Raw genomic sequence first — 288,358 nt, forward strand, 5'->3', positions numbered from 1 at the left:
TACTCAACTACTGCTTCCTTTTCACACCCTATACTAAGGAACAAGGAACCGCGTATGGTGGGCGGCAGTAAATGATGTCGCCAACAGAATTTCTCCGATATGAAAGACAGCTATATACGAGTCCCCCACCCCCCCTCCCTGCAGAATCACTGTAATAGTGAAAGAGAGAATGCGATACTGATATAGTGAAGGAACGTGTGTAATTAATGTTGTAGAGGATGAGTATAGGAAGAACGTGGACGTGAGTGCTGCGTGGGGGAATGTGCATATGCAACCAACATTGCATTGAGTCCCACTCCAGCTCAACAAACACACTAGCGGCACGTAGAACGAACTGCAATCGCATGAAAGCAGTATTGGGTCTCTCTGTGAGGTTAGATCCGCTAAGGCTAAAGCGTCGACCCCGGTACCAAATGAAGGACTGCAGAAGTGCTGTGGGAATATCGACCAGAAGGTCACTTACTGTCCAGCACTTATTGGCGCGTAACCACACACATGTAACGAGCGCAGTGTTTACGACATATTCAAGCGGTGTGACCATACATGTAGGAAGAGGCGGGGCGCCATAAAACCGTCTCGAATCCGCACCTTAACTGTTGACATGCGCTGTAAAAGTTGTGATGGAAAGAGTAGAGGTGCAATATGCTGTCAATACGTGCATTTTGCCCATTCTGCGCTCGACCGCCGAGCAGTGTGATGTTTGACGACAATTCAGTCACGTGGCATGTCGAAGTTTTCCATTCGCCGTGGCGATAGAAATTCTCTCTCCAGTATAGCAGTTCTCTCTAATACATTTGCTCACGAGTGTCTTCCTACCATAATGTCTTTGCGAATTACTGCTGGTACATCAAATATTTTTTCCTCTGAACGATGATGATGATGATATGTATGGTAATTGATGGAGAGCGTACTTTTTGGAAGAGCTGAAGGTCTAAAGCAGTTATAATGACAAATTTGAGAGTTTGTTAGCTGGAGGTGTGCGCAAGACTGCAATTCAGACTGTGGTACTATAGTGGACTTGTGCTCGTGGATCATAGCTTTTTCGTAACAGGTTACGCTGCCGTCAATCTATATTTGATCTTTTATTGTAGATATATTTTTAGACTTAAAAAATATAATTTTAGATAATTACGACACCCCAAAAGCAAGATGAGGCGCATAGCACAAATGTGTGTACTAAGAGCTGTCCTGTCAACATGGCGGTGTACAAGGCATACCGGAAGTAGTAGTAGTAGTAGTAGTAGTAGTAGTCGGGCTCCAGGTCTGCGGTTTAGAATGTCCCACGAAAGTTGAATCGGACCTATTTCGTGGAATGTAGATGTGGCTAAAGAAATTAATGATCGCAAGTCACAAGGTAGGGCAATTTCATTTTAATTTACAATCCGGTGCACTTACCACAATAATCAGGAACGTGAGGGAGGACATACACAGCTTTTGTTTGGCGACTATGGAAGCTTTCATTCTGCGTATATTGGCATTTTAATTATTGCCTTTCTGAAACGCAGATTCGAAACCAGCCCTATGTTCGTCTAGGATGTTGTGTTGTGTTAGTTTGAAGATTGTTTCATGCTGATCTCACTAGTCTGTTCTGTGCAAATCTCTTCTCTGCATCATTACTCCAACATACATGCTCTTGAACGTTTTCATTGTAGTCAAAACTTGGTCTACCTCTGTAATTTTTACCCCCATCCCCACCCCAAATTCCGTTCGTTACCAAACTGGCGATTCCTCGATGCTTCAGAATGCGTGCAGTCAACTGATCCCTTCTTTTAATAATGACGCACCATCGGTTTCTTTTCTCCCCGATTCCATTCATTGCCTCTTCATTATTCAATGTAACCTTCCTGTCATTACGATTTTTCTGTAACGCCAGGTTTCAATAGCTTTTATTGTGCCCTTGGTCACATTTCACTTCCTGTACCATTTCACACGCTGGCTGATCAGCGTGTCAAAACAACAATCATTAATCTTTGCAAACAAAGAAAACTCCAGCATTGGTCGTATAAATTTGAAACCGTTTTTTACTATTTCATATCGATTTCAATCACAGAGTGATCATCCTCTGTGCAAGACTTCAGTCCAATGTACAATCGTGCACAAAATATAGCTTCCAACAAAGGTGTTCATGCCAAATAGCAGGTAAGATTAAAACTCTAACCTGCTAGTCGGCATGTTCTTCGCTATGAACACCTATATCTGAAGCTATATTTTGTGCATGATTATATGAGTCTACTGGACTTAGTCTTGAACAGAAGATGATAGCTCTGTGATTGAAATTGAAATCCAATAGTAACAAAAAAAAATCAAATTTATACGACCAACGCTGGGGTTTTTCCTTGTTCGTAATGCTCGTTGTGTCGTCATGGTGCACAAATTTTAAATGGAATCCAAATTCAATCATTAATCCGGCAGCTAGTTCGAGCCGGTCGCGGGCCTTCTTCCCTACCTGGTTAGCTATCGCGCTGCTACGTTAAGTAATACACAATATATCCGGGAAGTGCGTCAGCGTCGGAAGTAAAGTAGTGGAAGAACGTACCTGCTTACACAGTAGTTTTTTCGTAGCTTTGCAGGAGCTCCGTATTTATACCTTCGAATAAAATTTCGCGGTTTTATTAGTGGCAAAATGTGAGTTTCGCCGTGTTCTCGAAACTGGCGGTGATAGCGGCGCCGTGTCCGGGCCAGATGGTGTCGTGGAGCAGATAAGGGCGACGTATGGCGTGTGGCAGGTGTTCTCTCACGCTGGCGGAGCACCTGTCCGGGCTTCGCTGCCCGGCTGCGGCCGCAGCGCCGCTGTTCTTGCGCCGCTCGCCGGTGCTGAAATATGTAGGCGGTGTCGCCGTTTAATTGTTTTCTGCGCCGTAGGTTCTTGTGCGACCAGGTGCGCTGTGGCTGGCTGCGCCCGCTGCTTACCAATGAGTCTTGACGGATGGGGTCAGGTTTGGCCCCAGCTGTAGCCATTTCTATAATAGGTCGGGCGGCGCGGCTCAGCGACTAATTTGGTGTTGTCGCGTTGCAGGAAGAGGCAATGTCACCGCGGTCGGACGGTGCCGGCCAGGACAGCGCAGACTCCAGCGGCAACGAGTCCCCCGGACACGACGATGCTGCGCGGGGTAAGTTCGACCCTCTGCCTTCTGCTAGCACGCTCCTTTCCACTAATTCCGTTCGTCCTCTCGCTTTCCCACTTCGTAGGCGCCTCCTCCAGGGAGTCGATAGTGTTAGCGCTGGTTTTCGATAAAATGCTTCTGGATGTATAGTACAGTCGTGGTGGTGGGTTCGTCTTCAGTTCGAAGAATTCTTTGACGCAGCTCTCTACGCTAATCTGTCCTGTGCAAATCTCGTCTTAACTACAGAAACTGATTTGAGTTTGACCGCGCTTATAGTGTTAGAGATTTGGTTTCTCTCTCTCGCGGCAAGAGTCCACTGCCGTGGATATCACTGTTTGGATGACACGGGTCGTTGTCGAACATCGTCCGGCTTCTTTCCGAGGTGTAGATTAACTTTTGCGCCGTGTCTTTTGCCATTAATAACTTCGTAATTACAAAGAAAGTATTACAGTCACCGTTTCCAAAAACTTTATTTAAATTTACAGATACTATAAATTTAGGTTTATATTTCTTCGAGGTTTCTTTTAAAATACGTCAGTATCGCCTCGCGTGTTCTAGATTTCTCCGGAACCCAAACTGACCTCCCAGGTCGGCTTTTGTCAACCGTGGCATTCTTCTGTAGATCGTAGTGTAGAATAATATCCCATGTTTCGATAGCTGTGATCGAAATGGTTCAATTAGTTTCGAATCGTATCGTGGTCAGATACTCAGTACTTCTGTAAAGTTACTACGGAAGTCGCACACTTCAAAGTAAAACAGCTTTGATAGTCCATAACTTCCTGGATCAGTAATAATGTTCACTCTCTGAAAAATGTCCGTATTTAGCCACAACCAGAAAACCCGCCACCACCCTCGCTAACATAAACCGACCGACTTGACGCAACGGCTAATAGTCTGGACCCGTGTTCGAGGTGAACGAAAATCGAATCATTGCCTGGCCATTCTGATTAATGATTTCCTTGCATTCCCTATGTCACTTGGTGACGAGTGGCAGTATAGTTCTTTAAACTCCACGACAGCCAGCTTAATTCCTTGTCTATGTCCATTCAGAGAATGTAGTCCTCTCTATGGCTCAGATTACACTGGAAAAGAACTTTGTCAAATACCTTCTACGAAAGACGTTTTATAAAATCTTTTAAAGGTGTGCTGCAGTACTTTTATTATATGTTATAAATGTTAAAGCATGGTCCCAGCTTTTATAAAAGATTTATCAAAGGTCTGTGCCAGTGCAGTACGAGCGTAACGAATTAGATCTCGACAGAAAATAACACACTAACTTTTCTCCCTTCTCCCTAAGTTAAAGCTTGATTTTACTGGAATGCTCTGTAAATTTTTTGTATGCTTGCTAAAGCTTAAATTTTATGATTAATTTTCAGAAGAAAGTATTGCTTTCAGGTAAGTAATTATTCCCAATGACACAGTTTTGTTTCAGTGGCGGTTTCCAGCAGATTTAGTTTTGGCGAATCTCGAATCTTTCAGGGTTAATTTGCCATCCAAAACTCGTGGAAATATGTCAAAATTTCGATATCACACCATCGCCGATTATTCTGGGGAATTTTAATTCAATGGTTTAATTTTATGTAGGTTTCATCAAACAGTTAGTAAAAAGTAAGTAGGAATTTGTAGATTTGTACAGGTGCTCGTACTACTTCTCTAACGGTACAGGTCTTTGGAAAGCGGCGTAAGGGAGCAAAATTAGTTGTAGTTACTGTCTCACTTCGGCTTTAGTTTACGGATTCAAAATGGAGTAATCGGAGAAGCTTCCGCAACACGAGGTCGGCGTGACTGCTAACCTGACTCTCAGTGCATTAGAACTGAGCGTTCTGTCGTCTTACGAATAGGAAATAGCGGCGATGTTTATGCGCGCAAATTGTGGGCGCGGAGCGCGGCCCACGTCGTAGGAAGGCAGCGTACTAGACAGAGAGATGAGTGGCCAGGCGCGCGCGTGGGCTCGGCGCTCCATGCTGCTTCCTGATTTGGCGTCGTACCGCTACCCAAATCGGGCCGCATGCAGGCGGGGGCGGTTCTAAACAAAGGTCACGGCCGGCCTCACCCTCTTCTACAGGCTGGCAGGTCCGCAGGTCTCCGTAGTCGTCAGAGTACACTGCATCAGGAAGGACAGCAAATAATCAAGTTTTAATGCGAATGCGTGTAGAGTCTTGTAGGAAGAATGGCTAGATGATTTGTGGGTACACGGGGCGCACAATGTACACAAAGTTGCCACCTATGGCGGCGACAGTGGCCCTCACCTACGTGGGGACAGAGTTCAGCTGAGTTTCGATGACACATACGGGTACATCATCCAGGCTGCTTCAGCACTGTGCCATGGTTCATCAGTCGTGATGGCTGGCGAGTGGTAGCGTGACACTCTTCTCTGTGCAACGCCCCCCTCTCTCTCTCTCTCTCTCTCTCTCTCTCTCTCTCTCTCTCTCTCTCTCTCTCTCTCTCTCGGGTGTCGCATTGGCCATTCGGGTACTTTATTTGTTTGTCTGCCCTCTCGGGCGCTAGTCGTGCGGGACCGAATCCTGCCGCTGTAAAATTCCAGCACGTTCCGGTATATTCTTCTCCTTCTTACACGGGGCATGTCGTCGTATTCTCACAAACAACCAATATGCAAGTGCGATTTTCTAATGAGTAACACGCTGCGTATTCTTTAGCTATATACAGAACATGGTGGTGTTGCGATTAAATGTTAATCATTTACATACCCAAGCATGTAGTACACTTCATGGCATTTTTACGTTTGTTGCGTGCTGCCTCGGTGGTGTTGCAGTCTTCGTGGTCAGTAGAGTGTTTCAAAAATACTAGCTGGAAAGGGCCTGTTGTTTCCCATTCATATTTTTGCAACTGTTCAAATACCAAGATGTACATCTGTAGCGTCTACACATTCTACGTCCGTACTATAAATAAACGTGCGTTACACATATTGTCACGTTCTGATTTGCAGACGGTCTTGTTTGAGGAACATTTTTTCATGTTGATACTAAATGTTTTTCCTCCACTGTGCAGTTAATCGTAAGTGCAAACCAAAACGGCGTGTTCCTTGATTTTAAATGATTTTAAAAAGAATAGTAGTTTCATTTATGATAGACATCCTACACACGGTTCAAAATTGTTCACATGGTAGAAGACTAAACTGCGTGATTTGAGAATAGGAACAAATAATCGGAAATGAATATTTAGTGTTTTATTGACACGAACGACTTCCGCTTACAGCGGAAAACTTTTGCTCGTAGCAACAGTACGTGTAGTTCAGCATAATCGTTCTTTTGTACGTTGTTGACGTCAGGGCTGTAATTGCTGGTCCACCAGTACTCTTCATTGTGTATTCTTCAAAGTGAGCATTTCATGGGCAACATGGCGGTGCTTATTCATGAATCTCCTACTACATGATCCAGTACATGGCTCCACAAATTTGAATGTGCACGAAGACAATATCCTTAGCCAACTGTATGGGACTTTAACTCCCCAAATTCTCAGTAGTTTCTGTACAGAACTATACATGTATTCGGCATAGAATGACGCCTGTTGATGTTGCAGAAGTTTTCTCTCTACATTCGTTCGTCTTCCTGGGCACTACATCCTCCTCCAGCATATATTAAATGCATGGATGTACGTTCCTTCGACAGCCAGACATGAAATGCGAGCACTAACAACTCCACCTGTCGCTTTGCCTCGTTAAAGCCGTCGTAAGAGGTTCGCTATTTCTCATCATTTGGCAACTTCATTTAATTTTTAACTTTTGTGCCGGATGACCGTGCGCTGTAAATATTGTCGCAGAAGAAGGTGGTGTAGTGGTTATGATACTAGACTGTTGCAAGGAGGGTCGTGAATTAAAACTCACCTTAACTGTAAAATTTTAATTTCTATATTCGTTTCGAGTACATTCTAGAAGTATCCACAAATGTCAAGAATCATTGTACTGGAATGTTCTGTAACTGTATACAGGGTGGTCCATTGATAGTGACGGGGCCAAATATCTCACGAAATAAGCATCAAACGAAAAAACTACAAAGAACGAAACTCGTCTAGCTTGAAGGGGGAAACCAGATGGCGCTATGGTTGACCCGCTAGATGGCGCTGCCATAGGTCAAACGGATATCAACTGCGTTTTTTTAATTAGGAACCCCCATTTTTTATTACATATTCGTGTAGTGCGTAAAGAAATATGAATGTTTTAGTTGGACCACTTTTTTCGCTTTGTGATAGATGGCGCTGTAATAGTCACAAACGTATAAGTACGTGGTATCACGTAACATTCCGCCAGTGCGGATGGTATTTGCTTCTTGATACATTACCCGTGTTAAAATGGACCGTTTACCAATGGCGGAAAAGGTCGATATCGTGTTGATGTGTGGTTATTTTGATCAAAATGCCCAACGAGCGTGTGCTATGTATAATGCTCGGTATCCTGGACCGTTCGCCGGATAGTTACGTTATTTGAGGAAACAGGAAGTGTTCAGACACATGTGGAACGTCAACCACGACCTGCAACAAATGATGATGCCCAAGTAGGTATTTTAGCTGCTGTCGCGGCTAATCCGCACATCAGTAGCAGACAAATTGTGCGAGAATCGGGAATCTCAAAAACGTCGGTGTTGAGAATTTTACATCAACATGGATTGCACCCTTATCATATTTCTATGCACCAGGAATTGCATGGCGACGACTTTGAACGTCGTGTACAGTTCTGCCACTGGGCACAAGAGAAATTACGGGACGATGACAGACTTTTTGCACGCGTTCTATTTAGTGACGAAGCGTCATTCACCAACAACGGTAACGTAAACAGGCATAATATGCACTATTGGGCAACGGAAAATCCGCGATGGCTGCGACAAGTGGAACATCAGCGATCTTGGCGGGTTAATGTATGGTGCGGCATTATGGGACGAAGGATAATTGGCCCCCATTTTATCGATGGCAATCTAAATGGTGCAATGTATGCTGATTTCCTACGTAATGTTCTACCGATGTTACCACAAAATGTTTCACTGCATGACAGAATGGCGATGTACTTCCAACATGATGGATGTCCGGCACATAGCTCGTGTGTAGTTAAGCGTTATTGAATAGCATATTTCATGACAGGTGAATTGATCGTCGAAGCACCATACCATGGCCCGCACGTTCACCGGATCTGACGTCCCCGGACTTATTTCTGTGGGGAAAGTTGAAGGATATTTGCAATCGTGATCCACCGACAACGCCTGACAACATGCGTCAGGGCATTGTCAATGCATTTGCGAACGTTATGGAAGGCGAACTACTCGCTGTTGAGAGGAATGTCGTTACACGTATTACCAAATGCATTGAGGTTGATGGACATCATTTTGAGCATTTATTGCATTAATGTGGTATTTACAGGTAATCACGCCGAAACAGCATGCGTTCTCAGAAATGATAAGTTCACAATGGTACATGTATCACATTGGAACAACCGAAATAAAATGTTCAAAAGTACCTACGTTCTGTATTTTAATTTAATGTTCGTCTAAAATTTTGAGCCATATGTTTGTGTCTTTTATAGCGTCATCTATCACAAAGCGAAAAAAGTGGTCCAACTAAAACATTAATATTTCTTTACGTACTACACGAATATGTAATAAAAATGGGGGCTTCTATTTAAAAGAACGTAGTTGATATCCGTTTGACCTATGGCAGCGCCATCTAGCGGGCCAACCATAGCACCACCTGGTTTCCCCCTTCTAGCTAGACAAGTTTCGTTCTTTCTAGTATTTTCGTTTGACGCTTATTTCGTGAGATATTTCGCCCGGTCACGATCAATGGACCACCCTGGATATACAGTATGTGTTCTGGTCGGAGGCAGTTCGCTCCGCACTCTTGTATGTGCAAGTGCTGAACGAACCTTCGTTAAGTGAAGTTAATGTTCGTCATTCAGCTAATTACACCGTCTTCTGCGTGATATTATTCTGATGGAGGCGCTGGGTATTGGAACTTGTGATAGCGCACATTATGGACGACACAGTGGCTCCCATTAGGCCACGACGGAGCCGCCGTTTACGTGGCGACATAGCCAAGTTCGAGCCATATTCAACAGATCACAATCTTTCGGAGACAGAAGAAGAAGAGCACGTTACGCTCACAGCAACTGCGTGCCATCACATGAGACATCTTTCCGGGTTCTCTGGTGACGATGGCCAAGACCCAAACAAGTGGCTGAAGGTATATGAGCGTATAGCCAAATTTAACAAATGGAATGACACCGTGTGCTTAGCTAATGTATTTTTCTACTTTGAGGGCACTGCCAAGCAATGGTATGAGAACAACGAGGAGAATTTCACAAGCTGGGGAGTATTCCAGGCGGAACTGCGTAAGTATTTCGGCGACACACAACGACAGAACTGCAAGGCTGAAGATAAAGTGCATGTCACAGCGTCCAGGAGAAACTACAACATCCTACTTCAAAACGTCTTGGAGCTGTGTAATATAGTGGATTCTAGAATGGAGTAGGAAGATACGGTTGCACATCTCATGAAGTGTGTTGCTGAGGACATCTATCAAGCCTGAAGGAGGTTTAGACAGCAGACGACTTCATACTATGGTGCCAGTATATCGAAACAATGCATCAAAAAATAATTACGCGCAAGAAGTTTGAACGGCTTCCAAACGTCGTATCGATGTCTGTGATGGAGGAAAGAACTGATTTCATAAGTGTTCGTCAGATAGTGAGAGAGGAAGTTCAGAAGGCACTCGGATTGCACGGCGAGCAAGAAACCGAGACGCTTCAAGAGGTCATATGGGAGGAAGAGGAACAGACATTGAACCCAATCTCTCGTCCTTCATTTCCCTTAAAAACGGTGAAAAATTCGAGACCCAGGCGAACTTATGTTCCTACAATGCCGCATGAGGAACCTGTTTGGGCACCAAGGAAGACTGAAGTCTGGAAGACCCAGGATGACCAACCAGTATGTTTCCACTGCGGACGACCGGGACATATGGTGTGCTAGTGTCGAGGAAGGCGGCGGATATTTGACGACGCCCGCGCCAGAAAACAGCACACCGATCTTAGCCGACGCCAACTCCGGGACGACGAAGATGAACAAGATGATGTGGGTGCAGAACGACGTACGTAACCATCACCACAAGCTAGCCGCTGGAGAGGACGCTCCCCGACACGCCGATCGAGGTCTCCATCACAGTTCAGAAGCTCCATCTGATCACCTAGCCGCCGCAACCTGGAAATCTAAAGGGTGCGACCTTCCTTGGAGGATTGCCGACCAGCCCAAGCTTTTGTGGACTCTGGAGCATCATATTCAATCATTTCGGAATACCGTCGCCAGTTGCAGAAAACCGTATTCGTCGACAGCAAAACATCTCTGCTGAAGATGGCTAATGGGAAATATGTAAAACCTACAGGAAGATTTACCATTCGTGTGGGTATAAGTGGCCATACACAGCCCTTAGAATGCATCGTCTTACAAGAGTGTAGTCATGACGTCATTCTAGGATGGGACTTTTTGAAAGCTTCTCAGGCAATTATAGATTGTGGTCGCTCGAAGATTGTCCAAGACGAGATGATATACTTAGGACAGGAAAATGCGCATCCGAGTGTGTGGAGACTGTGTGTGCTGGATGAAGTGATCATTCCTGCAGTCAGCACTAGAAAGGTAACTCACGTGTCATGCCATGCATCAACCCATGGATCTTGTAGTGGAATGTAATAGAACCATACCACTGAAGAATAACTGGGTCATCCCAGCCTCTGTCGTCTCGTTTAAGAACGGATTCGGTGAATTGTGGATAGTTAAGTGTCGCCGAAAACCGCAGATCCTTCCAAGACGCATGTTTGTAGCAAACTCTGAGCCATTAATTGCCGAACAGCTGAGCGTCATAGAAACCTCCCATGCCGAGTCTGTGGGCGAAATTGGCGCTACCGCTACGAGACAAGATCTTCTAGCTCGACTATCACCAGATCTCACTAAGGAACAACAGAATTAACTACTTGCCATTCTTCAAGAGTTCTCTGAGTGCTTCACTCCACAGGTGAAGAGCAAGTCAGACAAATCGATGGTGAAGCACCGGTTTAGTACTGCAGACCATCAATCAATAAGCCAGAGAGCATACCGTGTGTCAACAACGGAACGTCGAATAATTCGCGACGAGGTGGAGAAGATGATGAAGAACGACCTCATTCAGCCTTCGCAGAGCCCATGGTCGTCACCAGTAGTTCTCGTCGGGAAGAAGGATGGCAGTTGGCGCTTTTGTGTTGATTACAGGAAGCTTAAAATAGATAACTAAAAAAGACGAATTGACGATACACTAGATTGTCTGAAGGGGGCTAAGTTTTTCTCAACCCTGGACATGTACTCAGGATACTGGCAAATCGAAGTAGATGAGGCTGATCGTGAGAAAACTGCATTCATCTCCCCTGAGGGCCTGTATTAGTTTAAGGTAATGCCGTTCGTTTGTGTAATGCACCAGCAACTTCTGAACGGATGAAGGATAATCTTCTAAGTTAGCTGAAGTGGACGATGTGTATTTGTTATTTAGATGACATTATAGTGTTCTCAGAGACATTTGATGAACACGTAAAAACACTGAGGGCCATTGGTAAGTTCTCCAATAAGGCGGACTGCAACTTAATCCATGAAAGTGTCTCTTTGGAGCAAAAGAAATCAAAATACTTTGGACACCTTGTGTCAAACGAAGGTGTGCGGCCAGACCCAGAAAAGGTGAGATCTATAATGGAATTTTCTGTTCCTAAAAGTATTAGAGATATGAGAAGCTTCCTCGGATTATGTTCTTAATCCCGTCGTTTTATCAAAGACTTCTGTATCAAAGCCAGGCCACTCAAAGAGTTGTTAAAAGCTGACACTAAATTTATCTGGGGTGGTGCTCAACAAGATTCTTTCGATGTGCTGCGAAAAGCTCTGACGACTGACCCTATACGTGGTCTGTATGATGAGAGAGCACCTACAGAATTACACACAGATGCCAGTGGGCATGGGATCGGTGCTGTTCTGGCGCAAATTTCGGATGGAAAAGAGATTATAGCCCATGCTTCTAGGACACTTAGAAAAGCCGAGAGAAACTACTCAACTACAGAAAGAGAATGTCTTGCTGTGATCTGGGCCATGTGCAGATTTCGACAGTATCTCTATGGAAGGCCATTCATAGTTGTTACAGACCATCATTCACTTTGTTGGTTGACAGGTCTTAAGGACCCAACAGGACCAGTCACCAGGTGGGCGCTACGTCTTCAAGAGTATGACATGACCATAGTGTACAAAAGTGGAAGAAAACACCAAGATACCGACTGTCTCTCAAGAAACCCTGTGCAAGACTTTGATGAAGATAGTGACTGTGTCGCTGCACTCCAGGATCTCTATGCTGAGCAGGAGGAGGACGCCAAGATATCTCAAATTATGCTTGTCTTAAATCTGTCAGAGCATGTGAAAGGACAATTTAAGGTAGTTAATGGATTACTTTGTAAGAAAAACTTTGATCCGTTTGGTAAGCGGTGGCTACCAGTGTTTCCTAAACACATGCGCTTAGATGTTCTACATAAATTCCATGACATACCTGAGGCCGGACATTTAGGATTTATTAAGACATACGATAGGATCCGCAAGAGATTTTTCTGGCCAGGTTTATTTAGGAGTGTCCGTCTCTATGTGTCGCACTGTCGAGAGTGCCAGAGGAGAAAGGCAGTTCCTCAGAAACCACCTGGCCGACTCATACCAATTCCACCAGCCGAAACGCCTTTCCAGCGTGTTGGGATTGACCTCCTCGGACGATTTCCAACGTCTGCTAGTGGCAATAGATGGATTATTGTTTGCCTTGATTATCTGACACGCTGTGCCATTACAAAAGCTGTGAAAACAGCCGAAGCATTCGAGGTAGCCAAATTCATCGTGGAAGACATTGTATTAAAACACGGTGCCTCAAGGTCGTTAATTACGGTTCGAGGAAAAGTTTTTCAATCGAATCTTGTGACAGATAAACCATCGGTGCAACATTACTCGTCACATGATGACTGCCTACAATCCGCAAACTAACGGGCTTACTGAACGTCTTAATAAGTCCTTGGCCGACATGCTATCAGTGTTCGTCAGTGTTGAGCAGAGCAACTGGAATGAGGTGCTACGTTTCGTGACGTTTGCCTACAACATCGCCAAACAAGACACCACAGGATATACGCCGTTTTTCCTGGTGCGTCGGTGTGAGGCGGCTACGACGTTGGACACTGTCTGCATTACATCATGACGACGTGGACGACGACTACATCTGCCAGGTGTTAACCAGAGCCGAGGAAGCTCGGCAGTTAGCTCGACTCCGCATGCTCGAGAGAACGATCGCGAAGGTACGACGCGAGCCCAGCCTGGTGACCTCGTCTGGTTCTGCACTCCTGTTCGGAAGGTTGGTCTCTCTGAGAAGCTCCTCAGGCGCTACTTTGGACCTCATAAGGTTGTAAGACAGTTGTCTGATGTTACTTATGAAGTTGAAGATTTCGACCCCGGCACAAGACGACGAAAGATCAGAGATACGGTCCACGTCCTTCGAATGAAGCCCTATAACGATCCTGCAACCCAGGGTAAATTCGAAGCTCCAGCGACAGGCAGCAAGGGGAAAGGTGACGAAGAGCGTAGCGGCAAAAGAAGTTCTAAGAAGATCACCGCCAGGGCGAGCATCAGTCATCGGGAGTCGGAGTGTGCAGGACCGACGACTCGTTCCACGCTGTTCTCTTAAGGAGAGACCAATGTCGCAGAAAAAGCTGAGTAGCACTGTCGCCGTGGTGTAGCGGTTATGATACTAGACTGTTGCGTGGAGGGTCGTGAGTTCAGAACTCACCTTAACTGTAAAATTTTAATTTCTATATTAGGTTCGAGTACATTCTAGAAGTATCCACATTATTGTACTGGAATGTTCTGTGACTGTATATATACCGTATGTGTTGTGACCGGAGGCAGTTCGCTCCGCGCTCTTGTATGTGCAAGTGCTGAATAAACCTTCCTTAAGTGAAGTTAGTGTTCGTCATTCATCTAATTACACCTTCTTCTACGTGACAATATATTTAGTATATGTCGCTTTCAATAAAACTAGTGATTGTGTAACATCATGGACACATGTAAGTATAAACAGAGAAAAACCATAAATTCTTTCTTGTTCAAGCAACCACGTATCGAAATGCTGAACATTCTTGAAGAAAATCATCTCAAGATGTACATACTTCTCGGACACATCACAGACGGTTATCCGTTGTTTTTAAAGTTAGTGTCAAAACGATCGATGTTCCAGACACTCGTTTCTTATGAATCGTAAGCAGTTTATAAACCTCTCGTGCACATTGCTCAAGCAAGATCTCAAACCACTTAAAATATCCAATTCCCTATTATGGTTCCATATATATTTTCAGGATGTGTACAATTTTGGCACTAAAGATTTCAGACGCATTCCATTTGCAAAGGAAGCTACGACCACGAGATATGTTATTTCCTTTGTTGTTTATTAGCGTGCCTGTCATGACCGTGTAGATTCGAAAGTAGAATGGATTATGAAGCTGTAATGGGTTGTACAGTGCCAACCTTAGATATTATTATGTCATATTGTCAGTGTGTTTTTGAACCTCTACCAACTCCGTTGTCACAGTTTCCCAACAGAGCCCGTTTCTTCCCTCAATTTTTTCGTCATTAGTAACTGAATGAATAGCAGTAATTTTAGTGGATTGATGGGCTACAGAGCTGAATAGGTGACACGTTTCCGTATTCTGTAACATGCTTTGGTAGGACTTCCTTTTTTTCTGCTGAATATATCACATACAAACACAATTGTAAAATAATTGAAAAATATATTATTACAATTAAATGGTCTTATATTAAATGGTACTGCCATGTAATAATGTTGTTTTCGTAATTAGCTTCGCGTTTTGGAGCTTCATAAGAACTTGATGAGTCGAACGATACAGCCTTGTGAAAACAATATGGATCACATTTAGTGCCATGTAGCTATCGGATTGTGTTGTATGTCATTCTCAGAATATGGCGGACATCGATTCCTTAGAGCGCGTCGCATAAATGTTCTGTTGAATCAGAGCATTGTTGAAGATTGGGATGATTTTGCGGTAGCTAGCTTTTGGAAATTCCTTGTGCATTTTGATTGCTTGGAAGAAATTTAAATCTTTTACGCACCCGCATGTTGTGTTCAATTTAAACAAAAGTTTTATTTTCAAAGTTCAGAGATTTTTTCTTTCTAGTGTCAGCGATTTTTGACTGACTCCTGATTACTTGCGTTGTTAGCGTTATGTCGTTCCACTACGTTTGACAGTAAACTGCGAGTTTGCGTTCTCCATTTAATGGTCAATGCGCATAATTTTATTCTGATAGACGAAAACGTGGTCATCTCTTCTATCAAGAACGTCGTCATCCCCTCAAGAGTTGGCATCGCAGATACGCTTACTGGCATCTGTTCTTAATACCTCCAATAACTGTACAAACTGTTTCAGGAAACACCATCCTTCCACGTCCCTGCTACACCTATTACACGTTCTATACTGGCGCGCGATATTATCTAGTTTCCCAAGTGATCATTTTAGTACCAGAATTGTTTTACGAATTTTAATTTAGGCGAGACAGTATTTCTTCAGTACAGTATTTTCTTTTATTACTTACGAGGGCATTCAGCCACTAAGAAATGTGGATAAATGTCAGAACCATCAACTTCCCCTTCTGAAGTGTGACCTCCAGTGTATTATTCCAGTGCATTGAAAACATCGGTGTCATCGAAATTCCCAATGCCAAAGAGATGGAGTACACAAATTCCGGGGAGGGAGGGGATTGGGTAGTGTTAGGAAGGGCTGTCACCAGCACCGCAGGAAGACCCATAACAGTTCCAATTCTGTAGAGAAAAGGGACAAGGCAAGGAAGAAGTAGTTAGGATCTACATCAACAGCCATATTCCGCAAGCCACCTTCCGGTGCGTCGCGGGGAGGGTTCTCTGCACTGCTGCTGTCATTTCCTTTCCTGTTCCAGTCACAAATAGAGTGAGCGAGCGGAAAACGACTCTATGTGCCGCCGTATTGGGCCTAATTTCTCGTATCTTATTGTCGTGGCCCTTACGCGAAATTAATGTTGGTAGCAGTAGAATCGTTCTTCAGTCAGCTTCAAATGCCTCTTCTCTAAATTTTTCTATAGTGATCCACGAAGTGAACTTCGCATTCCCCTCAGGGAATTCAATTTTGTTCCCGAAGCAACACTTGTGTGGTGTTCAAACCTACCGATGACAATTCTAGCAGCCCGCCTCGGAATTGCCTACAGGTCTTCATTTAATCCGATCTGGTGCAGTTCCCAAACGCTAGAGCAGTACTCAAGAACAGGTCGAACTAACGTCATATATGCTACCTCCTTTACAGACGAATCACGTGTTCCCAAAATTCTCCCAGTAAACAGAAGTCCACCAGCGCCTTCCCTACCACAGTCCTCACACACTCGTGCCATTTCATATCGCTTTGCATCGTTACGCCCAGATATTTTTAACGACTTGACTCTGTCAAGCAGGACACTACTAATGCCGTATACGAACATTAGGGGTTTATTTTTCTTACTCATCAGCGTTAACATCCACTTTTCTTCATTTAGAGCAAGCTTCGAATAATGACACCTGCTAGAAATGTTGTAAAGTCACCTTATATCATCCTACAGTCTCTCACGTCGTCGTCTTCCCGCCCACCACAGCATCATCAGGGAGCAGCCGCAGATTGCTTGCCATGTTGTCGGCCAGCAGATTTATATATGTAGATAATGACAGCTGTCCAAAACACTTCCTTGGGGCTCTCCTGTCTGTACCCTTGTTTCTGATGTACACTCGCCGCCGAGGACAACGTACTGGGTTCTTCTATTTAAGAAGTCTTTGAGTCACTCGTCTACCTGAGAACTTATTCCGTATGTTAGTACCTTCGTTAAGTGTCTGCAATGGGGCACCGTGTCTAATGCTTTACAGAAATCTAGGTACATCGAATCCGCCTGTTGCCCTTCAACCGTAGTTCGCTCTGTATGATGCGAGAAAAGGACAAGCTGAGTTTCGCACGAATGAGGCTTTCTAAAATAGTGCTGATTCGTCGACAGAAGCTTTGTAATGTCTCAAGGAAATTTATTATATTTGAAATTGAGAGAATATGTTCAGGAATTCTGCAGCAAACCAATGTTATGGATATTGGCTTGCAATTTTGTGGGTACGTTCTTTTATCGTTCTTATGTACAGGATTCACCTGTGCTTGTTTCCAGTCCCTTGGCACTTTGTGCCCGCGATAAATGCAAGCTAAGTAATGGGCTGTTGTCGCAGAGTACTCATTGTAAAATCGAATTAGGATTCCATCGGACCTAGCGACTCTTTTGTTTTCAACACTTTCAGCTGTTTCTCTACCCCAGGGATGCTTATTACTATGTCGTTCATAAGGGACTCAGTGCGATGGTGATACGACGGTATGTTTGGACGTGTCTCCTGCGTGAACGATTTCTTAAATGCGAAATTTAAAATTTCGAGCAATAAGATTTCCTGACGATGCAGTTCTACAGAGAAGTATCAACGTTCGACGATCTTACGGAAATTGTGGAACACTTGGACAAAATTTCCACTTGGCGCAATGGGGTGTACGTAGATAAATTGAGATAATGCTTCTAACATCGAGAAACAGCTGCGTAGTATCTGATTACAAGATTACTGGTGAACATTTTGAGCACATCACACCGTGTAAGCATTACAGTAAGAGGCAGTATGAAATGGCACGTCCACACAAAATAGGTGTCGAGGAAGGCGACTAGAAGATTTAGATTTGTTGTAAATGTTGCTGTATAGCTGTATAGGCAGTCGCATACAACGCGATAGTGCGACCGATTCTGTAATATTGTTCAGGTGTTTGGAGTGGTTATCAAGGAGCCATGACAACAGACATGAAACTAATTCAGATACGCACTGCTATCATCTTAAGAGAGTAGAACAACCTGTACGATAATGTGATAGAAATTTTTCGAGGAATTTAAAAGGAAATATTGAGAAAAAAAGATGACGCAGTGCTCGAGATATCCTGGTGGATAAATTTAGAAAACCTGCGTTTGAAGAACACTGTACCACCGTTATGGTGCCATCATCGTATATCTCGAGTAAGGACCACGAGAGTTAGCGAGGAGAGGTTAGGGTGTGCACATATAGAGTTATTTGTCCCTCGCATAGTTCTCGAATGGAATAGGAGATAAAATCGAAAATATTGGTAAGATATATTCACCTCCATGCACCGTACAGTGTTCGGTGACGGCTAGAACATGGTAAGTGCCTTCACCCGATTTCCTAGGAACTTTGCTTAGTGGAAGAGGAGTCAAAACAAGTGAACGAATGTCTCGGCTTATTCATAGATACTCGACCGTTTCTGGGGAAAAAAGATGGTCAAAGTTTTAGTGTTTTTAGTTGCTTTACCGCGCGATATCCTCATCAGTCCAGTGGTTAGTGTTGCGGCTTCCGAAACACGATTGTTGTTTTTATTTATTTCGTTTTATTGTTTTCATTTATCTACCCATGTCCGTACAAGGTTACTAAACGAGTGTTTCTTATCAGATAAGGGGCGGTGTATTAATTGTAAAACAACCACTGGATTTCACAATAATTGTCACACACTTATTATATATGTGTTTGTGTATGGTATGTTGAGGTGCTACGATCCTTTTTCATTCGAATACTCTAATATTTCATTCTCATATCAGTTCTTAAATTCTTATATTTTATTCATGAATTATTCTTCAGGAAGATTTGGTGCTTTCTCTTGGATGGTGCCAACCGCAGAAACATTTGAAACACAGATATTCTGAACACCCCGAGCATCAAGGAAGGCAGGTTTGCCACGTTGAAATGTCTTCGTATAAACCACGCTTGGAAAGAAACGTCGTTAACATTGGTGAAGATTTCGCACGTTAGCAATAATTTCGCGGCAAAGCAAGCAGATCGGACCACTTTTCCAAAAACTGCCGCTTATGAATCAAGATACATTACAGAAACTTGTACGAAAACAGTTTCAATAATTTTCTTATTTCTTAGTTCATTCATCTGACATACAATTGCTAGACGAATAACAACAAAGTTATGTCAATATACACGGAAAACACACACACACGTGTTCGCTTATTTTGACGCCTCTTCCACTGACAAGGGGTCCGTACGAACTTCCCCTCGCCGATTTGATTCGTATCGACAGAATGTGCAGGGCACGACTGTGACTTCAACATATGTAAACCTGAAGACGCAGTTCTCCCGGGTTTCCGACAAAATCGAGTTTAAAAATTTTACACGTATTTGCATATTTTGTATGGCCGTTAGTACTGAAGTGGTCCGCAGCCGAGCTCGTTAAGCGGTTAGCATCAGGAGCAAGAGTTCTGTGGATCGAATACACCTCGCTACACTTTTTTTATATTCCCACGTAACTATGACTGTACAATTCTTCATTATTAAATGAGTCATTTCTTAAATTCATAATCTTTATCCTTAAAAAAGGAGAGAAAATTTTCCTAATGAGACAAAAAAATGGGTACACATGATCTTTCAATCAAATCAGTACAGTCATTTTGTTTCTTATTTTATCTACATGTATGGCAAGTATAACATGTAACCTATGAATCACTCTACGAATTAGAATGATACTGATCATGGTAACATGAAAAACAATAATCATTGCGACATATAGCACTTGCAAATGGTTTTATTCTCTCTCTCTCTCTCTCTCTCTCTCTCTCTCTCTCTCTCTCTCCAATGTGTGTATTCCAAAACAAACATGGATTGTATTCGTAAGCGGTGCTCGGTCATCACACAATTTCGTGGCGTGGCGTATATCTGTTCTTATAATTACGTAGAAACAAAGTATGGTTGCTAGTAAACAAGTGTTACAGGACTTTTGCTGTTCCTTATCTATACAAACGATTTGGGAGACAATCTGAGCAGCAGTCTTAGGTTGTTTGCAGATGACGCTGTCGTTTTTTGACCAATAAAGCCATCAGAAGATAAAAGCAAATTGCAAAACGATTTAGAAAAGATATCTGTATGGTGCGAAAATTAGCAATTGACCCCAAATAACGAAAAGTGAGGTCTTCCACGCGAGTGCGAAAAGGAATCCGTTAAATGTCGGTTACACGATAAATCAGTCAAATCTAAAGGACGTAAATTCAACTAAATACCTAGGAATTACAATTACGAAAAGTTACATTGGTGGAAGGAACACACAGAAAATGTTGTGGGGAAAGCTAACCAAAGACTGGGTTTCATTGGCAGGACACTTAGAAAATGTACCAGATCTACTAGGGAGACTGTGTACAGTGGTGTGGGATCCTTACCCGATAGGATTGACGGAGTGAATCGAAAAAGTTAAAAGAAGGGCAGCACGTTTTGTATTGTCGCGAAATAGGGGAGAGAGTGTCACTGAAATGATACAGGGTTTGGAGGTGGACATAATTAAAAAGAAGGCGTTTTTCGTTGCGGAGCAATCTTCTCACGACATTCCACTCACCAACTTTCTCCTCCGAATGCGAAAATATTTTGTTGACTCCCATCTATATAGGGCAAAACGACCACCACGATAAAATAAGGGAAGTCAAAGCTCGTACGGAAAGATCTAGGTGTTCGTTCTTTCCGCGCGCTATACGAGACTGGAATAATGAGAATTGTGAAGGGGGTTCGATAAACCCTCTGCCAGACACTTAAATGTGATTTGCAGGGTATCCATGTAGATGTAGATGTAGATACGTAAGCGCACGCAAAATGTACAAACTCGATTTTCTGGAAAACGGTCGAGAGTTGAATTTTGTTTTGTACATATATTGACGTCCTAGTCGTGCTCTACACAGCCTGTCAGTATGAATGGAATCGGTGAGGGAAATTCGTACGATCCCCTCGTGAGCGAAGTTTCTGGGAAATCGGGTTATGGCACTTGCGTGTTCTCCGCGTGACTATACATGTATGGTAGATGCGGAGGAATGTGTCGCGAGGGTGAAGAGCATATTGGCGCCTATGGCCAGTAGAGTACAAAGTCAGGGCGCCGCTGCTGCCCGATTGGCCTGTTCATCAGAGAACACGATTGCTGTAACAGACTTGCAGTAAGGCCGAGTTAATTCAGAATCTGTAGCAGGCTGTTAGTGCAGATGGTGTGCTTTCGCCATCATTTACATGCAAAGAGCGCGACGCGAGGTAGTTTATTTGGGTGCGAGGTAGACTCGCGGCCACGGAGGCGGGGCTTTGCGCAGGCTTTCACAACCGGCGCCGTCCTGCGCCATTTTCTCTCGCGCCCCCACCAGCCGCTTGTCCCACCCGCGGAACTTCATTCGTCTCCTCAGAAACTTACCGTAGACGTGTAGTGGGGCTAGGAGCAACTACGCCTCTGCCACATAATTGGCCGTTCTCACGTAGTAACGTAATCATCTTATTAAAGCTTTCATCCACAGCTGCATAAAGTTATTTGAAAGTTGTCATTTTCCCCTGTGAGGCTGTTTTTTTTTTTTTTTAATTCGAAATCAATACTTAATTTCCGATTAGCTAATTTGGCCCCCAGGCATTATCGTGTAAAATCACGCGCAGTTTGTGATTGGATTGAGGAATTTTTGGTAGGGAGGACGCAGCAAATTATCGCGGATGTAGTGTCTTCGACAGATGTAGAAGTAACTTTAGTTGTGGCCGTAGGAAATGTGTTGGGACCCTTGCTGTTCGTGTTGCATGTTAAAGACCTTACAGATAATATTAATAATAGCTGCAGACTTTTCCCAGAAGATAATTATCTACGGAGTGTAAACGGTAATTGTTGGCAATGTACGTACGTGGTGTAGAGAAAGTCGAGACGAATAGTTTGATGTAGGACACTTGTGGTCCATCAAGTCGGAAGACTACCGCAAACTGACCCTATAAAAACCACCTCACTTAAAGCGCACGCGCGTTGCGCCAAATTTTCAGTATTTTCTCACTATCTGCGCGGAGGCTCTCGGTCCTAGGGAAAAATGAGTAAGACCTTTCTTGTAACAAATGTAACGTAGTTTAATTTGGACTAGAATACGTCTTCGCTAGAAGCCGCAGTTTCAGAGTTCTTCGAGAAAAAACGTACGAAAGTGGCCTTCGAAGGAATTCCCACTCCCATACTCACGCTACACTGATGATCATTTCCTATATTCAACCATTTTTTGTCGTCGTTGACTATGCTATTACACCTCCGGCTCGGTTGGCTATATCGTTAACATTATTGATTTAAACTTTTGCGGGTTTTGAAGGAAATCGTCGTGCGTAAGCGTATGTTAACAATTTGGTATCAACGTAACATCTAGAAGCACAGTAGCTTCGCGTTAAGAAGACCAAACTAAAGGACTTAAATGTTAATTTTCTCGTGATAAAGTTCTCAGAATTTTGATGTAAAATCTGCACACACGTCAATTTTACAATTTGTTAGTGCACGACTAAGCCAGTGCCGTAATAATTGCCCAGTCAGTTGAGAGCAACAAAGGTCGAATATGGAAAATAATTCGTTAGTTGCAAATTTTAGTACAGTGGTAGGAGGATGCCACTGTCAGCATACTAAATGTCGTGATCGGTGGGGGACGAGTGTGGGAGTGGGGTGTGTTTGAAGCCCACCTTTATACGTTTTTCTGGAATAACTCGAAAACCGCGACGTCTAGCGAAAACTTACCCCAGTACAAAAAAACGCCTATTCATTTTTGCTCTAGTTTGCTTGCAGAGCGAAAATATCGCACACCGCGCATCCACTATTGCTTAGGTGGGTTTTGTAGGCCAATTTCTGGTCGTTTCCCGACTTGATGGACCATTAATGCGCTGTATGAAACTGTTCGTCTCGACGTCCTCTACACCACTGTGGTACGTTGTGAACAATTATCCTTTACAGCGTGCAGGGTACAGTTTGAAAGAAGCTGTGCACGTATTCAGCCGTATTTTGGTAAGATTTCAAAGCGGTGCAAATATTGGCAGTTTGCCTTAAATGTTTAGAAATGAAAAATTGTGCAATTCACCAAACCGAGATACGTGTATCCTATGACTGTAATATCAATCACTCACAGTCTGGATTGGTCAACTCATAAAAATACTTGGATGTAATAATTGGTAGTGATATAGTCTCAGTCGTAGGTAATGCAGGTCGCAGACTGGTTGATTAGTAGAATACTAGGTACACGTGCACTCCGTCTATAGGCCCAGGTAGTTCCGTCGGTATGGTGGGGTGTGAGGTCAGTAATCCGCTCTCCCGGCCGTTGTCTATTTTCGTGACCTGGAGCCGCTACTATTCGGTCAGTTGGTATCACGAAGCTGGGTGCGCACCATTACAGTCCTCCCACCGAGGAAAACTCCCTGGCAGTACCGGGAATCGAGCCCCCCAGTCAGCCACGTCGACCACTTAGCTACGGAAGCGGACATTCGTAGAATAGTGGGGAAATGCAATCAGACTACAAAGGAGACTTTACACAAAACACTCGCGCGACCCCTCGTAAAATAATGCTCAAGCGTATGGGACTCATACCAAATAGTACGGGAGATACTGTACGGATACAAAGGAGGACAGCTCGAATGGTCATAGGTTTGTCAGAGCCATGGGAAAGAGTCACCAAGATTCTGAGAGAACTGAATAGCCAGACGCTTGAAGATAAACACAAACTGTCCATCTTTAAGTGATGAATGTGGGAGCACACTACAACCCTCTAAAAATGGCTACTGCGCACCACGCACGTACACACACACACACACACACACACACACACACACACACACACACACCCCTCAGCAATAATTTTTCCCGCGCTCCATTTGTGAATGGAACGGGGGAAAAGTCCTAATAACTGGTACAGTGGGACACGTACCATCTGCCATGCACTTCACAATGGTTTGCAGAGTGTAGAAAGTTACTTCATATGTTTTCATTTGTTACTGTATCTTCATCCATCCGGCGGTATGAAACTGTTTGTATATTGTGGTGTGTCTTATTCCTGGCGGTTGGCGTAACCTCTTAGAAAAACGAGGTTCTACGTTAAATATAATGAAAAATAATGTAATCTAATATAATGAAAATCAAAATAATGAAATATAATGACAAAGTCGCAACCCAGTCGCTGTGCCATCACACACAACACAGTTAATGTGTTCAAGTTAAAGAACCCCACATCCGTGATCTTAAGACATTACACCATCCGTTAGGGATATGGTACACAAGTAAATTTTGATCCTTTCGTGCTGTTGTATGGATCAAGAAGTGTTGAAAAATGAAAGCATATAACGTAATTTTTGCGTGATTTTGGGTGGTAACCCCCAAGGGGATGCAAATCAAATAAAGTGCTTATTTCAAATAAAAATCACCTTCACGCAATGAAATGACTTTTCATAAGCAATAATATAAGTCAAGTGTAAGTTTGGTCTTCTGAATAGCTGTCTTCATAGTTTTTTGTAGTTATGTTGTATTTCGTTAACATAGTTTAACTAGAGTACTGCCTCCTATAAATTTCTTCCTCTGGAATGGTTTATCGCCAAAGGAAATGAAACAGAAGATGATGAAGGCTTATTAGTAATTATAAATGGTTAAGTGAATTCAAACGTGGCTGTTCTTCTGGTGATTGAAATCCGCAATCGGAATGTCCCAGAAATGTAAATACAGATACTACGCGGAGAAACTGCAGAACATGGTATCGGACGATTGGCGATTAAATGCGTGTAGAATAGCCGACGTCACATGCGTATTAGAAGAATGAGCACCGTTCACGAAGGTAACTGTGAGAAAGTTTGTGTAAACCGGGAGACGCGTATGTAGAATGCTGACAGAAAGCAACTGCGTAAATTAATTTGTCAGCAAAGTTTGCACCGTCTTAGCAATTATACATGTTAATTACAGCATCCATCTGACTTATATTTCCTGGTTTCATACTATGGGTGACACTTGGGTCGACCATTTCACGCCAGAAACGAAACATGACTCAATACAGTGGATGGAAATCGATGAATCTGCACCTGAAAAAAGACGAATTCAATTTAAACTATTTGGAATTTCGGCTAGTGGATCCTGCGATGCAGAAACGATTCTTCTTATTCATTTCTGTCTTTCTTACAGTAAGTGGTGAGTAAATGCGCAAGACTTCTGGACAAGCAAGCTGAAGTGTGTGAGAAGAGGCCTGCATTATAAAGTAGTTGTCTTTCGCAAGGAAATGTCACCTAGCCGTATAGGTATTTGGTCAGAGGAAAGCCGGCCGGTGTGGCCGAGCGGTTCTAGGCGCTTCAGTCTGGAACCGCGCGACCGCTACGGTCGCAGGTTCGAATCCTGCCTCGGGCATGGATGTGTGTGATGTCCTTAGGTTAGTTAGGTTTAAGTAGTTCTAAGTTCTAAGGGACTGATGACCTCAGAAGTAAAGTCCCATAGTGCTCAGAGCCAGCCAGCCTACCAGCCAGGTCAGAGGAAAACATGGATTTGAAGTACGAATTATGAACACATTCGTCCTGTTCATCGGTTTAGCACACTGACGTTCACCGAAAGACCTGCTTATAAAGAAATTTTTGCTAGATGATGATCTGGGTCTAATGAAGCTGTGCCACTCTCAGGTGAACATTTTATAAAAAAACACTTGGTGGCGGGAACGGGGGGGGGGGGGGGGGCGATATACTGTAACTGGTATACGTCGGAGACACTACGTCGGCCTCAAGGAAATACTCAACGGGTATACTTGAAGAGTGCATTTTTTACTAACAATTACTATCTTTCACGGACAGGCAGAGGAATTTTAACCTTGCCTGTGTGTGTTAACTACGCACACCGTAATGGTCACATCGGTGCTTATTGAAAAATCCCAGGGAATGTATTTTGGCGACGCTTGCTGGGAGTTACGCTGTCAGATTAGTTCAAAATACAGTAAGTCGAATTTCTACAAGTTTTCCATATCATGCAGAGAAGCTGTTGCATAGTGCTATGCAGTGGTACCGTAGTACATAATTTGGAGTGACATAGCCGTTGGGTGAAGTCTGTGATGTCGCACAGAGAATCGAATCTGAAGGAATCCAGGCATGCGCGAGTTACATATACGCGCTCCCGTATGCAACTTCTTAAGAGATTTTCGTAGTGTCCGTCATAAGTCGTTTTCCAAATAATAGTAAATTTTTTGTCAATTAATGAGTGCTTGTAACAGTGTGGCCCTAAGTGAAATAATGACCCCTGTGGCATGTACATTCTGAAGCAAGAAGCAGCATTAGGCATAAAGTGATAAAATACTTTGCAAATGGCATTTCTAGGTAAGGCATTATCCACGAACACCGGAAAGATAACGTAAATGGTACTTCGTCAACCGTTTCTTCGCTACCTCGTTATATGTGGTGTGTGAGTATCTGACTGAATGATCAATCAAAGAGAAATCCCTGATGACTTATAACGAGCACTGTTAGGACACATCATTAAATGCCGTGAATGGCTCCCGGATACCACGGTAACCTCGCCTGTGCACTGCATTTGCTAACACGTCGTAGTCAGCTTACACGAAAACATTATAACTTTGGCGACTGACTGGCCCAATAACGATAGATATCCGTAACCCAAATGTTAGTGACGTTTTCGTGGCTGTTTTACGTGGTTACTGTGCTGTCTGGGAATTAATACGAGGTGCATTCAAGTTCTAAGGCCTCCGATTTTTTTCTCCGGACTGGAAAGAGATAGAACCATGCGCATTGTTTTAAAATGACGCCGCGTTCATTGTCAATACGTCCCAGAGATGGCAGCACCGTACGGCAGATGGAATTTTACCGCCAGCGGCGAGAATGAGAACTGTTTTAAATACTTAAAATTGCGACGTTTTCCTTACTTGAACAGCGTGCAATCATTCGTTTTCTGAATTTGCATGGTGTGAAACAAATTGAAATTCATCGACAGTTGAAGGAGACATGTGGTGATGGAGTTATGGATGTGTCGAAAGTGCGTTCGTGGGTTTAATGAAGGCAGAACATCGTGTGACAACAAACCGAAACAACCTCGGGCTCGCACAAGCCGGTCTGACGACATGATCGAGAAAGTGGAGAGAATTGTTTTGGGGGATCGCCGAATGACTGTTGAACAGATCGCCTCCAGAGTTGGCATTTCTGTGAGTTCTGTGCACACAATCCTGCATGACGACCTGAAAATGCGAAAAGTGTCATCCAGGTGGGTGCCACGAATGCTGACGAACGACCACACGGCTGCCCGTGTGGCATATTGCCAAGCAATGTTGACGCGCAACGACAGCGCGAATGGGACTTTCTTTTCGTCGGTTGTGACAATTGATGAGACGTGGATGCCATTTTTCAATCCAGAAACAAAGCGCCAGTCAGCTCAATGGAAGCGCACAGATTCACCGCCACCAAAAAAATTTCGGGTAACCCCCAGTGCTGAAAAAATGATGGTGTCCATGTTCTGGGACAGCGAGGGCGTAATCCTTACCCATTGCGTTCGAAAGGGCACTACGGTAACAGGTGCATCCTACGAAAATGTTTTGAAGAACAAATTCCTTCCTGCACTGCAACAAAAACGTCTGGGAAGGGCTGCGCGTGTGCTGTTTCACCAAGACAACGCACCCGCACATCGAGCTAAAGTTATGCAACAGTTTCTTCGTGATAACAACTTTGAAGTGATTCCTCATGCTCCCTACTCACCTGACCTGGCTCCTAGTGACTTTTGGCTTTTTCCAACAATGAAAGACACTCTCCGTGACCGCACATTCACCAGCCGTGCTGCTATTGCCTCAGCGATTTTCCAGTGGTCAAAACAGACTCCTAAAGAAGCCTTCGCCGTTGCCATGGAATCATGGCGTCAGCATTGTAAAAAATGTGTACGTCTGCAGGGCGATTACGTCGAGAAGTAACGCCAGTTTCATCGATTTCGGGCGAGTAGTTAATTAGAAAAAAAATGGGAGGCCTTAGAACTTGAATGCACCTCGTAGTGTAGCTTAAACCGAATTAATCGTGTCAGCAATTGATAAGTTCATTTTTATACTTACTGCTAGCAAATATTTGAATGGGAAGGCGAAAGAATGGTGACTGGTATGACTAGTAATGAATATCAGTGCCCTCTGACTAAATATCTGGCCCACACGTAGACCATTGAGAAGTTATAACACGATACCACAAAAAACGTGTAACGGACTTCGCACAATAAAAAGAAACAGCCAAAACATTTCTGACATCTATTAAAACCTGACAGGGAGAGATATGTGCTATATAAAAATCCCTTCAAATCCACCTAGGCTCTCAACACTGTACACAGTTATATAAAATCACACTTTCAAGAGGAAACTACCCAAAGAATTAGAATTTGCGAAGCAGACGGGCAATAATTATGGATATAATACCCACAGAACGAACACAGCAGCTCAATAATAGGTCTACCAAATGACTACAGGAGAAAGGAAACAAGCAATACTCAACCTCAACATAGCCACACTAGACGACACTAGGTACAGCAAAAGCTCTGAAGACAACACTGAAACGCAAAGTAAATCGTACACAGTGCGACAAAAAATAACAGAATTGCACACGCGCACTCACAGAGAACAAGAAATAGCTTCCAGTTACAGATACATACAGTTAGCACCAACCAGAGGTTACACTAGCAGCAAGAACTGTGGGACAAATGGTTCAAATGGCTCTGAGCACTATGCGACTTAACTTCTGAGGTCATCAGTCGCCTAGAACTTAGAACTAATTAAACCTAACGAACCTAAGGACATCACACACATCCATGCCCGAGGCAGGATTCGAACCTGCGACCGTAGCGGTCACGCGCTTCCAGACTGAAGCGCCTTTAACCGCACGGCCACACCGGCCGGCAACTGTGGGACAGGCAGGCAATCTACGCAGGTTATTTCGTAGTAGACTGCCATCAGCTGATGAACGTTAACTGGGATATGAAGACGAAAGAAATGAATAATCATCGAAAGAAGCACTTGTGCTAAAAAAAGTGCAAATGTTTAAATGAACATAATTATTCATTGATAATTTTAACCGCGGAAACTACGTAAGCTGATCTATAGAGTAAGGTCATACCCAGCGCTTTCCTCTAACTTCGGCAACAATGGTCTACAAAATAGCAGAAAACGAGCGTTCGTGTACATCAGAAAGTAATGAAATGGGTACCCTATAAAAAAGTTGAAAATGTGTTCAATTTAGACACAAAGACAGGTCTTACATATAAGGAAATCATAGAAAGTAAAATTTTGAGCCGTGCGGAATTTAGAGGCTCGTAAAGTGGCTACGTGCACACGCATTTACATCAGCCGTTACTTACCACGACGCCATTAAAACGCACGTGTTACTTTCGAGACTACCCAAATGAAATGTACACGATGTCGTTTACCCTCACATACCTCCGCACTAACGCGCATCAAATTCCTGTTGCCAACTACACACTACAAGATGTGTGTCATATACTGAAATTAGCAATGTGTACGGGTTTAAATTAAAACGGTAAAGCCGACCTGTGCTCCATCGCATCTATAAGTCAAGATCGTGCCTGTTGATTTTGGTCGGTGTAAATTTATCACAATGTGTGGCATTACTGTAGACTTCGTAGTCAAAAATGAGCTACGTACATTGGTGCAGCTACATACTTCGGTGCACTTTACTGGTTTGTACAGCCAGGGCGTTGCCCATTCTTATTACGCGAATTTCTCAAAGTTATAAAACACAGAAATGTACCTACTCGTCCTTAGTTTTTGGAAGAGTGTGTAGAATTACTGAAAGCCCTGTGCACAAACTATCCTTGTCAGTAATGCTCGTCCTTATATCTTTTCATTCTTTCGCTCCCGTTTGATTTGCGCGTCACGTTCTCGTTGCTGTTGAACGTCAATGTTAAGTGTCGTGAAGAATACAGGTTGTAAGGGGCCATGTCGTGCACTTTCCTCTTCTGTGCTTAAGGGCATACCAAAACACTTAAAATTAATGCACTAAACTGCGAAATGTAGTCGCTGCTAGTTTTGTGTCGTCTGTTGCTGAAACAAATAACGATGAAACCACTAGGTCGTTTGATGGTGCGGAGAGCATATTCAGCGTGTCGGCTGGTCCAGTTACACAGCTGTGCCCTCAGTCCCTCCGCTGTGTTTTCATACTGTAAGTTCTTTCCTAACTCGCCAGTTACGGTAGCTGTGTACATGATTTTTCATCACGAGGCTGGACTAAGTTTTTAAAATAAAATAATTTTGTAGGTGTTCTCATAGTCTTCTACACTGTGCAAAAGAATTAAAGGGTCACTCTTCTGAAACCCGTCATTTTCTCTCACTGCCACGCAGAAGTATGAAATTTGGCTCAAAAATGCCTACAACTTTCCTGCGTAATGATGCAAAAGCGTGCGTGCACCCCTGCGACGTCCCCATCGGGCTCGACGACGCTTCAAAACGGCTAGATGTCGACATATGGGGAGAGAGAGAGAGAGAGAGAGAGAGAGAGAGAGAGAGAGAGAGAGAGAGAGAGAAAGGCAAGAGCTTAGATGTTCATGTGAAGTGTCGTGGATTAGTGAGCAAATTATACGACAGTTCTGTTCAACGCCACAGTGGACGTATCACACCGCGGAAAGATTGTCACCGTCACCCCCCCCTCCCCCTCCGCCGCCGTCCACCATAACATCCCACCCCCTTCTCGTGACAAATCTGCAGTGGTCAGAACCACAACGTACAGCGTTGAAAGCGCGCATTTTTCTTTTGGGTGACTGAGGAAAACATTTCTGGCGCACCGTCACTCAGAATCGACATGAAAATGCCTCTCGAAAGGGCGTCAGTGAAACCACCCCTTCCCTTGTTCACATACAAACATGTTGTGGTCGAAAACAGCAGTTTTCAGTGTGACGTGAGCAGAACGACGTTCTTGCCAACCTTTGACACTGCTGCCGTGGCCCCAGGCAATTCTCCCTTCTCTAAGAACATCGTGGCGTTTCAGCTCCCTTAAATGCGATCTGACCACAAATCCCCTGTTCCTAGTGGGTCCATCATGTATATCAGAGCAAAAAGTGCGGTCACACTACGCTCCAAAGGGGTCAGATAACGTTCTGTGGTGTTGCAACGCCACGATGTCCGTAGAGAAGGGGTGAATCGTCCGGACGGAGTGAGGGAGGAGGGGGGGGGAGGTGTCGGTAGTGTCAAACGTTGTCGAGAACGCGTCGTTCCGTTGTTCATCGCAGTGCACGCTGTTGTTTTGACCACGAAGTACCGTATATGTAAATGACCGCCCCAAGGGGAGTGGTTCCATTGACGCCCTTTATGCCACCTCCTCAGGCCTTCTCGTGTCGATTCTGAGCATAGGTGTGTCCGAAACGTTTTCCTCGGCCACCCATAAAAAAAACCACGTGATTTCAACGCTGGACATTCCGGTTTTAACCTCCATCGCAGAGGCGTCAAGAGAAAGAATGAGATGTAATCAAATGGGGGGGGGGGGAGGGGGGACAGGCTTCCCATCGTGTGTCACGTCGACGGTGGCGTTGGGCAGAGAATTGTGGTGAAATTTGCAGGCACCTTTGAGCCAAATCTCTCACTTCTGCGCCACAGTGGGGGAAAATGACGGAGTTTCAGAAACGGGACGCATTAATTCTTTGGCACAATGTACGTTGATCACCCAGAACATCATGACCACCTAACTAGCAGCCGGTATGTCCACCTTCGGTACAGATGACAGCGGCGACGCGTCGTGGCATGCACTGAGTCCTCGGTAGGTAGTTGGAGTTGGCACCACATCTGCACATACACACGCGTCACCCAATTTCCGTAAATTCCGGGGAGGGGGACAATGAGCGCTGACTCCACTCCTTGGCCGTCATGGTGCCTTGCACGAACTCCACTGGACCCATACGTGCCCACGTGTATGTTCCCCACAGCATAGTGGAGCCACCGCCAATTTGTCTCCGTCCCGCCGTACAGGTTTCAAGGAGCTCTTCCCCAGGAAAACGACGGATTCTCGTCCTCCCGTGGGTATGATGATGAAGTTACCGGGATTCATCAGACAATGCAACGCTCTGCCAAGGCGCCAACGTCCAATGCTTAAGGTCGCGTGCTCATTTCAGTCGCATTTACCGATGTCGTGGTGTTACCGTTGGCAGATGCATGGGTCGTCGGCTGCGGAGGCTCGCCGTTGGGAGTGTTTGGTCCACGGTGTTCAGACACACTTGTTCTCTGCTCACTATTAAAGTCTAATCTTAGTTCCGCCACAGGATCTCCGACATCCGTAATGAGGGGTGGCCGCCCAGCCCCACGACGTCTGGATGTGTTTCACCTCGGTTTCGCCACGCGCTGAAGACGCTCACCACAGCACCCCTCGAACACACGACACATTTTGCCCTCTCCCTGGTACTACATACACCGTGCGTGCGTCGACTAGCAGTCATTCCTCACCAGGTGACGCTGCTATCACCTGGACAGGTTTATATCGATAGTAAGTCGGTGGTCATACATAATGTTGGTTGATCAGTGTAGACACACTGTGATGTTTCCTTGGTGCTGCTATTTGTCTGTAAGACAATAATACAAGCATCTGAAATTAAGTTCCTGCGGTGAGTAAAACGCTGCACTAAGAAGTACTGGCTTTTTAAGAGGCAGAAGCCGTATGTAGAAGCACTAAATGATGATCGATGTGTGCATTTACAACAGTAGGCAGCCGTCTAATCCATGAAGTGAAGAAAAATACCTTTGTAGCTTTTCTATGTTTTGTAATTGTTAATGGTAGATTGAGAACTTTACAAGAAATAGATCTTATAATATTATCAGTAGGTAATCCCCTACAGCTTGTGCACACTTACGGAAAGTCGTATTGCCAACAGTTTAGATTTCCATCAATCATCCTCAGGCACAGGATGCTTTTCGGTCAAACTATTTGTGTGGGTATACACGTGAAATTCAACGCCGTTTCTAAGCAACACCAAAAATTCGAATTGAATATACGCAGGATCTAAACACTGTTGAGGTGTAGTTTCTTCAGTAGAACGAGAGGCTAGATGTGTTGTACTGTTGTGTTATTCACAAAATTAGATCGTCTGATTACGTATATATCATTTTCAGATAATCAGCTCCGTGTTTTGATGTGCCTGCGTATGGATGAACGTCATGTATGTACCCAAACAAATAATGTGATCTTAAAATTCCCTGTTCCTCATGATGATTTGTAACAATTGAAACTGATAGCAACAATGTTATTTCTCCGTGTAGCTGACACTGCCGAACGTGAAAGAGAAAGAGGTGCATTGAATTTTGATAGCACGTCATTCAGCTTTAATTTAATGTGTCACACAAATTTGGCATTGTTTCCTCTTAATCACGCATCCACCCTTCCGCACGTCGCATGTTATAAGGGAAAACCGCGTTGCTTATTCAAGTTATCCAGGACATGGTGGCGCCGCCCGGAGTGGCCGAGCGGTTCTAGGCGCTTCAGTCTGGAACCACGCGACCGCTACGGTCGCAGGTTCGAATCCTGCCTCGGGCATGGATGTGTGTGATGTCCTTAGGTTAGTTAGGGTTAGGTAGTTTTAAGGTATAGGGGACTGATGACCTCAGATGTTAAGTCCCATAGTGCTCAGAGCCATTTGAGCCAGGACATGGTGGCGATGGAACTCAAAATCAGAAAAATTTGTTTCTGCGTGTTGGTGTAATACTTTTTGGGGCTCCGCACCTCAGTCGGTAAAAACAGAACCTTTATAGGATCACTTTATTCGTCCGTCCGTCCGTCCGTCCGTCCGTCCGTCCGTCCTTTCTTTCTCCCGTCTGACTGTTAACCTCATCAGTCCCATGGTAAAAGTGATACAGTTTTTACCAACTTAAGACTGGTGGCACACGTTCGTGTAGGTTGCTTAGGTTCAGTTTCTTGCGCTAGATCACAGCACACGAGTTGGTAAAAATGGTTTATTGATTTTACGAAGTGGATCCTTGAAGTTCAAATGGCTGTACGCACTATGGGACTTACCATCTGAGCTCATCAGTCCCCAAGACTTAGAAGTACTTAAACCTAACTAACCTAAGGACATCACACACATCCATGCCCGAGGCAGGATTCGGACCTGCGACCGTAGCAGCAGCGGGGTTCCGGACTGAAGCGCCCAGAACCGCTCGGCCACAGCTACCGGCGTACCTCGAAGTCCACACATGTGTATCCACGGACTGAAGAGGGTTACAGAATCCTTTCACTCAGTTTGTCAAACCGAGCGATCTGCGGTTCCATGGCGGTGTAAAAAGAATGTTAGCTTCTAAGTCAATGTAGTTATAAGGTACGACCATTCGTCCATATTTTGATACTCGCAAACTCACTCATCAAAATGTATAGATGGACTATCTACATAAATAATATTGTATGAAATCCTCAGAGCGCGAGTCCTACTCGCATTTGTCCGGTTTTTATTTATTTATTTTATTTATTATAATTCTTTTGTTAACAGGCTACGGCTTTAACTCCCGCTCGCTAAAAGGTGTGCGCTGAAAGTGTAGACAAGAAATTAATCCCTACAAAGTGATGTGAAAAGGAGATGTTCAGATAGTTGCAGCGGTGGTCTACATTCAGCATTACTTGGCGATGTTAATGCTAGACGATTAACAGGTAAGCGTCCAGTAACGAATAGTCAGTTTGCATTGAAACAGGTATCAGCGTCGCTCTTTGAACATCCTTGGGGAATTCAAACTGTAACGCCAGCTGTGGCTCCACACTATTGATTATGCGCTTCTCCAAATTAGGTATTTAGTTCATGGGCTCAAATAACCATCTCTTCTAGATAGACGTGTAGACTCAGCGGTCAAAATCCGAGAAGTTGCTCTAACTTTGTATTTTCATTCGTTCCCCCAAATTATTCGTATGACTCAACAACAGAGGTCAGCAGTTTGTCTATCTAGGGTAACCTCTATGCTGTGGAACAATAAATGTGACAAAAAAATCCCATCTTGCTGAAAGCACTATCTGCACTTCTGTACTCCACTCATCATCTGATAAAGTTTTGTTGCTGTTACTATACAGGGTGTCCCAGCTATCTTGTCCACCCAAAATATCTCTGGAACAATAACAGCTATTGGAAAACGACTTTCACCGTTATCAATGTAGGGCTGGGGCCCATGAATGTACATATTTGGAAACATTCTAAAACGAAAGCATGTGTGTTTTTTTAACACACTTATGTTTTTCTTAAATGGACCTCCCATATTTTTTCTTCAGCAATCCATAGCATGACAAAGCACATACACAATGGCGTTGATTGCATCGCATTATTCCCATTACATCCCGAGATATTACGACGCGAAGTTGACGTTTGAAACACCCGACATGCGCTGCTAGCGCACGTCCTGAGGCTCAGGCGTGAACCCCATGCTGCCCGTAATCGCGATGTGATTGACATTCGTAATCACACTTCCATACTTATCAAGAGGTCCGAAACGAATAATACGGTCTGCTGCCATCCTGCATTAACGTCGTACATTCCAGCAGATATTTATCCCATAGGCTAAGGGTGATGCGGTTCTGTAACATATCTATGTACCGCAATGTTAGTCACAAAGTTAACTTCGCTTATCGTTAATCCGTTACTAAAAAGGTAATGCCGGTCAGCGTTAAAACTCTACTTTACTGTAGATCTAGCGCAAGTGACAGTTAATCATTCACTCGTAATAGTAAAATTCATGTTGATGGTTTTAGTGAAACGAGCAAGTGGACTAAAAGTGTTACCGTTGTTTAGGTAAAAATGTTTTGATTTGGGAAGTTCAGGTGGACATAGAAGATGCATGTAAACATGTTTAACCAATTAGTTTTATTATCACATAATTATCAATGTTATGTTTATCTAATGCGTTAAATGACAAATTGTTGCAAACAAATGTTTCTTAACATCACTGGGTAAAATGGCCCTTTGTAGAAACTTCCATTGTGATACCAGCACTACATACTAAACATAGCGTTCACATCTCATGCTCAAAGTTGGCTTGCATACATAGAGTCACTCTGCGGATGAAGGATACCCTACTTCGTGCTACTGTTTCCTCTTTGATGGCTGTACAAGCATCAATAATGCGTTGCTATATGTCCTCTGGTGTTGTTGGTTCATGTTGGTAAACAGCATCCTTCACTGCTCCCAAAAGAAAATAATCCAGTGGTGTAAGGTCCGGAGATCGGGCAGGCCACCTAACTGGACCACCTCGTCCAATCCACCTACCAGGGAACTTACGGTTCAGAAGTCGTCGTGCTCGTAAGGCGTTATGTGCAGGGCATCCGTCATGCTGATACCACATGACCATTCTCCGGTTCAGAGGTACGGTGTCCAAGAGAACAGGAAGATTGTGTCGTATAAATCTGGAGTATTGTCTGCCATTTTGGATGCCATTTATAAAGAAAGGTCCGATAATGGTATCTCCAATAATCCCACACCAAACATTAACTTTCCACGAACGTTGATGCTCTACCTGACGGAGCCATTTTGGATTGTCTGCGGACCAATAATGCATATTCCTCATATTGAAAATTCCTTTGTTGGAGAATGATGCCTCGTCGGTAAAGAGAACATCTGCAAAAAAATTTGGATTAGTCAGAAGTTTTTGCTGAGCCCACCGACAAAATGTTACCCTATTGCGGAAGTCATTTCCATGAAGATCCTGGTGTAAATGAACATGGTAAGGATGAAATTTATGACGTTTAAGAATACGCTGTGCACTTGATTTCGACACACCAACTTCACGTTCAATTTGACGTGTGCTCATTTGGGGATTCACAGCTATGGTAGCGAGCACAGCAACTTCAGCACGTTCATCTGTGCGTGTTCTAGGACGATGTCGAGGTCTTGGATTTAAGCTTCCCGTTTCACGTAGACGAGATGTGAGACGACCAAACATCCGGCGCGAAGGCGATGGCGTGTCAGGGAATCGTCTTCTGTACAGTCGTTCTGCCTGAACAGCATTTCGTCCACCTACAACAGGGTACAGTACAGGTATGTAGAGTAGGGTAGAAAACAGACATATTAACTTAATAATCATAATGTTCGCTAACAGTACTATCAACAAACAAGCAATCTCATAACGTATTTCCCGTCAACGTACATTCTCCATAGATCAGCAGCATTTCTACCATATCTTCATGTGTGTACATTATACTGTACAGTAAAAGTTCCACAACACAACGTTTATTCACAATGTGTACTACCTCCGTGCCGTCACTAGATTACTCTGATGCACGACTACACTGGCAAGCGGTGTACTGCACGCCAAAGCAACAACAAATGGGATGCTCGGAGGGTGGTGGAGTACAGGAGTTTCATGGGTCTCAAATCATAAACAAGGCGAAGTGGTAACTGTGGCAGTAGCGGGAACTACGTTGGACACTTGACTAGGTAGAGCCAGGCCCTGCGCGACAGGCACAATGGGTCATATAACGCATTAGATAAACCTTATTTTGGGTGTGCAGGATAAATAAGACAACCTGACGGGTGTTTGGTACTGCTTCATGTTGTGTACGTAGATACGTAAAACATGCAAGAGGGAAACCATTATGTGCTTATGAGAGTTGATGGCAGCAGACCGTATTATTCGTTTCAGACTTCTTGATAAGCATGGAGGTGTGATTACACATGTCAATCACATCGCGATTACGGGCAGCATGGGGTTCACGCCTGAGCCTCAGGACTTGCGCTAGCAGCGCATGTCGGGTGTTTCAAGCGTCAACTTCGCGTCTCAATATCTCGGGATGTAATGGGAATATTGCCATGCAATCAACGCCATTGTGTATGTGCTTTGTCATGCTATGGATTTCTGAAGAAAAAATGTAGGAGGTCCATTTAAAAAAACATAAGTTGTGTTAAAAAACATATGCTTTCATTTTAGAATGTTTCCAAATGTGTACATTCATGGACCGCAGCCCTACATTGATACCGGTGAAAGTCGTTTTCCAATGGCTGTTATTGTTCCAGAGATATTTTGGGTGGACAAGATAGCTGGGACACCCTGTATATTTCTGTCCGCCGCCGCTCGTGGTCTCGCGGTAGCGTTCTCGCTTCCCGAGCCCGGGGTCCCGGGTTCGATTCCCGGCGGGGTCAGGGATTTTCCCTGCCTCGAGATGACTGGGTGTTTGTGTTGTCCTCATCATTTCATCATCATCCAGGAAAGTGGCGAAATTGGGCTGAGTAAAGATTGGGTAATTGTACGGGCGCTGATAACCACGCAGTTGAGCGCCCCACAAACCAAACCAAACATCATCATCACCCTGTATATTTGTCTCGGGAAATGTAATCATATAATCAAATATAAAATTAAGAAATCGTAGGAGCAGATTAATTAAATAAAGTTCATAGTTAATGAAACCCTCCTCGTGAAATCTGGTTATATTACCGCGTAAATTGTAGCAAATCCCAACGTTAGTGTAAATCGGTCATGCTCGCCCAAGATGAGTTACCAGTTAACGTTGGGCTTCTGTTCATTTAATCGTTCTGTGTTTCAATTTACCTGTGTTTCCTTACAGCCCAACGTATCGCAACGCTTTTCGATGGCATAATGTATTGAAGTCTGCGTGTCATTGCTGACCGATTGTATAAAATATCCTCCCCCTCCCCTACCTCACCTGGTGCCATTCATACTTAAATTTCTGAACGTTTACTGATTGTGGAAGTCCTCTCAAATGCAGTTAGGAGAGTGCGTCTAGTAAACGCAAAAGCGGTGATGGCGTGGAAAAAAGCCTTAGATTAGAGAGGTGTGCTGTAGTAAAATGCAGTTGCAGCAGAAACTTATATGCGTCGATGAAAGATATATTCGTGGTCGAAAGTACGTTAGTCGACATATCACAAGAGTAGAGCGCGTTGAACAAGTCCTACGAAGAAATGCGGAAGAAAAATTTTCAGTAAAACACGATTGACGAGTATAATGGTATGTGCCGAGTGATCTTAAATTTATTGACAGCTGTATGACTAACGATAGTTACCTGATCTCTGAAATGTATAATTAGAAAAAAGTTGTTAAAAACAGGTTATTGGTTTACTTTAAAGTTCTATTAAGGTAACTACTCGAAATTTAAGAATGTGCATATTGCCACATAGCAACTTATAACTGCCATAAAGGTCTTGAAACACGCCCATAATCTTAGTCTCAGTTGTACTGAGAATTCGTTAAGGGAGAGCTGAAGACGGGGTTGAAGGAAGAGGAATCAGTAGTCGGTCCGAATAGAGCAGAAAAATTCCGAAAAACAAACGTTAAAAAGTAACGAAAATCAAAGGAAACTAAAGAAGTTATTAAGATGCATTTTTATGCTGTAAGTTGGTATTTTTATTCGTTCTTACCAAGGTTGCCATATACACACTGTGACAAAAGAAGTGAAATCTCTTCATTTTTTTCTGATGAAAGCTGGCCCTCAACAGTTCTGGATCTGGGACGGAGCTGACGTCCGAGCTGGGTACAGATCTGTAGATCTTGCTGACCACAGGAGGACCTTAACATCATACATATACTTGCCACGTGTGGACGAGCAAATGGCACCACGATACTGTCACATGAGAGATAACATATGAGGACGCACGATGTCCGTGACGTACCGATGTACCGTCAGACGCAGGCCGCAGTCAAACTCAACAAAGAATATCATCGACACCACTCCAAATGCAGCGGTTTGTGTTGGCATTTATGGTTTTCGACGATAAGACAGTAATTCCGTAGTCAGGATGCAGTTATAGTCTCCGACCAATGGTGCGGGATGACACAGAATGTTGGAAGAAGTCCATTACTTCTTCTCTGATGGCAGGCGCAGACGTAACAGGGTTCCGATGTGCTATGTGCACAGTACAGGATTCTCCCTTGTGATGGTCAGACTTTGTCGTCCGAAACCTTCACTACTAATATGTCTGCCCTCACGTTCGCATGCAGTCCAACATCGGTTCACTGTCACTTCTGAATGCTTCACTAATCTAGATATTGCATGATACGACCAGCTGTCCAAATGGAGTCCCACAGTGAGGCCACATTCAAACTGTGACAGGTGCTGATAACGTCTCTCAAGAGTACGCACCACCTCCGTGTCGTGCAGTGATCACTCAACATCCGACGCTGTCCTCGCCCTTATACACTGAAGTGTCATGTCACGGGATAGCGATGTCCACCTACACAGATAGCGGTAGTATTTCGTACACAAGGTACAAAAGGGCAGTGCATTGGTGGAGCTGTCATTTTACTCAGGTGATTCATGTGGAAAAGGTTTCCGACGTGATTATGGCCACCGATGGGAATTAATGAACTCTGAATGCGGAATGGTAGTTGGAGTTAAACGCATGGGAAATTCCATTTCGGAAAGCGTTAGGGAATTCAATATTCCGAAGTCCACAGTGTCAAGAGTGTGCCGAAAATACCGCATTTCAGGCATTACGTCAAACCCCGGAGAACGCAGTGACCGACTGCCTTCACGTAACGACCGAGAGCAGCGGCGTTTGCGTAGAGTTGTCAGTGGTAACAGAGAAGCAGCACTGTATGAAATAACCTCGTAACTCAATGTGGAACGTACTACGACAAACGTATCCATTTGGACAGTGTGGCGAAATGGGCGTTAATGGGCTATGGCAGCAGACATCATACGCGACTGCCTTTGCTAACAGCACGACGTCGCCTGTAACGCCTCTCCTGGACTCGTGACCATGTCGTTTCCACACTAGACGACTGGAAAACCGCTCGCATTCGGGAGGACGGCGGTTCAAGCCCGTCTCCAGCCATCCTGATTTCGGTTTTCCGTGATTTCCCTAAATCGTTTCAGGCAAATGCTGGGATGGTTCCTTTGAAAGGGCACGGCCGATTTCCTTCCCAATCCTTCCCTAACCAGAGCTTGCGCTCCGTCTCTAATGACCTCGTTGTCGACGGGACGTCAAACACTAACCACCACCACCACCACCTGGAAAACCGTGGTCTGATCAGATGAGTTCCTATTTCACTTGATAAGAGCTGCCCGCATCTCGTGGTCGTGCGCTAGCGTTATCACTTCCCACGCCCGGGTTCCCGGGTTCGATTCCCGGCGGGGTCAGGGATTTTCTCTGCCTCGTGATGGCTGGGTGTTGTGTGCTGTCCTTAGGTTAGATAGGTTTAAGTAGTTCTAAGTTCTAGGGGACTGATGACCATAGATGTTAAGTCCCATAGTGCTCAGAGCCATTTGAACCATTTGATAAGAGCTGATGGATTAGTCGAGTGTGACGCAGACCCTACGAAGCCACGGACCGTGGAACCGAGTTGTTAATAAGGCACTTTGGAAGCTGGTGGTGCACAAAACTCTGCAGCGCCAACGCACCCACAATTACTGGCGGTTGTAGATGCAGCATGGTTCAGTATTTCTGCAGGGGACTTCCAACGGCTTGTTGAGTCCATGCCGTGTAGAGTTGCTGCACTACTTCGGGCAAAAGGTGGTCCGAAACGATATTAGGCGGTATCCCATGACTTTTGTCACCTCAGGTTTGGTAACAGCACTAGTGCACTCTACTGGCCATTCTATCTGTTTCAGAGAATTGATACTACAGTTATTTACATACCTGGGAATGGTGTGTACGTTACAGCAACGTCTGACTATCCCTTCTGGGTGGTTAACTTGTTTTGTTTAGTAGTCAGTTGTTCCCTTTTCTACAGTGATGTTTTTCTGTATAATTATTAATGACATTCGTTGAAGAAATACGGAGTCATAAAACTACGTTGTTTCGTTCGCAAGTATGTGAGAAATATTTTAAAAGCATCTGTTGTATGGGGTCGGCCAACTATTTGAGATATTACATTACATACCGTAAATGTCTTGAGTTACGTTCAAACCATGTCTGCCCACTTTGTTGCATCGTTCCTGCATAATGTGTTAGACTGTCTGCCCACGCTTGAGTGGAGCAAGGTACTGTTTTGTTCCAGTTGTGTTGGAAATTTTCAGGGCTTGCTAACAGCCAAAACGAAGAGACTTCACATATTTCACAATGAGGTGGAGTGATCTGTGTGTGGTCTCCTTTTTTGTAGGAAAAAGCATATCCGTCCCGCGAATGCCGAATTAATGAAAACCTCGTTAGTAATCACGAAGATTCTTGCGGATACAGGTTTTTTGGCAGTCTCCGGTTTCAGAAACACTGTAAGAAAGTGTCCGTGTCGTCCTCATTTGTGGGCAGTGATAATGGTCAAATGAAATATGAACAGCTGTAATAAAAATGCAGTAGATGTTGTTGTTTTACGAGAAATACATGGGCAAAGTCTAGAAACAGTAAGAAGAATCCATGCAAGTTTGCCTTCGCTAAAGATGGAAATGTGAAAAAACTTCGAGAAAGGCAGAGTGATTCAAGACATCAATACTCACCGAAGTCAGTAAAGTGTAGTACTGGGGGGGGGGGGGGGGGCGGCTTCTGACATTTAATATGTGCTCTTTCATGCAACCACAGGAAGTATGGACACACACACACACACACACACACACACACACACACACACACACACACACAGAGAGAGAGAGAGAGAGAGAGAGAGAGAGAGAGAGAGAGAGAGAGAGAGCTGATTCTTCCATCGCTTTTTGGTAGAACAACTTCATAATTGTAAATGAAAATCACAGAATTGTAGATGTTCTACACTCCAACGTCCACAATCTTTTAGTTTACGCTTATAATTAAGGGAATAATAAAATTCCCACCCGGCCATAAATAGTTCCTTTAACAAGATAAATACTGACTTTTTCCACACCCTTGTCCATATTAGCTACTTTACACTCTGCAGTGATCTCGATGTCAGCGGTGCTTCGCATTTAACCTTCACCTATACTGGATACCAGAACCAGTAGCAGAGCAATTTGCAGTGTCTCAAAGCTCTGGTCCATTAGCCGTCAGAGATGCATCAGTTGCAAATCTCGAACGTACACTACAGTTAATCTTCCGTGTAATTCTCCGATCAACTGCTGTGACAAGTCTAGAAATCTCTTAATAAATTTACATAAACAGTTGTTTTTTCCCACATACTCGACACACTTGTGTGGTGCTTAATTTGTTGTTTCGTATGAACGAACTGGCCCTGTAGTGATCTTTCGAGTGTAATGGAAATCGCTCGTGAACGTCACGAGTTGAGGGTCTTAGGGAGTAGACTGTGCGCTCAACGGTTATCGAGGCCATTGGTACTGAATCTGAAGCATTAAAACTACCGTTGAGCTATCCGCGATCGCCAACTTTGTGTGAGAGCCTAATAAATTTGAAAATCTGTCGGCGACTAAGAGAATCTATTGGCGACGTACACTTCTACTTAAAATCATCAAATAACTCATTAAGGAGTTTTAAATGCCCTGTCGGAATCTTTGCAACATTGACTGTGACTCCATGAATAATTTGATTGGAAATTGGTGCTGAGTTAGTCGTTGGAATCAACACAAGACACAATTTCAGAATTGCCATATCTCATGGAACACTTACAGAGGCGGACAAAAGTATTCAGACACAGGTCATATGCGTATCTCACGGTCAATTGTGATTGATGCATACACGGAATGTGTGTATATGCCACAATGCAGGGAAGATTTCGAAAGACGTAGACTATGTCTATGTCACTGTACCCCCTACCTGGAACGATTAGGTCTGTGTTACCATCATAGGCGTGTGTTCCACGCGGGACAAAAGTAATCACACACCACCCCGCTTGACGAGGTAACCGCAGTCGGAAGCTACAACTCGGCGACAGCAAGGCAGCTGTCTCGTACTACAGGAAAGCACATGAACTCGTCAGAAAAGATCAGCTTAGCACCGTGCCTCGTAAAGGCAGGGAAACGACAGTGGAAGAGCGAAGGCTTATTGTGCGGCTGCACAGTGGGGAAAATCATATGCAGGGTCGTCAACCGAAGCCGAAAAACTATATTTAGTGACGTCCAGAAATGGAAAGAAGAAGAAGAAGAAGAAGAAGAAGAAGAAGAAACCTTCGTCAATCGTCCACGAGAGGTGCATCTCAGAAACTCACGAACAGCGACAAGAGGAAGATAGTTCGAATTTTGAAAGACCCGCGGACAACGGCCCCTGCTATAGCGGCAGAACTGGCAGAAGGCGTCGGTACCGAGGATAGTGTTAGAACAGTGCGCAGATGCCTTAACAGTGCTGGATACAATGCCAGTGTGTCAAGGCACAAACCTTCGTCAGTAACTGTAACGCAAAAAGGGAATGGTTTTTGCTGAAGAATTTGTAGGTAAGGATGTGACCTTTTGGGACGAGATTCTGTGGAGTGAAGAATGCAGATTTAGTTTGAGCCACGCGGGTGGCCGCAATTTAGTGTGACGTCAAGCAAACACAGAGTGGGAGCCCAAAAACATGAAAGCAACCATCAAACATGGAGGCGGCAGTGTAATGGTGTTGGGATGCATGTCTTTATTGAAGGCACTGTGGACAAATTTTCTGTTTCGATATACTCAAAATCTGACGAAAAGTGCTGCGAAGTTGGATCTTGGAGATAACTTTTTTTTTTCCAACAAGACAATGATCCTAAGCATACGGCGGAAATTGTCAAACTGTGGATTCTATACAATACGCCTCATCGCCTCCTTATTAGCCCACCGCAGTCTCCGGACCTCAGTCCCTTCGAAAATAACTGGAATGAACAGAAAACGGGACTACGCAAACGACATGGGAGCAGTTTGATACATTTGCTTGCATTGATAGAAGAAGAATGGGTGAATACCGGTTTACTTTACGCCACAAAGACTGAGGTCTGTTATACCTGTAAGGGACGCATTATCAGATATTGACTGCTGACTGTCTGAATTCTTTTGCCCATTGTATATTTCGATTTTCTTTCTTTTTTTTATAAAGCGTGTTTTGTTATTTGTTTTGCATATGTTCAGATTGACATATGTATTACACATTTGTAAAAAATAAAATATATGTTTTGAGCTAAAAATACATTTAAGGTGTACTTCTCTGAGTACTCCCAGTGTTCGAATACTTTTGTCAGCCACTGTACATTGTATAGTCGTGTTGAAGTACAGAATGTTGAATTCTATCAGTTTGCGGAAGCCTTCAGAGCAATGCCGTCTCTGTAGTCGCCAATAATTGTGTGGTGGTCGTCGGTTACTGATGACTGCCTAGGTCACCAAATCGTGTATTTAAAATATTCACAATAATCTTCAAGCCGATCTCAAAGGATCTTTGTGAATTGTTCCCCCGAAGACTCCATTATTTCTTGGATGCAGAACAGAATGATATCTTCTAATCAATTTATTCGTCTCAACTGAGTATCTCGATCGTGCCGTCAAAATACTCCCCGTTATCCTTTGTCAGTATCGCGCTGTACAATGTCTAGCTGACTACTGAACTGTGTGTAGACATACGCTAAGCGCCACACCCGAATCCTAGGATTCTAGGAAATCTTAATTGATTTTGAGCAATATGTTTCTGTTACGGCGTATGATAAAAAAAGGGATTTTCAAGGTCTACAAAGGCAGCGTAGGTTGTTTTTCTGTAATTTCTTTGCAAGAAGTAGCTTCAATGCTAGCATCGCTTCTCTTGTCTCTAATCCCCCCCTCAATCGAAACTGATCTTCACTTAGCGTATTAACGGAATATAATAATAATAATAATAATAATAATAATAATAGCTTTAAATTTTCCCTCCTCCGCCCTCTCTCTTGGATACATTTAAGTCACTTTTCACCTTTTGCTCGAGTATACACAGAAAAGGTGCCAAATGTTTGTTTTCATTGAGCGTTTAAAGAGAAGGGCCGATGATGTGTCGACCGCAGATGGCAGTGTGTTGACACAGAGCGGAAGGAACGGGCGAGGCGCGCGTGACCCGGCGACGTGTGCGCGCCGCTTCCTGTCCCGTGTTCCGCTAATTCCCAACCTGCACCAGCGCCCGCACTAGGAAATGACGTGCCGGGCCGTGGCTCAGCCGGAAGCGCGATCGCGCGCTGAAACCGGGCTGCGTCGTCCAGCCGCTTTATTACTAATTATATTCAATAAGCGGAGGAGGCGGCCGGCGCCGGAAGGAAGCGGCCGGGCGTGCCGCGCATGCGCCGCCAGCCGCCCCCGCCCCACCCGTGCAGCCGGCAGCGGCGCCACTGCCGGTCGCGAAACTGTCACAGCCGGCGTTTCTGTGGGAAAACAGCCCCTGTGCGTCGCACCTGAGTCATCCCGCGCAACTGGTTTCATCCGGATCGAGCTCCGTGTCGACACCGCTGCGCTGACACCGCGAACCCGAGTTTCCCAGCTGGTGCATCGTAATCGTGGCTAAAGAAATAAACCGGTGCCGACGGAATAAACACTTTGCCTTTGCAAGTGAAGCGATCGGAAACAAAAGCGGAACCGAGCCTCTACCGAGTTCGTGTCAGGTTTGGCAGTCACTACGCTGCAGAAAAGGCCCTCGTGTTCACTTATAATGATATACACACACCGAGGTGACAAAAGACGCGCGGTACTCCTAATATCGTGTGCGATCTCCTTTTACCCGGCGTAGTGCAGCAACTGGACGTGGCCCGGACTCGACAAGCCGTTTGAAGTCCCCTACAGAAATAGTGAGCCGTGCTGTCTCTATAGCCGTCCGTAATTACGAAAATGTTGCTGGTGCAGGATTTTGTGCACGAACAGACCTCTCAATTATGTCCTGTAAATGTTCGATGGGATTCGTATCGGGCGGTCTGGGTGGCCAGATCGTTCGCTCTAATTGTCCCGAATGTTCTTCAAACCGATCGCGAACAATTGTGGCCCGGTCACGTGGCGCATCGTCATCCATAAAAATTCCATCGTTGTTTGGGAACACGAAGTCCACGAATGGCTGCAAATGGTCTCCGAGCAGAAGAAATAATCGGTTCAGTTGGACCAGAGGATCCAGTCCATTCCACTCGAACACAGCCCATACCATTGTGGAGCAATCACCAGCTTGTACAGTTCCTTCTTGACAGCTCGGGTTCGTGTCTTCGTGAAATCTGCGCCACATTCGAGCCCTAACATCAGCTCTTACCAACTGGAATTGGAACTCGTGTGACCAGACCACGGTTTTCCAGTCGTTTAGGGTCCAACGGATATGGACACGAGCCCAGGAGAGGCGCTGCGGGCGATGCCATGCTGTTAGCAAAAGCTGATGTTTTAGTTATACGTTCACTTGAACATGTGGCTTTTAGTGCCACTAAACCGGTTGTTGTTGTTGTTGTTGTTGTTGTGGTCTTCAGTCCAGAGACTGGTTTGATGCAGCTCTCCATGCTACTGTATCCTGTGCAAGCTTCTTCATCTCCCTGTACCTACTGCAACCTACACCCTTCTGAATCTGCTTAGTGTATTCATCTCTTGGTCTCCCCCTACGATTTTTACTCTCCACGCTGCCCTCCAGTACTAAATTGGTGATCCCTCGATGTCTCATAACATGTCCTACCAACCGATCCTTTCTTCTAGTTAAGTTGTACCACAAACTCCTCTTCTCCCCAATTCTATTCAATACCTCCTCATTAGTTATGTGATCTACCCATCTAATCTTCAGCATTCTTCTGTAGCACCACATTTCGAAAGCTTCTATTCTCTCCTTGTCCAAAGTATTTATCGTCCATGTTTCACTTCCATACATGGCTACACTCCATACAGATACTTTCAGAAACGACTCCCTGACACTTAAATCTATACTAAATCGATAGTGATCTAAAAATAAAGTACTAAATACAGCTGAAGTAGTTTATTAATACCCAACATATTTTCTGAGTATTTTGGTGCATGTAATTACTATTTATTCGATTAGTTACCCCAATTAGTTTTGTTCCTGTGCAAATACCTTCTCAGTAGTGAGTAGCCAGTAATATACAATCACCAAAATGTGGAACACGAAACACAAGGCAACGCAACAATAGAATGCGGGAGTAATGTGATGTGGTTGCGCTCGTTGCCGGAACAGCTCGGCATAGCGTCGTTGTGCTGCTCTTCCACTGTATTTCGTAAACCCATTCTCTAGGCGCATGTCTGCTAACTATCAGTAAACTTGTACAAACTACGGTGTGTGGCTCTTACTGCACAGTTAGCACCGCTGGAAAAATACACCGGACGCGGAACCGAGTTGTCCTCAATCCAAGCTCGAGGGCAAAGAGCAAACGGTGTAACTGTTGTCAGCAAAAAGTGCTGTGAGTGGATGAAACAGTTTATCAAACAAGACACCATCGCAAACTGTCAACATTTACAGTGTTGTGCAGATATTCTCAGTGCCATACAGATACAAAAATGTTATTTATGGGTTCTTTCGTTACTTCTTTGTAGAAAAGATGGCCCAGAAAGGCGAAAACTTGTTTGAAATCAGTATTCTTGTTATTCAACTTTAGACAAAAATAAAAAATTAGGGGTAAGAAATCGAAGGAAACAAAATTAGTTTATAACGAGCCAGTGGAGAGTACGGGGCCTTTATACCAAAATATATAAACAAATCTATTAAAAACTTATAAATTCTTATCCGTAACATTTGGGTTCACACCATGCAACCAATAATCATTCGCGGATACAATGGCGAAACACGAACACCTGAGTGTGCCAGTGGAATCATTGGCGCCTTTAATGGCAAGTTAGTTCATTTCAGCGATACGAGAGGGACAGTACGTGTTCATATTTCTCTCCAGATTAATATACACCGAAAAGGTGTGCCTACGACAAGAAATTTGTTGTATTCTGTCTAATGTACGCAGTGGTAATGCACCTTAGTCCAATTCGGTCGTATTGTAAACGCAGCCCTTTGCGATGCTTCGTGAACGGCGTAGAGGCCTCTATCGTGAAGACACTCTCAAACCGTATTTGCGCATTACAGATGTTCTGGTGACAGGCGCAACATCTTCACGAAGTTGATACGGTGTCACGCGTCAGTGATTAACATTACAAGTTGCTGACCTCTACTATATACCTTCTATGCATTTTGCTTTTACTGTTTTTTTCTGCTGCCTGCAGAGTGATAAAATTGAGCACCTTCCGTAGCCCATCAGCTCCTGTAATTGTACGTCACCATCGATGAAATGTTGGCTGTAAACATTTCAGCTATTTTCACTTACCGGAGCACGATAAACTCGAATGTTGGAAAGACTCAATACTATAACTTACATTGGGTTGCTCCGTCATAATTATTCGGAATACATCCTAACTTGGCCACTTGTATACATCTTTCTTTTGCGAAGTTGAATCATAGAAACAAGCGAAGCTAGCGTCAGAAATGATCATTCGACTCCCACTAGTTCCAATATGCCAACAGCATATTACAATGTTTGATGTCACAAGAGTTGAGGGGTATAACGTATGATTTATGATTTTGATTGTTGGTTTAGTGACTGTTAGTTCCGTAGTTGACCCGTGTTTTTTTTTTTTAAGCTAGAGATTTATTATTCTCAATTTTGAATAGTATTTAAACTAGCGATTCTCCCCCTCACCCCAAGTACTGTGTCTTTGTTTCATTAAAGCTATAGAAGGAGGGGGTGCACAAACTGCAGTTAAAAACTCTCTTTCTTGTGGAAGAATGGCGGCATTCTTCAATATACAGGGTGTTACAAAAAGGTACGGCCAAACTTTCAGGAAACATTCAAATGGTTCAAATGGCTCTGAGCACTATGGGACTCAACTGCTGAGGTCATTAGTCCCCTAGAACTTAGAACTAGTTAAACCTAACTAACCTAAGGACATCACAAACATCCATGCCCGAGGCAGGATTCGAACCTGCGACCGTAGCGGTCTTGCGGTTCCAGACTGCAGCGCCTTTAACCGCACGGCCACTTCGGCCGGCAGGAAACATTCCTCACACACAAATAAAGAAAAGATGTTATGTGGACGTGTGTCCGAAAACGCTTAATTTCCATGTTAGAGCTCATTTTAGTTTCGTCAGTATGTACTGTACTTCCTCGATTCACCGCCAGTTGGCCCAATTGAAGGAAGGTAATGTTGACTTCGGTGCTTGTGTTGACATGCGACTCATTGCTCTACAGTACTAGCATCAAGCACATCAGTACGTAGCATCAACAGGTTAGTGTTCATCACGAACGTGGTTTTGCAGTCAGTGCAATGTTTACAAATGCGGAGTTGGCAGATGCCCATTTGATGTATGGATTAGCAATCCTCATTTCAGTGCAAATGTTCTCTTTACGGATGAGGCTTCATTCCAACGTGATCAAATTGTAAATTTTCACAATCAACATGTGTGGGCTGACGACAATCCGCACGCAGTTGTGCAATCACGTCATCAACACAGATTTTCTGTGAACCTTTGGGCAGGCATTGTTGGTGGTGTCTTGATTGGGCCCCATGTTCTTCCACCTACGCTCAATGGAGCACGTTATCATGATTTCATACGGGATGCTCTACCTGTGCTGCTAGAACATGTGCCATTACAAGTACGACACAACATGTGGTTCATGCACGATGGAGCTCCTGCACATTTCAGTCGAGCTGTTCGTACGCTTCTCAACATCAGATTTGGTGACCGATGGATTGGTAGAGGCGGACCAATTCCATGGCCTCCACGCTCTCCTGACCTCAATCCTCTTGACTTTCATTTATGGGGGCATTTGAAAGCTCTTGCCTACGCAACCCCGGTACCAAATGAAGAGACTCTTCGTGCTCGTATTGTGGACGGCTGTGATACAATACGCCATTCTCCAGGGCTGCATCAGCGCATCAGGGATTCCATGCGACGGAGGGTGGATGCATGTATCCTCGCTAACGGAGGACATTTTGAACATTTCATGTAACAAACTGTTTGAAGTCACGCTGGTATGTCCTGTTGCTGTGTGTTTCTATTCCATGATTAATGTGATTTGAAGAGAAGTAATAAAATGAGCTCTAATATGGAAAGTAAGCGTTTCCGGACACATGTCCACATAACATATTTTCTTTCTTTGTGTGTGAGGAATGTTTCCTGAAAGTTTGGCCGTACATTTTTGTAACACCCTGTATAAGGTTGTTTGAATCATGCAGTGCTCGACCGTAAAGTGAAAGGTACCAAAAGTTGTAGAATGTACGCTTCAAACCACAGAGACAATAAAACCAGCTTATCAAGATCAACTAGTTCATTCTTTCGTCACGACAATACAGCATTGCACAAACTGCTTAGCTGCATTAGGTTTCAGACTTCTTGAGTGTCCTCATATATATCTGATGTGGCTCGTGTGTCTTCGGCTTGGTTCCACAATTAAATGTACGACTGAAGGAACACTAATCTTCTGCTGACATGTAGCTCGTGATAAATATGCCACCAGAAGGGACACGAATTTGCTAAAAGACTTAGAACATTCAAAAACGTATTTATTTACGGAAAGTTAGTGAGTCCATATTACGTATCTTAATTAGTCCACGCGATATATGAGGTAAGCAGTCACGTTGGGTATTCACCTACCACCCCATCAAAATATTCGGTACTGTATTAACTCTTACAGTAAATCTGTGACATGCAGAGATCTTTCTGGTACGCAAGAGAGAAATTAACGGATCCTTTTGTGTCTCAGTTCAAGCACTTCTATGAAGCGTAACCAGAAAGTACACACATTTTCGTGGTTTCCATATGTACGAGAGAGAGAGAGACAGTTCACATGTTGATCATTGAATTATGCCAAGAGTATATCGGTTCTTGCCCGCATACGTGTCACACCCATGATAGTTCATTTTGCCGACAGTAAAAATGCTTTTCTCTCTTGAAACATGCGTCAGTTATGTACATACATTCATCGCAGCAGTGAAACTTGCCGCCTTCTAATAACTGTGTTCCTGACGATGAGGGCAGCACTGTGCCGTGTTGTACTTCGTGGGGAAGTAATAATACTCGGGGCAATTCAGAAATAGTCACGAAATGCACAACTATTCTCCAAAAAAAATGGTTCCATTGACTCTGAGCACTATGGGACTTAACGTCTGAGGTCATCAGTCCCCTAGAACTTAGAACTACTTAAACCTAACTAACCTAAGGACATCACACACATCCATGCCCGAGGCAGGATTCGAACCTGCGACCGTAGCGGTCGCGCGGTTCCAGACTGGAGCGCCTAGAACCGCTCGTCCACACCGGCCGGCTATTCTTCCAGATACAGTGGATCAACCAAAAGTGCCAAGTGGATGAGAGAACTTGTTTCACTAATTTTCCAACAGTTTTATAATCGACCAGAAAATGGAAGTGCTGTGCTAGAGAGATTGTTCTTTCTTGGTTGATGAAAATTCTATCTCTTGTTGAGAAGCTTTAATTTATTTTCATGCACGTCTGGTTAGTGGTGGTGACTGATTGGCTTCCGAAGAAAAAAAGAGGATTCAAACGTTTCATATCCCAAACATTAGGTGACAGTCCTGTTTGCTAATATTTTGGCCCTGAATTTTTCTTTTCTCGCTGGAGACCACGAATGCTTTCATCTCAGAACATGGAATCAAATCTGGTTACTATTCGAGGTGCAAAACCATTTTCATTGATCAGGCTAAGTTATGTACTTTAACTCAATACGTTGGGCCACTGTTGGCCGGGCATTGTCGTGCAGAGCACTACATGTCTCTTTGCAGTATGAATATTTGATTTTAGTTTCTCGTGCTCTCCTCGCAACGTATAGAAAAAATTATCAACTGACGCGATCGCAGTGTCACCAGTTTCAGAAACGTTGTGGTGGTGGTGGTGGTGGTGGTGGTGGTGGTGGTGGTGGTAGTAATGGTAATGCCCTTCCTTTATGCTATACTTTGTTAGCAAGGAACACATAGTTTGAAGTCAAAATCATATATTAGTCATTTTGGACTACTCTTTCGACCATTGGGAGTTGGAATGATTGGTTTATCCAAACAAGAATTGATCTAAGCTCATCTCATTCTACGAACCTGATACCCATTGACGCAGCAGCAGTGTAACGAAATGCGCATTCAGTACTGTACTGTTAGCATTAACTTCACCGTTAAGATTAGAATAGCTTATGCCTATTCTATACACCGTGTAGGGCTTGCGTGCAATTTACAGCAACCGTTCTGAACTTCATAACTCAGCCACATCTCTCATTGTCTCAGTTCTCTTGCCGTTCGCGAGAATCGAACAAGAACTGTTAACAATCATAATCATACAGTAAGGAGCCAGAAATCCCGCCAGAGAAATCGCCCGCGTTCAACGAACCGTCAGAAGCTCGAGAGATTCATCAAAGCTAGTTTTCTAACTCTTCCAGGTTGGCAACAGTGCTGGATCTTCAATTAGTCCGGTAATGGGTTTGGAATCTCGTTACAGCTGGTTTTTCATTGGTACAACAAATGGATGAGAGACCCTCACTGCAACGTCAGTACATCCATTGATGTTTTTAACCCACTATATCTAGTCTTCCGAAAAAAATTAAAGAAAAGGGAAGAGGGCGTCACAGGTCTGCATATGAAATCTGGAGCCTTTTGTTTAAATCTCGTCCAGAATCCAGCATTTCAATTACAAGAGAGACTCAGCGTTGCAAGAGAAGTGGATAAAGTTCGTCGAGGATGTTCAATAGCCCGCCAACTAAACTGAGGTGGACCATATTTGGGAAATCCCACTTATAACCAACTAGTTGCGAAGTTCACCACATTTTTTTGTAACCACGGAGTGATTATCCGCCTTTCGACGCTCTTGTAGCACTTTTTCCGAAAATAAAAGCCGCCCATTTGGTGGGTGTAGTGATGGCTTTGTCACCATCTGCTTCCTGCAAATACAACAGAAAAAAAGCTCAACGAAACTAAGTGCCGGCAGAATAAATTTTTAAAATACTTCGAGGATAAATTTCAGCAAACAACACTATGTTCGGGTTTAGACTGTATCTATGCTGATGATGGGAATGACTGGGATTTGTTATAAAGCAAATACTAAAGTTTCCTTACGGGTACACGACGACTGCAAAACAGTAAAGTGAAGTCTTAGACACCAGTTATTCGCCCCTTGAGCTCAAAGTTACAATGATTTAGTGGTTCATAAGCGCGGTGAAAGGGGAAGAAATATTTTTCATTTTATCCGGTGTGATTCTATACACTAAGTTATAGTTAGTTACATATGCAAGACACATTCGATACGATTCGTAATAATCCTCAGGTGGGCTTATTTCATTATAGCTACCGATCAGTATACGTCCGTAACAGTGGTCCTTCGATATAGCACGAAATGTAGGTTATAATAAATCTAGAAGAGAATTATCTTCTCTGCACACAGTTTCCTTGATAATTCATCGTACTTTGCCTTTTAGTACTTTCTGCCTTCGCGATGGCGCAAAGTATGGAAATTTAATTTCCTCCTTTGAGTCTTTGTATGTGAAAACCACGCGATGGGACGCATATAATTTTTATAAAATGCGTATCTACAGAACAAAACTCGGACGTTACTGGCTATTTAATTCAGTGTAAGAAATTTGTCGGCATTTCGTGGGAAGACAGGCGAGGCGACGTATGTTAACGCGGTGACTGTACTCCCATTCCGGAGAACCGCGGTTCAAACCACGGTCTAGCCGGTGTTACGGTTCCTTTGAAAAGGAAATAGATGATTTCTTTCCTCATCCCTCACCAATCAGTCAGTCTCTAATGGCCTCGTAGTCGACTGGACGTTCAACCCTGATCATTCTTCCGTCTTCCTGTGGCTACAGCTCCATATTGTTGGAAAATACTCCATATATTAACAGATTTCCTGACCATTATATTCTTGCTGAAATGTAGAGAAACCCACACGTTCGACCGGGTTAGTTTGCTTAACAAGCTGAATGTCATATCGGCAGTCGAAATTCATTTTTAAAGAAGAAATGAACTTCTAATTGACCTATTTTCGTAATAACATTGATTTTCACGTTGAATTGCATTGTGTGTAGTTAAACTAGGCACACGAGGTATAGATTTTCAAGGCACAAGTGACGTGTTATGACGTTTGGGCGATACTAGGCAAAGTCACTGAAGTGCCCTTACGCAACTATCAAGTAGCAAATGCCAAAAGGCTTCCGCGTAAATTCTCTCTCCCTCCCTCCCTCCCTCCCTCCCTCCCTCTCCCTCCCCCCCTTCTTCTCCCCCCCCCCCCCCTTCTCAAGCATGCTTGATTTGTAAAAGAGAGAGGTTCGGGTGTACTGTTTTTTGAGAGTTAAAGTCTTAAAACGTTACTTTAACGCTTTTCTTTCGTCAGAGGTACCGGTACGGAATACCGGCGCGTACCGTCACAAATCAAGGAGTGATCATATTCCGACACCCAACATTGTCGATCTCATGTTCCAAACGCAGATTTTCAGATTTTCACTGTAGAAATAACTACACCTTGAGCCAAGAACAGTGGACGTATTACATGAAAATTAGAGGCACTGAGAATCACTCATTTAGAAACATTTTTGAAAAATGTAATCGGGTTATTCGGGAAGACGACACGCCAGCTTGTCTCGACATTTCCAGAAGCGCCTTCTTTTTGCAGGATAATCAGCTGGTTTTTGTTACCCTGTGCTCTCCGCGTTCCGAGAGTTTGCCCCACTTTCTCGTATTGGTTGCGTGTACAGGTTCGTGTACGGCAAGTAGTCCCAGCCGACCAAGCAACCACCATACTTGGACGACACACATTGTGCTCTCTGTGTCGCTGCCAACGTCGGTTAAGCTTTCTACGGTTTCTGCAGCTACTGGTTAAGTTTATATCCTCTTGCCCGAAGAACTGGCAGGCGTAAGTGAATGCCGCAGCTGACCGTGGAGATTCGGCCTACGTTCGATTGGGGAGGCTTTTGGGTTAGGCTCTCTTCCCCGTTAGCCTCATAACTTCGTTGTGCAGATGCGAGATCTTTGCACATGATCTACCTCAGTGCCTCATAGCGTGTATAATTCTAAACAGACGGGATGCAGAGAGGGGGAGGAAGCGGAAGCAGGTGGAGACATGCCTAAAACACCTTAGGTTCCAACACCACTTCCGCTTCTCCGAAGTGGAAAGAGAATATCTATCGATTTCACACCGTTCCGTATCAAATTGGTAGGATGGAACGCTCAGTAAGTCGAGGGTGAAATGGTTGTTTCGACTTGAGACAGACATCATACAATTTGTGCTATTCAGGATTGCCCCGTTCTATTTCCCTCAGTAGATATTCATTGCGGGTATGTTTTGCTGGAATGCCCTCGTCACTTTTAGAAGCCGCGTAGTACATAATGAAACAGCTAACATTGTTAAATGACGATTTGTCGATAGCTGAAATGGTAAACAATTCATTTTTGCGTTGTGTCCACTCAGATTATATCAACATTTATCAAAGAAAAGCACGAGATCGTCATATTGCTGTCCGAATCTAATACTTTTCTTTAAGTGCTTGTATCAACCAAAACGGCCTTGCTGTGCTGGTACTGCTAACGGCTGAAAGCAAGGGGAAACTACAGCCGTAATTTTTCCCGAGGGCATGCAGCTTTACTGTATGATTAAATGATGATGGCGTCCTCTTGGGTAAAATATTCCGGAGGTAAAATAGTCCCCCATTCGGATCTCCGGGCGGGGACTACTCAAGAGGATGTCGTTATCAGGAGAAACAAAACTGGCGTTCTACGGATCGGAGCGTGGAATGTCAGATTACTTAATCGGGCAGGTAGGTTAGAAAATTTAAAAAGGGAAATGGATAGGTTAAAGTTATAGTGGGAATTAGTGAAGTTCGGTGGCAGGAGGAACAAGACTTCTGGTCAGGTGCCTACAGGGTTATAAGCACAAAATCAAATAGGGGTAATGCAGGAGTAGGTTTAATAATGAATAGGAAAATAGGAATGCGGGTAAGCTACTACAAACAGCATAGTGGACGCATTATTGTGGCTAAGATAGGTATGAAGCCCACACCTACTACAGTAGTACAAGTTTATATGCCAACTAGCTCCGCAGACGACGAAGAGATTGGTGAAATGTTTGATGAGATAAAAGAAATTATTCAGATAGTGAAGGGAGACGAAAATTTAATAATCATGGGTGACTGAAATTCGATAGTAGGAGAAGGAAGAGAAGGAAACGTAGTAGGTGAATATGGAATCGGGGTATGGAATGAAAGAGGAAGCCGCCTGGTAGAATTTTGCCCAGAGCACAACTTAATCATAGCTAACACTTGGTTTAAGAATCATGATAGAAGGTTGTATACATGGAAGAACCCTGGAGATACTAAAAGGTATCAGATAGATTAGATAAGACAGAGATTTAGGAACCAGGTTTTAAATTGTAAGACATTTCCAGGGGCAGATGTGGACTCTGACCACAATCTATTGGTTATGACCTGTAGATTAAAACTGAAGAAACTGCAAAAAGGTGGGAATTAAAGGAGATGGGACCTGGATAAACTGAAAGAACCAGAGGTTGTACAGAGTTTCAGGGAGAGCATAGGGGAACAATTGACAGGAATGGGGGAAAGAAATACAGTAGAAGAAGAATGGGTAGCTTTGAGGGATGAAGTAGCGAAGGCAGCAGAGGATCAAGTAGGTAGAAAGACGAGGGCTAGAAGAAATCCTTGGGTAACAGAAGAAATATTGAATTTAATTGATGAAAGGAGAAAATATAAAAATGCAGTAAATGAAGCAGGCAAAATGGAATACAAACGTCTCAAAAATGAGATCGACAGGAAGTGCAAAATGGCTAAGCAGGGATGGTTAGAGGACAAATGTAAGGATGTAGAGGCTTATCTCACTAGGGGTAAGATAGATACTGCCTACAGGAAAATTAAAGAGACCTTTGGAGAAAAGAGAACCACTTGCATGAATATCAAGAGCTCAGATTGTAACCCAGTTCTAAGCAACGAAGGGAAAGCAGAAAGGTGGAAGGAGTATATAGAGGGTCTATACAAAGGCGATGTACTTGAGGACAATATTATGGAAAGGGAAGAGGATGTAGATGAAGATGAAATGGGAGATATGATACTGCGTGAGGAGTTTGACAGGGCACTGAAAGACCTGAGTCGAAACTAGGCCCCGGGAGTAGACAACATTCCATTGGAACTACTGACGGCCTTGGGAGAGCCAGTCCTGAAAAAACTCTACCATCTGGTGAGCAAGATGTATGAAACAGGCGAAATACCCTCAAACCTCAAGAAGAATATAATAATTCCAATCCCAAAGAAACCAGGTGTTGACAGATGTGAAAATTACCGAACAATCAGTTTAATAAACCACAGCTGCAAAATACTAACACGAATTCTTTACAGACGAATGGAAAAACTAGTAGAAGCCGACCTCGGGGAAGATCAGTTTGGATTCCGTAGAATACTGGAACACGTGAGGCAATACTGACCTTACGACTTATCTTATAAGAAAGATTAAGGAAAGGCAAACCTACGTTTCTAGCATTTGTAGACTTAGAGAAAGCTTTTGACAATGTTGACTGGAATACTCTCTTTCAAATTCTAAAGTTGGCAGGGGTAAAATACAGGGAGCGAAAGGCTATTTATAATTTGTACAGAAACCAGATGGCATTTATAAGAGTCGAGGGACATGAAAGGGAAGCAGTTGTTCGGAAGGGAGTAAGACAGGGTTGTAGCCTCTCCCCGATGTTATTCAATCTGTATATTGAGCAAGCAGTAAAGGAAACAAAAGAAAAATTCGGAGTAGGTATTAAAATGCATGGAGAAGAAATAAAAACATTGAGTTTCGCCGATGACATTGTAATTCTGTCAGAGACAGCAAAGGACTTGGAAGAGCAGTTGAATGGAATGGATAGCGTCTTGAAAGGAGGATATAAGATGAACATCAACAAAAGCAAAACGAGGATAATGGAATGTAGTCGAATTAAGTCGGGTGATGCTGCGGGAATTAGATTAGGAAATGAGACACTTAAAGTACTAAAGGAGTTTTGCTATTTGGGGAGCAAACTAACTGATGATGGTCGAAGTAGAGAGGATATAAAATGTAGACTGGCAATGGCAAGGAAAGCGTTTCTGAAGAAGAGAAATTTGTTAACATCGAGTATAGATTTAAGTGTCAGGAAGTCATTTCTGAAAGTATTTGTATGGAGTGTAGCCATGTATGGAAGTGAAACATGGACGATAAATAGTTTGGACAAGAAGAGAATAGAAGCTTTCGAAATGTGGTGCTACAGAAGAATGCTGAAGATTAGATGGGTAGATCACATAACTAATGAGGAAGTATTGAATAGGATTGGGGAGAAGAGAAGTTTGTGGCACAACTTGACCAGAAGAAGGGATCGGTTGGTAGGACATGGTCTGAGGCATCAAGGGATCACCAATTTAGTATTGGAGGGCAGCGTGGAGGGTAAAAATCGTAGATAGACCAAGAGATGAATACACTAAGCAGATTCAGAAGGATGTAGGTTGCAGTAGGTACTGGGAGATGAAGCTTGCACAGGATAGAGTAGCATGGAGAGCTGCATCAAACCAGTCTCAGGACTGAAGACAACAACAACAACAACATCAACCTGTTAATTTTATTAAACATTGTCAAGCAAAACAACGAAGATGCACGGAAACTGAAACGTTTGTCTCAACAACAAAATGAAATATTGGAGTCAGCGCATGTGGTACGTTTGATTAGAAAAGAACTGGAAAATATTCACTGTAATCCTGAAACCAGCCGTAAAAGCAAATCCTTCGGGACGCTGAACGAATCAGCACTACTTTATCTAGTGCTTGGGGGAAAGTGTGTGTACCTTGTGCGTATTGCGTGTACTAGACATCGAAGTGATGCAGTTTGAGAAAGAGGACGGTGTGTGATGTCAGCACTTTGAAATTATGTACGTGTCATCCTTTATTCAGAACGTCGATTTTATTTTTAGTTTTAAACAAAACAGTTTTATCCTATTTGAGCCTTTTACTGAAAAATATAATGAACATTAGTACTGACGTAGAAAATTTTATTATAATTTTGACACGGTTATTTTGCAGTTCTTTGTGAAAAATAAACAGTTAACTATTCCTTAGATAGTTACTCGAAAAATGCATAAATATTTGAGATATTTATCCGTACTACAATTAGTTTCCCTTTGTATGGCATTTTAATGAAAAGTCTTTTACTGAAAAATTATTTTAATGTGTCACATAAAAACAGACACTTGAGATGTGTATATATGTAGGACCATAATCTGGTGACGGTACAATTAACAAGAAATTTTATATTACCTTTTGGTGTCGTGGGGAACAATTAACCACATTTATAAGTTTTGTAAAGGTAAACTTTTCCTGTTGTCTCATAATACATTTTTGTAGGTTGAATAACATCTCTCTGAAGCACAACAGGCCAATGGTGCATATTACATCGACGCAATTGCTCGTGGCCCCCAATAAAATCGAGTTTAGAACCTCCTACTCTGAATAATGGCGGACGCGTTTTTCGTACCTGGGATTTCTCAGAAGAATATTCCATAATATAGTGACGCATGCTGTACCCACTGAATCAGGTATTTCGACCAGGTACATCTGCACCTCGGAGATCGCGTCTAGATGATCTTTCAGTGGTCGAGATGCGGACGGTAGCCGTTCAGTTACAAGTGCATGTTGGAAGTGAACTCTTAAAATTCCAAGAGCGCAACGGTCTTATTATTCTTAAAGGCAGTCTTGACTTTTTCAATAAAAGCTGATTCACTAGAGATGAATGTGTCTACCATCTCGTTGACTTTTTGGTATTATTCGGCATAATACACTAAGGTGACAGAAGTCATGGGTACCTCCTAATATCGTGTCGGCTCTCCGTAATTGTTGTAATGCATTGCTTGACTTGTGTTGAAATATTTGATGGTCCATATCACCTATGTGACCTTTTGTTGCAGAGGGAACCTATTTAAGCCTCTGGGCCTCTTCAGATGTTGAGAGAGATTCGGGAAGGATGAAGCATTTTACACCCCTCATGCTGTGAAAAGTCTTCAAGCCATTGATCGTGGATGCAGTGAAATCGACATTGTCGAATGCATATGGACAGCATGTTGCACTTGGGGGCAGGCTCTTCGTTGAAGTAGACAGTTAAGAGCTTCAAATGGCTCTAAGCACCATGGGACTTAACATTTGAGGTCATCAGTCCCCTAGACTTAGAACTACTTAAACGTAACTAACCTAAGGACATCACACATATCTGTGCCTGAGGCAGGATTCGAACCTGCGACCGTAGCAGGACTGAAGCGCCTAGAACCGTTCGGCCACAGCGGGTGGATGAGAGCTCCATTTGTTGAGCCGTTTTACAACAACTCCCTTAACAACTGGATATGAGTAGTCACTCCATGAAGTAAAAATAATTCCTCTATATAAACACCAGCTCAGAAAGTTTTTTTGTATACTCACATGAGAGAACTGGACAGGAAATGCTGGAGAGGAGTAGGCTGTTTGTAAACTGAAAATGGAGGAGCGCTCGTGTTGGAGAAGTTTCCTTTCCTAGAGGAATGCTGCTGCCGCCGTACAGGATCACTGAGAATTTACCCTCTAGAAGCGTAAAACGGTTCGCAGAGGTTTACGTAGATTCTGACCATATTGTTTTCTTGCGTTTGTATTATAGGTAACTAATATATGTATTCCAGGTAGTGTTAACACACTTAGTGGAAAATAAACACACTGCTGGTGTGACTGCGCACTGCGTCCCCACTGATTCGTAAGGCGAGCAGAGGAGGAAGGCCAGCTATAACTTCGTGAAACACTGTAGTTGTTTCTTGTGACGTAGTGGGGAATCGCCTGCACGCCCATCAGTTTGCAGACCTATGAAGGAAACAACCTGACGATCACAATCTGGCGACGTACCTTTCCTAATGCTTCTATCTCCCATCCCCTCGCCATCCAGTTACACCCACAGAACACAGTTTATCCCTTAATACTGCTCTACTTCACTTAGATGTCGTACACACATTTAATGTTTGTTCTTAAACAACTTTATTTATCGATAGACATTACATTTACGTCATTAAGGCGCAGTTCTTAATACTGTGATATTTTCCATTCCCTGCAAGGCGGAAAGTGTTAGAAAAAATGAATAGGAATTTTTTATAGGAAATTTAATGTAGTTCAATTTTGTACTGGGAATCATTTTCGCTAGAAGTCACGGTTACGCTGTACTCAAGAAAAACAACGATAATTACTGCGTGGAATGAAAAAAAGATTCAAATTTAGTTTTGTGGCCACCTCCTCCCACTTCACCTGTGAGTGTATTTAAAGCACTGACACTGTTATCAAAGGAACTGCATCCTGATTTCACGTCCATAACTGTGGTATACATTCTGCATGCTTTCCACCAATTACCCATCGAATTCTCCCATCCTCCTGCCGAGTCATTTTCCTAGCTCCTTAAGAATTGACCTCTTCAAGAGGTGTTAACGCTTAATGAGCCTGTGTTACCACTCCACTTTGTGTGTGTGTGTGTGTGTGTGAGAGAGAGAGAGAGAGAGAGAGAGAGAGAGAGAGAGAGGGGGGGGGAGGGCGAGCGTGAGCGAGAGCGACCTACCTACGTTTTGGCTGTAACAATGACCTTTTGAGGGGAACATAATTCAAAATCCGCTTCGTCGTTCTACTTTTAAGTATTCCGCATTGTCACTGAATAAATAATACTGAAGTGGAAGACGTAATAATGACCGTGCTGAAATGAAGTGCAGGTGGGTGGGAAGTGAACCTCTACATCTATTTCTACGTAGATACTGCTCAACCCACCGTACGGTGCGTGGCGGAGGGTGCTCTGTACCATTACTAGTCGTTTCCTTTCCTGCTCCACTCGCAAATAGAGCGAGCGAGCGAAAAAAGACTATGTGCCTCCGTATGAGCCCTAATTTCTCATTCTCAAGAGTGTTTATCGAAAAGTACGTTGCTTTCCGTCCAGGGATTCCCATTTAAATTCCCGAAGCATCTCCGTGATACTTACGTGTTGTTCGAACCTACCGGTAACGAATCTAGCAGCCCGTCTCCGAATTGCTTCGATGTCCTCCGATCCGACCTGGTACGTATCCCAAACACTCGAGCAGTACTCAAGAATAGGTCGCACCAGCGTCCTGTGTGCAGTCCTTTCCTAAAATTCTCCCAATAAACCGAAGTCGACCATTCGCCTTCCCTACCACAGTTCACACATGCTCGTTCCATTTCATATCGCTCTGCAACGTTACGCCCAGATATTTGAACGACTTGAGTGTGTCAAGCAGGACACTAGTAATACTGTATCCGAACATTACAAGTTTGATGTCCGCCCCCCTGGTAGCAGCGCGACGGAATGTCATACCTAACGGCCCGGGTTCGATTCCCGGCTGGGTCGGAGATTTTCTCCGCTCAGGGACTGGGTGTTGTGTTGTCCTTATCGTCATCATTTCATCCCCATCGACACGCAAGTCGACGAAGTGGCGTCAACTCGAAAGAGTTGCACCAGGCGACCGATCTACCCGACGGGAGGCCCTAGCCACACGGCACTGACATTTCCATTTCTGTAGGTTGCCTTTGTCTACCAGTGCATGTCGTGTGGTACATACACACCCGCTCTCTGAGCACTATGCGACTTAACCTCCGAGGTCATCAGTCGCCTAGAACTTAGAACTAATTAAACCTAACTAACCTAAGGACATCACACACATCCATGCCCGAGGCAGGATTCGAACCTGCGACCGTAACGGTCACGCGGTTCCAGACTGAAGCGCCTTTAACCGCACGGCCACACAGGCCGGCTACACACCCGCTCTGAACATTCTGAGTTTGTGAACCAAGCTTAAGCGTGAAAACTGGCTTTGGCAGTGTCCTATTTATTTTCAGTCATTTATCAGCTCGATCTAACATTTTACATTGAAATTATAGCTCAGCTGAAGATATCAGCAACCACTGAGTGTTTCGTGTGCCTTTTTTCTATACCGAAAAAAGAGTTCATATGCCCAGGGTTACCACAACACCCAGTCTCAATCATATCGTTTATTTCCTCTGGGGTATCGAAAATCAGTGGTTTGAGACCTGAATGGTTAATCTAGTAGCCAGAATAATAGCCGTCTGCGGGAAGATTGATATACGTTAATGAAACTTGAAACCTCTGCTATAATGCTCATTTGCGGATGTTCCTCCATCAGGATTATTTGATAAAAATGAAAGTTTGCTACAAAATCTATTTGGCCAGTGGTCTCCGTTTACTGAAGCTGGTGGGCGATATTTCCAGTGGCTGTTGCAGGGGTGCAAATGGCACGTTGTTATATCAGGGTTGTACAAGATATTACACCAAAATGTCCCTGTAAATAAACGAGTGCTGTAATATAATTCTGCGTGCATAAATATGAATGACATGTTGTTGTTGTTATGGTCTTCAATCCTGAAACTGGTTTGTTGCAGCTCTCCAAGTTGTCTAACCTGTGCAAGCCTCTTCATCTCTGCAAAACTATCTCTGCAACATACATCCGTTTCAACCTGCTTGCCACACTGGCGGAGAAAAAAAATCGCACCCCCAAGAAAGAGTTGTGCGACATAAACGAAACTTGATAGGCGTGTTTCTACATCTGAAAGATGATGTCGATTCAGATTACAAACCAGTCACATACGAGTGGCGCTAGTAGCGACACTATGAGTATGCAAATCAGGTTTGCTTTAAATACACGCTGTAACGGTCGTGAGCGTTAGTTACCTTCGAGACTGGACGTGGTGAGCTGTTGTTGGCCAAGAATGCCTTCGAGGCATAAACACGCTATTGAGAACACCTCACTGAGTTCGAACGAGGTCGTGTAAGAAGCTGCATGTTTCTTCCGCGATACTGCAGACTGACTTGGCAGGAATGTAGACACTCTACACGATTACTGGTAGCGATAGTCTCGAGAATGTACGGGCGCAAGAAGGCCGGGCTCCGGACGGCCACGTGGCCCTACCGAGAGGGAAGACCATCGTGTTCGGCGTATGGCTCTGGCGCATCGTGTACTGCATCCACGCAGCTATACGAGCAGCAGTTGGCTGCACGTTAACAGGACGAACTGTTACAAATAGGTTATTTCAAGGACAATTCCGAGCCAGACGCTCTGTAGCATGCACCCCCCTGACCTGAAACCATTTGCGACTTCAGTGGCGTCAAGAGAGAACTGATTGGAGAGCAGGGTGGAGCTCTGTTGTGTTTACTGATAAAAGCTGGTTCTGCCTCGGTGCCAGTGATGGCCGTGTGTTGTTGAGGCCTGCAGTCAACCTATCTGCGTACTAAACACACCGGACCTACAGCTGGGGTTATGGTCTGCCAGCAGGAGCACTCTCGTGTTTAATACACGCATCCTGACTGCAAATTTGTGCGTCAGTATGGTGATTCGTCCTGTTGTGCAGCCATTCGTGAACAGCATTCCGCGCCGTTTTCCAATAGGGTAATGGTCGCCCACATACCGCTGTTGTAACTCGACACGTCTAAAGAATGTCGACGTGTTGCCTTGGCCTGCTCTATCACCAGATCTGTCTCCTGTCGAGCATATGGGGGACATTGTCGCACAACTCCAGAGTCATCCGCAAACTGCATTAACCTTCCTTGTATTGACCGACCAAGTGCAATAGGCGTGGAACTCTATACCACAAACTGACATCCGCCACTTCAACAACACAATGCATGCACGTTTGCATGTTTCATTCAACATTCTGGCGGTTACATGGGTTATCAATGTTTAAATGGTTCAAATGGCTCTGAGCACTATGGGACTTAACTTCTGAGGTCATCAGTCCCCTAGAACGTACAACTACTTAGACCTAACTAACCTAAGGACATCACACACATCCATGCCCGAGGCAGGATTCGTACCTGCGACCGTAGCGGTCGCGCGGTTCCAGACTGAGGCTATTAATGACCAGCATTTCACATTTGCAGTACCTTATGTCACGCATACATTACCTGTGACCTCGAAGTGCATACATTGCCTGTGACCATGAAATGTTAATCACTGAAATATGTCACCTAGACAGATGTATTCCCGAAGTTTCTTTACTCTATATTAATATTTTTGGTTTTGCGGTTTTTTCCGTCAGGGTATATATCAGGTAATTTTTAGTTGAACAGTTCGTCAACTAGTAAAGCAGTGATTAATGCAACGGCATTGTTTTTTGTTGACATGGTAATAATATGGTAATTTTTTCTTCAGTTAACTAAGACAGATCTACACTGAGGTGACAAACTTACGGTATAGCGATATGCACATGTACAGATGGTGGTAGTAATGCGTACACATGGAAGAAAAGGACAGTGCATTGGTGGAGCCGTCATTTGTACTCAGGTGATTTATGTAAAAAGGTTTCCGACGTGATTATGGCCGCACGACGGGAATTAACAGACTTTGACCACGGAATGGTTGTTAGAGCTAGGCGCATGGGACATTCCATTTGGAAGTCGTTAGGAAATTCAGTATTCCGAGATCCATAGTGTCAAGAGTGTGCTGACAGTACCAAATTTGAGGCATTAGCTCTCACCGAGGCCTCCACCTAACGACCGAGAGCAGTGGCGATTGCGTACATCTACATCGTACTCCGCAAGCCACCTAATGGTGTGGGGCGGAGGGGCCTCCAACTCTGTTCCATTCGCGAATACTGCGTGGGAAGAGCGAGTGTCGGTAAGCCTCTGTATTGGCTCTAATTTCTCGAATTTTCTCCTCGTGGTCAATACGCGAGATGGATGTGCGTGGAACTAATATGTTGTCCGACACGTCCTGAAAAGTACGTAGAGTTGTTCAGTGCTAACGGAAGAGCAACAGTGCGTGAAATAAGCTCAGAAATCAGTGTGGGATGTACGCCGAACGTTTCCGTTAGAACAGTGCGTCGAAATTTGACGTTAACGGGCTATATCAGCAAACGACTGACGCTAGTGTCTTTGCTAACAGCACATCACGACGTCACCTGCAGCGTATTTCCTGATCTAGTGACCATATGGGTTGGACCTTAGAGTGACTGGAAAAGCGTGGACTCACATTCGGGAGGACGACGGTTCAAACCTGCTTCCGGCCATCCTGATCTAGATGTTCCGCGGTTTCCCTAAATCGCTTCAGGCAAATGCTGGGATGGTCCCTTTCAAAAAGTGCACGGCTGAGTTCCTTCCCCATCCTTCCCAAATCCGAGCTTGTGCTCCGTCTCCAATGACCTCGTTGTTCACGGGACGTTAAATACTAATCTCCTCCGCCTGGAAAAACTGTCGTAGGCAGATGAGTCCAGATTTCAGTTAGTAAGAGCTAATGGCAGGTTTCGAGTTGTCAGAAGGCACTGCGCAAGCTGGTGCTGGCTCCATAATGGTGTGAGCTGTGTTTACGTGGAATGAACTGGGTGGTCCGGTGCTACTGAATCGATTACTGACTGGAAGTGGCTATGTTCGGCTGTTTGGAGACCATTTACAGCCTTGCACGGGCTTCATGGGCCCAAACAACAGTGTCATGTCACTGCACCACAGTCGTTCGAGACTGGTATGAAGAACATTCTAGACAAATCGAGCGAATTATTTGGCCACCCAGAACACCTGACACGAATCACATCGAACACTTCATGGGACATATTCGAGAGCTCAGTTCGTGCACAACATCGTGCACCGGCAACACTTTCGCAATTATATAGGGCCATAGAGGCAGGCATGGCTCAGTTTTTCTGCAGGGGACTTCCAACGAATTGTTTATTCTATGGCACGTCTAGTTGCTGCGGTACGCCATTCAAAAGGACACCCGATACGATATTAGGAGGCATCCCATGACTCTTATCACCTCAGTGTATATGCAAGAAGGACGCCGCATATGTTTAAGGCTGATGAAAAGGTCGCGGAAAAACAAATTTGTTCGCAGAGTTTGGACCATTCTTAAATGAACAGACTTTGTTTTGTGGGCCCGTGTCTTACTATGAATGAGACCTCGGTACACCACTTCACCCGAGAAACGAAACAGTAATCGATAAGATGAATTAGGTTTCGTCTTTCCGGGGTTATAGCAAGGTTTTTATGCGATACAAAGGATAATATTTTTATTGATTTCCCAGCGGAAGTCAAAACAATAACTGGGTCGTTCTACACAAGACTTTTGAATCAGGTTTGTGAAGAAAAACTTTAGAGGGTTGGATTGTTAACGACAAAAATCATCTTTCTCCAGGGCAAGGCACGTACGCGCAAGGGTATTTTGATAGTGGGTAAATTTAGGAATTAGAAGTGCAAGCTGTTGGAATATCCACCGTATTCGTCATACTTACCCACCGTATTCGTCATGTAAGATAGATATTTTGCAGACTTTCCAGAAGCACACTCTAGGCGTGGAATTACCTACTGTTGACCAAAAAAATAGTCTGTCTTAGCGTGTCCGAGAAATTTTCTTCTTGCCTGTGTACTATGTAATGAGTAATTGGAGCTGCACTTTATGCACGTTGCGGTTTTCTGCGTTACCAGAACGGAATGTCTCCGTGACATCCGCCGAGGATCCAAGTTTTGTATTAGCAGCATTCCGTATTCTTTTTTAAATTTTGGGACACGCATTTACAGCCTTGTTGCGCTTTGAATGGTGATAAGGAAAATGACGGGCACCGATCGGAACTACGGCAGTTTGGCTGGTGCGTTACTTGGACGATTGCAGGGGCTTCCGGTAGGGGAACTTGCGTGGTTGCTGGCTTCCTTGTGCCCATCCGGCGATCTGCGTCAGCATTCACATCACACATTGGGCAGCGGCCGCGCCTCTGGGGGCTCTGACGGGGTCTTGTCTGCGCTGCACTGCTCCGCCATTCCACCTCTGTATGCTGACACACTTAAAAATTCCGCGCAGAGTGGCAATTGCTGTCGTCACATTCCGATCATGTCAAATAGCATTTGGCTATAAGAAACAGAGTCCTTCTCGTTTTCTGTTGACTAGTCCTGTTTATAAGGGCTGTCAGCTGCATTTTTCGCCTTGTATATAATGTGAATGGTTGGATGTCCTCAGAACGTTCCAGAATTTCACACATAATCATTTTTTGATGCGTGTACCCATATTCTCAAATTGAACCCAGTGAAAGCTGGCGTTATTATCCTAATTCTGAAAATCTATAGCGTCTGCAAGCGCTTTGTAGAACAGACCAATTATTTTTGTTACGACGTACCAATATTTAGAGTACTTTGCAGGTATGCTGAGGTCTTTACATAATATATCGCACCCCGGCAAGAACAGTAACACAACTGAAAAATGCAATACTTGAGATAAATTGACTTAAAGAATTCTGTAAAACTTCATTCAAATAGTACAAGCTTCGTTTAAATTTCAAGTGTTTTGGGCAGTAAATTCCATTATATTCTACACAACAGTAGTATGGGGTGTAATTGTGTTCTCGTAGAATGTGAGAGTTTATCAGGTAATTATTAATTATTTTTCTGACGTGTGTCACTTTTCTTGCTTTCCTAAAAACGTTTTGTTATGACCCCTCACGTAATACTTTCGCCACTTTTCCACCCCAAGTAGCACGTACATTTTTACTTACTGTAATATAATATGGCATTCTATCATCAATCAGGCAAAATGAGTACTTAAAACAGAATAAAACGTGAAAAAGCTGAAATCGTTTTATTAGAAATATGCGAATGCAAAATTATAATAGATAAGAATTAATGCAATTTAATAAGGAACATCAGTTAGGTTCAATTTAAGGAACACAATTTACCAGTAGTTAGAACCTTAAATGGGCTTATATAATATAGGAATACTTTTCACCGTGAAAAGAGATTCAAAATAAACTTTCTTTACAGCACAAATTTCAACACTCTGTAAACACAGACATTGTAATAATCAATGATTTTAAAAATTACGTTCAGCTTACCTTATTTATGAAAAGTGTCACAACTCGGAATGTGCCGCTCTTACTGAATGAACCATACACACCAGCCGCAACCCCCACCCCCTGCAGGTCCGGGGGTTAGAATAGGCCCAAGGTATTCCTGCCTGTCGTTAGAGGCGACTAAAAGGAGTTTCACACGTTTCGGCCTTTATGTGATGATCCCCTGTAGGGTTTTACCTCCATTCTTCAAATTTTTCCCGAAGAACGAGCCAACTGGGGAAGGGCGCCTTACAAGGTGCATCGTGTCCATCGTGCATTGAGATCTTTAGCGCACTTTCTCGTCGTCGCATTGCAGTCCTGCCCATTCTCCATCTCTTAGGCGAGGACACCTTCCTGGGTGCGTTTTCCACCATGCACTATGCAGTGCCGATTTCTGCGTCGACGCCATGTACCCTGTTGGTTGTAGCCCCCTGACCACACAGGGATCGCTCTGCTGATGCCTGCGCCGTTAACTCCCCACGTATGCGAAGGGGTAGATGCCTATCCCCATGGGGCATCGGGACTCCCGGCAATGGCCATCCTGCCAGGTGGCCTTTGCTGCGGCTGGGTGGCGCCCGTGGGGAGGGCCCCTGGACAGAGTGTGTCGCACCAGGGCGTATGACACGAGATGAAGCGTAGTCCATCTCTTGCTGGTGGTGAAACACCAGCAGTCTCTAAGCGATCACGAGCTCAATTCAACGCACAGAAATACGACCCCAAATCGTTTCCCTCACTGGCCACACCATGGGAGAACGTCAGGCTAAGGATGGCCGTTGATCTTATTCGCCCCCATACCTTGTATGTTCGAGAGCTAATGGGGAATCTTTCATGACGATGAAGCCTCAGTTTTTTGTTGCGCATTTAGAGGACAAGTTCAGAGATGTGGAGGGCTTGTCCGAAATGAGATGTGGGTCAGTCTTGATCAGAACAGCATTCTGTGCCCAGTCAAGGGAGTTATTCGCTTGTGACTAGCTGGGGGATGTTCCTGTAACCATAAGAACTTAAATATGGTCCAGGGTATCATATTTCACAGAGACCTTCTTTTGCACTCCGACGATGAGCAGCGCGCCAATTTAGAGCGGCGAGGTGTACATTTCGTCCAGCGTGTCCACCGGGGTCTGAAGGATAATCAGTTTGCCACCAGTGCCTTCCTCTTGGCCTTTGAGGGTGATACATTGCCTGAGAAGGTCAAGGTGATGTTCTACCAGTGTGATGTAAAGCCCTATATCCCTCCCCCAATGCAGTGCCGTAAGTGCTGGAAGTTCGGCCATATGTCTTCCTGCTGTGCTTCCAGCGTCACATGCCGAGATTGCGGACGCCCATCACATCCCAATACTTCATGAGCACCACCTCCCATCTGTGTCAACTGTGGAGAGCACCATTCGTTTTTCCCGCCTGACTGCAGGATTCTCCAGAAAGAAAGGAAAGTCATGGAGTACAAGACCCTGGACGGACTGACTTACACTGAGTCTAAGAGAAAATTTCAACGCCTTCATCCTGTGCGTATGACATCGTCTTACGCCGCCGCTACAGCAGTTCTGGCACCATCAGCTCGGCCAACCCAGGTCACCTCTCGGAGCCGGAAGACTACACCTGCCCCCTTGATGGTGGGGTGGCATTTCCCTCCCTGTCGCTCCTGCACCCCTCCCCCACCCCGCAACCATCGGGGACATGCGTCCCCACTTCTAAGCCGGAGAAGCGTAAGTCTTCTTCGGCTTCTCTCGCTAGGAAGGGGTCCCTTGGGTCACTCCTCCCAGGTTTCTGCTAATGGGAAAGATGACACCTGCCAGTGGCTGAAGAGCTTAAAAGCAGCAGGTCGTAGGGCTTCACGTTCATCCTCAGTCCCAAAGACTGAATCAGTGATGTCCTCCCAGCCAGGGAAACCCAAGAAACAGCGAGAGAAATCCAAAAAGAAGGTCCCCAAGACCAAGGGAATTGCGGTGGCACCCACACCCCCAGTACCTACAAGCTCTGTGTCTGCGGATGAGGTAGAGATTCTGGCATCGACTGAGGACCTAGGTCTCCCCAGACCCTCAGACGCAATGGATATAGACTGCTCAGGCAAAAAGACGGTGGCAGCAGGTGACTGAGGTGTAAACGGTCTTGTTGAATGTTCCATGCCTTCCCAGTCTCATGATGATATCGTCCTCCAGTGGAATTGCGGCGGTTTTTTCCACCGCCTGGCTGAGCTACGGCAACTGTTAAGGTTTACACCTGCTATCTGCATTGCCCTCCAGGAAAACTTGTTCGCAGCAATGCGGACCCCTGCCCTCCGCGGCTATAAGGGATATTACAGGAACCGTAGTGACTGTAATCGAGTGTCAGGTGGAGTCTGCGTTTATGTCCTGACGTCGGTGTGTAGTGGACATGTGCCCCTTCAAGCCCCTCTTGAAGCTGTGGCTGTCAGAATAAGGACGACGCAGGAAATAACTGTCTGCAATGTATATCTTCCTCCAGATGGTACAGTACCCCTGAATGTATTAGCTGCACTGATTGATCAGCTCCCTGAACTTTTCCTACTTCTTGGAGATTTTAATGCCCATAACCCCTTGTGGGGTGGTACCATGCTTACTGGCCGAGGCAGAGATGTCGCAAGTTTACTAACTCAATTCGACCTCTGCTTCTTAAATACTAGGGCCGCCACACATTTCATTGTGGCTCATGGTAGTTACTCGGTCATTGATTTATCAATTTGCAGCCAAGGACTTCTCCCATCTATCCACTGGAGAGCATATCACGACCTGTGTGGTAGTGACCACTTCACCATCTTTCTTTCACTGCCTCAGTGTCGGGCACACAGACGAGTGCCCAGATGGGCTTTGAACAAGGCAGACTGGGGAACTTCCACCTCTGGTGTCACCGTTGAATCTCCCCCACACGGTATCATAGATGTGATGGTTGTGCAGGTGACTAGCACAGTTGTTTCTGCGGCAGAAAACGCGATCCCACGCTCTTTAGGGTGCCGGAAGTCGCTGAAGCAATTAAGGAGCGTCGGCGAGCTCTACAGCGGCATTAGCGGCAACCTTCCGTGGAACACCTCATAGCTTTTAAACGGCTCCGTGCTCGTGTTCGGTACCTTATCAAACAACGGAAGGAGGAGTGTTGGGAGACATACGTCTCCACCACTGGGTGCCACACGTCACCTTCCCAAGTCTGGGCAAAGATCAAACGTGTTTTCGGGTACCAGGCCCCATCAGCTGTCCCTGGTGTTACAATAAATGGCGAGTTATGTACCGACGCAAACACGATTGCCGAGCACTTCGCTGAGCACTATGCTAGAGCCTCTGCGTCGGAGAGTTACCCACCAGCCTTTCGCACACTCAAACGGCGGCTGGAAGAGAACGTCCTCTCATTCACTACACGCTGCAGTGAATCCTATAACGCCGCATTTACCGAGTGGGAGCTCCTCAGTGCCCTTGCACGTTTGCCCGACACAGCTCCTGGGCCTGACTGGATCCACAGCCAGATGATTAAACATCTCTCATCTGACTACATCTTCAACCGGATCTCGTGCGATGGCGTCTTTCCATCGCAATAGTGGGAGTGCACCATCATTCCGGTGCTCAAACCCGGTAAAAACCCGCGTGATGTGGATATCTATCGGCCCATCAGCCTCACCAACGTTCTTTTTAGGCTGATGGAACGTATGGTATGTCGGCTGTTGGGTTGGGTCGGGTCCTGGAGTCACGTGGCCTGCTGGCTCCATGTCAGGGCGGCTTCCGCCAGGGTCGCCCTACTACTGATAATCTTGTGTCCATCGAGTCTCCCATCCGAACAGCCCTTTCCAGACGGCAACACCTGATTGCCGTCTTTTTTGACTTACGTAAAGCATACGACACGACTTGGCGACGTCATATCCTTGCCACATTGTATGAGTGGGGTCTCCGGGGACCACTCCTGATTTTTATCCAAAACTTCCTGTCCCTCCGTACTTTCCGTGTCCAAGTTGGTGACTCCCATAGTCCCATCCATATCCAGGAGAGTGGAGTCCCACAGGGCTCTGTATTGAGTGTCGCTCTATTTTTAGTGGCCATTGACAGTCCAACAGCAGCCGTTGGGCCCTCTGTCTCATCTTCTGTGTATACAGACGACTTCTGCATTTCGTACTGCTGCTCCAGTACTGTTGTTGCTGGGCGGCGCCTCCAGGGAGCCATCCACAAGGCGCAGTCATGGGTTCTAGCCCACGGCTTCCAGTTTTCAGCCGCAAAGTCGTATGTCATGCACTTCTGTCGGCGTCGTGCCGTTCATCCGGAACCTACACTTTATCTTAATGACGATCCACTCACTGTAGTGGAGACATATCAATTCCTAGGACTGGTTTTCGACGCTCGGTTGACTTGGGTCCCTCATCTTCGTCAGCTTAAGCATAAGTGCGGGCAGCACCTCAGTGCCCTCTGTTGCTTGAGCAACATCAATTGGGGTGCAGACCGCTGTACGCTGCTGCAGCTCTACAGAGCCCTTGTCCAATCCCGAAGTGACTATGGGAGTGTGGTGTGTGGTTCGGCAGCGCCTTCAGCATTGCGTTTACTCGACCCTGTGCACCACTGTGGGGTTCGACTAGCGACAGGAGCTTTTAGGACGAGTCCGGTGACCAGCGTACTGGTAGAGGCTGGTGTCCCTCCACTGCAGATCAGACGGGCGCAACTGCTCGCCAGTTACACAGCACGCATTCATAGTTCCCCTGAGAATCCGAATTACCGTCTCCTTTTCCCGCCCGCGGCAGTCGATCTCCCGCATCGGCGGCCCTGGTCGGGGCTAACGATTGCGGTTCGCGTGTGGTCCCTTCTCTCCGAACTGAAGTACCATCTCTACTTGCAGTACGTTCACGTACGCCTCAATGGTGTACGCCTCGGCCGCAGATTCGTCTGGACCTTTTGCACGGCGCTAAGAACTCCGTTAACCCCGTCGCTCTCCGCTGTCACTTCCTCTCGATTCTTGACGTGTTCCGAGGCTCTGATGTTCTTTACACCGACGGCTCAATGGCGGATGGTCACGTAGGCTTCGCATATGTTCATGGAGGACATGTTGAGCAGCACTCCTTGCCAGTTGGCTGCAGTGTTTCCACTGCAGAGCTGGCGGCCATATCTCTTGCTCTTGAGTACATCCGCTCATGCCCTGGCCAGTCATTTCTCCCGTGTACTGACTCATTGAGCAGCCTACAAGCCATCGACCAGTGCTACCTTCGCCACCCTCTGGTAGCGTCCATTCAGGAGTCCATCTATGCCCTGGAACAGTCCCTCCGTTCCGTGGTGTTTGTGTGGACCCCAGGACACGTCGGAATCCCCGGCAACGAACTTGCCGACAGGCTGGCCAAACAGGCGATGCGGAGATGGGCATTTCCATAGCTGACCTGCGTTCTGTCTTACACCCCAGGGTTTTCCGGCTTTGGGAGACGGAATGGCATAACAGCACGCACAACAAACTGCGTGTCATTAAGGAGACTATGAATGTGTGGAAGTCTTCCATGCAGGCCTCTCGCAGGGAATCAGTTATCCTCTGCCGGCCCCGCATGGGCCATACGTGGTTAACGCATGTTTACCTACTCCGTCGCGAGGACGCACCACAGTGTGGCTGTGACTCTCAAATGACAGTCATCATCCCCTTGCTGGACTGCCCACTTTCAGCCACTCTGCGGCAGACTTTTAACTTTCCCAGCACCCTGCCTTCGGTGTTGGGCGACAGTGCCCCCATAGCAGCTTTAGTTTTACGTTTTATCCGTGAGAGTGGGTTTTATACTTCTATGTAGGTTTTAGCGCATGTCCTTTGTCCCTCCGTCTCCTCCGCCCTACTGCTTTTAGGGTGGAGGTTTTAATGTGTTGTAGAGTGGCTGGCTTTCCCTTTTTATTCTCGTGGTTCTGCTTTCATGTTTTACTCCCTTCTGTTTCTAGCGTCTCTTGTTTTCTTGTCCTCTTTTGTTCCTTCTAGTATTCTTTGCCTTCCCTTCGTTCTTGTGGCTTTTCCTTTCTTTCCGTTTTGTGTTATATGTTTCGTCCGTTTTATTCTCATCCTTGTGGCATTGTTTTATTAGGAACAAGGGACCGATGACCTCGTAGTTTAGTCCCTTCTCTCTCTTTAAACCAACCAACCAATACCAGCCGGTAGCAATGTCAAAGCGACACTGTTCTTGGCGTGGCGAATCGTGAAGTATCTTACAACGAAACTGACGTAACTACCCATAAGTGGTCAAATTGCGAGATAGAGGTGTTAACGTTTCTCGTGCACGTTGGGGCATTTCACACGTATTTTTCAGAGACGTAAACTAAAAATTGCAGGTTTTTGACATGTAACTATTCTTGCCGGGGTCCGATATTTCTTAAAGGATAAATTCTGACTGGAGCATTGATCAAACCTTAAACTATTCCAGTGGATGAATTTATTGTAAAAAAATTGGTTTCTGCTTTCTATCCCTGTGATAAGCATAGTAGATAGACATCGTTTTATCATGAAAAATGTTCCTAATGGCATACGTACGAAGTATCTGAAATTGTATACAAACGCTTTTATAATAACGTTCGCATCACAGTTGTGTTACTTAGTACGTTTATAAAAATCATAAACACAGGAAGTGTTGTGGTCAAAGAACTTGACCTCAGGAATAGTATCCCTCTCATTTCCGTAACCTACCGAATTCGTGAAAGACAGTCTTGCATCGTATCAAATCTTTCATTCAGTGATTTGTGACGGAGATGAGATACACAATTTCAGTAGTCTCTATTCGAAACGGTGCGCTGTTCGTGCACGAAGCAGGCACAGCGAAGCAGAGTACCATTACTGGCTTCTGATTGACCTGATTTCTGTCAGCTTAGTCGAATTTTCGGTTAGATAGGGCACAGGTTTTTATGAGGTCTGTTTGTTGAACGTTTAGCGAAAAAGTTTTCATTTTACTTCGGAATTCACATTTCTGTAACTTGTCGTGATTATTGGCTTTTACCTATTTATGCGTGTAAAGTATCACTTGTTACTATATATAATTTCTGTCACCACTAGAATGCCCCAAAAGAAGAAACCCCATGAATGTTACTTACTTAATATTTCTGTGCTGTTTGTCGTTTTGTGCTCGCCTGTACCAAACTGAACAATGTGTAATAAGGCTATAACCTGCGGATCTTAGTCTTACCGAAGAACTCCTTGGAACTACAGCCACTGAGACATGAAAATAAATTTGTCGTGTACGTGATGTGTTAATATAATATTTGTATTGGTAGTTTTAGTAATTCACATGTTACTTCATCCTGCCACCTCTACGGAATGTGTAAAAATTTTCAGGCAGTGGAAAACTATTTTATCGGTTATTGAAGTTCATCATACTAAAATAAGTTGCTAAGTTTCGTAGTTTGTACTTGCAGAAACAGCCACGTTTTATGATGCTTATGACTTGGAAGGGTACCCATAAGAGCACACTGCACAACAGACTGCTGGTCGGTATATGTTGAAGATACGGATTACATTCTGTCGAAGTGGGATCCCGTGAATAACCTGTATCCTAATATGAAGTCGCAGAACGTCAGACACTGCATTCGGCTACAATGTGTATTGTTTTTCTAAAGTTTCACACCGTTCTCAGATGGTTCAGATGGCTCTGAGCGCTATGGGACTAAACATCTGAGGTCATCAGTCCCCTAGAATTAGAACTGCTTAAACCTAACCAACCTAAGGACATCACACACATCCATGGATTCGATGCGGACTGAAGCGCCCAGAACCGCTCGGCCACCACGGCCGGCCCTCGTACCGTGCATTGGTGGTCACAATATTACTAGTAACTGCTTCTGACGAGGTAAAACGATATAGGCTGTGGTGTGAAACATTGATCCTAGCTTACAAAATACACTTACTTTTTCGTAATAATACTATTTTAAATTTTTTGTCGAGTGAGTGGATTCAATTCTTGAAGTGAGGATCTCAAGTGTCTGCAAAATAGCCATCTATGGATGCTATAAGTTCATTGAAGTCCAAATATTTTCCAGTCACCCATACTTTAGATGCAAAAATAGGTGGAAATAAGAGGAAGGTTTGTCGAACGGGGTAAGGTTTAAGTTTTAAAAATTTGTACTTCAAATCCCTGTTTTCTCATTGACGAAGTACCTTTATGAGCATGTGCAATATGATTACATTTTTCTCGTGTATTTCTTTTATCAAATTGGTTCAGAATACATACACAGAACTCACATCCTTTGGAAGACAGTGAATAATAAACTGTCTGGCACTCAGTTGTACTCTGCAAGTTGGAAGTACAACTACAATTGAATTCAGTCAGTCATTTTTCAGTAGTTGAATTGCTTTCTATCCCAAACAAATAATTTTGTGATGCCACAGTAATGCAGATGTATCCGTATGAACGAGACATGCCTCCTTAAAGTGGCGTATACGCTTGCCCCCTCGCGTTGACACTTTCTCCATCCACACACACTGAAATGACAAAAGTTGTGGGATACCCCCTAGTATCGTGTTGTACCACCTCTTTCCCGGCGTAGTGCAGCAGCTCGACGTGGCATGGACTCAACAAATAGTTGGAAGTGTCCAGCAGAAATACTGAGCCATGCTGCCTCTATAGCCGTCCATAATTGTGAAAATGTTGTCGGTGCAGGAGTTTGTGCATGAACTGACCTCTCTATTATGTCCCGCAAATATTCGATGGGATTTATGTCGGGTGATCTTGGTGGCCAAATCATTCGCCCGAATTGTCCAGATTGTTCTGACATGGCCCAGTGTCATCCATAAAAATTACATCGTTGTTTGAGAACATGAAATCCACGAGTGGTTGCAAATGGTCTCCACGTAGCCGAAAGTAACCACTTCCAGTTAATGATCGGTTCCGTTGGAGCAGAGTATCCAGTCCATTCCGTGTAAACACAGCCCACACCAGTATGGAGTCACCACCAACTTGCACAGGTCTCATCTGGCCAGGCCACGGTTTTCCAGTTATCTAGGATTTAACCGATACTGTCACTTACCCAGAAGAGCCGCTTCACGCGCTGTCCTGTTCGCAGAGTTACTCGTGTCGGTCGTCTGCTGCCATAGCCCATTAAAGCCACAGTTCCCCACATTTTCCTGTGTAATACGTTCGTCGTACGTCCCACATTGATTTCTGCGGTTATTTCGCTCAGTGTTTCTTGTATGTTAGCACTGACAACCCTTACGCAAAAGCTGCTACTCTCAGTCGTTAAGTGAGGGCCGTCGGCCCCTGCGTTGTCCGTGGTGAGAGGTAATGCCTGAAATTTGGTATTCTCGGCACGCTTTTGACCCTGTGGATCTCGGAATAATGAATTCCCTAACGCCGCGCGGCGTGGCCACGCGGTTTGAGGCGCCATGTCACGGATTGCGCGGCCCCTTCCACTGGAGGTTTAAGTCCTCTCTTGGGCATGGGTGTGTGTGTTGTTCTTAGCATAAGTTGTTAGTGTGTAAGTCTAGGGACAGCTGACCTCAGCTATTTGGTCCCTTAGGAATTCACACATTTGAACGTTTGAATTCCCTAATGATTTCCGAAATGGAATATCTCGTGCGTGTAGCTCTATTATGTGTTCAAATTGTTTTAATTCCCATCGTGCGGCCATAAGTACATCGTTAACGTTTTCATACGAATGACCTGAGTACAAATGCCAGCTGCGCCAATATACTGTACCTTGTGTACGCGATACTGCCATCTGTATCTGTGATGACTTTTGTCACGTCAGTTTACTTACTCAACAAGACACCATACGATATTTGACGGAAGGTAGCCTGTACTCCTGATAGCATTACTTTTCCTGTACAACATCATCGTGTATTCACGCTCTAGGCTGGGAGACCCTTGCCTTCGGGCTTCTTATGCGAGATGTACTTTGATGGCTGAAGTGTCGTTCTGCATCCTGTCGCACATGCCACATCTCTAAACTTCCTAAATAATATTTCCCGGAAAGCACGCTTTCTTCCCGCCTTTTGAGTTCAGGGAGCATTTCCGTAATATTCACGTGTTGATCGAATCTACCGGTAACAAATATAGCATTACATCCTTGAACTGCTTGGCTGTATTCCTGTAACTGGACTTGGTGGGGATCACACACACTCGACCAGTATTCAAGAATGGGTTGCAGAAGTGTTTTGTATGTGGTATCCTTTACAGAGGACCTGCACTTTCCTACAATTTTCCTAATAAACTAAATCAAAGTAATCTTTTTTTTTTCATCTTACAGTCATTCAAAGACGACACTTTCCCGTACACAACACCGTCATCACCAAACGGTCGCACCGAGCGAGGTGGCGCAGTGGCTAGCACACTGGACTCGCATTCGGGAGGCCGACGGTTCAATCCCGCGTCCGGCCATCCTGATTTAGGTTTTCCCTGATTTCCCTAAATCGCTCCAGGCAAATACCGGGATGGTTCCTGTGACAGGGCACGGCCGACTTCCTTCCCCGTCCTTCTTTAATCCGATGAGACCGATGACCTCGCTGTCTGGTCTCCTTCCCCAACCAACCAACCAACCAACCAACCAAACAAACAAACAAACGGTCGCAGATTTCCGCTTACCCTGTCTGGAAGATCTTTTTTTATATGGAGAACAAGAGCGGTCGTGTTGCACCTCTCTGGGGCACTCTGGCAAAATCTTCGCCTTTGACGAACACTCTCCGTCTGGGACAACGTACTGCTAGCGTAGCAAAATTACACTGAGTTGACAGTAGTCATAATATCACGATATCTACGTATACATATGGCGGTAGTATCGCGTGCACGAGGTATAAATGGGCAGTGCGTTGGCAGAACTGTTATTTGCACTCAGTTGATTCACATGAAAGTGTTTCCGATGTGATAATGACGGGAAGGACTTCGAATGCGGAATGATTGTTGCAGCTAGACGCGTTAGGTAATTCAGTATTCCGAGATTCACAGTGTGAAGAGTGTGCTGAGAATACAACATATCACGCATTACTTGTCACCACGGACAACGCAGTGGCCAACGGCCTTCACTTAACGATCGAGAGCAGCAGCGTTTGCGTAGAGTTTTCAGTACTAACAGACAAGCAACACTGCGTGAAATAACCGCATAAATAGATTTGAGACGTACGAGGAACGTTTCCGTTACGACAGTGCGGCGAAATTTGGCGTTATTGCGCTATGACAGCAAACGACCGACTAGAGTGCCTTTGCTAACAGTGAGACATCGCCTGCAACGGCTCTCCTGGGCTCGTGACCGTATCGGTCGGACTCTAGACGACTGGAAAACCGTGGCCTGGTCAGATGAGTCTCGATTTCAGTTGTTATGAATTGATGGTAGGTTCGAGTGGGGCGCAGACCCACGTTGTCAACAAGGCACCGTGAAAGCTGACGGTGGCTCCTTTTATGGTCTCGATCCGGGTCCTTTGGTCCAACTTAACCGATCATTGACTGAAAATGGTTATTTTTGGCTACTCGTAGACCATTTCCAGACACTTGTTTCCCAAACAACGATGGAGTTTTTATGGATGACAATGCGCCATGTCACCGGGCTACAACTGTTCGGGATTCGTTTGAAGAACATTCTGGACAATTCGAGCGAATGATTTGACAACCAAAATCGCGTGTCAAGAATCCCATCTAACATTTATAGGACATTATGGAGAGACCAGTTCGTGCACAAAACCCTGCACGGTCAACACTTTCGCAATTACGAACGGCTGTAGCGGCAGCATGCTTCAGTATTTGTGCACGGGACTTCCGACGACTCGTCGAGTCCGTGCTGCGTTCAGTTGCTGCACTACGCCGGCTGAAAGGCGGTTCGATACGATATTAGGAGGTATCCCACGACTTTTGTCAACTTAGTGTATGTTTGGTATCACCACTATCTCCGTGCCTTACGGGAAGCGTTTCACCTCGCGTCGTAGCAGTTGCTCGCTCTCCGCGACGAGTTCCATTGCTGTACCAGATGACAAATTGCACAGTTGTCGCTTAATGATGAGTGTTGCTAGTAGGCGGCAAGCGATTTGGTTGAGTGAGTGTGGGTAGAGCAAAGGAGCGGAAACAGTAAGCGTGTGGTGGGTGTGTTTCAGGCGGCTTAGAGCGCTACCAGGAGGCACCGGGGCCGGGCGCGGCGGCTCGCGTTCTGCCCCACCTCATCTCCGGTAAGGCTCTGCATGGTCTACACTAACAGCGCTTCTACTAAAACTCACTGTGTGCCGTGCAATGCGGGAGGTGGTGGGGGGGGGGGGGGGGCTCTTCTCTGCCAGCAGCACGTGCCTGTCTGTCGTAAGTGTGTGTGTGTTTCTTGCTTGCCTTCGAGTGAGCGCACTCGATGGTCGCTAATCACTTGCTGCTCGGACCTTTCGTGTGGGTTTGACATAAAGCAGGAGCCAAGTAGCCTTATTTGAGTAGTCTGTGGACTGTTACCGGACGAACGTCGTTGTCGTGCATCCGCATTGTTTTTACGCCGGTGACGCCTCGTTCTCTGCTGACGTCTGCCAAGTGAGATGACGCAATGGTTTAAGCCGTAGTATGAGCAGGGTTCAGACCGTGGCTGGACATTCCCATGCTTGTCCGTATAGATAACTGAGAGAGGTGGCGCAGCAGTTAAGACACTGGACTCGCATTCCGGAGGGCCGTAGTTGAAATTCCCGCTCAGCCTACTAGATACACCGCCCTTCCACAACCTTTGCTCCTCCTCCGTCTCTAATAATCTCGTCGTCGAAGGGACATTCGGATTTAATCTGCCTCCTTCTCAAACAAATTGAGACAAATTTTGGGATGGTGAGTTTAACAGTGTGAATACTGATCCTCCCAACCTTCTCATTCTGAGCTAGTCCTCAGTGTTTAATTATCTCAACTCTGAGGAGACTTTTTTTTATCACTGCTACCTGAATGGCACTGCGCGAGCGCATTATGGTAGTTAACACTGTTGGCTGATAACCTGTTGCAGTCTCGCAGTTACAATGATTTCCTTGCAGTCCATAAGTGTACATCCTCAATAAGAGCATTAACTTTTTAAATCATTTTTATCGCGGTACTATATGATCAAGAAATAGCTTCCACAACCTGTTTGTATTAGAAGACCTAGATTCTCTTTCTTTTTACGAAATAATTCGATGTCATCTTCATTTGGAAACTAGTTTTTTACAGTTTGCCAGGATTATTCATTGGGAGAAGCCACGCTCTATTTCCTTCGCCAGTCGTGGCCTGCCAGGGGTTGTGGTACACATCTGGTATCATCTACACGCATTGAACGTTAACTGTAATCTTCCTTCCTAATTAATTAATTTTGTACGGATAGGTTTATGTGTAGTACGTTTTCGGGCGCATAAATACATCCTCTCAGTATTTTCTTTGCCTTACCTTCTGTGTTCCAGAACGACCTGAGCAGCTACTCCTGAATTCACCTAAATATGTGGGAAGAAACGCCGAAAAAATCTATACTAATAATTAATCAGTAAAACCGTCGAGTCTCTGTTTTAACACGCTAATCTTCAAAATTACTAGTTAAATTTTCGTGAGGTTTTCACTGAGTACGTGAGCGTAGCTTGGGGCAATATGTAGGCTTTATTTCATCAAAATAGGATCACAGGGAAACAAGAGAGATCGTAATTTAAAGTTTTATCTAAAATCGTCTGCTCAGCTTAGTAGTTTGGATGTTCAATCATAACAGCGTAACACACCAAAGAGCAAATAGATGGCGCCTTTAGTTTCTTAGTACACCAGAGAACCAGTAGATCGTGCTGTTAGTTCTTTTAACTCAGTGACAGATGTGTTTTCGGAAGTTTGTCAGTGACCCAATTAAGCGTCACAATCTTACCATTACGAATACAAACTAACATTGAATTTACTTGGGTAGTATATACGGATTTATTGATTTCGCTTTGTTTGTTAAAAAATTAACGCCATTGCATTGCTTCTTTCGACAGGTTTTATTTATATTGTTTGCTAGGGAAAACGAATTTATTAAGTTTGCTTTGTTGTTTGGATTCCTCGTTACATTTTCATCTCGGTTTTTTTATGAATAAAAATGACGAGAAAACCGTCGAGTCTTTTTGAATACATTATAATGGCTAAAAGACTGAGGACTATGCAGTCTAAGGAATCCAATAAAAATCCTGAGGTGAGACTTGCACTGGCTCGAGAAACTGAGGCTTTATTTCACTTTTTGGAAACCCCTTCTGAAAACAGGGCGCATCGTAACTCTGATAGAGAGCGTCATGCATTATCTCGCTCCTCAGAAGTCGTCACTCACTGAGGCTTAAAGGTACTGTCTTCAGCACCAGGTGTCTCAGCTAGTCCTACTTAAATCATTCATTGCTTGCTTGGCAGATTAACGTATGAGAGAGTGGCAGACCTCTGCAGTTTTCCAGTTTGAGAAGGAGGGTTCTTTGCATGTCCAAGTATTATAATAGATGGAGTTATGTGCTGTTTGTTCAGTTTGAAAGTAAGTGAAAAGATCGCACTGTCATCATCTAACGCATTGATCGTTGACCCAGCTTTCCTCCATTATGCACATGTATGGTGCCTGCAGTTTTCTAGGTCTTAAACCTGGCGAGCTATTATTGAAGATTTACGGCTAGATGCGGTTGCAGCTGCGTCGTAAAAAAAATCATGACAAGAACAGTGAAGTACCGAGTAACATGCTTAGCCCTTGTTGATGACTTTCAGCGCACAGTGTTCTAACTGCTATGAAGGTATGTCCCATGTCGTCATCGGTTCTTCTGGCGTTATTCTTTACCAGTAATATTTTGTAAGAGTAACCAGAAGATCAAGAAAAAAGGTCGGTTTGGTTTTAGTTTTAGGATAAACTCAGATTTTCAAGATACAATTTCTTTAATTTAGCTGACTGTATGACGACGCAGAAACAACACACAATGTATTGGGAAGTTTCCAGAAATCAATCTGAAAATTAGTCGAAATTTGTTGATGGGTCCTTTTTGCGTAGGGATGTCTGTTACGGTTTTAGTACATGTTTTACGTAGACAGCTTCCAGCCTAGGTGGCCTTCCAACCTACATGGCATACTATCGATATAATAGACGGAAGTGTTGGGTAGATGTGATTGTGGGTCTGTTTGATTTGGCGCTAGATCGCCCTTGGAAAGCATACCACGAATGTGTATCATGCCAGAATGAGATTTTCACTGTGCAGCGGAGTGTGAGCTGATATGAAACTTCCTGGCAGATTAAAACTGTGTGCCTGACCGAGACTCGAACTCGGGACCGTTGCCTTTCGCGGGCAAGTGCTCTACCAACTGAGCTACCCAAGCACGAGTCACGCCCCGTCCTCACAGTTTTACTTCTGCCAGTACCTCGTCTCCTACCTTCCAAACTTAACAGAAGTTCTCCTGCGAACCTTTCAGAACTAGCACTCCTGAAAGAAAGGATATTGCGGAGACATGGCTTAGCCACAGCCTCTGCCTTCCGTTGGATGGTCTTCTTTGTGCCAATTGTGTTTGAATCTAGTTTGCGATTTTCGACACTCGTTTTATTCCCTTCCAGCATTCTACCACTTTTCATTCTTAACTGTATTATCCCCTTGTTGAGTCTGACTTGCTGCTCCTAAAATAGCAAAAGTGTGGCTTGTGCAGGGAAGATCGTTCACTGTGGTGTAAGTTCCACTTTTTTTGCCATTCTTTCTTTGTACCCTATCCTTTTCGCAAGAGTACTACACTCAAAACCCTGCATGATAACCGTTCCAGTGTGGTGGGGGTAATGTCAAGTGCCTGCATGGTGGCAGACCCTGACCATGCAGGGATTGCACTGTTGGTGCCTTAGAGGGGAACTACCCATGCAAGCCAAGCAGTACTTGTCCATCATGGTTGAGGCACAGGGACTCCGGGCAATGGTTCATTAGTCAGGTAACTGCTCCTGTGGCGTCCATGGGAAGAGACCCCATTCAGAGTGCGTGGTACCATCGTGGAAGACTCACAAGGCTCCAGCAGTCTGTTCAGATGGAAAAGATTATTATAATGCATAAAGGTACACCTCACGGCGTTTCCTTCCGTGACTGTGCCTTGGGGAAAGGGATAAGCCAGATGGCTGTTTGTGGCACCTCACCTTCAGGTGATTGATTGGGATACTTTCATTACAACTTAAACATTATTTTCTGTCGAAAATATTGAAGCAAACTTGGGGAACTTGAGTCACTTGGAAAAATGCGGATCTCATTAGCGCCGGAATTAATTTTTTTAAATGCGTTATTATATCTGTAAAAGGCATAAATTACACAACAGAGTTGTTTTGGCGAAAGTCATTACCGCCATTAGCGAGATATTTGATGTTGCATATGGCAACTCTAGGCGCTTTCACTACCTAAGTTTATATGGATTAAATCTTCAACTAAAATAAGTAGGTTATTGAAATTTCTTATTACATATACAAGTTTTGTGCAAATTTATTATTCAGTCTTCATCGTACAATTGATGCTTTATAACACAGTACAATTAATAACCAAAAATCAGACCTTAAACTTAGCATTATTTTACACGAAATGTAATAAAGCAGTCAATACACAATCCCACATTACACTTTGAACACATTGTTCTCACAATAGATTCACAGACCTTGTGTGCACATCTTTTCTTCTTCTTTCCTTCTGTGTGCTGGACGAGGTGGTCAGTCTTATCAAACCTAGTTGAATCTGATATGCGGCTGTCGGAACATGCCCTTGATGCAGATGGTCTCCCGGCTCCTTCTGGTAAAGCTTAGTGTCTTTGCAAGTTCACTGTTGCTACTTCTCTCTTGAAATCAAGTTGAGAAATAGTTTGGTTTCTTGCTTTATTATACAAAATCCAACTGTTTTGTATGGCGACATCTAACATCCATGTAAAGAGAGACCAGTACCATTTCTTGCTTCTTACTGCAATGCGATAGCATGCTAGATTCTTATCCATCTGATCAGTACCTCCCATATATGTATTATATTTGGTTATCATTATATTTCGCTTTTTTAGTTGCGAGAATCTCTTGACTTGGCCAACTTCTTGTGCACCACATGAAGAAGAGATCATTGTGACAACTGAGTTGTCCAGCCACCGCACATACAATAATCTGTCATTCTTCTCTCTTCGGATCTGGGGGCTCAACAGACCCATCACCTTCAATAGCGTCATTATAAAGAATCTCCAGCGCCTCAGCAAGCGAGAAACTACTTCTAAAACAAAAAAGAGAAAATTCGTCCTTTTACTGAGTACAAGAGCCTAGCGTTGCCATATGGCAACACCGACGTTCAAACGGCCTAAATGAACGTAATTTATTTCACAGCAAGCAGTAACCTCCAAAGAATATATATTTGAAGATTTAAAGCACAACCATACTAAACAAACAAATTATATATCGTACGTTACTGTGTAAAACATACTTACTCGAACTTAAAACTCCGTTTTTCTTCGTCATTCAGGAAACGACGACTTCCAACACTGCTTAAACCGCAGAATTTAAATGTGTTAAAACTGTTGCATTGTAGTGATCTTTACAGTCTTGCGGAACGGAATCCACCGCTGCCAACACTCTCGCTTCATTGATGTCGGGGAATCAACGATTTTAAAAAAGTGTTACAAACGTTGCCATGTGGCAACGCAATGCGCTAATGGGTTTAAAACTTCCTCTGCTGCCTCCTATGAATGCCTGCCTCCTATGTATGCTGACGATCAGTTAAGCCAACATCACGATCTCCACCCCCCTCCCCCCCCCCACCTCTACCTTCTCCAAACCAGATCTCCCACCAACCATCTCTCACATCATGGTTTCCATGATACCTTCTTTGGGAACCACTTCCCACACCTGGCCAGAGAATTGTTCTCCTTTTTCGGCGTCTACCTGTGACAGGGCTCTCTCTTGGGATCCCTCTTCCCAGCAACCCCCGTACTGGAGGCCTGACACCAAGCTGGCTGAAGGAGCCACATGCTGTGGATTCCAGGGCTGTCCACTCTTCATCTGTCCCCGCGCTCGTTGCGGATAGTTCCTTGAATGAGCTTTGCCCACCAAAGGATATGAACAGGAAGAAGAAGAAGAAGAAGAAGAAGAAGAAGAAGAGAATCAGGACAAGGGTCCTCCGATGCCCCTGAAGGTGCCAGATCCCCCCCACACAGTCGAATTCTGAACTGATATTTGTGGATATGGTTCCATCCTCATTGGTGACGGACATTGATTCTACAGTGTGACAGGTTCACCTGCCCCTTCACGCCTAACCTGGCAGCAAATTGCGTGATCATCTAATAGTATTATAAAGGGGACTGCTTTCACCTGCCAGAACTGCAACACTTTATTTCATCTTCTTGTGTGGTTTGAATTGCTCTCCAAGAATAACACTTCGCTTATGACCATTCTCCAACACTCCATGCTCTATCAAAACCATGGTGGTCTGGAGAGGGCGTCTGTAGGGGTCTCTACTTTGATTCTTACAGTTGTCAGTGAATGGATTCCTTGAATAAAAATCTCTAGGTGTATATGCCGCGTCAATTCAGGATGAAACTCAAAGCTTTCGACCACTACCTCCATGGTCGTTGTCAGGGCTAAAACTGACTGTCGTAAACTAGCGAGGCTCCCACTTTTATATGCAAAGGACGGCTTCTGATTGGCTGGAATACGTCATATGGCGCGTAGTGAAGTGATGCCCTCTACTTCCATAGATGTAGTTTCTATCCCGCGTTGCTTGCAGCGCCATCCCTTGAATCAGGAGGTAAAGTGCGGGAAGTTTTCCTCGGCGATTTTTCTTTATCCAGTGCACTCTTTCAGGTGTTGCTAAGTGCATAGCCGTCTAATTTCGACTGCTTCCCGGATCACAGAGTCCCAGTAATTCGATGCGTGGGCTATTACTCCCGTTTCTTCAAATAAAATCTTATGCTTCTTAAGCAGCCTATGCTCAACCACCGCTGATTTTTCCAAATACCTTTATTCCAGGTGGCACTGGTGCTCGATGCAACGGTCGGCAACGGTTCTTACAGACTGGCCCACGTAATTCTTGCCGCATTCGCAAAGAATACTATAAATTCCCGGCACCCTTAAGCCGAGACTATCTTTGACTGCTCTCAAGATTTCCTTAATTTTCCTAGGTGGTCGGAAAACTGGTTTTATTCCGTGCCTCTTTAGGACTCTGCCTATCTTGCTCGTTGTAGCACCGCAAAATGGAAGCCGCGCTATGTGTTGGTCCTCTTCTTGTTTATGGACGTCATCGTGTCTTACTTTCTTGGACAATACTGATTTAATTTCACCGGCAGAATAATCATTCCTTTTGAAAACAGTCGTCAAATGATTAATTCCGGACCGAGGTGGTCCTTGTCGGAAATAGTCCTGGCTCTGTGTACTAAAGTATTCAGCATAGCTCTCTTCTGAGACGGATGATGGAAGCTGTGGCTATGCAGATATAAGTCTGTATGGAACGCCGTTCACTGCCGAGAACGTTTACCGCAGAGCTGACAGCTGTTGGTAAATATCTATTTCATTAAACGGGCCTCCCTTGACCATGTTTTAATATGTACTGACTTAATGAGCAGTCTTCAGGCTATTGACTGGTGCTATTCTTGCCACGCTTTGGTCTCTTCTATTCATGACCTTATTCACCTTCTTCGTGCTGCCTGTTGAGTTGTCTTTGTCTGGGTCCCGTTTCCTTTGCCAATCCCAGGTACGGATTTACGAGTGCACATCAGATCTCTACTCGCTCGGGAATGGAACGGCATCTGGTGGGCTGCTACCCCATCTAATATACTCTGCACAATGAAGAAGACTACTGCAGCTTGGCTCTCTTCCTGCAGCTTCTCCCAGAAAGAATCGCTAGTCCTATGGTGTGTCTGCATCGGTCATACCAGGTTGACCCACGGTTTTATTCTGTCCCCCCTGCGGGCCCGGGTGTTAGAATAGGCCCCAGGTATTCCTGCCTGTCGTAAGAGTCCACTAAAAGGAGTCTCTCACCTTTCGGCGTTTATGTGATGGTCCCCTGTAGGGTTTTACCTCCATTTTTCAAAATCTTCCCGAGTAGCGATCCAGTTGGGCAAGGGCGCCTTACAAGGTGCGTCGTGTCCTTCGTGTATTAACATCTCTAGCCAACTTTTTCGCTGTGGCACTGCAGTCCTGCTCATCCTCCATCTCTTGAGCGACGACACCTTCCTGAGTGGATTTTCCTCCACCCACTATGCAGTGTCATTTTCTGCGCCGACGAGGGTCATGGAATTCTTTGCACATCATATCCAGCACGGTAGCCAGTCAGTTGCGGTGGGGCCGCCATGTACCCTGTTGGTCATAGAACCCTAACCACACAGGGATCGTTCTGCTGATGCCTGCGCTGTTAACTCCTCACGTATGCCATGGAGAAGATGCCCATCTCCTTGGGGGCATAGGCACTCATGGTAATGGCCATCCTGCCAGGTGGCCCTTGCTGAGGCTGGATGGTGCCTGTGGGGAGGGCCCATGGTTGGAGTGGGTTGCATCAGTGCGGATGACACGCCATGAAGTGTAGTAAGTCATCTCTTCCTGGTCGTCCTCCGCCAGCAGTCTCTAAGGGGGCAAAGTCTAACTTCAATGCAAAGAAATATGACCTCAAATAATCAGGCTAAGGATGGCAGTGAAGCTAATTTGCCCCAGTACCTCGTATGTACTAGAGTTGATGGTGAAGCCTCAGATTTTTGTGGAGCATTTGGAGGACAAGTTTGGGGAGGTGGAGGGCTTGTCCAAAATGCACTCTGGGTCAGTCTTTATAAAACCAGCATCCACTGCCCAGTCACGGGTATTACTCGCTTGTGACAAGTTGGGGGATGTATCTGTTATCATCACGCTCCATAGCAATTTTAATATTGTCCAGGGTATTATATTCAACAGGGACCTTCTTTTGCAGCCTGACGACGAGCTGCGCGCAAATTTAGAGTGGCGAGGTGTTCATTTCGTCTAGCGCGTCCATCGGAGTCAGAGGGATAATCTGGTTGCCACCGGTGCCGTGATCTTGGCCTTCGAGGGTGACACATTGCCCAAGAAGGTCAAGGTGATGGTCTACTGCTGTAACGTCAAGCCATATATCCCTCCCGTGATGCAGTGCTTTAAGTGCTGGGAGTTTAGCCATATGTCTTCCCGCTGTACTTCCAGTGTCTCTTGTCAACATTGTGGATGTCCATCACATCCCAATTCTCCATGTGCTCCGCCTGCCGTCTGTGTCAACTGAGAAGAGCATCATTCACCTTGCTCGCCAGACTGCAGGATTTTACAGAAAGAGAGGAAAATCATGGAATATTAGACGCTGGACCGACTGACCTACACTGAGACTAAGATGAAATTTGAGCGCCTACATCCTGTAGCTATGACCTCCTTTTACGCCGCCATTACAAGAACAGTTGTCGCCCCATCAGTTCCTCGCATTCCTGTCGCCTCTCAGAACCAGAATACTACCACCGGCCCCTTCATCGTGGGGGGCACTTCCCTCCCAGTTGCTCCTGCACCACCTACTTCAGGAGCAACACCCCCCAGCCATCGGGGATATCATTTCCCACTTCTGAGCTGAAGAAACGTAAGTCTTCTTCGGCTCCTCTCGCTAGGAAGGGGTCCCTTGGGTCACTCCTTTCCCAGGTTTCTGCTAATGGGAAAAATGACACCCGCCAGTGGCTGAAAAGCTTAAAAGCAGCTCGTCGTAGGGCTTCACGTTCATCCTCAGTCCCAAAGACTGAATCAGTGACGTCCTCCCAGCCAGGGAAACATCAAGGCGCAGCGAGAGAAATCCAAAAAGAAGGTCCCCAAGACTAAGGGAATTGCCGTGGCACCCACACCCCCAGTACCTACCAGCTCTGTGTCTGCGGATGAGGTAGAGATTCTGGCATCCACTGAGGACCTAGGTCTCGCCAGACCCTCAGACACAATGGATGTAGACTGCTCAGGCATAAAGACGGTGGCAGCAGGTGACCCTGAGGTGTAAACTGCCTCGTTGAATGTTCCATACCTTCCCAGTCTCATGATGATATCATCCTCTAGTGGAATTGCGGCGGTTTTTTCCACCACCTGGCTGAGCTACGGCAACTGTTAAGCTTTACACCTGCTTTCTGCATTGCCCTCCAGGAAACCTGGTTCGCGGCAATGCGGACCCCTGCTCTCCATGGCTATAAGGGATACTACAGGAACGGTAGCGACTATAATCGATTGTCAGGTGAAGTTTGCGTTTATGTCCTAAACACAGTCTGTAGTGAAACTGTGCCCCTCCAAACCCCTCTTGAAGCTATGGCTGTCAGAATAAGGACGACGTAGGAAATAACTGTCTGTAATGTATATTTTCCTCCCTAATGTATATTTTCCTCCCTAAACCTGTCTTACTTTTGGGAGATTTTAATGCCCATAACCCCTTGTGGGGTGGTACCATGCTTACTGGCCGTGGCAGAGATGTCGAAACTTTACTGACACAATTCGACCTCTGACTCTTAATTACTGGGACTGCCACACGTTTCATTGTGGCTCATGGCAGCTACTCGGCCATTGATTTATCAATTTGCAGCCCAGGAATTCTCCCATCTATTCACTGAAGAGCACACAACGACGTGTGTGGCAGTGACCACTTCCCCATCTTCCTGTCACTGCCCCAGCGTCAGGCCCACGGACACCTGCCCAGATGGGCTTTAAACAAGGCAGATTGGGAAACTTTCACCTCTGTTGTCACCGTTGACTCTCCCCCACACGGTAACATCGATGTGATGGTTGAGCAGGTGACTACAACAAGCTCGTAGGCCAGATCGGATCCACAGTCAGATGATTAAATATCTCTCATCTGACTGCAAGCGACATCTCCTCGTCATCCTCAACCGGATGTGGTGCGATGGCGTCTTTCCATCGCAATGTCGGGAGAGCACCATCATTCTGGTGCTCAAACCTGGTAAAAACCCGCTTGAGGTGGATAGCTATCGGTCCATCAGCCTCACCAACGCTCTTTGTAAGCTGCTTCAACGTATGTTGTGTCGGCGGTTGGGTTGGGTCGGGTCCTGGAGTCACGTGGCCTACTGGCTCCATGACAGGGCGGCTTCCGCCAGGGTCGCTCTACCACTAATAATCTTGTGTACCTCGATTCTACCATCTGAACAGCCTTTCCCAGACGCCAACACCTGGTTGCCATCGTTTTTGTATTTAAGAAAAGCGTGTACCACCACCTGGCAACATATTTACAGTATTTACTAGGAGCGAGAGATTGTCTACAACTAATAGAGGAGTTAGACTGCAGTGATAAGGTTCAGAAGGACATGAAAGTGAAGCAGTAGTTGAGAAGGTAGTTGACAGTGTAGACTATCCCCAGTGTTATTGAATGTGTAAGTTGAGCAAGCAGTAAAGGAAAAATGGAAGTTTAAAAACGGAATTAAAATATTGGGAAAATAAATGAAGACTTTGAGGTTTGCCAGTCACATTGTAATTCTGTCAGAGACGGCAAATGATTTGGAATAGGATTTGAATGGAATGGATGGTATCTTGAAAAGAGAATATGTGATGACCATCAACAAAAGTAAAATAAGTGTAATGGATTGTAGTTGAATTAAATAATTCGATTCTGAGGGAATTAGATTAGGGTATGAGAGACTAAAAATAGGGAACGAGTTTTTGCTGGTTGGCAGCAAAGTAACGTGTGATTGTCGAAATAGAGTGGTTGTAAAATGTAGACGGGTAATAGCAAGAAAAGTATGCCCCAAAAAAGGGGAATTTCTCAACAAGTGTCATAGATTTAAGTGTTAGGAAGTCTTTTCTGACGATATTTGTGTGGAATGTAGACTTACACCTAAGTGAAACTTGTACGACAAGCAGTTCAGACAAGAACAGAACAGAAACTTTGTGAAATGTGGTGCTATAGAAGAATGATTAATATTAAGTGGATAGATCTTATAACTATTGAGGGGGTACTGTATTGAATTGGGGAAATAGAAATTTACAGCACAAATTGAATAAAATAAGGAATCGGTTGATAGGACACTTCCTGACGCAAGGAATCGTCAGTTGGTAACGGGGGGAAGTGTGGGCAATAAAAGTTGTGGAGGGAGACGTGGTTCAAACCCGCGTCCGGCCATCCAGATTTAGCTTTTCTGTGATTTCCCAAAATCGCTCCAGGCAAATGCCGGGATGATTCCTTTGAAATGGCTCGACCGATTTCCTTCCCCATCCGTGACACAGTCTGAGCTTGTGCTCCGTCTCTAAAGACCTCGATGTCGACGGGACGTTAAACCCAATCTTCCTTCCTTGAAATGGATGTAGGTTGCAATATTAACGCAGAAATGAAGAGGCTTGCACTGGGTAGACTAAGTCGAGAGCTGCATCAAGCCAATATTCGAACTGAAGACCACAACAACAGTTCATACAAGGTATTTTAACTTGTTAACTTGCTTAGAGTCATCTAACAAAACTTTTCTGTGACAGACAGAAAGTAGGTGACCACAATATAATTTTTTCTCTTGCACGAGGAACGGAAGTGGTATACTATAACTCTCCATACCACGACGTGTTCATGGCCTTAAGGCGGTCGATAATCTATCACCACCAGTCTCCAAGGTCCCACGCCTTCATTGTTTTAAATACCTGGTTTACTTGAATCACAATTGCACTGATTGTCTTATCCAATGCCCCGCAGTCCTATGACCTCGTTCCTTGTACTACGTTATGATCTGCGTAGCATCTGTTATTGTGGTGTATAGGCGAATTTTTGGCGATTTAACCCAAATATACTTACCAAAGATTCATTATTTCGGAAGTAGATGTTCTTTCCGTATCTTTGATGAGCACAAAATGCAAGATTACGGATCTGTCAAGATGGCTTGTTGAATGGAGGACGGTCTCACGAGGGAAAATGGATTGTCAAACGAATCACTTATAACGTGCGGACAGTTCCACGTTTTCAGTTCATTGCGAAATAGGAAGTCCTTGACATCAGTTATGTTAGGAGGGCTGTAACTTTCTTCACATACATGTTACACTGGTAACACCCTAGCGAGCGTAATCAATGGATGGCACAATGTTTGATAATGAACTTAGGACACACTGATGGAAAAAAAATCGCCACACTAAGAAGGAGTTGTGTGACGTAATCGGAAGTTGGAAGATGTATTTCTACATCTGAAAGATGATGTCTGTTCATCAGTAGCTGTAACGGTCGAGAATGTTGGTTAGCTTTGAGATAGGATGTGGTGAGTTGATGTCAGTCAAGAATGCCTTTAAGGTGACAAAGACGCCATTCATTATCAACACGTCACTGAGTTTGAAAGAATTTGTGTAATAGAGCTGGATATTCCTTCTGCGATACTGCAGAAAGACTTGTCAGGAGTGTACCCACTGTACACGATTGCTAGCAGCAGTGGTCATGAGAATCTATGGTCGCAAGAAGTCCGGGCTCCTGACGGCCACGTGGTACTACAGAGAGACCCATCGTGGTCTACAGAGTGTCCACATGTTTCCTGGGCCTGCTCAATCAGCACATCTTTTCTTCAGCGCATGGCTCTGGCGCATCGTACTGCATGTGCAGCAGCAGTTAGCACCACGAGCTGCTTAAAATCGGTTACTTCAAGACAAGCTCCGGCCCAGACGTTCTGTGCGTGCGTTCCGTCGATCCCATACTACCCCCATTTGTGGTTTCAGTGATTACAAGCGAGAGCTCATTGGAGGACAGGGTGGAGGTATGTTGTGTCTTCCGATGAAAGCTGGTTCTGCTTTGGTGCGAATGATGGCTGTGTGTTGATTAGGAGGAGGTCATTTGAGGGCCTGCAACCAACCTGTCTGCGTGCTGTGGGGTGTGATTTCGTATGACAGCAGGAGCACTATCGTAGTTATCCCACGCACACTGACTACAAATCTGTATGTCATTCTAGTGATTCGACCTGTCGTGCAGCCGTTCACGAACTGCGTTCCAGGGGGTGTTTTCCAACAGGATAAAGTTCTCCCACACACCGCCGGTGCAACCCATCACGGTCTACCGAGTGTCGACGTGTTTCGTGGGCCTGCTCGATCAGCAGATCTGTCTCTAAACGAGCACATACACTGATGAGCCAAAACATTATGATCATCTGCTTATAACTTGTTTTTCCGTCTTTGGAACAAAATACATGACTGGTTCTGCGCGTCAGAGATCCCACAGCTTGTTGGTAGATTTGTCGAGATATATGGCATTAAATGTCTTAGCACAGGTCGTGTAATTCACGTAAATAACGGGCCGCTGCTTTGCGGACGATGTCATGGTACCAGATGGCGACACAGATGGGTCCCGTGGGATTTACATCAGGCGAATTTCTTCGCTGAGACATCAGCCTCAGTTCATTATAATGCTCCTGAAACCACTGTAGCGCGGTTCTGGCTCCGAGACACGGTCAGTTATACTGCTGGAAGTTGACGTCGCCGTCGGGGAACACATCAAGCACAAAGGAATGCTGGTGGTTCGCAGCTGTCAGCGTGTCTTCGATTACGAAAACAGGTCCCATGCGAGCGCAGGAGAATGTGTCCCATAGGATAATACTGAATCCACCAGCATGCGACCGTGGCGCGCTGCAAGCTTCGAGCCGCCGTTTACCTCGACCATCGACCTAATGTAGCAAAAATATGATTCACCCGAAGAGTTGACGCGTTTCCGTTGATCGACGGTCGAATCCCGATGGTCCTTTGCCCACTTCAATCGTAATTGACGATGTAATTGTTTCAACATGTTAACACATAGGGGTGGTCGGTTGCAAAGATCCATTTTCAGCACTGAGTGGTATGCTCCGAAACACTTGTGCATCACCATCTGTCCTACTTTACAGAGCAAACAAGACTCCGAACCTCACGTTCTGTGAAGAGCCGCGGATGGCCAACCATTTAGCGCCTAGTGGTAGTTTTACTGTACTCCTACCTCTTTCTGTAGATGCTCATGACAGTAGCACGTGAACATTCGGCAGGCTTCTCCGTTTTCGAGATACTCGTTCACAAGCTCTGCATAATAATAATAATAATAATAATAATAATAATAATAATAATGATAATGATAATGATGTGCCCTGTGTCAAAGTCGCTTACCTCAGTGGATTTCCCCATTTGCAGCCCATATCTTCGCTTGGATGATCTCCCGTCCTCCTCTGCTCTGCTTTCATACCCCCCAGGGGCTCACGGTTCTTCTGTGACTTCGTGCTTGGCTCACATGGGGCCCCTCCCTCCCTATCGTCGCTCCTTCCCCGCTGCCCTCTCCTTCCTCTCTCTGTGTTCTATGTCGATCTGGCCATCCACCCAGTTCCCTGTATTGCTTGCAGTTTTGTTCCTCATACCTGTTGTCTTTCTTCCTTTTTGGCGTTTAGGTCCCTACTCGAGGTTTGACCTCCGCCCCTAAATTTTCTGTTTTTAGTGTGAGCCATTTGGGGAAGAACTCCCTTCCTAGCGTCTACGGCGCGGATTTATCTGCCTCCTTCCTTCCTCTCAACCTTCCGCTTGTAATGGTTCTTTATTTACGTGACCATTACGGCACTCCAACGCCAGTTCTCGATACCAGTAATATCGTACTCCTTTTCTGCGAAGTAACAGACATATTTTTGTGACAATATTCACATTTGGTTTTATTAATGTATAGGTACTCCGATGTATCGATATATTACAGTGATATGGTTCTTGTGTGTATTCATTTCTGTAAGACTGTCATAATCCTTGACTTTCTTGTAACCGTTTTGGCGCGAATGCGCACAGAGCAGTCTTTGTTTCACTTTGCAGAAGTTAAGTTGTTATTTCGCTTTGTAAAAGAACAGTCAAGTCTTGTGTTTGGTTAAAGTGGAAATTAAATATATCAAGATTGATACAAAACTGTTTTCTTGATGATGTGACAATTAAGAAGTAGTATATGTGAATTTACAAGAAGTTTAATAAAAATGTGGATCGTGAACACCAAGTCAAAAATTATTTCTACCATACCGTTGTTCTGATCTGGGATTGTTTGATCATTAAAAATTTCCTGAAAATCGCATTTGTTAGGTCTTCAAATATTGCTAAAATACAGATCTGGACCTTCTAGCAGTCAAAGTGGAATTATCCTAGAATCAACAAGGTGAGCCATAACAACTTCGACGAAATCTACGTGGGAATCCATTCAAGATAAGTGCCAAAATTAATGACGTTTTTACAGTGACTTCATTATTTCCATTCTGACGATACTATCCACAGTCAATAACTTTGTTGTTGCCCGATAAAGCGAACATAAGGGGGGTCAGACTCGCCGTCTTGGGATGAAACACTTTCCCCAGTAACCCGTGGATGGACGGGGACACATCCACCGCCATAACGCCATTGTTTTTTGTGGAGAATATCAAGGACAAGGCTGGTGAAGTTGCATCTCCCAGTAAGATGTGGTCGATCTCCCTGTTGATCAAAGCTGCTTCTGACGCCAAATCTGCAGCTCTTCATGCTTGCGATCGTCTCGGCAATGTCCCAGTGTGTCTGAAAATGGTCTAGTGAGTGATTTGTCATAGGTACCTCATTCTGCAAACTGATGAGGAACTCCGGCCTAATCTGGAGAAACGTGGCATTCCTTTTGTTCGATCTGTGCAGAAGGGTCACAAGGTATTTTTGATACAAAGCTGATGTGGCTGCCTGATATTCGCCATCTGAAGACTACATGCATGTGGAAGCTTAACGTTCTCTGCCTCCTGGCACACATAACTTGGGGTGCAGACTGTGCTACTCTTCTCCATCTTTACCATGCTCTGGTCTTGTCCAGACTAGATTATGGTAGTCAGGTTTATGCTCAGCGGCTCCTTCCACTCAGAAAGTACTTGACCCTGTTCGCCATTGTGGGGTGTGTCTGGCTATTGGTGCCTTTCTCACTACTCCTATTGACAGTCTCCTCACAAAAGAGGGGATTCCCCATCTACAAATACGACGGATCCAACTCCTGGTTTCTCACACAATCGCCATTCGCCGATGCCCTGACCATCCCGAGTATCCTGTCGTCTTTGCAAACGAGGGATGTCTCTCTCCTGACAACTGCCCACAGGTGGGATTGTCGGTTGAAATGCGTCTCACTTCCCTCTGTCGGCATTTCTGTTTCCACTCAGTGGAATGCGCCCCGTGTATTTGGTCCCACACCCCGTCTTGAGTGGTGCCCAGACCACAGCATAGGACCAACCTATTCCAGGGTCTTAACGTCTCTGTCGGCCCTGTGGTTTTCAGGCGTCTTGTTCGTTCCATAATTGCAGAGTTACAGGGTGCTACCATCTCCTACACTGATGGTTCTAAGATGATAGATAAGGTGGGATATGCTTTCACGTCTCCTATGGGCTTAGAACATCATTTATTTCCAGGATCATTTAGTGTGTTCACAAAAGAGTTGTTAGTCATTAACAGGGCCCTCCATTTTGTTACTCAGGCCTCCCTCCACAGTTTTAATATGTACCGACTCAATGAGCAGCTTGCAGGCTATCGACTGATGGTACTCTTGTCACCCTTTGGTTCTGCTATCCATGACCTTCTCTCTGCCCTTGGCCATGCTACCTGCTCAGTTGTCTCTTTCTGGTTCCCAAGTCATGTGGGCATCCCAGGGAATGACCTGGCTAACCGTTTGGCTAGAGAATCAGATACTTACTTCTCATTCCCTTTCATGGTTCCAGCTGCGGATATGCGGATTTACGTCAAATCTGTCTTTGCCCAAAAGTGCAATGAGATCTGGTGCGCTACTGCTGCCATGATAAATTCCACACAATCTAGGAGACCACAGCGGTTTGGTGCTCTTCCTACCGCTCCTCTCGGAAGGACTTCACTGTGTTATGTCGTCTGTGCATTGGTCGTACCAGACTCACCCATTGTTTTCTCTTACGTAACGAACCATCCCACAACGTGGTTGTGGACCCGGACTGACGGTATACCATATATTGATGGAATGACCCATTATTTTGGCCCTTCATACTGTCTATAGTCTTCCAGAGTCCTTAATTTTAATATTAGGAGACGATTCACTGATAGTTGAACTGGTCCTCAGTTTTCTCCGTGAAAGTGGTTTTTATTTGCAGATATAAGGCCTACGTCTACATTTATACTCCGCAAGCCACCCAACGGTGTGTGGCGGAGGGCACTTTACGTGCTCTTTCCTGTTCCAGTCGCGTATGGTTCGCGGGAAGAACGACTGCCGAGTGTCTCTAATTTTACATTCGTGATCTCCTTGGGAGGTATAAGTAGAGGGGAAGCAATATATTCGATACCTCATAGGTCTTGCATTACTCCTGGAGCAGGGGCAAGGTGGTTGTGGTAGGGGCCTTTCTTCATGTTTTCTCAGCTCGGGACGCATGACCACTCCACCGCGGAAAGACCGCTCTTTTGCCCCCTCTGTTTATCCAGTTTTTAAATTTGGTCAACCCTTTTATGCCTTCTACTGTGTAGGTTTTAACTTCCTCGTTTTATAGTTTGACTCCCCAGACTGGGTCCGTCCACTTTTAGCGGACCCTTTCTCTTCCGCGAATAACTTCGGAAACGCAAGACTGATCACCTCGCCGTTTAGTCCCATAAACCCCTCAATCAATCAATCACTCAATCAATCCGCTTATATATTTTTGTTACCTGTAACGTTACCAAGTCGCATTCAGCGTCGTGATGGGCAGTAGTCGTAATGTTTTCCCCCTTGCGGGTTCGGGGGTAAGAATAGGCCCGCGGTATTCCTGCCTGTCGTAAGAGGCGACTAAAAGGAGTCTCAAATGTTTGGGCCTTCTGTTATGGTCCCCTATTGGGTTTGACCTCCATCTTTCCAAATTCTTCCGCAGAGCGAGCCAATTGGGGAAGGGCGCCTTACATGGTGCATTTTGTCCATCGTGCATTAAGTAAGACCTCTAGCCAGATTTCTCGTCGTCGCATTGCCGTCCTGCTCGTTCTCCATCTCTTGGGCGAGGATGTGTTCCTGGGTTCAATTTTTGCTATGCACTGTGTAATGTTGAGCTTTGCGGAGACGACGACCGTGGACTACATGTCACCTAACATCCAGCACGGTAGCCAGTCCGTTGTGGTGGGGCCGCCATGTACCCTGTTGGTTGTAGCCCCCCCCCCCCCCCCCACAACACAGGGATCGCTCTACTGATGCCTGCGCCGTTAATTCCCCACGTAAGCCAAGGAGTAGATGCCTATCCTCCTGGGGTATCGGGACTCCCGGCAATGGCCATCCTGCGCCCATGGGGAGGGCCCTTGGTCGGAGTAGGTGGCATCAGGGTGGATGACCTGCAGTGAAGCGTGGTACATCATCTCTCGCTGGCGGCCAGCCGCCAGCAGTCTCTAAGCGTTCTCGGGCTCAATTTAATGCTCAGAAGTACGATCCGAAAACGTTCCCCTCTCTGGCCACACCGTGGGAGGAGTGTAAGTCCCAGAATGGCAGTGACAGTTATTCGCCCCGGTTCCTAGTATGTACGAGATCTGATGGGGAGTCTTTTCTCTCCACAAAGCCTCAGTTCTTCGTAGAGCATTTAGAGGACAAGCTTGGGGAGGTGGAGGGCTTGTCCAAAATGCGCTCTGGGTCAGTCCTGATTCAAATGGCATCCTCTGCCCAGTACGCAGTTTACTTGCTTGTGACAAGTTGGGGGACGTTAACGTTACCATCACGCCACATAAGAGTTTAAATATGGTCCAGGGTATTATTTTCCATAGGGACCTTCTTCTGCAGTCTGACGACGAGCTGCGCGCCAACTTAGAGCTTAGAGGTGTTCATTTCTTCCGGCGGGTTCATCGGGGTCCAAGGGACAATAAAGTTGCTACTGGTTCCTTCATCTTGGCCTTCAAGGGTGATACATTACCGGAGAAGGTCAAGGTGATGGTCTACCGTTGTGACGTCAAGCCCTATATCCTTCCCCTGATGCAGTGCTTTAAGTGCTGGAAGTTCGGCCATATGTCTTCCCGCTGTACTTCCAGCCTCACATGTCGAGATTGTGGACGCCCATCTCATCTCGATACTCCATGTGCCCCGCCTCCCATCTGTGTTAACTGTGGAGAGCCTCATTCACCTTGCTCGCCATACTGCACAATCTTCCAGAAAGAACGCAAAGTCATGGAATATAAGACCTTGGACTGACTGACCTATACTGAGGCCAAAAGGAAATACGACCGATTACATCCTGTGAGACTGACATCTTCCTACGCCGCTGTTACAACACCTGTGCTAGCCCCATCAGTTTTGCGAATTCCAGCCGGATCGGCGAGTAGTACAACTCCTCCTGCCCCCTTGCCAGTGGGGGGCTCTACCCACCGGGTTGCTCCTGTGCCACCTACCTCAGGAGCAACACCATACCATACCACCCATCGGGGACGTCCGTCCCCGCTTCTAAGCCGGAGAAGTGTCCAACTTCTTCGGCTTCTCACGCTCGCAAGGGGTCGCTTGGGTCCCTCCCTTCCCAGGTTTCCACCAGCGGGAAGGCTGACGACCGACACTGGCGTAAGTGCCCACAATCAGCTGGTCGTAGGGCTTCGCGATCCTCCTCAATCCCGAAGACTGAATCGGTGAAGCCCTCCCAGCCAGTGAAACCCAAGGAGCAGCGTGAGAAATCTAAGAAGAAGAGCTGTAAGCCCAAGGAACTCGCGGTGGCACCCACCCCACCGCAACCCTCCCGCTCTGCATCTGAGGACGATGTGGAGATTCTGGCGTCTGCTGAGGACCTCGATCTCGCCGGTCCCTCAGACAGGTGCTCAATCGGAGGCAGCAGGTGACCCAGCGGCGTAATCTGCCTTCCCAGTCCCGTCACGCCTTTCTCAAACATGGACAATACCATCCTCCAGTAGAACTGCAGTGGTTTCTTCCACCATCTAACTGAGCTCCGACAACTTATCAGCCTTCACCCTTTCTTCTGCATTGCTCTTCAGGAAACTTGGTTTCCCGCAATGCGAACCCCCGCCCTCCGTGGCTATCGGGGTTATTATAAGAACCGGGCAGCTTATGAAAGAGTGTCTGGTGGCGTCTGCATCTATGTCCTTAACTCTCTTCACAGCGAGTCTGTCCCTCTACAGATAGCTTTAGAGGCTGTCACTGTTCGGGTGTGGACGCCACAGGCTGTTACCGTCTGCAGTCTTTACCTTCCACCAGACGGTGATGTCGCGCAGCATGTCCTGGCTGCGCTGATAGCCCAATTGCCGCCACCTTTCTTATTACTGGGCGACTTCAATGCCCATAACCCTCTGTGGGGTGGGTCAGTGGCAACAGGTCGAGGCGCTACCGTCGAGCATTTATTGGCGCAGCTTGATCTTTCGATTTTAAATGATGGTGCCTTCACACACTTCAGTGTGGCGCATGGCACATACTCCGCCATTGACCTTGCGATTTGCAGCCCTAGCCTCTTACTGTCTGTCCAATGGAGTGTGCATGACGACCTGTGTGGTAGTGACCACTTTCCGATCTTTCTGTAACTGCCACGGCGTCACTCTTCTGGGCGCCCCAGCAGATGGGCTATGAATAAGGCTGACTGGGACTTGTTCTCCTCCATTGCCGCTATTGAGCCTCTCTCTAATGACGACATTGATACAGTGGTTCACTCAGTCACCACCAGCATCGTTACTCCCGCTGAATCTGCCATTCCCCGTTCTTCTGGGTCCCCTCGGCGGAGGACTGTGCCTTGGTGGTCACCTGAGATCGCTGAAGCGATTAAAGATCGCCGGCGGGCGCTCCAGGGTCACAAACGACATCCCTCCATAGAACACATCATCGCCTTCAAACGGCTGCGTGCGCGGGCCCGCCGCCTTATCCGCCAACGCAAGCAGGAGTGCTGGGAGCGGTATGTTTCCACCATTGGCTTCCATGTCTCTCCATCGCAGGTCTGGGCCAAGATTCGACGCCTCTACGGCTATCGAACCCCTGTCAGCGTCCCAGCGCTCTCACTGAATGGAGCAGTTTGTACTGACTCCGACGTCATTGCAAACAGCTTGGCAGAGCATTTTGCTCTGTGTTCCGCGTCTGCGAATTACCCCCTGGCCTTCCGCTCCATTAAAGAGCGGATGGAACGTCGGAGCCTTTCGTTTCGCACCCACTATCCAGAGTCGTACAATGTTCCATTCAGTGAGTGGGAATTTCGCAGTGCCCTAGCCGTTTGCCCTGATACCGCTCCTGGGCCAGATCGCATCCACTGTCAGATGCTGAAACGCTTTCAGTGGACTGCCAGCGGCGGCTCCTCGACCTTTACAACCGTCTCTGGTTCGAGGGTGAGTTTCCGTCGCAATGGCGGGAAAGTATTGTTATCCCCATTCTGAAATCTGGCAAGAACCCTTTGGAGGTGGACAGCTACCGTCCCATTAGCCTCACCAACGTTCTTTGCAAGTTGGTTGAACGAATAGTGAGCCGGCGCTTGAATTGGGTACTGGAGTCTCGGAGCCTTTTGGCTCCGTCTCAGGGTGGGTTCCGTAAAGGCCGCTCCGCTGCCGACAATCTGGTGAGCCTGGAGTCGGCCATCCGTACTGCTTTTGCCCGCCGTCAGCTCCTGGTCGCTGTCTTTTTCGACATGCGGAAGGCGTACGATACGACATGGCGTCATCACATCCTTTCTACGCTTCATGGATAGGATCTTCGGGGCCCTCTGCCGATCTTTATCCGAAATTTTCTGTCGTATCGTACCTTCCGCTTGCAAGTCGCGGCTCCCCATAGTTCCTCCCGAGTCCAGGAGAACGGGGTACCACAGGGATCTCTCCTCTTTGCCTGCCTGTTTTTAGTTACAATAAACGGGCTCGCTGCAGCGATGGGAAATTCTGTCTCCGCTTCCCTGTATGCTGACGACTTCTGCCTTTACTATAGCTCTATTGGCATTGCAGCTGCTGAACGTCAGCTACAGGGCGCTATCCGTAAGGCGCAGTTTCGGGCTGTAGCTCATGGGTTCCAGTTTTCGGCTGCCAAGACCTGCGTTATGCATTTCTGCCGGCGACGCACTGTTCACCCGGAGCCGCGGCTTTATCTTGACGGCGAACTTCTTGCTGTGGTAGTCCCCCATAGGTTTTTGGGTGTGGTTTTTGATGCCCGGTTGACATGGCTGCCTCATATTCGGCAGCTTAAACAGAAGAGTTGGCGGCATCTTAATGCTCTGCGATGCTTGAGCCACACCAGCTGGGGCGCCGACCGATCTACCCTGTTACGGCTCTACCAGGCGTTAATCCAGTCCCGTCTGGATTATGGGAGCCTGGTTTATGGCTCAGCATCCCCATCTGCGTTGCGAGTGCTGGACCCAATCCTCCACAGCGGGATACGCCTTGCCACTGGTGCTTTCCGTACCAGCCCTGTGGACAGCATACTAGTGGAGGCAGGTGTCTCTCCACTGCGGTTATGGCGCCAAAGTTTGCTGGCCGCTTATGCTGGCCATGTTTTCAGCTTGCCCGGGCATCCTAACTATCGGCTACTATTCCCACAGTCGCACGTCCATCTTCCAGAACGTCGGCCCAGGGCTGGATGTACGATAGCGGTCCGCGTCCGAGAGCTTCTCTCCGGGCTTGGGGCTTTACCTCTTCCGCCTCCTTTCCGGGCACCTCTGCGTACACCCCCGTGGTTTGTGCCTCGCCCTCGCCTTCAGGTGGAATTGGCACAGGGCCCGAAGGACTCAGTCCCTCCGGAGGCCTTCCGCCGCCGCTTTCTTTCCATCCTCGCAACGTATCAGGGCTCTGGCATTGTTTACACTGACGGCTCGATGGTTGCTGGTCGTGTCGGTTATGCGCTAACTCTAGGGGACCATTCCGAACAACGTTCATTGCCGGCTGGCTGCATCGTTTACACTGCTGAGCTGGTCGCCATCTTTCGAGCCTTAGAGTATATCCGCACCTGCTCAGGTGAGTCCTTCGTTATCTGTAGCGATTCCCTGAGCGGTTTACGAGCTCTCGACCAGTGTTTCCCTCGTTCTCGTCTGGTGATGGCTGTCAAGGAGTCACTACATACTCTTGCCCGTTGCGGCCGCTCTGTGGTCTTTGTTTGGGCCCCAGGCCATGTTGGGATACCCGGCAATGAAAATGTTGACCGCCTGGCGAAAGAGGCCACCAGTAAACCGTCTCTGGACATTGGCCTCCCAGAGACTGATTTGCGAGCAGTCCTCCGCCGACACGTTTCTACGCTTTGGGACGCTGAATGGCGCGATCGGACCACGCCCAATAAACTCCGTGCCATAAAGGAGATGACGACTGTGTGGCGGTCATCCATGCGAGCCAACCGCAGGGACTCAGTCGTCCTCTGTCGGCTCCGCATTGGGCACACCCGACTGACACACAGTTATTTACTGTGCCGTGAGGACCCACCTCTTTGTCGTAGTGGGGCGGCCTTGACGGTGGTCCATATTCATAATGACCAGCATTAAGGGGAGCCGGAGGTGCCTATGCTGCCCATGTTAAAATCACTAAGTTTGAGGAACATTTATGAATAAACTACCAAATAGAAAATTTGAATATTTTTTTTTACATATAGAGTGGTTTAGTATTGCAGTTATGACAGAGGGATTTTGGAGTATCTTTTCTAGTTTCCTTTCAATTATTTTTTTATTAATTACCCAATTTTTTTTTACAAATAATTGCTTTATAATCAAACTGAAATGAAACTACTGAACATATTGCCAAATGGCTGTGTTACAATGTAAGTTTGACCACTAGGAGTGCTGTAGAAAAATTTCATCTCTCTAGCTTGAGTGGATTTTGAGAAAATGTTCCTTATATTCGAAAAATTCTAATTTACGGGAAACGGCTATCAAAGTTTCTCAATACATTCCTGCACTATAGGATGGATTATCAAGGTCTTCTTCTTCATCCTCCAAAAGCTTCCTCTTCTGTCTTTTCTGGCCTGTTGTTCCATCATACTTCATATGCCTTTCTCTTCTTTCTGCTCCTCTTATCCTTTCCCTGTCAATATTTCTTAGTGCTCGTACAGTGTTCACCCCAGCTGTAAATCCTAATGCCTTCAGAACTTCACACTTCACACTGTTCCCTTGGTTGTAGGTCGCTATTGCATCATAAATGCCAAAGTGCAGTGTTTTTATGCTTACAAACACCCTTTTAAGAATCACTTTCCAAATCAAATTGTTTACACTCTCATTAGGATTCTGCGTCCTTCCGTGTAGACATTTGTGTAACAATTCTGGCTGTGCTAAGTCATGAAAAATTGGTTTTATTGCATTTATCACAGCTGCTGGCAAACCATGTTTGTGATCATAGTTCTTTTTTGCATTATATTTGCACCAGGAATCTTTTGGGCACAGGCTGTGTTGAGGGTATTCATTGGAAGAGGCAGTATGAAGGAACAATGCCCACACTGCTTTTCGCATTTCACTAACATTACTAATATTTTGCCTTATAGCATACCCATAGTATCTCTGTAGACGTTCAATCACCTCATTAGTAAGCCTGCCTCTCCCTCCTATTGTCTTTCCATCACTGAGCTTACTTGAACCCAAAGTTTGTTTGAGCCTTCGAAGCCGTGCATCCATACGCTTTTGCACATGCCCAATGCATTCCAACTTTTCAACTACAAATTCATTTCCATATGGTTTCAGTTCCTCTATAGTCTTGAAACCTTTGGAGTCACCATCCCCAAGGTAGTATTTGCTAGATGATGTCACAGGGCTATGGCCGGCCATGTGTTGCTTAGCAGAAGAACGCACTGTTTCAGTAATTGTAGTATCGCAACTTGGTATTAGTGTTAATTTTCTTTTCCCTACGTTCTTCCTCTTCTTATATACACGGTTTCTAAAACGTGGCATCGTAACCAGAACAACTCTTTACACAAGAAGTATAATACTAACAACAACAGGCGCAACACTGAACTAATTCGAAACTGTAAACAGCAGAGAGACGATGTTCCGCGCTCTTAGCGCTTCATTTGTCCCAGAAAACAATGTAGCCAACCCTTGCACACTCGCTGTATGCGTAACAGGCCGAGAAAATCCCAAGCAGTTCGCCAGGAAGTCACGAGAGGGTGTTAGATGCATTCAGCGGCCGCCCATTTCCTCTGCAGGCGTGGTGGAAAATGGTAATAACTCCACTTCTAGGGCGAGTAGAACAATAATTCAAAATTTACATTAAAGAGGAATGTTCCAATTAATTTTCGGTAGCAAAAAAAATCGTAATTTTTTGGATTTGACGACCTCCGGCTCCCCTTAACCGTCCCAGTACTGACCGATCAAGTATAAAATGCATGGAATTCAACTCCATAAACAGATATCTGGCATCTGTACAACACAGTGTGTGCACGTTTGCATGCTTGCTTTCGACATTCTGGCGGTTACACGGGTTATTAATGCACCAGCATTTCACATTTGCGATGGCTTATCTCTCACTTACATTGGCTTGTGATATTGCAATGTTAATCACTTAAATATGTTACCTAGACAAATGTATTCCCGAAATTTCGTTGCTCTATATTAATTTGTTTTTATGTTGCGGTTTCTTTCCGTCGGTGTATTTTCTCGAGAAGCAGATTGGAAATCCGCGTCCGGCGCTGGTCGAATCGATGTGGCTTTTCTGTCTTTTTTTTTTAAATGCCGGGATTAAAATGTTGGGATGATACCTTAGGCAAGGCCAGTTCCTTTCTTGTGCGACTGAGCAAGTGCTGCTACTGTATTGAGGTTATTTATTTTATTTGGCACATGGCACAGCTTCAGAAAAGTGTGACGCACGTGAAACAGAAAAGATATAAGACAGGCATACAAAAATATTAACAAACACGTATAAAATCATAGCACGTCAACAATTTAATACATTTTTTATATCATTGTTCCATCAGATATGTCTGACCAACGAACGGCCGCGCGGTCTGAGGCGCCATGTCACGGATTGCTGGGCCTCTCCCCCCGGAGGTTCGAGTCCTCCCTCGCGTGTGTGTGTGTGTGTGTGTGTGTGTGTGTGTGTGTGTGTGTGTGTGTGTTTTTTTTTTTTTTTTTTTTGTTAGCATAAGTTAGTTTAAGTAGTGTGTAAGTCTACGGACCGATGACCTCAGCAGTTTGGTCCCTTAGGAATTTACACACATTTGAACCAACGAACGTCTCCACATGAGTGTCCTCAATAGATGTACAACTAAAAACGTGTTGCGCTATTCGCTGCATTGCGGCGCTCTCGCATCCTGGGCTGTATAACGTATACCATTTGTAAAGGGATACATTACGTATTGCATTCCTTTTTTAGATGCGATTAAGGCGGCTTCAGTTTTTTTTCTTTTTTTTCCAGCTATATGGTTGTCGGCGGAACCGTTGGTTGAATCTGATGCGTCAGTTTTTGTCTAGCGGTGCCCGACAAGCGTTCTTCTAAATCGCAAGAATTAGGCTGAGATCCCATACAAGCTCTTTATATTAAGCCTGATACGTGGAAGGGGAGAAAGAATTTTGATGATTGGAGAGTGTCTAGGAATTGATATGCCGCATGTTAGTCTGTTCTTGATCCACTGCCTGGTAGTGCAATATTCGTAGTAGATAAGAAATGAAGCCAGGGAACTGGTGTTAGCCGGCCAGTGTGGCCGAGCGGTTCTAGGCGCTTCAGTCTGGAACTGCGCGACCGCTACGGTCGCAGGTTCGAATCCTGCCTCGGGCATGGATGTGTGTGATGTCCTTAGGTTGGTTAGGTTTAAGTAGTTGTAAGTTCTAGGGGACTGATGACCTCAGATGTTAAGTCCCATAGTGCTCAGAGCCATTTGAAGCATTTTTGAACTGCTGTTAATTTCGGCTTGCGAGTGACAATTCTTTTTTTGTTGTTTAGATGGATATCAATCCTAGCCGCGGGGTGTTAACCGAGCGGTCAAAGGCGCTGCAGTCATGGACTGTGCGGCTGGTCCCGGCGGAGGTTTGAGTCCTCCGTCGGGCATGGGTGTGTGTGTTTGTCCTTAGCATACTTTAGGTTAAGTAGTGTGTAAGCTTAGGGACTGATGTCCTTAGCAGTTAAATCCCATAAGATTTCACACACATTTGAACATTTTTGATATCAATCTTATCTGCTTCTAGCTCATACGCGAGCCCATTATTCGGCAATAAAGCGCACAATCTATTCTCCTGTATGTAAAGTTTCTGTTTGTACTCCCGTGCTTGTTCCAGTCAGATAATTTTGTTGCTGGTTTTCATTTTGCGTCCGGTTATTCCAAGATGTTTTATAAAGGTCACAGTGGATGGAACACTAACCTACTTTATTTCCAGTGACGTGGATGTGTTTGATGTTTGTGGTGTTCACAAAAGAGTCAATTCTGGTATTTTGTTTCATGATGTGGAAGCTGTCTGGATGTACTTTGGTGGTGGGTGACGTTCTCTTACACCAGAGAAGAAAGCGTGGCTTAATTGTCGTTCCTGTAGCATGTATATGTGAAATCAGTGTCCATACTATTAACCCAGCAAAATGTAGAAAATGGCCACATAACCACAAGATAGGAACTACGCGTCTTAACCTCATTAGTGAACCGCATGGTTGTGTATATTGCTGTTTGGGTGAGTTAATTAATACCCGGCAAAGCGAATTGAAGACGTCTGGGTGTCAGCAATGTGTTACTCCCAAGAAGTGAAGAAGGGAGGTTGCAAAAGCGTACGCTGCCATATACTTACAAGGGGACGGCCCATTCCGAAATGTCGAAACTTGCCCTGAAATATTTTGTACAGGGTGGATACAACGAAAGGAACACTGTCAAAATTTTAGCTGATAAGACTCACTTGCAAATAGTTTTTGAAAAATGTTGAAAATGGCCAAATTTGTAGGTCGCCAGGCGGCTGAAGAGATGCTCTACCGTACCTGTGGCGCACAGTGCACGCGCCACACGGCAGGTGCGTAGCCTTGGGTGACGGCGCATCGCTAAACAGATAACGCGGCCCAATGCTATCGTAATTTGTAAATAGAATTTCAGTTTCCATTGAGGGTTTCTGTGACACAGTTGTTCAGACACTATTCGCACACTTAAGTGCCTGGCAGAAGGTTCATCGAACTACCTTCACAATAATTCACTATTATTCCAATCCCTAAGAGCGCGCGAGAATAAACGAACACCTATACATTTCCGTGCGAGCTCTGATTTCCCATATTTTATTGTGATCAGTATTTGTTCCTATGTAGGTCGGCGTCAACAAAATATTTTCGCTTCGGAGGAGAAAGTTGGTGACCAAAATTTCGCAGAAGATTGCGCCGCAACGTAAAACGCCTTTGTTTAATGATGTCCTCCTGAAGTCCTGTATAGCGTGCGTGACACTCTCTCCCCTATTTCTCGATAATACGAAACGTGCTGCTCTTTTGTGAACTTTCTCGACATACTCCGTTAATCCCATCTGATAAGGATCCCAGACCGCGCAGCAGTACTCTAAGAGAGGACGGACAAGCGTAGTGTAGGCAGTCTCTTTAGTATGGCTCTGAGCACTATGCGACTTCTGAGATCATCAGTCGCCTAGAACATAGAACTAATTAAACCTAACTAACCTAAGGACATCACACACATCCATGCCCGAGGCAGGATTCGAACCTGCGACCGTAGCGATCGTGCGGTTCCAGACTGTAGCGCCTAGAACCGCTCGGCGACAAGGGCCGGCCCCGGCCGACAGGAAAAAGAGCATGCCATGCAGTAGAAATATCCTACTTCTGCTGAAGACCTACATGTGTTATTTAATAGTTAATTTCTTGACAGATATTCGAATGATGTCAAAATTTTCGTTAGCAATTGTGGAAACATTAGAAGATACAAGAAATAACACTGACGATTTCGTGAATTGCGGTTCTAACGATGATTGTTGTGCTAATTAAAGTCCATAACAAAACTACGGTACCTTGCTAGCCCAAAGAAAACATTACAGTAATAGATTTTAGTGCCAAAAAAGGGGCTGTAAATTTTTTGGTTAAATGGAGGAGGGACGAGACGCTTAAGTTAAGCGGTGTGCAAAACCATTTTAGTTTCGTAAAATCTGAATGTGAATTGTATAAATGGGAGAAAGATTTACTCGACCTACGAAATATGCATCAAAATGAAACTCTCAAAAGTGTGACAGAAGAACTGCTTTTGAGTGTCAGTGCACCGTTACCGCGGGAGATCTAAGAGACCGGTCCCTGTGAATTGCCAGTGAGATAAACATTACATTTCTAGACTTCTTCGACCTAGTTAAACAGATTCAGAAAATTATACACAAAAGGAAGTCGCAAAATTACTAAGTTTACGTCAAGTAAACATGTGAGGAGATAGCATTAATATATAGTACTACAGAGAAATTCGTAGCTGGCGTGAAACGAAGCTTCTTGTCATCCCCTAAAATGCTGTGTATAAAACCAGTCAGGTAGGTTTCGTGCAGGAACTGCATGAAAACTACTCTTTACCATTTCGAGCCAAAAAAGACAGGGTCGCTTTGCAGTCGATGAATGCTGCGACACATTCGTATACAATAATGCCAGTGATAACAGTAATGAGTTACTGTTACCGCAGATTGATATCTAATTCGATACAAATTGGGACTAAAATTTAAAAAAAAGACTGTTTGCTTACAAAAATCTTGTAATCGACTTAGAAAAATCTGTAAATTGGGTGATAATAATTTTCAGTATTACACCCGAAACGCCTTCTTACCAGTTGCAGAAAATAATTCATTGCTTTTGTTGGAGTCATGGCCTGGACATCAAGACATCTCTGTCTTTAGGAAGACGACGAAAAGACTATTAATATAATTCGAATTCTACCCGGAACTGATAGTGTTATTCATCCTCTCGGCAAAGTAAGTTTTATACAGTATAAAGCATTTTTGAGTAAATGATTGAACAATATAATTTCCGATAGTTTTTTGTGATTTCAGGTTTACCAGCGGAGCAGTATCGCTAGACTTCAAACATATTTGCATTGTCAGTTTGCATCGCCACGTTTTCGGATTTGATCAAGTATACCTGGTACGCAGCACAAGATGCAGAGCAATGACCAAGACCATTTCTAACTCCATCCCAATTCTGTATAAATAGAACTAGTAAGTACTGTGAAATGTGTGAACGCATTAGCTTTTCTATTGTCAGCTGAGCCTGGTGCAAGTGAAATGTTTGTTTTCGTCATCCAATAGATACTTTCAGTTTTTATGATGACTTCGTGGGATAGACAAGGAACTGTCTCATTGTTAGTAAAATATGCGTCATTGGAAATTTATCATAAGAATTGGGCTACAGGAATTGTTAGAAAATATTTCGTGTCAACAAATTAATGTCCGTCTGTAATGTAACATCATACACTGCCTTGCCTTTCTTTCCTCTGTTGCTCGCTTCTGTGATGATTACATCTGAACAGTTTAACTGCCAATGTGAAGTGCAAGTTAATCAAAAAATTAATGATTTGAGGCATTTTGGTATGGTTTAATTGCTTAAAATTCACGTGCGGCGTTTCGGACTTATCGCTACGTTCTTTCGTCACGGCTGTGTCTGCTTATTCGTCGATTCGCGTGATAGGCAGGAAGGGCTGTACAGACTGCTGTTATAAACGGCTCTCCGTGCGACAAAAATGAGGAACTTTAACACTTTGGTTGACATTGCTCGCACACTGTCTCTTTGAAAACTTTTATTCACAGTGTAGTGTGTATGAATACATGTTTCGTCTGAGTCAACCACGGCCACATCATTCTCAAACTTATTTTTTCCGTAAAAATACAGTCGTAACTACGGGGGTTGGACAAAATTTGGAAACACCACGAAAAATGTATGACTGAAAATAATGCATATGGTAGCCAAACCTGCACGTTAGGCACTTGTATTTGACCACAAACGGCACCTGTGCTGTGTCAACACGTTGCAAGCGTCATTCGTAGGCAGACCACTGTTCTGTGTCGCTGTGAATGCATTATGTCGGAGCACAGTGCATTCGAACGTGTGCAAATTGTTGGTGCTCGTATGGCGGTAACCGAAGTGTTTGGTGTTTCAAGAGGCACCGCACAAAGGGAAAGCGAAAAGCATCAACCGCTAAATCAAAATTCGTACGAAAGTGTGTGTGGAGTGATCTAGATGCACGGCTATTGACTGTGACGAAAAATAAGAGCACGAGAGCTGCAAAAGTCACCGCGGAACTGAATGTCACACCCGCGAATCCTGTCAGCACCTGAGCAACACGAACGGAACTTCATAAGCAGGGCGAGCTGAAATTCCTAAACCACACATTGATGCAAATGCGCGTAACAGAAAAACGTGGACCTAGGAACAATGGAAGAAAGTCATTTGGTCGGATGAGGCTAGTTTGCAATTTCAGGTCTCGGTTTACGTTTCAAGAGTGGAACATGGCGCGGGTTTGGTGGTCATTGGGGCAGCTATATCGTGGTATTCCATGTGCCCCACGGGTACTCTGCAAGGACGCGTCACTGCCAAGTATTATAGACCACTTTGGCTTATCAGGTTCATCGTAGGGTAGTGTTTGTTGCGCAACATTGATGCTGTGTTACACGAACACAGGACCCCTCTTCACAGAGCTCGCATTTTCCAGGGCTGGTTTTACTAGAGAGAGGATGAATTATTGTCTCTCCCCTGGGCACCAGTCGCCAGATCTCAGTATTGTTGAGCCTTTGTGGTCTGCTTTTGAGAGAAGGGCATTTGATCGCTATGCACGTATGTGTTTGGAATGCAAATAGTTTTCTACCAGCGTATTAACAGTGGCAACGTCTTGCGAATTTGATGTGTCCATATTTTTTTCCAGCACCTGTAGACTTCGTCGTTTGCACACGACTCGTTTATTCTGGCACTTTTTAAAACCAGTTACGATAAATAGAACAGTTTTTTCTCAGAATCTTCTTGCCAGCTTCAAAGTGCAGTTCCGTGCGAGAAAAACTGTCAAGTTTTCACACAGTTTGTATTTCTTTGTATTGTTCGCGATAACAACACATTTATCCATATCGTCAATAAGAAGTTTCTTGTATGCCCATTGCTTCCTCGTCGTCGTCGTCGTCGTCGTCGTCGGAGTACAGCATTGAATCCGATTTCACTCAGCATGGTGTCCCTAATTTGCACACCATCGACTTAATCAACTTTTAACATCTTGCTTACACGGTCCGTTACCATTTCCGTCGGGTTATCACTCCTTTCTGCTTCTCATCATCAGTTGTTTTAGCAAGGTAAACAGGAAGCCGTCGCGGCTGCCCAAAAAGCCATTTTCCACGATTACTTTGCATGCTTGCACTGCGAGTAAAGTCCAGTATTATGAACAGGATTCACGAGACCAAGTTCGTTTCCCGTTACAGCCGGGTCTGTGGTTTGTCGAGTAACAGGTGTTGCGAAGTGCAGCGTCACGCGCTGAAACTGCTGCCAGATAACGTTATATGTTTGTGGAGTGCGTGATGTCGGCGTGCTGCTGAGCTGCTATCGGACACGGACGACGCGCGATGGTGAGTGTGCGGCATCTGAAGCTGTATCCCATTTCCACGACACTGCAGTCGCAGGAGCTGATTCATGCGCCCGTTCTCATAACTGACTCAGTGTCTTTCTTAGCTCGTGCGCCCCGATAAACTGCAACAATGAAGGCGCTTGCAGCTGCAACAGGGTCGACGGTATGCTCGGCTGATGCTGTGTGGCTGAATTCTTGCGTGTTGTGTTTATTTCGGTTCTGTTACATTTCGTAGAAGGAAGTTCTCGTGGGAAATGCTCGATTCACATACATCTAGGAAGCATTTCTCTTTCCCAAAAGATAGCGTTGCAGGAAATGTCGATACCGAGCGGCAGATGGTCTTTTTACCCATGGCGTGTTCGTGAATTAAATATCGCAAACAAATAAAGTACGTTTAAAGTCAGAGATGAAACATCTTTTGCACTATTTTAATTTGCGTCTCTTTAACAGTACACCGGGGGTCTACAGAAAGGATGTCGAGGAGAAGGAAAAGGTGAAATAGACCTGTAATTTAAACCGACACAAAAACCGTGGGTTTTTTAATAGACCCATTTAAAAAAGCGCCAAAAACCCAATAAAAACCAGCTACATTTTATTATGACAATTTAATCGACGTTACGTAGTCAGACCCGCACATATTAAAAAAGCGCTATATTTATCGAATGTTACTATTTAGTGTCACAAAAATTTATTTTATTAGTATTGTGTTTTAACATTTCTTGCAGCATAAGAAACAAAATATCATTCAACTTCCAGAAAAAATGCAACTTGATGTAGAATCGTAATGGCTGTAAAGTACAGTTTAGTCCTTTTTTGAAGCATGTAGAGATTTGTAGATCTGTGTGGTAACACAGTGACAGTCACCTAGAGGTTGTCGTTTCCAGTCTCCAGTGAGTAGTAGTTTTCACTGTTGTGTATTTCGTCGATATGGCACTAGTTGCCCAGTATATGTTTTATCGATCTACTGCTCGCCTGTGTCACAGATTAAATGCCAAGTATCTTCTCAGTGGCTTACATAGGCGTTTCTTGACACAGGGTAATGATGAATCGATTTCCCATTAAATGTGGGGGTCAGCTGATGATTTCAATAGAAGTTAAGCAGTTTCCTTCTCAAACGTTTGGAATAGTCATAACTACTGTTGAGAAAAAGTCAGATATTTAAAAAACTACCCAGTGGGTTAATTTTTTTGTGGGTTTTACTATGTTGTTTGGGATTTTTTGTATTGATCATTAAGTAGTGTAGTTTAAATTCATATGATTAATTTATTCAAAACACTAGCCCATCCTACAACGAATTTCTTATAAAAAGATAGAAATTGTAACAGATCACTCTGAAGAAGCCCCTGCTAACATAAGCAAAATCTTGGCTAGTGTTATAAACATGCCACTCATCTTTTGCGACAACTGTCAGAGGTTTGTGGAGATCTATACCCCTTTCTAGCACAGACGCAAATATTGCAAATTGTCGAACTAAGAATAGATGTTAGGAAGACATGATATATAACCGTATAAGAACATAATTAAAAAATAGATAGGAAAAAGCACTAGAACCCTTTCACTATCTTGCTAGTATGTTAGATATAATATTCACAGGGAGAAGATTTCCTGCTGAACAACAAGAAACTGCAGAATACTGGCTCACAAAAATGCATCCAGAGTTGATTGCAAGTTTCAATTCTTTCAGGATTGCTGGTTTTCGTCCGTAGATGTTCAAGCTCATCTTTTAAATAAGTCGGCTCACAAATTTTGTGCGCCCTGCCCACCAAGGCTTCAATCATACCTTTTTTTCTGGGGTGGTGGTTAGAATCTTTGTTCAGGTAATGGTCAGTATATGTGGCTTTTCTGTATACCCCATGGCCCAACATCCCGTCCCCTCGCTTGATAACAGACACACTCAAAAAATTCAGTTGGCGGTTATTCTCAGTCTTCCTAGTAAACAGTATTGCGCCATGTGTCCATACTACGAAAGTATCATCGACGTAGCGGTACCACGTGGATGGTCATTTACTGGCAGTCGGCAATGACCATCCTTCAGAGTTCTCCATTAAACAAATTGGCCACAGCCCGACTAAGAGGACCGCCCATAGCCACAGGGTATTCAGAAAAGCCACGCATACTGACCGCTACCTGTACTAAGATTCTAACCACCACCCCAGACAAGAAAGAGGCGTGATTAAAACCTTGGTGGATAGGGCGCACAAAATTTGTGAACCGACTTATTTGGAAGATGAGCTTGAACATCTGTGGTCGACATTCAAGAAGAATGGTTATTCGAACAAGGAGATACACAGAGCACTTAGACCCAGGGAGAGAAACAGGATCGACGAGGAACGACGGCCGCCCAAAGGGAAAGTTTTCCTTTAGTTCATCACTACGATTGCAGATCGCATTGGGAAAGTGTTGAGCAAGTATGGTGTGGAAACTGCACTACTGGACATTAAAATTGCTACACCACGAATATGAAGTGCTACAGACGCGAAATTTAACCGACAGGAAGAAGATTCTGTGATATGCAAATGATTAGCTTTTCAGAGCATTCACACAAGGTTCGCGCCGGTGGCGACACCTACAACTTGCTGACATGACGATCGTTTCCAATCGATTTCTCATACACAAACAGCAGTTGACCGGCGTTGCCTGGTGAAACGTTGTTGTAATGCCTCGTGCAAGGAGGAGAAATGCGTACCATCACGTTACCGATTTTGATAAAGGTCGGACTGTAGCCTATCGCGATTGTGGTTTATGGTATCGCGACATTGCTGCTCGCGTTGATCGATATACAGTGACTCTTAGCAGAATATAGAATCGGTGGGTTCAGGAGGGTAATACGGAACGCCGTGCTGGATCCCAACGGCCTCGTATCACTAGCAGTCGAGACGACAGGCATCTTATCAGCATGGCTGTAACGGATCGTGCAGCCACGTCTCGATCCCTGAGTCAACAGATGGGGACGTTTGCAAGACGACAACCATCTGCACGAACAGTTTGACGACGTTTGCAGCAGCATGGACTATCAGCTCGGAGACTATGGCTGCGGTTACCCTTGAGGCTGCATCACAGACAGGAACGCCTGCGATGGTGTACTCAACGACAAATCTGGGTGCACGAATTGCAAAACGTCATTTTTTCGGATGAATCCAGGTTCTGTTTACAACATCTTGATGGTCGCATCCGTGTTTGGCAACATCGGTGTGAACGCACTTTGGAAGCGTGTATTCGCCATCGCCGTACTGGCGTATCACCCGGCGTGATGGTATGGGGTGGCATTGGTTACACGTCTCGGTCACCTCTTGTTCGAATTGACGGCACTATGAACAGTGGACGTTACATTTCAGATGTGTTACGACCCGTGGCTCTACCCTTCATTCGATCCCTGCGAAACCCTACATTTCAGCAGGATAATGCACGACCGCATGTTGCAGGTGCTGTACGGGCCTTTGTGGATACAGAAAATGTTCGTCTGCTGCCCTGGCCAGCACATTCTCCAGATCTCTCAGCAACTGAAAAGGTCTGGCCAATGGTGGCCGAGCAACTGGCTCGTCACAATACGCCAGTCACTACTCTTGATGAACTGTGATATCGTGTTGAAGCTGCATGGGCAGCTGTACCTGTACACGCCATCCAAGCTCTGTTTGACTCAATGCCCAGGCGTATCGAGGCCGTTATTATGGCCAGAGGTGGTTGTTCTGGGTACTGATATCTCAGGATCTATGCACCCAAATTGCGTGAAAATGTAACCACATGTCAGTGATAGTATAATATATTTGTCCAATGAATACCCGTTTATCATCTGCATTTCTTCTTGGTGTAGCAATTTTAATGGCCTGTAGTGTACCTTCAGACCCACCAGGAAGGTAAAAGAATGTTTAAGATAGACAAAAGATATACGACATCCTTTGGCTACACTGGGTGTATATAAAAAACCTTTTATTTTTGTGGTCGCGTTTATGTAGGTGCCACAAAAAGAAGTGTTAACACCCGTTTGCTTGAACACAAGAGAAATTGCCGCGTGGGACGTAGGAATAAATCGCCTGTAGCGCAACACCTTTACCAAGAGGGTGATCATGTAATAGATTCACTGAGAGTAATAGTTGTATCAAAAATATCGTATTATCGTGACGGTACATATAGAGAGGCTATTGAAATTTATAAACACCGTAATAATTTTAACAGAAAAGAGCAAGGTCTTAAATTAGAGAAAATTTGGATGTCAACATTGCAACGTAAGAATGACGATCGATTACTTTCAGTCGAGAATGTTGGCACGACCAGAGATAATCTCATAGCCGACGTTCCGCGATGGACTGTGGTGCCCTTCACACTGCCTATACATATATTCGGCGCTCCCTCAAGTTCTGGTTGCAGTTCGCCTTGCTACCTCTGAAGATGTCTCCCGCAGTCGGAGAGGAAACATTAAGACTAAGTTTTATACATTGACCACGACCTGTTATCCCTGAAGTTTTACGTGATGTCAATAGCAGCTGTGAAAGCTTACATTGTACGATCAATATCCGGACTTGTCTTCAGTCGACATGATGGGACGAGAAGGGACTCGTGCCACTCGTCAACCGACAACTCTTACAGAACTGCGTGAACAGGTGGAACAGGCTGGCGTAGCACAGTATTCACCATCTGTACTGTCGACTCGGTCCCAGAATCACCGCCTGGACTGCCGCCGTGGAGGCAATATCGGTGCTCCAGCATGGGTCGATAACTGATACCTCAGAATCGCTTGTGCTGTAATCATTTCATTTACTCCATATGCACTGTTGCAACAATACATCTTGACTGAACTGGAAACCTCTAAAACGGTGTACTAATTTTTTTCTGCAGTATGTTAGAAACATGTTGGAAATTTTGAGATAAAGAGCGTAACAAGAGTTATTTAACTATTGCGTCCTGCTTCTAGTTGCGTAGACTGCGCTGTGCACTCTTGTATTCGTACACAACCTCCAAACTCGGTTCTTAGGGGTTACGAATCAAACGACAAATTCCAACATCAGAGTTATTATAGAATGTCAAAAACTGCTGGTGATACGTCGTTTTATTCGATACATTAAAAATCACCGTTGAGCATCGAAAGGCGCTGCGAAATCCATCAAAGTTTCGTTAATATTGGCAAGAGCCAATGCCTCGCTTCAGCCTCTACGTGAAGACTAAAACTGATCTATTTCACTACTTTTCTTCACTGAGCGAGGGGGCGCAATAGTCAGAAACTGGACTCTCGTTGATTGGGAACCGAGTCTAAATTCCAGTCCGGCCATATAGATGTAGATTTCTGTGTTTCATTAAATGATTTAAAGCAAATGCCATTGTAATTCCTGTGAGATGGCACGGCCAGTAGCCTTCTCTTTCCTCGTGCGTTACCAAGCTTATGCAACGTATCCAGTGCCATCGTCGACGACGAGTCATTAAACCTAACCTTCAGAAGCATCTGACACACCTTACATTTCAAGGCGCTGGGCTGCTCTGTACTGTTAATGAAATAAATAAATATGTTCTTCGTCATTATCCAAAAATCAAGACCACCCTGGCATTTGAGCCATACTGGCAATTTAGTGTCCGTGACGGTGTAGCTACATGTGTGACCGCAATCAGTCAAATAAGTCTGTACTTATTGTGTCTTTGTTGGTTACACTACACTGCACGCTGCGGGCTTTCGTACAAAATCTCGTTTTTCATTTGTCAAGAAATATATTTTTACACAAAAAAATTAATTTATTTGGAGCAGTCCATTTGTTCTGTTAGTATTTGCCCATTGCTTTTCAGACCTGCAAGTTCGTTATCACTTTAAGGCTTGATAAGTTTTAGGATGAAAAGCACACAAGTTGCTGTTCTTCTTCTCACTTATCATGGAATCTTTTCGACTGATGGTCTGATAATCCCGGACTGAGATAAGTAACTATTAGGAGAACAACTCGCAATTTGTGCACTTCTTATCCGTTAAAAAAAATCCAAATGTATCATAAATGCCTGGTAACGTTGTCGATAAGTTGGTTTACATACGGCGCCTGACGCTGACTGGACGCCCTGTTTTCGGGGCATTGTTCGTCGTGAAGCTGACACACAGACTTGAAGTGCGCCACATGTCGCTGATGAAAAAACTGAAAACGTTACGTCTGATATGAGTCGTTTCCATCTGATTTATTCTGGCAATTTTTTTGTTAACACATTTCGTCGTGGTCATTAATTGGAAGTTTCTATTAGATATCTCGTAGAAATTCCCTATCGTTTATTGGAAGAGTTTCAGCGACAGGGTAGCAATTTTGAACAGCTGAAGGTGAGAGGAGTTAAAACTATGAACAGAGCGCTATCATAATACAAATGAGTCAGTAGGCTCTGCATTCTGTTTGTGACTAGGAAAAGAGTGGATGAGTTTAATTGGAGCTGTTTAATTTATAGACTTGACTCTGTCGCTCATGAACTTACTCTTGAATTCAACACAGAGGCTTAGCCGGTCTCAGTGAGAGAAGCTGCTATCTGTGGACGCAACGACCGCTTCCGTCCGGACTCATTTGTCACCTCGTTTACAGCACGTCTGACTTCATAGGACGGCGTCGTGTACCACTTAGCGAGTGCCTGCTTGCGTGGCTAGGCGCCCATAGCACTGAGCGTCCGAGGATATCGAGTTGAATTTTGTGACCGCGGTGTTCAAAATGCTCAGTACAAACTCTACATTCATAGTAAGTATCAGGGAGCATTCCTAGGTGAACGTAAGTGTTTCATTTTATTCGAGGCTTTGTTGGTAAGTTTGTTCTCGGTAGATCTAAAAGCGTTCGTCTTGAGTACTGCAAGTCAAAGTAACTGCGATGCTCTTTGAAGACATGGTTGATATTTAAGTAATTCTTAATTGTAATACCAAACCATAACACTCGGCTAAAATACCTATTTTTCTTCTATAGATTTCTTAAAGCTTTTTTAATTAACTTTCATATTTAAACGAGGTAATATTTTTAAGGTTTCCTAAAGTCATCCCATAATCTGATATGTCCTCGGAAAGTTTGTTTGCCCAACAGTAATGACACAGGGAAGTAAGGAACTACAGAATTACTCCACAAATCTTTTAATGTAGGTAACAAGGAGTTACAGAAAATCAAAACTTTCCAATGGTGGTAATTGTGATTCATAGAAGCACCAGTAACTTGGGTCTTCCCTAAATTTCATCTAATAAAGACTGCCATTTCCCGCAATTCAGATACGTCTCACCTCCATAAATTTCTCTGTTGGATTAGACGGAGAATACAGACATCTCGAAGGTTATCAAATTCATTTATATTCTCAGGTGGTTTCATCAACTTCTCTTTGAAGGGATTTGATTTGGTGTGATGGTCTGTACTGTCTTACTGGATCAACCTCATTCATGTCATCTCTTCTTGGTTCTTCAAACACTACTTCCGTGTGGTACATATTTTGTGATTTATTGTGTTAATTATCGCTCTGGCATTCTGCACCTGGTCTGTCCATTTCTCTCTCAATTTTGGTTCAACTTTTAACTTTTTAATATATCATTATTTAATTTAATTTTGTAAATCACGTCACAGACGTTAGAAATCTCATTTCAGACGCTTGGATCTTATTTTTCTGTCGTTTGGTAAGGGGTCAGGTTTCACTGCCGTAGAGATCTACTATCATAGTTTTATAAATTTAATTTTATTTTCATTCTGCGTCTTTTTTTTAAATTCCGTTTAAAGTGCCTCTCACATTGAAATTTTACAAGTTGTTTTTATGCGCGTATTCATCTTCTAGATAAATTATTTTATTTCCAAGATGTTTAAAGCTTTTTACTTGTTGTGCTATGTTGTTATAATAATGTTTAGTCTTAAATGTTCGATTTTCATTTTTCAGTACAGATTTTAATGTTGCGTTCTGGGCACAGTAACATTAAAATCTGTACTGTAAAATGAAAATCGAACCTTAAACATTATTATAACAGGAAAGCACAACAAGTAAAAAGCTTTAAACATCTTGGAAATAAAATAATTTACCTAGAAAATCAATATGCGCATAAAAATGGCAAAGCGTTGTCCATAAGCTGATGTTACTGTGCCCAGAACGTAACATTAAAATCGGCAAATAAACAAATGTTTATTTATGTTTCGTATATGTTTCAACAAGGGTGAACTAAAAATTTCCACTTTTGTAAGAGTTGATATTAAAATGTACGGGCGACAGACTAAACTTCGTGACATCAGAAAAGCTCAGGTGGTTAGTCAGAATCGTTGATGTTAACTTTACTACGAAAATCTAAATGATGATCTCCCGGTAACTGCATTTAAGAAAACGATCGTTTTGTTGATTGTAAGTTGCATGACATTCCCAGAGCTTTATGATCAGCTTATTTTCGTGGGGCATCCTCGTGAATATCGTTCAGTGGGTAAGCTCGCAAATAGTTTTTGTGTAGATCAGGTCCTTGAAGCATGTGCTTGTGAGTTGATACTGCAATATACTGCTATAGTAATTGTCACAATCTACAGATCCCCTCAAGGCAACTTTCAACTATTCGTGAAAAATGTTGAGGCATTATTGAGCTACCTGCCAGACAAAAAGAAGCAGTTAGTGGTTTGTGGTGATTTTAATGTAGATTTCTTAAAAGATTCGGGTAGGAAAAATGAGTTAGAATCTTTGTTTGGTTGTTTCAATCTCGTATCTGTTGTAAATTTTCCATCTCGTGTGCTAGGGGACTGATGACCATAGATGTTAAGTCCCATAGTGCTCAGAGCCATTTGAACCATCTCGTGTGCAGCAGGATAGGTCACTTATCGATAACATTTTCATAGACAGTGCTAAGGCAGAAACAATTAATGTGTACCCAGTTGTTAATGGGCTATCTGATCATGATGCACAGTTAATGGAAATAACACATATAGCACCTTGAAGGATTCAGGCAGGTTCATACAAGGCAGGGAGGCTTAATAATGCGAACAGGATACAGAGCTTTTAAGTGCAGCCTAGAAGAGGTAAAATGGGATGAAATATACATAGAAAATGATGCTGATGCCAAATTCAATTTTTTCCACCGTAAATTTGTCTCAATATTTGAGATTTGCTTTCCTGAAATGTTATCCAAAAAGCCATTACAAAGTCAATAAGCCATGGATTACTAAGGGAATTAAGATGTCGTGTAAGAAGAAGAGGGAAATATATGGACAGACCAGAATAAGTCAGGATCTGACGTTACTTGCTTACTACAAAAGATACTGTAATATTTTAAGGAAAATCATTAAGAAGTCGAGAAGCTTATGTGTTCTGACAGAAATTAATAATGCGGATAGTAAGATTAAAACTATACGGAATATTGTCAAACGGGAGACGGGGCAGCCTGACAGTGCACAGCATACCATAGCAGTAAAGCTAAATGATGATGTTATGAGTGATAATTCACAAGTTCCAAGATTTTTAACAATCACTTTCTGAATGTAGTAGCAAAAATCGGGTTAAAGGATTCAGTTGAAGAAGCAAAAAAAATGTTAAAAATGTCATTCCTCAGGACTTTAGGCCTTCAGAAATAGCACCAACATCCCCCCACTGAAATTAAGGGAATTATAAATATACCGAAAAACAAGAGCTCAAGTGATGTTGATGGAGTCTCTAACAGAATTTTGAAATGTTGATATAATTTAATAAGTGGAATCCTTAGCGATATATGTAATGCTTCGCTGCAACAGGGAATTTTTCCAGACAGATTGAAATACGCAATTGTCAAACCTCTTCATAAGAAAGGGGACAAGAGTAACTTAAACTATTATAGACCAGTCTCACTGCTGCCTTCATTTTCTAAAATATTCGAAGAAGTTGTGTATTCAAGAGTAGTCTCACATTTAAGTGAAAATAATTTACGCAGCATGTCACTGTTCGGATTCCGGAAGGGTTACTCGATTGAGAATGCTATCTACACAGTTACGCATAAAATAGTAAAAGCCCTAAATAACAAATTATCGCCAGTTGATATTTTCTGATATCTCTCCATGGCATTTGACTGTGTGGATCATGTCACACTCCTGTTGCTTATAGTGTTTTGAGGGTTATTGTTTTGGCAGTAGCGATGCTAGTTTAGGTAGTTGTTTATTATGAAAGGTAAGGCATTTTCAAATGGCTCTGAGCGCTATGGGACTTAACATCTGAGGTCATCAGTCCCCTAGAACTTAGAACTACTTAAACCTAACTAACCTAAGGACATCACACACATCCATGCCCTAGGCAGGATTCGAACCTGCGACCGTAGCATTCGCGCGGTTCCGGACTGAAGCGCCTAGAACCGCTCGGCCTCCGCTGCCGGCGGCATTTTCAAACACATGCCTCAACGCATTTCTCATTGAAGACTTCGTACCGCCTGAAAAATTTTTTTCCTCCTTCTAATGTGTAAAGTTTTGCCCCGGAAGGTTTTTGGCCACACAGTATACGGATTTGGGCACCGCATTCAGAGTGACTCACTTAGATTTACTATCATTGTTTCATTCGTTGTTGAATATAGCTTTCGTTCTCTAATAAATGTTAATAGGTGAAGATATTTATCGAAATTCTTTTCATTCTTGGTTTCCGAGAAGCACAGGCCAGGAATTTGTGTCGAAGGTGCTAATACACTGCTCTGCAAAACTTAAGGCTGAGATAGTTAAAGTAACGTAACACATTAACTCGATGGAAATAAATGAAAGTGCGGGAGAATGTTGCCAGAGGTCACCCAATCGTGGACAGAAAGCTGGGACGTCACGTGGCGTAAGGTCAACGTTGACTATAGCATCAAAGGCTGGCTCCACAACACGAGAAAGTTGAAGTAACGGAAAAAAACGTATTTGGCAATCGGCGAGTAATTTCGGTGCAATTTGGTGGTGTTCGTCATTACAAAATGGCCCGGAGATAACATTTGCGTGACTTAATATGGGGAAGAATCTTTGGGAAATAGGAAAAAGGACGAAGTGTGGCGCGTGTAGCTTAGGAGTTTGGTATTGCTCACAGCATTGTCACCTGCACAGGCAGCGTTCCGAACCACAGACATTTCTGCCCAAGGAGAGGTGGTGATCGACCACAGTCAACTAAAGCAGCAGATGAAGCCCAACATTGCGCAGCCGGCAAGAAAGGACCCACGTCAATCAGCGGGCGCAGTTGCAACCTTATTTGACAGCACCGCAAGGCACGTTAACTTACGCTCCACAGTGGCTCGGCGGTGGTATCTTTGCCCGGCGACGAGTACGTTGTTCTGTTGACACCCACTCTTTGGCGGCACCGTTTGCGATGATGCCAAGAACTTAGGGACTAGACCAACGAACAGGTGCTATAGCGTGGTGAGGAATAATATTGCACGGGTGAACTGATCTCCAAATCTTCGGACACTATACAGTCACTGGTCAATAGTGCGCGACCACATCGAACTGTGCTGATGAAGGAGCTCTCGGAAGGAGAGAATATTCGTCGAATGGACTGCACACCCGTTCTCTCGACTTAAATCCCATCGAGCACGTGGGATGCGTTGTGGTTAGGTGTTGCAGCACGTCCGCATTCACCGACGACTATTCAGCAGTTGTCAACCTCATTGGTGTAGGAATTGAACGCCCTGCGACAATAACCCCTTGCCAGCGTGTGACCAGATGGGGCATGTTGCAGATCGTGCATTGCAGTTTGTGGTGATCACACACCATATTAAGAACCGTGCCCAGCTCTTTGTAATGTCCAGGGGACCATCATGAATAGCGGTGACTTCAGTGTAATGATTGTCTTTGAATAAAAGTGTCGTTTCTGTCCGTCTAATGACGTATACCTTTCGGTTACCTTCTGTAATATACTGAAGCAGTTGTTTCTATTTATGGTCCAAGTTTCAACGAGCTGTGTTCCTCGGCAGTGACTCATATGCGATTACTTACGTCCGTAAGTTTTCCATACCAGTGTGTATAGTCGGAAGTAGCTAATAATTTTGCCATAGTATAGTGTTTCCAATTTTGCTGTGCTTGCATTTGAAGTTCAGTGATGTGCTTTCCAGTTATGCTCAAGAGGTTTCGCCGTGTCCGCAGACTTTAAAAGCAATCAATTTTCCGTTCATAATGTAACATAACAGACTGATAATCCCATTGTTTTTTGTTTTTTTTACAATTTCACACTTAAAGGTATATCTACATTTGTTTCCTTCTGTTTCGTATATTTTTGAAAACCCTCGTTATTTGAGATGGAAGTTACACGAGGTGATTTGCAGATGATCCAGTTGTATACGGGGAAGTCTCAGTGCCATAAAATTGTCGCGAAATGCAGGGAAACCTTCAGAAGATAGACATTTGGTGCAGGCAGCAGAGCTACTTCTCAGTATAAAAACTGTAACGTATTTCTCATAAGTAGGTGGAAGGACCCATCACTGTTTCATTACACGATTGGGGATTAATCGCCAGAAACGTTAAAAACAGTGAAATGTCCAGAGTATGCTCTGGAAGACGACGACATAAAATTACCTGCAATGAAGGCAACGCAAGAATGAAAGCCAATCGCATCTATTTATGCTTTTCACCCCCCTTAGACCACTGTATCAGTTCCGCTGCGTTTGAAACTCCTGTAAACTCTAAGACAAGCAAAACGACACGCCACGAAGGAGTTATACGATTGGGACGGAACTCGGTAGATATGATGTGCATTTACAGACAAACAAAAGACTACAATTTTAGAAAAATTGGATGTTTACTTCAAGACAGAAAGAGCTTCACTAATTGAGCGAGTTGGTAACACGTTGGTCCACATATGGCCCTAATGTAAGCAGGTATTGATAGAGTTGTTGGATGTAGTGAGGGATATTGAGCCAAAGACTCGACTTCGCAGGTCCTCGGGGCTCATTTCGAAGCGTCCATCATCACTGAAGACAGTTCTGAGATTCCAGGCCGAAGATGTGTCTGGAGCCGGCCCGGCCAACCTCTCACCCTCCAGACGACTCGATAACCAGGATTGATGGTCTGGGGTGCCATAGTAGGATCCCTTTGGATGTCATCCGTGGCACGTTCACAGAATAGCAGTAGTCTACGATATTCTACGCCCCGTTGTGCTGCCCTTAATGGCAAGCCATCCGGGGCTTACATTTCAGTAAAACAATGCCCGGCCGCACATGGCGAGAGTTTCCACTGCTTGTTTTCGTGCTTGGCCAGCAAGGTCGCCGGATCTCTGTCCAATTGAGAACATTCTGAGATACGCACGGCCCTTCAACCATCTCGGGATGTTGACGATCTAACTTGCCAATTAGACAGAATTTGGCACGATATCACTCAGGACATCCAGCTACTGTATCAACTCAATATGTGAAACTCTTTCTCTTCAATAAATCATCCAGTTTTTCTGAAATTGGAATCATTTGTTTGTCTGTACGTGTCCTTTACTTCTACCGATTTCCGTTCCATTGGTATAATTTATCTGTGGTGCTTCATTTTTCTTGTATTAGTGTATTTCATTTGTCAGTTTGCTCTTAATTTATTAAATCTCCCCTACCTTTACATTTCCGTTGATCAACGTAGTTAATCCCGGCGCAGTTTCATTAGAAGTTCAAAAGAGCATCTAAGGACCACAAAACAGCTAGACAATGCTGTCTTCTGATTTGACTGCATTAACTGCTTCCACGAATTAGAGGCGGGGTGTCGAAAGACAAGTACCAGGTGGATACACTTTCTTCTTGTTACTGTCACTATCACAGCAATCGACAAATCCAAGAATTCGCTTCACTATCCCTCAGCTTTTGCATGATGTGCTACGTTTCTGTTGTCCGTTTCCTGCTTTCTGTTGCCTTCCATTTGCTCCTTCCCGTCGAGCTATATTGTTTTTTAATCGTTGTGGGTTGTTAAACTGCGCACGTCAAAATCATCGGAATGATAGATACTTTACTACTCTTCATTCACATAAATCTACGTGTCTTGGGAGACGAGTTCTATTTCTTGAGTGCAAAATAATAATCTTCCCGGAGATAAATATCTTACTGACAACAGTCTTAGCAGATGCGTGTGAGGTGAACCGAACCTGAAGGAGGGATGATGAAATCACTAAGGTTACAGCTTGGCGACGATGAAGGTGCAAATGTTTTATGGTATTTGTGTTGGTAGGGTTAGGCTGTATCTTCTTCGTGCTAGATGATTTGTCTTTCAAATCAGTTAACACGTGCTGAGCTTTCTGCAGCAGCCAGTTATGCTCCGCCTAGTCTGAAATTACTGGGACATTATCGCTCTCCCTTTCTTCTTTCTTGGTTGATAAGCAGGCCGTTGTCACTGGTATACACAGCTTCGAGCATAATTTATACAAAAATAACAACACGTCTTTACATACGTTATCCGTAAGCCATCTTACGGCGCGAGGCTGAGGATGCTTTCTATATACCAATAACTTTCATGCCTTCCTTGTTCCACTCGCGGATGGTGCGGGATGAACGACTTTCTGCAAACCTACATAATCAACTACGGTTTCTCTGATGTTACAGTCGGGGTCACTCGCAAGATATAAGTGGAAAGTAATAATACGTTGCTTGACTCTTTTCGAGCCGGCCGTTGTGGCCGTGCGGTTCTAGGCGCTTCAGTCCGGAACCGCGCTGCTGCTACGGTCGCAGGTTCGAACCCAGCCTCGGGCATGGATGTGTGTGATATCCTTAGTTTAGTTAGGTTTAACTAGTTCTAAGTCTAGGGGACTGATGACCTCAGATGTCCCATAGAGCTCAGAGCCATTTTTGAATTTGACTCTTTTCGAAATTTCAACCATGTGATGCACATCGCGTCACTTGTAGAATGAAGCTATCTGAACTCGATTACAGGAAATCGGCTTTTTGTTTAAAAGCAAAATTTGTTTTTCCATACGTCTCTGAATCTTTAAAGTGTGATGATGAGATGCAGTAAATGTGTTTACATGTGAATTTGATTAAAGTAGATCATAGGATAAATATTGTTACTTGGGGTAGATGACTGCTACGATTATTGCCGGCTTCTGAATGTATTGACCGATAGAAGCATAGGTACTTTCGGAACCTCGGTAAGCGCTATGCTGGAAAGGACAGTGGTAGAGTTTCATGGTTGGAAGTATAATTTGTTATTTTGTTTTCTGTGTGCTGTAGTTTGTAATAGTTTCGACTTGACTCGTCGTGTAACTTTACGACGATCTTCATCAATCTGCGTCAAGATGTGTGTGACTGTGAATTTTTTTACGTTGGGTTTCATCTATAAATTATATCAACATATTCTTTTGTTTTGCATCTAATATTCTCTTAACTAATGCAGTAAATAGGCAGGTATCATATGCGATCCACTGTTCAGAAAATTGCAACAGGCATTTGGAGCTGACTGCAGAACGATTCTGCCGCCGACAACGTACATGTCGCGGAAGGACTACGAAGACAAGATAAATTAGGGCTCGTATGGAGCCATATACAGAGTGAGTCATTTAAATTTGTTCTTGAAATTACCTGGAAAACTACAAATCGAATTAAAAAAGGATGTAATAAAAGTTTTTAGTCTTGAAGGGTTACATCCAATGACACCAAACCTGAACTCCCGGCATCCCCCCCCCCCCCCCCCCCCCCAGGGGCAGGAGGCGGGTCAACTCTAAAATCCCCCGTCCCCATTTTCTTTATTGCGAATTCGGATCCTCCGCGGAAAAATACATAACTGTCGTGTTTAACTTTTTTTCGTTGCGTGATAGTTGGCGCTGTAATCAACAAGAATCTAAATGGGTTAAAAACGATTGTAAAATGATATCTCAAGAAATACACATAAGATTAAGATCCCAGCTGATTAAAAGGCAGTTGTTCTAAAAGCTTTAATGTGAAATCTGTTTTTATAGCAGAAAATCTTGATTCTGTAGAACACATTGAAGCACCCCGTAGGGAACGAAATCTATTGCGTCCACGTCGTTTTTCCTGGGTAACACTAAAAGTAATATGTAATTCATTGATAAACAAACCAATCAAATGTTTTAACTTCTTTCCATTATAGCGACAGCTGTGAAAGAAATTACTCCAATAGCGTGGACAAAGTAATGTATTATGTTGTGGAGAATCAAGTGGTTTTTTTTTTTTTTCGTTAAAGATGTTAGAATAACTACCTTTCTGACGCCCTTTGATCCTAATCTAGTGTGTATTTCTTGAAAGATTAATATTGCCAACTGTCTTAAACCCATTTTGATTTTTGTCGATTACAGCGCCATCTATCACCGAATGAAAAATGTTAAATTGAGAAGTTACTTATTTTTTCTCTGAGAATCCGAATCTGGAGTAAAAAAAAATGGGGGTTCCTATGTAAGATTTCAAAATTGACCCCCACTCGCCCCCCTGGGGGTGAGGCAGGAGGTAGAGCTTGGGGGTCATTGGATGTCCATTTTTAAAATCCGATTTGTAGTTTTTCAAGATATTTCAAAACCAGTTTTAAATGCCTCACGCCACAGATAATCGTTTTTCCCTTGCTCCATTCCGAGTGAAAAAATAAAGGAAACGACTGATTGTTCTACAAGGTACCCTCCGCCATGTACCATACGGTGGCCAGCGGGGTATGTACGTAGATGTAGATACATTTATTTTTACTTCGGTCGTAGAGATATTGTTACTGGTTACTTTTCAGTCTATCGCACAAAGAAAATACTGAATGTATAGTGCATTAACTTCTATTCGCGGAGCCTTCGAGCTATTGTCCTCTCAGTATTTTAATTTTACATACGATTTACCGCAAAAGTTCCTCTTATGTACCATCACATCAATTTCTTGTGGTATCGCAAAGGAACAAATGAGAATTCTTTATTCACTGTTTATGTGAACGAACCATCTGATAACGATTATAATGGGGCAGTGATGTTCCTTACCCAGAAAAATCATAGATAGAAATTTTTAACAAATTTCGGGCTGCGTATCGTGGTAGGTAGAAAGGATGTGTCATTATCTTAAACGCGGGAAAGTAAGCGTGTTAACATTCAGTGACAGAAGAAGAAATAAAACGTCGTTCTGTAACTAAGTTTGCGTTGTTAGTACTTGCCATGGTTGTATGTTTACTTGATGCATGAGCATTTTGCGCTGTGACTCTAACCCCCAGTACTTGCAAAGACGACAGCTTACTGCAATTGGAATCATTTCGAGGATTATTAGTGTTTGATAAAATATTTTGCTCCCTCCTCATATCGTTCAAACTTTCAGATAGGAATAGAAAGGGCAGGAAAACTAATTGTAGTGCACTTCCAAACTTCGGCTGTGACTGGAAACAGAGTTTTGAGTACAGGTGGTCGATTTTACTACGGACAGGAGAAAATTGCGTTGATTTGTTCGTTTCTGAATATTTCTCTAGGCTCTCTAACGTGCTAGGACAAGAGATATGTACAGATTGCAGCAACTGGCGTTAAGAACTTTCTCTTAAAGAATTCTTAGGGGCGCTGCTGTCGGACTGACATGGAGATCACCCAGCAATCGGAATTTTGTACATTTGTATATTTATGGTACCTGAAGTTCAGAGCTCAAACACATTATGTGATCAAAAGTATCCGGACACCTGGCTAAAAATGACTTGAAAGTTCGTAGCGCCCTCCATCGGTAATGCTGGAATTCAATATGGTTTTGGCCCACCCTTAGCCTCGATGACAGCTTCAACTCTCGCAGGCATACGTTCAATCAGGTGCTGCAAGGTTTTCATACAATGAAGGCTTTCACGACCGGATGGTACTGTTGTTGACAATTCTTCCGGGTTATATGGCCGTGGTCCATGGAATACTTCTATTCCTAACGTTTCGTCCAATACTACGTTGGACATCCTCAGAGGTATGACGGAGTCAGTCGGCAGGACTCAACAGGACCAGCCATACCTCTGAGGATGTCCAACGTAGTATTGGACGAAATGTTAGGAATAGAAGTATTCCATGGACCACGGCCATGTAACCCGGAAGAATTATCAACAACAGCTGCAAGGTTTCTTAGTGAATGGTAGCCCATTCTTCAAAAAATGTTCAAATGTGTGTGAAATCTTATGGGACTTAACTGCTAAGGTCATCAGTCCCTAAGCTTACACACTACTTAACCTAAATTATCCTAAGGACACACACACACACACACACACACACACACACACACACACACACACACACGCCCGAGGGAGGATTCGAACCTCCGCCGGGACCAGCCGCACAGTCCATGACTGCAGCGCCCTAGACCGCTCGACTAATCCCGCGCGGCCATTCTTCACGGTGTGCTGCACTAAGGAGAGGTATCGATGTCGATCGGTGAGGCCTGGCACGAAGTCGTCGTTCCCTAACATCCCAAAGGTGTTCTATAGGATTCAGGTCAGGAGTCTGTGCAGGTCAATCCTTTACAGGAATGTTATTGTCGTACAACCACTCCGCCACAGGCCGTGCATTATGAACAGGTGCTCAATCATGTTGAAAGATGAAATTGCCATCCCCTAATTGCTCTTCAACAGTGGGAAGCAAGAAGGTGCTTAAAACATCAATGTGGGCCTGTGCTGTGATAGTGCCAAGCAAAACAACAAGGGGCGCAAGCCCCCTCCATGAAAAACACGACCACATCGTAACACCACAGCCTCAGAATTTTACTGATGGCACTACACACGCTGGCAGATGACGTTCACGAAGCATTCACCATACCCACACGCTGCCATCGGATCGCCACATTGTGCACCGTGATTCGTCACTCCACACAACGTCTTACCACTGTTAAATCGTCCAATGTTTAGACTCGTTACACTAGATGTCTGCCTATTACACATTACGACCCTCTTCAATTGTCGGCGGTCTCTGTCAGTTAACAGAGGAGGTCGGCCTGTTCGCTTTTGTGCTTTACGTGTCCCTTCACATTTCCACTTCACTGTCACATTGGAAACAGTGGACCTAGGGATGTTTAGGAGTGTGGAAAGCCGGCCACTGTTGCCGAGCGGTTCTAGGCGCTTAAGTCGGTAACCGCGATGCTGCTACTTAGAAATACTTAAACCTAACTAACCTAAGGACATCACACACATCCATGCCCGAGGCAGGATTCTAACCTGCGACCGTAGCGGTCGTGCGGTTCCAGACTGAAGCGCCTAGAACCGCTCGGCCACACCGGCCGGCTTTGGGGGTGTCCGGATACTATTGATCGCAAGTGTACGTCAGCAAAAACAGTTTGATGCGAGGCTCCAGAAAATCAACGTTAAAGTTTTCCGTGGAACTTAAATTCAATAAATTAAGGCGATTTTTACGACGGTCCGCGTGGCTTACTGGATAGCGTTGGAGAATGATGATTGGCGAATGAACGGCTCGCTGGTTCGAATCTCATTATGGTCTCTATTCGTTTTATTTTTTCGTTCATTTAGAATGCCTACATCATTTTTTATGAAAAAAATTTTCTTCTTATCTCTAATTACGTATCACATGCAAATTACACTTTTCATTGCAAATATTGATTCTTGAAGATCGATATTGTATAAAATATTGTTAATAAGTGTGTAACGTTTTTTAATTTAAACAATCTTTATTAACATTCTTTTAGAAAATATCTAAATTTAAGAGTTTATATTTTCTGTGTGTGCAGTGTGGAATTAGAAACAAGGTTGTGTGTATATTCTTAAAAATTATTAAATTTGCGTTAATTGGAATATATTGGATTAATTTTATATGTAAATGATGTAGATATTCGAATTGAACAAAAAGTAAAACAAAAAAGACCATTGTTCGACACTACCGAGGGACCTACGCGGCCTGTCGTGATAGTAGCCTTAACTTCAGTAAATTAAAGTTCCTCGTAAATCTTCAAAGCCAACTTTCTCTAGTTTTCGAGACTTGCATCGAACTGCTTTGGCTGACTGATATTTAAGTTCTGATCTTCACGAACCATAAATACAAAAAATTACAAAAATCCGATGCCAGGTGGTCGGTCTACAACCAGAATTTTTTTATGAGCTTCTACTTTTCGGCTGCTCTTTCCGCATATCTCCCAATATCGTGTTGCCGGCGTAGTGCAGCAACTCGACGTGGCATGGACTCAATATGTCTTTGCAAGTTCCCTGCAGAAACATTGAGCCGTGCTGTCTCTATAGCCGTCCGTAATTGCGAAAGCGTTGCTGTAGCAGGATTTGGTGCACGAACTGACCTCTCGGTTATGTTCCATAACTATTTGATGGCAAATTCTGAAGGTGGCTGGGGTAAAATACAGGGAGCGAAAGGCTATTTACAGTTTGTACAGAAACCAGATGGCAGTTATAAGAGTCGAGGGGCTTGAAAGGGAAGCAGTGGTTGGGAAAGGAGTAAGACAGGGTTGTAGCCTCTCCCCGATGTTATTCAATCTGTATATTGAGCAAGCAGTAAAGGAAACAAAAGAAAAATTCGGAGTAGGTATTAAAATTCATGGAGAAGAAGTAAAAACTTTGAGGTTCGCCGATGACATTGTAATTGTCAGAGACAGCAAAGGACTTGGAAGAGCAGTTGAACGGAATGGACAGTGTCTTGAAAGGAGGATATAAGATGAACATCAACAAAAGCAAAACGAGGATAATGGAATGTAGTCGAATTAAGTCGGGTGATGCTGAGGGAATTAGATTAGGAAATGAGACACTTAAAGTAGTAAAGGAGTTTTGCTATTTAGGGAGTAAAATAACCGATGATGGTCGAAGTAGAGAGGATATAAAATGTAGACTGGCAATGGCAAGGAAAGCGTTTCTCAAGAAGAGGAATTTGTTAACATCGAGTATAGATTTAAGTGTCAGGAAGTCGTTTCTGAAAGTATTTGTATGGAGTGTAGCCATGTATGGAAGTGAAACATGGACGATAACTAGTTTGGACAAGAAGAGAATAGAAGCTTTCGAAATGTGGTGCTACAGAAGAATGCTAAAGATAAGGTGGGTAGATCACGTAACTAATGAGGAGGTATTGAATAGGATTGGGGAGAAGAGAAGTTTGTGGCACAACTTAACTAGAAGAAGGGATCGGTTGGTAGGACATGTTTTGAGGCATCAAGGGATAACAAATTTAGCATTGGAGGGCAGTGTGGAGGGTAAAAATCGTAGAGGGAGACCAAGAGGTGAATACACTAAGCAGATTCAGAAGGATGTAGGTTTCAGTAGATACTGGGAGATGAAGAAGCTTGCACAGGATAGAGTAGCATGGAGAGCTGCATCAAACCAGTCTCAGGACTGAAGACCACAACAACAACATGTGGTGGGCGATCTGGGTGGCCATGTCATTCCCTCAAACTGTCCAGAATGTTCTTCATACCAATTGCGAACAATTGTAGCCTGATGACTGGGCGCATAGTCATCCATAAAAATTACATCGTTGTTTGCGAACATGAAGTACACGAATGGGTGCAGATGGCCTCCAGGTAGCCGAACGTAGCCATTTCCAGTTAGTGATCGATTCAGGTGGACCAGAGGACCTTGACAACTTGGATCTATATCTTTGTGGGGTCTGCTCCACACTCGAACGCTACCGTCAGCCGAAATCGGGACTCATCTGACCAGTCCAAGGTTTTCCACTCGTCTAAGATATGGTCACGAGCCCAGGAGAGGCGCCTCAGGCGATGTCGTGGTGTCAGCAAAATCATTCGTGTCGGTGATATTCCACCATAGCCCATTAATGCCAAACTTCGGTGCAATGTTCTAAAGGGTACATTCGTCGTACGTCCGAAACTGATTTTTGTAGCTGTTTCACACTGTGTTGCTTGTGTCTTAGCACCGGCAAATCACGCAGACGCCGCTACTCTAGGTCGTTCAGTGAAGCCTGTCTGCCACTGCCTCGTCGGTGGCGAAAGGTAATGCCTGAAATGTGCCATTCTCGGCACACTCTTGACACTGTGGGTCTCTGAATACTGAATTCTCTAACGATTTCCGAAATGGAATGAATCGTGCATCTAGCGCCAACTACCACTCTGCATTCAAAGTCTGCTAATTCCCATCGTGCTGCCATAATCACGTCTGAAACATTTCCACAGGAATCACCTGAGTACAAATGACGGCTTCGTCAATGCACTGTCCTTTTATACCTAGTGCATGCGATAGTACCGGTATGTTCATATCGCTAACTCGTGACTTTCGTCTCCTCGGTGTACAGTCTCGTTCACCCTGAAGTATTGAGAAATTTGGAGTGTAGTTTTCAGTGTACATACACTAGACAAAATGTTTAGTACTCTCACGACACAGCACCCACATTTCACGTAGAAAAGGTGCCAACATCAACGAAAGACGGATTATCTTTTCGATCAGGCGGCGAACGTACGTTTAGGGGTCTTCCAGCCGACAACCGAATACGACGTTACTTTCAGAATAATTGTATCAGCCGCTATCAGTTGCCTCAGAGATTGATCCTCAAATTTTCGTCATTCATGATAACCTCTGTACTGTGTGGAGCGTGTTAAATTAGTTTCACGAGGCATTTGCGGATTGCAAGAGCACTTAATGAGGGTGGCGTAGCCACATTGTTCGCCCTTGTTGTTTCGCGTTGATTGAAAGGTATTGAACTCGTGCTTCTGAGGATGGAGGCTAGAATCTTAGTCTGACCAAAGTGTTACATGGTTTCGTTGTTTTTCAAAGTCGAATGTCAGAATGGTTACCAAAGAAAGTTCGTGTGTCACTGAGCTCGTGCTCCCTCTGTAATACCCTTGACGACTTCGATGGGTAGTTCACCTTCATTTCTGTAGGAGAATTCTCCCAGACTATTCATACGTAGCCGAGTTTGATGCTACGGGAAAATGTTTGGTCTCGTTATAGTTGAAAACCGCTTTGTGAATTACCGTTCAGCCACCTTGATCTGGGTTTTCCGTATTCACCGGCACAGACAAATAGCATGGAGAGTGTGAACGATAACTGTTTACAATATACCACAGTGATGTAGGGGAAATCGAGACAAAGAATTTGATGAAGGACACTTGTGGTCCATCAAGCTGACTGACAACCTCAAATTGGCGTACAAAACCCACCTAAGCTACAGCGCATACGCGCCAAGCGAGATTTGCAATATCCTCTTGCCCTCTTACTCCACAAGCTTACTCGATCAAATTACTGCACAAAATCATTACGTTTACATTTCGATCTAAAGTGCACCCGTACAAGCAACTCGTAGTTAGGCCGGAGAGACAAAATGATTTATTAATTTTACGCTCTCAAATTTCAGAAAACGTTGATATAAAATGTACACAAACATCAATTTTATAATTAGTAAGTGGGAGAACAAGTTTTGTTTAATATTCAAAAACGATTGTGGCGAGAAAAAGAAATGAGCTTCAAACGGGTAAGACCGACAAAGCTGGCGGCATTAAAGGACGATACAATATTAAACATCTCACTCGACGCGCATGCGCTGAAGCTTAGGTTAGGTAGCTTTTGTAGGCCAGTGTGAAGTTGTTTGCCGGCTCGATTAACGGCAAGTGTCCCGTATCAAATTCTTTGTCTCAGCGTCCTTAGCGGCGTTGTGGTACGTTATAAACAGCTATCATTTACACCTTTCAGTTCTTTCCAGCGTGACCAGTTATAAGTATTAGCACAGTTGATGGCGACGCTAGTGACTGTGACACACCGAACACAGTTAGACTGCCAAATAAGTATGCTTCATAACAACGAAATAACGCGGTAGCCAACCAATGTGGTCAAGGGAGGTAAGAGAAAGTTTGCACAGTTACAACCACGGCTGACGTACGTGCGCACCTCCCCGTCCCAAGCTGACCACTCAAGAAACGGTGAGGGGGTAGATAAATCTGTGTGTTCTGTTGAACTGTCGTAAACAAATTATATAGGAGTGGATAGTTATTTATTCAGAGGTGATGAAGGTTATAGAACATTGTCCAGAATGAATCTTTCACTCAGCAGCGTAGTGTGCGGTGGTTTGAAACTACCTGGCAGATAAAACTTTGCGCCGGACGAGACCCGAATCCGAAAGCTATTCGGGCACGACTCACAACTCCTCGTCTCACCTCCATTTCTACAAATTCCTTTCTCATACTTGTTATTTATCCTCGTAGAGGAAAGGATGTCGCGAAGAAGTGGGTTACCCGTGACTGTGAGGTTGACTCGTTAGTCGTGCCTGTATATCTCAGTCGATAAGGGCGTTGTATACGGAAAGCAAAATTCCGGGTTCGAGTCCCGGTGCGCAGCACAGTGTTAATGTGCTAGGAAGTTTTGTAGGGCGTACTTTTTATCACACTCCACTTGGGAACTGTATTTAGTATTGCAATTGTTGTGGTATAGCGCCGAGACGCAATGCGTAACAACGCATTGGATCATTCTGATCTCCAGGAATTTCAGTGGGCTTTGCCTTTTAATTGACGCCCTAGAGGGTCATAATTTACCTTATGTCTGACCACAATGTCTCATTCACTAAGTAAGAATGTACCTTTGACTCGAGAGCTGTCTCAAAAGTTCCTGCCTTACTTTGCCGCATCACAAGACTTGGTTGTTAAGTTTTCAGACGAGTATTTCATAGCGTGCTGTTCTACAATGGTTCCCCTTGCGAGGATTACGACTCCACGTGATCGCCACTACCGACTCTTTGATTTTTGTTGTAGCTTTAGCTCCTATTGTTATGAACCGTTGCTGGCCAGTTTTTTAATAGGCTAAAGATTCTTTAAATTATATTTCTGTTGGGTACAATGGCATTTTTTCGGATGTTGTATGTTTTCGGTGTTATCTGTGTCCTGGGCAATAATTAAAACAAGGCAGATATTAACTCCCTGTTTTGTTTACGGTAAGATCGCTGCGCGGCGTGTGTTTTTTGTGCTGAGTGTTTTCGCGTAGGTTCTAATTCTTTTTTTATGCGCGGGCCGAATTGCTGCAGTGAGGCTGGATTTTGACTGAATTTTATTTTGGTTTATTGTTTTGTCAGTTATCTTTTTTTGTGGGATTATGGCGGTCGTGAAAATGTTCCAGCGAGCATGGTGTCGCCCCCGTATCCCGGTGTAATGTACCAGACGTCCCAGGGCATGGTGTACGCGTCGCCTTCAGGCCTCCCGAACGGGGTCATCTTCAGCCTAAGCAGTCAGGGACAGCTTCACCACGAGTCGGGTAAGATGTCTGCTTTCTTTGAGCAAGAAAAGGTTTTGCTGCAGTGCTTCCCATTGTAACTGTACGTATAATATGCTATAGCCCTCTACCTGAAACCCGTTTCTGTATTTAACTACCCCTAACGAATAGCGTCCGGCTCTCGTTTCGTTAGCTTTGGGAGAGACGAGCAGTATTTTCAGTGCTGCATGAAATCTAGGTGTTATAACAGAAGCCATAGCAAGACGAGGGGAAGTACGTTTTAGTAGATGGTGAATCCGTGCTGAATAAACTTAAAGGGGCAGCTCATCTTTCGCACGACTGTAGTTACACTAAGATGTAGCAGATGCGGCTCTAGTACGATGCATCCGATAATCCGTGGTTCAGAATTATACGACCCTGCTGAATACAGTTCGGGGGCCTCAGGTGGTGTTGACGCAACCGGCTAAGGTGCGACTGTGCATCCGGTTCTGCGTTCGAGTATCTTCACTTTTTTTATTTTTATTTCCCGCCAATCGCTCGTATTGTGATTCTTCAGTCGCCGCTGAAAGTTCTGATAACGGCTCGTATTTAGTATCGTTGCTGCTTACAGTAACAAACGAGCGTCCTGAACTGTTACGAACCGTTCATTAACAACGCGATCACTTCTCGTATCAATGTGAAGAAGTCTTTAATACAGCAGGTAGGAAAGCAGGCAACCTCGAATAGTGGACGAAGCTGCTTTTAGTTGATGCTCCAGAAGAAATCCAAATACAGCGTACATTATTCGCGGTAGATGTTGTCCACTATGAGTTCAATACAAAATGCACAAGTATTTATCGATAAATTAAAAGTTCATTTCATCACGACTTCTTATTATACTTCTCCTCGAATGTATCATACTACTATTATTATTATTATTATTATTATTATTATTATTCGTTCCCGAATATCCATAATAATTTCTTGTAGCCTGGTGCAGATCTTCCAGTCGGAAGCCTCGTCAGCGACTTACGTAACCCTAAACTATTTCAGTAATCTTAACGGGGAAAGGGGACCTACCTACAGTTCAACGTGGAATCAGAACCAAGTGTCCTTACCTGGCGAATCTTTCACATCATTGAGAGGTTAAAGGCAAACTGAATAAAATCCGTGATCCAGCCGGGATTTGATGGCGCAATCTTTCGGTTTCCAAGCACGTACTTTATCACAAGACCATCAGCCTGACTTTGAAACACGATTCGTTTTAGCGATAGAAATGTTTGGGGGAGAATTACAAATAAGTGACTAGACTCGTTCGCAGTATGGAGCAGGCATCACTCGACAGCTGACGTTCTCGTATGATATTCACCATGCTCGTAAAATTGGGAACTTCCATTTTTCAGAAGCGTATTGTACTAGATCAGCATTTGTTTCATCTTAATGTGTACTCTGCTCGTGCGAGAAATAGCAAAATCGGTGTCCCGTTAGGTATACATGCTTCCCTTTTCAGTTTGATACCTATACGTTTCCACCAAATCCCCATTAATGTCTACATAAATGTGCTCAGTTTCCCAGGATTGTCTAGGTAATGCTGCCAGTTTACAGTTTCTGAGCACAATCACGAACAAATTATGAAACTTCTGGAAAAATCAAAACTGCCGGTATCGACAGACAAATCAACACCCTTTCTTTTCGTGGGCAATACTCTCACCGGTTTGGCACTTAGTTTCAATCTTTCAGAAAGTTTCGTAATAGGACCTCACACCTTTATAAAAGATTCATTCTGGAAACTATCCCTACACCGTGGCTATGCCATTTTTCTGACATATAATTTCTCCCAGTTCTCCTAGCGCAGCAGGTAATGCGCATCTTCTGGTGAATTTGAAATGAGAAGTACTGCCTCCTTGGGGCTTCTTACTGCACGACTCGGTAGCTCACTCGATAAGGGTACGTGTCGCGGTCCAGTACATAGTTCTGTAATAGCGAACAATCCTAAGATTCATTAAAAGTACGAATTGTTACCGTTTAGGCACCTCCTCCGCTGCCATCGCACCCGCAACCAAAACAAGCGAAGACCTCACCACAGAAAATCTGAGAGAGGAAGTCCACATTTTGTTTCTGTTTGGAAGCTTTTTTAGTTGTTAAGAACGTCAGTCATCAACTTTCTCATCATATAAATATTTTAATATGACGTTTTAAAACATTCTTGCGTGCGTTTCTTGTGTGCGTATAGAGAGAAATACCGTGTCATCAAAAAGTTTTGGTTTGGCCTGTTTATCGCCAAGTGAAATTAATTCAAAGCTGGTGAAGGTTTCTGAGAAATTTGCTTTTTTTTTTTTATTTTCACGAGTCGAGAAATGGTTGGCTGAGTTCAAACGAGACCGTGCTTCTCTTGAAGATGATCCACATTAAGGACGTCCCAGAACTGGACTCACAGATTTGGAAAGTCAGAAAATTTACGCACAATGATACCTTACGGTCTGCGATTAAAGCTGGAGCCATAGACATGAACAATTAATTATCATCACACTTTGTACAAGATGGGTGTCTCATTTGTAGAATACTGACCACAAGCAAATGCGAGAACTTATTTCGTAGCAATGTTTGTACCGTTTTGAGCGAGGTGGCGCAGTGGTTAGCACACTGGACTCGCATTCGGGAGGACGACGGTTCAATCCCACGTCCGCCCATCCTGATTTAGGTTTTCCGTGATTTCCCTAAATCGCTTCTGGCAAATGCCGGGATGGTTCCTTTGAAAGGGCACGGACGACTTCCTTCCCCGTCCTTCCCTAATCCGATGAGACCGATGACCTCGCTGTTTGGTCTCTTCCCCCAAACAACCCAACCCAACCAATGTACCGTTTTAAAAAGTATCAACTGATTTTGTGCCCATATTTGTTACTTTACACGTGAAATTAAACTGTAATCGAAACAGTGAATCGAAACCGATGGCTGTGCGCCAGAAAAAGGCGAAGTCGCTATTATTCGTCAGAAAGATCATGATCTCTTGTCTGGAGTGAAAAAGGCATTCTATTATTCGTTACTTTACAAAGCATAAAACAATAACAGGCGAATAGTACACAAGTCTCCCGGACCAATTTAAAGGGAAAAAAAAAGTTGGCGAGAAAAGAGATCGATTGCAAAAGAAAGCCGCCGGGGTGGCCGAGCGGTTCTAGGCGCTACAGCCGGGAACCGCGCGACCGCTACGGTCGCAGGTTCGAATCCTGCCTTGGGCATGGATGTGTGTGATGTCCTTAGGGTAGTTAGGTTTAAGTAGTTCTAAGTTATAGGGGACTGATGGCCTCAGAAGTTAAGTCCCATGGTGCTCAGAGCCATTTTTGCAAAAGATAGCAAAAAGAATTCTTCGCCGCAGTACATTCCTACAATTTTTAAAGCTTTGTCCGTGAAAAAAAAAAAAACGTTGAAACTTAAATATTAACTGGTGGCTGTCCACTTATTCACCAGATTTTTCACCCGTATGATTTCCAACTACATAAATTCGTGGCCGGAAAAACACTTTTAGTCCACAGATGAGATAATGGCTGCCGTACGTGATGTTCGAGGAGGTATGGTGAATATTCAGAGATGAACGATCGTTCGTAGGGAGAAACTCTAGTAAATGTGGACTCTAAAATACATACCTTAAGAGCTATGAGCACTTGGTGAGTAGAAGAGATGTTTCATACTATCGAAGTTGTAGTGCTTATAGTTCTTAAGATATGCGTTTTCGAGCCCAAGTTTACTAGAATTTTTTTGCTGCGATTGATCTTTCGTGTCTTATCCCTGCATACTGACCGTTCCTCCTGGGGCACCCTGTGTATTATATCCTTATACCAGTCACACCGCGTTATGTGTACTGACTAAATCTGTAATAGATACTTTTAGCCTTGTGGACGAAGACTGCACAGCGTTAGTGAGGTGTTGTGTGTTGGTGGCTAGAATACGAGCATTTGATGTGACGATGTCCATGTTAGGAGCGGCGCGGTCGCCTAGCTGTCTACTTCCCCTGGGCGGGGGGTGCGTTGAGGAAATGCCAAGGCTAATCTGCTTTTGGTAGCAGGTAGTGGCGCTTGCCTAATAAGACTCGGCGGCGTGGTAGCACGCCCGCAGGAGCGCCGGCGCGTCCCCATTCCGCTCTCCTTACCGAAATTACGACACGGGACTCCGCGCCCGCCGTGTCGATGACCGCCTAAGGCGCACTCGGCACCGCTCTGCCTTTTATAGCTGCTTGTGGCGCTCCTGCTCGGACACCCTCATAAATGTGCATGTTACGAGCCAGCGTGCGCTACTGGTAGCTGACGATAATGTGTACTATGCCTGTGTGCGCTGTAACCGTTTGCGCATTTTGACATGGTTTTACAATTTCGGAAATACCATTTTGACCATCTTTTACAATGATTAAAAATGGGTCGCGGCCCCGAACTTGTCATCGAATGAATAAAAAAGTGAAATTTGCAACTGTGGCTGGTTTTTCGACGTACTGGTTAATAGAAGTTGCTGGCATAAAATTATTCCAGCGTGCTGGAAGTTCGTACTATGTTTTTGTATGTTGTTTAGCCGACCTGTTTCACCGGTTAGGTGAAGGTCCTGTCAGCAAACAGGAAGCCATTTTCGCGGACAAATGAATCACTAATTTACAGACTGAATCCTTCGCTTTGCAGTAGAGTATGCACGACTTTCAAATGAGCTGGCAGTTTAAAACTGCATTCCGGGTCGGGACTCGAACCGTGAACCTTCCTTTCGCGGGCGATGCTCTTAATGACTGGCTGTTCGGGCAGGAATCACGACCTGTCCTCTTTGCTAACAATTTTGTCAGTACCATCACTTATACTTTCCATACTTCATATGAACACTCCATTACGCCATGCCGGACTAGTTCCCTTGGAAGATAATTTTCCGCAAATTTCAAGGTTCCGAGTTCGGCTCACAATTTTAATATGCCAGTTTGTTTCAAATCACTAATTTAATTCTCCGTGGCTTCGTGGTGCTGTGATTTTGGGACTACCAGTCGGAAGCTTGTTGGCTCGATTCCCAGTTGTACTTAAGACTTTTCTTTCCTTGGAATTTACGGGGACTTTTAGGGATAGTTTTTGTATGAGAAATACCAAATTTCCTCTTTGGTTTATATTAAATAGTTTGATGTACAACAACAACGCCACACACACACACACACACACACACACACACACACACACACACACACACACACACACACAGAGAGAGAGAGAGAGAGAGAGAGAGAGAGAGAGAGAGAGAGAGAGAGATAACCACATATAAAAAATGAGCCTGAAAATTAGATTCAGGAATACTGCTGGGTATATTTACAGTAAGTTGATAATTTTTACTTTTGGACCTTCTAATTAAAACTGAATGAATCAATTTTCGTGCGTTACGCGTTTCGCCTTTATTATTTGCATGACATCTACAGTGGCCGGGAATATGTCCATATATTTGTGTGTACTGTTTAAAAAAATGGCTCTGAACACTATGGGACTTAACATCTGAGGTCATCAGTCCCCTAGACTTAGAACTACTTAAACCTAACTAACCTAAGGACATCACACACATCCATGCCCCAGGCAGTATTCGAACCTGCGACCGTAGCGCTTCCAGACTAAAGCGCCTAGAACCACACGGCCACGCCGGCCGGCTGTACTGTTTAGTTTACATTTTGGGACGGTGTGTATATATAGACTATGGCAGCTAATATTCGATCTTTGGCAATAACATTCGACAGTCAGCAACACGACCAAGATATAACATCAAAACAAGTGTTCAGTTCCCAGTGCTATGAAGTCTGAAAATCAAAATTTCAAGTAGCAAATAGCAGTGCCGAAAATGGAACAGCAGCAAAACATGTAGAACAACATCCATGAAATCTGTAAGTAAACTTTTAAATTGTTTACTACATCATAGAAAAGCAAACTGCCAGATCTGGTTGTAACCTATACACTTGTCGTCCCAAGATGTAAACTAAATAGTATGAACTAAAATGTCTACATATTTCAGGCCACTGACGATGCCTTGCAAAGACTAAAGGCAAAAGTCGTCTTTCATTCAGTTATAATTAGACGGCCCAAAAGTAAAAGTTATCAACATACCGTAATTTTATACGCAGCGGAGAACGGCAGTACTAGAAGACTACAAAAGCTGAAGATGTTACTACAGGTTACGCTTGTATCATCATGTGAAATAATGATTTTTAAATGCCTACAGCATGTAATATAAAAAATAAGTATAATGATTGGGATTTGAACCTAGAACCTTTGTTCAAGCGCTATTTTACCTCTCTCTTCATCACAAGCTGTAAATATCGTTTATTTTCCAGATGACTTCGTAATTACAAGCCGGTTCTTTAGTTAACTTAGAACTATAACTGCAAATTCTGGGAATAGGTAAACCATGAAAATTCTATTTTAAAAATGTGCGTTGTCCTTCAGCGGTTCAAGTAAAGTCGAGAACGCTGCTGTTTTCGGATGGGATTTCTGGACTTGGGTGGAAAACATGGATTATATACCATGCAACTGTTTCGGTTAGACTAATAGAAAAATATTGTCCTTTTCCCAGTAATTTGTCACTTATAAGTAGCAAGTTTATGTTCGTCTCTTCCCAGATATTTTGACCTGTGTGATGTATTTGTGGCTGAGTAGCGATTCGGGGATTTTTTTTTTTTCTGATTCAGTGTATAGAGACAATGGCAGTTCGTCCCGTCATTTATTCTCTATTTTCAGCTTTTGTTCACCAGGCTGCTATTCGCTGAGTGAGCTGATTTCCAAGACAAGTCGTTCCGAATAGCATCATACACGTCATGTTTCGATAGTCTCATACCGCGCAGGCAAAACACAGAGGATTTGTTGTGTGGAATTGAAAGGGGGAGGGGTAAGGGTTTAAGGCATGTGGCTCATGCAGTCTACATGTGATCCAGTTCCCCAAGTCTAGCGATCCTCGAGCACATTATCCAAAGCAATCGCGGACTACTCGTCCGTCCATCATACAGAGATGTCAAGTTCTCTCGCTGGCCACGCACGGTATCCCAACATGTACAAATATCCTTCATCATTCATTGTCTTGCAGGAAAAGGATCACCAACAATGAAGTACACGCGATGCACCTCCAACGCTGATACCCTGGAACTTCCTTGCGTCCCCACACAACGAATGTACACATTTTCACTTGCTCGGTGCTTGCATTTATGCTTGCTTACAATCCGCACTCTCCTCGCATCGTTGGACACCGCCGTACATGATATCAAAATGCTGTCATTCATTTTGGACAGTTCTCCATAGCGTTTTAAGCTGCTTTCCTCTTGCGATCAGTCTTTTGGTGTGTGTGTGTGTGTGTGTGTGTGTGTGTGTGTGTGTGTGTGTGTGTGCGTGCGTGCGTGCGTGCGAGAGAGAGAGAGATTTTTTAGCTTTCTTCAAAATATTTCGAAAAAGTGTAAAGGCAGTGGCACGCGATCCGTGAGACAGTGAATTTTATGGACTTCTGCAGATAATGTTATGAATGTGGCAACATTATTGCCTGTTTTTGATATGTACGGTATACCTAGTGGCCGGCACTACACAGTCTTTGCACTTGTGCCACCACCAGACCTTGTACAGGGCCGTCTTCGCGGCGCGCGCTCTGTATTTCACACGTTTTAAAGACGCCAATGAACACTTGCAAAGAAAACTTCAAGGCATTCAGTTTAATAAGAACATGGGAATACACACAAGAAACAAAAGTTGAAGAATGACGAGTCAGACGCATTGTGTCTCCTTGAAAAGGTAAGGATGTATAAGTGAATGCCCAGATGGAATCAGAAAAACAAGAGATTCGGTATCCATGGCGTTGAGCAGCTCATCGGTAGTATTTGAAACCAGCGATGGAGTTGAAGACAATTTCGGACATAGTAATACACGTTAGACCTTATGAATGGAGTCGTGAAAAATAATCCGCCGTACCAAAAAAGCGAAGCATCCAGAAGAGAAGGAGAAAACGAAGTACTGTGTACATCATTCAAAACAAGAATAGCCTGGTTTGACTGCTATACGCGTATGAATGTATGGACAGAGGAATATTTGTGTCCTCACGATTTTTTATTATACAAGTTGCGTCTAAAGAGTTCTGTGTATAATCTCAAAGAATACGGGAAACAAGAGTTACGAACAAAATACTTTTACTGGCCTTCAAAGTAATCACCATTAGCTACAACGCACTTGGGGTTGAGACCTGATGCTACCAGTACGATCCGGAGACCGACAGTCGGCGGCATCGTGTTTATCTTTTCCCTTGGGTAGAAATTTGTGATGGATCGAGCCCTCGCTGTCGATAAAGGCAATCAGCATCGTTTTGTTCTCGCATTTTGTCAGCCGACTTTTTGTGGGAGGTAGGGAAGAAGTGAACGACATGCCATTGACTGTCGCTTGGTCGGCGGATCTGGTAGCACCAGGTCCCATCTCTTCTAATGACGCAGATATCCAACAATGCGTGGCCAACGTGCTTGAAGCGAGTCTACGAGAAGTGTATTCTGACAACTTCCAACAGCTTTACAACCGATTTCAGAAGTGTATTGTAGCTAATGGTGATTACTTTGAAGGTCTGTAAAGGAATTTTCTTTGGAACATTTGTTTTCATTATTTTTTGAGAACATTCACCGAACGTTTCAGACTTACCTTGTACTGGTATTACGGTTGTTGTTGTTCCTTTCCAAGGAAACAAGATTCCTTGTAGCGATGCAGGTGTTTGGGGGAAAATGAGAAACAGTAAAAAAAAGTAAGTGTGACTAAAGGAAGATGGGAAGATCTCCAGTCACCCGCCTTGACTGTGCTCGACGACTTGCGCTGTCGTGTGGCAGTATTGTTTTCGACAGGCTCATAAAACTTTGAACATTGATTTCTCGAAAACGGTTCAGATGCACATACTACTACTACTACTACTACTACTACTACTACTACGACGACGACGTGTAACTACATGGTACAATCGTTTGGTTTATGCTTCGCTTGTAAGCCGCTGGTGGGCCTGTGCGGAAATGTAGTCAGAATTAGGCACAATATCTCGGCACCAAAGAGGCGAGACTGCCTGGACTACTAAGGAACTACAGTGAAGAGCCGACGAAACTGGTACACTTGCCAAATATCGTGTATGGTCCCCGCGAGCACGCAAGTGCCGCAACACGACGGGGAATGGACTCGGCTAATGTCTGAAGTAGTGCTGGAGGGAATTGACACCATGACTCCTCCAGGGCTGTCCAAAAATCCGTAAGAGTACGAGTGGGTGGCGATCTCTTTTGAACAGCACGTTGCAAGGCATTCCGGATGTGCTCAGTAATATGATGACTGGGAAGTTTGGTGGCCAGCGGAAGTGTTTAAAACTCAGAAGAGTGTTCCTGGAGCCACTCAGTAGCAATTCTGGACGTGTGGGGTGTCGCATTGTCCTGATGGAATTTCCCAAGTCTGTCTGAATGCACAATGGACTCGAATGCATGCAGGTGGTCAGACAGGATGCTTACGTACGTGTCACCTGTCAGAGTCGTATTTAGACGTATCAGGGGTCCCATATCACCCCAACTGCACACGCCCCACACCATTACAGTGTCGCCACCAGCTTAAACAGTCTCCTGCTGACATGCAGGTTCCTTGTATTCGTGAGGTTGTCTCCATAGCTGTACACATTCGTTCGTTCGATACAATTTGAAACGAGACTCGCAGTCGTGCAGTCATCAATGGTACACAAGTGGGCCTCAGGCTACGAAAGCCCATATCGATAATGTTTCGTTGAACGGTTCGCACGTTGACACTTGCCGATGGCCCAGCACTGAAATCTGCAACAATCTGTGGAAGGGTTGCACTTCTGTCACGTTGAACGATCTCTTCAGTCGTCGTCGGTCCCGCTCTTGCAGGAACTTTTTCCGGCCGCAGCGATGTCGGAGATTTGATATTAAGGATTCCTGATATTCGCGCTATATTCGCGAAATGGTCGTATGGGAAATTCCCATCCTCATCGGTACCTCTGAGATGCTGTGTCCCATCGCTCGTGCGCCGACCATAACACCAGATCTCGATAACCTGCCATTGCAGCAGCAGTAACCGATCTAACAGCTACGCCTGACACTTGTTTTATACAGGCGTTGCCGACCGCAGCGCCGTATTCTGCCTGTTTACATATCTCTGTATTTGAATACCCATGCCTATACCAGTTTCTTTGGCGTTTCAGTGTATTTGGCGAGGCGTATTAGTACGAGAATGATTTTCGAGCTGAGCCGAGTTTCATCAAAATCTATCAACTCAGCCGCAGGGGACGAGCAAATCATTATATGTAGAAGTTGCTCTGCGCTTCACCGGTAGCTAGAAACAGCGGCGCTCACGGAAAAAGAAATGCAGAAACGCTTTGACCATTGAAAGGAACGAAAGCAGAAGTACGTGGACTCAAATGAGAAGGTGACTCCAATTAGCCGACCGAAGGCTATTCGGAAGGAAGACTGGGTTTAACGTCCCGTTGACATCGGAACACAAGCTCCGATTGTGTTTAGGATGGGGAAGGAAATCGGCCGTACCATTTTCGAGGACAGATCCCGGCATTTGCCTGGAGCAATTTAGGGAAATCACGAAAACCTACATATCAATGGCCGGACGCGGGTTTGAACTGTCGTCCTCCCGAATGCGAGTCCACCTCGCTCGGCGGTCTATTCGATGAGTACGCAGATTTGCAGCGTCAGTCGCGTTCACTTGTGTCGGACACCGTACATATTTTTCAGCGGAGTGTAACGTTTATTTAGTGAAATAGGAAACCGAACGGATCGATTATAATGAAACTCTTCGTAGAACAGTAACGTAGTTAAAGGCCGAAAGGCAGGCAGCGATAGTCGTAAGTAGTTCCACATTAATGCGTACAGCCTTTTGTGTGTGTGTGTGTGTGTGTGTGTGTGTGTGTGTGTTGAGGTAGTCCCATTACAAGACAACAGAAGTGAAACCGGAGTCATGCTCGAACCTTTAGTCTCCTCTACAATTTCTACTCCTAGCCCCCCTACCACGACCAGATTAACGATTCTTTGATATCTCAGGATGTGTCGTATCAACCGATCCCCTCTCCTAGTCAAGTTGTGCTTTTTTCCCCCAATTCGATTCAGTAGCTCATAAGTTTTTCGTCCTCACCATGTAATCCTGAGCATTCTTCTGTGGCACCACATTCATTGGATAGCAATATACACAGATACAGATGGTGGTGGTATCGCGTACACAAGGTATAAAAGGACAGTACATTGGCGGAGCTGGTGATTCGTGTGAAAAAGTTTCCGACGTGATTATGTTCGCACGACATGAATTAGCAGACTTTGAACGCCGCATGATAGTCGGGCTAGACGCATGGGACATTCCATTTCGCATATCGTTAGGGAATTCAATATTCCGAGATCCACAGTGTCAAGAGTATGCCGAGAATACCACATTTCAGGCATTACCTCTCAGCACCGATAACGCAATGGCCGACAGCGTTCACTTAACGACCGAGAGTAGCGGCTTTTGCGTAATTTGACGGTGCTAAAACACAAACAGCACTGTGTGAAATAACCGCAGAAATCAATTTGGGATGTACGACGAATATATCCGTTAGCACAGTGCACCGAAATTTGGCGTTAATGGTCTATGGCAGAATACGACGGACGCGATTGCTTTTGCTAACAGCACGACATCAGCGACAGCGACTGGGTCCGCAGCTCGTGGTCTCTCGGTCTCGTTCTCGCTTCCCGAGCACTGGTCCACGGGTTCGGTTCCCGGCGGGTCAGGGATTTTCACCTGCTTCGAGATGACTGGGTGTTTGTGTTGTCCTCATCATTTCATCATCATTCTTGCAAGTGGCGAGATTGGAATGAGCAAAGGTTGGGAATTTGTATGGGCGCTAATAACATCGCAGTTGAGCGCCCCACAATCCAAATATCATCATCATCCTAGACGACTGGAAATCCGTGGCATGGTCAGATGAGTCCCGACTTCAGTTGGTAAGAGCAGACGGGTTCTCTGGTAGAAATGAACCGATCATTGACTGGAAATTGTTCCGTTTGAGTACTTGGAGACCATTTGCGATGGGTGACAATGTGCCATGTTACTGGGCCACAGTTGTTCGCGATTGGTTTGTAGAGCCAATTCTAGCGAATGGTTTGGTGACCCAGATCGACATAATAAATCAGTTAGTGCTCAGAATCCTGCACCGGCAACACTTTCGCAATTACGGACGTCAGTAGATGCAGCATGGCTCAGTATTTCTGCAGAGGACTTCCAACGACTTGTTGAGTCAGTGCACTACTCCGGGTAAAAGGAACTCCGACACGATATTAGGGGATACCCCATCACTTTTGTCCCCTCAGTGTTCTTCTATGCTGGAGCGATTGCGGACCTTTGGTACAGAGCCGAGTGGAGGGTCTGAATCAGAGGCTCAGACGGTTCTGCGACCGTGTAGGCTGCAGATTCCTCGACTTGCGCCATAAGGTGGTGGGATTACGGGTTCCGCTAAATAGGTCAAGTGTCCACTACACACAGGAGGCGGCTACACGGGTAGCAGGGGCTGTGTGGCGTGGACTGGGTGGCTTTTTGGTTAGACAGTCTTGGGAAGTATCAAAAGGGCTCCAGTCTCAAAGGGTACAGGGCAAAGAAACGACGAGAATCGACCAAGCAACAGTCGGTATTGTAGTTGCAAATTGTCGTAGCTGTGTTGTAAAAGTACCAGAGCTTCAAGCGCTGAAGCTGAAATCGTTATAGGATCAGAAAGCTGGCTAAAGCTGGAGATAAATTCTATCGAAATTTTTACAGAGGCGTAAACCGTGTTCAGAAAGGGTAGATTAAATAAAGTAGGTGGTAGTGTGTTTGTGTCTGGTGGTGGTAGTTTATCTTGTAGTGAAGTTGAAATAGATAGTTCCTGCGAATTACCATGGGTAGAGGTTATACTCAACAGTCGTACCAAAATAATAATTAGCTCCTTCTACCGACCCCCGACTCAGATGATATAATAGCTGAACGCTTCAAAGAAAACTTGAATCTCATTACAAATAAGTACCCCACTCATACAGTTATAATTGGTGGAGACTTCAATCTACCCTCGATTTGTTGGCGAAAATCCATGTTCAAAGCCGATGGTAGACAGAAAACATCTTCCGAAATTGTACTAAATCCTTTCTCTGAGAATTACTTTGAACTATTAGTCCACGAGCCCACACGAATTGTAAATGGTTGCAAAAACACACGTGACCTCGTAGCCACAAATAATCCTGATCTAATAGAGAGCGTCATGACGGATACAGGGATTAGTGAACACAAGGTCATTGTAGCGAGGCTCAAAATCATATCAACCAAAACCACTAAAAATAAACGCAAAGTATATCTATTTAAAATAGCAGATAAACATTCGCTTGATGCATTCCTACGAGAGAGTCTCCATTCCTTCCAAGCTAATTATGTAAGTGTAGACCAGATATGGCTAAAATTCAAAGATACAGTATCGACAGCAGTAGATAGATTCATACCGCATAAGTTAATAAGAGACGGGATTAATCCACCATGGTACACAAAACGCTTCAGAACACTGTTGCAGAAGCAACGAAGAAAGCATGCCAAATTCAGAAGAACGCAAAATCCCCAAGACTGATTAAGTTTCATGAAAGCTCTAAATTTAGTGCGGACGTCAATACGAGATGCTTTTAATAGTTCCAACAATGAAATATTGTCTCAAAATATGGTAGAAAACCCAGAGAGATTCTGGTCGTATGTAAGGTACAACAGTGGCAAAAACAATCAATACTGTCACTGCGCGATAGCGATGGAAATGTTACTGATGATGGTGTCACTAAAGCGGAGTTACTAAATACAGTTTTCCGTAATTCCTTCACGAAAGAAGACTAAGTAAATATTCCAGAATTCGAAACCAGAACAGCTGTTAGCATGAGTGATATAAAAGTAGATATCTTAGGTGTAGCGAAACAACTCAAATCACATAAGAAAGGGAAGGCTTCCGGTCCAGATGGTATACCAATAAGGTTCCTTTCCGAGTATGCAGACACAGTAGCGCCTTTCTTAGCAATCATATACAACTGCTCACTTGACGAAAGGTGTGTTCATAACACTGGAAAGTAGCACAGGTCACACCAATATTCAGGGAAGGAAATAGGAGTAACCCATTGAATTATAGACCCATATCTCTGACCTCTATTTGCAGTAGCATTTTGGAGCATATACTGTCTCGAACATTATGAATCACCTTGAAGAAAATGACTTATTGATACATAACCAACACGAAGTCAGAAAATATCGTTCTTGTGCAACACAGCTAGCTCTTCATTCCCATGAAGTAATGAGTGCTGTCGACAAGGGATCTCAGATCGATTCCATATTCCTAGATTTCCAGAAGGCTTTTGATACCGTTCCTATCAAATTGCGTGCATTTGGAGTATCATCTCAGTTGTGTGACTGGATTCATGATTTCCTCACAGAGAGGTCACAGTTCGTAGTGATAGACGGTAAATCATCGAGTAGAACACAAGTGATATCTGGCGTTCTGCAAGATAGTGTCATACGTCCTCTGCTGTTCCTGATTTATATCAATGATCTAGGTGATAATCTGAGCGGCCCCGTTATATTGTTCGCAGATGACGCTGTAATTTACCGTCTAGTAAAATCATCAGACGATCAATTCCAATTACAAAATGATCTAGAGAGAATTTCTATATAGTGCGAAAAGTGGCAATTAGCACTAAACAAAGAAAAGAGCGAGGTCATCCACATGGGTACTAAAAGAAATCTGATAAATTTCGGGTATACGATAAATCGCACAAATCTAAGGACTGTCAATTCGACTAAATACTTAGGAATTACAATTACGAGCGACTTACATTGGAAAGACCACATAGATAATATTGTGGGGAAGGCGAAACAAAGACTGCGCTTTGTTGGCAGAACACTTAGAAGATGCGACAAACCCACTAAAGAGACAGCCTACATTACACTTGTCCGTCCTCTGCTGGAATATTGCTGCGCGGTATGGGATACTTACCAAGTTGGATTGACGGAGGACATCGAAAAAGTGCAAAGAAGGGTAGCTCGTTTCGTGTTATCGCGCAATAGGGCTGAGAGTGTCACTGATATGATCCGTGAGTTCGGGTGACAGTCACTGAAACAAAGGCGGTTTTCTTTGCGTCGAGATCTATTTACGAAATTTCAATCACCAGCTTTCTCTTCCGAATGCGAAAATATTTTGTTGACACCCCCCGAAATGATCATTATAATAAAATAAGAGAAATCAGAGCTCGAACGGAAAGATTTAGGTGTTCCTTTTTCCCACGCGCCATTCGAGAGTGGAATGGTAGAGTAGTAGTATGAAAATGGTTCGATGAACCCTCTGCGAGGCACATAAGTGTGAATTGCAGAGTAACCATGTAGATGTAGATAAGGCTACACTCCGCACAAATACCTTCAGAAAAGACTTCATTGTACCGTTCTACGTCACTTTGACGTCACTGTACGCTCGCTTGTCAACTCACGATTTAGTAATTACTATTATTTAAATTCTGTGAACGGATGTTCGTATCCACAACCCTCAGGATTCGTAGTAGAGGGAAGTCACGAGAGAGATTTGTCTGTGAATCGTGTAAAATTCGTCGTCTGCATTCGCATTTTAACTGTCAGAGTGTTTTGCTTCCGAGGTGGAGATTGGGAACCAGCCGCTTTTTGCTTCGAATGAGTGGAAAACAGCCTGAAAACCGTAGACAGACTGGCCGGTGTACCAGACCGAAGGCTCAGTTCGGCGCTCGGATTCAATCAGGCTCTGGCTGACTTCGCTGTTCGCGAATACGTCTTCTTCGTCAGATATTTAGTTGCCGAGGGAGATGACTACTCAACACTGATTACAGTACACTTCGTCGAGCTGTCAAAGTTGTAATAGGCTGTCTGTATAAACATTTTCTATTCTCTGATGAAGTGCTATCCCTACAACCAAACGGTTATCAAAATAATACCAGCATTTGACCGAATAACATGACATTGAAAAATGGCGATGGACCTCACTACATCTGGCTAAAACCGCGATCTCTCCCAGAATGGATGCAGACAACCCGTAAATTGTTTCCAGGGGAATTTATACGATTAGTCAGTAAGTGCAGCACCGTGTCCGCTGTCTAGTTAGCTTGTGGGAGAAAATGTTGTAAATCCTACCAGATATCAGGTAATGATAAATTTGGCCAGCTGTGGAGGGATGAAGGCAGTATAAAAAATTTATCAATATATTAACCGAACCGCCGGAAGAGGCAGTCTGAATATTTAAATATTACACTCTTGTTAGGGAACAATAACTTCATCATAATAAGCTGCACTTGATTACCTTAAATGCCACACGTTGGTCGTAATGCTTACTTAGAGGATAACACTAAGAGCTGTGTATTAGCATGAAATCATCATAACTACACCTGCACCGTCTTTACAGCTCTTTTTGACAATCTTGTTCGGTCTTGTGTTGTCAGTCTCGGAAAATTGATCACTACCCGCTTCATCTACGCTGACGACGTTTTGCGGTAAATTAAGCCCTAAAGGCTTTGAAACCTGCTGCTCTTGGTAAAACTAATAAAGTGTCGTACCTTAACCGCGCTTACTCGAGATCAAAATCACAGAGAGCTCTCATTCTGCCAAAGCTACTGCTAAACAATTTTGGGGGCGAATACTTACGTGAAGAAACTACTTACACCTTGATAACGCTCTGCAGACGAAGTGCTCGGTCGTCCTCTGCGAACAGCCTCACTGAACATCGGAATGGAGGGTTCTGTGGTTAGCCCTTTAATGTCAGCTGGAGCCTCAAGTACCTCCTCAGCTTTCGTTAAGTGGCTGAGTGCACACTGTTCATCTTCCCATCAGCGAAAAATATCTTGGTAGTATCGTGAATCGACTTCGGGTTCCTTGCTCTGGGAATTTCACACATTGACCGCTGAGCTACGAAGGTGTACAAGGTGACTGTTCAACTATAACATTGGTTTCAGCACCATAGGGTTTCAGTAGATATTGTATTATTGATAGTGGCACGTCCTTGACTTGCTCTCCTCGGAGGATCGGCTTGCTCACCCGTTTCTCGGATTCTGGACCACAGTACCGATTGGCATTTTCCAGAGGTGAACGCCACGCTGAGAGTAAAAAAATGTCTTGGGATCAATGGGAATCGAAGTCAAACATAGATATCAATGTAGTATGAAATTTACTTCCTGAGACACCACGCTACCTACCCTAATCTCCGTTACGATCTCAGCAAATGATGTACTGTGACATTTTTTCATTATTCTGGAAACCATCTATATACGTAATACGATTCATTAAAAGAAAAAGAAGATACTTAATCTCTTTTAGCAACCTCTAGAACCTGCAGAATTAATATGTACTACAAAATAACGCTATCGAGATATCCAGTTAGAAGGCGAAAGTCAGAACAAGAAAGCTACGTCTGTCTTCACCTGCTATTTTCCTATTTGAAAAAAAAAAAAAAAAAAAAAAAAGCAGGAAGGCATTTCGGCGTTACTCAGAACTTTGCAGATTTTGCTCCATGCTGAGTGCATGTTATTCTTTTCACAATATCATATCCTTCTGAATCAATAACAGCCACATATCTGTGAGAATATCTTTTACATTATCTAAAATGGCTTATTTCCTCCGTCTGGTAGAAACTGCATGAGAGGTGGTTATCCTTTTTATCCTTCAGTAACACCGCAGTTCAGATACTGTTCCATATTTGTTTTTCTACTATGTGCTCCTCTAAAAGCGGGTCAGTGGATTAGAACTGCCACTTGCGAATGATGAGAAAATAACGGACTTAATTCCACAACTACCCTGTTCTGATCCCCTCGTCGCTCCGTGACCAGCCAGCCAAATTTTGGGTAACATAGAAATGTCTGTCGTTCCCAGTTAATAATAGGTGTACTGCACACCAAACACACTTATGTCCAGAGCAAAATTCGTTCTTGGGGCCCTGCACTTCCCGTTTGACAGTTTGCAAAAAATCTGTTAACAAACTCAACGTGGGTTCGATTTGGTTTCACTTTCCGTGTAGCTGACGCGTAAACACAGTAAATATACTAGCTTATACATGGGAAATGTGATGATGTGCACATGAGCTGCTAACAGCAACGTAACTGAATACCCAATATTTCTGTGAGACAGTTCGAGCCAGTTTACCGCAGAGGTTTAATTGCACTCAAACGGAATTAATAACTACGTCTAACAATATTAACTACTCACGACAACTAAAAGAAGATGAGTGGAGAGAGAGAGAGAGAGAGAGAGAGAGAGAGAGAGAGAGAGAGAGAGAGAGAGAGAGAGAGAGAGCATATTCATCCAGTATGAGAAAATATATCGTAGTACATTTTTCAGTTTTGTCACTGCCGGAAGGCCGACCTCACATTTCGAAATATTGTTCGTCATGAAGTATTTTGAATAACTGAGACATGTAGACATATGACTAGTGTTCGGGAGGGGCAGCACACAAAATACCCGTCAAACCATCCTATATTTGTTTCATCTGATCACTTTGAATGGAGGGATAGTTGTTTCTCAACCAGTATGTGTGTCACCTTCACCATCTTTGATCGGTTCAGTTTAAGCTCTTTCCTGCCCCCTTCCCTTTCGTCATTAGGTTCCTAGAGATAAAAGCCCTTTCTCTTTTAGTATCTCTAAACATAAAGCCATTCGCAAAACTCTAACTCAAGAAAGGCGCGATGTTTATTACTCCACACATGCACCCGCCTGGATCCAATCTGTCTGGTGGATTAACGACGATGAGTTGGTGTACCGACCAGCTTGTAAGTGGGTTTTAGGTGGTTTCCCACGTACCCCTAGGTAAATGCCGGGCTGGTTCCCATGTCCTGCTTCAGATACACGCTATGCAAATATTTACAACACTTTCACAATTACACACAGAATTTACTGTATGTGCAAACAGATTGGGTTCACTGCTTCTGTCTGTGGTATGGCTGAATAGTACACTGTGATGACATTCACTGTTTGGTTTCCTTGAACACTCAATCAGAAATCCATACAGCTACTGTTTCCCGCGCCGTCAGTGTTTAACGAGGAACCGAGGCATGACACACACAGGTCCGAGAAGGGGGGAGACTGAGGTAGGAAAAGTGTACGCTCCGGTATGCTTAAAAATGGACCACTGTCGCGCGCTTATATGCCAAGCTGATCAGGACAGTACCGATCGCACTTCATAACTTCGTTAATGTACACGGTGTAACAGGATGACAATTGATATGAGGAACCTGTAGCTGCAAATGTGAAATAAAGTTTCTATAGCACTACGCACTTTCTTCGCATTCGGTATGCTAAATGAAACACCATAATACTGTAGTTCAGAAAACTTAAATACTGTCAACCCATCCGTGGATTCACTATCATAGTAAATTTTCAATGTGACAACCATCAATTCATTACATAACGTTGAACGACACACCATATTTTGTCTGGTTGTGTGTAAGATTCCGCGCTCCACTCTGATGGTATCAAACTCTGTAAAGATGCGATCAGTGAGCTCAGGTATTGTTCCATTGGTGGTGAGTGCACAAGAAACTTTACATAACCCCAGAGGAAAAAGTCAAAAGGGATGAGACCAGGGGAGTACACAGGCCATGAGACTGGACATCCCCTTCCAGTTACACTCGGCCTGAAGTTGTCTATGACATATCCCCAAGCGCGAAGATCAAGTGCGCTGAAGCCCCGTCTTTCTGAAACCACGAACCAGGGTTGCAAGGGAACGTCCTCCAGATGTTTAGGCGAGACATTATCCAGAAAGTTCAAATACTACGCACCATTAAAACGATCTGATAAGACGTGATCTCGAAGACTTCCACCCCAAATGTTCATTGAGAATCTCACTTCGTAATTTCTCGTACAGGTGCTGTGTGGATTTTCAACAGCGCATTGGTTCCTTATAGCAAAACGTTTAAAATTTCATCCTCTGCAATCTCCCTAATTTTTAAGATGTACTTCTGTTACACCCTGTATAACCACAGTGTAACGTACGTGAGTTGGACAAAAATAGGCAAACAGCGAGATAAATGCATGTTTGAACGTAAATGCAGATGCTGGCCAAGCCTGCAGGTGGCGCTGTTGTGTTTTTTGACCACGAACGAGACTTTTGCAGTGCCCTCAAAACGTTGCGAGTGTCTTTCGTGGTCAGAACTGTCTTCTTTGCAACTGTGAGTGCGTTATGTCGGAGCTAAGCGAATTCTAAAATGGTCAAATTTTGGTGCTCGTATGGAAGATGCTTCCGTAACCAGCATAGCCGAAATGTACATGTGCAGACATACAGATGATTACAATTTCAGAAAAACTGAATGATTTATTAGAGAGAGAGAGAGAGAGAGAGAGAGAGAGAGCGTGCAAGCGAGCGAGCGAACTTCACCAGTTTAGCAAGTAAGTAAGGCATTGGTCTACCTCTGGCCCTTATGGAAGCAGTTATTCGGCTTGAGATGATGATGATGATGATGATGATGATGATGATGTTTGGTTTGTGGGGCGCTCAACTGCGTGGTTATCAGCGCCCGTACAATTACTCAATCTTTGCTCAGTCCAATTTCGCCACTTTCCTGGATGATGATGAAATGATGACAACACAAACACCCAGTCATCTCGAGGCAGGTGAAAATCCCTGACCCCGCCGGGAATCGGACCCGGGACCCCGTGCTCGGGAAGCGAGAACGCTACCGCGAGACCACGAGCGGCGGACTCGGCTTGGCATTGACTGATAACATGTGGATGTTCTCCACAAGAGTCTTGTGCAGAATATATCTCTGGATTCCTTTCTACAACGACACTGAGGTAATAAAAAATGGCTCTGAGCACTATGGGACTCAACATCTGAGGTCATCAGCCCCCTAGAACTTAGAACTACTTAAACCCATCTAATCTAAGGACATCACACACATCCATGCCCGAGGCAGGAATCGAACCTGCGACCATAGCGGTTGCACGGTTCCGGACTGAAGCGCCTAGAACCGCTCGGTCACAGCGGCCGGCTCTGAGGTGATAAAACTGCTGGAATAACGATATGCACATGAACAGATGGCGGTAGTATGACATGGACGAAGTATAATAGGCCAGTGCATTGGGGAAGCTATCATTCGTGCCCCGGTGATGAAAAGGTTTCTGACGTGATGATGGCCACACGACGGGAATTAACAGACTTTGAACGCAGAATGGTAGTTAGAGCTAGACACATGAGACATTCCATTTCGCAAATTGTTAGAAATTCAGTATTTCGAGATCTACAGCGTCAAGAGTGTACTGACAAGGGAATATCCCCATCGCACCCCCCTCAGATTTAGTTATAAGTTGGCACAATAGATAGGCCTTGAAAAACTGAACACAGATCAATCGAGAAAACAGGAAGAAGTTGTGTGGAACTATGAAAAAATAAGCAAAATATACAAACTGGGTCGTCCATGCGTAACATAGGCAATATTAAGGGCAATGTGAGGCGAGGAGCGCCGTGGTTCCGTGGTTAGCGTGAACAGCTGCGGAACGAGAGGTCCTTGGTTCAAATCTGCCCTCCACTGAAAATTTTGCTTTCTTTATTTTCGCAAAGTTATGATCTGTCCGTTCGTTCATTGACGTCTCTGTTCACTGTAATAAGTTTAGTGTCTGTGTTTTGCGACCGCACCGCAAAACCGTGTGATTAGTTGACGAAAGGACGTGCCCCTCCAATGGGAACCGAAAACATTTGATCGCAAGGTCATAGGTCAACCGATTCCTCCACAGGAAAACACGTCTGATATTTTGTATACGACACTGGTGACAGCATGTGCGTCACATGACAGGAATATGCTGTCGACCCACCTAACTAGTACACTTGGCGAATGGGTGAAAAGTTTCTTCTACCTTGCCCGATTTAGGTTTTCTTGTGGATGTAATAATCACTCCAAAAAAAGTGATGAAAACATAAGAGTTTTTCACATAAACTGAAAATAAAAAGTTAAAATTTTCGGTCGAGGGAAGATTTGAACCAAGGATCTCTCGTTCCGCAGCTGTTCACGCTAACCACGGGACCACGGAGCTCCTCGCCTTACACTGCTCTTAATATTGCCTATCTTACGCATGGACGACCCAGTTTGTATATTTTGCTTATTTTTTCATAGTTCCACACAACTTCTTCCTGTTTTCTCGATCGATCTGTGTTCAGTTTTTCAAGGCCTATCCACTGTGCCAACTTATAACTAAATCTGAGGGGGGTGCGATGGGGATGTTCCCTTGTGAGAGTAGCAGATTTCAGGCATTACCTTTCACCACGGACAGAGCGGTGACCGACGGCCGTCACTCGACGACCGAGAGTAACGGCATTTTCGTAATTTATCGGTACTAAGAGACAAGCAACACTGTGTGAAATAACCGCAGAAATCAGTGTGGGATGTATGACGAATGTATGCGTTAGAGCAGTGCACCGAAATTTGGCACTAATGGCCGAATACGACCGACTCGACTGCTTGTGCTAACAGCACATCGCCTGCAGCATCTCTCCTGGGCTGGTCAGATGAGTCCCGATTTCAGCTGGTAACAGCTGATTGTAGGATTCGAGTGTGGCGCAGACCCCACGAACCCTCGGACCCAAGTGGCACTGTGCAAGCTGGTGGTGGCTCCGTAATTGTGTAGGCTGTGTTTACATGGGTGCACAGGTCTAACTGGAAATGTTGATGTTCGGCTACTTGGAGACCATTTGCAGCCATTCGTAGACTATATGCTCCTAAATAACGATGGACCTTTTACGGATGACGATGCGCCATGTCACAGGGCCACAATAGTTCGCGATTTGTTTGCAGAACATTCTGGATAGTTCGAGTGAATGATTTGGCCACCCAGATCGCCCGACATGAATCTCATCGAACATTTATGGGACATAATCGAGAGATAATTCCATACACAAAATCCTGCACCAGCAACACTTTCGCTATGATGAACGACTATATACGCAGCATGGCTCGATATTTCTGCAGGAAACTTCCGACGATTTGTTGATTCCATAGTGCGTCAAGTAGCTGCACTCCGCCGGTTAAATATGAGGTTCGACACGATATTAGGAGATATAGCATGACTGTTGTCAGTGTGTGTCAATCAATGCCAAGCCGAACAATTGCTTGGATACAGGTCAAAGTTGGGTCAACGTGACTTTCTAAACTTATAAAGCACTTGTTCTAGAATAAATCTTCCAATTTTCTTGGAATTGTATTCGTTTGTGTTTTTTGGCCATTTGGATATCTTACTGGTGCGTCCTCTGTCTCGTCTCCCCCCCCCCCTCCCCTCCCCTCCCCTCCTTTTCTCTCTCTCTCTCTCTCTCTCTCTCTCTCTCTCTCTCTCTCTCTCTCTCTCTTTCGTTAGAGTTTACATCAGAAAATCTGCGACGTTCACGCGAAGTTGATAGTTCCTTGCCGGCCGTTGTGGCCGAGCGGTTCTAGGCGCTTCAGTCTGAAACCTCGCGACCGCTACGGTCGCAGGTTCGAATCCTGCCACGGGTATGGATGTGTGTGATGTCTTTAGGTTAGTTAGGTTTAAGTAGTTCTACGTTCTAGGGAACTGATGACCTCAGATATTAAGTCCCATAGTGCAGAGAGCCATTTGAATTTGATAGTTCCTTGCTGCATTATTCACAGAATCTTGAAATATAAAATTTGTCCATATCGTGAATGGAATATTTATTCGGAGCACTTTTCATCTTAGGGACAGATCCCTTAATTTCATTCCCTCCTTCCGTTATTTGAACACTATCGATTGACTCAAATACAACATTCAAAAGGCACGTTCCGTCGCGGTCTGCAGTGGCGTTTGTTTCTCCTCTTCATTGTCAGTTAAGCTTAACGTCTGTAACATCACATTGTCAATTTGCCATCAGTTATAATATGTAAAGACATAGCTTAATACGAAAAGCAGATGCGAAGCCCATAGAATATAGATTTTTAACATGAAACACACGTTTATATAGCTTCACCATCAGCTGCTGTCAAAAACTTTATGAAGTTGCCACTGTCTCTGGTCAGAAAATTCGTTATAGAATTTTGATTTCTGGTGTGTTGCATGGAGTTGTCTTAATATAAAGTTAAATAGGCAAGCATCTGTGTTGTTATTGCACGTCAATATTACACTTTCGCTGTTTGGACACATCTGTTCTTTAGTTGCAAAAGGTGGCAAATATGCTTCTTGCAAGACACGGACAAGTTATTTTTAATATGCTCGCCCAAGAATAACTTAAGCAGATCTTTAAAAAGCGATGTGCCACCTTTAGCAATGAAAGTACAGATGTGTACAGATGGTAGAAGCATGTTAGTGACACGTAATAACAGCACTGATGCTTGCCTATTTAATATTGAGGCAGCTGTGTATAATTTCTCAGAAAGCAAAATGCTATGACGATATTTTTTTTTCAAAAAAGCCAGAAGGTGGTCCACGTATAGACAGAAACTAGTAGCAACTTCACAAAGTTTTCGACAGCAGCTAATGGTGAAGCTATATAAATATGTTATCACCATATGTTCATATATTCAATGGGTTTCATGTTTGGTCTTCATTTTAGTAGGACGAATTAAATTGATCGTGTAAAACGTAGTAATGCAGATTACTTATTGCACGGCAGCAGGCAAACCCACACACTTTAAACACAGCGATTCTGTTTCGTCAAATACACAGCATGTACCTCTGTCACGTTAAAATTATTTTCAGCACACACACACACACACACACACACACACACACACACACACACACACACACACATTGCCTTCACACACGGTGCCTGTCGTCGTTCCTCTACTTCTAGTGGTACCCTGCTCACTTGAATACGCATAATGCATTTGAATTATTCAGATATATCTTAGCATCAGACTGTCTGATTGTCAAGAAATAAAGTTCCCTAGTGGTCAGTTAAGGTCAGAAAGTCGAAAACTATTCAACTGTAACACTAATTCAGTACGTTAGCTCCTACCACGTAGTACCTAACATCTCCAGTCGTGGAAAAGCTGAATACCTTCCGCTCCAGCTGTTAGCAGAGCCATTGCTGCCGACAGCACATGATGACCAGTAGACACATATTCACTTTAAAACTGCCAGCGGTAGGAAGGGGGGGACGAAGAAATACACACATGCCGTTTGGTCGATGACGATGCCGTAGAGACGGAATGCAAACTAGGACGTCGCAGGGTGGGAGTTGGCGATATCTGTCTGAAAGGGACTATTCCATCCAGCAATTGCTTTGAACGATACAGCAAAACCAAGCAAAAACTGTCTAGACGGCTGCACAGATATTTGAATCCTGATCTTCTCTAATGCGTGTCCAGTTTATTAATCATCACATCGACTCGTTCGCTGTTAGTGAAAGAGGTCATTAGACACCTTAGAAAGCATAATAACTGAGCGCACATCTTGTGAAAAATTTGACTTCTGTTGCGCCACACGAACAACTGTTATCGTGTCATCTGACGATTTTTCATAGAAATATGGAAAAGCACGTTTTCACGTTTTCTTTGCGACCACAGAGACACAGAGGTCGATTATTTTCTTTTCATGACGTCTCAGCTGGTCATTAAAATTGTACGTAAACAATATATACAACAACATGTTGTATTACAACTCTTTACCGGATCACCTGTTCCTCAATTAAGTATACGTGGCGCTAAAAATTCTTAGGTATCTTGAGTTCCACGATGAAGTAGGTGCTCTGTTATGCACCAAAGTTGTACACCAGAGACTTAGCTTGACCTCAGTTTGCGGTGCAGCCAAGAGATGAGCGGTGTCTGCTTACTGAAAAGTCCCTGTAATCTTGTAAATCTCGATATACGCAGCCTGACAAAAAAAGGAAAGCTCTAAGACGACACAGTGGGATGTCGGTGTAACTTCGTACACGTACATACTGTACACACATCTGCAGATGATACGAGGTGACAAACGTTATAGGATACCTCCTAACATCGCGTCGGACCTCTTTTTGCCCAAGCGACCTGCGAGCTGGTAGAGCACTTGCCCGCGAAAGGCAAAGGTCCCGAGTTCGAGTCTCGGTCCGGTACATAGTTTTAATCTGCCAGGAAGTTTCATATCAGCGCACACTCCGCTGTAGAGTGAAAATTTCATTCTGTCGAGTCCGTGAATGGTTGCAGATGGTCTCAGAGTAGTCGAACATAATCATTTCCAGTCAATGATCGGTTCATCTGGACCACAGGACCCAGTTCATTCCATGTAAACACAGCCCACATCATTATGGAACCACCACCAGCTCACACAGTCCAACGTGGCTCTGTGGCCTCGTGGGGCCTGCACTACGCTAGAACCCTCCATAAGCTCTTACCAACTGAAATCGGGACTCTTCTGACCAGGCTACGGTTCGGCAGTCGTCTAGGATCCAACCGGTACGGTCACGAGCCCAGGAGAGGCGCTGCAGGCGATGTACTTTTCAGCAAACGCTCTCGCATCTGTAGTCTGCTATGATAGACCATTAACGTCAAATTTCGCTGCACAGTCCTAACGGATCCGTTCGTCGTACGCCCCACACTGATTTTTGCGGTTGTCTTAACCAGTGTTGCTCGTCTTTTACCACTGACAACTCTACGCAAACGCCGCTGCTCTCGGTCATTAAGTGAAGGCGGCCGTCAGCCACTGCGTTGTCCCTGGTTAGAGGTAATGCCTGAAATCTGATATTGTCGGCACGCTCTTGACAGTCTGGATCTCGGAATACTGAATTTCCGAACGATTTGTGAAATGTAATGTCCCATGCGTCTAGCACCACGTTCAAGGGATATTAATCCCTGTCGTGCGCTTATAATCGCGTCGGAAGCCTTTTCACATGAATGACAGCTCTGCCGATGCACTGCCCTCTTCAGCGTGTGCACGTGATACTACCGCCATCTGTGTAAGTGCCCATCACTTATGTCACCTCAGTTTTTATATTCACAGTATTCTAGGATTGACCCTCTTCAGCTATCTATATGACTCGAAATCATATCATTATTATGAAGTTAATGATTTTCGATTTCCAATTGAAAGAATAACGGTTCTCTTGCAAGTTTATTTCACATTGACAGTGTCACCTTTAAAATCCAAAGCAAATAACGCACAGTATCTACGTTAATAATTAAATAGCGCTACGCTATTTTTTTAACGACATACTAATTTGTTTCATTCATTTACACTGCATTTATGAATCTAGCGTAAAAAATGTTAAAAGCAAAACAATCTCCGGCACTAGTTACAGGTTAGAAACCGAGTAGTCTGACACACTGAACAAAGTATGTCTCCAGTTTCAAAATAGTATTTCACAGACCTCTTACTCCCTCCACTGTTAAGTTCTAGCGCACGGGCATTACGCAGCTGCAGTGGGGCGGAGCGGGTGACAAACGGTACGCGCGAAAGTTTTGAAATCTATAGTTTCAGAAGGTCATAACTGGTACTATCAAGTTATGGCCCAAATTTTCTTGCGGGATCGATTTCTGAGGTGATATCTTGCTTGCGTGCCTTTGTTCTTCGAAAATATCAAGTCAAGTTGGTGATGTTTCCTTCTCAGTACGAACTGTGTAGACAAAACCGACCATCAGCTCCGCGAGATTTAAGAGCGAGCGAACTAGTGAGAGTTCTAAACACTGCGATTCGTACTCGGAGCTGGTTGGAGGGGTGGGCAGAATTTCGGTCATTCCATATTTTAAGTTTTCCGCAACTTCCCTAAGTCGTTTAAACTAAATAATGGTATGGTTCGTCCAAGAAAGCTACGGCAGATTTCCTGCATCGTGCTTCTGCATCTGAAGAAGATATGCCACTTCTCTATAAATATCGATGTGGCTCGAATCTCTAACCTTCTTTACTTAAAAGGTATTACAAGGAAGAAAAATTGGGGTCGACAGCCCACTAATGTAGAGTTACAGAACACAGTTTTCCAAAATTCCTTCACCGAAGAAGATGCGGTAAATACAGTAGAATTCGAATCGAGAACAGCTGCCAACACGAGTAGCTTAGAAGTATTTACCCTCGGTATAGCCAAGCAACTTACTTCACTCAATAAATAAGTCATTTTCTGCAAATTGTATACCAATTACGTCTGTTTCGGAGTATGTTGATTGAAATAGCTCCATTTTTAGCAGTCGCGTACAACCGCACTCTCGACGAAAGATCCATACTTACAGGCTGTCCAAGTGTGGGGTCGTCCGCATCGGTACTAAAATATCCCATTATATTTCGGTTGCATGATAGATCGCACAAATTTAAAGGTTGGCGATTCAACTAAATACCTAGGGACCTCAAATGCGAACTACTTAATTTGGAACAGTAACACAAAGTGTTGTGGGAAGGCGAATTCAAGACCGCGTTTTATTGACAGAACACTTACAAGGAGCAACAGATCTACTAAAAAGACTGCTTGCACCACGCATGTGTGTCCTCTTCTTGTGTATTACTGTGCGATATGGGATCCTTACGAGATGTTATTGACAGAGGACATAGATGAAGTTCAAAGAAGAGCTGCTCGTTTCATATCATTGCAAAATAGGGACAGGGTGTTACGGATGTGATATGCGAGTTAGGGTGGGAATAATTAAAAGAAAGACGTTTTTTGTTGCGGTGAGATATTTTTACAAAATGTACTCACACTTATATAGGGTGAAATAAACGTCATAATAAATTTGACAAATTGGAGCTCGCAGTGAAAGATTTGAGTGTTATGGTAGTATGAACCCTCTTCTGAGCACTTCAGTGTTAATTGTGTAGTACCTATGTAGATGTAGACATCGATTTACTTCAGTTGCTGAAAAATTGTCGACAATATAATTTACGTTACACATGTAATGCCAGTATAAGCTCCTTGCTCAGTTGTGTGTTCTTATGCCGCTGTGATAAATTTGGTATTCAAAAATGTAGTTTATTGCATCTCATATGTTGAACCTCGCAAATGTATATCTAAACTGTAAACCTGTAATGAATTGAGTTTATTATATTTCCTTCATAACTGGATTAGAAATGGGAGAGGGAGAGAGAGAGAGAGAGAGAGAGAGAGAGAGAGAGAGAGGGGGGGGGGGGGTTGTCTTCAGTGCAGTGTAACGGTACTTTGAGATAATTAAGACAAATAGTACATGGAGTTATAGTACTGAAGAATTCAGTCTTTGAACATTCTTCACAGAGAGACGTCGGATTTCGATGTGAAATTTCCGCAATATTTCGTCGGCGCAGCTCACGGACATCTTCAGCTGTGGCGAACGCACTGCTGAGGCTGTGACCGAAACCTCCTATGCCCGTGTGAGAAGGAAATGCGCAGGCGTAAACGAGTCAAATTCGCTGACCAATAGCGTTGATATGCAACACCTAAATTATCTCCATTCGAACATCGAGTTTACGTTGTAGATGGATAAAAACGGCGAACTATCGTTCCTGGGCGTGTTATTGCGGAGAAAAAAAGTATGGTACCTTGGGTAAAGCTTTGTTCTGTAAACCTACACACACGGGCTTAGACTTACAGGCCACCAGCTGTCACCATCTTGTATTTCTAGAGAATGGATATTCTGAACGGGAGATTGGCCCGGCGCGTGCTAGGCAAAGTGAAGAGCCGGAATAAAGTGGAGAACAAATAGGAGTGGTCTCCCTGCCATATGTCAGCGGAGTTTTTTCGAAGATAGGAAGATTATTGGTGAAACGTAAGGTTAAGTGCGTGTTATGCCGAACAACGAAACTCGGAGCTCTTTTAGGCTGAGTGAAAGATGATTTTGGTATAAGAAGGCACGGTGTCTATAGCTGCGGGACGTCATACGTTGGACAAACGTGTCGCATCGTGGAGGACAGATGCGTCGAACATCGACGACACACCCGTCCGGACCTGCCAGGAGGAAATCTTCAGTGGCTGAACATTGGCTCACTACTGAACACAGTATGCAGTACAAAAACATCAAAATTCTCTCGTCGACGTCTTCTTATTAGGACAGCGTTAGTAAAGAAGCAGTAGAAGTACGCGGATCGACAAATGTGCGTAACAGGAAAACAGGATACCAACTCATCATCGAATGGGATCCAGCGCCGGCCATGTTAAAATCACAGTATAACACGAGCTGTCAGTGGTCTCAAATGTGCAGTCTGAATGTGCACACACACCATCGCTGGTGCCGATTGTCCTAAAGGCATTGTAATATCAATTATGACTTCCTATAAGGTAATCACTCTGACTCTTTAGCAGTATGGCATAAAATCCCCTCCATGACAGCAGAACGAAATAAGACAGCGGATTTGAAGAGAAAGGCAAAATGTACCGTAAGTCAACGAACTGAGGGATGTCATAGTTTTCCTTTAGAAGGAACCCATGAACAGCTTTGATTTCCACACTGGCCTCGATGAATGAATGCGACTTTGGCTCAAAATTTGAAGGTGATTAACAAGGCTTCACTGTACAGCCTCATTGATTTTGCTTTCCAGAATGATTATCCCAGTGGATAGCGCTTCCCTTCATCCTTTTAAATCAGTCTTCAAACAATTTTTTCCAAGTGCCTTCCAGCAAATTGACAACTCGCTGGCAACTGGTTGCCCCAATTTCCGTAAAAATTGCAACCTCAAGAAGGATACAAGTGACAGAAATTAATCTTGGGTTATTAATAATACATAACAGTACATGATCTTCCTGACTTCAAGAATTTCGTACGGTGTGAAGCTTGCTCACGATGCAGTCAAAGCATGTTGTTCTACGGAATTAAAAGAGGGCCTGCAAATGTTCCTAAGCGGCCCTCATGGACTCAGTTTTCTATTATAGTATCAACAGTGGTTCGTAGAGGACTGTGAGGAAAAAGTTGTTGACTAATCGTACCACAGACATACTTACTAGCTGACGTTTCAGATCATCACGAAGAAGCGCTAGTATTAGTGCGTTCGTTGAAGAAAACTCCGACATTCCTTACCATATTTGCCTTGAAATTGTCCAGCTGAAATGTGCCATTTAGAACCACCTATTTGATGTACTGGTGATTATTCAGATTTCCCTTAATAAGATCAGTCTAGATTGCAACTTGTATCTAGTGGTTAATTAAAGCCAGTATATATATTCTGCCATTCTATAATGCAGCCTGAAACCAGTAGCTTCTCGGTCAGATGCAAACCTCTCTGTAGGACAAAACACTACATTTTGCCACTGATCATGTCAGTGACAGCATTGCTGTCTGAGATATTTGTGTTTCTTGAACAGTTGGAAGAAACGAAATGGCATCCGTGCTATCAGTTCATTACGCATCAGATGACGTCATATAGAGCAAGGGAAGAACGGCTATACGCCCCAATTTCTCGTATCTTCGTGGTCCTTTCGCGAAATGTACATTGGTGGCAGTAGAATCGTTCTGCAGTCTCCTTCAAATGCCGACTCTCTAAATTTCGCGAAAAGAACGTCGTCTTTACTCCAGTGAATCCCATTTGAGTTCATAAAACATCTCCGTGATTCTTATGAGTTGATCGAACCTATCAGTATCAAATCTAACGATTCGCCTCTGAAATGCATGCGTTTTTTTTTTTCTTTTGGTTTTTTTTTTCCAGTCGCTTAGGACTGTGCGCTGGCAAGAGATTGGCGATAAATGCGAGCAGAGTAAGGGGCCAAAGTCGTTGAGTGTTCTATGTAAATCGAATTGGGATTCCATCCGGATCTGGCGACTTATATGTTTTCAGCCCTTTCAGTTGCGTCCCAACGCCAGAAATACCTGTTACTGCGTCCTACATACGGTAGTATGTTGGACGTTCAAATGATGGCATGTTCGTCCGATCCTCTTATTTAAATGATTTCTTAAATGTGGAAATTTAAAACTTCGTGTCTCTCTCTCTCTCTCTCTCTCTCTCTCTCTCTCTCTCTCTCTCTCTCTCTCTCTGCACTCACCAGAGTGGTCAACAAGTGACTGGATAGAAACCTTCGATGGCGATTTTACGTAGGAACAGAATTTTCTCGGGAAAATCGTTTGCTAAGCTATGACGATGGGAACTGCATGCTTCACCCGGCGATCTGTTTACAGACGTATGACTTCTGCTTGTCGTATTTGCGCGCTCTTCTTTTTTGAACCGAGAGTACAGCAGTCTCTGCTTCCTCAACATTTTCCGAATTTGTTATTTGACGGCGGGTCTCTTCCCTGCTTAATCCACTTACTCGGCACGCACTTTTCCAGGATGCGATTTACAATCAGTTTAAACTTTGCTCGTAAGGCCTCTACTTCCATCATATTAGAACTAACTGATGTTCGTTCATTGTCTAAACTGGATGCTAACAACTGTGTATCTACTTTTTCTAACCTTCTTGAGGGTTTGGGAACTTGAGTAAACCATCCTCGCTGTGATATCATAATCACTATCCCGTGTCTGTATACCGACACTGTCGATAAGGTCAGGACTGTTTGTAGTTGCAAGGTCAAAAATATTTCCATTACGTGTGTGCTGTCGAGCTACCTGTTCAGCACAGGTTTTCGGTAAACGTGTTCAAAACAGCTTCACTGTCCATACCACCTACAACGTCTAATCTACACTCGGTACGTCAGTCGCCTCCAACCGATATAGCACGATCAGGGTATTTCCATGCTACTGAGTGTAGGCGTGCTTTGAATGATTCTAAAATGGTAACGGCGGAATCAGTTGGCCGGTAAAAACTGCAATAATTGAGTTCATACAGGTCTGTTACTCGCCTTCAGATAACTCCAGAAAATCGGTTTCGACCTCGATAGACACAATATTTCTGTCGATTGCAATGAACGCTCCCCCAGTACGGCATCTAACCTGTCGTTTCAGTATTCGTTCCGTGCCTTGGTAAACATTACGGAGCTTTCTGCTTCAGGTTTCATCCAATTCTCCGTTCCGAGAATAATTTGAGCGTGACAGCTTGTATGGAGAGCAGGAAATTGTGCTACAAATACTTCGAAAATTTACACTGAATGAGTGTGAACAAAAAAGTAAAACTCAAGAGCAAAAAGGAAATAAACGAGTAGACAATGTGCGGCTCTGAATGAGAGAGCTCTGTTGCAAAATATCCACGACCAAAATGTAAATTTTTGTTACAGGTAGAGAGATCTGTGAAATGTGTAATCATCATCGTCATGTGTTACAGTTTTATCGTAGCCGCCTCCCCTTCTGTTGTCAATAATCATGTTACTTGCACTTTTCTTTGTTAATAAACAATGGATTGAGTAAATATAAATAAGACCACTGTTTGGCCGGAGGAACCAAAGAATGGTTAATATGATTATTTAGTCACCTCTGTTAGTAACAGTGGCGATGGTTATAACTTAAGGATTGATGATACATGGCTGAAATTCTTGGATTAAAAAATAAATATACATTAAATTTAGAATAGTATGCATATTAACTGTATTTCATATATTTACAAGAAGGCCAAAGCAAATTTAAATGGGGACTTTTCCATCTATCCTAGCAGATGATAAAAGTGTGGTAAAGTGCACCTGGACCAACATACCATTAAATTGAAGTTCGTGACTGTCATGTCATGTGGTACAAGTTGGTTTGCTACATCTTGTCTGCCTGCTGCCATGTGTATGCACTATTTTACTTGCTGTGTGTAGTTTTCTGTTACACTGACTGCAGCTACTTAATTTATAGTAGTTGTGTTTGACGCTACATTGTCAAATAATGAGGCTGGCTTCTTGTTTAGAGCCGGCCGAAGTGGCCGTGCGGTTAAAGGCGCTGTAGTCTGGAACCGCAAGACCGCTACGGTCGCAGGTTCGAATCCTGCCTCGGGCATGGATGTTTGTGATGTCCTTAGGTTAGTTAGGTTTAACTAGTTCTAAGTTCTAGGGGACTAATGACCTCAGCAGTTGAGTCCCATAGTGCTCAGAGCCATTTGAACCATTTTTTTCTTGTTTACAGTGACTAACAGCAGAGTACAGGAATTGGAGAGGTGCACCATTGTCTTAAAGCATAGTTAACATGTAACATTTCTTCAATTGTTGAACCATCAATTAACTTTTTGTGCTTTAATTTAAATCTTTAGATAATGTATATTATTTCAAGACATTTTTGGGTCAAGTGGTCCAGTATTTTAAAATTTTTTTGCTGTTTATCATTTGGAGATGGCGGTCATTTTTGTTTCAGGCAGCAACCTTCATCCCAAGCATCTGCAGTTTTTTAATTATGTGTTAATGGGTTGCACTAGGCCTTCCAAATAAAAACCATCACCTAGCTGAATGTATTGCTTAATATATTTTTAATAGCTCAAAGTTACTGGTTTCAAATTTAAAAAAAGACCCTCAATTTTTGAACATTAGTTTTTCACAGGAGGAATAATTTCTGTCTTAATACTTTTGCGCTGTTACACTATATAGCATAATTACTTTTTATAGAGTATCAATGGTGAGAAACTTACACTTAAAAAATACACTATTTTAAAAAAAAACGAAGTTTTGGGATTTTCTAATTTTTGATCTGCAGTATCTTTGTTGGGGGACTAACTAAAAGTCTGAAAATTTCGCACATAATACATCTTTGTGATATCAAACTTCAGTAGAAATTTCAGGTTTGAGATTCAATTGGAAGTTATGAAAAAAATCATAAATATGATTCAAAAATACCTTTTTTTACATCTGTGATGTGTAGGCTAATGGAAAAAGTATATCAATTATACAATTTAAATACATCAGATTAAAGTTACTAATGATTCTTTGCTGAGACAATATTTTGCTGAAAGTTTCAGCATGCTGGCAGACAGCATCTGCAAGTCTGTACTGGCTCACAAACAAACCTGTAAAAGTCAAGAGTGTCGTCTTCTCCTTTCCACCAACTACCGTCCACTCACACAGAGTTAACTATAAGTTCTTGAAGTGTGAGTTCAAAATTAGGTCTCATTGTTTTATTAGTATTCATATTAACGAAGCTTACCATAAAAGTGTATCGAGCAATTCGTAAATACATTAAATTAATTGAAATTACACTGATGAAGAAAAAGTGTTGTTTCACTTAAGAGTTGTCTCAGAGGTTAAATAAACTTGCAAATACTCTGAAAAAAATTCGTAACCTTTTTGGCCAGCTGTGCTTGGACCCTTTCAAAAAACATTAGAAGCCTTTAACAAAAGGTCTGAGAGAAATAACGGTTGACCATTATTCTAAAAATAAAAGCCGTCATCAATATAACACAAGGAAGATCACTGTGTACAAAATGTTGTTGTACGATGTTTATAGATAACAAAGATGGGGTAGTGACAGGCCAAATATAGAATTTTGTGACTTACCAGAAACTATCAAACAGTAGATTCAGCTTTCGAAATATTAACTGTGTTGTCTGCTAGTAAAATTAAAAAACTAAACGATGAAAAAATACTTTTGCCTTGGATGCAAAAAATGAGAAAGTGGCAGCTACAGTCGAAAAGAATTTGGAAGTTTCATTTCAAAAGCAAATTTGTACTAAACCAGGTGTATATTCTAAAAATTCACCAACCAGATTTTATGATTTGATAGAAAAGCTAAAAACTAAATGCTGTGTTTCAAATTAAAAGGATAAAATTATCAGTTTACTGCCAAATTCTTGGAGTCGAGCAAAAGTTAGTGATTAATGTGTCAGAACATTTGGCATTCAGTAAAAGAAAAGGGAATTTTCCTTCATTACAAAAGAAAAATTCATCTAATTTGATAGATGAAACCACGATCGCGAAGGTTTATGAGGATGACAATGACAGGTGTTTGATACCTGGCAAAAAAGATCGTGTTATTGTGAAACAAAATGATACTAAGGTTCAAAGACAAAAAAGGTTACTATTGTACATTTAAATGTGCTGTTCACTGAATTAAAAAAGAAAATCCTGACATTAAAATTGGAAGGTCGGAATTTTGCGACTTGAGACCAAAATATTGTATTGTTACAGGGGCATCTCGCACCTATAACGTTTGCGTTTGTTTGTATCACCAGAATGTAAAGCTGGTGATAGACGGGGCTATCTTAGAGTGAACTGTAAAGACTTTTTGGAAGTTCTGGAATGCATTAATTGACCGTTACCGTTATATGATCATGGGATAATATCAAGGTTGTCGTAGGAAGCAGGCTTCACTTGATATGTTTGAAGAATAGGAAGAAGACGATTTGATGCCTGACAATACAAAATACAAACAATGTGTGACATAAGACAGAACGGAAATGCTGACAGTCATAAAACCACGAGAATAGTTTCGTGAAGTGTTAGTAGATAACCAAGAATTCTGAAAATGTATCATTTTATTTTGAAAGCTCAAGATAAATTTATGTAAGACGAAAAGCAAATCTTGGCAGTTGATGAGAGCTTAGTTCAAATTTTCGGAAAAGAGTTCCATTGTTGTTCAAGACGAAGTACAAGGGCACCAGTGGGCAAAGAAACTGGCCACAATTAATCCGTTTGCGATCTATTATAACGATCAAGATAAACCAAAGAGCTAGAGTTTTTGTCATGAATGACCACCTTGAGTGCAACACTACAGCACTGCACGCTTTTCAGCTGCAATTAACAAACTAAATAGAACTATATCATATATATTACAAGATTATTTTGGACTTGATGTGGAATGTAACGTTTGCATGTTATGTCGTGGGAAGAACATGTGTGATGGCATGGAGATGCAACAAAGCAAGCTATCACAAAAGCTACACTGTGGTGGATCTGGATCTGTGAGGAAGAGATCTTGACACCTCAAGAAATCATTAAATTCTTTAAAGAATAGATACAAGGAATTACCTGTGTTTTTGTAAAATTTGGGGAATGTTACGCCAACGTTCTGAAGGAAAGAGATGCCAGTTGTCACAAGATTAAAGCCCCCCGAACTTTTCATTGTTTTATATCCCAGTCACACAACTTGCTCAAGAGTAAGATCACATCTTATAGTGAACTTTACCTCTTTTGAATTTGTACCACTGACACTTCAAAGTAAAGACATAGCGGCTTGTGTTTATGATGAACAGTGGTGGATTTCCAAAGTTGATAATATTGCTTGTCAACACCAAGATGTGCATGTTACATTTTACCACCCACCAGGACCATGTACCTCCTTCAGAAAAGTTGAGAAGGATGAAGTTTGGTTGCCAGTTAAAAATGTACTGAAGAAGTTGTCTCCCCTAGAATTTACAACCATAACTGGGTGAACTTTTAACCTAATGCCCAAACTAAGTGAAGAAATCAGATGTTCAGTGAATGATGATGTAGAAACAAATAAGTTGAGAACAAAATAATGTAATTAGTTGGCTAGTTTTCAAAAAATGACAGTTAATCATAGACATGTTTAAATTATATGACTGATATACTTCATTGCATTAGCCCAGATATTGCAAATGTTAAAAAAATGTATTTTTGACTCATATTTGTAAATTTTCTTCATAACTTTCAACTCAATCTAGAGGTTGAAATTTATACTGAAAATTGATTTCATAAAGGTCTAGTCCATGTGTAATTTTCAGATTTTTCTCTTATCCTCTGACAAAGATATTGTTGGTCAAAAAATGAAAAATTCAAGAATTTTGTTTTTTAAAATAGTGTATTTTTTAAGTGTAAGCTTCTCACCTTCGATACTCTCTAAAGCTTAAGTATGTTGTATAGTGTAATAGCACAAAAATATTAAGGCGGAGAAGTTACTCCTTCTGTAGAAACTACTGTTAGCTAGTAAAAATATATTAAGGAATACCTTCAGCTAGATGATGATGGTTTTAATTTATAGTCCTGACTGTGGTGAAAAGCATTGGGAAAATTATTACTGAATAAAAAACTGGTACAGAAATGGCTGCCATTTCTACATGATAAACAATTTAAAAAATTTAAAAATATTTTTCAGTCTGCTAGACATTAGGGAACTCACCCATCAAATATCACTTTTTTTCTCAAATGATCAAACTGCTAGTTATTGTTTTCATTGACCACTTGGTATGCATTGGCCCTTCTAGATTATACTTTTACTTCCATTGATCACTTGAAAATCCCTGACTTATAAGAATAAAATCTTACTTTTGTAATTTCTGAAATATATGTTGCAGGTGGATCAAGTCAGCATCCATCAGGTCATCAGTTCCTCATCCCTTTACATATACCACTGTCAGCAGCTGCTAACGGGTTGCCGAGTGAAGCAGCAGACCTCTCCAAATCGAGAAAATGATGCTGGTTGAATCACTTGGTAAAATGTATTTCAGGGTGCATTATTCAATGATGAGAGTTATGTTTTGTGTAGTGATTTCAGGAAAATGCAAAAGGTGTGAAGATAAGTTACTGTAGAGAGCTGGTATACAGTGATGTAACTCAGTAGACATTATGGAAAGAGACTGGATTTTCTTTCTCTTCGTTCCCCTTACATTGTCATTTTTTATGTATGGATCTGGTTGCAATTAATTTTAATTGGAAATGGATAAAATGCTCAAGTGAAAGAAGTAAGGTATTGAAAATAGTAATAATAATATATACATAAATATATATAAATAGATCATTTATTATTGTTAATAAAGTTGTTGTTATAACAGTGTTCAGTATGTGTAACACACAAGCATGTAAGTCTCCTTTGGGATCTACATTACTGCAGTATTTTAATTCTTAGGAATCACATCCTGCAGTTTAACTCAAATTTAAAGGGTTTCATTGTTTATTCCATAATAAATGCATGTCATAGTATGTCAGCCACTTCAGCTCCTTGGACTTGCATCTCACAAGATTATCTTTTTTTGTGTATTTATTTCTTAAATCCATTATGTGTTGCAACTGTGGGGACTGAAGTTTCTGCAGATCATCCTTGTTATAGCATGGTTCAGCATCCTGAGGTCTCTGTAGGCTATTTAGTGGGAGATGTGTAGAAATCTCATCTGCCACTACGTGATACTGAAATGTGCTCTGTTTGTGCCAGTGCTTGGTGCTGTTTTCCATAACCTGCTTATGTACCCAACATCTGGAGCATAATAATTATTGTTAGGTGTGGTTATTCACTTAAAAGAAAAAATAGTGGTGGTTTTAGGAAGATATGTATGCTTTTGATTTATCAGACACATGTATTTCACTCACATCAGTAGTCAAGAGCTAGTGACGTGTAGGTTCAACACTTCTCAGGAGTTAACAGATACGTCCACTCTCTGTCAATATTTTCTCTCTGTGTTGGAAAATGAAACTCTGATTTAAAATACATTTGCACATTCAAAATTGTTTCCTGTTAATTCTACCTTTTGAGCCTATGTAGTTGACACTGTGTTTAGCAGAGGGTGAAGGGTTCAGTTGTGAACATGGGCAAAGTCTTACTTTGGGGTCTTCACAACTGACTTCATACGATCATTTAAACCAGAGTATTTGATTTGTTGCTGCTGTTGATGAAGATAGCAATTTACTGTGAGTATTCTGAAGCTTATTGCAAACGAAAATATTTCTTTCCTCTTCGTATGTTTCAGATTAAGGGGTATGTGCTTATGTGATATTTTAAAACTTGTATTCTGAGGCTCCATTAAAAGAATATAACTCATAACTGTGCGTTTGCTTGATGATGTCACTTTAGGAATGTACTCAATAGTAACAAAATAATCAAATTGGAAGCGTCTTAATCATTGATTTGATAGTAGGAGAAGGAATGAAGGAAATTAAAATGTAATAAGATAATAAGGGCCAGAAGGAGAAGAGTGGCCACAATAAATCTACTGGTAAAAGTGATATAATGTGCAAAAGAGAAACCCAAGAATTTACTACTGTTCAGTGGCAATATGAACCATGTCTAGTCTCAATAACACCAACTACTGAATACATATATAACAAGTGTACTGGAATGTGTGTCTTTTGCCTCAAAACAGGCTATATCTTCCTTGGAGATACACATCCTAGTGGAGCTAAGGGGTAAATCCTAACTCATAATATTTTCCCTGTGAAGATCATTGCAGAATTAAAAGAATGGGATTGCAGTATGTGTGTTTTATTTGTTATTCAAGTAAATGAGAGCATACTGGTGCACCTCAGTAGCTCAATGGTTAGTGTTGCTGCTTTCAATATTTTCAGAAAATGATCATTCATCACTGCAGGACCACCAGATAACTGAGTGGACAGAAAAACATGAAAAGATTAATAACTTTTTAGGAAAACTGAAGTTTCAAATAAACCATAATGCTTAAAAATCAAGGAATAATAAGTGAGGAGGTTTTGCTGTACCTCAGTATAAATATTTCTAGAAGTAATGTTTGGCTTTAATGCAATGATGATGTCATTACAAGTGGATCCTCTTGGAGGAGCAGGAGGAATCACTGGAGGAGCAGGAGGAATAGCTGGAGGAATATAAGGAAGTGGACTACAATGATGACACTGAGGAGGGGGAGTAGGAGTAGGAGCAGCAGGAGGGGGGGGGGGGGAAGACAGAAGAAAGTTGACCATGATCATGAAGAGGGGACTGTTTTGAAATTTGTTGTATTGGTTCGTAGAACTAATGGAAAACCTAAATCTAGATAGAGTGCAATTATGAACTTCAAACTTCATTTTAAGAGCACTGCATTAGGTATGTTCTTCCTGCAGGTGATCCATTCCTGCCTTCCTACAGAATGTCAAGGGGCTCATCCAGATAGCTGCAGTGTAGATTCTGAACATTGTGCAAATTTATACTTACCAAGCACTTACAGCAATGCTGAAGGCGAAGGTCATGTAAAAATTAGAAAGATTGTAGCACAGTTAGTAACTACTAAGTGCTCAGATATAATATGTAAATGTGGTAAAATATTAAAGACCAGAAATAAAAAAAAATTAGAATAATTAGCAGCTGCAAGTGCTTGCATGTTATAGATTGGGCAGTACCCAAGTACTGTTTAGCTCTTTACATTAATTCCGTTGTACTGATGTGTGATAATGATAAATGTGTCAATAGCAGAGATGAGAGAGGGGATATGTGGGAGATGAACACTACCACACACACTGCAATAGCAGTGCAATGGTTACAATATGACATCCTATAGGTACATATGCACCACATTTCTGGGACAGTTTGTTTGTCTCATGTTATTAATAATTATTTTATCACATTAATTATTTCCCATATGTTGGACATAATCTGAGAGCTACTTCTGATTCTCTTGAATAAAATAACTTTGTAATTGTCAGACTGCATTGGAAGAGGGGGAGCCAGGGAGTGTTGTTAGTGTGCAACCATCTACATCTACATACATACTCTGCACTCCACTTTACAGTGCGCGGCGGACGGTACCTCATACCACAACTAGCATCTTCTCTCCCTGTTCCACTCCCAAACAGAACGAGGGAAAAATGAATGCCTATATGCCTCTGTACGAGCCCTATTCTCTCTTATCTTCGTGGTCTTTCTGCGAAATATAAGTTGGCGACTAAAATTATACTGCAGTCAGCCTCAAATACTGGTTCTCTAAGTTTCCTCAGTAGCGATTCACGAAAAGAATGCCTCCTTTCCTTCAGACTTTCCCACCCAAGTTCGTTAAGCATTTCCGTAACACTCGCATGATGATCAAACCTACCAGTAACAAATCTAGCAGCCCACCTCTGAATTGCTTCTATGTCCTCCCTCAATCCGACCTGATAGGGATCCCAAACACTCGAGCAGTACTCAAGAATAGGTCGTATTAGTGTTTTATAAGCGGTCTCCTTTACAGGTCAACCACATCTTCGCAAAATTCTACCAATCAACCGAAGACGACTATCCGCCTTCCCCACAACTGTCATTACATGCTTGTCCCACTTCATATTGCTCTGCAATGTTACGCCCAAATATTTAATCGACGTGACTCTGTCAAGTGCTACACTACTAATGGAGTACTCAAACATTACGGGATTATTTTTCCTATTCATCTGCATTAATTTACATTTATCTATATTTAGAGTTAGCTGCCATTCTTTACACCAATCACAAATCCTGTCCAAGTCATCTTGTATCCTCTTACAGTCACTCAAGGACGACACCTTCCCGTACACCACAGCATCATCAGCAAATAGCCACACATTGCTATCCACCCTATCCGAAAGATCATTTATGTAGATAGAAAACAGTGGACCTACCACACTTCCCTGGGGCACTCCAGATGATACCCTCACCTCCGATGAACACTCACCATCAAGGACAACATACTGGGTGCTATTACTTAAGAAGTCTTCGAGCCACTCACATATTTGGGAACCAATCCCATATGCTTGTACCTTAGTTAGGAGTCTGCAGTGGGGCACCGAGTCACGCTTTCTGGAAGTCAAGGAATATGGCATTCGTATGATACCCTTCATCCATGGTTCGCAAGATATCATGTGAAAAAAGGGCGAGTTGCATTTCACAGGAGCGATGCTTTCTAAAGCCGTGCTCATGCATGGATAAAAACTTCTCTGTCTCAAGGAAATACATTATATTCAAACTGAGAACATCTTCGAGAATCCTGCAACAAATCGATGTTAAGGATATTGGTCTGTAATTTTGAGGATCCGTCCTTCTACCCTTCTTATATACAGGCACCACCTGCGCTTTTTTCCGGTCGCTCGGGACTTTACATTGGGCAAGAGATTCGTGATAAATGCAAGCTAAGTAAGGAGCCAATGCTGTAGAGTACTCTCTGTAAAACTGAATTGGAATCCCATTAGGACCTGGTGATTTATTTATTTTCAACCCATTCAGCTGCTTCACAACACCAGGGATGTCTATCACTATGTCCTCCACACAGGAATCTGTACGAGACTCAAACGGCGGTATGTTTGTACAATCCTCCTATGTGAAAGATTTCTCAAATGCTAAATTTAAAATTTCAGCTTTCGTTTTGGTGTCTTCCATTGCCAGGCCAGACTGATCAGTGAGTGACTGGATGGAAGCCTTCGACCCACTTACCGATTTTACATAAGACCAGAATTTCCTTGGGTTTTCAGCAAGATCTTTTGCTAAGGTATGACAGTGGTAGTGGTTGTATGCTTTGCGCATCGTTCATTTTACAGCAGCACGAATCTCTACTAACTTTTGCCTGTTCTCATTCTCCCGATCTTTCTTGTACCGCGAGTGCAACTGTCTTTGCTTCCTGAGCATTCTCCGAATTGCACTGTTAAACCACGGTGGGTCTTTTCCGTCTGTAACCCACTTTATCGGCACATACTTCTCCAATGCGTGATTTACAAAGTGTTTAAAATTTGCCCATAATTCTTCCACGTCCATCATACCGGAAGTAAATGAAGTCGATTCATTTACTAAGTGGGATGCTAACGACTGCTTATCTGCTCTTTCTAGTAAGAATACTCTCCTAGCCTTCTTGACTGACTTTTTAACTTTCATAACCATAGTTGTAATGAAAACATCACGATCACTAATCCCTGTCTCAACACTGACACCGTCGATGAGGTTCGGTCTGTTTGTGGCTACCAGATCTAAAATATTTCCATTACTCATTGGCTGTCGATTTAGCTGCTTAAGGCAGTTTTCGAATAATGTGTTTAAAAGTAATTCACACGACGGCTTGTCTGTACCACCTGTAATGAATCCATAGACATCCCAGTCTATACTAGGTAGGTTGAAGTCGCCTCTGACTAATATAGCATGATCCAGGTACTTCTGTGATACAGAGTGTAGACTCCTTTTGAATGATTCTAGAACTGTCACGGTGGAACCTGGTGGCCAGTAATAACACCCAACAATTAACTTTCTTTCTCCTAGCCCTGTTAAACGTGTCCAGATATGGATAACAAGGCTTTGCTTTTACCTTCTAATCAAGCACATCAGTGAGTACATGATATTGAAGAAAGAACTAAAATTTATTCACTTAATGCCAATGACAGTTATTTTAATCGAAATATAGACGTGCTTGTAGCTTCTGGGCGCTCTGTACAGGACATGAGCCATTCTAGCTAAAGCTTTCCCTTTATTGTACTCTAGTTGCCACAATTATGAATTAAAACATTTCTCCAAATCAGAGGATTATTTATAATGAAAATAATAGTGGTTTCTGATGGCTCATGATGCATACTATATCCACATTTTTTAATTGGGTAGATCAAAAAAGATACCAGTTGTGGGAGGAGAAAACACACACAAAAATATGGAAATACACAAGCTTTCAGGGTCACTGACTTCTTCTTGTGGCAGAGGTGCTGAAGGGAAATGAGGAGGGATTAAGATAAAGGACTGGGAAGGTTTAGGAAATGGGGAAAGTTATGGAAATGAAACCCAGAACCGCCGCCTCCTCCCCCCTCCCCCTCCTCCTCCTCCCCCTCCTCCTCCTCCTCCTCCTCCTCCTCCTCCTCCTACTGATGCTCCTGCAATGATTCCTGTTTCTCCAGAGGCTCCTGCTCCTGCTCCTGCAGTGACTGCTTCTCCCCCAATTCTTGCTCCTCCAAGAGAGGACTAAGATACCAGTTCATTATGTATGGCTGCTAAAAATTAGTGTCTCCTTCAGACTCTACAAAGCTAGATTGACATCCCTTCAACAATGATGTCATCAGAGATGGAGCACTAGCTCGGAGCTCAGATTAGGGGGGGATGGGTAGGGAAGGAAATTGGCCATGTCCTTTTGAAAGAAACCATCCTCACATTTGTCTTAAGTTATGTTGGGGGAGCTATGAAGAAACCTAAGTCAGTAAACCAGGACAGAGATTTGAAGCTAGGTCATCTAGATTTGAAGCTAGGTCATCTTGAATGTAACTCCAGTGTCTTTATGCTCCATCAGTTCACTTGATCAGACTAGAGCAGCCACTTCTCATAAATTTCATTTAGAGTTAGAATTTCAGAAATAATTTGAGAGGTTTTGACACTTCAATTTGCATAGTAACTGGAACAGAAAATATCTTTAAAAATGAAATGACTCTATGTCATTGATGACCAGGAGTCCCTGTCTGGGGAAGTTCGGCCAAGTTAAAAGTCGTTTCCGTTGAAGCTACATTGGGTGACTTGCATGTTGATGATGATGGCAACACAACACCCAGTCCCTGAGCAGATAAAATCTCCGACCCGGCCAGGAATCAAACCTGGGCCCACTGCATGACAGTCAGACTTGCTGACCTCTCAGCTAAGGGGGCAACTTCCATTAATTTTACATAGATACAAGGGAACGTAAAATTATAAACTACTTATCACCCATACATTTTCAGTAATGTTAAATAAGGTGATATGGGAGACCAGAAGGAGCAACTGAAGTACCTGTGATGATACACACTCTGCACCTTTAGTTGAATGATGATAATGATCAATGTGTGTGTGTGTGTGTGTGTGTGTGTGCTTGGAGAAACACTCTCCAGTTTGGGTATGCACAAGAAAAATAAACACTCTATGCTATGCATGCTCGTGTCTCATAATCCATTAAATGACATTTATTATATGGTCACATATTAGCAAATGAAAAGTTTAAGTGGATGGTATTTACAATCCACAATGACCACTACCATAAACCTAACTGCACACCACAAAAAGTGAATGCACTATCATCATGTCATCTTCTCAATATATCGCCTTATATTTTGGAAAGTGACCAGCCTTAAGTACCATATCCACTTTGTTTCCTTCTAATATGTGTCAAGAATATTCATTACCAAAGTTTCTTCGTGGACTAGTGGAGACAGCAAAAGAAACAAGTGGACATAGCATCTTCTATTTAAATGTGTGCAGATATTTCAGAAATAAAATGGGGGTTGGGACAGTTGCTTTGCCCATTGCATTGAAAGGGTACTGTGATGCCTAGTTTAGAGATTTAGAAGAATACAGAAAAATTTTGCTATGGAACTTCTCATTTTCTGTGACCATACATGGTCATACATGAATGCATTCTGTGATTGTTTTGTTTCATGTAAGGTGATGGATGAACAAAATTATTTAGTGCTTAAATCAGGAATAATCTATCAAGTTGAAGTGGCTGATTTTTATTTTCCTGCATTTGTTATGAACATTCAAATCAACTTGTACAAAAGGTATCAATACACCTGTTTTATTTATGTTATTAGTACTTTGTAATGTCATGCAGTTTGTATACAAATCTAATTTTATTTTGAATGAAGCCAAATATATCGAAGCTCTGCATTTTGTACCGATTGCTATGTTTACTTCCATTCCTGAGATTTTTGCAAACTGTATATTTTTTAACCTATTTTTGTGCAGAGCATAAAATTAAAGCTGCAAAGTTTTTAAATAAAGGCCATATGATAGCTCATTAGTAATTTGAATTATTTTTATGTCTGTTAGTACTTAATACATGATTGTTTTGGAGTCTCTCTTTCATCATGTCTGTAGTATTTGATTATCTGCAACTGAACTGCATACAGAGACTTGGAAGGATATACTGCAGAAATAAATGTGAACCTACATCTTGAAGAAATAATGTATCATTGAAGTTATATTGATACTTGTAAAATATAATTGATAGAAAACTTAATTAACAATATTTATTAATATAAAAGCTTCACCAACTTACATAACATTTGTTTCCTTTTTTAATGTAAGTATGCTGAAAAGTAATATCATGCTTAATTTGGAACAAAATTGGCCATGTATTTCTTGAAAAAAAATTATTTCATCACATGCCTCTTATCTGTCTCTTCTTATTAATACATTGAAGCTTTATTAGGGTTTCAGAAGTATTTCATGTCATAGTAAAATCCAGGGTAATAGGAAAAGTGTAAAATTACTGTTGCTTTCAGTAATTGCTTCAAAGTTATGAACTGTTAACGAAAAGTGTACAAACTTTTTTAGAGAATTTGTAGGTGGAAACCATTTTGTGATCCCCAGCAATGTCATTGCTTGTGTGTTGAATAAAACTTCTGTATATTACTTGTGCACTGGTATTTTGTATTTTGATAAAAAAAACCATGAAATTAGCTCATTTATTGTGTGCTAGATTCTGATAAGTGAAAGTTCTCTGATGAAATAAAAGTGAAATTTTATAAATGAATAGTCCCTAATGGCTTCCACATTTCAGTGATTTGTTTGGGACCTGTTTGCAGTGATCAACCCCAAAGGAATTTAGTGATATACTATCTCTGGTGACAGTGTGATGATGTTTTTTGTAATGTTTACACATTATTGCATTTTGTATTATGCTTAGTAGCTTTTTTTAACTGCATTTTATGTAACTATATCCTTTTGGTGGTGTGAGACACTCAGATCTTACACCAAATAATCTGTGATGTCGACTGATATACCTAATTGTACTGTAATCACATTTTAAACTCGACATGGAGAGGAAAGAAATTAATAATTTGCCCTTTTGTGGCCGGTAGCTGAAATCGAATAAGCCAGTTCCACTGTATATCGCAAATAGCAAGGCAATAATTTAAGAAAAAATACAGTGTTATTGTCTGGATAGACACTGAAGTTATTTATGAAAAGGAATGAACAAATTTATTGCCCTGGCACATTTGTCATGCTGGAGATAACATCAATGACACTATCCAGAAACAGCAGAAGTCCCATAAGTGTACACATACTGAATGCTCTAAAGCTTGTAATATAAAATATTTTTCAGTACTTGACAGTAAGTTTATTATTAAAAAAGTGAGCTTTGTGGAAACTCCAGCTCTTCGTACCAGCACTTTTCCTGCCATTACATTGTGAGGTAGCTCAGTATGTTTTTGATGGGGGATGAGTGAATGAAAATGTCACAATTCTAATATAAAAATTACGTTCTTGTACTGAGTTCTGTGCAAATACACAAAAGTTAAATAGGCCCTGTGGTGTTTAGTTCAGTTAATTTGGATTTCAGCAGAATACAGTGTCAGTCAGCAGCAAGAATACCAGCCCAGACATTGCACACCATTCTTTGCATATTTAAGTATGCAGCCTATAACATAGGATAAAAAAAGAAAGGAAGTAACAGATTTCTTCCTGTTAATAACATCTGACGAATATTTTGGAAAGCACCTCAAGAAACAAGAGAGGCAGTCTAGAGGAATGAATGGCATTTCAAATAATACAGAATGGAAAAGTCATTAACAGTTGTTTTTGAGGTACGCAATTATTGTATGGAAAATACAAAATGTTTTTTTTATGTAACTGAATACTTCTTAGCAAACTTCACAATGCTGCTGTTGTAAATTCGCAATCAGTGCTAATGTGCACATATATATACACACATATATCTTAATAATATTTTAAGCAAACATCATATGGTTCACTATTTACTTCCAAATACAAATAATGTATGTATTATAATGGAAATATAGGTACACTAATGAAAGTGCAGCAAATCTGGCAAACTTCTCCCTTCTGAAAGACAAGCTCAGTTTTTTATTTATTTTTGCTTTCATCGGCATGTTATATTTAATGTGGTATTCATTTCTTGGAGGAACAGCAGAATATTTTCACATGATTGTAGGTATGATATGAGTTTATCATCATGTGTAAATTACTTGTGTGAGAATCTTTCAATACTTCTGTGTGAATCTTTCATAATTGCTAACTTCTGTACTTTTATAAAGACAATGGGAAATGTTTTTCATGTCAGTTGTGATGTATGCTTTGGGTATGTATTATTAGAATCAAGTCAGCACAGAACACAGATAATGTATTTTTGATTCTGTTCTTTAACAAACAAAATTTATGAATCGTGTGTATTTTTAGAGAATTCAGTCGTGGATACCTTGAAATATGCAGTTTGTGTGCAGTTACTTGGATTGGATGTATTTTGTTTAATTCTTAGAATGAGAGATGCAGAAAGTTACTGTTTAATGTGACTTTTCTGTGTAGTAAAAATTTAACTATAGATTTATAACAGTTGTCAAATATTATTCCTGTAAGAAAGTGGACTCTATTTTGTAGTTTATTTATCACTTTGTAATAATGTATGTGATTTTAATTACAAATAATCAAAAGTGTTCTGTAATAAGCTGTTAAAGTGGCACTGGTATTGTTTGCCAGCTTTTGAACTGTATTCAAAATTATAAACCACTGCTGTACAAAACATCAGGAGCAACTCATGTTCATAAACTGGAACTACGATATTTGTAGGAAGAACAACAAATCAAATCAGACACATTGCCTTGTTGCCATAGTGCTGTTTGAGAACACTTTTTCAGCCAAGCACCAGAGATTACGAAAAGAGAGAAATTTAAAATGTGTTGAATGTTAGCATTTCACAATTTGTGCTCTCATTTATGAGTTGATTTCTTCCTACATGTGTAACTACATAATGTTCAGTTGTGTAAGATATGCAAGGAATATAAAGTTGGGTTCTACACATTTATATCGTCATGATCAACTTAATTATTGAACATATATGGCAGTTAACTATGATGACGATCGCACTGGAAAAATCTCCAACATTTACAATTTGAACTAGATGTCAAAAGGTGTATTTCAGGTAGTGTTTTACATGTTAGTAAGAATGTTGATTTATTTTGTAACATTTCAGAATATTTGTCATACTTCACTTGTTTCAGTTGCGTAAAATATTATGCTGAACAGAGTAGGTTGAACAGGCTTTAAATGGGCTTTCACTATGTGTCAATGTGAAGTGATTGTTCCAAAATTTGTATCATTAAGGTAGCATCAGTGTTACGATTCCAGGAGATGTAATTAGAATACAGTGAATTTCAAAGTAATAGGCAGTTTGTTGTTCACACAATGAAATATATTTTGTTAAAGTCTGTAACTTGTCTATAAATTTTTGCTGTTGTTGGCTTTTGTGATAGAAATAAGACTACTTGCCAGTTTACCACACATGCATTTGGCTGTGAATTTGTTCGATACTCTGCTCCAGCCTCTCTTACACACATAGTAGTTCTCTTTATTTTCTGTTGAGTACATAACTTCCTTATTATGGAATTATAAGTCGGTGATTGGTACTGAGCATCTTCACTGAAAAATTTGATCAGTTTCAGAGAGTAAACAATCCAAAAATGAAACATTTTTAAAATTATATTATTTTTATGCAATTGGAAGAGTTGTCAATATGTTTTTGAAGTTGGTTTTCCAAATAGTGGTTGTGCATATTAGTTTGTCAGCAGTTCCCCATAGTCATCTTCCACTTTCTCCTGCACAGAAGGGGAATCATTACATTACTGTGAATTGATTTGTATAATTTTTGCATTAAAATTCATAGATGATATGGATTCAAGTTTCCAGCTAAATTGAACAGTCCAATCTGGTTCATGTTCAACCAGTGCTCTCATATGATACCATTACTTGCAGCATGTGACTAGGTCAGTTATCAATATATTGTCCATAAAACGGGTTTGTCAGTCTCATTGGACTTTAAAAAAAGTAACCATATACAGCTATTATTTCTCTGAATTTTCTCCACTCTCATGGATTACTTTGCTAGCACCCATCAGACCCTTGATGTTGTAGGCTGCATATCATTAAAAATTTTATGTAAATTGTTTTATAAACAAGAAATGATTGGAATGTGTGTTTGTGTGGGTGTGGGGGGGGGGGGGAGGTGTGCAATGACTAACTGTTCCTAATTTATATAAGATGTTTGGTGCCTCAAATAGAGTTTGTTTGGATTTAAATGAATTGACATACGTGATGTCTACTAACAGACATAATTTATTTATTTGTTTATATTTATTTGTTTTACATAACTTAAAATTGAGTTGTGTATTTATGTATATAATGTATTTGTAACTCATTGAATGCCTGTACTTTTTATAGAGCTATTAATAAATGAAATGCAGTTTTCTAGCTTAAAAGATGATTTTACATATTTATTTTAAAGAATTTCAACGATTTTTTTATTAACACTTTCTTGTTTTATGAACCAGGGTAGTGTAATAAAACAGTAACTGTTTGTTTGCACTGCTGTGGCCATGATACACTGGTTTCTTGTGAGGATACTTTTTTTTTTTTTTTAATTTCTCTGCGACAACTTATTACTGAAATTTTGGTAGATGAATGGAAAAGCTGATAAAGAAATGTACTATAAGCACTAATGAAAATATACTTGAATTCTTTTTGTCAGGTTTCATTTGCCACTGCTATATATATATATATATATATATATATATATATATATACACAATCTGATCAAAAGTTTCTGGAAACCTATTAGTGGACATTAATATGGGGTCCGTCATCCACCCTTCTTTATTATGACTGCTTGGACTCAACTGGGGATACTTTCAGTGAGGTGTCTGTGGAGGAATGGCAGCCCATTCTTCCACAAGAAGCGAAACCAGAGGGGTAGTGATGTTTAACCCTTGGGTGTGGAGCGAATTCAGTGTTCTTACTCATCCCAAAGGTGTTCCTTTGGGTTCATGTCATTGCTCCGGCAGACCAGTCTATTATGGGAGTGTTATTTTCTGCAAACCATTGCTTCACAGACGTTGCTTTATGACAAGGTGTTTTGTGATACTGATACAAACAATAATTATTTCCGAACAGTTCCTCTACTGTAAGTGGTACACAATGCTGTATGATGTATTAAGCACAAGAAGGGAACCATACCATAAACATAAAAAACACCTGCATATCATAACGCCATCTTCTCTGTATTCCACTGTTGCCACTATGCATGATGGTAGGTAACATTCTCCTGTTGCCCTATTCAGTGTCTTTCGGCTGCTCTGCTGATTGGAGCAGTAGGCGAGCACATCCAGCAGCCTTGTTTTTGAAGGAGGGCCCCCACACTATTCTGTAAGCATTTCGGAAGCGAAGCTGCATGGTTCTAATGAACTGAGGTGCTGTTTTCAGTAATCCAAGTGTCATCAATCAAAAGTAACCAGCTGTAGCTCCATGCATGTGCACTGCAGCATGCACAGTGCCACAAATGCAAAGCGACTAGCAGCCAATACAGGTGCACTATTTTTTGCAGTACCAAAAACTATGTTCACATTACGTAGTACCGTTCAAATTTTGCTGACCATGTTTCCATGCATGCATAATAATGGTAGGGTATTTGACTGCATTCTAGAAATTGCCGTATTATGTCGTTTTATTCTCATTCACATTGACATCTTCTTTTGGATTTTATGTTTTGGAATATGAGTTACAAATACATCCATAAACACCCGAAATATTGTGTAAGAGAGTGTCAAAGAATAAGGAGATGAGTAGAATGTAGTTTGAACGCACTCCTCGAGATACAAATGAAGAAATAGTCTACTTCCCTATATGATACAACAACGATTTGGGTCTTAAAAACAAAATTTAAAAAACAGCTTGTCAGTATCGTGAGGCGAGTGCATCTATTGAAGTTCGTCACAGTTTATAACATCCAGCTGATAAATCAATATGTTTCATATATGGTGGAAATCAAACAATGGAAAATCCAGGATGGAATGTAACAATATTATGGGAAGGAAAGTTTTAACCATATAGCGAAGATGCTGAATCACAGATAGGCACAACGAAAAGACACAGTTAAAGATTTCGGCATGAAGGCCTTCGTCAACACCACACACACACACACACACACACACACACACACACACACACACACACACACCTGAGGTCTCTGGCAACTGGAACCCCACTGTGAGCAGCAGCACCGAGGCATGATGGGAGTGGTGACAAATTGCAGGGAAGAATATGACCATTCAGACTTTATAAAATATATTGTGGTAGAGTCTAAAAATATTATGGCAGTGGTCTTTCATCTGTCTACTGTTCTGGATCCGATTGCAAATAAATACTTGTGACAAGCAGGAGTATAAAGATGATTGCTGATAATTCATTTGCAGTAATTTCAGTTGTGCTCTTCGATTTCTGTGCACCCACACATCCAGAAATCGCTGAGTATCCTGAAAAAATGAATTATTTGTGACAAGAGAAAATATAAATATCACTGTCAGTCATTCCACACACAGCAATTTCCTCTACAGCAATTTAGTCTCTCATTTCCTCAACATACGCATGTCACAAAATCGAAGATACTCGTTAGGGAGAAGGCTTGGTGTTACATGCAAATAAAAACTATTAGTGCAAAGAAATGCTTTAACTTCCACAAATAACATAGTCTCAGAATGTATCATCAACATGAAGAGGAAAAAAATACACTCCTGGAAATGGAAAAAGAACACATTGACACCGGTGTGTCAGACCCACCATACTTGCTCCGGACACTGCGAGAGGGCTGTACAAGCAATGATCACACGCACGGCACAGCGGACACACCAGGAACCGCGGTGTTGGCCGTCGAATGGCGCTAGCTGCGCATCATTTGTGCACCGCCGCCGTCAGTGTCAGCCAGTTTGCCGTGGCATACGGTGCTCCATCGCAGTCTTTAACACTGGTAGCATGCCGCGACAGCGTGGACGTGAACCGTATGTGCAGTTGACGGACTTTGAGCGAGGGCGTATAGTGGGCATGCGGGAGGCCGGGTGGACGTACCGCCGAATTGCTCAACACGTGGGGCGTGAGGTCTCCACAGTACATCGATGTTGTCGCCAGTGGTCGGCAGAAGGTGCACGTGCCCGTCGACCTGGGACCGGACCGCAGCGACGCACGGATGCACGCCAAGACCGTAGGATCCTACGCAGTGCCGTAGGGGACCGCACCGCCACTTCCCAGCAAATTAGGGACACTGTTGCTCCTGGGGTATCGGCGAGGACCATTCGCAACCGTCTCCATGAAGCTGGGCTACGGTCCTGCACACCGTTAGGCCGTCTTCCGCTCACGCCCCAACATCGTGCAGCCTCCAGTGGTGTCGCGACAGGCGTGAATGGAGGGACGAATGGAGACGTGTCGTCTTCAGCGATGAGAGTCGCTTCTGCCTTGGTGCCAATGATGGTCGTATGCGTGTTTGGCGCCGTGCAGGTGAGCGCCACAATCAGGACTGCATACGACCGAGGCACACAGGGCCAACACCCGGCATCATGGTGTGGGGAGCCATCTCCTACACTGGCCGTACACCACTGGTGATCGTCGAGGGGACACTGAATAGTGCACGGTACATCCAAACCGTCATCGAACCCATCGTTCTACCATTCCTAGACCGGCAAGGGAACTTGCTGTTCCAACAGGACAATGCACGTCCGCATGTATCCCGTGCCACCCAACGTGCTCTAGAAGGTGTAAGTCAACTACCCTGGCCAGCAAGATCTCCGGATCTGTCTCCTATTGAGCATGTTTGGGACTGGATGAAGCGTCGTCTCACACGGTCTGCACGTCCAGCACGAACGCTGGTCCAACTGAGGCGCCAGGTGGAAATGGCATGGCAAGCCGTTCCACAGGACTACATCCAGCATCTCTACGATCGTCTCCATGGGAGAATAGCAGCCTGCATTGCTGCGAAAGGTGGATATACACTATACTAGTGCCGACATTGTGCATGCTCTGTTGCCTGTGTCTATGTGCCTGTGGTTCTGTCAGTGTGATCATGTGATGTATCTGACCCCAGGAATGTGTCAATAAAGTTTCCCCTTCCTGGGACAATGAATTCACGGTGTTCTTATTTCAATTTCCAGGAGTGTATATACAGCGTGGTCCATTGATCATTACCAGGCCAAATATCTCACGAAATAAGCGTCAAACGAAAAAACTACAAAGAACGAAACTCATCTAGCTTGAAGGGGGAAACCAGATGGTGCTATGGTTGGCCCACTAGACAGCGCTGCCATAGGTCAAATGGGTCTCAACTGCGTTTTATTAAATAGGAACCCCATTATTTATTATATATTGGTGTAGTACGTAAAGAAATATCAATGTTGTAGTTGGACCACTTTTTTTGCTTTGTGATAGATGGCGCTGTAATAGTCACAAACATATGGCTCACAATTTTAAACGAACAGTTGGGAACAGGTAGGTTTTTTAAATTAAAATAAAGAATTTAGGTACGTTTGAACATTTTATTTCGGTTGTTCCAAACTGGTACATGTACCTCTGTGAACTTATTTCTGAGAACGCATTCTGTAGCAGTGTGATTACCTGTAAATACCACATTAATGCAATAAATGCACAAAATGAGGTCTGTCAAGCTCAATGCATTTGGCAATACGTGTAACAACATTCCTCTCAACAGCAAGTACGAGGGCAGTTCAATAAGTAATGCAACACATTTTTTCTCGGCCAATTTTGGTTGAAAAAACCGGAAATTTCTTGTGGAATATTTTCAAACATTCCCGCTTCGTCTCGTATAGTTTCATTGACTTCCGACAGGTGGCAGCACTGTACGAAGCTGTTAAAATGGCGTCTGTAACGGATGTGCGTTCCAAACAACGGGCAGTGATCGAGTTTCTTTTGGCGGAAAACCAGGGCATCTCAGATATTCATAGGCGCTTGCAGAATGTCTACGGTGATCTGGCAGTGGACAAAAGCACGGTGAGTCGTTGGGCAAAGCGTGTGTCATCATCGCCGCACGGTCAAGCAAGACTGTCTGATCTCCCGCGTGCGGGCCGGCCGTGCACAGCTGTGACTCCTGCAATGGCGGAGCGTGCGAACACACTCGTTCGAGATGATCGACGGATCACCATCAAACAACTCAGTGCTCAACTTGACATCTCTGTTGGTAGTGCTGTCACAATTGTTCACCAGTTGGGATATTCAAAGGTTTGTTCCCGCTGGGTCCCTCGTTGTCTAACTGAACACCATAAAGAGCAAAGGAGAACCATCTGTGCGGAATTGCTTGCTCGTCATGTGGCTGAGGGTGACAATTTCTTGTCAAAGATTGTTACAGGCGATGAAACATGGGTTCATCACTTCGAAACTGAAACAAAACGGCAATCAATGGAGTGGCGCCACACCCACTCCCCTACCAAGAAAAAGTTTAAAGCCATACCCTCAGCCGGTAAAGTCATGGTTGCAGTCTTCTGGGACGCTGAAGGGGTTATTCTGTTCGATGTCCTTCCCCATGGTCAAATGATCAACTCTGAAGTGTATTGTGCTACTCTTCAGAAATTGAAGAAACGACTTCAGCGTGTTCGTAGGCACAAAAATCTGAACGAACTTCTCCTTCTTCATGACAACGCAAGACCTCAGACAAGTCTTCGCACCCGAGAGGAGCTCAAAAAACTTCAGTGGACTGTTCTTCCTCATGCACCCTACAGCCCTGATCTCGCACCGTCGGATTTCCATATGTTTGGCCCAATGAAGGACTGCAATCCATGGGAGGCACTACGCGGATGATGAAGAAGTTATTGATGTAGTACGACGTTGGCCCCGACATCGACCAGTGGAATGGTACCGTGCAGGCATACAGGCCCTCATTTCAAGGTGGCGTAAGGCCGTAGCATTGAATGGAGATTACGTTGAAAAATAGTGTTGTGGAGCTAAAAGATTGGGGAATAACCTGATGTATTTCAATGCTGAATAAAACAACCCCTGTTTCAGAAAAAAAATGTGTTGCATTACTTATTGAACTGCCCTCGTAGTTCGCCTTCTGTAATGTTCGCACATGCATTGACAATGCGCTGACGCATGTCATCAGGCATTGTCGGTGGATCACGATAGCAAATATCCTTCAACTTTCCCCACAGAAAGAAATCCGGGGATGTCAGATCCGGTGAACGTGTGGGCCATGGTATGTTGCTTTGACGACCAATCCACCTGCCATTAAATATGCTATTCAATACGGCCTCAACCGCATGCGAGCTATGTGCCGGACATGCATCATGTTGGAAGTACATTGCCATTCTGTCATGCAGTGAAACATCTTGTAGTAACATCGGTAGAACATTATGTAGGAAATCAGCATACATTGCACCGTTTAGATTGCCATTGATATAATGGGGGCCAATTATCCTTCATCCCATAATGCCACACCATACGAGGTGCATTCAAGTTATAAGGCCTCCGATTTTTTTTCTAATTAACTACTCACCCGAAATCGATGAAACTGACGTTACTTCTCGACGTAATCGCCCTGCAGACGTACATATTTTTCACAACGCTGACGCCATGATTCCATGGCAGCGGCGAAGGCTTCTTCAGGAGTCTGTTTTGACCACTGGAAAATCGCTGAGGCAATAGCAGCACGGCTGGTGAATGTGCGGCCACAGAGAGAGTCTTTCATTGTTGGAAAAAGCCAAAAGTCACTAGGAGCCAGGTCAGGTGAGTAGGGAGCATGAGGAATCACTTCAAAGTTATCACAAAGAAACTGTTGCGTAACACTAGCTCGATGTGCGGGTGCATTGCCTTGGTGAAACAGCACACGTGCTGCCCGTCCCGGACGTTTTTGTTGCAGTGCAGGAAGGAATTTGTTCTTCAAAACATTTTCGTAGGATGCACCTGTTATCGTAGTGCCCTTTCGAACGCAATGGGTAAGGATTACGCCCTCGCTGTCCCAGAACATGGACACCATCATTTTTTCAGCACTGGCGGATACCTGAAATTTTTTTGTTGGCTGTGAATCTGTGCGCTTCCATTGAGCTGACTGGCGCTTTGTTTCTGGATTGAAAAATGGCATCCACATCTCATCCATTGTCACAGCCGATGAAAAGAAAGTCCCATTCATCCTGTCGTTGCACGTCAACATTGCTTGGCAACATGCCACACGGGCAGTCATGTGGTCGTCCGTCAGCATTCGTGGCATCCACCTGGATGACACTTTTCGCATTTTCAGGTCGTCATGCAGGATTGTGTGCACAGAACCCACAGAAATGCCAACTCTGGAGGCGATCTGTTCAACAGTCATTCGGCGATCCCCCAAAACCATTCTCTCCACTTTCTCGATCATGTCGTCAGACCGGCTTGTGCGAGCCTGAGGTTGTTTCGGTTTGTTGTCACACTATGTTCTGCCTTCATTAAACTGTTGCACCCACGAACGCTCTTTCGACACATCCATAAATCCATCATCACATGTCTCCTTCAACTGTCGATGAATTTCAATTGGTTTCACACCACACAAATTGAGAAAACGAATGATTGCACGCTGTTCAAGTAAACGTCGCCATTTTAAGTATTTAAAACAATTCTCATTCTCGCCGCTGTCGGTAAAATTCCATCAGCCGTATGATGCTGTCATCTCTGGTACGTATTGACAATGAACGCGGCGTCATTTTAAAACAACGCGCATGTTTCTATCTCTTTCCAGTCCGGAGAAAAAAATCGGAGGCCTTAGAACTTGAATGCACCTCGTACATTAACCCTCCAAGGTCGCTGATGTTTCACTTGTCGCAGCCATCGTGGATTTTCTGTTGCCCAATAGTGCATATTATGCCAGTTTACATTACCACTGTTGGTGAATGACGCTGTGTTGATAAATAGAACGTGTCCAAAAAAGCTGTCATCGTCCCGTAATTTCTCTTGTGCCCAGTGGCAGAACTGTACACAACGCCATGCAATTCCTGGTGCATAGAAATATGGTAGGGGTGCAATCGACGTTGATGTAGCATTCTCTCAACACCGACGTTTTTCATATTTCCGATTCTCGTGCAATTTGTCTGCTACTGCTGTGCGGATTAGCCGCGACAGCAGCTAAAACACCTACTTGGACATCATCATTTGTTGCAGGTCGTGGCTGATGTTTCACATGTGGCTGAACACTTCCTGTTTCCTTAAATAACATAACTATCCGGCGAACGGTCCGGACGCTTGGATGATGTCGTCCAGGATAGCCATACATCAACACAATATCGACCTTTTCAGCAATTGGTAAACGGTCCATTTTAACATGGGTAATGTATCATGAAGCAAATACCATGCGCACTGGCAGAATGTTACATGATACCACGTACTTATATGTTTTGTGACTATTACAGCGCCATCTATCACAAAGCGAAAAGTGGTCCAACTAAAACATTCATATTTCTTTACATACTACACGAATATGTAATAAAAAATGGGGGTTCCTATTTTAAAAAACTCAGCTGATATCCGTTTGACCTATGGCAGCGCCATCTAACGGGCCAACCATAGTGCCATCTGGTTTCCCCCTTCAAGCTAGACGAGTTTCGTTCTTTGTAGTTTTTTCGTTTGATGCTTATTTCGTGAGATATTTGGCCCGGTCACTATCAATGGACCACCCTGTATATTCATACCCAGCGCAATCCAAACCTATGACCTCAAGCTCAGCAGTTCCTTGCCTGAACCACTTGGCCAAGACAACTCATACGCAACAAGTACGTTGTTCCTGCTGATTGCTTTAAATGCATGAAATTTTGGAAGGTTTTTACTATTGGGTCTCACAAAATTCGTTTCTGTTGTTACTTAAAAGTTGTGAACGCGTTTCGATAGTTAATAATTAAACCATTTGTGGGTAGAAGTATGCAAAATCCACGCCTGGATCTAGGGAGGAGGGGGTCAAGAGCGCCAAATTCTTATTCTTGAAGAAACGAACCTTGTTTCACAAAGTGCGAAGCATCCAGACCACATTAGTCTCTCGATTATTCATATGATTTTGAAACGCAAACCAGTTGGTTTTCGAACACATTCGAAGTTAATTTCTGAACGAATCATAAGATGATTTTTGAAGGCGTGCATAGTGTATGTGATGTCTCTGGCAGGAGAACCCCCGTCACATCTAGAAACTAAAAACCTTCATGTGGTTAAAACTGTACACTGTCAAACGGGAACAGGGTTGAAAAAAAAACACAAAGGTTGTGAGCTAAAAATTCATTTATTTCTCAAAGTAATTTTACATTTTCATAATCAGGCACAGCATCACTATTTTCACACTACTTCTTCTTCTTCTTGAGTTGATGGAGAGCAGGACACTCGTAGAATTCCAGGTCTCAAATAGCAGCAAACATAAATATTCGACGCACCCATGAGATCTTCTCCTTCCCCTTCACGTAGATGATTGTCGAATAATTTAAGCAACCTCACCATATCTTTATTGGGTATGCCAGGATCATCCCCGTGAATTCTATGGTGGAAATGTGTTAACCACTTCGCTCTCTTCCGTACTTCAGCACACTTCACATGCTTGAAAGATCTCGGTGATGCAATGTTTGCTGAGAATGTGTCTATTACTCCTGCATATTGTGTGTACGCTACGACTGCTACATCTGTAAACATAAACTGCCTACGCTCATCATCATAGAAACCATGAAGTAAAGAAATAAGCCATTGAAAAGTAACAGCGTCTTGGTTGGCTACGCAACACATATTATTATTATTGATCTTCTCAGCTATTTACCCACTCCAATACATTTCAATTGATGACAGTCCATCAGTGCGCATTCGAGTCGTAGTGCTTAAAGTGGGACTCATACTCTGAAATATGTCGTGTGGCAAATCAAACATGTATCACATAGTAATGGTACAAGTTGTGTAGGGAACACATAGTACTCAAAAGCGTTCACCTGGTGACGACCCTTGATCAATTTCGTATAAATATCCGAGATCATATTACACAGATTTCTTGATTTCACCCGCTCAAACACGCTGTTAACAGTAACATTCTCTTTTCCTTCGAATCCGTAACCCTCAAGGTTAATTGTCGTACCATATTAAGGAAGTAACAGCTATAGAATATTTTATCTAATGTGTGGCTACAACTCTGCTGTTGAACAAGCACAGTTGCGCAGTCACTATCCCCCTTTAATAGCGATAACTAAAGCATGACCATACTTTGCACACTACACTCACTACCACTCCTCAGAACTATGGCATAACCTTATTCACTGACATCCAGCACACACTTGAAGTTGAATAACTGAATGACGATGGATTCATAGTGGTTATTCAGTTACATAAAGCTAGTATGCTGAAAGAGACAAACCGAAGTGCTTGTAATAAAGCATGCTTTGCATTCAGGCCTATAGGAGGTTTCTACATAACATGATATTCCTTTTTGAAAATTCAGTTCCCACACACACGTGTTACAGGATCTAAACAGGGCTGTATCATGAAGTCGCCGTTTCTCGCACATGTAACAAACAAAATATTTGTATGCCGCTCTGACAGGATATTTTATTTTTTTCGTAGCAAACTCAGTTTTGCCATCTGAAACAACAGATCCGTCTCGCAGTGATCCTCCTCCTGCTCCAAAGTGTTAAACAGGTACCTGCTTAGCAACTTGAACTTAAAAATGCGCTTACACTTCAATAGAAGTGGCCGTGCGGTTAAAGGCGCTGCAGTCTGGAACCGCAAGACCGCTATGGTCGCAGGTTCGAATCCTGCCTCGGGCATGGATGTTTGTGATGTCCTTAGGTTAGTTAGGTTTAACTAGTTCTAAGTTCTAGGGGACTAATGACCTCAGCAGTTGAGTCCCATAGTGCTCAGAGCCATATGAACCATTTTTGAACCTTACACTTCAATAGTTTTGCAGTTTCTTCACCCATCTGCTCTGCCCGTGAAAATTAACTCCGAATGAACGTACTCCAGTATATTTTGCACTCGGAGTGATTTCTTAGTCAGGGGAATATTGAGTGATGTGGGTGGTGGAACGCACTGACGCAAACTCCAACTTGGCGGTCTGAATATATAAAAGATTTACAAGTATCGAAAATACCAAAAGGTTTCGTTGAAGTGGTGGAATCGATAAACCGAAAAGACTCTAGCGCTTTTTTGCATTGTAATTGCATCCTTTATTCATCGACAAATATGTGATGGCCTTTTTTGCATTTCGAAAACGACGCCCATGTGGTGCAAGTGTGACTGTATCAAAATTTTTATGCACCTATAATTGATAGTAACAAATGTTATGCTGCTGCTTGAACGTAAAAGTACTGTGGCTTATGTTCCGACATATCACCAGACGTTTGTGGGAAGTAATCAAACTACTGTTCACGTAAAAAAAAAAAGAAGAAGAAAAAAGAAAATTGCGTATGTCTAGTTGTGAGGGAAGGATACGTTTGACGTGGTGAATTGTGATTTCAACATATTTAGGAGTATATCCGATAGATTCACTCGGTAAACAGCTGCACAATATAGCAATGCAAGGGCTCAACTGGACCTGTTGTACTGTACAAACAGGACGGGCACTACGGCTGCATATAAAAAAAAAGTCCCCTCATCGGCACCCCTAAGCGTATCCTCGCGTTTTCCTTGTCGGATTATCGACAATGACTTTGATTACAGTCCACCAACATGTATCGGTAATATCTTTCCTACCCTTTCGCACACGGGAGCGTTGTTGATTATCGCATACTGCCGAACGCCCGTGCTTTATAAATGTTATGCTTGTTTGAGAGATCTTGGCAGGATGCAGCACCTTTCTGAAGCACTAACTGGAAAACGGAAACGTCAAATAATTTCCCAGAACTGAAGGGAATCGAGACACGTAGTTGATGTGAATGTGGCCATACCATAATTTTTTAGGGTGCTGTACACATATAAACGATCGTTCACTGTTTGCCTGAAATGCGTATATGTTGCAGTGTGAAGTTACTGTGGCTTATGTTCCGGCATGTCCAGAGCAAATGGCTGTATGTCCTATCGTGAGGGAGGTATAGATTCAGCACACCGATGGCTGTAAGGGGAATGAAAGATTTTTTTACATGGAAAATTATGTGCGCTATAAATATTGAGATTCATTCCAGAATCACGGCCGTCAAGAGGAGACATTTCCAGTACATTGCTCGGTGTCAGACTGCAGCAGCAATCCCAATATTTAATTATAGTTACACTGATAAATATGTGCCTGGTTCCCACTATTCTTGTGAGTCTGGAGATAGCCATGGAAAGCACAGCAGAAAGCAAGCAAGCGTCCCAGCGGGCGCCATTGTTCCGAGCTGGGTGTCGCCAGTTCAGGGAGTCCGAGAAAGCCTCTGGCTTATAACAATTTCGCTCGCGGCTCCCCATGGGTGGGTAAACAGTGAACTAATAACCCGTTGGCGTTGAGTCGCCTTTGGGACCGCGTGTGTCACGTGTATATTCTGTAGAAATTTGAGAAGATTCAATACGACGAGTGTTTGCGCTGGGAGTATTGATACTGTTCGAACTCCTACCACTCAGGTCCTCCTGGGATGGGTGTTCGTCCACAGCTGGCTGGCCTTTCTCTGGCTGACAAGCGCATCCGTTGGCTGCGGTCACGGGCCGCGTTTACAGAGGCGCTGCACAGCGGCACGGTGAGTACTTGTGAGTACTTTTGCAGGGTTTAACTGTCAGTGCAACATTCGATCTGTACACAATAGTTTTCTGCTGATGAAAGTCTCGTCTGCAGTGCTTCCACACTGGCAACATCAGTAATTTGGTGGGTAAATTCAGTAAGAGCCAATCAGAATGCTCCATTCTTTCACAAGACATACTTTATGCTTGGACATAGGAGCCTCTACAGCAGGGCAGTGTGGCCGAGCAGTTCTAGGCGCTTCAGTCTGGAACCGCGCGACCGCTACGGTCACAGGTTCGAATCCTACCTTGGGCGTGGATGTGTGTGATGTCCTTAGGTTAGTTAGGTTTCAGCAGTTCTAAATTCTAGGGGACTGGTGACCCCAGATGTTAAGTCCCCAAAGTGCTCAGAGCCGTTTGAACCATTTTTTGAGCCTCTACAGACTGGTCCGAACAAGATGAGGGCAAGGTATCTATGGAAAGTAGTAGTAGCATGTCTTCTTCTTTGTTCAAATGTTCAACGACAAGCTGAACCACACCATCCATCTCTGGCGTGATGCTGTCCCTCATCTGCCAGTGTGACATAGGTCATCTCCAGACCATTAACTGTGGGACATCGAAAATTCCAGCCACACTACGCACACATCAGCCAGCCGTACTGGGCAGGTAAACACGTGTGCGCAGCCGACACGTCTCGCATGTGGGACGGGAAGTCCTGTTAGGATTGCTAGCAAGATGCATCCTGTGCTATTCTGGGAAGTATTGCAACAGATTTCTATAGTGCGTCCAGAGGGAGACTTGGCTGTTATTTACATAGACATGTGACGTCAGTATAACATTCGAAGGATTCTAACTGTATACCCAAAAGTAGACGTGACTTTCACCTGCTGGCTGCAGGCAGCAGCAACGTAGCAGCAGTGGCTCACGCCCCTGCGTTCGTCTCTCCGGCGATGGTTCGAGGCTGGCTGGGCCTGCAAAGTGCACGTGCATATTCGGCAGCGGCAGCATCAGCATTGGGTGGAGGGATCTTTTTTATAATTAGTGAACCTTTGATTAAACTATAGTCTATCAATTTCCCTCACCGATAGGATGCTGAGAATCCCACCCATGGGATGAACGTCGATTTAATTAATTTGCAAGATTTTTTATATCAACATGGTGTTAGCGGTACAGTAGTTAATGGGAGGAGGTGGGTGGGTGGGTGATGTGGAGCAGAACAGCAGGTTAAGCGCAGAACACTAAGTTAATTTGCATAATTCATTTGCATAGTTTTTTATGTAAAACGTGGTGCAGTAGTTTAAGGGGGTGGAGGTGCGTGACAAAGAAGCGTGTGCCAGAAATAGCGTTCAGAAGCGTGTGAAATTCGAAAAGTGTACTAGAAAATGGTAGGAGTACATAACTAATTACTTTATTTAGTATCGAAGGTGGAACAATAGTTTATGGGGATGGGGGTGATGTGGAAAACCCCTTAACAGAACAATAGGTTAAGTGCTGACAAAGTGCCAAACATTAGGCTAAGACACCCAGAGTACAGTGCCGAACATTAGGTTATGCAACATGTTTGCCTCTATTTCATTACTTCTTACAAGACCTACATTTTTCCAAGCAGCAGAGAATGATGTGCAAGAGAAATACAATCCCCGCAAACTTCGTCTCCACCACAGATCCACCAATTTCTGTATATTCAATACACTACCTTGAATCCCATAAATTGTTTAAATAAACAATATTCCACACATTATCTAAATTGTTTATACAGTATTCCATACACTGCAGTCGATTTCCTGACAAATTCTTTAACTAAATAAATAAACTATATTCCATACACTGCCATAAATAATTAATCAATATTCTATACATTGTCTAAATTGTTTTAACAATATTCCATAACCTGCAATCGAATTCCTTCCAAATGACCGACTAATGGAGTCTCTTTCCCGCCAATTTCCGGGAGGGAGGGTGTTAGGGGAGAGGGTTTACCAAAGGGGTAGGGGTTAATTAATTGACCAATTTAATTATGTAGTCAATCAAACTGATAAGACTGAGAGGTGCTATTCCACTAACTCATACCCAAAAGTGTGCCTGTAACAGCGAGGGGGAGGGGATGGGTTGGAGGTTTCCTGAGGGGGTTGGGGGGGGAGGAGGGTGTTGGGGGAACAGTAGGTTAAGGATTTGTCAATCAAAAGGAAGGAACCTTTTAGCAGAACAATAGGTTAAGGTCCTGTTAATCAAAGGAGAACAATAGGTTAATGATCTGTCAATCAAAGGAGAACAATAGGTTTGCCTCTGACTACATGCCTGCCCCTGATGTAGTCAACCTGCACTAACAAAATGTGCTGGTACCTCTGTTGCCCCTCTACTGAGAAGGGAATTATAATGCACTCTTTTAGGTTCGTTGATGTTAAGTTTTCATCTGGGAATAAAGCAATTCCGGGAAAATAGCGACGTTTTGCCCCACGTATGTGACGAGTACTGCACAACCTTAGGGCTAAGTTTCCCGTATAAATATCATGCTAAAATTGGCTTTCAGACACAATGGCAGAGAAAACATTGCAACACCAAAAAGAAGTTTTGCGACATAAACGAAAGTTGGTAGGTGTGTGTGTACATCTGACAGATGATGTCTATTCAAATTTCGTTGCTAGTTGTGTAAAACTGGTGTTAGTAGCGCCACTAGGAAGATACAAATTATAAATACACGCTGCAATGGTCGTGAACGTTACTTACCTTTTAGATTGGACGTGGTGAGTTGATGTTAGCCAAGAATGCCTTTTAAACGACAAAGATGCCATTATCAACACCTCACTAAGTTTGAATGAGGTGTGTAGTAGGGATACAATAAGCTGTATGTTCCTTCTACGATACTGCAGAAAGACTTGGCACGAATCTAACTGTTGTACACGTCTGCTGACAGAGGTGGTCACGAGAAGACCGGGCTCCAGATGGTCACATGACACTACCGAGTGGGAAGACCGCTGTGTTTGGCTATGGCTCTGGCGCATGGTACTGCATCCGAAACAGCAATTCGGGCAGCAGTTGCCACCATAGTGACACAACAAACTGTTACAAATCGGTCACTTCAAAGACGGTTCCGAGATAGACGCCCTGTAGCGTGCGTTCCGCAGTCCCAAAACCACCGCCATTTGCTATTTCAGTGGTGTCAAGTGATAGATCATTGTGGAGCAGGGCAGAAGTCTGTTGTGTTTTCTGATAAAAGCTGTTTCTGCCTCGGTGCCTGTATGGCCGTGTGTTGATTAAAAGGAGGCCAGTTGAGGGCCAACAACCAACCTGTCTGGGTGCTAGACACACCTGGAGTTATGGTCTGGGTTGCTATTTCGTATGAGAGCAGGCACACTCTAGTTGTTGTCCTACGCAACCTGACTGCAAATTTGGACGTCAGTCCGGTGATTCGACCTGTTGTGCTGCTCTTCATGAACACCTTTTCTGGGGATGTATTCCAACAGGATTACGCTCGCCCACATACCGCTGTTGTAACCCAGCATGCTCTACAGTGTGTCGACATATTGCCTTGGGCTGCTCGATTACGAGATTGTCTCCAAACAAGCACATATGGTACATTATCGGATGACAACTCCAGCATCATCCACAATCAGCATCAACCGTCCCTGTAGTGATCGGCCACGTGCAACAGACATTGGACTCCATCCCACAAACCGAACTGACATCGGCACCTTTACAACACAGTGGTTGCATTCAACATTCTGGCGATTACAGCGGTTATTAATGTACCAGCATTTCACATTTGCAATTGATTATCTCGCGCTTCCGATCCTGCAAAATAATTGCTTACATATGTTACCGAGATAAATATACTCTAGATGTTTCATTACCTTACATTAAGTACTTTTTGGTGCTACAGGTTTTTTCCGTCACTGTAGCTGTAGTAGATCTCTCCTCACCTCATCAAATAATGGATTATTCTAAGGTCCTCGTAGTACATTAGGTAAGTTTTTGCATCCTCTGTCAAACGTAATTCGGCCATTTCCATCAGCTTCTCTTTTGTCCAACAACCCAGAGTTGTACCTGTCAACAGGTCAGCTGCAAACTCTAATACATCTTCTGCTATCTTGCCTGAAAAAGGAACTAACAACTAGCAGTTGTTGAATCTAGGAGGGGAACAGTTAATTTAGACGAGGCTGTGTCCTCTTTCACAGAATGTAACTGCTTTTGCATGATTGTATCATGCAATCTCAGTTAAGCTGCCCGATTCAAACAAAACTTAACCATTTCCCGAGTTGCAACCATCTGTCTTTGTATAGCAAGTTAGGTCAACTTCACGACGCTTAATCTAGCAATATCGTAACACAACTTAAATTTTCCGACTAAGCGCTGCTAGCCATGCACACTCGTCACACTACCTATTATAATGTCCTTATTTTCTACACGTGGACCAAACAACCTGCAGTGAGTACGTTCAGTATGACACATGCTGACATAATCTTCCCTCGTATTTCGTTTAAAGGCCTCCAGATTAATGCCCTCACAGTTTTTACAAACTTCACTTTCAAATAAGTCTGCTAAGTCAATCGGCCTGCCATCGCGCGATACTTGAAAGCACTGAGAGGAAAAATAGTTTTTCTTCATAGTTTTACTTCACTCACCCCACTGCAGTGATAATTTTGTAGGCTACCCCACGAAGCAGTGCAGTGCCAGGCCGTGGCAGTCGGTAATCCAGGTCACCGCGTCGACAATGTTCCAGGCCTGATAGAGGTGGCGGGGCCTAGTACGTGGTAAGTAAGCTTGCTTCAGTGCCGGAATGGACGCTTTCGTCATATCAGCTCAGCGGCTTTCCACCTTCTCCAGTGGAATGTGGTAGGCAGCGTTTCGACTCGCCTGCAGGCAGGCTACAGACGCCCATTTGGAAAGGTAGTGGCTTACCATTTTACTGATAATGTTAAAGCTAGAGCCTGTGACAGCATTATCATATAAATTGCCCAGCATGGTAGCAAAAGGACTGAAACAGAGAACTTGTATAAGAAGATCCGTCCGCAGCTCGTGGTCTAGTGGCTACTGTTGCTGCCACTGGATCACGGGGTTCCGGTTCGATTCCTGGCCGGATTGGGGATTTTCTCTACCTAGGGACTGGGTGTTTGTGTTGTCCTCATCGTTTCATAATCATAATCATCATTCGTAACAGTGGCTGGATTGGACTGTGAAAAAAAAATTGGATTGTGTCAAAATTGACAAAATTGTCAAAATTGGGACTTTGTACGGGCACTGATGACCGCGCAGTTGAGCGCCCCATAAACCAAACATCATCATCATCAACATCATCATCATAAGAAGATCCGACATTAAAGTCACAGGCTACACAAGTTTATTAGGGTTTACCGTAGTATCCATAACTATCACAAGTAAAATATGGGGTACTTCCTTTAAAAAAGCCACAGTTGAATCCTCCTGCATTGTAAATTAAATGAACTAGTCTCCAGAATGAGATTTTCACTCTGCAGCGGAGTGTGCGCTGATATGAAACTTCCTGGCAGATTAAAACTGTGTGCCGGACCGAGACTCGAACTCGGGACCTTTGCCTTTCGCGGGCAAGTGCTCTACCAACTGAGCTACCCAAGCACTACTCACGCCCCGTCCTCACAGCTTTACTTCTGCCAGTACATCGTCTCTTACCCTCCAAACTTTGCAGAAGCTCTCCTGCGAACCTTGCAGAACTAGCACTCCTGAAAGAAAGGATATTGCGGAGACATGGCTTAGCCACAGCCCAGGGAATGTTTCCAGAATGAGATTTTCACTCTGCAGCGCAGAGTGCGCTGATATGAAACTTCCTGGCAGATTAAAACTGTGTGCCGGACCGAGACTCGAATTCGGGACCTTTGCCTTTCGCGGGCAAGTGCTCTACCAACTGAGCTACCCAAGCACGACTCACGCCCCGTCCTCACAGCTTTACTTCTGCCAGAACCTCGTCTCCCACCCTCCAAACTTTGCAGAAGCTCTCCTGCGAACCTCGCAGAACTAGCGCTCCTCAAAGAAAGGTATCCGTTTCCTTTCTTCCTTTTCGTTTTGTTTTTAAATACAACTTCACTGTTTAAAAGTAAGAGAAGGCAGTAATTCATGTAATTACGCTTGATACTACACAAAACGATGATTGCCTGTAAGTGTCATGAGTACGCGAGACACCACTCTCATTAATAAAGTGTTCACTGTTAATTACCTGTAATCCATTAGTCTCAGAGGCTTCAGGATTCATTCTCATCATAATAAATTCTCCTACACATCCGCTACAGCTTTCTTACCTTCGAAAGGTATTACTGTTGTCGAATGTTGTGGCTTTGTCATTTGTTGAAAATCCAGGATTGCCCTAATTTCTAACATTAGGCGTCAAAAAACTTCAGTTTAAGTGATCAGGACAGTACATTCATTCCAATCTACTGTTTGCACGCAGTCTCTTGTGAATAGGAGGCTATTATAACATCCAGTTCTCACTAAAAATGCCTTCAGAAATATTTATCTAATACAGAATCCTAAGAAAGATTCAAACTGTAGAAGAGATTAAGGCCTAAACGACAACAATCACAGGTTGATTTCATTAGTGATCTGGTAAATCTGATAGGCAAATTTCCCCCGAAAAAGTAATTTTCTCCACGATTCAGATCTGACCGACGTATTGGTAAGGTAAAGGACCACAAGATAAAACGGGCCACATAATTTTTAGATTTCTACGGATCAATTTAGTGAAATAGTCCCTACATATCGTGTTCGTTGAAAAGGAAGCCAGGAGCTATAGTGTTCAAGCTTACTCCGCCGCCATGCATTCAGAGGAAGTAGACCTTTATCCTGTAGAGGCTTTGGATTGGTGCCACAATAGAATGAGCAACTTAAAAGCCAGAGAGCCTCCATGATCCCCCTACCTGTAACGCCACAGGAGATTGAGTACTGTCTCCCTGGTCAAGTTGGCAGCAAGGAATTACTTTTTACCACTGGTATCATTCCACAGTGTCTCCATTGAGGAAATGAAACTCAGGTACACACCCTACCAAGGCCCACTCTGAAACAGTTCCTAGTTGTGGTCATTCCGTTTTTGGCACATCGTGAAGACTGGCGTGAAGTCTGCTGTCATCTTAGTTGCAGCATGTGTTGGACTTGATTACATGAAGTCAGACGTGTACGGAAAATAAATAAATAGGAATTGGGTCTCATCTCCAGAAGATGCGCGCTATTTCGATGAACGGTTTGCGTCCATTTCCGCAAGCAGCCTTTCGCCAGCGCACATGCTTTTGTGGTGAGCATCTACATCTACATCTACATCTACATCCATACTCCGCAAGCCACCTGACGGTGTGTGGCGGAGGGTACCTTGAGTACCTCTATCGGTTCTCCCTTCTATTCCAGTCTCGTATTGTTCGTGGAAAGACGGGTTGTCGGTATGCCTCTGTGTGGGCTCTAATCTCTCTGATTTTATCCTCATGGTCGCTTCGCGAGATATACGTAGGAGGGAGCAATATGCTGCTTGACTCCTCAGTGAAGGTATGTTCTCTAAATTTCAACAAAAGCCCGTACCGAGCTACTGAGCGTCTCTCCTGCAGAGTCTTCCACTGGAGTTTATCTATCATCTCCGTAACGCTTTCGCGATTACTAAATGATCCTGTAACGAAGCGCGCTGCTCTCCGTTGGATATTCTCTATCTCTTCTATCAACCCTATCTGGTATGGATCCCACACTGCTGAGCAGTATTCAAGCAGTGGGCGAACAAGCGTACTGTAACCTACTTCCCTTGTTTTCGGATTGCATTTCCTTAGGATTCTTCCAATGAATGTCAGTCTGGCATCTGCTTTACCGACGATCAACTTTATATGATCATTCCATTTTAAATCACTCCTAATGCGTACTCCCAGATAATATATGGAATTAACTGCTTCCAGTTGCTGACCTGCTATATTGTAGCTAAATGATATGGGATCTTTCTTTCTATGTATTCGCAGCACACTCGTACGCTCATGTCCTCATTCTCGTCTCTACCACTCTGATGGCTCAGTAACTCCTTATTTATTTCGTTCCGATTAGTTCACTCTCTCGATACATCCAGTAATTTTTCCTAAAGGGTGGCACGAAAGCGCATTGTTATTTTCTTGTGTGTTTTATGTAGTCTCTTCCCAGTGGATAGCTTGTTTGTGCCAGTAGTAGTCCAGCAATGTGGATTCATAGCCATTTCCATGTTGTGAAGACTGGATCACCATTTACCGTGCGTTTGGGATCAACATACAGATAGTGAATTCAGTTATACCACTTCTGTTATTCTTCTGCAGCGTCCCATCTGTCACTAACAGGTAGCGCCACTATCACGTTAGGAGTAAAATTTGTTAAAAGATGCAGTGGAACATTTTATTTGCCAATGGTCGCTTTGAGTGTGGTGCGTCGACATTTGGGTTAAGACAACAAGCATGTGAAATTATTGCGAGACTGGCTAGGACTGGCTAGCCTTTCTCAGCGTGAATTTCCAGTGCAGCAGTAATGCACAGCACAGTCAAGACGATGTCCCCATCATCGGAGTTTCTGTGGTGTTGTGAGTACGTGTCTAGGAGCGGCGCATTGACACAAGAAGTGCCCTGATATCTGGTATAAATAACCATCGATTTTGTAGCAGATTCATCCACAGTCCAGCAGTACCACCAGGAACACATCAGCTATGCCAGATGAGGGGACGACATAGAGCTGCCACTAGGTTTGAGTCCCCATTCGGGTACTTACTTCCTGCACTCAATCCGCCACTGGACTTGTTTCCTTAGTGCAGCGGGCCTCGTGGTCCACTCCATCAGGAGGTCGCAGCCCAGGCACAGTAGCCAACGTGATGGGTCTGCCTCTTGCCACTCGTTTTGGCCGCCTGGCTGCAGCCATACGCTACCTCTACAAGACCCAGCAAATGCCACTGACATCAGTGCTGTAGTTCACACAACATAGCCATGGGCCAGACGTCAGAAAAGCAGGGCGCCAGCAAATGTTGCTGCCAGCTGTACGGATGCTAGCCAGCAGCTGACCGACTACCGGTCCACTCCCGTGGGGCACGTATGTGGTCGCCTTCCCATCACGCTACAGAACCAATGTACACTCCTGGAAATGGAAAAAAGAACACATTGACACCGGTGTGTCAGACCCACCATTCTTGCTCCGGACACTGCGAGAGGGCTGTACAAGCAATGATCACACGCACGGCACAGCGGACACACCAGGAACCGCGGTGTTGGCCGTCGAATGGCGCTAGCTGCGCAGCATTTGTGCACCGCCGCCGTCAGTGTCAGTCAGTTTGCCGTGGCATACGGAGCTCCATCGCAGTCTTTAACACTGGTAGCATGCCGCGACAGCGTGGACGTGAACCGTATGTGCTGTTGACGGACTTTGAGCGAGGGCGTATAGTGGGCATGCGGGAGGCCGGGTGGACGTACCGCCGAATTGCTCAACACGTGGGGCGTGAGGTCTCCACAGTACATCGATGTTGTCGCCAGTGTTCGGCGGAAGGTGCACGTGCTCGTCGACCTGGGACCGGACCGCAGCGACGCACGGATGCACGCCAAGACCGTAGGATCCTACGCAGTGGCGTAGGGGACCGCACCGCCACTTCCCAGCAAATTAGGGACACTGTTGCACCTGGGGTATCGGCGAGGACCATTCGCAACCGTCTCCATGAAGCTGGGCTACGGTCCCGCACACCGTTAGGCCGTCTTCCGCTCACGCCCCAACATCGTGCAACCCGCCTCCAGTGGTGTCGCGACAGGCGTGAATGGAGGGACGAATGGAGACGTGTCGTCTTCAGCGATGAGAGTCGCTTCTGCCTTGGTGCCAATGATGGTCGTATGCGTGTTTGGCGCCGTGCAGGTGAGCGCCACAATCAGGACTGCATACGACCGAGGCACACAGGGCCAACACCCGGCATCATGGTGTGGGGAGCCATCTCCTACACTGGCCGTACACCACTGGTGATCGTCGAGGGGACACTGAATAGTGCACGGTACATCCAAACCGTCATCGAACCCATCGTTCTACCATTCCTAGACCGGCAAGGGAACTTGCTGTTCCAACAGGACAATGCACGTCCGCATATATCCCGTGCCACCCAACGTGCTCTAGAAGGTATAAGTCAACTACCCTGGCCAGCAAGATCTCCGGATCTGTCCCCCATTGAGCATCTTTGGGACTGGATGAAGCGTCGTCTCACGCGGTCTGCACGTCCAGCACGAACGCTGGTCCAACTGAGGTGCCAGGTGGAAATGGCATGGCAAGCCGTTCCACAGGACTACATCCAGCATCTCTACGATCGTCTCCATGGGAGAATAGCAGCCTGCATTGCTGCGAAAGGTGGATATACACTGTACTAGTGCCGACATTGTGCATGCTCTGTTGCCTGTGTCTATGTGCCTGTGGTTCTGTCAGTGTGATCATGTGATGTATCTGACCCCAGGAATGTGTCAATAAAGTTTCCCCTTCCTGGGACAATGAATTCACGGCGTTCTTATTTCAATTTCCAGGAGTGTATAAGTTGGAAATAAAATGTTCATTTTGACAGACGCTTCTTCCTCGGCCTCACTGTCACTCCTCCTGACAACAACGGCTCATGCCACTCCCATTGTCAGCTATTAAGTGGTTACAGAAGTACTGGCATCACCTTCAGTGGACAGTGGAGGATGCGTCCTCCGTGCAGCATGATGTCTGGACAATGACCTGCAGCACCATCATCATGAGGTGAATGGAGAAACGGTTTGTTATATTTTATGTGTGTGAAATGTTCAAATGTGTTTGAATTCCCAAGGGACCAAACTGCTAAGGTCATCGGTCCCTTGACTTACACACTACTTGCACTCACTTATGCTAAGAACAACACACACACCCGTGCCCGAGGGAGGACTCGAATCTCCGGAGGGAGGGGCCATGCAATCCGTGACATTGCACTTGAAACCGCGCGGCCACTCCGCGCGGATTTTATGGGTTTTACAGGCATTGGACCTAAGACGGAGTGTCATTGTATCTTGAGAGTAACTTTCTACCAGAAGAACCAGCTCATGTGCCTGAATTTCGTGGAAACAATAAAGAACACTATTTAGAGTATGTGAGATATTCACAGTATAATCTGCTTGGGTACTGTGCACTATGTGCTGAATCTGCATCTGCAACTTGTTTTATGTGCCATCGTTTTGGTCATGTTGTTACCAATCAAATGTAGTTCTTCAGCGCCAAAATTGTCAATATTTATGGGTACCTCCTTCCTGCCATCCTTCTCCCGTACGTGTACAATACTCCGTTTAACAAGGCAACTTGATTGGTAACAAGGTGCAAGCTGTAATTATTTTCTCTTTCCCGGTTAGTAATCATCGCTGATTTTAATTCCGTATGAATGAAGGATAAAGGTGTTACAATAGCAGAGTCAGATACACAGAGTCTCACTGCACTGGAGGGTGAGGCACTTAATCAACTAGCGCGATGGAGAGCACAAAATTCGGTCTTGCTTAATAAGCTTGCAGGAGAGATGAGGAGTTAGTTTTGCTTAGGGCACAGATCCACCTACCGCTAACGTAGTCACACTCTCTTCTAGAAGGTCATCTGAGGATTTTATGTCATTCGCAGAAGACCTGACAACCTCAGCAAGTGTCGGAGGTTGGTCCAATAACCACTTGTTGCAGATAGCCAAATTACGTTTAATTGAAGTGGCAAAGACTGTTGAATAACATGGAGACATTTAAGCAGTGGAAAAGGGGGCTTCTGCAGACCTATAAGAAATAGAATAGCGTGAGACACTTTTGGGAGCAGTTGAGAGCTATTACAAAGAGGGAAGGGTCAGGCGTGGTATATTTTGCCAAAGAAGAAGAAAAAATGAATGTATGAAGATGTGAACTGACTCAGAATGATGAAGCGAATAAAGTTTTGCTGCAGGAGACTGAGCAGCGAGTTGCCTTGTTAAACGGAGTATTGTACATGTACGGGAGAAGGATGGCAGGAAGGAGGTACCCATAAATATTGACAATTTTGGCGCTGAAGTACTACATTTGACAAAGGGGATGTTGAAGCAAGACTGGAGATTCTGGAGGAGGAGAATTGCCGCACAGAAGGTGTGTGCCATAAACATCTACAGAGCACCACTAAGATTGGATTACATAAGAAGGTGGAGCATGTAAAGGCAGCGGAGAGAACACAGATGGAGGAGTTATTGATGGAATTTGAGAATTTGTCTTTTCCTCAGGGTCTGTTGCCTGCGACACCCACAACACAACACAGAATTCCAACAGGGAATGAAGAACCACTGTACTGCAATCCACTTGCAACTGATTCTGGAGGAGTTTATTACCCAGCAGTTGGTTGATGGAGTAATAAAGGAGAGTAATAGTCCACGGGGAGCAGGAATTGTGATTGTGCCTAAAACATTACAAACAATTCCAAGAAATACAGATTTTGGTATGATTACAGCCATCTTAATAGTAAGACTGTAACAGATGCATACCCCATACACAATATCACAGAGGCCATTGATAACTTGGGGCAGTGCTGGAATTCCTTTACCATGGCTTTAAGAAGTGAATGCCATCAATTGGAGATGGTTCTCGAGGACCAACCGAAGACAGCTTTGTCGTTATCCTCTGGTCATTACCAGCATTGGAGGATGCCATTCGAGCTGAAAAATGTTCCTGTGATATTTCAGAATTTTTTGGAATGAGTGTTGAAGGAGTTGAAGCCTTGCCAGTGTCTGGTTTACCTGGATGATATAATTGTGTTCTCAAGGGACATGGAAGAACACTGGAAGCGTTTGAGAGAAGTATTTAAGAGGTTATGGGCTGCACACCTGATGTTGACTATGAAGAAGTGCCATTTTGCATTGGATGAAGTAAATTACTTAGGGCACGTAATTGGCAAAGATGGAGCAAGAACGAATCCGAGACTGGTACAGGCAGTGCGAGATTTTCCGGTGTTGAAGACGAATAAAGAACTACAGTCATTCTTGGGAGTCTTGAATTATTATAGGAAGTTTATGAGGGGGTTTCCTGAGACAGTGTGGCCACTCACGTAACTATTGACAAAAGATGTGAAATCTGTGTGGAGAGAGGAATTTCAGGAAGTGTAAACGAACCTGTGGCAGAAGTACCATACACATTGAGATCATGGAAGTAGCAGATGTATTTTTATTGTGGTTCTTGATGGTTGGTTGGTTGATTGGTTTGGGGAAGGAGACCAGACAGCGAGGTCATCGGTCTCATCGGATTAAGGAAGGACGGGGAAGGAAGTCGGCCGTGCCCTTTGAAAGGAACCGTCCCGGCATTTGCCTGGAGCGATTTAGGGAAATCACAGAAAACCTAAATCAGGATGGCCGGACGCGGGATTGAACCGTCGTCCTCTCGAATGCGAGTCCAGTGTCTAACCACTGCACCACCTCGCTCGGTCTCTTGCTGATTATTTAGGATATTATGTGTGGGGTACCAGAAGTAGTATGTTAAGGAGGAACGTATAAATTTTGTACTGGAATATAGGTTCTTTGGTTTTACTTTTATGAAAGGTGCTGACTGGTGAAAGCAGATATTTTGAGAGCAATGAGGATGGTAGTCCCTGTCCTGTGCTGTACACTGAGAACGAGGATGGAAGGATGCTAGTTGCGGTGATGCTTTACCTCTTCACCTGGCCCAAGTGGGAGTGCTGCAGAACCAATATCTGGAGGGAAGAGTTCTGTCTGCCACCCAAGAGGATGTGATGATTGCTAATCATCAATTGATGCTGAGTTTAGTGTGTAACACATGGGAATTCCAGAATGAAATAAGGGTGCTAGAGAAAGTGTTTCCTGGTTTGTGGCAGGTAGCCATGAACAGGGGAGTACTTAGGGAAGTTCCAGGGAGTACGAGAAATCACATGAAGAATATAAGCAGTGGCAAGGACAAATGCAGCAAATAATGGAGGTGGTGTCGCACTCACTATAATGGCAGAAGAGAGGTGGGATGGACGCTGAGAAGGGTTTTGAAGACTGTGTTTGGAACAGTGGATGCTGCTGACATAAGGAAACTGAACTGTGCAATGTAAGCAGTGAAGGAGTTGCCCGAGGATAATAAGTCAGGGGTGAGGTGGCATACCAAGCAGATAGCAAGTCTGGAGAGCAGAATGTTAAACAACATGTGTATGCTCTGGAAGCTGAAAAGCAAGGTGATGGCCTACGTGAAGGTATCACAGGACACTATGAACTCGGATCCGGGGGAAATGCAAGCATGAGTTGAAATACTCGATACAAGAGTCACCATGACAAAACTACTGCAATCATTAGTAGAGAGCAGCTGGGACATGAGAGTGGAGATTACAAAATGTCTCTCTGGTGGGCAGGTATCTGGGTACCTTTAATGAACTTCTGCCTCTCAATATATCTGAGACACGGAACCATCCCTTCAGTGACACTACAGTGAAAATGATATGCGGCGGATTTTAAATGTGAATGACAAGAATTGTGGCTTTGTCTAGTGAAACTGAAGGCAAAAGATTGTGTTTTTATTCCAAGATGACTCCTATTATTCTTACACAGATAACTAAAATTAATAAATGTGATCAAGAGATTTTCTCTACGTGAATAACACCTAGAATTCAACATCATGGCAAATTTATTTCTAAAAGACATGAATTACACTACTGGCCATTAAAAATGCTACACCACGAAGATGACGTACTACAGACGCGAAATTTAACCGACAAGAAGAAGATGCTGTGATATGCAAATGATTAGCTTTTCAGACCATTCACACAAGGCTGTCGCCGGTGGCGACACCTACAACGTGCTGACATGAGGAAAGTTTCCAACCAATTTCTCGTACACAAACAGCAGTTGACCGGCGTTGCCTGGTGAAACGTTGTTGTGATGCCTCGTGTAAGGAGGGGAAATGCGTACCATCACGTTTCCGACTTTGATAAAGGTCAGATTGTAGCCTATAGCGATTGCGGTTTATCGTATCGCGACATTGCTGATCGCTTTGGTCGAGATCCAATGACTTTTAGCAGAATATGGAATCGGTGGGTTCAAGAGGGCAATACGAAACGCCGTGCTGGATCCCAACGGCCTCGTATCACTAGCAGTCGAGATGACAGGCATCTTATCCGCATGGCTGTAACGGATCGTGCAGCCACGTCTCGATCCCTGAGTCAACAGATGGGGACGATTGCAAGACAACAACCATCTGCACGAACAGTTCGACGACGTTTGCAGCAGCATGGACTATCAGCTCGGAGACCGTGGCTGTGGTTACCCTTGACCCTGCATCACAGACAGGAGCGCCTGCGATGGTATACTCAACGACGAACCTGGGTGCAGGAATGGCAAAACGTCATTTTTTTTTTCGGATGAGTCCACGTTTTGTTTGCAGCATCATGATGGTCGCATCCGTGTTTGGCGACTTCGCCGTGAACGAACATTGGATGCGTCTATTCGTCATCGCCATACTGGCGTATCACCCGGCGTGATGGTATGGGGTGGCATTGGTTACACGTCTCGGTCACCTCTTGTTCGAATTGACGGCACTATGAACAGTGGACGTTACATTTCAGATGTGTTACGACCCGTGGCTCTACCCTTCATTCGATCCCTGCGAAACCCTATATTTCAGCAGGATAATGCACGACCGCATGTTGCAGGTGCTGTACGGGCCTTTGTGGATACAGAAAATGTTCGACTGCTGTCCTGGCCAGCACATTCTCCAGATCTCTCGCCAACTGAAAACGTCTGGTCAATGGTGGCCGAGCAACTGGCTCATCACAATACGCCAGTCACTACTCTTGATGAACTGTGGTATCGTGTTGAAGCTTCATGGGCAGCTGTACCTGTACACGCCATCCAAGCTCTGTTTGACTCAATGCCCAGGCGTATGATTATTACGGCCAGAGGTGGTTGTTCTGTTGTTTCTCAGGATCTATGCACCCAAATTGCTTGAAAATGTAATCACATGTCAGTTCTAGTATAATAGATAGATCAACACAACACATCGATTATCTACATCTACATCTACATTTATACTCCGCAAGCCACCCAACGGTGTGTGGCGGAGGGCACTTTACGTGCCACTGTCATTACCTCCCTTTCCTGTTCCAGTCGCGTATGGTTCGCGGGAAGAACGACTGTCTGAAAGCCTCCGTGCGCGCTCTAATCTCTCTAATTTTACATTCGTGATCTCCTCGGGAGGTATAAGTAGGGGGAAGCAATATATTCGATACCTCATCCAGAAACACACCCTCTCGAAACCTGGCGAGCAAGCTACACCGCGATGCAGAGCGCCTCTCTTGCAGAGTCTGCCACTTGAGTTTGTTAAACATCTCCGTAACGCTATCACGGTTATATTCTCCCTTGTGTTCAAAATGTGACATGTCTGATAGACAGTTGACAAAAACGAAGGGTGGCGACTTGACTAATTCTCACTTTAAAAAAATGGATAGCGCGATGAGCTGTACCCTGAAAAGAAATTTTCACAATGCGCTTAAGTTCTACAGCGACTGATGCTGCTGGGAGCACACAATGAAGTAAGAGAATATCACTCTAAAGATTCCTAGTGCTGGTGCTGTGGATTTCTCACCCTGTGCATGTAGAAATCTCGAGATGCAGTGCCCAGTATGCCTCAGTGCCGGGTTGAACGGTGGACGTCCGTCTCCTGCTCTCGTTCTGATCCGCCTTCGCGTCCATATATCTTCTCCAAGACTGAGTCGACTGCTCCACTCCATGGTTTGCGATCGTATCTCAGCTTTCACACATTATATTCAAGTCCATCGATAGCTCCATGTGAAGTTTACGTCAAAAAGGTAAACTAACCAATTGAAAGCTGGTAAAGCACTCCAGCACCAATCATGTATCAGTTCCTTCCATGAGATGGGAAAAAACTGTTCTTCCAAGCCTAACACGTCTTGAGACATCAAGCAAGCGTCTGCTACTACGTTTTATGGCATCATGGGACCGTGTTCCAATGAACACACAGTTATGTTCTGGAGCTGGGAAACAGTGTAGCTCATGATTCTATGTGACCACAAAAGACGCCACAGCTGTCTCGGACACCCAGTGTCCGGCCTCTTGCAGTGTCGTTCCATTTCGCTTGCTCTAGAGAAATGTTTTCGCCGATCTAGCTAACATTAATCTTCTAGGAAGCTTCCCAGAAAACTACATGAGGATCCCTGCAAAAATGCAGAAATGCGCTTCACCTTGGCTGGGAAAAATTGGCACACCCTCAGTCCGTGACAGCGCGATGAAAGCAGTCATAAAGTTTTTTCCAGTGGCCTCTGGGACAATACACTGTGGCCGTGCTCTGGGCTCTCTGCTTTCTATGGCGCCGGCCTGGATCTCCCTTCACTCTCTCTGTGCCTGCGACTTGTATTCTCAGAGATGGTACCACTAAGCCTCACATGCCACAGCCATGACCCTCCGCCAAACAAACGCTCGGCACCTCGACTTCAAATGACTTGAAGCATCTAGCTACCATTAAATTCAGAATCACAAGCACTGCCAACCCTCTCTAATGGTCCCATTGATCATAGGGCCTGTAATTGTCTTTTCGATTGACTAAGTAAAATGGGAGAAAGGTGGGTCAAAAAGACCTGCTGTCTTTCAAAACCCTTCACTCGCAATGCATTTTTGTATGGGACTTGTTCCACTTAAATTAGGGTAGTTGGGCATGTACAAGCAATAATTTGAGCTGTAAATATTTGATCACATATCAGCTACTCTGAACAAAAAATAACAAAGGAAAGGGGACAACTTTGTTAACCGCAAAAAGACGAAACATGATGAACCAACAATAAACACACAAATATTAACTGCTGAATATGGGCTGAAGACTGTGCTGGATGTTGTTGGCATCTGATAGGACTATATGGTCTCTGCAAGTATCACAGTCACACAGTTAGACAATTAAATAAAACTTAAATGAAATGCATTCAGGTGACAAAACCTAACTCATTTACTGAGGCCATAGAAGAAACGTCTAAAAAATTTAAAATGATAAGAATTTCTGTACTTCCACAAAAATATGGTCTCCCTGATTGTAATTCCAAGAAACAGGTCTTTTAATTGACTTAGCGCCTTGCATTCAGTAATCTCCTCTCGTCAACACTCATTCATTCATGAGAAATGCAGTAACTAGTGAAACAAGTGTGTATCTAATACCAATATGTAGAAATGTTTAAAGCCTACAGTAAATCATGGAGTAACTGGACAAGGAATTATACCAATAAATGTGAATTTAACTGGAAATGTGACATGTGTCGAATGTGACATGTGGCAAAAATAAGTTCAAGTGGATAACTGAGTAAATATCAACTGTGAATTATAGTGTGTAAACAGAAAGCTAAACATGAAAGTTACAAAGACCTACAAACATATTTGCGTTAGATATGTGTCACTGTACATTGTATCACAAAAATAGAATATTAACTTTGAAACGAGTACCTTAATAAATGTATGTACGTTAAATGCAAATATTAAATGCTCATGAGAACAACACAACGAATGTATGATGTCAGTGGAGACATAGTCAACAAAATGAATACGCAGAGCATATGTATCAAGTGCGGTCATCCTGTGCAAACCTAAGAACAGTGTAAATTGTTACAGCATTAAGAATAAGAATAAGACAGTACAGAAAAGTACGATTGTTACATATGAATGTTCACAGTTTTAGTCGAAGATTTTCTGATGACATTTGAGTGAGGTGAGAAGTGACTGTCTCAGGATTCGTAATCATAGCACTGAAAGTGTCTTGCGACTTCACATTACATTGCACATGACACTCACTTTAAGTTTAGTGGAGACTCTTGGTTGCAGTTGTTGCGTAGGTTTATTGTTAGAGGCTTGGTGGGCAATGGCAAGGATCTCCTTGCAGTTTTGTCTCTGGCAGTACCAGACATACTTCGTTACTGTCAAAGGCAGCATGGGACAAAACGTGTTGGCAGCCCAGTTTGATGGATTGGTAATTATGACAGTTTACAGTTGTACTGGCTCCACTAAATTGTTTTCTGATACGATTCTGTCTCTTACGTGCATCTTGCAGTTGACCTGCTTTGTTGTGAAGGCTCAGATGGTTGACAGTGCGTTAAACGTGGCGGTGTGATGAGCAAGATACTTTCAGAAAGAAGAAAGGAGTAACAGAACACGCATGTTGTCGCTATTCAAATACCAATTCATATAAGTTGGTCCTGATCGGTTCCATTTGCATGGTCCACGCTTGGGAAAAAAATGTAAATGCGTGTTGCAGGTAATCTCATGGCACAGAACTGCGTTTGGCTACAGCCTGGTTGAAGGTAACAAGTCACTGGTACTCGATCATCAAGATGGAATTTGCAGATGTTGATTACAGAGAAATATAACCATAGTGCTATACATGGAAACTACCACATCCCAACATCTTATCTTCCGGCAACGCGCCTACACCCCAGTAACGTGCATCTCCTACAACTAGTTGCTTCTTAAGCTTATATTTAACTATTCCCTCCATCATTAAGTAACAGTTCTCTTATTGTAATATACACGAACCAAATGTGAAATTATAGTTACGACACTACGGCGTATCTGCACGGATCCTCTATGGATATACACTCCTGGAAATTGAAATAAGAACACCGTGAATTCATTGTCCCAGGAAGGGGAAACTTTATTGACACATTCCTGGGGTCAGATACATCACATGATCACACTGACAGAACCACAGGCACATAGACACAGGCAACAGAGCATGCACAATGTCGGCACTAGTGCAGTGTATATCCACCTTTCGCAGCAATGCAAGCTGCTATTCTCCCATGGAGACGATCGTAGAGATGCTGGATGTAGTCCTGTGGAACGGCTTGCCATGCCATTTCCACCTGGCGCCTCAGTTGGACCAGCGTTCGTGCTGGACGTGCAGACCACGTGAGACGACGCTTCATCCAGTCCCAAACATGCTCAATGGGGGACAGATCCGGAGATCTTGCTGGCCAGGGTAGTTGACTTACACCTTCTAGAGCACGTTGGGTGGCACAGGATACATGCGGACATGCATTGTCCTGTTGGAACAGCAAGTTCCCTTGCCGGTCTAGGAATGGTAGAACGATGGGTTCGATGACGGTTTGGATGTACCGTGCACTATTCAGTGTCCCCTCGACGATCACCAGTGGTGTACGGCCAGTGTAGGAGATGGCTCCCCACACCATGATGCCGGGTGTTGGCCCTGTGTGCCTCGGTCGTATGCAGTCCTGATTGTGGCGCTCACCTGCACGGCGCCAAACACGCATACGACCATCATTGGCACCAAGGCAGAAGCGACTCTCATCGCTGAAGACGACACGTCTCCATTCGTCCCTCCATTCACGCCTGTCGCGACACCACTGGAGGCGGGCTGCACGATGTTGGGGCGTGAGCGGAAGACGGCCTAACGGTGTGCGGGACCGTAGCCCAGCTTCATGGAGACGGTTGCGAATGGTCCTCGCCGATACCCCAGGTGCAACAGTGTCCCTAATTTGCTGGGAAGTGGTGGTGCGGTCCCCTACGGCACTGCGTAGGATCCTACAGTCTTGGCGTGCATCCGTGCGTCGCTGCGGTCCGGTCCCAGGTCGACGGACACGTGCACCTTCCGCCGACCACTGGCGACAACATCGATGTACTGTGGAGACCTCACGCCCCACGTGTTGAGCAATTCGGCGGTACGTCCACCCGGCCTCCCGCATGCCCACTATACGCCCTCGCTCAAAGTCCGTCAACAGCACATACGGTTCACGTCCACGCTGTCGCGGCATGCTACCAGTGTTAAGGACTGCGATGGAGCTCCGTATGACACGGCAAACTGGCTGACACTGACGGCGGCGGTGCACAAATGCTGCGCAGCTAGCGCCATTCGACGGCCAACACCGCGGTTCCTGGTGTGTCCGCTGTGCCGTGCGTGTGATCATTGCTTGTACAGCCCTCTCGCAGTGTCCGGAGCAAGTATGGTGGGTCTGACACACCGGTGTCAATGTGTTCTTTTTCCCATTTCCAGGAGTGTATTTCACTGTGGTGGCATGTACAATCGGTTAACAGCGCCACAACCTGTGGACATACACAAAACACCAACACTGATACCTAAATTTTATAATCTAGCGTCAAGTTGACGTAAACGTACAATATATTCACACCAAACGTATTGCTGCTGACTAAAACTTTTGAGATTTTAAATGTTTTCATACCTTTTAACCCTGGGTATTCATGTCTTGTGTGGGGCTAGATGAACCAGTTGACGATGGGCTTGGTTTTGCACGGCAGTTGTCTGGGCTCAATCACGTGGTGGTTCATAACAAACATGATCTACTTCAGTATGACTCATTACTTAATTTGTCTCTCTGAAACTCATGGTTGTGCGGTAATGACCTGATACAGTTTCTCTCACATGCAAAATTATAATGCGATATGCTCATGTCTCTTCCGATCGTTAGTACACAAAGATATAAACTCCTCTCATTCCTGGTGTCGTTTGTAAGATCCTTACTTCTGATCTAACCAGTCATTTGACGCTGCTTGATGCATCGCCTCTACAAATGACTGGCACTGTCCACATTATCAAATGAGCCTCCCCGAAAAGAACCCAACAGCCTCCCAGATGTACTGGGACGGGGGGGGGGGGGGGGGGGGGGGGCTCGGAAGATACACTCAACGAAGGAGTCCCCATGCTACACTAGTGTGGACCAATCTCAAGAGCTGAGATTGAGTCAGACACCCAACCACTCTGTGGACACAATACAAACTCCAGTGGAAACACAATGGAACACGCAGCTCTGGAGTGGCAAATTATAGTAACATACACGAACACCAACAATGCCAACAACAAGCGAATAGATGACCAAGTTTAGGAAAGACAACAACACGAATACTCCAAAGTATGATGATAAACACTCAGATTCTATCAGACAAAAAACCACAGAAGACAGGGGAACACCTCTCTTCTTAATCGTGTCACTAATGATTTTTTACGAAGTTGCTCCGTTTGAATCTGTAGCACATTCTATCACTTACCTTCTCAATGCAGTGATCGTAATTCGAGCAAGTGTAAAGATACACATCACACTACGATTCTTGAGAGGTGAATGGCACAATAATTATTGCAACCCTGGGATAACAAAAAGTACTGGTGAAAAATAACCACGCACTACATTAATTTCTTATACGACAACAATGTGAACTTAAACAAATTATCCCTAATCTAATTTGAATATCTATCCTTTCAATCACTGACAATGCATCAATTACCATGTTCGACTGCTGGATTCGGAGCACACACCTCCACAATTTCAACTTCTTGTTCTCTCCTATCTAGTTTTCTCCAAATTCTTTCGGAAAGCCCGTTGCTATATCCACCATGAAAATTGTTCCACTTATTCCGATTATCTGAGAGGCGTACCGTAACCATGGCCTTCCAACTATTCATTTCTATTAATATTTCTTTCCTTTCTCAGACGTTATGTCTGGTTAAAAATGGAAAGTGATGCGGACCTTGATCAAATGTGACTTCCTTTTAACTGTACGGTATATATTACATTGCATTTAGGAACTTTCGGGTAATTGAACATGTATCAATAATTACAGATTTCTGTAGTTGTATATATACATTTGGATGTAGCTGTATTGCGTTGATGTACTGGTGGATATTGTGTGGTATGACTCCTGTAGTTGATAGTATAATTGGTATAATGTCAACTTTATCATGATGCCACATGTCCTTGACTTCCTCAGCCAGTTGGATTTATTTTTCAATTTTTTCTCCTGTTTTCTTCTGTATATTTGTTGTACTGGGTATGGATATTTCGATTAGTTGTGTTAATTTCTTCTTTTCATTGGTGAGTATGATGTCAGGTTTGTTATGTGGTGTTGTTTTATCTGTTATAATGGTTCTGTTCCAGTATAATTTGTATTCATCATTCTCCAGTACATTTTGTGGTGCATACTTGTATGTGGGAACGTGTTGTTTTATTAGTTTATGTTGTATGGCAAGTTGTTGATGTATTATTTTTGCTACATTGTCATGTCTTCTGGTGTATTCTGTATTTGCTAGTATTGTACATCCACTTGTGATGTGATCTACTGTTTCTATTTGTTGTTTGCAAACTCTGCATTTATCTATTGTGGTATTGGGATCTTCAATAATATGCTTGCTGCAATATCTGGTGTTTATTGTTTGATCCTGTATTGCAATCATGAATCCTTCCATCTCACTGTATACATTGCCTTTCCTTAGCCATATGTTGGATTCGTCTTGATCGATGTGTAGCTGTGTTAGATGATACGGGTGCTTGCCCTCTAGTGTTTTCTTTTTCCAATTTACTTTCTTTGTATCTGTTGATGTTATGTGATCTAAAGGGTTGTAGAAGTGGTTATGAAATTGCAATGGTGTAGCCGATGTATTTATATGAGTGACTGCTTTGTGTATTTTGCTAGTTTCTGCCCGTTCTATAAAGAATTTTCTTAAATTGTCTACCTGTCCATAATGTAGGTTTTTTATGTCTATAAATCCCCTTCCTCCTTCCTTTCTGCTTAATGTGAATCTTTCTGTTGCTGAATGTATGTGATGTATTCTATATTTGTGGCATTGTGAACGTGTAAGTGTATTGAATGCTTCTAGGTCTGTGTTACTCCATTTCACTACTCCAAATGAGTAGGTCAATATTGGTATAGCATAAGTATTTATAGCTTTTGTCTTGTTTCCTGCTGTCAATTCTGTTTTCAGTGTTTTCGTTAGTCTTTGTCCATATTTTTCTTTTAGTTCCTCTTTGATATTTGTATTATATATTCCTAATTTTTGTCTGTATCCTAGATATTTATGGTCATCTGTTCTTTCCATCGCTTCTATGCAGTCGCTGTGGTTATACAATATGTAATCTTCTTTGTTAGTGTGTTTTCCCTTGACTATGCTATTTTTCTTACATTTCTGTTCCAAAAGCCATATTTATATCATTGCTGAATACTTCTGTTATCTTTAGTAACTGGTTGAGTTGTTGATTTGTTGCTGCCAGTAGTTTTAGATCATCCATGTATAGCAAATGTGTGATTTTCTGTTGGTATTATATCCATAATTTGTATTATTTAGCATGTCAGATAGTGGGTACAGAGCAAGGCAAAACCAGAAGGGACTTAAAGAGTCTCCCTGGTATATTCCACGCTTAATCTGTATTGGCTGTGATGTGATATTATTTGAATTTGTTTGTATATTAAGTGTAGTTTTCCAATTTTTCATTACTATGTTTAGGAACTGTATCAATTTAGGATCTACTTTGTATATTTCCAATATTTGTAGTAACCATGAGTGGGGTACACTATCAAAAGCTTTTTGGTAATCAATGTATGCGTAGTGTAGCGACCTTTATTTAGTTTTAGCTTGATATGTCACCTCTGGATCTATTATCAGTTGCTCTTTACATCCTCGTGCTCCTTTGCAACAGCCTTATTGTTCTTCATTTATAATTTTGTTCTGTGTTGTATGTGTTGTTAATTTCTGTGTAATGGCTGAAGTTAATACTTTGTATATTGTTGGTAGGCATGTTATGGGGCGATATTTTGCTGGGTTTGTTTTGTCTGCTTGATCTTTAGGTTTCAGGTAAGTTATTCCTCGTGTAAGTGTATCAGGGAATGTGTATGGGTCTGCAATGTAACTGTTAAATAATTTAGTGAGATGTGAATGTGTTGAGGTGAACTTCTTTAGCCAGAAATTTGCTGTTTTATCTTTTCCAGGGGCTTTCAAATTGTGCGTAGAATTAATTGCTTGGGTAACTTCATGTTGCAAAATTATCACTTCAGGCATTTGTGGTATCATTTTGTTTGTGTCTTTTTCTGCTTGTATCCCTCGTGCATGTCTGTTATGTTGTACCGAGTTTGGCCATATGTTGCTCCAGAAGTGTTCTATGTCTGTTATGTTTGGTGGATTGTCTATTTTAATGTGTGTGTTATCTATTGTCTGATAAAATTTCTTTTGGTTTGTGTTGAATGTTTGGTTTTGTTTCCTTCTATTTTCACTTTTTTTGTATCTTCTAAGCCGTTTGGCCAATGCTTGCAATTTCTGCTTCTTTTCATCGAATTGCTCTATCGCTTCTTGTTGCGAGTTTTTACCTAACCTTTTTCGTTTTTTGTCTGATATTTCATTTCTTATAAATTGTGTTAGCTGTCCGATGTCTTTTCTCAGTTTTTCTATTCTGATCTGTAGCCTGTGTTGTCATGCTGGTTTTGTGGGTTTCTTCTGTGTGCTGGTTGGTTCTGATCTCTGCCTAGTGTGTATATTTAGTGTAGTGAGTGGTCCTATATAAACCAGTAGTTGTAACTCTTCCATAGTTGTATTTTCATTTATTTTGTTGTGTATGATTGTGTTTATAGTTGTTATTGTTGTTTCGACTTGTGGGTTATTTGGGGGTCTATGCAAGAATGGTCTAATGTCTGTATTTGTGTCTTTGTATTCTATATATATCAGCTGAAATTTTTCTTCTATATCTAACATGTGTGTCACTTCGTGTTCTATTTGTGCTTGTTCTGGTGTCTGTCTTAAGATTTCGTTTTCCTCTGATTGTTTAATTGATGCTTGTTGTTCTTTGTTTGTTTGCTCTGGGATGTTTGAGTCCGTTACTGTATTTTCTTCTTCTTCTGATTGCACATTATTTTGTTCCAGTATTTGTTGTACATGTTGTTTGATGTTTTCTAATTCTGACTGTGGTATCCTGTTATTTTTTATTATTACACAGATCTGATCAGCTAGTCGTTGTTCTGTTAAAAATTTTAATTCTGGGTATCTGGTAATAAACTTTGTGTATACTTGTGATCTGTATCCAGTTGTGTTGGTTCCTTAGTTTGTTGTTTGGTAATAACAGAACATGAGGTGTCGGTTAACTTCATCTGACCAACTCATCCTCTGTCTTTGTTTTCCTTCTAGAGTGGTTGCAGGAAGCATATCCTGGAAAACACCTCTATTTGGATTTAAATCATTTGCCGTGTGGCTAGCAGTGTCGTTACCATTGTGGATGGGGAATAGGGTTCAAGCGTCGTCCCCGACCATGACAGCGCTTGTCCGAGGCTTCATTAGTTCTGTCCTGAACCAACTAATTCCCCTAAAGGGGGGGTTAGCCCTATTAGTGGTTTGTTCTTTTCGTCGCTTTTTGCTACTGGCAGAACATACCGGAGGCCTATTCTTTTCCCGGGCCTCCATGGGCCTATTATTATTATTATTATTATTACTCCCTCTTTCATTATTTCTGTTCTTCAATTTGCAGAAATTTCCGCTACAATTCCTCCTCTTCTCTCGTGCGGTATGCATTTCGCAGGCAAACTCTAGTTCACGGAGAATTCTTTTAAATACTTCAGTATCGTCTCTGCCGCTCCCTGCGAGAATTTGCTGGTAACTGAACGGCAGTTTCATGTAACAGAAACGAAGAATTTCATTGTTAATACATGGTTCAACCAGAAACAGGTTCTTCTTGACAAGGGATTCGAATAGTTTCACAGGGCTCTTGAATCCCAATGGTTCGAAGTCTCAGCACATCATTATCTCCTGCGTTAGGCTGTCCCGCATCTTTGATAATCAGTAACTGGCGAGGAACGCATCCCTAAATTTTTGGTATGTTCTGTAGGTGTCTGCAACACCAGGCACTTTTTCCATGACTGAACCCTCCATGTGTCCACAGATGAATTCCAGTTTATATCTTAATGGGCAGGAAGGAGACATGGCCTATCAAACTGTGCAATCGAAGGTTTGGAGTGCAAAGTATTACCACTGTCCTGGCAGTGTTGAAAGTTATAAACAGACATGAAACGTTTCTGGTGGAATCCCATATTATTGTTTACTATCGTCGTTCTCTTGCTTCTGAAATACTAATTTCTTTACTGTGGTGTGCAACATAATTACACGAGTGGTTACTACATATTCTTGCACTATTTTCCGCACTAATGTGTGATACACATCTGCATATTGGTACTCAATTATACAATGCTTCGGACCCTGAGTCACGGCTCATGACCCATGGCGCGTTTACTTGCAGTGGGCATGCAGTGGCCGAGTAACACCGTGGTGATTCTATGATATGCATTGGTTCCGTTGTATCTGAATGTGATATTTCCATATTGTCTTCCTGCTTCATTCGTTTTCTGCGATCGTTGTCCTCCAACTGTTTCTTCGTGAGTTCTTCATGTTCCTGTTTCAACTGACTTACCCTTTCCGAATTTTGGGATATCTTTTCCTGTGTTTCTTTTACAGTTTTCTGTCCAAGCTCCTGTACTGTACCTAGCACCTGCTTCGTTTGACAAACCGCATATTTTGCTTGTCTCACGTGTTTGTTCGCGACTAGCGCCTCTTCCCTTGTTCGAAAGGCATCGATATGAGCTACCACTGCGTCAGTTGTCATGTTTAGGATTCTATTGATGTCTGGTGAATTTTCGAATCTCATCGTTAATGTCTATTATGTTTTGTTCCAGTTTCCTAACAAATTACTGTCTTTTTTTCTACCTGTTTAAAAGTTCTTTATTTTCTTTACTTTCTTTATGCCTATTCTACTTTGCCTTCTGCCTTTTCTCTTCCACTTGTTTTAAAAATGCGAGAATCACATCTGTGTACTCTTTCTTTTTGCAAATTCTGGAATAAATGCACTTGGCCTTACTATACTATGTCGCTCTGGTGCCGAAACCGATCTCTCACTCCCTCTTGTCATCGCGTTTTGGATGATGACTACTGCTTCTACATGTTATCAACGTAATCCCACTTTATTCTTACTGTCATCGAATACTCCGGACAATTCCCTGCAATGTAGTGCTGCCTTCTCCATACTGCCACCACCTTGGCCTGATTTTTCTGCACGGAAGTTGATCAGTTCATCCCCGAATTCGTCTGCCTTCCTGTTATGCAATTGATCCATACCGAAATCTCCATTTCGACTCTCCTCACGTTCTAACCGTGCTATGTTCCTTGCTGTCATCAATGTGACGTTCTGACGTATCATTATTATCAACTCAATGAAAATACTGCGTAGCAACAAAACAAAATCTCCCTTGTATTGGCATATATATATATAAACCTTCCGAAAGAACAATGCTGGTACTGAGGCCATAAACAACACAACACATGTTGCAGAAACCACAAGCCGACACATACAGAACTTATTCACTTAAAGAAAAAGAGAACATAGGTTAGTAAAAAATTCGTGTCAATCACTACAGTTGCCATGGAACAAATTCACAATCCTGCCGTATGCGATTAAATATCAGTCTGCAAATTAAGTTTATTAAGCAAAAGTCGATCATGCCAAACAATTATTCTACACAAGATTCATTCAACAATAATGGTCTGACTATATCACAAAAGTTCCGGAAAAAATCTAAACCCTGGCAGGGTACTACAATTTATACAAAATGTCTCTCTGGTGGGCAGCTATGTGGGAACCTCTAATGAACTTCTGCCTTTCAATATATCTGAAACACAGAACCACCCCTTCAGTGACACTACAGTAAAAATTATATGCAACAGATTTTAAACGCGAATGACAAGAAATATGGCCATGTGTTGTGAATGTGAAATCGACAAATTGTATATTTATCCCAAGATGACTCCTATCATTCTTACATAGATAACTAAAATTAATAATGGCTATCAAAAGATCGTGTCTACTTGAAGAACTGCTAGAATTAAATATTATGGCAAATTTATTTCTAAAAGACATGAATCAAATGGAACACAGCTCAACATAACACGTCGATTATATTCTTCCTCTTGTTCATAAAGTGACATGTTCTGGTACACAGTTGACAAAACTGATGGTTCATGCCTAGACTCTAACTCTCACTTTAAAAAATGGATAATGGGAATTATTTGTGCTAAATGTGAATGACAGTGTGAACTGTTCCCTGAAACAAACGCCGGCCGTTGTAGCCGAGCGGTTCTAGTCGCTTCAGTCTGGAACCGCGCGACTGCTACGGTCGCAGGTTAGATTCCTGCCTCGGGCATGGATGTGTGTGATGTCCTTAGGTTAGTTAGGTTTAAGTAGTTCTAAGTTCTCGGGGACTGATGACCTCCGATGTTAAGTCCCATAGTGCTCAGAGCCATTTTGAACCTGAAACAAACTTACAGAATGCCCTTAAATCGGACAGCGACTGTTGCTGCTGTTAACACACATTGAAGTAAGGGAATATCACTCTAAATATTCCTAGTGCCAGTGCTGCGAAATGCTCACCCTGTACATGTAGATGTGATGCCCAGTGCACCTAGGTGTCGAGCGGTGGACATCCGTCTCCTGCTCTCGTTCGGCTCCAACTTCGCCCCCAGGCTCCGAGTTCAAAACCAAATCCCTTCTCCAAGAGTGAATCGACCACTCCATTGACTATTCGTGATAAAATCCCAGCTATCACTCATTACGTTCAAGCCGCGAAAGCTGCACTTGGGGTTTGCACCAAAAAGGTAAACCCCCCAATTGAAGGCTGGTAAAGCACTCCTGCGCCAGTCACAGTTCGCTTTATGTGCCTTACAATCTCCCTCCATAAGATGGGAAAAACTGTTCCTCCAATCCTAAAACATTTCGGCATCGAACAGGCACCTGCTGTTTCGTTTCCTGACCCCACGGTCAACATCCCAGTCAGCACACTGTTATTTTGCGCCCGTGTGAGAAACAGTGTGGCTCATGCAACTACGTGACTTCGAAAAAACGCCACAGCTGTCTCAGCCATCCAATGTGCGGCGTCCTATACCGTCACGCCATTTCGCCGATTCCGGTGAAAGCTGATACCAATCTTACAGGAAGTTTCCCAGAAAACAACATGAGGAACCCTGTTGAAACAGTGGAATGTACTTCGCCTCGTCCAGGAAAAACTGTCACTCCCTTAGTCTGTCGCAGTCATAAAAATTTTTTGCCTCTGGCCATCGCGACATGATTGGCCGACAACACAAGCGCTCAGAACCTCCACCTCAAATGACTTCATGCATCTAGCTGCCATTAAATTCTGCATCACAGTCAGTGTCAGTCCTCTCTAATAGTTTTATTGAGCATAGAGCCTGTAACTGTGAGTTGAAATTACCTGACATCTTAAAAGAAGATGAGCTTGCAATAGGCTATTCATCATGTGTTACACGGGCAGCTGAGTCTCGTCTTGTTGTCCCCAGAACAGTATACGGTATGTTGATGAAAACAGCATGTGTTCATAAAAGTGCGGGGAAAACTTCCGCCAGACTGAAAGTTGGACGTTAATACTTCTTTGCAATGTTGGGCAACGATTCTGCTGTGATGTGCATACACAAACTCTGAGTCTGAGATATTATTATCTCGAGTAGTAGCGAGCGAACAGTTGTTGAGAGGAATCGGAAGTGGTCGGACGCAGCCTGTGGTGGAGAGAAGCCGCGCGACATGAGAGGTCGCAGCCTGCTAGTAGCGCCGGAGGAGACTTTTGTATTAATTGAGGATTTTTGGTAATTTGCCTTCTTGTTGCACGTAGCTGTCGCTTGTGTGCGCACTGGAGGGATTTTGCCAGATTTGTGTATGCATACATTGAGAGTAATATTCGTATCTTTGTTGTGGCTAGAGACCTGTTTATTGAGTATAGACGTTGCGGAGTAATTAAAGTCTGTGTAACGTCTGTAAGTGTTTAAATAATCTATTTTGCGAATATAGTAAATTAAAGTTTCTTTCATTTTATTTATATCGTTTGAGGCTAGTTGACCAATGTTGCAATTATTATGACCATGCATGGATCACAGTATTGCTTTTGAAACATTTTTAGCATGTTGCTGATCACACAGTTGCAGCGGCAATACGAGGTAAGTTGTCCATTGCGTACAGGAGCATTGCAAAACAGTTGTTAGAAATTGTTACAGAATATTTTAAAACTCGTAGTCAAATACTTGAGAATTGATTTCTTTATGATTTGTAGGAAGAGTCTTTAATTTCTGTTTCTTTTTGTTCTCAGTCAGAATTCTATTATTTTCAGAGAAGCAACGTCACATATTTCCGTACGTCTATCAGCAGGACAAACAATAATTACAAATATACACAAGTTAAAAAAAGAGTTACCAATCAAGTTTCAAGACCTAGGATTGATACGGGAGCCGAGTGGGCAGAACTTGTCTTTATATTATCGTATGGCATCAGTGGAAGTGAGGAAGGACTAGGCACAATTGAGCATTCTGGTTAGGATCCTGATGTCGGACAGTCATGCACATTTTAAGTATTACGCCGTACACTCCTATATGGTGAAATTGGGAGCTGTTAGTGTGTGCTGATGTTTGAAGAGGGAGACAATCATGCAGGAATCATAGAGACACAGCTGTGACAACGCCCAATGCCAGAGGGGAAAAGTTACAGTATGGCCAAATTGTTTGATTCACACGAGCATGATCCCACGTTCAGCGCAGATATTGATGGGCAAATCAGGGGGCAGCATGTCCAAGCGATATCGTATGACCTAGGCCACCTTTCCAGCGAGCAGGTCTACATTGGATTTATTCTGTGTATCACAGTGTGGTAGTAGTATTGAGCTGCTATGAGCAAGGAAGGGTCATGGGAATGAGATGGTTGAATCTGAAAGATAGTGGTTCTTGATTAACGTGACAGCATGTAACATAACAGGGCCAGCTTCCCACATACCAGCCATAATGATAAGAGTTACTCACTTGAACATAATGCAGCCACAGCTGTATTGGCGGATGAGCCAATGTAGATATTCCCTAAGCAGAACCTAACCTTTCTGAACCATACATGGAAACCAGACCTGATCCATTCTCTTAAGCATTTAACATAGACACAAGAGGGGTAAATCTCTTGGAGCAGTTAATGCAGCATGTTAAAAAATAGCAGGAAGGGCAACAATGACGAACCATGACCTTGATTGTTGCAATATTTAGCGCCATAGTGACTCTACCTCTTCATCTATTTCAGGTGGTGGGCTGCTCAGCAGAACAATCCTCCAGTAATTTTTGCTAGAGCGTAAAAATGAATATCGTGTTGTAAAACAAACTGCATCTGATAGAATTTAAGAGGATATAAGGCCCTGCAGTAAGCAGTGAGTATTTGCAAATTGTCAAGGGCATATGTTTTGACACAATGGATGGAGTGTAGAAGCACAAAGTGATGAAAGTTCTAGAAGAACTAAATGACTGTTGAGTTGGGTAGATGTAAGCAACTAAACAGTGTAAGGAGGCATTTATGATGTAAGGGTTGAAGTCAGATGCAGACTCTGAACATTGTAAATTGTACTGTCAGATGTTTTGGAAGGGAAACCTGTGTTATATACGCAACACACAGTGGAGAACCAGTCCTAAGGAAGACCTGAGAGGCTGAGTCCTCTCCATAGAGGGGGTAATATAAGTAGAGGATCACTGGCAGTATGAGCCCAAAAGTTGCTGACCTCAGCATCAGCGTTCCAGAAACTGCTGAAGTCAGCATCAGCTTTACTAAAACACTGACATCAGTATTGTGCTCATACCATGAGATCAACATTTACATAATTTCCTCCCCTTCCCCTCCCCCTCCTCCCCCATGGTCAATGACTTTCCACTGCATGGCCTATGTGCCACCAATGGCATGCAAGCTTGGCCCCCCACCCTTAGAGTAATTTTAAGTTTTACAATTCGGTTGCCTGTACACTCTAATTTTATGTCTGTACCTGGTCCAGTAATAAATGCTGCCAGCAGCAGCAGCAGTCAGCTGGGAAAAAGAAAATTATCAGTAAAAGTATTCATCTATCTCTAATTATTATTATTATTATTATGTGCGGTGTGTTTCTCTATACTTAGGGCTTTGTAATTATTGTTACAGACGAAGACACACAAGTATCCCTGCCTGAACCTCAGCAGGAGCAACAGCAGTGGCCATTATCCACAGGACGTCCTCCCAACATGTCCTGCTGTAGCCGAGCGGTTCTAGGCGCTTCAGTCTGGAACCGTGCTGCTGCTACGGTAGCAGGTTCGAATCCTGCCTCGGGCATGGATATATGTGATGTCCTTAGGTTAGTTAGGTTTAAGTAGCTCTAAGTCTAAGGGACTGATGATCTCAGATGTTAAGTCCCATGATGCTTAGAGCCATTTGAACCATTTTTGAGCTCATGAATGGTAGTCCAATGTCTGTGTTTGAACTTTATGAAATAGAGGTTGAAATTAAGGCCTGTAGAAAACAACTCTTCATGGAATACTGTGCTACTTAACAACGGTTGTAAATAAATTTATATTTGTAAATAAATCAAAAATACATATTCATACAAAAAAATTGTGTTATCTTCCTCATGTCCTATCCAGCTACTTAGTGTTTTTAAAAATATATGTTGCTACTTACTGGTGAACCTGTGTGTGAGCAGTTGAAACTACAGTTTAACAAATTAAGTTCCGGGTTATTGGAAGCAAGACACAAACTTTCAGTTTATGAAAACACTTTCTTTATGTATAGTTTCAATACTGCTGACATGGCCACTGCCTGTACTCCTGTACATCTTTTTTTGGAGTCTGCATTATAATTTACCACTACATGCTGGTAATTGGTATAGAGTACAGTGATCATATTGTAAATTCTCTTTCTATTGACACTTAACACACATAGTTAGAAACCATCCCCACAGTAGTATACTTAGACAGTACAAAATATGATGTCATAGTACAGTCTTTAAAATTAGTGTATTTTATTAATAATGAAGATGAAGGAACCCCCACTTCTTTTGACCAATATGCTCTGCATTCTAGTTCAGTACTCAGGTTTTTGTTTTTACAAAATTAATCTTTTTTGCACAAAAGTAACCAAACGATCTTATGGAATCAAATGACATATACATGGCTTATGTGATGTATACATGGCATCACAATGGTGTAACATAGTCGTAATGGCAGCATTACGTCAGCGCAACAGGTTATGCCAGTGTATATACCACAATTACGTCATGCATACGCATCAATTACGCCACAAATACTCAATGTATACATCATACAAACACCATACATATGCTATACATAAGTTGTACATATGCCATGATAAGATACTTCAACAGTATAAAATAATGATGTCATAACAGAGACTGTAAAATGTTAGCCAAGTGATACCAAATCTGGAAATTGGGAAAAATGGATATAAAATCGTCAGTTTGTAAGAAATTATAAAAATCGTAAAGTAAACCAAAATGCAGATGCACCAACCCAAAAAAGAATTGGTAGATGTGTAAATACATCCATTCTTCCAGGTGAGCGTTTACATTAAAAAAATATTTGATTGCCATCATTAATGAGCGCTGGTATGGTGCCATCCATCTGTTCTGTAATGAGAGGCAGAGTTAAAAAAGTAGCTGAGTGACATTCTTTGACACTACAGTGTATGTGATGCCACAGCATATTCTGCAAAATGGTGGTAAATAATAATGTACAATACAACAAGACATTATGGTGTATGTGTGGATTCTACAAAAAAATTCGGTCTTCTTGGCGAATTGTGTGTGACTGAACATAAAAGGGGGGTAGCCAATATTTGCATAATTAATACCTTTTGTATCTATCAGAATAGCATTGGACTTTTTCTGTAGGCACTCCACAAATATCGAGACTGTGTAACGCATTTACATTAAATATTCAGATGCTGTGAATATGCATTAGCGATCACGTATGTTAGAGTATTTGTTCATCGTATTATCTTTATTAAGCAGCTTGCATTTTTGCCATCCCTACACAAATGCATTCCTACCATGTGACAATTGCTAAAAGTGCTAACTATGGACCGACACAATACCATCAAGAAGAGTTATTTCTTAGCACTTAAGAAAAAGAATCAGTGTGTCAAATGCATGCTATCATCTACCTGCCTACAATTTTGTACTGTTTCTCTCAGCCAATAGCTGTAGGGCTCCACTGTTCTTAGACAATTAGCTCTCCATTATAGGTTTCTTCTTTGATGCGAGATGTTTAGGATGGGCGTATTTGCCATAAGAAATTAATTTTTCATTATTGTTCTAGTTACATGAGTTTTTGTAAATTACTGTACTGAGACCATTAGAAGCACAATTAAGAAAATGATGAGGTAAGATACTTTGAGACTGCATGGTAAATTCAGCAGAAAAAATATAATATAAAAAATAAATGTATTCCTCAAGGCGAATTGTTTGTTTGTGTGTGTATATGTGTGTGTGTGTGTGTGTGTGTGTGTGTGTGTGTGACAGAGTGCTAGCCCACCTGAAATTGCTAGCCAGTATCAATATAATTAATGGCTGCCTCAAAGTCTCATATCTTAATCAACACATTTAGCAGCAGAGTACTAGCTATTTCCGTAATTTATGTAACTGTTCCTGATTTTTACATAAATTTCCATTCTAAGTACAAGATTGAAACGTGTCTTGCACTGCCTTCTTGCTTATCTACATTAAATACTCGACTGACCTCGCATTTGTGCAAGTCTCAGCCTCTCCCTACACACATGCATTTCTGTCGAGTCTGTGACCGCTAAAAGCATCGACTAAGTACTTTTACAAGACCCAAATTGTCAGGACATTCCTTCTACTGGTCGAATCGGTTCGTGGGTCTCAAGGAAAAGAATCAGTGTATTAAACGCGCGCTATTATCTGCCTATGTATAATTTTAATTACAGCATACAGCTGATCTATTCTCCAATTTATAGATACAACATTTACCCTGTACACACAAAGAATATACAGCACTACTGCACTGTGGGTGAACCGAAAAAACACATGTCCAGTTGTAGTCCTTGTCAACTATGGCCAGCTGTAAAAAGTATTGAAATAGGCCAAAACTGCAAGCATAAAGAAACTGACGGTAAGATAAGACATCTCATTTTGAATATTTGCATGACTGCCTTTAACATGATTGGGGGCACTTTCCCCACTATGCAGAAAGACAAATTTTTACTATTCATCAAAGGATATAACGTTGTTGCTTTATTTTGTGGTGTAAGCGGTACTGATAGACAATAAAAGCGGGTTAAAAGCTGTGAGCTGTCTGGGAAAGTTAACCTTGCATTACTGCGCAACTGTTTCACCAGGTATCCAGTCTAGCTTACCAAATTCCCAACCAGACTAACATTAATTATAATCTTTTAATAGTCATATGACAACCGGTGATATATACATAAAAAAGAGAATTTAAATAAAAAGAAATAAATCAGTTTATATTTGGAAATTTATTTTAACATTGATCATTGAAATTTCAGCATATTAAATTTGATTCATAACTAAACTGGTGCCTTATTTAGGATTGTGGAAAATGTGAGTTTGTAATCTTATGGAATTCATCAAATATGGAGCCAAGATTGGGAGACTGCATACAACACTGCATTCACAAAATAACACACGAAGAACGTTGAAACATATGCAAGAGGAAATTAACCGCAACCAACCGATTCAATTTTCACCCAAAGAAGTTACGTTCGTAGCACAATCCTGTCCGTCATGTAATTACCACACACTGGTATACTAAATTCATACTAACTCTCTGTGAAATCTTCCCAAAAAGAATAGCTGAGGGCTACTTTGATGATTACACCACATGCTTCACGTGGTCAACTTGGTTTACACAAAGCGTGTAACTCCACAATAATTTTGATAATTAAAATAAATTAGATCGAAAAGCAATTTACAAAAGAAAAACCTTGAACTGGTTACTATCGTCTTACTATTAACCTGATGGGTCAAACAATTGTATAAGCACGTGGTACTGATCTCACAAAGTACACCCCACGTGGGTTGAACATAAAGAAAAGGTGCTATATTGAAAAATATTGTCAAGACGAGACGTTATAATCTCACGCACATTCGCATTGAAGACTGATGATGCTAGTTAGAGTTACTGATCAACACGTGGTTCCACTTTACTCACAAAGTAGTGACAAAGCAACTACCGGAATATATTCTGAACTGTACACTCAAATCACACTGCGTTGCAATTTAAGATAACATTAGATATTTTAGAGCTAAACCTGAAATAAAGGTGATTAAATTTTCAGTTAGGCTGAACTTAAGAAATCCATTGTCCTACGGACTTAGCAGACACGCGCTTAGCCGGAGATCTTACCACTTCAGACGCTCGCCACGGACAGACTGACTTGGTCCCTTCCTGAGGGTGGCTCCCCAATACAAACGGAAGTGGCCAGAGGGGCAGCTTCCTATACCAACATGACAAGGGACGGACAGGACCATACTAAGGATAGAAACCTCTTTGCTTTTAGAAAGTGTAGCTACCTGTTCCGACGTTGGTCCTACTGTTCTCTAGCAAACAGGCTTGTCTGCTACCCTCAAGCATGCAACTAGAAATACATTTGCTCATTCATCCTCTCACACAGAAGGGAAGGGGGATGACAGTATCTTATCGTATACAGTATATAAAAGAAAGCGGATGTAGGTTCTGTATGAGACTGTGTGACATGAATTACATATAAACTGTGTTTTAAAGTGTAGTAGTGTGACAGATCGTTCTTGTTTATGTGTAAAAGTAACACGTTCCACTACTCAGTCTCCTCCCAGATAGAAACGCCACAATAAATTTAGAAGAGGAATTTATGCCGTAAATGACAACAGATTTAAGAAATTAACATGAAAGGAATCCAACAGAGACCTTTCAAGGGTATACATGTTATCTGTAAGCACTACAAAGCATGACAGCTGCCCAATTTTTACATTCTCATGCAGTAAAGCAATATATACAGAAAAATAAGTTTCATGTATCTACAATGTGATTCTCCCTGTCATGTGATACCCACATCAAATGCATAGGACATGCACTGCCGACATCACGATCACCTCACCCATTAAAAACTGCCTGCTGTGCTACCCACTGTAGATGCTGTTCCAGGTGGGTAAGAGCAACGTCATTTTATAATAATTTTTTTTCGTTTGAATACTGGAATAACACAAATCCTGCATCCACTTATGTGTCAGCAGCACATCTTAACACATAGCACCAAGATGCCACGCAGCTGGCCAGCACTATACTGAGGGCATTTTGCGAGGTGTCCCCCTCTCTATCTCAATTCACCACACATCCAGACAGCTGCCCCTTGACCAACGCATGGGATTCCCGAATTCAACATGCAACAGATTTTAGGAAGTCGATTACCTGCACTATTTCCTGCTATATAGTGATTTAAACGCAGAGAGATATTAGCAATTACTGTAAATAGACTATGTGATCAAAAGTGTTGTGGATTGGCAAGACAGCCAACCCACTATAAGGAAGCCGAAAGGCACGTGTTTAAGCTCACGCAGGCTGGCGTGAGGTCTGGAACAGGACACGGATTTTAGACTTCAGAAAAAAGGAGGTAACTGGTAGAATACTTAACTTTAATCCATAATAGGTGAACATCGCTCTTGGCGGTACGTGTTTTACAGCATCAATAGTAACTGGTAATGGCGCCTTGCTAGGTCGAGCAAATGACGTAGCTGAAGGCTATGCTAACTATCGTCTCGGCAAATGAGAGCGTAATTTGTCAGTGAACCATCGCTATCAAAGTCGGCTGTACCACTGGGGCGAGTGCTAGGAAGTCTCTCTAGACCTGCCGTGTGGCGGCGCTCGGTCTGCAATCACTGATAGTGGCGACACGCGGGTCCGACGTATATTAACGGACCGCGGCCGATTTAAAGGCTACCACCTAGCAAGTGTGGTGTCTGGCGGAGACACCACAAAAAGTATCCGGACACCCCCAATAATAGGTTTTTCATATTAGGTGGATTGTGCTGCCACCTACTGCCAGGTACTCCATATCAGAGACCTCAGTAGTCATTAGACATCGTGAGAGAGCAGGGGGCGCTCCGCGGAACTCACGGACTTCGAACGTGGTCAGGTGATTGGCTGTCACTTGTGTCATACGTCTGTAGCGATATTTCCACACTCCTAAACATCTCTAGATCCACTGTTTCTCATGTGATAGTGAAGTGGAAACGTGAAGGGACACGTACAGCACAAAAGCGAACAGGCCGATCTCGTCTGTTGACTGACGGAGGCCGCCGACAGTTGAAGAGGGTCGTAATGTGTAATAGGCAGACATCTATCCGGACCATCACACAGGAATTTCAAACTGCATCAGGATCCACTGAAAGTACTATGACAGTTAGGCGGCACGTGAAAAAACTTGGATTTCGTGGTCGAGCGGCTGCTCATAAGCCACTCATCACGTCGGTAAATGCCAAACGACGCCTCGCTTGGTGTAAGGAGCCTAAACATTGGACGATTGAACAGTGGAAAAAAGTTGTGTGGAGTGACGAATCACGGTACACAATATGGCGATCTGATGGCAGCGATTGGGTATGGCGAATGCCCGCTGAACGACATCTGCCTGCGTCTGTAGTGCCAACACTAAAATTCGGAGGCGGTAGTGTGGTCGTGGTTTTCATGTATGGTGCTTGCACCCCTTACTGTTCTGCATGGCACTATCATAGCACAGGCCTACATCGATGTTTTAAGCACGTTCTTGTTCCCCACTGTTGAAGAGCAATTTGGGAATGGCAATTGCATCTTTCAAAACGATCGAGCACCTGTTAATAATGCACGGCCTGTGGCCAAGTGGTTACACGACAATAACATCCCTGTAATAGACTGGCCTGCACAGGGTCTTGACCTGAATCCTATAGAACACCTTTGAGATGTTTCGGAACGCCAACTTCGTGCCAGGCCTCACCGACCGACATTGATACCTCTCCTCAGTGCAGCACTCCGTGAAGAATGGGCTGCCATTCCCCAAGAAACTTTCCAGCACCTGATTGAACGTATGCCTGCGAGAGTGGAAACTGTCATCAAGGCTAAGGGTGGGCCAACGCCATACTGAATTCCAGGATTACCGATGGAGGGCGCCACTAACTTGTAAGTCATTTTCAGCCAGGTGTCCGGATAATTTTGATCACATAGTGTTGTAACGGTAACTAGCCGTACGTTGGATCGAAAATGTCTGAATAGATACTGTTTATTGCATCAGGGAATACACGAATAATCTATTTATAAAGCTCAGTTCACATCTGGATCCATTTTTTAAAAAGGATGGTTCGTTGCATCTAAAATGTGCCAGACAAGATATTGCACACCCAGCAAAATAATAACCATCTCCAGAGTTTAAAAGCGACGGAATAACAGCTTTTAACGGTAATTCGTCTGTCAAAATTGTTAACTTAAAATTCTACACGTAAACTCTGCAAAAGAGTGGTATGGAAGAGCTAGTAGCGTACAGCAAGACAGATGTGGAGTGTTTTAACAATAGTCTTCTGAGTTGTCAGGCCTGAGCACGCGCGATGTGTGCAGAACGAACACTGCTGGCCAACTGCGCCCCCAGCCAGGGCACTTGGGGTGCGATAGTGCACGTGTGAACGCTACGACGAGATCGAGTTCCCGAAATAAGTCGTATGTGGACAGCTGTCAATACTGAATACACTGCACTATCAGTAGTGCTAAGCAGCTAAGAATGTTGAGATGTGAATCGAGTTCCAGAACTTGGACCTCACATACCGACGGTGGATATAAATACGTCGGTCTGTGCATCCCCTCTTCAGTCCGATTATCATGGTCGACTATAGCATGAATATGGTAGTGCTAGTGGTGATGATGTTGGTAAGCCTCGTTTATTGGGTGACTATGACATACTATCACCGTTCTTTGACAACCAAAGTATGTCTTTTCACCAGAATCATTCACAGGAACGCAGGTATACATATTTACGTGTTACGCATTTTTTTTGTAAGAAATGAAAAGACAATACTTGTAAGATGCGACAAGCATATAACGGCAATTTCTGGTAGATACAAAGAAATCCCTTAGGAAAAAAGGCGCCAACAAGTATCATTCGTCTTTTTCCGATCATTTATTAATTAGAGGCCATAAGCATAAATGGCTCTGAGCACTATGGGACTTAACATCTATGGTCATCAGTCCCCTAGAATTTGGAACTACTTAAACCTAACTTAACCTAAGCACATCACACAACACCCAGTCATCACGAGGCAGAGAAAATCCCTGACCCCGCCGGGAATCGAACCCGGGCGCGGGAAGCGAGAACGCTACCGCACGACCACGAGCTGCGGACAGATGCATAAAAAAGTTCATGACGTCAGTATCCTGCATATAGAGAGGAAAGGCTTTAGATTTAATATTCGGTAGAGTTAGAAATTTTCAAACACCTATCTTTTGATGGTGGTTTCATTCTTAATTAACAGTTGCAATTACTTAATAAATAAATTTTTAATGGTATAAAGCTGTTACTTAAACAAGCCTGAAGCTGAGCTCTTTTTTCCTCGGGATAGAGTCTAAAATATCGATTTCCTCTTTGTTTTAATTTGTTACCTTGTAATCGTGACGTACAAAAAAGTGTCTAATTTTCTTTGTTGGACTGTTTTATATACACTCCTGGAAATTGAAATAAGAACACCGTGAATTCATTGTCCCAGGAAGGGGAAACTTTATTGACACATTACTGGAGTCAGACACATCACATGATCACACTGACAGAACCACAGGCACATAGACACAGGCAACAGAGCATGCACAATGTCGGCACTAGTACAGTGTATATCCACCTTTCGCAGCAATGCAGGCTGCTATTCTCCCATGGAGACGATCGTAGAGATGCTGGATGTAGTCCTGTGGAACGGCTTGCCATGCCATTTCCACCTGGCGCCTCAGTTGGACCAGCGTTCGTGCTGGACGTGCAGACCGCGTGAGACGACGCTTCATCCAGTCCCAAACATGCTCAATGGGGGACAGATCCGGAGATCTTGCTGGCCAGGGTAGTTGACTTACACCTTCTAGAGCACGTTGGGTGGCACGGGATACATGCGGACGTGCATTGTCCTGTTGGAACAGCAAGTTCCCTTGCCGGTCTAGGAATGGTAGAACGATGGGTTCGATGACGGTTTGGATGTACCGTGCACTATTCAGTGTCCCCTCGACGATCACCAGTGGTGTACGGCCAGTGTAGGAGATCGCTCCCCACACCATGATGCCGGGTGTTGGCCCTGTGTGCCTCGGTCGTATGCAGTCCTGATTGTGGCGCTCACCTGCACGGCGCCAAACACGCATACGACCATCATTGGCACCAAGGCAGAAGCGACTCTCATCGCTGAAGACGACACGTCTCCATTCGTCCCTCCATTCACGCCTGTCGCGACACCACTGGAGGCGGGCTGCACGATGTTGGGGCGTGAGCGGAAGACGGCCTAACGGTGTGCGGGACCGTAGCCCAGCTTCATGGAGACGGTTGCGAATGGTCCTCGCCGATACCCCAGGAGCAACAGTGTCCCTAATTTGCTGGGAAGTGGCGGTGCGGTCCCCTACGGCACTGCGTAGGATCCTACGGTCTTGGCGTGCATCCGTGCGTCGCTGCGGTCCGGTCCCAGGTCGACGGGCACGTGCACCTTCCGCTGACCACTGGCGACAACATCGATGTACTGTGGAGACCTCACGCCCCACGTGTTGAGCAATTCGGCGGTACGTCCACCCGGCCTCCCGCATGCCCACTATACGCCCTCGCTCAAAGTCCGTCAACTGCACATACGGTTCACGTCCACGCTGTCGCGGCATGCTACCAGTGTTAAAGACTGCGATGGAGCTCCGTATGCCACGGCAAACTGGCTGACACTGACGGCGGCGGTGCACAAATGCTGCGCAGCTAGCGCCATTCGACGGCCAACACCGCGGTTCCTGGTGTGTCCGCTGTGCCGTGCGTGTGATCATTGCTTGTACAGCCCTCTCGCAGTGTCCGGAGCAAGTATGGTGGGTCTGACACACCGGTGTCAATGTGTTCTTTTTTCCATTTCCAGGAGTGTATTATTTTCGTTTTGCATTGTACTGGCTTTTCCGTCGCTCCTTGCGTCGAATGCATACCCCTGCTGTCTTGCAGTCTTTTGCGTGTGTGATTTTCCTCACCGCACTTGGAGCAAGGCGACCCCCTGCTGCAGCGCTTGAGAATTTGGTCCAGGTCACCACAGTTATGGCACCGAGGTACCACGAGGTAGTTCCTGACGTTGACCGCGTCAAAACCAATATAGAGTTTGTCATGACTTTCTTCCACATAGCTCATCTTTCATTACAGTGGGTACGTCATACAGAATAACTAGAGGATTTTGTTTCGTGGGTGGTTCACATTTAACCACTTTGCATAACTTTTGGTTATTCAGTAGCTTTTCTTGGTCCTTCTCAGTTGCCACATCTACGATTACAACGTTGTCTCCAGGTTCGATCTTATTAATCTTAATTTTATCTTTTACTGGATTCACAATTGTTGTGAATATTTCCTGTACTTTTTTAATGTCCTGGCCAGGCAGGGACCTAAGAAAGACCGCCGTGTCTGGCCGGTTGGTCACTTTCGCAATCGTGTCCTTTGTGGTTTGTGGCTAGGGTGGCGCTTGCGCGACCACACCCGCCCAGGTCTTCGTCGGTTTTTTCCGTAATCTATCATTCTCTTTTTCGAGTTCTTCAACGCGGTCTTACAGTTTGGCATTGGCAATAGCCCATGCCGCCAACTCGTTTTTAATGGTCGTTACAGCCGTTTCACTCATTTAGCTGTTTTTGATGTTCTGCTCCAAGAGCAACGTGATCCTAGTCTGCCTATTTAACACATTCTCGTCTGTCGCCTGTGCCAACTCGTCCTGTGGAGAGGGATGAAAGATCATAAATGTTCGTGAAGGTGCATTTGCATCCCTCATTTCTATGTGAGCCATCATGTATTAACAAGTGATAAAAAGGTGGGAACCCGTCTCCTGCCCCGGACCGGCACCTCTGACACTGGGGAGGGGGGGGGGGAGGGGGGAGGGGGGGGGAGGGACGCATGCAGCTCGCCCACCAGCCTCTCCCCTAGGCCGAGGGCACTCCCGAGCTGCCGGGTTCAGCACGCCGTCGCCAACGTACTGGTCCCTCTCGGTGGCCCCGTCGTCGAAGATTTCACTCAGCGCGCCTCCGCAAGTATACCCTTCACTCTGGAGAAGCTGATGTACTTCTCGTCCTCCACCACCTGCTAGCCCGAGCTTCCATCTCTCGGCCAGGGACCCACTCCTACTCAGGTGGTGGGCCGGTCACCCAGTCGTTCAGCCGTCTGGACTCAGCTAACCTGGCCCAGGCAATGTCACCACCTCCTGGGTTTGGCAGAACACGCCTCGGTTACCCACGGGCGCGGCGAAGCGTCCTAGCCGACTCGTGTCGAGATCCCGTGCCGACAAACGAGGTTGCAGAGCAGCTGGTGTTCTGTGCTCTGTGCAGCGAGGGAGAGGAGCAGCAGCCGGCTAGCGCAGAGGAGCCTAGCAGCCCCGCTCAACCCTCCCCAGCCGGTCGGAGTGGGCGAGCGGTTCTAGGCGCTTCAGTCTGGAACCGCGCGATCGCTACGGTCGCAGGTTCGAATCCTGCCTCGCGCATGGATGTTTGTGATGTCCTTAGGTTAGTTAGGTTTAAGTAGTTCTAAGTTCTAGGGGACTGATGACCTCCGCTGTTAAGTCCCGTAGTGCTCAGAGCCATTTGAACCAATTTCAACCCTCCCCCTCCCCCCAAGGGACAGATGTTAGGTCCCTGGACACAGCTCCCCCTGTGCCACGCACCCTTCGCTTTTGCTTCAGGTTGGGTCACATCTCTCCATTCTGACGCAAGGCACATCCGGGCGGGCCCGGAAAATGCCGAGCTTAACGTCTGGCACCACGGGAAGGCGAGGCGGAAAGAGCCACTTGGGAAGGAGAGGCTATGTATGACGCATCACTACCCCGTGTGAGCCCTATCGGTGGCACGCCCGACCAGAAAGCGATAGACCCTGGTGCGAAATTGCGTGCCTTACGGCGCGCCGGCGGCGGTCGGGCCTGCACCGTGCGCACCGTGCAAGAGACCGAGGGACTGCGAGCTTGCGCCCACGCTCAACTCATCCGACCTCGCGCCAGACATCGTACACAGCTTGTAGTCTGTCGGCCAAAGTTCCTCAGAGGGTGGAGGCTGGCTAGACACCAGCTCACTGCAGCAGTGAAATTTTCCTAACAAGGGAACATCCCCATCGCACCCCCTCGGATTTAGTTATAAGTTGGCACAGTGGATAGGCCTTGAAAAACTGAACACAGATCGATCGAGAAAACAGGAAGAAGTTGTGTGGAACTATGAAAAAATAAGCAAAATATACAAACTGGGTCGTCCATGCGAACGATATGCAATATTAAGGGCAATGTAAGGCGCGGAACTCCGTGGTCACGTGGTTAGCGTGAACCGCTGCGGAACGAGAGGTCCTTGGTTCAAATCTTCCCTCGACCGAAAATTTTAACTTTTTATTTTCAGTTTATGTGAAAAACTCTTATGTTTTCATCACTTTTTTTGGAGTGATTATTACATCCACAAGAAAACCTAAATCGGGCAAGGTAGAAGAAACTTTTCACCCATTCGCCAAGTGTACTAGTTAGGTGGGTCGACAACATATTCCTGTCATGTGACGCACATGCTGTCACCAGTGTCGTATACAAAATATCAGGCGTGTTTTCCTGTGGAGGAATCGGTTGACCTATGACCTTGCGATCAAATGTTTTGGGTTCCCATTGGAGAGGCACGTCCTTTCGTCAACTAATCACACGGTTTTGCGGTGCGGTCGCAAAACACAGACACTAAACTTATTACAGTGAACACAGACCTCAATGAACGAACGGACAGATCATAACTTTGCGAAAATAAAGAAAGCAAAATTTTCAGTGGAGGGCAGATTTGAACCAAGGACCTCACATTTCGCAGCTGTTCACGCTAACCACGGGACCACGGCGCTCCTCGCCTCACATTGCACTTAATATGGCTTATCTTACCCATGGACGACCCAGTTTGTATATTTTGCTTATTTTTTCATAGTTCCACACAACTTCTTCCTGTTTTCTCGACTGATTTGTGTTCAGTTTTTCAAGGCCTATCCATTGTGCCAACTTATAACTAAATCTGAGGGGGGTGCGATGGGGAGGTTCCCTTGTAAGTACCGCGACCCCCAAGCCACGCATATGGCGAGCCTTATGTTGGAACTCAGTGGACAGGTGGACAGCTAAGCTTCATCACTGTGGATAGCCACGGTTTCTCTGAAACTCAATGTTATGTGTGTCGACAGAAGTGCCGACACAGTGTTATTATGAAGGGGCCGAATAGGGCACGCGTCAACTCACGCCGTCCTGCGTTAAGTCTGAAACAGGATACTTCATAAATGCTATAAAGAAAAGAACGGAGCTTCTCGTATACTCAACTTTATTCTCCTGTGTGGTACATCTCCATGGTGAATACAAGTAAGACTCTCTCCAGATATGGTTAACTGCGCCTTGCTAGGACGTAGCTATGGACTTAGCTGAAGGCTATTCTAACGGTCTCTCGGCAAATGAGAGGAAGGCCTCGTACGTCTAGTCGCTAGCAATGTCGTCCGTACAACTGGGGCGAGTGCTAGTCCGTCTTTCTAGACCTGCCATGTGGTGGCGCTAGGTCTGCAAGTACTGATGGCGGCGACACGCGGGTCCGACATGTACTAATGGACCGCGGCCGATTTAAGCTACCACCTAGCAAGTGTGGTGTCTGGCGGTGACACCACACTCAAAACCCCATTAGTCTCTCCGGTCGAAGACACAGGCAGAATGGAGGCTTGACTGAACGCCTCGAGTTCGTAAGTTCGGTTATTTATACCCTTAAAACTACACTTCTTATGTAGTTCTACAAGGGGATAGTGGGGACGAGTAGGTTTCACAAATTACATGTCCTGTCAGATATCCTAGCTCGTTCTGTACCGAGCACAGGTTTCTATGCCTAGACAAATTTGCAATATGTGAGTTTCTCAAGTGCTCTGAATTACTAAGTATTACGTCACTCCTTGTAACGCTGTGTTGTGGCGTTCATGGTTCTGTTTACCTTGGCTGTGACTGGTCTAGCCAACCTCACCTGGCTGGACTGTTTTCATGTAATGTCAACAATACTGCCCAGTGGCTTACTCACCCTCAACATGTGACTTTGTGGTGTGCAGTGTCCAGTCACGGAATAATCAGTGCAATATTCCTTGATGGCACGGTGACTACCGACGGTACGTGAAGGTTTTGCAACATGATTTCATCCCCGGTATCCAAACTGACCCGAGTTTCGACAAGATGTGGTTCACGCAAGACGGAGCTTGACCCCATCGATGCAGGAGAGTGTTTGATGACCTAGAGGACATTCTGGCTCTGGGATACCTAGAGGCCACTGGCATGGTCCTCGACTGGCAGCCATATTCTCCAGATCTGAGCACATGCGACTTCTTTTTGTGGGGCTATATTAAAGGCACGGTGTACAGTAATAAATCCAAAACCATTGCTGAGCTGAAAACAGCCATTCAGGAGGTCATCGACAGCATAGATGTTCTGACACACCGGCGGGACATGCAGAATTTAGCTATTCGTCTGCGCCACATCATCGCCAATGGTGGCAGGCATATCGAACACGTCATAAGCTAAATCCGAATATCTGTAGTGACATTTACATGTTGAATGAAGTGCGTGAACGCTGTAGTTTGTAAATAATTTACCAGTATAACTGGTCGAAATTGCCCTACATACAGGATGCCTGAACAGAGGTTCATTTCAAGAATGGATTATGGCTGAAAACATAAATGGGAACAGGATGCCATAAGCGAAAATCCTCGAGCAAAAGGAGGAGGGACGATATGAAGGCAAGTAAATTGAGAGAATCCTTGACATCGCTTTCAGGCACCCAAAAAATAGAAATGGTTGACATCGGGATACAGACGGAGCGTCCTACGATGGTTGCAGCTCCCTGCTCCCAAAGTCGGGGATATAAGTCAATAAAAGACCTAGAGCGGCAAGGGCATCCTGTGGTAGTGGCCCGGCCAGTGGCCATGCAGAAAAACGAGCTGCGCAGAGTGGAACAACATCCAGTTCAAGAAAATACAATAACATACACCAGTGTGCACCCAGCTGCACAAGACACTACTCCCGTCAGAATACCGTCTGCAGAACCTGTCAGAGTGTATCCGAACACAGATCGCGCCATGCAATTGGCAAGGCTGGAGCAACCGACTACCATGAACACTGCGTTGCGACATGTGGTCCGGGTAGGGCATAAATATGGTAGGAACGTCATCTTCTCGGTGATGGAGGCTGTTGACAGAATTACAGCTCAAGTCGGAGCCCTGCGTGATCTGGTCAAGAAAGCTTTGGAAAGACGAAGCGAAAAATTTGATCTTGATGATATCTACACACAATTAGTTTTGGAAAATGGACGCACTGCTTTCGAATGGTGAAAGAACTGGCCAGATGATCACATACATACATACTTCCCATAATGACAAAAATAACAATTGGTCAACTTAACACTCACAATAGCAGACTCGTGATGCAGGACCTAAGCAATTTGCTCGAGGATAAGAGACTAGATGTGCTCTGCCTGCAGGAGCCGTACTCACAAGCTGGGCAATTAGCTTTTGCAGCCGCAACATGGCAACTAGTCAGTAGTGGGGACGACCCGAGTGCGGCAATAACAATTACAAATAAATCATTGCCGGTAACAGTTCTCTCGCAGTATACAAATAGTCACTGCAACGTTATGGAAATTCAATCTCCCGCGGGAGTATTAACTCTCGTAAGTATGTACTTTCAGTACGGAGATAAAATTAAGCAACATTTGGACCATCTCACAAGAATAATCACAGCGTTGCGGGGACGAAAAGTGATTGTAACTGTTGATATAAATGCAAAATCCCCCCTATGGTACAGTTGCACAAGAGACGCAAATGGAGGAAAGGCGGAAGAATGGATTATGGCCTTGCAACTTGTGATGGCCTACAAGCCTGGCAAACCTCCCACCTACACAGCGGGAGGGGGACAAGGCACAAGCATTGACGTGACACTAACCACACCAAACGCCGTCAACATCGTAAAAAATTGGAATGTTGAAGACAATGTCACCACAAGTGATCACAATATTATCACATTCACAGTAGGCGACAGAGGGTGGGGGGGTGGGAGGTCCAGATGAACTATAATAGAACAGATTGGGAACGCCTAGCGAGGGAGTGCGACATTCCTGCATTACCAGAAGGTGACCTACACCAAGACATAGACGTGAACAAGTATGCCAAAGAGCTGGTGAGTGCGATTACCAGAGTGGTGAAAGAAGGCCTTCCAACTAGGAGGAAGGCCATGGCGGCCTCTCCGTCACCATGGTCAGCCAAACTAGAGCATATGCGTCAGTCTGTCAGAAGGCTAAGGCGGCAGTGTCGTCTGGTGGGAGCAGCATCGATGGTTGCAGCAGTACAGGGAAGCAAACGAGTTGTCTGGGAAAGCTGCGTGATAAATCAAGCAGCTATAGAGCCATGGGGATTACCCTACAAACCAGTAAGAGAGAAGATCCGCTGTCCAATGGCGATATCTACAGTCACGCGTGGGGACAGGATGATGGAATCCTGGCAGGAAACTGCCAAGGTCCTCCTCCGGTCCCTGCTGCCTGACGACAGTGCGGATGGGGAAACAGAGGACCAGCGCCAAATGAGAAATGACGACCTGGTTAGATGCACCACTAACAGGGCAGTATACCCCATCTCTGAAGAGGAGGTGGCTGCCTAAATAAAATCGTTAAAGCGAGGGAAAGGCCCTGGGTCAGACGGCTTTGTTGCGGAAGTAGTGCAATTCTTACAGGGGAACCTCCCCATCGCACCCTCCTCAGATTTAGTTATAAGTCGGCACAGTGGATAGGCCTTGAAAAACTGAACACAGATCAATCGAGAAAATAGGAAGAAGTTGTGTGGAACTATGAAAAAATTAAGCAAAATATGCAAACTGAGTAGTCTATGTGAAAAATAAGCAACATCATGGACAATGTGAACTCCAGAGCGCTGTGGTCCCGTGGCTAGCGTGAGCAGCTGCGGAATGAGAGGTCCATGGTTCAAGTCATCCCTCAAGGGAAAAAATTTTTATTTTCAAACAATTACCAAAGTTCATGCACTCACACATAATCAACTTCACTCTCCAAAATTCCAGGACATTTTCAGATTTGCTTGGACATATGCAGGATTTGACGGTCTACACACGGAAAAATTTGAAAACGTTAAAAACATATGTTTTGACAGAGCACAAGGAAAACTGTGCGACTGTGAAACTGTTGCATTCATTTGTTACAGTTTGCCGGCCGAAGTGGCCGTGCGGTTAAAGGCGCTGCAGTCTGCAACCGCAAGACCGCTACGGTCGCAGGTTCGAATCCTGCCTCGGGCATGGATGTTTGTGATGTCCTTAGGTTAGTTAGGTTTAACTAGTTCTAAGTTCTAGGGGACTAATGACCTCAGCAGTTGAGTCCCATAGTGCTCAGAGCCATTTTTTTTGTTACAGTTTATGTGACAAACTCTTATGTTTTAATCACTTTTTTGGGAGTGATTATCACATCCACAAGAAAACCTAAATCGGGCAAGGTGGAAGAATCTTTTTATCCATTCGCCAAGCGTACAAGTTAGGTGGGTCGACAACATATTCCTGTCATGTGGCGCACATGCCGTCACCAGTGTCGTATAGAATATATCAGACGTGTTTTCCTGTGGAGGAATCGGTTGACCTATGACCTTGCGATCAAATGTTTTCGGTTCCCATTGGAGAGGCACGTCCTTTCGTCTACTAATCGCACGGTTTTGTGGTGCGGTCGCAAAACACAGACACTAAACTTATTACAATGAACAGAGACGTCAATGAACGAACGGACAGATCATAACTTTGCGAAAATAAAGAAAGTAAACTTTTCATTCAAGGGAAGACTTTAACCATGGACCTCTCGTTCCGCAGCTGCTCACGCTAACCACAGGACCACGGCGCTCCTGAGCTCAGAATATCCATGATGTTGCCCATCTTGCGCATGGACTACGCAGTTTGTAGATTTTATGTTTTTCGTAGTTCCACACAACGTCTTCCTTTTTCCTCGATTGAACCGTGTTCAGTTTTTCAAGGCCTATCCACTGTGCCAACTTATAACTAAATCTGAGGGGGGTGCGATGGGGAGGTTCCCTTGTTAGCCCCTCACGCAACTATTTAATAAGCGCCTCAGGCTGCAGAAATTTCCGATAATCTGGAAAGTTGCAAACATGGTAATTATAAAGAAAGGACCCGAGAAAGACCTGGTTGAAACCAAATCATAGAGACCAATTTGTTTATTAGACCTTTTTGGAAAATTACTCGAGAAATTGTTGGCTGGCAGACTGGCTGCACGCCTTCGGCCTGGACGGTCGGTGACTGACGTAATCGCCCTGTTGGCTGAGTTCTGTAACTCAGCCCTGTACAAGTACGTAATTTGCATCATGGTGGACATCAGTGGCGCCTTCGACTACCTGTGGTGGCCTTCGCTCTTCTCCTGTTTATGGGAGAAAGAGTGTCCAGGGTCGCTATACGGTTGTCTGAGGAGCTATTGCGAGGATAGGGAGGTCTGGCTACCACCCCTCGTGGGAAAGTTGGAAAAATGATAACAAAGGGATGCCCCCAGGGTTCTGTGTTAGGCCCCCTGTTCTGGGACAACCACATGGAACCCTTATTGGACAGCCTACAACGGAGCGAAGAGGTTCTACAGGTGATAGCCTACGCAGATCACCCCCTCCTGTTGGTTGGCGGACATAGCTGCGAAGATATCGAGCCAAAGTTAAAAAGAGCTATGGAAAAACTACGACTATGGTGCCGAAATACAAATTGACAGTTTCACCAAATAAGTCAACATATCTGTTACTAAAAGGACATCTTGTAAGGAACCCAACAGTGAGAATTGAGGGTTTGACAGTTCTTCTACAACGAGAGGCGCTCTACTTGGGTGTCGTCATTGGCGAAAGGTGGAACTTTGCAAAGCACATCGAAACTGTAACCCAAACAGCCCTAGAAGTACTAAAGAACCTCATTTTCATTGGTCACAAAAGATCCCACCTTCCACCTCATTTAATAAAATTATACCATGTCAGCATATTAACATTAATAGCGGGTAACGGCTTGGGACTCTAGGCGCACAGGCTCACGAGGTGGTGCCCGCCATCACAGTGAGAAGGGTGCAAAGGAACATGATATTAAGGTCAGTAGGGGCCTACAGGACATCTCCAGGTGGGGCCCTGTTGGTAATAATGGGGTTCAGTCCTCATGACATTAAAATCAGAGAGCAGGGAGCACGGTTCTGGGCCGAAAAGGGGAAAATAGGGAGAACAGGGGACGAATGCGCGTTCAGGCTGGGGATAAGAGTGTGACTGGGAGAAGAGGTGAAGAGCTGTGACAGGAGTCATGGGAAGCCGATGACACTGGCTGAAGAGCATTCCAACTTCTACCAGACGTGAAAGAACGGTTAGGTATGAGATACTTTGAGCCAACACGGGGACTGTTCCATTTCCTCACTGGTCATGGGCCCTATCCAACATGTCTATGTCGGTTTGGGAGGAGGGCTATACCTGCATGTGACTGTGGTTCACCAGAGGGTACTCCCGACCATGTGGTTTACGAGTGCCCCCTTTACATTGATGTAGCAGCCGTGCTACGACATCAACTACCAAACGTACAGTTGACAGCAAAAAAAGTAGGTCACTGCCGAATACAACCAACATAAAGTAGCTGTGTTGCAGGTCCTCTAAATACCAAAACCCCGTGCAGTACAGTCGTTTGACTACACACAATGGGTACTGCAGGAGACTACTAGAGACCAAAGGTCTTTATGGCAGTCAGTCTTTAGTCAACTAATATCGTCATACAAAACATATTAGAAAACACGTTCTTAGCGATGAGACACCCCATAACATTCATAAACTAACCTTAATTACAGTGAGTGACATTCCAATAGTTCTGAGAAAACGGATTATTTTACATATATCGTACAGTAATCCTTAGTCAAAATTAAATACTTGAGACAATATATGGAGTTACAAAGCTGTACGGCAATTGGAAAAAAAGTTTTTCGCTCTCAAAAAGGTTTTCCATCCACGTTCTGAACGTTGCTCAAGGGCGAGTGGCTCTGGAAAGTGTATATTGGACGAACCAGTAAAAAAACGCGATTAACGGCAACAAGCACTCTATGGAAATCTCAACATTAACAGTGAATCACCAGTAATATCATTGTTCTCGTAACCCATCAACAGCTACGTATACGCAACTTTGAACTTTAAATGATATGACCAATGTCGTCGTTCTGGATCTGGATTCAAACCCAGCACCTATAGCAATTGCTAACTAAGCTAAGCTTTGTTTGTGCCTTATTGAGACCCGATCACTAGGCATAAAGAGACGTGAAGTATAGACGTTTGCACCAGTATCAGTTATCAATTCAGATCCTGAAAATAAATGACGAAAATGTTTGTACTGAACTGGGAATCCTGTCATAACAGTTACCTTCCTGGGAACTACCCCCAACTACGTTTAATATGGTGTCATTCACAAGGAACAAGGTATGCTTATGTTCAAAATTGAAGTGCCATCATGTAAAGCTTGTGACAGGGATGCGAACCCACCACCTAATCGGATTGTTAACGAAGTACGTAAAATCAAAAGTTAAATATCAAATGTTTTCACCAATAGCGAGATGTTGGAACCTTAAATGACGATAGAATTGTTTTTGCCCGACTGAGATTCGAACCCAGCATCTAGCGCCGTCGTTTTCTAGCCAAGAACAGACGATAAATAGCTATTGTTGGTTCATCAGTAGCGAGATGTGCGCATGTTTAGCTAGTCATCGGGCGGCGAAAAGTTCTGTGGTGAATGGAATTCAAACCCCGCACACGAGGTCATGAAAACACTTTAACTATCAAATTCTTTCCAATAATAGCCAGGAGTGGCATGTTTGTACTTTCAATGATGTGATGGAAAATACTCTGCTGGTTAGAAGTTGAATCCACAACATATCGTCGTTGGTGATCACAACGAACACAACGGCAAACCCAAATCCGTTTTCGCCAGTAGGATGGAGAAGAATGTTTGAACTTGAAAATATGTAAGGAAACGTTTGATCTTGTAATGTTGTGATAAAAAGCTCATCTTGTGGCTGTGAGTTGAAACGAACACGTTACAGCTGACATTGAAAATGCAACTATTTTTCACTAGTAGTTCGGACTGCACATGCTAGGTGAAATGAAATAATGAATATTTTGTGCTGATCAGGATTCGAAACCAGATAGGTGCCTTTCGAGGAGGCCTAGAAGAGTTTGCAATCTTGGGGAATATAGTGAAATCGAATTTGAATCCCAGTCCAGCACCACAATTTTCAACGTCTCAGTTTCAAATAAAGTAAGAGCCTTGTGAACTTACATGGTCATTGGTTCATTTAGTTTACGACGGCTTGCTGGTGACAAAGTCTCTGCCTTCCGGGGTTTCTCCATCTGTCACAACTCAAACGAATGCCGCTCTGCCCCAGTCGGCAGCGAAGGGATGTTATCTTTACTGCGGATGTTGAACTGCGGAGCTTACTGGCGTTCTGCACTTGGCGTTACTAGGGGTGCAGGAGAATTACTAGTGTGTGTTACAAATCTACGCCTGACGTGAGATGTGAACCTACACGTTTTACACATCAATACAAGATTAATCTACCAGACCACAGAACCCCCTGCCAAGCACATAATTATGAATTGCAGAGTATTCATGTAGATCTAGATGCAGATGTCAAGGGACGGGTAACAGGAAGGAGGGCGGGATCTGGGAATGGATAGAAGTGCAGAAGTGCAAAACATAAGCGTGAAATGCTTGCAAAGTATTGCTTACTTAGATGTCTGCCACAGTTCGTTTTATCTTAGGACAGAGAGATAAGGAAGGACTGTTTTCAGAACAAAGAATGGGTTATAAGGAAGGGGAGATCAAAGAATACAGTTTCATAGGTGTTGAGAGGAATGATAGAGAGTAAAGACAGCAGCAATTTAAAGAGAAAATGTAGCGTCAATAGAAACCGCTAGATTTGTTTATAAAGTTCTGGGGGAATGGAATAGAATGGCACTTGCGGCGATAGTGTCAGAGATAGTGTGTGTGTGTGAGAGAGAATAGAGGAGATGTTAACAACGAGTAAACCTAATATGAAATCGTTTGAGTATTGTGTGTAGGACGGAGGGTGTATTCATGGATGGAGGGGAAGAGAGAGTTGTTCAAATGGTTCAAATGGCTCTGAGCACTATGGGACTCAACTGCTGACGTCATTAGTCCCCTAGAACTTAGAACTAGTTAAACCTAACTAACCTAAGGACATCACACACTTCCATGCCCGAGGCAGGATTCGAACCTGCGACCGTAGCGGTCTCGCGGGTCCAGACTGTAGCGCCAGAACCGCGCGGCCACTTCGGCCGGCAGAGAGAGTTGTATTTGAAATAACAAAAACTACTGTGACAGAGTCCATCTACGCTGATTAGTTTGTAAGTATCTAGACAGCGTATAAATGAAATCAAAATAGAATATTTAACTGTATATTCAAAAGAAGCCCACTTGAATTAAAAAGGCAACTCAAAGGAAAACTAACCCATATTGTATCTTTTCTGTTGCCACGCGATCTTCCTCTAGCCCCCAATGAGGAAAAATGACGAATAAGGAAACATAACAAAACATTTTAAGGACACTAATATTTTATCCAGAATCCTTCATTATTTTGTACTTCTATCATGCGTCTTGGCATAGAATGTATAAGCCGTCGGACGTAACAGCCTGAAGAAGCAACTTCCTTCCAGGCTTCCAGGACGCAGTCCCAAAGAGCGTCCAAAGTAGTTGGTTGGTTTTGTGGCCAGTTCTCTGTTAATGTTCTGGCAACCTCAGCCCACATGTTTTCCGTGGGGTTCATATCAGCCGCCCGTGGCGGCCAGTCCATGACGTTGACGCCAATCGTGGAGAGCCGCTGCTAAACAAATGCAGACTTGTGAATGGGAGAATGGTCCCCTTGCAATGTGACGCCCCCTTCTGCGTACATCATTCGCAATGACGGAAGCATCACATTTTCCAATATGTGGGCATACTGTACGTTCTCCAGAGTTCCTTCTAACCTATGAAGAATTCCCGCCCCTCACGCAGAAATCCAACCCCAGCAGGTAACAGATAGCCAGCCACTTCTTCTCGTCGTGGTTGCATATTCGCGTCGATGGCGAGTCCCTTGGAGCCTGTAAACGATTCGTGGACCGTCGTTACTGGTGGAAAACACCTTCTCATCAGTGAAAATGACGTTGTCCCACGACGCCCTCAGATGCATGCAGTCCAGCGTCCCTCAGCCTTCGGCGAATCGTGTCACTGGAGCCGGGGAAGTTGGTCTCCCGCCGCAACTGCTTCGCGTTCAGAAAGGGATTTTCTCTGCTCCTAGACACTAGGTCCCTGTCTTCCTGCGCCGGCCGCGGTGGTCTAGCGGTTCTAGGCGCTCAGTCTGGAACCGCGGGACTGCTACGGTCGCAGGTTCGAATCCTGCCTCGGGCATGGATGTGTGTGATGTCCTTAGCTTAGTTAGGTTTAAGTAGTTCTAAGTTCTAGGGGACTGATGACCACAGATGTTAAGTCCCATAGTGCTCAGAGCCATTGAACCATTTGAACCTGTCTTCCTGCTGTGAGCTCACTCTCTTCCTTCCTGAGCCAGGAGCCCTGTTGGTCGTGCCTCTTTCAAGGCAATTCCTCCACCATCTCGTTGCAGTGGTATGTGGTACGCCATACCGTCTGCCAGCTTCTCTGATGGAACATCCTCCTTCTTCAATGAGTGCGACGACTCTGTCTCGAATAGACCTCTCCCAGTGAGCCATTACGGCAGACAGCTTGATGTGGATTTCTGCTTGCCGCTCTTATACTGATGCCAGGAGAGGAAGTAAACATATTTACGTCAAACGGAGCGGCAGAGGCATGCGGCGCAGCAATGCTGGCTCGTCCTGGGCTGTTGGCCCACCAACGCCACCGCCAGCTCGCTCACTTGCGTCTCGCCTCGGCCAGCCTGGCTGGCCCGTAGCTCGCGAGCCGCGGCTAGTACAGACTCGGGCCGCAAGACCACGATCACTCCTTGAAGGATCAAAAGTTACACCTAACCTGCCCAAGTCTGTAGTATAAACTAACGCAGCTACAGCTATTATGCTATAACATGTGCAGGCACACCTACAGTTGATGACTCAGTCAAGTATTTGACGAACAATACGTTCAAAAATACATTCATTTTAAACATAGCTACCACAAAATATTTCATCTAGCTAGCAATAGCATGATGCAGGAAACTATTCTTTCTTGTAAGCGCTCTGCATTAGATGTATCCCTAAAAAAACTTGTGTTCAACCACGACAACTAAGCGGAATGTAAAAGTAAACAGGTTTGGCGACAGCTTCTCCAAATAATAGTATATACGTACTATATAATACACGTTTTGTGCACTTATAACATGTACTCAGTGTCTCTGAAACAATACATGCTGCACGACGGAAATTACTTTCTGCTGAGGGACTTCATTTACATCTCAATGACACACGACTACTAGAGAACATTGCTCTTTAGGGCAGTCAATCCACTTGTAAATTAACACCATGATATCGCAGATATTAGACAACACGTTACTAGGGATGGGAAAGGCCTTAAGGTTTGCAACTAAACATGCTACTCCTAGCTACTACTGAATAAGAATTTGATTATTAACGTGTCTTCATAACCATGTGGGCGGCGTTCGACTCTCAGTCAGCGTAGACGTTCTCGTTGCCTTATTTCCAGTTAAACGTGCTGTCGGAATATCTGGGGGACAATCCCTCACCGCCTGTGCATGGATAGGTCGACTACTACTACAGTTGGAATCCGCCACATGCAGGACTATGTGGAGTGGGGTACAACAGTGCGGAACCAAGACAAGCACCGGAATTGACGTAGGTCAGATTCTTTCATAGTAAGTAGAACTTAGAATTAGGAAACAAGAAACAGGAACCTGCAGCGATATTCAATTTATCCTTGGCCTGCCTAATGTCATGGGCACGCTCATCGGGATTAGCTCGGTGGGAAAGGCCGTGCAGTAGGTTTATACACTTGACTGACACACCTGTGACACTGCAGCCAGTGTAGAGTTTTAGTCACTAAGTACACCATTAACCTTTGTAACACTACTGTAGCTCACCTGTAAACCTTGTAAATTAGCTGCTAACAATAGTGTAACAATTAAGGACCGACTAATTATATGAGGTGGTGGGTTGTATGTATAATATAAAGATCAAGAATAAAGAATTTAAAAAAAAACTAAAAAAGTTGTGTACGATCCAGCTGGGGGAGGCGTGCTGTTGCTGCCTCGTAGCCACCTAAATGTCATCAATCACTGTCCTGGACTACTCCTGTGGAGGTGACTGGGGCATTGCAGCTCAGCATCAGAACATATAGTGTTGGCTATCACTCCCAAGCGCACTATCTCGCACAACTCCGCAGGGCCTGGGTGGATTGCACACATCTTTGGTTTCTGGCGATCTGCAAGGAGCCGTGTCAACTGCCACCCTTGACCTAGGACACCGTACGTCACCACCGTGATCGACGCAATAGCGCGTTCTGCAGTTGGCTGCGTTTGCTATCACACAGAGCCGCCCTAAGGCCGGCTGCAGTGCTGTATAAGCCAGCTTGATTAAACACCTGTCAATACTACAAATGTTTATGTTATGGCTCTGTGCTCGTCGTCAGTTATTATGTCCAGCCTTGTCATAAAATATGGGGTGTCTAGGAAGCTTGCATAAAACATTCAAACAAATCGTATTAATGAGATTTATTATAAAATGAAAAGAGACAATAATTAACTTTGACAGTTGCACAGAAGTGCCGCAAGCAAAGGGTGACACACGAAATAAACAAGTTTCTTCAGTATATACACTCCTGGAAATTGAAATAAGAACACCGTGAATTCATTGTCCCAGGAAGGGGAAACTTTATTGACACATTCCTGGGGTCAGATACATCACATGATCACACTGACAGAACCACAGGCACATAGACACAGGCAACAGAGCATGCACAATGTCGGCACTAGTACAGCGTATATCCACCTTTCGCAGCAATGCAGGCTGCTATTCTCCCATGGAGACGATCGTAGAGATGCTGGATGTAGTCCTGTGGAACGGCTTGCCATGCCATTTCCACCTGGCGCCTCAGTTGGACCAGCATTCGTGCTGGACGTGCAGACCGCGTGAGACGACGCTTCATCCAGTCCCAAACATGCTCAATGGGGGACAGATCCGGAGATCTTGCTGGCCAGGGTAGTTGACTTACACCTTCTAGAGCACGTTGGGTGGCACGGGATACATGCGGGCGTGCATTGTCCTGTTGGAACAGCAAGTTCCCTTGCCGGTCTAGGAATGGTAGAACGATGGGTTCGATGACGGTTTGGATGTACCGTGCACTATTCAGGAGCAACAGTGTCCCTAATTTGCTGGGAAGTGGCGGTGCGGTCCCCTACGGCACTGCGTAGGATCCTACGGTCTTGGCGTGCATCCGTGCGTCGCTGCGGTCCGGTCCCAGGTCGACGGGCACGTGCACCTTCCGCCGACCACTGGCGACAACATCGATGTACTGTGGAGACCTCACGCCCCACGTGTTGAGCAATTCGGCGGTACGTCCACCCGGCCTCCCGCATGCCCACTATACGCCCTCGCTCAAAGTCCGTCAACTGCACATACGGTTCACGTCCACGCTGTCGCGGCATGCTACCAGTGTTAAAGACTGCGATGGAGCTCCGTATGCCACGGCAAACTGGCTGACACTGACGGCGGCGGTGCACAAATGCTGCGCAGCTAGCGCCATTCGACGGCCAACACCGCGGTTCCTGGTGTGTCCGCTGTGCCGTGCGTGTGATCATTGCTTGTACAGCCCTCTCGCAGTGTCCGGAGCAAGTATGGTGGGTCTGACACACCGGTGTCAATGTGTTCTTTTTTCCATTTCCAGGAGTGTATAATTCCAAGCTCCTATTGAACTGGACCGCGACCAGTCTGGCGCGGCGCTTATGTCCTCTTCACATAAGAGTCGCTGCTGTCGTATTGTCGTCCTGGAGAGCGGACGGTCAGCGTGCGACTGGCGGCGTCTTTTCACAGCCATCTCCTCTCTGTCGTTCCCGACTGGCGTGCCAGCGCTTCCCTTTGCGCAATAACAGTTTAACTGCAGAGCCTGGCGTGAATATGCCCCTCGCTCACCATTTCTATTTCCCATCCTGATGCATAGCCACCCAGAATAGGGCAGCTCTTTATTTATAATTTTTATTTCACTCTTGCATGCAGTGCTTACATGTTCCTATTTTTTTCCCCTATAGGTGCTACTGACATCGAGATGCCACAGGAAGTAACGCCTTTTTCTATTCAGGGTTCGTGGGGCATAACATCGGTCATTGAGGAACGGATACATGAGTATTAACACTCACTCTAACCATATTAATAATTTTTTTACGGTTGCATAGAGTGCTTATGATGTGTTTTTCTCTTGTTTCTGTACGTTTACCTGATGACCAAAATGACCTTGCTGTACTGTTACTGCGATCGGCTGAAAGCAAGGCGAAACTACAGCCGTAATTTCTCCCGAGGACATGCAGCTTTGCTGAATGGTTAAATGATGATTGCGTCCTCTTGGGTAAAATATTCCGGAGGTAAAATACTCCCCCATTCGGATCTCCGGGCGGGGACTACTCAGGAGGACGTTGTTATCAGGAGAAAGACAACTGGCGTTCTACGGGTCGGAGCGTGGAATGTCAGATCCCTTAATCGGGCAGGTAGGTTAGAAAACTTAAAAAGGGAAATGGATAGGTTAAAGTTAGATATAGTGGGAATTAGTGAAGTTCGGTGGCAGGAGGAACAAAACTTTTGGTCAGGTGAATACAGGATTATAAATACAAAATCAAATAGGGGTAATGCAGGAGTAGGTTTAATAATGAATAAAAAAATAGGAATGCCGGTAAGCTACTACAAACAGCATAGTGAACGCATTGTTGTGGCCAAGATAGGCACGAAGCCCACGCCTACTACAATAGTACAAGTTTATACGCCAACTAGCTCTGCAGATGAAGAAGAAATTGATGAAATGTATGATGAGATAAAAGAAATTATTGAGATAGTGAAGGGAGACGAAAATTTAATAATCATGGGTGACTGGAATTCGATAGTAGGAAAAGGGAGAGAAGAAAACGTAGTAGGTGAATATGGATTGGGGGTAAGAAATGAAAGAAGAAGCCGCCTCGTACAATTTTGCACAGAGCATAATTTAATCATAGCTAACACTTGGTTCAAGAATCATGGAAGAACCCTGGAGATACTAGAAGGTATCATATACACTCCTGGAAATTGAAATAAGAACACCGTGAATTCATTGTCCCAGGAAGGGGAAACTTTATTGACACATTCCTGGGGTCAGATACATCACATGATCACACTGACAGAACCACAGGCACATAGACACAGGCAACAGAGCATGCACAATGTCGGCACTAGTACAGTGTATATCCACCTTTCGCAGCAATGCAGGCTGCTATTCTCCCATGGAGACGATCGTAGAGATGCTGGATGTAGTCCTGTGGAACGGCTTGCCCTGCCATTTCCACCTGGCGCCTCAGTTGGACCAGCGTTCGTGCTGGACGTGTAGACTGCGTGAGACGACGCTTCATCCAGTCCCAAACATGCTCAATGGGGGACAGATCCGGAGATCTTGCTGGCCAGGGTAGTTGACTTACACCTTCTAGAGCACGTTGGGTGGCACGGGATACATGCGGGCGTGCATTGTCCTGTTGGAACAGCAAGTTCCCTTGCCGGTCTAGGAATGGTAGAACGATGGGTTCGATGATGGTTTGGATGTACCGTGCACTATTCAGTGTCCTCTCGACGATCACCAGTGGTGTACGTCCAGTGTAGGAGATCGCTCCCCACACCATGATGCCGGGTGTTGGCCCTGTGTGCCTCGGTCGTATGCAGTCCTGATTGTGGCGCTCACCTGCACGGCGCCAAACACGCATACGACCATCATTGGCACCAAGGCAGAAGCGACTCTCATCGCTGAAGACGACACGTCTCCATTCGTCCCTCCATTCACGCCTGTCGCGACACCACTGGAGGCGGGCTGCACGATGTTGGGGCGTGAGCGGAAGACGGCCTAACGGTGTGCGGGACCGTAGCTCAGCTTCATGGAGACGGTTGCGAGTGGTCCTCGCCGATACCCCAGGAGCAACAGTGTCCCTAATTTGCTGGGAAGTGGCGGTGCGGTCCCCTACGGCACTGCGTAGGATCCTACGGTCTTGGCGTGCATCCGTGCGTCGCTGCGGTACGGTCCCAGGTCGACGGGCACGTGCACCTTCCGCCGACCACTGGCGACAACATCGATGTACTGTGGAGACGTCACGCCCCACGTGTTGAGCAATTCGGCGGTACGTCCACCCGGCCTCCCGCATGCCCACTATACGCCCTCGCTCAAAGTCCGTCAACTGCACATACGGTTCACGTCCACGCTGTCGCGGCATGCTACCAGTGTTAACGACTGCGATGGAGCTCCGTATGCCACGGCAAACTCGCTGACACTGACGGCGGCGGTGCACAAATGCTGCGCAGCTAGCGCCATTCGACGGCCAACACCGCGGTTCCTGGTGTGTCCGCTGTGCCGTGCGTGTGATCATTGCTTGTACAGCCCTCTCGCAGTGTCCGGAGCAAGTATGGTGGGTCTGACACACCGGTGTCAATGTGTTCTTTTTTCCATTTCCAGGAGTGTAGATTATATAATGATAAGACAGAGATTTAGGAACCAGGTTTTAAATTGTAAGACATTTCCAGGGGCAGATGTGGACTCTGACCACAATCTATTGGTTATGAACTGTAGATTAAAACTGAAGAAACTGCAAAGATGTGGGTATTTAAGGAGATGGGACCTGGATAAACTGACTAAACCACAGGCTGTACAGAGTTTCAGGGAGAGCATAATGGAACAATCGACAGGAATGGGGGAAAGAAATACAGTAGAAGAAGAATGGGTAGCTTTGAGGGATGAAGTAGTGAAGACAGCAGAGGATCAAGTAGGTAAAAAGACGAGGGCTAGTAGAAATCCTTGGGTAACAGAAGAAATACTGAATTTAATTGATGAAAGGAGAAAATATAAAAATGCAGTAAATGAAGCAGGCAAGAAGGAATACAAACGTCTCAAAAATGAGATCGGTAGGAAGTGCAAAATGGGTAAGCAGGGATGGCTAGAGGACAAATGTAATGATGTAGAGACTTATCTCACTAGGGGTAAGATCGATACTGCCTACAGGAAAATTAAAGAGACCTTTGGAGAAAAGAGAACCACTTGCATGAATATCAAGAGCTCAGATTGTAACCCAGTTCTAAGCAACGAAGGGAAAGCAGAAAGGTGGAAGGAGTATATAGAGGGTCTATACAAAGGCGATGTACTTGAGGACAATATTATGGAAAGGGAAGAGGATGTAGATGAAGATGAAATGGGAGATATGATACTGCGTGAGGAGTTTGACAGGGCACTGAAAGACCTGAGTCGAAACTAGGCCCCGGGAGTAGACAACATTCCATTAGAACTACTGACAGCCTTGGGAGAGCCAGTTCTGACAAAACTCTACCATCTGGTGAACAAGATGTATGAGACAGGCGAAATACCCTCAAACCTCAAGAAGAATATAATAATTCCAATCCCAAAGAAAGCAGGTGTTGACAGATGCGAAAATTACCGAACTATCCGTTTAATAAATCACAACTGCAAAATACTAACGCGAATTATTTACAGACGAATGGAAAAACTGGTAGAAGCCGACCTCGGGGAAGGTCAGTTTGGATTCCGTAGAAACACTGGAACACGTCAGGCAATACTGACCCTACGACTTATCTTAGAAGCTAGATTAAGAAAAGGCAAACCTACGTTTCTAGCGATTGTAGACTCAGAGAAAGCTTTTGACAATGTTGACTGAAATACTGTCTTTCAAATTCTGAAGGTGGCAGGGGTAAAATACAGGGAGCGAAAGGCTATTTACAATTTGTACAGAAACCAGATGGCAGTTATAAGAGTCGGGGGACATGAGAGGGAAGTAGTGATTGAGAAGGGAGTGAGACAGGGTTGTAGCCTCTCCCCGGTGTTATTCAATCTGGATACTGAGCAAGCAGTAAATTAAACAAAAGAAAAATTTGGAGTAGGTATTAAAATCCATGGAGAAAAAATAAAAACTTTGAGGTTTGCCGATGACATTGCAATTCTGTCAGATACAGCAAAGGACTTGGAAGAGCAGTTGAACGGAATGGACAGTGTCTTGAAAGGAGGATATAAGATGAACATCAACAAAAGCCACAACAGGGTTGTAGCCTCTCCCCGATGTTATTCAATCTGGATACTGAGCAAGCAGTAAATTAAACAAAAGAAAAATTTGGAGTAGGTATTAAAATCCATGGAGAAAAAATAAAAACTTTGAGGTTTGCCGATGACATTGCAATTCTGTCAGAGACAGCAAAGGACTTGGAAGAGCAGTTGAACGGAATGGACAGTGTCTTGAAAGGAGGATATAAGATGAACATCAACAAAAGCAAAACGAGGATAATGAAATGCAGTCGAATTAAGTCGGGTGATGCTGAAGGAATTAGATTAGGAAATGAGACACTTAAAGTAGTAAAGGAGTTTTGCTATTTGGGGAGCAAAATAACTGATGATGGTTGAAGTAGAGAAGATATAAAATGTAGACTGGCAATGGCAAGTTAAGCGTTTCTGAAGAAGAAAAATTTGTTAAGATCGAGTATAGATTTAAACGTCAGGAAGTCGTTTCTGAAAGTATTTGTATGGATTGTAGCCACGTATGGAAGTGAAACATGGACGATAAATAGTTTGGACAAGAAGAGAATAGAAGCTTTCAAAATGTGGTGCTACAGAAGAATGCTGAAGATTAGATGGGTAGGTCACATAACTAATGAGGAGGTACTGAATAGAATCGGGGAGAAGAGGACTTTGTGGCACAACTTGACAAGAAGAAGGGATCGGTTAGTAGGGCATGTTCTGAGGCATCAAGGGATCACCAATTTAGTACTGGAGGCCAGCGTGGAGGGTAAAAATCGTAGAGGGAGACCTAGAGATCAATACACTAAGCAGATTCAGCAGGAGGTAGGTTGCAGTAGGTACTGGGAGATGAAGAAGCTTGCACAGGATAGAGTAGCATGGAGGGCTGCATCAAACCAGTCTCAAGACTGAAGACCACAACAACAACAAAAAATGGCTCAAATGGCTCTGAGCACTATGGGACTTAACTTCTGAGGTCATCAGTCCCTAGAACTTAGAACTACTTAAACCTAACAAACCTAAGAACATCACACACATCGATGCCCGAGGCAGGATTCAAACCTGCGACAGTAACGGTCGCGCGGTTCCAGACTGTAGCGCCTAGAACCGCTCGGCCACCCCGGCCGGCCAACAAAAACAACCTGATGACAGCATAGCCACTGAGCTGCCACAGGCCATAACGTAATTTTTTGGCCAGTGCTCATGGGGTCATCAAGAAGTGAATACATGTGCTTTAGTACTTCGTCTACCAATAGTAACTTACTATGCTTTTCTTCTCCCTTTTCTTAGATGCAATTGTCACCATACATCAAAATTTACTTCATAGGGTTTCGCATATTACAGATGGGGCATTTATCATCTTACAAAATGTAGACACACTGAACATTTGTAAATAAAATTTTAAGATACACTGCATTCAATGCTGTCTCAAAAATGTCTGTAAGCTATTTACCTTTTTCACGGTTAAAGGTTACTTTTGTAGAACTAATTTATAAACACTCATCTGGAGGAGGACTAAATCACATCTTCAGTGTCAATGTATCCCTCATCATCACCCCAGCTTGGGCTGTCAAACTTATGGGTCCAAGCATCATGGCCTGTGTTATCACACGCACTGTGGTCGCCATTTTCGACCCCATCACCACAGCCGCAATCACCAAGTGCGGCAACCCTATCTACCCAACCCAAATCATCAAACTGGCGCTTTTGGAGTGGTCAACACCATGTGTTACTCTGTCACCGTGGCCTGGAGGGTCACGTTTGCTGTGCTCGTTTTCCAGTCGACCACCACGACAATGTGTCGTGTGAAGCAGCAGTAGCAGTCACCGAGCCCATTTTGTTAACCAACACCAAGTAAATCATGCAACTACTCTGTGGTTAGTGGTGCTTTTAGGTACAGGATCTTGCAGTTCCACGTTTTGACACCAATGCAGGGTACCTAGATCTGGCTACCTTCTTTCAAGCTTGCCAAGTAGTGTTAGAAAGGGAACTCCCTGACATCATCAATGGCAAACGATATCCCACCATCAGCTAAAAAGCATTTTTGTGCTGTGAGCCGACACACTGCCCAAAGAAGGCGTAAAGCTGCGGTAAAAACCATTGTCGAAATTTGGGGAAAGGATGACTTGATATCGTGGAGCGAGTCAACAGTGGAGTGATATGAAACTTTTACCGATTGTGTCATACTGACTGGTTTTTCTGATATGCAGGGAAAACTGTCTCGTAAAGAGGAAGTTGTACTGTGCTTGTGCTGGAGAAGTGGGATTATTGGATAAAATTCCTGTAGCCACCATTGGTTGGCCATCGGCAGTGAATAGAAACGGGGAATGTTTACGAAAATATTGATATCCATAGAGGTGGCTTCCTAAGGGGTTGTTTGTATTACTCACACATCGCGGCAGCATATTCACTTCCTTGATAGAAGTAATGACTCTGAGCACTATGGGACTTAACCTCTGAGGTCATCAGTCCCCTAGAACTTAGAACTACTTAAACATAACTAACCTAAGGACATCACACACATCCATGCCCGAGGCAGGATTCGAACCTGCGACCGTAGCGGTCGCGCAGTTCCAGACTGTAGCGCCTAGAACCGCTCGGTCACACCGGCCGGCTGATAGAAGTAAGTCACGAAGATAGATGGTTGCACGAGGGTCACTCCAAAAGAAATGCACCCTATTTTTTTTTAAATCCATCTTTTATTCTACATGTTTGAAAGTTTTATAGTGTCTAGATACATCCTTTAGGAACAATATTTTGATTTCTCCACATAATTTCCATCCCTCTCAACTGCCTTACGCCATCTTGGAACCAGCGCCTGTATACCCGCATGGTAACGCTCTGGACCAACCAGTTGGAGCCATTGTTTGGCAGCGTGCACAAGGGAGCCATCATCTTCAAACCTTGTTCCATGAAGAGTCTTTCAGTTTGTAAGTAGGCTGTTTAGGTTTTTTATATTGGTAACGCCACATAGCGCTCTGTATGGAAATCACTGGCTGTGCTGTGTGCAGTCTGTGGCTAGTTTGCATTGTTGTCTGCCATTGTAGTGTTGAGCAGCTGGATGTGAACAGCGCGTAGCGTTGCGCAGTTGGAGGTGAGCCGCCAGCAGTGGTGGATGTGGGGAGAGAGATGGCGGAGTTTTGAAATTTGTAAGACTGGATGTCATGAACTGCTATATATATTATGACTATTAAGGTAAATACATTGTTTGTTCTCTATTAAAATCTTTCATTTGCTAACTATCCCTATCAGTAGTTAGTGCCTTCCGTAGTTTGAATCTTTTATTTAGCTGGCAGTAGTGGCGCTCGCTGTATTGCAGTAGTTCGAGTAATGAAGATTTTTGTGAGGTAAGTAATTTGTGAAAGGTATAGGTTAATGTTAGTCAGGGCCATTCTTTTGTAGGGATTTTTTAAAGTCAGATTGCGTTGCGATAAAAATATTGTGTGTCAGTTTAAGCACAGTCGTATATAATTTTTCAGAGGGGACGTTCCATATGTCGACCTTAGCCGAGGATACCTCACTGGAATCTTCTGATTTTTTTTCTTGTAGTTTGTGTAATTGGTGTAGCTATTGTTTATTGCTAGCGCGTAATTGTAGAGAGAATTTCCTTTGTAGTTGTAGTTTTTCATTGTTGTACAGTAAAACAGTTGTGGCATGCATATAGATTTGCACCAAGTATTTCGCAGCTGCGCTTGCAATTAACTAGATATTATTTTCAGTGCTATGTTAATGTGTTCCCCTATTTTTGCTCTTCAAATTGTGTTTTTCTGTGTTGTCGTGTGAAATATTGTGACAATAATGGCGTGTGAAAAACGTAATACTAGGCTCCAAAGTAAACTGAGAAATGACAGTGAAGACGAAAGCAGTGTGTTAGCGCCACCGTGTAATGAATTAACTAATGTTCAACATAGTAATTTGGTAATTGTGCATAGGGAAATGGAGCGGGCGGCAAACAATGGCGTAGGCAGTGAAACAATTAGTGAACAGGGAAGCATTATTGATCGATCGCTCGGCAACAGCTCACCTCAGGAATCCGAAATGACAGGACACAATTTTACAAATACTGTAGATTCAGGTTTTGCGTCCTCACCGTTTTCTCAAATAAGTCAAGACACATTTTCTGCTTGTCAAAATGTGAATGTTGCCGGTGCAAATGCACTGCCGAAAAGCGTAGAGGAACAGATTGCAGACACTAATGCATTGTTATTACAGCTAATGCAACAAATGGAACAAAATGAGAGACAAACACAGCAAAAGCTTCAAAAGTTAGACACAATGGAACAACACCAGAGACAAACACAGCAACAGTTAGACGCAATGGAACAAAATCTTCAAAAGTTAGACACCACACTTGAACAAACACGTGAAGATTTAACTACTGAGTTACATAAAATCGAATCGAAATGTCAAAAAGTCTGTAATGACGTAAAAACACAAATTTGTGAGCATTTCCAACCTATTTTTTCGCGTCATGAAAATGCATTACAGAATCACGAAGCAGCCATAAAAGAACTGCAAACTACTGTTCATGAAAATCATGAGACCTTGCAAGCTAAAATTGACTCAGTTGCATCTACCGATTCGGTTATGCAACTTGCAAAAACTCAGGAAAACTTAAAGGACACAGTAGATACGATTTCAACACAAATGGACACTCTGAAACTTGGTTCAGAAAAACACACAGAGGAAATAATTTTACTAACGGATAAAGTAGTCGAACTTTCAGATCAGTTCACTAACTTATCTACAAAGGTAGATGATGATCTGAATGACACAAGACCTGTAGCCATCACTGACACAGAAGAATTCAAACAAAATCAGAATCAAATTAATACGCAACACAAAAGAGAAATCCGGAAAGTACAAGATCAGTTGGCACAAGTAATACAAAAATTACATATTTCAGAGGACACTCGCGCTCCAACACGGGAAGAGGGACTTAGAAATACGTAACAACCACAAAATAATAACACAGGACACTTCGGAAATTATGAAAGAAATTGGCAAGGCACACCGAATTTTGAGATGGAACCGCCGAAACGACGTAACAATGACCGACATGTGACTCGCCGACATGATGATTTTGACTATAAGCTGTTCATTACTACACGTAAATTCAAAACATTTAAGAATTCTGGCAACGACATTCATCCACAAGCATGGCTCCATCAATTCTCTCATTGTTTTCCTCCCAACTGGTCGTTAGAGCACAGATTAGAATTTATGTGTGGCTACTTAGAGAATGAACCAGCTGAAAGAATGTGATCGGTCATTCACGATTGTCACAGTGAGGGAGAATTTTACCATGCGTTCCTCTCAGCATATTGGTCTCCAGCTACACAAGACCGAGTAAAACATAGCATCATGATGATGAAACACTTTGAACAATCTGAATTTTACAGTCTTGTTAAATATTTTGAAGACATGTTGCACAAGAATCAGTACCTGTCAAACCCATACAGCCCATCAGAACTCATCCGCATTTGCTTAATCAAACTGCCTGAACATTTACGACATATTATTTTAGCAGGACGTTGCAAAGACGACATTGAAGCTTTTCAGGGACTGTTACAAGAACTGGAAATTGACATTGACAATCGCGGAACGCGAAAACAGGAGCACAACAATTACACATCACATCCGTCACAATTCCGCGATGAAAGAAATTATAACTGGACACGACAAGGCTATTCTCACAACACAAATCGTGACCAAAACAGACACCATCCATATGACAACCGTTAGCAGAATAATAGTTACAGAGAAAGATCGCTTTTCCGTAGTAATGAATGTGACAGAGACAACCATAGAAACAGACAATATGGGAACCAAAATAATTATTATCAAGGGAGACAGAATAACTTCAGATGCAACGGTCCACCACACAGTTACTATTCCGGGAGAAATTCTCCATCACATGACCGACAAACAAGAAACTTTGTAAACTACCGACAAAATGACAGATCTGAATTCCATCAGAACTGGCGAGCTTCAACCAGGGCAGAGCCTTCTCGTCAAGGTGAATTTGTAGAAGTTAGGTCTCCTAATCCCAATAACGACACGCGCCAACAAAGGAACAGACAATGACTCGCACCGCAGGCAGCCGCGTGCGCCGGCTGGCTCTGAGAAAAATAACATAGGCGCTAACCTTGAGAAATATTTTAGCATTCCTCACCGACGTATACCGCATGATAATTCCGTTCAAGTTGAACCTCTGCGTACTAGGAAGAGTAAAGGATTGCACCACATTTCACATGTAAAACCGTTTATTGAGAGAGAATCTGCTTTTTAACTTTGTCTTTGCCATATAACTTTTCACTTTACATTACTAGTATGCTTTGTCAGGCTTAGAATCTGTTAACATGCAACAATGTTTGAAGTTAAACATCCAGTCAAGAACCAAGAGAACTTATTTAAACAGAAATTACGAATGCATTGTTATTGTGAACAGACGACACAGTGTTATTGTGTGTGTGCATTCTTGCTTGTTAGTTGCACGATTATGTAACGACTATAAGGCTCACATACTTAGAACATTTACCAGTACTGCTAATGAGATTTTAATGCAACATTTTGGTTTACATGAAAATACATTCTGGATTTAAAGTACTTTCTGTGAGATACCAGATGACAAAGTGGTTAGTTTATGTGACAGCTACACGATTTTATCACGATGCTACTAATGAGTGACAATTTACAATGTTGCTTTTGCGGTGTTTCTGTTTTATATCTGCACAGTTTTTCTGAATTATTCTGGAAAGTAAAACATGTTTTAGTAGTAACTTTTGTGGTATAGCTACAATGAGACAGCCTTTTCCGTAACACAACAATACGTTACAGTGTAGTACTTTCTTGATCACTATACTGTACATAATAACTACGATATCTATACGCAAAGCATTTCACTTTTGTTTATCATGAGGTAAGTACATTGGCTTCTGCAGAACTTAGCTTTTGGAGGAAAATAACTACGACACTTCCACAGAGATTATCTTACAACAAGACGCACAGTTTAGCGCTACAGTACACGTATTTGAGTGATTAATTTTGTACTTAAAACATTTATTTTTAAAGATATTTGAAGCACAATGATACAAAGGTTTTCCATGATACATTTCATTCCATTGCTGTAATCTGTAACACCTGAGGGTATAGTTACATTAATCCTCAGGAGGTACACGCCTACTTTGTGTACCATGTGTTTGGCAAGCACAAGGAGCCTTAGCTAATATGGTATTTGCTTATACAACTTTACACATCGGTACCATATTTCTCTAATACATAAATTACACAGCTATCTGATCATTTAACTGAGAGACAAACATTTTTTTTACTATATCAGTGACAGATGTTTACGTAATTAAACCGTTGTATAACTTCACACTTACGAAATTGTATTTTGTCTGTACTTTGTGAACTGTTCATATTTTTTCAGACCCATTGTGATATTATGAGAACTTTGAATGATATATTTGGTATGGGATCACGATTTTTAAAGTACGTTTGAGGCAGATGACACTTTTGACATGAGCAGAGAATTTTTTTTTAATTATTGGAGGACGTTACAACGATTTTGAGAGTTGACTGAGGTGTTATGATGTTATTATTACGATGACTACGTGTATTATGCTGTTGCGGTATGTTTATGATCAGTAAGCTGATGCTATATGAGTTATTTGATTATGCTACGTATCTGTTATGATGAAATATTGAAGAGGTGTCAACGAATAAGGTAAGGAATAATGAGTAGTGGTTAGGGACTCTGGTTTGTGAAAAAGGTTGTTGGAAACCAAGAATCGTACTTTAAGAGTTATGAATGTATGTAAATGCATGAATGTATTACAATGCCAACGAAAATTTTTTGGATACTATTATATCAATAGGATTTTGTTTCTACAGATTTGTAACGCAAATTCTTGACCTGTGAAATATTTTTATATTAGGCTGTCACTGTAGTGGAAACTGCTGTCGTAAATATTTCGGTAAGAAAGCTAAGCGATCACCTTCACGTAATGTGTCGTGGGCACCTTGCTGCGCGACTGATGCCTGGAAAAAAGCCATTAGTGTGTGCCTTTCAGAGGCACAGGTGGAGAAGAAAAAAAAAGAGGCCATTATCCTCGCTGTTGACATTCCTTTGTAGAAAGCATCGTAAATACAACACCCACAAACTTGAAAACGTGATTGCACTGTAGAGTTCTTAATTTATTATATTTACTGAAATGAAATGATGAGAAACATTTCATGTCTATTGTCTTGCTAGTTGAAAGATTGTTTACTGCATTATGAAATGCCATATGGCTAGTGAATGACGTTTCACGCCTTGCTTTGCCTATTTTGTTTAATATCTAGTTCCTAGCTGCACTTCAGCATTGGTCAAAATAAAATTTTATAGATGCACTAATATAAATATTCTATGCCTACAGATCCAGTAAAAAATAACTTTATGATGGATGTACTCCAAAAAAATGAGGGAGCACAAAAAGACATTTCCACTTCACAGGAATTGCATACATAATTTTTGTCAGTGACTTGGTAACTTGTCTGCTAGAGCAAGTTACAGTGATGCATCACTCTAGTGTTAAGATGTGACATAGGTATTAAACATGGCCATTTTTACTGTAATATTTTTTCTGCTTCAGCTTTGTCATGTTTAGATATAAGTTATTGCATTTGCTGCTGCTGTTTGCCAGGCATAGTGCTACTAAATTTCACTTTGTATTACTCTGTTAAGCTAGTTTTACTACTGATTTATTTTTCTTGTTGCTGCACATTGGCTCATATTAGTTATAATGTTGCATTGCTTGGTAATTTAGATTTACTGTAGCTTGCTTTGCAATTTTCCATTTTTTTTGTCATTGCTGTTTGTGTTAATTGTTTTGTGCTGCTGCATTGCCTCGCCCCTTAGTTTAGCATCTGAGCTCAGTAGATTTAAGTTAGCTTAAGGGGGGGTAGACTATATAAGAAACTAACTATGATGGATTGGAGGAAATGCATTGAGAAGCTATAAGAAAATGGTTTGGCCAAAAAAGTAGTTTACAGTGGAGAAAAACTATTTTTGAAAGAGGATATGAACAGAATACAGAAAGCATGCTTGGATAGGATTTTGTTTTGGTGGAAACAAATGTTGAAATAAGAAAAAAAAAAGATCTATGGAATGAAGTTTTGGGTTGGACTGCAGTACCAAATGTTACACTGAAAACGAACCCTGTCCTTTCCTTTTGTGTTATCCCACTATGTGTTTGTGTACTCTTGTGTATTTGTGCTTTTCCTGTCTTTATGTGTTTAGCTAATAAGATTTATGTTGTAGAAATTTTCTAGTACTAAGCTACATTCACTATGATGAGGAATACTGTTATCCTCAAATATAATTGGCATTAATAATATGTTATTTACCTTGTAAATATGCTTAGACATTATTTATCTGTTCTGTTTTGTTGCTCATGTGTGAAGTTGATGTTTCAAAAGTTATTCTGATCTTTTATGTATGTACTTATGTCATAATTCCTGTAACACTGATGTATCTGTTTATTTCTATTCTGTTGTAAAGCCTGTACTACAAATGTTATCTGTATTGTTATGTTCTTTAATGATGTATTTTGTACCTTTGTATTGTATTCGTATATTATAAAATTGTAATTGACACCAGTTCATCATATTATTAACCTGTAAGTTCCATTTCACTGCACACGTTTCTGTTGGTCATAGTATATGGACAATATGTGAGAAGTAGGGACTGTTAGTGTTTGCACGTGTGTTAATAATTCAGCAAGGGACAAGTCAGCCATAGTCAGTGTCAGTGTCGTCGTAACTACCGTCTGCTTCACGTCTGCTGTGCAGCGAGCTACCTTAATTTAAGTATTAACTGTATTTTTCTTACTTGTCACTTCTTCTTCCGTGTGAATTTGCTTTTAAGAATCTTTAATTTTCGAGTGCTAGTAATAGTGTTCCATAGATTTCGTGTTTGTTTTGAATACAGTCAGAGAGAGTCCCTGTAGTCAACCATAGTGCCAGTAGTGCTAGAGTTTGTTTTCAATGCAGTCCAGAGACAGGCAGTGCTCTTTTCATTGTTTTCTACAAGAAGTGGCTAGCAACCACAGTTTAGTGAATAAGCAGCCGCCTTTAGTGAATTAGCAGTCTAGTTAAAGGTTGATTAACTCTCTTCAGTAAATTGTTTCCTTAGGATGGATAGGATGTGTGACTGCTGTGTACGGACGCAGGAGGAGCTGGCCACTGTTCGCGAACAGCTGAGCGTGTTGATGGCCGCGGTCAGCCGTCTTCAGGCTGCTGCCTCGGAGTGTAGCGGCAGTGGGGAGTCTGGTGCGTCGCAAGGTACACCCCAGGTGTTACATGCTTCACCCACTGTCCCTGCTGTCGAGACATCTTCGCGGGTACCGGGCGCGGTTGGGCCACCCTCTCCCCAAGGGGAGTGGCGGGTTCAGCGGCGTTCGCGGCGCACGAGGCGGAAGGTCAATGTGGAGGCTGGCCGTGTGGCATCGCCCGCTCTGCCTGTGAGGGGACATGTGGCTGCTCCTTCAGCAAGGTCCGAGCAGGCACACGGGTGGAGGGGTTTATTAGTTATTGGGAGCTCCAACGTTAGGCGGGTGATGGAGCCCCTTAGGGAAATAGCGAGAAGGTCGGGGAAGAAGGCCAGTGTTCACTCTGTCTGCTTGCCGGGGGGTCTCATCCGAGATGTGGAGGAGGCCCTACCGGCGGCGATAGAGAGCACTGGGTGCACCCGACTGCAAATTGTTGCTCATGTCGGCACCAATGACTCCTGCCGTCTGGGTTCAGAGGTCATCCTCAGTTCGTACAGGCGGTTGGCGGAATTGGTGAAGGCGGAAAGCCTCGCTCGCGGGGTGGAATCAGAGCTAACTATTTGTAGTATCGTTCCCAGCACCGATCGCGGTCCTCTGGTTTGGAGCCGAGTGGAAGGCTTAAACCAGAGGCTCAGACGATTCTGCGGAGATCTGGGGTGCAAATTTCTCGACCTCCGCTATCGGGTGGAGAAATGTAGGGTCCCCCTGAATAGGTCAGGCGTGCACTACACGCCGGAAGCGGCTACAAGGGTAGCGGAGTACGTGTGGAGTGCACATGGGGGTTTTTTAGGTTAGAGAATCCCCTCCCTAGGCCCGACAAGACGCCTCCTGAGACGCGGCAAGATAGGAGTAGGCAAAATGCAACAGGGAATAACAATATTAATGTGCTAATAGTAAACTGCAGGAGCGTCTATAGAAAGGTCCCAGAACTGTTCTCATTAATAAACGATCACAACGCCCATATAGTACTAGGGACAGAAAGTTGGCTGAAACCAGACGTAAACAGTAACGAAATCCTAAACTCATATTGGAATGTATACCGCAGAGACAGGCTGAACAGTGAAGGGGGAGGCGTGTTTATAGCGGTAAGAAGTGCAATAGTATCGAAGGAAATTGACGGAGATCCGAAATGTGAAATGATTTGGGTGAAGGTCGCGGTTAAAGCAGGCTCAGACATGGTAATTGGATGTCTCTATAGGCCCCCTGGCTCAGCAGCTGTTGTGGCTGAGCACCTGAAGGATAATTTGGAAAATATTTCGAGTAGATTTCCCCACCATGTTATAGTTCTGGGTGGAGATTTTAATTTGCCGGATATAGACTGGGAGACTCAGACGTTCATAACGGGTGGCAGGGACAAAGAATCCAGTGAAATTTTTTTAAGTGCTTTATCTGAAAACTACCTTGAGCAGTTAAACAGAGAACCGACTCGTGGCGATAACATATTAGACCTTCTGGTGACAAACAGACCCGAACTATTTGAAAAAGTTAACGCAGAACAGGGAATCAGCGATCATAAAGCGGTTACGGCATCGATGATTTCAACCGTAAATAGGAATATTAAAAAGGGTAGGAAGATTTTTCTGTTTAGAAAAAGTGACAAAAAGCAGATTTCAGAGTACCTGTTGGCTCAACACAAAAGTTTTGTCTCAAGTACTGATAGTGTTGAGGATCAGTGGACAAAGTTCAAAACCATCGTACAATATGCGTTAGATGAGTATGTGCCAAGCAAGATCGTAAGAGATGGAAAAGAGCCACCGTGGTTCAACAACCGAGTTAGAAAACTGCTGCGGAAGCAAAGGGAACTTCACAGCAAACATAAACATAGCCAAAGCCTTGCAGACAAACAAAAATTACGCGAAGCGAAATGTAGTGTGAAGAGAGCTATGCGAGAGGCGTTCAATGAATTCGAAAGTAAAGTTCTATGTACTGACTTGGCAGAAAATCCTAAGAAATTTTGGTCTTATGTCAAAGCGGTAGGTGGATCAAAACAAAATGTCCAGACACTCTGTGACCAAAATGGTACTGAAACAGAGGATGACAGACTAAAGGCCGAAATACTAAACGTCTTTTTCCAAAGTTGTTTCACAGAGGAAGATTGCACTGTAGTTCCTTCTCTAGATTGTCGCACAGATGACAAAATGGTAGATATCGAAATAGACGACAGAGGGATAGAGAAACAATTAAAATCGCTCAAAAGAGGAAAGGCCTCTGGACCTGATGGGATACCAGTTCAATTTTACACAGAGTACGCGAAGGAACTTGCCCCCCTTCTTGCAGCGGTGTACCGTAGGTCTCTAGAAGAGCGTAGCGTTCCAAAGGATTGGAAAAGGGCACAGGTCATCCCCGTTTTCAAGAAGGGACGTCGAACATATGTGCAGAACTATAGACCTATATCTCTAACGTCGATCAGTTGTAGAATTTTGGAACACGTATTGTGTTCGAGTATAATGACTTTTCTGGAGACTAGAAATCTACTCTGTAGGAATCAGCATGGGTTTCGAAAAAGACGGTCATGTGAAACCCAGCTCGCGCTATTCGTCCACGAGACTCAGAGGGCCATAGACACGGGTTCACAGGTAGATGCCGTGTTTCTTGACTTCCGCAAGGCGTTCGATACAGTTCCCCACAGTCGTTTATTGAACAAAGTAAGAGCATATGGACTATCAGACCAATTGTGTGACTGGATTGAGGAGTTCCTAGAAAACAGGACGCAGCATGTTATTCTCAATGGAGAGAAGTCTTCCGAAGTAAGAGTAATTTCAGGTGTGCCGCAGGGGAGTGTCATAGGACCGTTGCTATTCACAATATACATAAATGACCTGGTGGATGACATCGGAAGTTCACTGAGGCTTTTTGCAGATGATGCTGTGGTGTATCGAGAGGTTGTAACAATGGAAAATTGTACTGAAATGCAGGAGGATCTGCAGCGAATTGACGCATGGTGCAGGGAATGGCAACTGAATCTCAATGTAGACAAGTGTAATGTGCTGCGAATACACAGAAAGATAGATCCTTTATCATTTAGCTACAAAATAGCAGGTCAGCAACTGGAAGCAGTTAATACCATAAATTATCTGGGAGTACGCATTAGGAGTGATTTAAAATGGAATGATCATATAATGTTGATTGTCGGTAAAGCAGATGCCAGACTGAGATTCATTGGAAGAATCCTAAGGAAATGCAATCCGAAAACAAAGGAAGTAGGTTACAGTACGCTTGTTCGCCCACTGCTTGAATACTGCTCAGCAGTGTGGGATCCGTACCAGATAGGGTTGATACAAGACATAGAGAAGATCCAACGGAGAGCAGCGCGCTTCGTTACAGGATCATTTAGTAATCGCGAAAGCGTTACGGAGATGATAGATAAACTCCAGTGGAAGACTCTGCAGGAGAGACGCTCAGTAGCTCGGTACGGGCTTTTGTTGAAATTTAGAGAACATACCTTCACTGAGGAGTCAAGCAGCATATTGCTCCCTCCTACGTATATCTCGCGAAGAGACCATGAGGATAAAATCAGAGAGATTAGAGCCCACACAGAGGCATACCGACAATCCGTCTTTCCACGAACAATACGAGACTGGAATAGAAGGGAGAACCGATAGAGGTACTCAAGGTACCCTCCGCCACACACCGTCAAGTGGCTTGCGGAGTATGGATGTAGATGTAGATGTAGATAACAGCATTGCTGGTTCTAAGGACAATTCCAAAAACTTTGTGAGTGCACAAGTGGTGGTTATGGACTTGCTATATTATCTGCAAGACTCTTCAATGGTGATTGTGCACCCGCACAGTCACAACAGATGGCTGCTGGCCATCTCTACAAGGACTGCAGTGGGTCTGCATCTTTGATGGCCCACCAATATCATTATTTCTACAAGGAGTGCAGTGGGTCTGCATCTCTGGTGGCCCACCAATACCGTAATCCCTACCGGGACTACAGTGGGTCTGCTCTGTGATGACCTACCTACCAATCTTCTTCAAAACGTCGAATGACTCTGCTGTGGGTTTGCTCTGTTGTGGCCCATTACCTGTCAGCATGTCAAGAGTCAGCACTGTCTTTCCGATGGAAGGACAACACTACTTCTTCAAGACTGCATGGAAATCCACTACTTCCGTGTGCATTGTCTTTTACTGCTCAGACTTTGAGAAAAGAAACGGCAGTTTTACTGTGATGAATGATCAGGATTGTGTTTATGGACTGTGAGAAAATTTTAGCTTTTGATCAACATTGTATTAATAAGTGTGTGCATTTGATATCTTTCTTACTGTAATTATGAAAAATTTTTTCAAATCTGTATTGGCCAGTGCCCAAAACAATTTGTAAAATTTTTTGTGGGGAGCATGGGGGCTATGTAAGTAGGCTGTTTAGGTTTTTTATATTGGTAACGCCACATAGCGCTCTGTATGAAAATCACTGGCTGTGCTGTGTGCAGTCTGTGGCTAGTTTGCATTGTTGTCTGCCATTGTAGTGTTGGGCAGCTGGATGTGAACAGCACGTAGCGTTGCACAGTTGGAGGTGAGCCGCCAGCAGTGGTGGATGTGGGGAGAGAGATGGCGGAGTTTTGAAATTTGTAAGACTGGATGTCATGAACTGCTATATATATTATGACTATTGAGGTAAATACATTGTTTGTTCTCTATTAAAATCTTTCATTTGCTAACTATCCCTATCAGTAGTTAGTGCCTTCCGTAGTTTGAATCTTTTATTTAGCTGGCAGTAGTGGCGCTCGCTGTATTGCAGTAGTTCGAGTAATGAAGATTTTTGTGAGGTAAGTGATTTGTGAAAGGTATAGGTTAATGTTAGTCAGGGCCATTCTTTTGTAGGGATTTTTGAAAGTCAGATTGCGTTGCGCTAAAATATTGTGTGTCAGTTTAAGCACAGTCGTATATAATTTTTCAAAGGGGACGTTTCAAGTTTCACAAAGAGATGATAGTCCCATGGAGCCAGGTCAGGAGAGCAAGGCGGGTGTTTCAGTGTTGTCCATCCGAGTTTTGTGATCGCTTCCATGGTTTTTTGACTGACATGTGGCCGTGCATTGTCGTGCAACAGCAAAACATCCTGCATTTAAATTTGTGGATGTAGGCTTAGAATTCCACAATGTCTATGACTCAGTCGAGCTTGAAGTTTCTTCAGTGTCGTCACACATGCATCAGAATTTATGGTGGTTCCACTTGGCATGATGTCCACAAGCAACAGTCCTTCGGAATCGAAAAACACCGTAGCCATAAATTTACCAGCTGAAGATGTGGTTTTGAATTTTTTTTTCTTGGGTGAATTTGCATGATGCCACTCCATTGATTGCCTCTTCGTCCCTGGTGAAAAATGATGGAGCCATGTTTCATCACCTGTCACAATTCTTCCAAGAAATTCATCTCCACCATTCTCGTACTGTTCCAAAAGTTCACTGAATACCGTTTTTCTTGTTTCTTTGTGAGCCACTGTCAACATCCTGGGGACCCACCTGGCGGAAACCTATTTTAACACCAACACTTTCAGTATTTTGCAAACACTTCCTTTCCCCACCCCAACGCAGCGTGACAATTCATTCAGTGTGATGCGTCTGTCAGCAGTCACCAATTCGTTAACTCTCTGCACATTGTCTGGAGTGTCTGCAATACGAGGCCTGCCGCTGCGACGACAATCCTCAATATTGCCGTGCCCGCTTTTATCACATAACTTGCTTGCCCACCGACTAACTGTATTGCGATCGACAGCAGCATCTCCATACACCTTTTTCAACCTCTTGTGGATGTTTCTCACTGTCTCATTTTCACAGCACAGGAATTCTATCGCTGTCTGGTCTCCTCCCCCAAACAAACCAACCCCAGGAATTCTATGACAGCACGTTGCTTCTGACGAACGTCAAGTGTAGCAGCCATCGTGAAGACATGCTGTGACGGCGCCACTCACGGGAGCAGGTTGAACTAAGTTTGAAAACAAGCGGGAAGGATGTATCTACACACTGTAAAACTTTCACATATGCAGAATGAAAACTGTATTTTTACGCAAATAGTGTGCATTTCTTTTGGAGTGACCCTTGTAACTGTCCTCTCTATTGAAGTTAAATTCGTTCTTAGAATTTTCAATCGCTTCTCGGACATCTCTTATATAATAGTTGGTTTCCGTAGACAGCATATGGACGTTTTGAAAGTTGATGTCAGGGTCACAGTTCTCGTAAAATTATGTTAGCTCCGTTTTAATTGTGTTGCTATTTTCACGGACAACTCTCTCACCTCAGAACTGGGATAAAGAGGACAGAATAACATTTAACCATTCATCAAGATTATCAGATTTCGATGCTATGAAACAAAAAGATAAGTTGGAGAAACCGATGGACAAAATGCACGTAAAAGACGCCGTTCTGGATCCTAAACGAGTAGTAGTAAACTTCTTGTCATAGGTACTCGATGAAGCAGCTGTCTCAGTTCTGGGAAAATGTCTGAATTTTGCAACTACACCTTGAAAAACTGTCACTGCCATCGAAGCATCCTTGTTTTCTCTTCCGAAGTTGCAGGCCGAAGAAGTGAGACGGTATGTGTCGGGAGTTCTACAGAAATTGTAACCACCTAAAAGCAACATTTCAGTGCAGGAATGGAAAGTGACCTCAAGAGACAAAAGCAGATAAGGGGAGAGCTACAGTTGCTGTAAACGCTGTGAAATAGCACAAGAAGATGAAACAGCTACTAGCGGATCCTGTGTACCGAAAGAACAGAATTGTTCGTAAAGTGAAAAATCGATCAGACGTCAGAATGGATAGCTCTGTTACCAAGAATACCTGTCTCATCCATAATGTATGGTCTACCCAAATACACAAACAATCATGTCCTTTGAGACCAGTAGTGAATGGGATAAACTAGCCAACTTATCTTTTAGGACGTCGTTTGCCTGGAAAACCGACACATCTAGATGGAAAAAAGAAGTTTCGAACCTCTCTCTCTTTATTTTATTTTATTTTATTTATTTATTTATTTATTTATTTTTGGAGAAATAATACGCATTGTCCACAAGTGACATTCTTGAAAGTTTCTATGTGAAATCTTTGTTTACTAACATACCAGTATCACATTCAATGGAGATCATAAGGGAGAAAGTTGATGCAAATGTTTGAGTTCATTGAATTATGTCTTCGATCGAGCTGTTTTAAATACAGAGGAGAATTTTATGGGCAGTCTGATGGGTTGCTATGGGCTCACCCTTATTATCAGTAGCAGGCGACATTTTCATGGAAGATTTTGAGCAACACATTAAGGAATGCTCGTTTAAAGCCTTCCTCTTGGTTTCACTTTGTAGATCACGCATTTGTTATATGGCCACACACCAAAGGAGAACTTCGCAGGTTCCACTATTTCTTGAATGAATTTCACCCGAAAATGAGCTCTACCTTGGAGATTGAGGTTGATATCGATCTCCCATTCCTACATATGTTAGTATGTAGAAGATCGGACAACGCAGAGTATATAGAAAGCCCACTAACGAAATAGGTATTTAGATGCTACTTCGCATCACCACCCAGCCCAGAAGCAAGCAATGTTTTCACGCGCCGACAAACAGCGACATCTACAACTTGGAATCAGAGTTAGATTTCTTGAAGAAGATAATTGTGGTCAGTGGCTATAATAGTATATCCATAGACAGGTCTTTTGAAGGGAACATTAATTTCACTGATAAGAATGATGAGGATCAACCTTTTCACACTATTAATCTACCGGTTGTTTTTGGGGTCACTGACCACATAAGCAAAATTCTACGGGAAAATGGTATACAGACCTCTTTCTTCAGGGAAAACAAAATGAAAGACTTTTTCCGACGCGAAACGGACGTACTGATACGTCCATACTGCAGGCGACTATGAAATGATGTGAAGCTGCAGCAAGGTATATAGAGATGAAATGGGAAAGACTATTAAGCAACGTATTAAGGAACACGAACGTCATATGTGTCTGAAACAAAATATGAAATCTACAGTATCAGAACATTATGAGAACTGTGGCATCGACATCGACTTCCATAATGTACGTGCGTTGGCTAAGGAAACCACCATTTGTAGAAGAAATGTCCGAGGAGCGATTGAAATTTAAGAACGAATGTAAATTCAATCGAGAGAATGGCTACAGGTATCTGGCTTCGTGGCTCCCAGCCATCAAGGAGGTGAATTTGTGGCCACAGAATGCGAGCTATGCAAACAGTGCCTAGGAATCCACCTCTGTGGACAATAAGATTTCGCGAAACATTCCTCCTCTCTTCCTCAGACCGTATCCAATGATGGTGGCCCACCAATAGCAGCAGGATGAATTTTAACGAATAACTCTTCTCCAGTGTAAGTGTGGGAAAAACCCTTCCTATCCAATGACTATGGCCCACCAATGGTACCCACAAGAATTTTACCCAACAATCCCGCTTCTCCAGCACAATCGTGAGACGAGTCCCCCTTTATCAGACACCACAAAATTGGTCCTCGACAGTGAGCAGTCAGCTGCGAATGCTAAAAGATCCTGAAGAAAATCCCAGCACAGGAGTCGAAACGTATAGAAGAAACATAATATGACCCAGCAGCCCAGAAGATTTTACCTTCAGTGACAATGACAGCAAAAACCTGCAGAATCGCATTATCCGCCAGTGACCAGTGAGCACATCGTGTTGACATTTGCGTTAAGACAACGAGCGTGTGAAATTACTGCGAACCTGGCTAGCCTCGCTCTGTGTAACTTGCCAGTGCAGTGGTAATTCACAGTGCAGGCAACGCAGTGTCTCCATTATCACGGTCTTTGTGGTGTTGCTGTGTATGTGACCAGGAGCAGCACAATGGCACAAATGTTGAGTTTGTAACAGTCCCACAGTACCACGAGGACACACGAAGAGCCCCGCCAACCGCAGCCATAGGTGTGTCCCCTGCACAAAGTTGGTATCGTAGCGCAGTGCCCCAGCCGGTCCTCCCCACAGCAGCCGCCTTCCGACAATGTGGTGGGAGCGCCTCCTGCCGCTAGGCCCAGCTTCAAAAAGCGGGGCGCCAGCACACGTTGCAGCCAGCTAGCCGTCGGCCGACCGACTACCGGCCCAGTGCTGTGGGGCAGGAGCTTGATCGCCTCCCCACCACACCACAGAACCGATGCACAAGTTGGAACAAAGGTGTTCATTTTGACAGCTGCTTCTTCCTGGACCTCATAGGCCTGCTATCCAGTCTCGCCCACAGCTGCCCAGCCTTCTTTACAGTACATTACATTTATCGTTTTCTATGGATCCTTCTCTGGGATGTGGAAAGAGTCAAAAGTTTTTTTTTTTAACTCAGATGCATGGATATTGTACAATCCTAATGCAGCTGTAATCCTTGTGAAGATATTCATCGATGGAGTGGAAGGAGTTGGCCAACAGGAAATTCTTTAATTCGCTCTGAAACCGATCTTTATCACTTACAAGACCTTTGATATGCTCTGGTAAGATACTGAATATACGAGTACCCATGTATTTGACTTCTTTTTGTACTAATGTTAAGCTTTTATAGTCCTTATACAGATTATTTTTGGTTCTGATATTATAATCATATTTTGCACTATTTTGTGTAAAAAGGGACATGTTGGAAATGACAAAGGACATCAATGAGTATAAGTAGTGGTTAGATTAACAAGTTTCTTAAAGAGGTCTCTGCATGATGATCTAGGACTGACACAATATATAATTCTAATGACTCGTTTCTGAATTTTGAAAATGTTCTATTTGTGAGAGGAGTTTCCCCAAAAGATGATTCCATAACTCATTAGTGATTGGAAGAAGGCAGAATAAACTAACTTCTTCATTTTTAAATCACCTATTTCTGCTACCATGCGTACTGCAAATGTAGCTGAACTAAGGCGTTTCATTAAGTCTAGAGTGTGAGTTTTCCAATTTAGGTTGTGGTCAATTTGTAGCCCTAAAAATTTGACACTGTCTACAACTTTAATGTTGATATTACTCGATACTCATCTGACAAGAAATCCTTGTCTTCCTTCCACTTCACTTCACTGACCCCTACTATATCTAGATTGAGCCTTTGTATTTCCCTTTTCAGATTTTCTAATTTCCCTACCACGTTCAAGCTTCTGACATTCCACGCCCCGACTCGTAGAACGTTATCCTTTCGTTGATTATTCAATCTTTTTCTCATGGTAACCTCCCCCTTGGCAATCCCCTCCCGGAGATCCGAATGAGGGACTATTCCGGAATCTTTTGCCAATGGAGAGATCATCATGACACTTCTTCAAATACAGGCCACATGTCCTGTGGATACACGTTACGTGTCTTTAATGCAGTGGTTTCCATTGCCTTCTGCATCCTCATGTCGTTGATCATTGCTGATTCTTCCGCCTTTAGGGGCAATTTCCCACCCCTAGGACAAGAGAGTGGCCTGAACCTTTATCCGCTCCTCCGCCCTCTTTGACAAGGCCGTTGGCAGAATGAAGCTGACTTCTTATGCCGGAAGTCTTCGGCCGCCAATACTGATTATTTATCAATAATTTAGGTAGTGGTGGGGATCGAACCCGGAACCGAAGACGTTTTGATTATGAATTAAAGACGCTACCCCTAGACCACGTATACCTCAACAGCAGAATAAAATGGTATAACGGGTGTAGAATTCGTTATGAATAGGAAGGTAGGGCAGAGGGTGTGTTACTGTGAACAGTTCAGTGACCGGGTTGTTCTAATCAGAATCGACAGCAGACCAACACCGACAACGATAGTTCAGGTATACATGCCGACGTCGCAAGCTGAAGATGAACAGATACAGAAAGTGTATGAGGATATTGAAAGGGTAATGCAGTATGTGAAGGGGACGAAAATCTAATAGTCATGGGCGACTGGAATGCAGTTGTAGGGGAAGGAGTAGAAGAAAAGGTTACAGAAGAATATGGGCTTGGGACAAGGAATGAAAGAGGAGAAAGACTAAGTGATTTCTGTAACAAGTTTCAGCTAGTAATAGCGAATACCCTGTTCAAGAATCACAAGAGGAGGAGGTATACCTGGAAAAGGCCGGGAGATACGGGAAGATTTCAATTAGATTACATCATGGTCAGACAGAGATTTCGAAATCAGATGCTGGATTGTAAGGCGTACCCAGGAGCAGATATAGACTCAGATCACAATATAGTAGTGATGAAGAGTAGGCTGAAGTTCAAGACATTAGTCAGGAAGAATCAATACGCAAAGAAGTGGGATACGGAAGTACTAAGGAATGACGAGATACGTTTGAAGTTCTCTAACGCTATAGATACAGCAATCAGGAATAGCGCAGTAGGCAGTACAGTTGAAGAGGAATGGACATCTCTAAAAAGGGCCATCACAGAAGTTGGGAAGGAAAACATAGGTACAAAGAAACCATGGGTAACAGAAGAAATACTTCAGTTGATTGATGAAAGGAGGAAGTACAAACATGTTCCGGGAAAATCAGGAATACAGAAATACAAGTCGCTGATGAATGAAATAAATAGGAAGTGCAGGGAAGCTAAGACGAAATGGCTGCAGGAAAAATGCGAAGACATCGAAAAAGATATGATTGTTGGAAGGACAGACTCAGCATACAGGAAAGTCAAAACAACCTTTGGTGACATTAAAAGCAACGGTGGTAACATTAAGAGTGCAACGGGAATTCCACTGTTAAATGCAGAGGAGAGTGCAGATAGGTGGAAAGAATACATTGAAAGCGTCTATGAGGGTGAAGATTTGTCTGATGTGATAGAAGAAGAAACAG

General features: G+C 43.7%; 1 protein-coding gene across 3 annotated transcripts; it reads left to right on the forward strand.

Annotated features, from left to right (window-relative positions):
• The first annotated feature begins 3,022 nt into the window (after positions 1-3,022).
• Positions 3,023-235,374, forward strand: LOC126184401 (uncharacterized). Of its 3 annotated transcripts, XM_049926782.1 has the most exons (4): positions 3,023-3,110; positions 81,584-81,655; positions 139,501-139,635; positions 177,523-177,908. In XM_049926782.1, the coding sequence occupies exons 1-4, from the start codon at positions 3,026-3,028 to the stop codon at positions 177,639-177,641; spliced, it is 411 nt and encodes a 136-aa protein (XP_049782739.1). In that variant the 5' UTR covers positions 3,023-3,025; the 3' UTR covers positions 177,642-177,908. The 3 variants fall into 3 exon arrangements, with proteins under 3 accessions (XP_049782739.1, XP_049782740.1, XP_049782741.1); XM_049926783.1 differs by lacking the exons at positions 139,501-139,635; positions 177,523-177,908 and adding an exon at positions 234,990-235,374; XM_049926784.1 differs by lacking the exon at positions 81,584-81,655.
• Positions 235,375-288,358: the final 52,984 nt, after the last annotated feature.

Source organism: Schistocerca cancellata, chromosome 4 (genome assembly GCF_023864275.1).
Source record: "Schistocerca cancellata isolate TAMUIC-IGC-003103 chromosome 4, iqSchCanc2.1, whole genome shotgun sequence".
NCBI classification, from domain to species: domain Eukaryota; kingdom Metazoa; phylum Arthropoda; class Insecta; order Orthoptera; family Acrididae; genus Schistocerca; species Schistocerca cancellata.

Coding starts and splice junctions, on each gene's coding strand:
- LOC126184401 (XM_049926782.1), top strand. CDS start 3,026: ATGTCACCGCGGTCGGACGGTGCCGGCCAGGACAGCGCAGACTCCAGC. Junction 3,111..81,583: donor ACACGACGATGCTGCGCGGG/GTAAGTTCGACC, acceptor GGTGTGTTTCAG/GCGGCTTAGAGCGCTACCAG. Junction 81,656..139,500: donor TCTGCCCCACCTCATCTCCG/GTAAGGCTCTGC, acceptor AAAATGTTCCAG/CGAGCATGGTGTCGCCCCCG.